Source organism: Marmota monax, unplaced genomic scaffold (assembly GCF_021218885.2).
Source record: "Marmota monax isolate L192 unplaced genomic scaffold, Marmota_monax_Labrador192_F-V1.1 WCK01_AAM20220418_F8-fsc00051, whole genome shotgun sequence".
Classification (NCBI taxonomy): Eukaryota; Metazoa; Chordata; class Mammalia; order Rodentia; family Sciuridae; genus Marmota; species Marmota monax.
This window is the reverse complement of record NW_026695202.1, coordinates 12179279-12467636: the sequence shown is the minus strand read 5'-3', so window position 1 is coordinate 12467636 and position 288358 is coordinate 12179279. Positions and strand designations below refer to the sequence as shown.

General features: G+C 39.7%; 6 protein-coding genes, 3 non-coding genes and 3 pseudogenes across 13 annotated transcripts; 6 read left to right on the top strand and 6 right to left on the bottom strand.

The window, feature by feature from the left end:
* Positions 1-35303: 35303 nt before the first annotated feature.
* Positions 35304-52612, bottom strand: Rbx1 (ring-box 1). 2 transcript variants are annotated; one of them, XM_046429479.2, is made up of 5 exons: positions 52474-52612; positions 50484-50562; positions 43277-43347; positions 40011-40096; positions 35304-35489 (listed from the first exon to the last, which is right to left on the bottom strand). In XM_046429479.2, the coding sequence occupies exons 1-5, from the start codon at positions 52549-52551 to the stop codon at positions 35477-35479; spliced, it is 327 nt and encodes a 108-aa protein (XP_046285435.1). In that variant the 5' UTR covers positions 52552-52612; the 3' UTR covers positions 35304-35476. The 2 variants fall into 2 exon arrangements, with proteins under 2 accessions (XP_046285435.1, XP_058430202.1); XM_058574219.1 differs by lacking the exon at positions 52474-52612 and adding an exon at positions 52045-52119.
* Positions 44720-44821, top strand: LOC124083167 (U6 spliceosomal RNA). Its single transcript, XR_006848668.1, has one exon. It is a non-coding gene; the product is annotated as a U6 spliceosomal RNA (small nuclear RNA).
* Positions 52613-55497: 2885 nt separating the features above from the next.
* On the bottom strand, positions 55498-57154 carry LOC124083030 (SNW domain-containing protein 1-like; annotated as a pseudogene).
* A 25001-nt stretch (positions 57155-82155) lies between these two features.
* Xpnpep3 (X-prolyl aminopeptidase 3) lies at positions 82156-138796 on the bottom strand. The gene is made up of 10 exons (XM_046429583.2): positions 138562-138796; positions 125974-126090; positions 115637-116044; positions 112066-112268; positions 100037-100099; positions 99102-99215; positions 97292-97377; positions 87366-87543; positions 85478-85598; positions 82156-83659 (listed from the first exon to the last, which is right to left on the bottom strand). Exons 1-10 carry the CDS (start codon positions 138779-138781, stop codon positions 83493-83495), a joined length of 1677 nt encoding a protein of 558 aa, XP_046285539.1. The 5' UTR covers positions 138782-138796; the 3' UTR covers positions 82156-83492.
* Positions 88652-90362, top strand: LOC124082995 (large ribosomal subunit protein eL42-like; annotated as a pseudogene).
* Positions 118898-171170, top strand: St13 (ST13 Hsp70 interacting protein). Of its 2 annotated transcripts, none has more exons than XM_058574249.1 (12): positions 118898-119081; positions 144572-144629; positions 147273-147348; positions 150718-150788; positions 156344-156410; positions 159232-159316; positions 159646-159756; positions 161469-161571; positions 163173-163289; positions 167113-167161; positions 168527-168660; positions 169119-171170. In XM_058574249.1, exons 1-12 carry the CDS (start codon positions 118960-118962, stop codon positions 169245-169247), a joined length of 1122 nt encoding a protein of 373 aa, XP_058430232.1. In that variant the 5' UTR covers positions 118898-118959; the 3' UTR covers positions 169248-171170. The 2 variants fall into 2 exon arrangements, with proteins under 2 accessions (XP_058430232.1, XP_046285540.1); XM_046429584.2 differs by lacking the exon at positions 118898-119081 and adding an exon at positions 138797-139348.
* Dnajb7 (DnaJ heat shock protein family (Hsp40) member B7) lies at positions 131830-134962 on the top strand. Its single transcript, XM_046429585.2, has one exon. It carries the CDS (start codon positions 132076-132078, stop codon positions 133003-133005), a length of 930 nt encoding a protein of 309 aa, XP_046285541.1. The 5' UTR covers positions 131830-132075; the 3' UTR covers positions 133006-134962.
* Positions 164853-166456, bottom strand: LOC124083013 (E3 ubiquitin-protein ligase RNF138-like; annotated as a pseudogene).
* Positions 171171-175420: 4250 nt separating the features above from the next.
* On the top strand, positions 175421-234165 carry Slc25a17 (solute carrier family 25 member 17). 3 transcript variants are annotated; one of them, XM_058574251.1, is made up of 10 exons: positions 175483-175607; positions 186418-186512; positions 209097-209157; positions 211297-211363; positions 213728-213879; positions 225031-225147; positions 226708-226853; positions 226937-227032; positions 229717-229799; positions 233298-234165. In XM_058574251.1, the coding sequence occupies exons 3-10, from the start codon at positions 209112-209114 to the stop codon at positions 233443-233445; spliced, it is 855 nt and encodes a 284-aa protein (XP_058430234.1). In that variant the 5' UTR covers positions 175483-175607; positions 186418-186512; positions 209097-209111; the 3' UTR covers positions 233446-234165. The 3 variants fall into 3 exon arrangements, with proteins under 3 accessions (XP_046285538.1, XP_058430234.1, XP_058430233.1); XM_046429582.2 differs by lacking the exon at positions 186418-186512 and having other exon boundaries at positions 175421-175607; XM_058574250.1 differs by lacking the exons at positions 175483-175607; positions 186418-186512 and adding an exon at positions 200284-200308.
* A 2749-nt stretch (positions 234166-236914) lies between these two features.
* LOC124083181 (U6 spliceosomal RNA) lies at positions 236915-237020 on the top strand. The gene has a single exon (XR_006848681.1). It is a non-coding gene; the product is annotated as a U6 spliceosomal RNA (small nuclear RNA).
* Positions 237021-242088: 5068 nt separating this feature from the next.
* Trnaa-ggc (transfer RNA alanine (anticodon GGC)) lies at positions 242089-242159 on the bottom strand. Its single transcript has one exon. It is a non-coding gene; the product is annotated as a tRNA-Ala (tRNA).
* A 21357-nt stretch (positions 242160-263516) lies between these two features.
* On the bottom strand, positions 263517-264781 carry LOC124083029 (transcription elongation factor SPT4-A-like). The gene has a single exon (XM_046429597.2). It carries the CDS (start codon positions 264716-264718, stop codon positions 264209-264211), a length of 510 nt encoding a protein of 169 aa, XP_046285553.1. The 5' UTR covers positions 264719-264781; the 3' UTR covers positions 263517-264208.
* Positions 264782-288358: the final 23577 nt, after the last annotated feature.

The following is a 288358-nucleotide window of genomic DNA, read 5'->3' as shown; positions in this document are numbered from 1 at the left end:
AGAATCAAAGTTCTTGACTATTAATAAGACTGAATTCTAATCTCTTAGAGATACATGCTGAGTGAGGTCCACAAATGAACTTGAATGAATTCTGAAATTTGCTTTAAAAATACCAGGCCCCAAAGGAAAAACGAAGGTGGTCGGAGAAAGACAAAATGAAATAAAATAACCAGCAAGGCAAAGATGAGACAAGATGGGCTATAGGCTGATAATGACCAAAGGTGGGTCATGAGTGTGGGCTCCTCATCTGACTAGTTGCCCACCTGAGTGGCACCTGACGTGGCACTAGTGCCCACCTGACGTCTCCTCTTGGATATCTAAAAGGCAGCTCAGCTGTAACCTGGCCAAAATCTATTTTGATTCTCCCGTTCTGTGTTCCCCATCCCAATTTAGAGCACAGACATCCAAACATTCTCTCATCCTTGAAGCTCTTTCTCTCAAACCACCCTCACCCCCAGACCAATTCATCAGCAAATCTGGTTACATCCACATCCTACTAATGAATCAACTAGTGTCACCAACACCTCTGTGCTCATCCTGCTCAAGCACTTACATGGCCACCTGATGTCCTGTAAAGCATTGCGTGGCATACAGAGATCACTTAAGTCTTTCTCCACTCCTTCCTCTGATTTTTATGTACTTTTTCTCCTCCCCCACTCCTACCATGTCTTTATCTCCGCTCCTTAACATTTTTATCTACCAAGCTTAAAAAAAAAAAAAGTTTTGTAAACAATGAGTCTTTCATCAAAACAGCGATTGTTGGGGGCATAAGCTGAAATATGACATGAAGTCAGGGATTTGTTTCACAATAATAGGGAGGGGCAGGGGGGGAGGGGAGGGGACAAAACCAGATTGTCTGGAGTTGTTCGTTTTGGTGATGCACAGCTGGGGGCTCATTTTGGGCATCGTGACTTTTCGCTCATGTTCAAAATTCCCCATAACAAAATTCAACAGAAAGCCCGAGGTTGATAACTCTTCTGTAACTGGCTTCAGGGACAGGAATTCTTTATATCGGGCTCTGAGGGTGCTCTGCGGTCTGCAACAGTGACAATGTAGTGAGGGCTTACTGTTCTTAACAAATGCAAGTTCAGCCCTGACGTCTTAAAATTCCTGAGCCCCGCAGGGCAGGGACCGAGTGCCTCTCGGGCTGCGCACAGGTCGGTAGCTCGCGCGCGCGCAGCGGGGACCCGCCCGAGGCCAGCGCCCAGGACACCTTTGTGAACGCGGCGAGAACGCAGCTCCCGCAGCCCGGCTCCGCCCCTCGCCCGCCCTGCACGTGCAGCCCCGGGGCTCGGCGGCGTGTTCTCCCCGCCCCCACTGCGGGCACGTGACCCGCCGCCCTGGGGCCCCAGCGAGACTGTGGCCGCGGGAGTACGCGGCGATCCGGGAAGATTCTGGGGCGACGTCCAGACTGAGCCCTCGGGCTGGGCTGGGCTGAACTGGGTGGGCCGCTGGGCGGGGGGCATCTGGACTTAAGACTGTAACAAAGGTTCAGAGCGGAGCACGGAGAGACTAGACTCTCCCGGACCCCTGGGCTGGCCCCTGTTTGGCGACCCGGGTGCGCCCAAGGCTGGCTGGAGAGGGCCGGGTCCCAGGTACCTGGGTGTGGCCGGGCCGAGCCAGCCCGGGCCGTCCGATTTTTCTCCAGTGCGGAAGTGGCCGGGCGCTCGAGCTGTGGGGTCTGCAATCCCGGAACCCTGCGCCTCCGCGCCCCGCGCGCGGCTTCCTTTGTGTCTGCCACTTTGGGGTGGACGAAACCGTTTGGGTTTGATTTCCCCCTTCCAGTCTCCTTTTCGTGTTCAGGCTCCCTCCCCTGCCACTCCCGCCAGCGTCTCCCGCCCCTGTGGATGTCTGTTCCTCTCCGACCCAGGCACAAGCAATGCAGGCGCCCATAAAGTCCCAAGAAAAGACTTTTTCATTTCAAAACCAACGCGTCCCAAGCCCGGCTGCGGCAGCGTCCCTTTTACGCGCCGCCTCCAGAAATGGCGCCGGTGTCCCGACTCCGGCCAGGGCAGGATCCGGAGACAGGTGTGACTGTCGGGGCCGGGTAGAACGCAAAGGGGGCAGAGGTGTGTGCAGGCTGAGTGGGGACGCCCGAGGAGGCCGAGACACCCCCTGCTGTCGGCATTTCAGAGCTGGGTACTGAGAGAGAGGGCAGGGACTCGGGCAGAGCCGTGGAGCGCGGTGTGCGGGGGTAGTTGCTGCTCCCGAACCCCGCAGGAGGCCCGCGGGGTGGGATAGGACGGTTGAGTCATTCCTTGCAGCCAACCACAGACTGATGAACTTCCCCCACTGCCACCCTCACCCCCAGCCCCGTTGTACTGGACATAGGGGCCAAAGGCACAGGGACAGAGTATACACAACTACAGCGCTAACGCACGATCGGTGTGACCTCAGCAAGTCGCTTCTCTAAGCCTGGGTTTGCTGGTCTGTTTGATGGGAGTGGCAGTTTTAAATAAAGCCTGTGTGTTTGGCACCTGCCAGGCTCAGCAAGGAAGACCCGGGTCCCCGGGGCCTGCTTGTTCCTGAGAGGAATGCATACACAAACCTAGCAAATATGCCATACTACACCTCCACTCGGGACAAACCCAGTCACCCCGTTTTTATTCCAAATATTCTGAGGCTGCTGGCACCAGGCCTGCGCTGGGCGGAGGCTGCCGCGATGAAGGCAACAAGCTTGGCCTGGAGAAGCCAATAAAAGAGCTGACTCTTTCCCTGGAGCACGTCAGCTAGTGGGTCCTGGAACATGCCAGAAGCCAATCTGCCCAGGGCCCTGTTGGGTCCCAGGCCCTTCCTGTGACAGGGTCCATGATCTCTGAGCACTGCTTTGTACTTGAAGAATTTGCTCTTTTTGGGTGGTGGTGGTGGTGGTGGTGGTGGTGGTGTGTGTGGTTCTGGAGATGGAACTCAGGGTCCTGCACCTGCTAGGCAAGAGCTCTACCACTGAAGTACATCCTCAGCCCTCTAACTTCTTTTTTCTTTATGGTACTGGAGATGGAACCCAGGAGTGCTCTACCACTGAGCTACAATCCCAGCTTTTTTTTTTTTAAATATTTTTTAGTTGTAGGTGGACACAATATTTTATTTATTTATTTTTATGTGGTCTGAGGATTGAACCAGTGCCTCACGTGTGAGAGACAAGTGCCCTACCACTGAGCCCCAACCCCAGTACCCCACCCCGCTCTTTTTTTATTTTTTAATTTCAAGACAGGGTTTAGCTACAAACTTGTGATCTTCCTGCCTCAGCCTCTCTGGTAGCTGGGATTACAGACATGTGCTCCTGTGCCCAGCCCCTAATGTGTCTTTAAAAAGCTTGGTCATTCAGTGCTCCTCCCAACTGATGGTGAGATCTTCAGCATGGACTGTAGGAAACCAGACCAGACCCTTCAGAAGATCCTCTCTTCTTAGCACATCTGGGTTATAGGAGCTCCCAATTTTCTAAATTTCTGCAGTGCTCTATACTGGTACCCTCAGCAGCCCTCAGTCAGTTTTGACACTATTTAAGGCTTCAAGGGGCCCGTCCAAAGGTTGTCCCAGCGCATGGAAGGCACAGGATGTTTGGTAAAGTGAATACTGAGTGAAGGAAGGGTGCTTACTTGTCTTTGTCTCAGCACTCCCTCAGAGCCATGAGAGTTAGCCTGTCCCATACCACTTAGCAGCTGTGCTCCACCAGCTATTATGCCAGGGGCTTGATCCATGCTCTTAGGAAGCCAGGTAAGAGGGCAGAGACTGGTTACCAGAGAGGTTAAGCCAAGCTCAAGTTGACCCTGGCACTCATAAATCCACAGACAATGGGCTTCCCACTCGGCCCAGCTGGTTATACAAAACCCCAATGGTAGCTAGGTGGCCTGGTATCCCCAGTGCTTCCACACAGGGGCAAGGGCTGTCATTCTAGATGCTTAAAGGACCATTAGCTCAGCCAGAGTCCAGTTTCTACAGATTCCATTCCTAAATGTCCCTCAGATCCCTCTAGGTCTCTCTATTGGTCCCCAGATCACCATATAGAGCCCCTTGCTGACTGCTACTTCTCTCTCTTTAATCCCTCCCTCCCCTGATTCTTCCTACAAACACCAATTCCATTCTTAAAAACTCTGGCAGAGGGCTGGGGTTGTGGCTCAGCTGTAGAGCACTTGCCTAGCACGTCCAAAGCCCTGGATTCAATCCTCAGCACCACATAAAAATAAATAAAATAAAGGTATTGTGTCCAACTACAACTAAAAAACAATATTAAAAAAAAAAAAAAGTCTGGCAGAGGGACTTGGGGCCTGGCTCAGTGCAGAATGTTTGCATGGCATGCTTGAAGCCCTGAGTTTGATCCCCAGCATCGCAAAACAAAAACAAATTCTGGCAAGGGTTGGTGCAGGTCTATAATCTCAATGACTCAGGAGGATCGAAAGTTCGAAGCTAGCCTCAGCAACTTAGTAAGACCCTGTCTCAAAATTTAAAAAGTAAAAAGAACTGGAGATGTAACTGTGGTAAAGTGCCTCTGAATTCAAACCCCGGTACTACCCCATTCCCAAAAAAACCCACCATCATCTAAGTCCTACCTCCAATCCCCTCCCACTGGGCTTGTTCTTCTCTCCCACTCACCACACCCTGACTAGCCCAGACCTACTTTAATTTTCACCTGAACACTTTAATAACTTCCCCACTATTCTCCCACAGTGTTCATTTGCTCAGCAAGTATTTCTTCAATCTGTGGCTATTAGCTGGAGGCCATGCCAGGACCTGGGAATCAGCATGGAACCAAACAGAGCCCACTTCTGCCTCTTGCTTCCCTTGGTCTAGCAGGAAGTGCACAATGAATGGGCAATTGTCAAAACCCAGGAATGCCAGGTATAAAGATATGGGAAGTCTAGGGGTCTTCTGAAAAGCCAAGAAGGGAGCCCGGTACTGTGGAGCATTCCTGTGATCCCAGTGACTCTGAAAGCTAAGGCAGAGGATCACAACTCTGAGGCCAGCTTCAGCAACTTAGTGAGACCTTGTCTCGAAATAAAAAATAAAAAGGGCTAGGGATGTAGCTCAGTGGGAAAGCACCCCTGGGTTCAATCGCTAGTATCAAAAAGAAAAGAAATACCCAGAAAGGTGAAAGTGAGCTGGAGGATGGAGACGTGGGAAGGACAGGTGTGAGAAGATGGAGGAGGGCTGGGTGGTGTACCACAGGAGCCCAGAGGCAGTGAGTGAAGGACTCCTGCAGTCAACAGAGAATTTGTCCAAGTTCTAACCTGGCTCTGCCACCCTGGGGCTGGCCACAAAAGCCCTGTGACCCCACAGCACACTCTGGCCTTGGTCTCTTTGTAAAAAGGGAGAATGGGATGAAATAGTGTTTTAAGCTTGTGAACAATTTTAAACCTGAGAGAAAGGAAGGTCAGATGCACATTGCAGAGAGTGTTCTCAGGCTGGAGAAAGCCGGCCCTGGGCCTCCCTCACTTCCTTGCCCAGTCCTTCTCAGGGCACCTGAGGCTACCCTACAGGCCCCCACTCCTCCCTCATTGACTCAAAAAATTACCTGGAAGTTTTTTTGTTTTTTAATTGGTGGCATTTGGGATTGAGCCCAGGACCTCACACATATTAAGCAAGTATTCTACCACTGAACCACATCCCCACCCCTCCCCAGTCTTTTTTTTTTTTAATGTTATTTGTTATACCTTTATTTTATTTATTTTTAATTTATTTTTTATTTGTAGATGGACACAATATCTTTATTTTATTTATTTATTTTCATGTGGTGCTGAGGATCGAACCCAGAGCGCTCTACTGCTGAGCCACAACCCCAGTCCCTACACCTTTATTTTATTATTTTATTTTTATGTGGTGCTGAAGATTGAACCCAGTGCCTTACACATGTTGGGAAAGTGCTCTACCACTGAGCTACAACCGCAGCCCCACTCCCCAGTCTTTTGTAAATTTTTATTTTGAGACAAAGTCTTGCTGGGTCACCCAGGCTGGCCTTGAACTTGCCATGTTCCTGCCTCAGTCTCCCAGATAGCTGAGATTACACATGTGCACCACAGTGCCTGTCTGGAAATTATGTTTGTTTTTTTAAATATTTTTAGTTACAGATGGACATGATATCTTTATTTTACTTGTTTACTTTTTATATGGTGCTGAGGCTTGAACTCAGTGCCTCACACGAACTAGGCAAGTGCTCTACCACTGAGCCCCAGCCCTAGCCCCTGGAAGATTATTATATATTGGAGGACTGGGGGTATAACTCAGTGGTAGAGTACTTTCCTAGCATGTACTCTGGATTCAACTCCCAGGGGGGAAAATGCATATATACATATATCACACATGTACATATGTATGAGTAATTTTAAAATGTCAAGTCAATAAAACAATTAAGGATGATTTTAACATGTTAGGGAATTGATAAAAAAAAATCCTGCTCCTATATGGAATATTTTATAACCATGGTGAAAATTGATGAAGTACATCTATATATAGCAACCAGAAGTGATCCCAAAACATAACATTAGAAGATGGTTTCAAGCTGGCCTGTGGAGCATGAACCTATACTTTAAAGGCCTCAATTGTTGTTACTGTTGTTGTGTTGGTACTGGGGATTGTACCCAGGGGTATTTAACTACTGAGACACATCCCAAGCCCTTTTTAATATTTTATTTAGAGACAGGGTCTCGCTGAGTTGCTAAATGCCTCACCAAGCTGGCTCTGAACTCACAAGATCCTCCTGCCTCAGCCTCCCGAGTTGCTGGGATTACAGGTGTGCACCACCTTGCCTGGCACAGGTAGTTGTGAGGATTAAATGAGGTGGCTTCCCCACCTCCCAGATACTGGGGATTAAATACAGGGTACTTTACCACTGAGCTACATCTCCAGAACTTTTTATTATTATTTGAGACAGGGTCTCTCTAAGTTGCTGAGGCTAACCTTGAATTTGGGATCCTCCTGCCTCAGTCTCCCAAATCACTGGGATTTACATGCATATCCCTCTATGCCTGGCCTGGTTAAATAAACCTTAAGGATTAAATTAAAATCCTTAAATCGTTCAGAACAAAGGCCATCACATACTAATTAGACTTGATTGTTAGGCATTAGTACCGATATATATATATATATATATATATATATATATATATATATATATTGTAGTTAGACATAATACTTTTTTTATTTATTAATATATTTATTTTTTTAGATCTAGGTGGACACAATGTCTTTATTTTACTTTATATGGTACTGAGGATCGAACCCAGTGCCTCACGAATGCTAGGCGTAGGGCTCTACCTCTGAGCCACAACCCCAGCCCTTATTTATTTATTTTTATGTGGTGCTGAGGATTGAACCCAGTGCCTCACACATGCTAGGCAAGTATTCTACCACTGAGCCACAACCCCAGCCCCAATTAGTACTGTTCTTACACCAAGTAATTTTATTATGTTTCACACTCTTAACAGTGTGTTAAGATATTGTAAACAAGATATTATTGCAAGAAGCTATAATTATAAATTTATGATAAATGCAAAAAAAGAAAAATGTACCTGAAGGACCCAGTTGGGAATCAGTAAGCAAAATGTGAGTTTTGAACTCTAGTGGCCTCCCACCCAGGCCACAGTCACTCAGTAAGCAGCAACTAGGGAACTCAGGACTCAGTGCTGGAGGAAGAAAGGTTATTAAAGAAATTGATGTTGGGTGGAATCTCAGCTTCTCCAGAAAGAGTTGATTGAATCTTCTTCCATATCTCGTTATATCTAGGTTCTTAACAAAACTTCAGTGGCAAAATCTCCAGTGGTTCCTTGACCTGGACTTGAGGACCAAATTTGATCCCATCATTTCCAGCAAAATCTGGCCCCACATCCCTCCCAGGGCTCCCTTTTCTGGCCTTTGGTTTCCTTTTCCTACTTGAGGCTGGCACAGGAATATACCGTTAGTAGCCAAGTGTGGTAGTGCACAACTATAATCCCAGGGACTCAGGAGGAACTTGGCAAGAGCCGCCCCCCCTCTCCAAAAAAAATGGAATATCCCAATATGCCTTTATCCCTGAAAGCCTGTCCTCAGCCATGCTGCCTCCTCCCACCTCCTTACAGCTAACCTCCTTCTCTTGAAGCACCTCTCCTGTTCCCTCCTAGCACTCACTCTGTGTGCAATGAGACATTCTCCCTGCATCCCTGGTGACTGCAAAGTGGTTGATTTTGTTTGTCACTCCCTTGCACCTTTGGAACCTGGCACCCAGGGAGATACTAGACAGATATTGGTTAAAGGCCCAAGGCATTTCCATGTCCCCAGCCATGCATGGCCACCCATAGTCTCCTGGGAGTGACTTGTTTCCTAAAGGATTTCATCTCATCCTGACACCTACCCCCAATTCACCTCACTAACACCTAAATAACCTTCACTCTGAGTCTAGAGGTCACCTCTTCTAAGAAGACTTCCTGAACACAGGTCTAGGTTTTCACACCATAATTATCCCTCTCCAGTTGTTATAATTGCTTCTCTTGGAGTTTAGACTCCAATGGAAGGAGATAGAAAATTAAAAACAAATAGGTTAAAAAAAAAAAAGTATAGTGCAGTAGAGGGAAAAGGTGGCAGGTTTTTTTTTTTTTTTTTTTATGGTGCAAGGGATTGAACCCAGGGCCTTGTGCATGCAAGGCAAGCACTCTACCAACTGAGCTATGTCCCCAGCCTAAGGTGGCAGTTTTTAGATGACATTTAACACATGAGGGAGGAGAGGACCATATGGCCATCTGGGGGACAAGCAGACTAGGGCCAACATGAATGGAACTGGTGACTTAGGGTCAGGGAGGGAGGAGGAGGTTTCAGGATGTGTTGGTCCTAAAGTCATCCTGAGGATTTATGCTTTTACTCTAAGTGAAGGTGGGAGACTGTAGGTTTTAGGCTTGGGAGGGACAGGAGCTGATGTAAAGAAGACAGCTGGGCATGGTAGCATATGCCTATAAACCTTGTGGCTCTGGAGGCTGAGGCAGGAGGATCGCAAGTTCGGGCCAGCCTCAGCAATTTAGCGAGGCTCTAAGCAACTAAGACTCTGTCTCAAAATAAAAAACAAAAACAAAACATAAAAAGGACTGAGGGTGTAACACAGTGTCAAAATGCCCCTGGTTTCGATCCCCAGTACCAAAAAGAAAAAGAAAAAAAAAAAGAAGTGAGCCAGCCAGTATTCAGTGGTTCTGCAGTGGGGTGGCACTCAGGGCTCCAGGGCACCCCTGATGGAAACAGATCTGCATTGTAGAAAGGTCCTTCCCACCAGCACATGGATGGACCCAAATGCTTTTTGTCTGACCTATTTAATGTGTTCTGGCCAAGATTTAATAAATAGCTAGGCACAGTGGCATGTGCCTGTAATTCCTGCTACTCCAGAGGCTGAGGCAGAAGGATAGCAAATTCAAGGCCAGTTTCAGCAACTTGGTGAGACGCTGTCTCAATATAAAACAATAAAAATGGCTGTGGCTAGGAGCTGGGATGTAGCTCAGTGGTAGAACTTGCCTAGCATGCATCAGGCCTGGGTTCAACCCCTGGTACCGCAGAAGAAGAAGGAAAAAAAAAAAGATTCATTAAATGTAAATGAACAACAGCAACAAGTTCCACTTCTACTTTCTTCTTCTGTTTCACTTTCCCTGCTTATCTTCCTTTTTTTTTTTCATTTATTTATTAGTTTTCGGCGGTCACAACATATTTGTATGTGGTGCTAAGGATCGAACCTGGGCCGCACGCATGCCAGGTGAGTGCGCTACCACTTGAGCCACATCCCCAGCCCCCCCCCTTTTTTTAAGAAATATTTATCAAAAGCCTATAAATCTACAGTGATACTAGATTATAACCCATAGAATAAAATGTCTACAAATCTGTAGTGATATGAATGAATAACTGAATAAATAAATGGGGGGGGATACCTCTTTCTTACAGAGGAATTCCAATTAACAAATGCAAAAGGAATGAGGGAATAGCAACTTACCATTAGATCATCACAATAATTGTGGGCAAAGCCAGGTGTGGTGTTACCTGCTAATCATCCCAACTAGCTGGGAGGCTGAGACAGGAGGATCACAAGTTCAAGACCAACCTCAGCAACTTGGTGAGACCCTGTCTCAAAATAAAAAAATACAAAAGGGCTGAGGAAAGAAGATCAGTGGTAGAGCACCCCTGGGTTTAATCTTCGGTACTGAAAAGAAAAAAAAAAAGAAAGAAAGAAAAGAAGTGAAACTTTAGATCACCAGAAGAAGACAGACATCGGTGTCCTATAGTCCTGATACAATGAGAAGAGAGGGCTATGCTTTTTCCTCTTCTAAAGGCATAACCTTGATCTAATCACAAGAAAATAGGAGACAAACCCAAAGCGAAGGACATTCTACAAAATGCCTGGCCAGTATCTTTCAAAAGTGTCAAGGTCATGAAAGATAAAGAAAGACCAAGAACTGTTACAGTGTGGGCTCCTGGACTGGGTCCTAGAACAGGGGGGAAAAAAATAGAGTCGGGACATAAAGGGAGCAATTGGTGGCACTGGAAAAAGTCTAGAGTTTAGTTAATAGAATTGTGTCAATGTGAGTTTCTTGGTTTAATAACTGTAATTGGGTTATGTAAGATATTAACCTTAGAGGAAGCTGAGCAAGAAGCTATCCGGGAACTTTCAGTGCTATTTTTGCAACTTTTCTGTAATTCTAAAACTATTTCAAAATAAAAAGTGAAACAATTTGAAAAGCCAATTATACCCAAGCACCCAGCTGTGATCTCTACATACCATCTCCCTCTGCAAAGAACTAGGCTTCTTTGTAGCTCAGTGGTAGAGCTACAAGGTAGGTTCCAGATCTGGGGAAAAACACAAGTCTGGAACCATTGGAAAAATCAAATTGTAAAGAAGCTGTCAATGACACATAGGGCAAGCCAGATGTGGGAACACACCTGTAATCCAAGCTTAAAGGAGACTGTGGCAGATCAAAGCCAATCTCAGCAATTTAGGGAGGCTAAGCAATTTAGCAAGATCCTGTCTCAAAATAAAAAAATTAAAATGTGGCTCAGTGGGGGGGCTGGGTTTGTGGCTCAGCGGTAGAGCCTTGCCTAGCACTTGCAAGGCCCTGGGTTTGAACCTCACAATCAAAATCCTCACATAAAAATAAATTTAAAAAAATAAAGGTATTGTGTCCAACTACAACTAAAAAATAAATATTTTTTAAAAATGTGGCTCAGTGGATAAGTGCCTCTGCGTTCAATTCCTGGTACCAAAAAAAAAAAAAAAAAAAAGACCCATAGGTGTATCCTGATGATTTTCACAGGCCAGAAGGAAGATTATTTGAACAATAGCAGGAATAAGAGCTAGAGTAAACAAAAGTACCTCAAATATTTCAATCCTCGAGTTTACCTTGATACTAAAAATGATGATGATGATGATGATGATAATAATAATAATAAGATTACCATTGGTGGGTGCTGGGAAGCCAACTTATTCTTCTGAAGACTAGTAAATACAGGGAAGAAGTGAAGCATTTACCATGCCTGTCTTTCTTTATGATTTGTCCCTCAGAAGAATCAAATAGGGGATGAGGGGAATTTTCTCTTCATGAAACTATTCCATCTCCTCATAGAAGAGTCATGAGGAGAAGCCTAACTCCTCAGCACTGGGACCTAAGCACTGAACACACATGGCTGCCAACTTCACACCAAGGACGACAACTGGGCGTTTCTTGCCCCCTAAATGAAAACACACATCTCCTGTCAATTAGTCTTATCAAACGCTGTCATGTGATCAAGATTTTGATTAAGCTATCAATTTACAGGAAATTCAAAGGACAGAGAGCTTGTTAAATTATACTGTAGGAATGCAGTCAACAAAACGCTGTGGGATGGGATAAAACAAAAGATGTGTTTGAGATGGAGGGGGAAAATAGAGATAAAAGAGAACTAAATGGCACCTCAATTAATTGCACAGTGCACTCTTATTTTTTTATTTGTGCTGGGGGCTGAACTTAGGGCCACAGGCATACTAAGCAGGCACTCTGCCACTGATTACACCCCCAACCCAATGTGGTCCTGTTTTTATCAAGCTTAAAAAAAAAAAAAATTAGACTAGGGATCTATCTCAGTGGTAAAAGCCCAGGTCTTGGGTTCCATTCTCAGTCTGGGTGGGATGGAGATGGGGGCCTGCAACAGGGAAACCTGTAATGTCATTTATGAGACCTTGGGAATTTGAATAGTGCTGGGCCATTTTGGTTGTTATAATAGTATGTGGTGGAGTTCGTTCTTTCGTTCTCTCTCTCTCTCTCTTTCGGTTATGTAGTTGTTTTCTTTTGTACTGAGTTACATCCTCTGCCTTTTTTTTTTTCTTTCTTTCCCCAGCCCTTTTTATTTTATTTTTTAAATTTATTGTTATTTGTTTGTTTGTTTGTGGTACTGGGAAGTGAATCCGGGGGCGTTTTACCACTGAGCCACATCTGCAGCCCTTTTTAATTTTTATTTAGAGACAGGGTCTCACTAAGTTGCTAAGGCTGCCCTCGAACTACTATCCTTCTGTCTCAGTCTCCGGAGTCAGTGGTCTTGTAGGCCAGTGCCATGTGCCCAGCTGCACAATTTTTAATCTTACTTTAATTTGGTGTTTTATTGCAATGCTGGGGAATGAACCCAGGCCGTTGGTCATGCTGGGCAAGGGCTCTGCCACTGAGCTACATCCCCACTCCTGGGTGCACCCCTCAATATCCCGCCCCCGCCGCTGCGCTGGGGATCACGTCTGAACTTCGACTTGCCCAAAGCCACACCAGCTAGTACAGGGCAGAGAAAGGATTTGAACCCTGGTCTATGTGCTTGACCCAGGAACTGCAGCTCTTTCCTCTGCGTTCCGTGGCCCCGGGAGCTGTATTTAACGTGGTGCGCTCATCCATTCATTTCTTCATTCAGAAAATAGCTCCCAATCCTCCGCCACCCTCCCCCTGGAAACGCCAAGCCCAGTTCTGCTTACTTTACTGCCTACAGAACAGGGCTGCTCCCAGGCAGCTCCCAGCGGTTGGCTTCGGGAGGCGTGGAAGACGGGGTGAAGGGAGGTGAAAGGCTCGGGGCAGCGCGGAGCAGGCCGAGTCGGCTGGGGCGGCGGGAGGGCCGGCGGCCGGAGGACCCAGGGGGACCTTGGGCGGCCCCGCGGCGGCGCTGCGCTCAGCCCCAGGAGGGCGCCCGGGCCGGCGTCTCCCCCGTTTGGCAGCGGGGATTGCTGCAGCGCCCGTCGCCCACACGTCCTCCTGACCTTCCCGGCCCTGGCCTTGCCGGGGTGGTTGGCCGGCTTGGCCGCGCTGCGCCCAACCCGCGGCCTCCTTCCTCCAGGCCTGTTTACCTGGTGCGCAGGATGGTGCAGGGTGTGCACCTGCCGCCTCCCTCCCTCCGCCGGGAAGTCAGGGGTTACGTGGGAGGCTGGGTCTGCCGAGATCCGGGAGCATCGGGTCAGAGCCCAGGGACTCGGGCCTGCGGGTGTTCAGGAGGAGCTGGCGGCAAGGAGCCGCCCCCTCCCCCGTGTTAACTTTGCAAAGCCCACAGAGGCCCCTGTTGCCCAGGCCGCCGTACCTGAGCTCCTCCAGGGCAAGGCCCGTGATCCCTTCATTTGTGGGTCACCAGTAAGCAGTGCAGGGCTTGGCATTTTGACGGGGAGGGGTTAGGTACAGGATGATGAAAGATTTTTCTGAATGAAGAAATGAAAGGATCGGGCACTGTGGGGCACGACTGTAATCCCAGCGCCTCAGGAGGCTGAGGCAGGAGGATCGCGAGTTCGGAGCCAGCCTCAGCAAAAGCAAGGTACTAAGTAACTCAGTGAGACCCTGTCTCTAAATAAAATAGAAAATAGGGCTGAGAATGTGGCTCAGTGGTCGAGAGCCCCTGAATTCAATCTCCGGTACCCCCTCACCAAAAAAAAAAAAAAAAAAAGAAAAGAAAAAAAAGAAGAAATGAATGTATGAGTGCACCATGTTAAATACAGTACCAGTGGCCACCGAACAAAGGAGAAAGGAGCTGGAGTTCCAAAGTCAAGCAGATAGACCTGGGTTCAAATCCTTTCCTGCCATTTACTAGCTGTGTGGCTTTGGGCAAGTCACCTAAAACGTTTTGAGACTCAGGTTCCTCAACTGTAAAAAATGAAAGCAGTCCAGCTGGGTGCCCCCCACCCCCTCCCTGTAATCCCAGCGTTTTAGGAGGCCAAGGCAGGAGGTTCCCAAGTCTGAGTCTAGTTTGGGCAATTTAGGGAAACACTGTCTCAAAATAAAAATAAAAAGAGCTGGGAGTGGTAGAGCGCCCTGGGGGTTCAAACCCCAGTACTGAAAAAAATATTATCTACCTTGTTTATAAGGAATGTTTGTAGAATATGTGGCAGGCACATATTAAGCTTAATAAATGGTCACTATTATTATTATTAGTATTACTAATTTAACAAATATGTGTCAAGCATCTGCTTAAGTGCAGGGTACTTTTCCAGGCACTGGGGCCAGATCAGTGAACCAAACACTAAGATCCCTTCCTCTTGGGGTTACATTCAGTCAGGAGAGAGGGACAATAAACACTGCCAAAGAGCAAATGGAGTATTATGTTGGGAGGTGACAAATGCCTTGGGGGAAAAAAGGTAGAGTGGGGGAGGGTGAGAAATGAAGGGGGATGGTCATTTAATTCTTTTTAGTTTATTTTGTGGTACTGGGGAATGAACCCAGGGTGCTCTTCCATTGAGCTACACCCCCAGCCTTTTTGCTTTTTATCTGGAGACAGGGTCTGGCTAAATTGCCAAGACTGGCTTCTGGTTTGAGATCCTCTTGCCTCCAAGATTACAGCCTTTTGCCACTGTGTCCATCTCTGATTTACCAGCTGCCAGTTTGAGCCTAGACTGTTCCGGGGAGGAGAGAGGCAGGGAGAAACCAGTGTTGTGGCAGTGGTGGAGGCAGGTCATTGTTCCAGAGAGAAGGTAAGGGTAGAGCCAGCCTTTCTCCTGAGGGGGTGGATGTGGAGTGTGAGAGAACCTGCCAAGGCCAGCTGCAGGGTTTGCTACCCACTGAGATGGGCCAGGCTGCAAATGAAACAGGTCTGGGAACAGAAAGGGAGAATCAGGAGCTCAATTTTGAATGTACTAAGTTTTGTTTGTTTGTTTGTTGTTGTTCTGTGCTGGGGATTGGGATCCAGGGCCTCAAGCATGCTGAGTACAAGCTGTACTACTGAGCTGCACCCCCAGCCAGATGTCTTAAGATTTTAGGTATCAGTTAGACATGCTTGTGAAGATATCTGACAGGCAGTAGGAGTTTGGGGATCAGGCTGTGGATGTACATTTGGAATTTGGGATTAGCACTGTTACAACTATTTTTCCTCCACTCTTGCACTTGATTCTCACACCAGCTAGTAAGTAAGGCAGGGCAGGGATCAATCCCTAGCTTGGTGGAATCTATGCAGGTATATACCCAAAAGAATTGAAAAGAGGTATTCACATAAATACTTGCACATGAATGCTCACAGCAGCACTGTTCACAGCGGCCAGAGATGGAAACAACCCAAATGCCCATCACCTGATGAATGGATATATGATCTAGTCAAAAAATGACGTATTATTCAACCATAAAGAACAATGAAAAGGGGAGGGGGGATAGTAGAGGATAGGAAAGGCAGCAGAATACAACAGACACTAGTATGGCAATACGTAAATCAATGGATGTGTAACTGATGTGATTCTGCAATCTGTATATGGGGTAAAAATGGGAGCTCATAACCCACTTGAATCAAAGTGTGAAATATGATATATCAAGAACTATGTAATGTTTTGAGCAACCAACAATAAAAATTAAAAAAAAAAAGAACAATGAAAGGCTGATGCATGCTACAAGATGAACCAACTTCAGAAACATTAAATAAAGAAAAGGAGTCACGAAAGATCACATATTGTATGATCTCATTTCTTTCTTTGTTTTTATTATTTTCTTCTGTGGGATTCCATTCATGTAAAATATCTAGAATAAGTAAGTCCATAGAAGCAAAAGCAAGGGTTTCAGGGAAGAAGAATGGAGAATAAATGCCAAATGGGTCAGGGTAGGCTGTGAATATATAAATGGTGCAGAACTGCATTGGGGGTGGAACCCAAGGGTGCTTTACCACTGCACTATACCCCTATCCCCCCCTTTTTTTTAAAGAGAGAGAGAGAATGAATTTTTTTTTTTTTTTTTGTAGATGGACACAACACAATGCCTTTATTTTTATGTGGTGCTGAGAATCAAACCCAGGTCCTGTCCGTCCTAGGCCAATGCTCTACCGCTGAGCCACAATTCCAGCCCCCCCCACCCCCCGCAATCCCTTTTTATATTTTGAGAGAAAGTCTTGAAAAGTTGCTGAGGCTGGGCTTGAACTTGGAATCCTCCTGCCTCGGCTTTCCAAGTCTCTTGGATTACAGGCATGTGCCACTGCACCTGGCTGAATCATAGACTTTAAAGTAGTTAACTTTATGTTGTATGAATTTTACCTCAATTTGAAAGAAAGGAAGGAATGGAGGGAGGAAGGAAGGGAGGGGGAAGCAAAAAGGAAGAAGAAATGGAGGAAGGAAGAAAGAAAAAGAAAGAAGACAACCTCTAGAAAGAAACTTGCCAGGCTCCTAGGTCCCAGCACTGTGCAGCTCCTGCTGCTGTTCTCCAAGAACCCATCAGTCTGGGGACTGTGACCACAATTGAGAGGTTCTTCAGCTATGGGAGAAGAGTAGCCCAGGGAAGCAGAGGGACCTGTCCCCTGTGATGTCAGTGTAGGGCAACTGGATTTCTCAAACCTGAAACCAGGAAATCTGGTCCGACAAGGATGGGATTCACAGCCGAAATCAGCCCTGTGGCTGGGGGTTGCTGGCGTCAGAGAACCTGCACTTCCTGGTCTGTTCTGGTTGGGAAGGAAGGAGCCCCAGAGCTTCCACATTTAACCCTTCAGGGCCCAGGGTTTCAAGATCAGGGAGTTTTAGTCACCACCTAGGAAGAAATGGAAGCTCCAAGAAGATAGAGATCTTCTCCCAAGTCACAGAGGCAGTCAGCGGCTGAGCTGGGATTAGAAGGGAATTGACCTTTATACAGCACCGACTTCATATCCAGGGGCCTCGTCCTGCAAACAGCGAGTCAGAAGCTCCGTTCTACAACTGAGATTCAGAGAGACTTAGTGACTGGCCAACTCTGCACAGCTCTGAAAGGCAGGGCAGGTGGCTGACCGAGATCCACCTGACCCCAAGTCTGCAGTTCCTCCCAGCCCGTCTCTCCAGCGCTTGGTACTGTGGAGTGTTCAAAAGTCATTCCATGAAAGAATGAATGGCTGAGTCACACGCTGCTCTTTTCCTTCTGCCACACCTCCATCCTGATACACCCGCTTCAAGGTCAGCAAACATTCTGGGGCTCCCATGCGGTTGCCATCGTGATGGAACTTTTAGAAATAACAGCTTTTGGAAAAACAGGACAAAAACAGTGGACTCTTCTTTTGCTACTAGTGAAGACTCTTCTGTCGAAGCTGGCAAGAGTTAACAAAAGCCCCGAAAAGCCAGATCTCCTAACATACCCTTAAGGTTATTAGCACTGACCCCCTTTGTTTGCCGCACCCTGTCACCTTCACCACAGATCTAGGTTTTTACAAAGTTTGTTTTTTAATATATATATATATATATATATATATATATAGTCCTTTTTATTTTTAATTTTGAGACAGGGTCTCACTAAGTTGCAGAGGTTGGTCTCGAATTTGGCAATCTCCCTGCTTCAGCCTTGCTGGGATTATAGGCGTGCCCCACCCTACCCGGCTCAGATCCATGCTTTTTTTTTTTTAGAGAGAGAGAGAGTGTGTTTTAATATTTATTTTTTAGTTTTCAGCGGACACAACATCTTTGTTTGTATGTGGTGCTGAGGATCGAACCCGGGCCACACGCATGCTACCGCTTGAGCCACATCCCCAGCCCTCAGATCCATGCTTTCAAAAACCGATGTCTTACAGCTAGGTGTGGTGGCACATGTCTGCAATCCGGGCTACTTGGGAGTCTGAGGCAGGAGCATCGCAAGTTTAAGACCAGCCTGAGCAAGACCCTGTCTCAAAATAAAAATAAAAAGGGCTGGGGGGATGTGGATCAGTGGTAGAACATCCCTGGGTTCAGTCCTCAGTGCCAAACAAATAAACAAACAAAAACTCAGCATTCTTCTGGGGGTCACCACTTTCCAGCCACTCCTTGTTCCTTGGACCCCTGCAGCCAGCACCGCATCCCCCCTTCTTCTGAGTTATTCTCTCCCTTCTCTCCTTCCTTCCTTTCTTTCCTTTTCTTTTTTGGTCCTGGAAATTGAATCCAGGGTCACTCTACCACTGAGCCACATCCCCAGCCTTTTTTATTTTTTGAAACAGGACCTCCCGATGTTGCATAGGGTCTCACTAAGTTGCTGAGGCTGGCCTCAAACTTATGATCCTCCTGCTTCAGCCTCCTGAGTTACTGGAATTGCAAGAATACACCCCGTGCCCCACTCAGATCATTCTCTTTCACTATCATTAAAAGATCTGTCCCTTTGAAGTTTTTACCTCCCAGCTATACTTATTCACTGACAACCTTAGACAAGCTTCCCTTTCTATTTCCCTCTCCTTCCCCAGTTCCTGTGTTCTGTGTCTTTGCTGTCCATGTGAGGCCCATACTACAACCCCCCTGTCTGCTCAGTTCCCCGAAATCCTTCTCCCTCCATCCCCACCATCCTTGCAGGGCCAACTCTTGGACTTTAGCATCTTATGCCCAAGTTAGAGGACCCTGGCCTGTCAGACCTTGGGTAGCCTTTCCTCTCACTGTGGCCTTCTCCTTTATCAATGTGTTGTTCACACTTCCTGCTTCCTGTTTATCTCTCTCTCTTCATTAGGGACTGAGCCAGAGGCACATCCCAGCCCTTTTTATTCTTTCTTTATTTTTTAGCTGTAGATGGACATAATACCTTTATTTATTCATTTTTATGTGGTGCTGAGGAACAAACCCAGTGCCTCACACGAGCTAGGCAAGCGCTTTACCCCTGAGCTACAACCCCAGTCCCTTATTCTTTATTTTGAGACAGGGCCTTGTTAAATTGCCTAAGCTGGCCTTCAACTTGCAATCCTCCTATCTCAGCCTCCAGAGGCGCTGGGGAAATAGCTCAGTTGTTAGAGTGCTTGCCTTGCATGCACAAGGCCCTGGGTTCAAGCTGCAGGAAAAAAGAAAACTTCAGAGGCACTGGGATTACAGGTGTGCACCACCAAGCCCCACTGAGTATTGCTTTGCACTGTTACAAAGTCAGAATTTGTAATTTGAACCAGGGTAAGTGGAGAACTGTACTTGACACTCCTCATCTTCCCAGATTCAGGGGTCCAGAGTTCTTATGGGGAGGAGAGGAAGCATTCATCAGTGAGGGCGTGGTCACCTGTGATCCTCCACAATGATTGCTCCCTGATCCTCTGACATCTCCTTTTACACCCAGAAGCTGGAAGCTTTTGGAGAGCAACTAACTCTATGTCATCTGCCCCAGGTACCTCCCTGATGGCACCCACCTGTCAGGTGAGAGGCTTCCGTTTTCCATCTGGGCCCAGTTCTCCCCCTGCACACCCACCCACCCCCTCACCCCACCCCCTGCCCTGATCCTATATCCTAAATTCCTCCATTGACTCCTGGGTGTTTCTCAGGCTTCTTTAGTCTCTGTCTTTCCTGATTTCTCTATCAGTTTGAAGAATCCTCATATCTACCTCCCTCCTTCAAACTGATAATCTTTTCTAACAAATAGTCTAGTTCCCCACCCTCCCAAGCCAAAGCACTCCCCCCATTTTTTTTTTTTGGCAGTGCTGGGGATGGAACCCAGGGCCTCCCACATGCTAGGCAAGTGTTCTACCACTCTACCACTGAACTACACTTTTTTTTTTTGTACTGGAGATTGAAACCCAGGGCAACTTAACCAATGAGCTGTATCCCCAGCCCTTTTTCTCCCTTAGAGACAGGGTTTTGCTAAATTGCTTAGGGCCTTGGTAAGTTGCTGAGGCTCCTTTTGAATTTGCAATCCTGTTGTCTCAGCCCTCTGAGCCTCTGTGATCACAGGCATGCAGCCCCACATGTGGCTTGAACTACACTTCTAGCCCACAACAATCTTATTGCTGAAGTCATTGGTTTATTCCACTTTTCTGCAGCAGCTGACTTCCTGTAAACCTGCCCTGTGGAAGGCAACATGATGGAGGGGTCTGTAGGAACTCATGGCATCCAGTTCGGGGAGAGCCAGAGGGGGCTCCTTGAAGGAGGTGACACTGGGGCAGAATCTGAATGCATAAGTAGAACTTGGTCACGCAGAGAAGGGGATCAAGGACATTTTTTAAAAGTGGAAGGAGCTTGGTTGGCATGGTGGTGCATACCTGTAATCCCATCTACTCAGGAGGCTGAGGCAGAAGGATTGCCAGCTGAACACTGGTGTGGGTAACAGAGGCTATACCTGAATTCAAATTGGAGGGACAAGAATAATCATTGAGAAAAGGAAATATGGTACCTTAAGGAAAAGGGTTGGGTGTGGATGTTTTCAAGAAAGAAGGAGAAGTGAAAAATCCTCTGGGAAATAAAGAGCAAGGAATATCTGTCCTGAGAGTGGATGCCCCACGAGAGCAGAGGACAGTATCCCGCAGGAGAATGTGGCTCTGGACAGACCAGCCAGAACCTCCTGGGCCACAGAAAGAATTTTGTTCTCGATTCTCAGTGCGAGAAGCAGCCTTTGAGGACAGGACAAGATCAGTTTGTCTGGCTGTGGAGGTGGACACTGGCAGTCCCAGCTACTAGGGAGGCTGAAGTGGAAGGAGGATCCTGTGAGTCCAGGAGTTCAAGGTCAACTTGGGTGACATGGTTAGACTCTATCTTTTGAAAAACCAAAACCAAAAGAGAAGAAAGCCATGAACAAAGTAAAATGAGAATAGATAAAGGTGTTTGTTTGCAGACCTGCAATGGAAAGAAGTACATGTAAGCAAAGTAGATTCTTGCCAGGCACAGTGGTACATATCTATAATACCAGTGACCTCCAAGGCTGAGCTAGGAGGATCACAAGTTCAAGGTCAGCCTCAGCAACTTAGTGAGGCCCTGACAACTTAGTGAGACCCTTTCTCAAAAGAAAAAATAAGAGAGGGAGAGGGAGGGGGAAAGGGAGAAGGAGGGGGAGAGAGAGAAGTGGAGTGGGAGAGGGAGGTGGAGAGGGAGAGGGAGGGGGAAAGGGAGGGGGAGAGAGGGAGGGGGAGGGAGGGGGAGAGAGGGAGGGGGAGAGAGGGAGGGGAGAGGGAGGGGGAGAGAGGGAGGGGAGAGGGAGGGGGAGAGAGGGAGGGGGAGAGAGGGAGGGGGGAGAGGGAGGTGTAGATAGATAGAGAAAGCTCAAGCCTAGGGAGTGGGGGTGTCTGAGTCCTCTCGTGGATGACTAAACAAAAGGTCTCTAAGGTCTGCAAGGCAGTTGTTAACAACAGGGACTCTGGCCTGCCTTGGTGGCACAGGTCTTCATCCCAGCTACTGCACAGGCTGAGTTAGGCAGGAAGATCTGAAGTCCAAGGCCAGGGCTGGGGTTGTAGCTCAGCGGCAGAGCACTCGCCCGGGTTCGATCCTCAGCACCACATAAAAATAAATAAATAAAATAATATGAAGGCATTGTGTCCACCTACAACAACAACAACAATAACAAAAAAGCCCAATGGCCAGCCTGGGCCACTGAGCAAGATCCTGTCTGGGGAGAAACACAGAAGGACACAGAGATGCGAAGCAGAGGCTGCAGACTCAAGCTGGGCTGCAACCCAGGGCTCTGCGGAGGCTCCAGGGAGGACAGACCTGCTTGCTGCCATCAAAGGGGTCTTGGACAGGGTGACCTGAAACCTAGTTTACAGACCTCTCCAGGGAGTCTCAGCTGCTCAGGCTGGGCCTTCTGCTCCTGGCTCTAGCCATGACCTTAGGGTCAGTACCTGCAGCAAGGTCTTTTGCATTTCTTTGTGTTGGAGCAGCCCTGAGGGACTTCCTGCCAGGCATGCCCCTCCCCACCTGCAAGCATTTCCCTGAGCCCCAGGCCTCAAATAAATAAATAAGACTGGGAATGAAGCTCAGTGGTAAAGCATCCCCAGGTTCAATCCCCAGCACCAAACCAATCAACCAACCGACCAGTTGCAATCAAAAAAGATTCCAGCAGAATGGATTGAAGAGGGTAGTCATAGGGAGAGGATGGTGCCCTAGACCTAGGGAGAAGTTGGAGAGACCCAAGGGTTGGACAGGTGGAGCTTGGTGAGAAGTCTGATAGGAGGATAAGGAAGAAGATGGAAAAAGACTTGCTTGAACAATAGATGCACAGACATGGTGCCATTGGTGCCATTTGTGTGATGGTGAAGGTTGTAAGGTTAGAGGCTGGGCAGGAAGGACTAACACCTAAATAGAGGAACAGGAGGGAAACTTGAGATTTTGCGTTACAGAGGGCAAGGCAGCCACCCAAACCAAGTTTCTAGCACATGAGATGGGCTAAAAGAAAAAATATGAGAGCCTGTGCCCTTCACCTTGGTGATTCCAGTTCTCTCTCTCTCTCTCTCTCTCTCTCTCTCCAGGAGAGAATCTTACACTTGTTCCAAAAGAGACTCAAGTGGTTCATTTTCTCCTTCCTCCCTCCCTCCTTTTCTTTCCGATGTGGGGAATGGCACCCAAGGCCTCATGCATGCGAAGTACACTTTCCAAGCCAGAGTCCAGCACCAAGTCTCTAACGATTCCTGTATATAAATATTAAGATTGGATGTGAGTGTCCCCCGCAAAGCTCACGTGGCAATACAGGAATGTTCAGAGATGAAAAATCTGCTCATGAAAACTATAACCTAGTCAGTGGATTAATCCATTTGATGGATTAATACTTTGAATAGATTACTGGGTGGGTACTATAGGCAGGTGGGAGGGGCAGGAGGAAGTAGGCCACTCAGGAAGTATTTTGGGGATTATATTTTGTCCCTGACTCTGGCTGTCTTTTTTTTCTGCTTGCTAGCTGCCATGAACTGAGCAGCTTTCCTCCTCCAGGCCCCTCTGCCATGAAGTTCTGCCTCACTGCAAGCCCAGAGTGATGGAGTCAGTGGGCCATGCACCAGACCTCTTCAATCACAAGCCAAAATAAAATTTTCCTCCTCTGAGTTGTTCTCAACAGATATTTTGATCACAGGGAAGAGCTAACTAACATGTAACTTTTTAATTTGTTTTTCGGTACCAGGGATTGAAACCAGGGATGCATTACCACTGAGCTTCTCCCTCAGCAGTTCCCAGGAAAATTTAAGGGAATGGACAGAAAAATCCTCCCTTGGATGTTTTTCTTTCATGACTATTTTCTGAATCTCTTGGTCTCTGCTATGACTTACCTTCATTAGAGTTTCATGAAAGGTGGCATTTGATCTGGCACAGGAGCTATAGGTCTACTTACTGTAGATTTAGTATAAATCTCAGTTGTGGTATTCCACCATTCAGGAACCGATGGTGTTGAAAGTCTGTGGGCAGTGGCTTTTCCAGTGTGAGATACCTGTCTCCCCAGGTAGGAAGATCTCAACATGTGCAGATTTTCTTCCTTGTGAAAGTTATTAAGTGGAAAGAACATGAGATTTGGAGCCAGGAGAACTTGTTCAAGTCCAAGCTTGCCTTTAACTAACTGTGTGCCCTTAGGCAAGTTTCTTAAATGCTATGAGCTCCAACAGCTCCCTTTGCAAAGGGGGATTACATTATTTCTGCCTATGAGCAATCTGGGAATCCCAGAGTCCTGCCACACTGCCTCCCAATTGAAGAAGTGTCAGAAATGAACAAGTACTTATGCTTTACTCCTCGGACCTCAGGACTGTGGATCTTGGGAGGATCAGGGCTGTGACAAGGTCAGCTATCTCTGGAGGCCAGTGCCCTGGGGAGCTGGGCTGGTGTGAACAGGGCAGGTGACTCAACTAGTCACCCAGTTTCTCTCACAGACACTTTAAATACAAGACTTACGTAGAGACTTGGGCAGCAGTGACACAGAAACCCTGAAATAAACACAGAAGAAAGCCAAAAGTAGAAGTCTCTGCAGTAGGAGTTTTGTGCATGCCAGAATCAGGAAGTAGCAAGAAGGGCAGAGAGGTAGTTGTTGGTGGTGGTTGCAGAAGCTTCTGGCACCTTGCAACACACCCCTTCATCTTCTTATCCACCTGTAGGTTTAGAAAGTGGTTCCCTGGACATAGCCGTTCTGCCTTCGGGTACCTCATTTCGGCTTCTTTGTCCTGGAGCTGTGGAAACTTTTTTGGTCCTTTGTGCAGGGTGACCCAGAAGGGCCAGGGATTTAAACTCCAGCCTGTAGGAGTCAGTGAATTGGTAACTGGCTTCCCCTTCCTGGGGAGCAGTAGCATGCTATGCTAGGCACATCCCTCAGGTGGCCTCAGTATGGCTGAGCCCCAGGTGCCCACAGAGGTGACCACCTTGCTGGCCTTCCTGGTTTCCCTGTCTCTCCCACCCCGCCTTGTCACTGTGCATCTTGAGATCTCCTTCAAAATAAGCTACTGGCTAGGGGTGGAGTTCAGTGGTAGAGGCTGTGCTTAGCATGTGAGAGGCCCTGGGTTCCATCCCCAGCAACAAAATAAGTCACCACGTTATTATCTTAGGCCCTTCTTTGGTAGACTCTGAACTCAGTACTGCCAGAAGAAGAGAAGCAGAAACAGAAATCTGCTTTGGGAGCTGAGAAGCAAAGGACCTGTCTGCAGGGACCTGCAGAAGTCCTGTGGCCTCCTGAACGACATCTTGGGTGAACTGTGCAGACAGCGAAGCTTCCTGTCAGCCAGACTGCCCAGCAGGCCCGAGGGACCCAGTCAGTCACTGGTCCTTTCACCTAAGCAGCCTTCTTCTAAGGATAACCACATTTTGCTAAGCACCTACTGTGTGTCCAGTGACTTGCCAGGCACTTCGTGTCCATCTCACTCTATAAACAATTTGCAAGAGAAGGTGATAATCTTTTTATTTTTATTTTTATTTTATTTTTTTAGTTTTAGGTGGACACAATATCTTTATTTTACATTTATGTGGTGCTGAGGATCGAACCCAGTGCCTCACGCATGCTAGGCCAGTGCTCTACCACTGAGCCACAACCCCAACCCTGATAATATTTATTTTTAGAAAAGAAAACAATGGCTGGGCCTGGTGGCACACACCTGTAATTCTAGCTACTGGAAGCTCAGGCAGGAGAATTACAAGTTTGAGGCCAGCCTGGGCAACGTAGGAAGACCCTGTCTCAAAATAAGAGGGTTGGGAGATGGTCTGGGGTTATAGTTCAGTGGTACAGTGGTAGAGCCCTTTTCTAGTATGTGTGACACCCTGGATTTGATCCTCAGCACCACAAAAGTATTGTGTCCACCTACAACTTAAAAAAAAAAAAGGAATGGTAGGGGTCTGGGGGTGGGGGCTTGATCCCTAGTGCTACAAAACCAAAAAACCCCAAGTGGATACTGGCATCAAGACAGACCTGTAGATCAATAACCCTGTGAAAAATAGCTTGGTAATTCCGCAAAAAGATAAATATATAGCTGGGTGTGGTGGCATTTGCTTGTAATCTCAACCATTTGGGAGGCTGAGGCAAGAGAATCACAAGTTCAAAGGCAACCTCAGCAACTTAGCAAGACCCTGTCTCAAAATAAAAAAGACTGGGGATGTTGCTCAGTGGCCAGGCATCTCTGGGTTCAAATCCAAGTATTTGAAAGAAAGGAAAGGGCTGGGGATGTGGTTCTAGCAGTAGCGCGCTCGCCTGGCATGCGTGCGGCCCGGGTTCGATCCTCAGCACCACATACAAACAAAGATGTTGTGTCCGCCGAAAACTAAAAAAAATAAATATTAAAAAAACTCTGTCTCTCTCTCTCTCTCTTTTTAAAAAAAAAAAAAAAACAACCTACAATTCTCCTGCCTCAGCCTTCTCAGTCACTGGGATTACAGGTGTCTGCCACCCTGCGTGACAGGAGTTGGTTTTTTTAAAAAAAAAAAAAAAGAAAGAAAACATTTTGCCGAGTGAAATAAATCAGACACAAAAAAGGACAACTATTGTATGATTCCACTTACGTGAGGCACCTAGAACAGGTAAATTTGTAGAGACAGAAGTTAGAGTGGAGGTTATCAAAGGTTGCAGGGAGGGGGAAAGGGAGTTATTGTTTAATGGGTACAGAGTTTCAGGTGATGAAAAAGTTCTGGAAATAGTGATTGATGGTTAAATATTTTGAATGTACTTAATATCATTGAATTGTATAGTAAGGTGGTTTAAATGGCTAATTTTTTGTTATAAAAATTTGACCATGGTTTCTACAACTTGGATTTTGTTTGTTTGTTTTGATACTGACGATTGAAACCAGGGGTGCTTTAGCCATATCCCCAGCCCTTTTTATTTTTTTATTTTATTTTACTTTTTAGTTGTTGATGGACCTTTATTTTATTCACTTATTTGTATGTGGTGCTGAGAATCGAACCCAGTGCCTCATACATGTGAGGCAAGCGCTCTACCACTGAGCCACAACCCCAGCCCCCTTTTTATTTTTTTTTTATTTTTGAGACAGAGTCTCACTAAGTTGCTTAGGGCCTTGCTAAGTTACTGAGGCTGGTCTTGAACTTGCAATCCTCCTGTCTCAGCCTCCCCAGTCTCTGGGATTACTGACATGCACCACCATGCACAGCCATAATTTCTAAAACTTACACATATTAAAAAAAAAAACAGTAACAAATATAGGAGATTCAAAACATTGGGAACAACACAATGTCCTTCAATGGGTGAGTGGGTAAGTTGTGGTACATTCATATCATGGAATAAAATGGAACCAACTATTGGTATATGGCAACTTAAATTAGTCACAAAGGCATGATGTTGAATGAAAAAAGCCAGTCTCAAAAGGTGACATACTATCATTCTATATATAATGTTCTCAAACAGGGAAAACTATGGGAAGAGAACACAGACTAGTTGGTGAGGGGGTTTTTATGGGTGATGGAACTGCTCTGATTATGGCGGTGAACATGCATAGAACTAATTTTTTTTTTTTTATTGGTACTGGGGACTGAACACAGGGGTGCTTAACCACTGTGCCACATCCCCAGCCCTTTTATTTTTTATTTTGAGACAGGGCCTCGTTAAATTGCTTAGGGCCTCACTAAGTTGCAGACGCTCATCTCAAACTTTGGATCCTCCTGCTTCAGTCTCCCAAGTTGTTGGGATTACAAGGCGTGCGTCACTGTGCCCGGCCATAAAACCATTTTTTTAAAAGTCAAGTTAATTGAATAATAATTTAAAATAAAAAATAGGGCTGGATGTATAGTTCAGTTGGTTGCCTCTCATGTGGAAGGCCCTGGGTTCAATCCCTAGCATAAATAAATAAATGGGGGAGAGCTGGGGATTTCGCTCAGTAGCAGGCACTTGCCTAGTACGCATGAGGCCCTGGGTTCAATGCTCAGCCCTGAAAAATAAAATAAAATAAATGTGAGATTCAGAGGAAGTGATCAGTCCAGGATCACACAGCTCTTCTGTGGCAGGGCTGGAACTTGGACCTAGGTCCATCTACTTCCCAGGCTGCCTGGTTTCCCCAGCATGCTGCCCCTTAGGTGGATGGTGTACGGATCAAATGAGATAATGGCGGGAAAGTCCTTTGTAAATAGCTCCGGGCTATACAAATGTCAGGCTTCCTTATTAATCAGAAATCTGGCTGCTTCCCCAGCCCCCAATTTAATGAAGAGACTTATTATTGACTTGGACACTCAACCTTGACCTTCAGTATATTAAGAACTGATATCTTAAAACACAAAACAAAGCAAACAAGCAAAGAACAACAATGGGTGGCATCTTTACTCCTTGCTTATAAAACTTCATGTCTTTCAAGAAAAAAAGAAGCTGAAAAAAACAGACAGGTGACAGCTTAAAATAAGAAGATTGCAGACTCTGGGGTATAGAAGACGGTACTGAGGGGTGGTGGAGGGCGCGGTGAGCAGGACTCTTCAGGGAGACTAAGGGATGGGGAGAGGTGGGTGCGGGGTGCACGCCTGTAATCCCAGGGGTTTGGGAGATTGAAGCAGGAGGATCACAAGTTCAAAGCCAGCTGCAGCAAATTAGCAAGGCCCTAAGCAACTCAGCAAGACACTGTCTGTAAATAAAATATAAAAAGGGCTGGGGATGTGGCTGGTTAATGCCCCTGGGTTTAATCCCCAGTACCAAAGGAGGTGAGGGCGGGGGAGAGAATGTCCTAGGCCGGGAGGGGCAAGGGCGTGGTGTCAACCTTGGGCCTAGGGATTTGGATACCAGCTTTGGACCAAGGCAAACGTTGATTCAAATCCTGCTTCTGCCCTTTCCTCTAGGGGGAACTGAGGTCATCTAAGCACTCTGAGTCTCAGTTTCCTAACTTGTAACATGGGGAAAATAACAATACCAACCTCTATTTTGTGAAGGTTATGTAGAGAGTGAAATTCCCATCTAGGAATAGCACTGACAGTCAATGAACAATAAATCATGACAATAATAACAATAAAATAGAATAAACGACCAAGCTCTTGGACCCATATATAAAAGATAACACACACATGGTTCCAAAGTGACCCACAACTGTTACCGGGATCAGGAAAAATACAGTCACTTGAGGCTTAACTGATGCTAAGCATTAAGAAATGCATTGTTGGGCACTTCTGAAGCTGTGCAAACATCATGGAGTGACTTACACAAACCTACACAGAATTGCCTCCTTCTCACCTGGGCTGTACAGAGCAGCCTCTGGCTCCTAGACCACAAATCTGTGCAGCATGGTGGAGCACTGAGTACAGCAACAGTAGAGAACACAGCAGTCCATTCAATACTGCATTCAAATGAATACTGAATACGGGCAATTGTAACATGATGATCACATACTTACATATTTAAATATATCTAAACATAGGAAAGTTACAATAAAAATGCTGTATGAAAGATAAACAATACTTCGTACCAGCATTGTCACCAACATGCCAGTAAAGCATTTCACTATGGTATCACCATGACTCTGCCTTCATTAGGGGATAGAAATTTTTCAGCTCCATTTTTATTATTATTTGCAGTACAGGGGCTTTACTCAAGGCCTTGCATGTGCTAGGCAAGCACTCTTCCAATGAGTACTTTTTAATTTTTTGTAAAATATAAAAAAATTTCCTGTGTAACTGGAGTTATGGGCATGCGTCATTATGACTGGGAATTCATTATTTCCACTTTATTTTTTATCCTATTTTTTGGTGCTGGGCATTTAACCACTAAGTTACATCCCCCGACTTTTAAAATATTTTATTTAGAGACAGGGTCTCACTAAGTTGCTTACAGCCTTACTAATTTGTTGAGGCAGGCTTTGAACTTGCAATCCTCCTACCTCGGCCTCCCAAGTTATTATAGGCTTGCACCATTAAGTCTGGCTAGAAAATTAATTATTAAGGCACCTGAAAAAATTTCAATTCAAGTCTGCAAGTATAAGATATGATAGGTTCTTCTTATGTAATGGATAGTTTCTTGTTTCAGAATCCAAATGTAGACAGAATTAGTTTGAAGAGTTGCTTTTCTGAGGTTCTTTATGATACAGTAAAGTGGAAGAAAAGAGATGCTGGGCTGGGTTTGTGGCTCGTGGTAGGGCGCTTGCCTGGATGCGTGAGGTACTGGGTTTGATCCTCAGCACTGCATATAAACAAATACATTAAATAAAGGTTCATCAACAACTAAAAAAATATTAAAAACAACAAAACAAAGAGATGCTTTGGTGAAAGGAACCAAGCTTCCAGATTTCCTCAGAGCTTGAAGTTTTGGTGATGAAGCCCCTCAAAGGGAGGCAGGTTCCCAGTCTTCATTTGGGGGTTGGAGTACCGCAGAGGAGAGGGGTGAGGGAGTCCAAAGTACATGGATCAAAAGATATTTTTGGAAGGAGCACAGAGGCAAGGATCAGTCTAGTTGGAGCTAAGTGTAGCTTTAGGCCAGGGAGGCACGGGAGGTGGCACATGGATCAGCAGAACAGTGAGCTGAGGGGCAGCTGCAGGTCACAGGAGATTGCAAACTGTGAGTTCGCTGGGCAAGTGGCTCACCAAAAGATACTCTAGTAGTTGGTTGAAAATTGGTCTACATAGGAAGGAGATAAGGGGTATGTATGAATCAGAGTTCTCTAGAGAGACAGAATCAATAGGTAATAGACTGAATGTCACAACCCATTTTATCACTTGCTATTGGCCTTGAATACTGCAGGTGACTGTCTCTGATCAACAGAGGTGGAGTTTCCTACATTGCTCTGGCTACAAGGAAGTTGGAAATTAGGGAGGATTAGTTACAAAAGGGGAAATGAATTCTGCTGTCATTAAGGTGGGGAGTTTCCCAGCCAATAAGGGGCATCAAATCAGATTAAGATTTATATTGGAGCTGGGCGTGGTGGTGCTCGCCTGTGAGGCTGAGGCAGGAGGATCAAAAGTTTGAGGTTGGCCTCAGCAAATTAACAGTGCTCTCAGCAGCTTAGTAAGACCCTCTCTTAAAATGAAAAAAAAAAAAATGACTGGGGGTGTTGTTCAGTAGTTAAGCGCCCCTGGTTTTAATCTCTCACACACCCCCCCCCCCAAAAAAAAAGAAAAAGATTCATATTGGGTTGTAACCAGGAGTCTAATGACAGTGTAACCAGTCAGAGGAAACTGCAGTCATTTTGGAGGAAACAAAGTGGGCAGCATTGAGAAAGGAGGTGCCAAAGCGAGAGTACATGGCAGAACAGAGAGAGAAAACAATGACTCATTAGATGCAAAGGCAAAGGAGAAGAGAGTATCCAAAATGCTTCCTGAGTCCCTTTTGGTTTAAGGAATTAGATAAATGGCAATGCCACTAACCCTGTTAGGTAATCTGGGAAAGGTGAGTTTTGGGAACATGATGGGGCCAGTCATTTTTGGACGTGCTCTGTTGGAAGTGTCTGAGAGACACTGGCTGTTGATAGGCCACACATGCATTTGGATGCCAATTTCCTACACATGGTAACTCGCAGGGGTAGCCTAACAGGCTCTCCAGGAAAAGGGCAGGTCTGGTTTGCAGCCTTTTGTTTTCTTTTTAATTTTTTCTGGTAGTACTGTGAATTGAACCCAGGATACTTTACCACTGAGCTACATCCTGACCCTTTTTATTTTTTATTTCGAGACAGAGTCTCACTAAGTTGCCCAGCTGACCTCGAACTTGTGATCCTCCCACCTCAGCCTCTCGAGTTGCTGGGATCACAGGCAGGTGCCACTGTGTTCGGCCAGTGTTTTCTGACTTCCATGGTGTAAATGCACTCACTCTGGCCAATCTCAAGCTATCAACATAAGGTTACTAACAGGGGATTTCAGCACAGATCAGCTCTTAGGAGCCCATCTGAAGGTCCAGGATGCCCTGTGACTATGGGGGAGGATGGGATCTCCCAGGTGGAGTAGAACCTCTGACCAGAGAGCAGTATCTTCAGGAGATGGGAGAAGAGTTCCACAGGGACAACCGTCAGAAGGAAAACCAAGAAGACAGGGCTTCATGATCAAGCTCAGCTGGGTTCGGTCGCATCAACCTCTGCAGAATTAACTTCCATTTTCCATTCATTTATCATCTTAGCAGTCCCTGCTTCTAGACTTGGCCTACTCGAGAGCAGGAACTTTGTCTAACTCAGCTCTCTGTTTCTGTGGCATAGCACACAGTAGATGCTCATAAATAACTCCAGTAATGATGTTTGGATAAAAATTCAAAGAACTTAACAAACTAAATTTAAGTCACAAAGTCTGCAGCTGGCAAGAGGAAATTTCATAGAGATAAACAAAAAAGTTTGCAATTAGGTTTTGCTTTTTTTTTTTTTTTTAAGTCAATAGCACAAGAACATTAAAAAAGGAGAAGTTAGTCATTGTTCTTGAGAGAACGACATGGAGATTTATTTGGCTGCAACTAAATCCTATCATAATGATCAGTGCGGTGAAGTTCACAGGTCAGCAGAAGGAGCATCCTCTGAGTAGAGAACAGGAACGTAGAATATACCTTCTCAGGTCTCAGGTCTATCCCATATCAACTCAGAATGTGCCTCTTTTTTTTTTTTTTCCCCCTGGTAAAAGGGATTTAACTCAGAGGCACTTAACACTGAGACACATCCCTGGCCCACTTGAAATTTTATTTTGAGACAGGGTTTTACTAAATTGCTGAGGCCCTTGCTTAAATTGCTGAGGCTGCTTTGAATTTAGGATCCTCCTGTCTCGGCCACCAGAGCTGCTAGGATTACAGGTGTGTGCCACTGCACCAGTTAGAATATACCTCTTAAAAATTCCCAATTTGACATTCTTGCTCACTGAAAGTTTGAGAGTGGTCTCTAGATCCCCTGTGGAAGGGCAGCATTTGGTCTGAAGAGGTAGTAACCTCCACCCTCCTCCACCACACAGCATCTTCAGAGGGCACTGGCCAACTGGAGGACATTTAAAGAAGGACAACAAAAATGATAAAAGGTTAGAAATCACAGCATGTGAGGACTTGTTGAAGGACTCAGATGCTTCAGCTTGGAGAAGACTGGGAGTCGAGAAAGTGACATGTTAACTGTCCTCAAACATTTGAAGGGCTTGCCCAGGGAAGGAAGATTTATGTTCACAAGTTTCAGGAGGCAACATAAGAATAACTGGATATATAAGTTAGGAGCAGACGTTTTGGCTCAATGCAAGAAATTTTCTTACCAGGGTTTAATAGCCGCTTCTTGTTTTGTCTGCCCCACGCCATTCTGGTTCTTCTGAGAACTGTTACCTTCTGTTCCAACTATGAGGCAGTCCCTATATTTCTGTATGAACCTACCAATTAGATCAGGAATGGGCACCTGTCCCACAGGGATTTTTGGAATCAGAGCTTGCAGTTAGCTTCTCTCCTGTGGGAGGTGACAGAGGAAGTGGCAGCATCTAGAGATTTCCTGTCGTGTATGAAGCTCATCTCTGCCGGAGCAGAAGTGAGAATCCCAGCCATGTGGATTCCCTGATTCCCTTCTTAGATTCAGCTGTATCTCAGGTCCTTTCTTCTACTGCATTACATAACCCACCTGCCCTCCAAGAAATTTCCCTTTTGCCTGAGCAGAAGCTGGACTTCTATAATCTGCAACCAAGAATCCTGATGAACACCCAAGCAGAACTCTCCAGATGTCACCCATATGAAAAGTAAAGGATTTGTTAAGAAAGTATTTATGCAGTTTGAATGCCCACTGGAAAGGGCGTAAAGGAAGGAATTTCTGTAGAGGGTGGTGGCCCTAAAAATGATAGCCACAGTGGCAGGTGCTTCCAATGTCACCAGGAACAATGTGGCAGCTAAGTGGGAAAGATGAGTTTGATTCACGTTAGACATTGAAATTCTTAATTATTTTTGGTACTGGGGATTTAAACCAGGAGCACTTTAACCCCCCCCCCCCCCTTTTTTTGAGACAGGGTTTCACTAAGTTGCTGAGGCTAGCCTTGAACTTGCAATACTCCTGTCTCAGCCTCCTAAATCACTGGGATTAGAACTGTGTTTGCTATGGCACCTGGCTGAAGTTCTTAAATATTAAGCTAGAGGTTCTTACAATTTCTAGTCTCAGAACCCCTTTTATGATCCTAAAAATTGAAAACTCCAAAGAGTTTTGTCTGTTTTTTGATGCTAGGAATGGAACCCAGGACCTCACACATGCTAGGCAAGCACTTTACCACTGAAGCACTTTACCCACTAAGTGGTGTTTTTTTGTGTGTGGTACTGCAGATTAAATTCAGATTGAATCAACCACTGAGCTACATCCCCAGCCCTCTTTTGGCTCTTAAATTTTGAGACAGGGTTCTCACCAAGTTGCTCAGGCTGGTCTCGAAGATTTGTAATCCTCCTACCTAAGCCTCTTATATCACTGAGACTGTGTGTGCTACCACACCTGGCAAAATGGAGGAATTTTAAAAATAATTTAAAAAGTACAGAAACATCACATATTAATGTAAATACTTTTATTAAAACCATTTTTAAAACAAAACAAAAAAAGTAGTGAGTAGCACTGTTTCACATTTTTACCAATCTCATTTATGTCTGACTTAATAGAAGACAACTGGATACTCAAGTTGGCTTGGTCATTTGATACACGCTTTGGTTGAAGTAAATAAAGTAAAAGTGGTTTCAGGTGAACTTGCACGTGGAGAGAGAACCTCATAAACCCCTGAAAGGGATTCAGAAACTGCCGGGAACCCTCAGACCATACAAAAACCACAACAAACTCCACTGCTTCTTACTTGAAGAGTCTATATAGCCATTTACTTAGTATTAGAACAGGCAAATCCTTCCATAACCAAGACATTTGAATAAATTGCAAAGGGGTGGTGATGAAGGAAACCTGAACTCTGGTTAATTCAATATAAAATGACATCAGTTTTTTTCTTTTATAGTGCCTGGGATGGAACCCAGGGCCCTCTCCATATCACTGAGTTACACACCTAGCCTCAGAATGTTTTAAAGATAAGTTCTTGTTCTGTTGCCCAGGCTAGGCTTGAACACGTGGGCTCAAGTAATCCTCCTGTCTCTGCTTCCCAAGTAGCTGGCATTATAGGTGCATGCCACTGTATCTGACTGAACAAACATTTTTAGCTGAAGATTGGATTAGGGCCTTACATATGCTAGGCAAGCACCTTACCACTGAGCCTCAACTTAAGTCTGACAAGTTTTTAACTTGAGTTCAAAATTTCTATCAGTAAAGTTTATACATTACAAACTTTTATGTATTTATTTTTAAAGAGAGAGTGAGAGAAAATTTTTTTAATATTCATTTTTTAGTTATCGGCAGACACATCTTTGTTTTGTATGTGGTGCTGAGGATCGAACCCGGGCCGCACGCATGCCAGGAGAGCGCGCTACCGCTTGAGCCATATCCCCAGCCCCCATTACAAACTTTTAAAGCTTACTTTCCGAGCTAAGAGAAAGTAACATCATATACAATCAGAGTTAACATTTGTACAGTAGTTTTACATCATACAAGGCCTCTTACTGTGCCCACATGATGTCATTTAGTCCTTAGAAGCCCACATTAGAGGAAAACTCAGAGCAGAATCACTCGCCCAAGGTTGCCAAGAGGAACAGGCAATGGAGCCAGACCCAGTCAAGTTCGATGACTGCAAGTCCCATGTTCTTCCCTTATTCAGCTGCCACTGCTGTCACACAGGAGGAACACAGAGCTGACCAGTCTTCGGGTGCCAGTGATCCACACTGCCCCTTGCTAGGCCAGATTCCTTGTGATCAAGTGATGCACTCTAGGGCGTCTCTGCTCTAGCACTATGAACAAATACTTCACAGTAAAATGCTTTCCAGTTTGGGTAGAGGGGAACTTTCGCTTATGTCCATTTTTTTCACACACACAAGAGACAGCATCCATTCTAGAATTCAACTGGACTTTATTTGACATACAATACAATATGGTTGCAGGAAGCAAACTGAAAAGACAAAGGAGAAAAGACACAGTTCTATCTATTTTATAATTAAGTAACAGGAGGGCAAGTCACTAAATGAACAACAAAACAGTTAAGCTTGATGGAAGAATTCTTTTTCTAGTGTCCATACCTGAAAGACAAAGTAAATCACTTCTTTAATCTCATGGTAATTTCCTAAGACTATAAAACCTCTTTAAACATATGAGTGAAAGCCTCACAGTTATAACTTTGGAAAGAAGTGACCACAACTGTGCTCCAAGACCAGGCAATGAAGCTGAACTCTGCCCATCCTTCATAGCTTCTCCCCTACAACCCTCCTGGTGACAGCGTTCCTGAGGTACCACAGCTGCCCATTATCAGCAGCTGCTGGGCAGTATTAGGGAGGTGAGAAGGAAAAGCTGCTGCTGGTGGCTGTGAAAGGGAACTCCATCTGTTCACCCTCATCAGTGGCTCAGAAATGGTTTGAGAGCTGCCCGTCTCCCCTGGCCATGGCAGCCTATTTTCACCTCAATTCTAGTGTTCAGGAAGTTTGGTAAAGCAAATAATGAGGATAGCAACTGAACAGACTTCAATTTCAAAATCTATCATCAGCTCCAATTATAGCTCTGATTCCACTTAGCACTACATAAAGAGAACTGTGGGGAAACAAGGCATGAATTTCAGGGGGGGTTCAAATTTCCCCAGAAGCCCAATTTGACCCTAACAAGTTTATAAAATAAACAAGGCCAGGAAATTTTTTTCTACATATAGAGTTCTGAAACACAAGATCCTTCATTATTATCTTTCTCAATCTTTTTTTTTTTTTAATGGTACTGGGGGCTGGGGCTGTAGCTCAGTGGTAGAATGCTTGCCTAGCACGGGTGAGGCACTGGGTTCGATCCTCAGCACCACATAAAAAGTAAATAAATAAAGTTATACTTCTAGGTTGTTTCTACAGCTCATCAACCTTCACTCAAACCTGAGTGGAATTTGATAAGCTGCCTTTTTTTTAAGATGATATTCAAGTGGACTGCTTATGAGAAGAACTTAAAGAAATCTGACAGTCCCAGATGATGGAAGCTGAGATCCAGAGTTCTAGTACTCTTGTTCTATCCATATGACAAATAATTTTAACCAGAGACAAACTGCCTCAAAAGAACCAACACAGCAGGGATCAATGATAAAAGGCTCCTAGGTTCATCCCCAGTACCCGCTCCCCACTTCCACCAAAAAGAAAAAGGAAGAATTTGTTCCACTTGAATCTGTTTTCCCAATGAACTGATAACCAACACCTGGGAAAATTACCAGTTAGGTAAAATGGCAGTGTCGAAACCCAGCCCAGGCAATTCATCACGTTCCTTAATTCTTCTTCTTCTTCTTTTTTTAATAACTTTATTTTTTAACGTGGTGCTGAGGATCAAACCCAGTGCCTCATGTGATGGGCAAGTGCTCTACCACTGAGCCACAACCCCAGCCCACATTCCTTAATTCTTGGTTAGCCCTATGTTCATATAATGGGTAGCACAAACCCTGTCTAAAATGGAGCCTTGGGTCTGCTCTAAGGCAGAGCCAATTACAAAGTCCCTTGAAAACTTAGAAAAGTTCTTCCACCTGGTCATGTATTACTGTCACAGACATTTTTATGTCTTACACTATTTGTATTTACGTTACTTTGCATATAGTCTGAGGTAGACAGTGAATATTTGGTAAGTTTCTCAAAAAACGATCAAGCATTTGATACCTCTCATGTTCTTTACCAAAATAAATTATTGAGGGCTGGGGCTGAAGCTCAGTGGCAGAATGCTTGCCTAGTATGTGTGAGGCACTGGGTTCGATCCTTAGCACCATAAAAAAATATGTAAATAAAATAAAGGCATGCTGTCCATCTATAACTACTATAACTATAACTATATATATATATATTTAATTATTGAATCTGGGGCTGGGGTTATGGCATAGTGGTAGTGTGTGCCATCTGGCATGTGTGAGACACTGGGTTTGATCCTCAGCACCACATAAAAATAAATAAATAAATAATAAAAACTATTGAATCTAAAAGCAAAACAACTATACTAATAAACAATTCCCAAACATTTTATGAACTAAATAACCCAATATTTTTGTTTTTAAAATTGAATAACACCTTATTTATTTATTTATTTTTATGTGGACACAATATCTTTATTTTTTTTATTTTTATGTGGTGCTGAGAATCGAACCCAGTGCATGCTAGGCGAGCGCGCTACCACTTGAGCCACATCTCCAGCCCCTGAATAATATCTTATTTATAATGACTCATTTTTAGCAACGAGGCACAACAGTACATGTCTGTAATCCCATTTACTTGGGAAGCTGAGGCAGAAGGATGGTAAGTATGAGGCCAGACTGAGCAACTTAGTTACACCCTGTCTCAAAATAAAATAAAAAGGGCTGGGAATGTAGCTCAATAGTAAAGCATCCCTGGGTTCAATTTCCAGTGCCACAAAGAACTTTTTTTTTTTTTTCCCTTAGTCCTGGGGAGTGAACTCAGGGGCACTCAACCACTGAGCCATATCTTTAGCCCTGTTTTGTATTTTTATTTAGAGATAGGGTTTCAATGAGTTCTTAGTGCCTTGCGGTTGCTGAGGCTGGGTTTGAACTCGCCATCCTCCTGTCTCTGCCTCCCAAGCCTGGGATTATAGGCGTGTGCCATCATGCCTGGCCAGAGAACTCTTATTTACATGAAAATCCCCCTTTCCATAAATAAATGACAATGAAAATGATCAATAATTCGACAGATAAACAATGGGCAAGATACATAAATACACACACACACACACACACACACACACACGCTCTCCCAGGCAGTTCAAAAAATTGTTATATAAAAAAAAAATTTAAATAGTTATTTTTTTGTAGTTGGCCACAATACATTTACTTATTTATTTTTATATGGTGCTGAGGATTGAACCCAGGTGCTAGGCGAGCACTCTACCGCTGAGCCACAATCCCAGCCCCCATGCTGAAAATTTTTAAAAATATAAGTTAAATCCTAATTTTCACCTGTCAGAGTGGCTAAGATGGAAAAGTTTGATAATAGAGCACTGGCAGGAAACCAAGAATGTGGCATTCTGCTTCACTGTCAGGAGGGAGTGTAAATGAGTACATATTCTTGGGAAAGGAAAAACTGACACTATTTATCAAAAGTAAAAATTTACATATTCCTCACCCAGAAATTTCTCTTTAGGAATTACTGCTACATATATACCTGGACATGCCAAAGGAGATTCATGTATAATGATGTTCATCCCTACACACTGCTTTTAACAGTGAAAACTGGAAACCCAAATGTCAATCAGCAGTGACTGATTTTAAAATGATGGCACATCTACATAAAGAAAGAAGGCAGTTTGTTATAAATATCTTCAAAATATAAAAAATGAAAAAAAATAGTGAATCACTGAATAGGAGGGTTAAGTTTATGTTAAGAAAAAGAAATACCTATATATATGCAACTACACGTACGGAGATAGAAAAAGCTACTAAGCAGCTATTTTTTTGTTTTGTTTTGTTTTTTAAAGAGAAAGAGAGAGAGAGAGGAAGAGAGAGAGAGAGAATTTTAATATTTATTTATTTTTTTAGTTTTTGGCAGACACAACATCTTTGTTTGTATGTGGTGCTGAGGATGGAACCCAGGCCGCATGCATGCCAGGTGAGCGCGCTACTCCTTGAGCCACATCTCCAGCCCCTAAAGCAGCTGTTGATGGTGGTTTACTCATAAGGTATGTGGTGGGAGATTCATTTTTGTTGACTATCCTTTCAATCACTTGAATTATTAAAAGTTTACCATGCCATGATTTATATAATACAAATTTAATCAAAGGGCTGGGCATAGTGTTGCATACCTATAATGCCAGCTACTCAGGAGGCTGAAGCAGTTCAGTCTGGGCAACTGAGCAAGACCCTGTCTTGCATTTGTCTAGCCTTTGTGAGGTCCTAGGTTAAATCCCAAAATACTAAAAAAGCACCTCTAAATATTAAAAAAAAAAAAAAAAAGCAAGATAGCCACAAAAGCTTTACTAGAATTAATCAGTATGAGCTAAACCAATAGGAATGTGATTTTAGAAATTCAGCTGGGTGCAGTGACTTGGGAGGCTGAGGCAGGAGGACTTTATAAGTTGCTAGGGATGGCTTTTGAACCTAAAGTAAGCAATCTAGTGAGACCCTGTCTCAAAACAAAAAATAAAAAAGGGCTGGCAATGTTGCTCAGTGGTAAAGTGCCCCTGGATTCAATCCCTGGTACCAATAAATAAATAAACAAATAAATAAAAGCTTGTATATTCCCATGTTATCTACATTATTATTATTATTATTATTATTTTTGAGACAGACAGGGTCTCACTAAGTTACCAAGGCTGTCCTCAAACTTGCAGTCTTCCTTCCTGCCTCAGCCTCCTGAATTCCTGTCACAGACACTAAAAGGTGGGGAAACCTCAGGTTGCAAACTTTTAATGTTGGCTAATCTTCTGTGCATTGTCCACACAGGCGAGTTCTTGCTTAGTTAACTAAAAGTTAGTTTAAAAAACAAGCCATGTTCCATGTCTCCATCCTCTTCCAGCCTAAGGTGAGTCAGAAAATAGAACTAACTATAAAGCCCAGGTTTCTAACGATGCCAACGGCCAGAGATACCTACTTTTGGAATTCCCACTCTCTGTTGTCCAATGGGCACACCTGCCGTGTTTTGAGCCAGCGAGAGATGCAGTGGAAGTGAAAAGCATGCTGAAAGAAAAAATGTTTTTATTAAAAATAACTCTGTGTAAGCTTTACCATCTACTGACAACACCTCTCACTAGACAGTGCAGCAATACATACCATGGGTTGGAAAACAAGAGCAGAAAATGATGGGCAAAAGTTCCAGAAAGGATCATACCCTTGTACAAAGATATTTCCAACAAAAACATTTGTTAGAATTGCCATTATTACTGAAGAAATTATTTAGGGAGCACAGATTATGTTCTAGCAGTGAGCTCTCTCCCCTTTAAGGACTATGGAACGTATTAGGGGATGCTTCTACTTTCCTTGAGAAATGACCTGAGCACACACAGATTTCCAACTTCCCCAATCTTGGTCACCAGTCACCAGCCTCCTCTCACCCTTGAAGAATGAGGACCCAGGGAGTAAAGCCTACTCCTCTCCATCTATAGGGAGTGCGCTGCCACTGCTACCCACCCAGGACTAAAACAGGCACCTCCCCACACCCAACTCAACTCTAATCAAAGGAACTTTAATACTGATGTTACAAGAGCTCGGCACTCAATAAGGCTTTAATGAGGATTTTGTTGTAAAAAGGAAAATTGCGGTTTAAAAAAAGTACTCAGAAGGACAAACTGTATACAAGCAGCTCAAAGGGCATCAACAGGCTATTTTCATGACTAAGACAGGAAGTAAAAAGGCAAGTGTCCCAAGAACACTGGTAATGGACAGGAGCTAGGAACTGGCTTGGATTTGGGAAAAGGAGAATCTGTGTGTAGCCTTTTGGTGTGAGTTGATGACATGCAGATGCTAGTTAAGACTGCAATGAACACTTTTCTTCCTCCTGCCTCACTCATATGAGGAGAAGATCAAGAGGAGCAGAAAGGGTTCCCCCTCATTTAATCTGTAATTGCTGGGCTGCAGTGGGGCACAGGAGAGGAATACAGAGACACCCCAACAAAACAACCAAAGCTTTTGTAGGCTTGGTTTAATAACAGCTTTAAAATCTGATATGTCTCCCAGAATAGTCATGGAACCTAAGAAACTTACAATATAGATTATTGTCTTGTGAACTATCTTTTGGCAACAAAAATCTAATTCAGTAATTAAGAATGGGCTCCATAGCTAGCACATTTTTACAGAATGACAGCCTTCTAAAAGATCCCACTCCTGCAGACTCTCATACAACTCAATGTGAAAAAGGAAACAGGCAGATTCTCCAAGAGGCAGAAAGTGGAGACATTTTTCTCAACCCCAGGTGCTGAGAAAAGGCTCATGCAAGCACATGCAAGATACCCACCGCCATCTCCGACTTTCCCTACTAAGCACTCTGCCAAATCACAGGATCCTTTACCCAAGCCCATGAGATGACATCAAGTGCTCAAGGGCAAGTGGGGGCGGCAAATGAGACTTCAGGGCAGGTGACAACATCCCTGAGCATTTTTTGATCCCAACTTTCTTCCTGTTAGTAATCTAAGTGTACTAACAGGTGTATTTAGCAGATAAGGTACAATCCACAGAGGATTCTTGACAGTACTCCACAGTTTACAGATATTGACATATATTACCTCATTTGAGCCTCACAGCAACCCTGGCAAGCAGGCATGACAGATATTATTATCTTAACTTTACAGACAGGAAACTGAAACCCAGACAAGTTAAGTGACTTGCCTAATTCATGGAGCTGGTCTGTAGAAGACTCAGCATCAGCACTCAAGACTGGCTTCTAGCACTCTATGCTAGTTCTCCTTTATGGCAGGATCTCTAAGAGACCCTTTCCTTAACAAAACTTGAGGGGAAATCCATCCCTTTTCATTCTACACAAAGGAACATGATCCTTAATATATGCCTGAATGTTACACAGAGCAAAGAGCCCAATATATTTTCTTTACCCCCACAAACGATTAAAGTCATCCTTTGGCCAATACTAACCATTGTGAAACTGGCCAAAGGGTCCTGACATAGAATGAAGAAAGTGCACCACAGGCATGGGTAGAGAAGGCATTTCAAACCCACACAAAAGCACTAAGAGCTACCACGTGACCACTAAACTCCGAATTTCTATTTATTTAGATTTTTTAACACGTTTATGCTGACTATGTGCCCAAAGTTCTAAATACTTTTTAACATTAAACCACTTAATCCTGATTACAGTTCTATGTGGCCTGCTATCCGCCCCATTTTACATGAGGGAACCAGGAGCAGAGATGTTAAATACCTTGGCTTCAAGTCACTTAGTAAATAAGACAAAGACAGGGATTGGTAGTCTGACTCCAGAATCTGTGACTCCTTATGTCATGCTGGAGTTGTGGGTCCTTTGTCCCCTTGGCATTGGAGGCCTGGACAGGACAGTTTCAACTACTGTGATTAGGACTGTATGGTTCTAAGGATGAATTTTTACATATGCTAGAAATAACACATTTGATGCTTGTTACCTTCACAGCTGTCACACCCTGAAGGCCACACACTTAGTTCAGCCATGCTACACAAAACATTTCTGGCATGAGCCATGTTTTTCTTTTCTTTTTCTGTTTTAAAATTCCTTTCTATTTTCTTTTTGGGCACTAGGGATTGAACCCAGGGGTGCTTAACCACTGAATCACATTCTCAGTCCTTTTTATAAAAATTTTCATTTTGAGCAGGGTCTTGATAAATTGCTGAGGCTAGCCTCAAACTCATGTTTCTCCTCCCTTAGCCTCCCGAGTCACTGAAATTACAGGTGTGTGCCACCACATCCAGCTCTTTTATTTCTTCTTGATGAGCCATATTAAAAAAAAAAAACCCTTACTGAGTACATTTACATTTAAAACACACACACACACACACTCTTAAAAACTCAATTTATCCTCCGATCTTAATTCCACAGACACTTGACCTTAAAAAAAGGGTCTGTTCAGAAGGTAAACAGATCATTCCCAAGACCAGGCAATAGGCTTTGTCTCCCAAAGACAAACCCTCACAATACTGCAAACAAAACTAGGTGTACTTCATAATTAAGACAAACTAGTATTTCTTTCCAATAACTAATTATGTTTATCCTGTTACAGGTGAACAGTATGAGGATTTAAAATCTTTTGTACTATTTGTATACCTTTTGGGAGAAAGGTTGGCTAGTCATTTTTTTCCTAGTTATTTTCAAGACTGGCAAAGCAGGAAAAGTAGCAATATGTTTACAAGCCATGCTGATAGGTAAAGACGTTTCCTTACGTTACAGACTCCCCATGCAACGGTACACTCTTCGGAAGTAGCAGATGCCTGGTTAGCTTGACACTCTATGCCTGTGGGAACAAAAGCAATAGCATCACTGGACCTGAGAGCAGCAACCTTTCAGCCTGGAGCAGCCAAGCAATCCTCAAGTGGTTAATTAGCCATAATTGTTTTTTAATAAATGTGAAAAAGGACGAAGAACGGAGAAGTCAGAAATGGGTTTAGCAGCAAGATTTCTTAATTCTTGCTTAAAAAATGTGTTAACAAATAGGAAAAATGTGTTTAAAATCTGAGCATAACCTGAATTGCTAAAACGTGAATGATTCCTCCTAATTTGGTAAATTTAGTTAAGTCACCTCATGACTCTTGTTGTTCTCAGAGCTTTGGTGTCTTTTCCCTATTCCTGCGAAATGCTTCCCCTTGGGTCCTTATAGCACCTATGCCTTACAGCCCAAAGTCCTAGTTGGGTAACACTCCAATCCCTAAAGGGATCAGGAAGGAACCTGTGAACTGGGCAGAAGCAAAGTAAAAGGTGGAGGGGTGAAGAGGTCCTTGTGCACTTTTGTGTACAAGGATCAACTCAAAATTATTCAAAACACTATCAAGCAAACTTGTTAAGCTGATAGTTAGATTTGAGGCCCACCACTGTGTGATGCTAGCTGCCTGTGAGGCAATTTTGTCTAGGAAGTCACACAAGTAACTGCAAATGTATGCAAATATTGATTTTATAAAGAAGGAAAAGAAGGGAATTTAAAGAGGATAAAAATCTGAGATTGAGAACTGATGGGTAAAGCTCTACTGGGGATAAATATTCAAAGAATAAGGTTTGTTAATTTCTGAAGAATAAAAAGCTTTAGGGAAGACTATAACTATTTAATAGGGTATAATTACTTCAAAGTGTCATAGAGAAAATGGCAAAACTGTAAAAAAATAATATTGAGATGTTAATGGGTATCCTAGGGGAAGAGATCATGTAATAAAGGCTCCCCCACCATTCTTCAAAATTACAAAAAGCAAAGGATCTGAAGTCACAGAACTTACTTTTGCCACTCAGATTCACACTACAGAATAACTTGGTTTATCATCTGAAAAGAGTAGAGAGACTTTAGGGTCTGTGAAGTAAATTCAAGAATTTACTGGGGAGGGAGAAGTAGGGAGGAAGCACTGAGGAGTGATACTGACCAAATTATATTGTTATATTGTGTGCATTTATTTCTATGTAACAACAAATCCCTATAATGCAAATAACTATAATGCAATTAAAAAAAAAAAAAGAAGGGCTGGGGTTGTGGCTCAGTGGTAGAGCGCTCGCCTAGCATGCACAAGGCACTGGGGTCGATCCTTAGCACCACATATATGTAAAATAAAGATATTGTATCCACCTAAAACTTAAGAATAAATATTAAAAAGAAAAGAAAAAAAACAAAGCTTATTGGGGCATGCTTGCTCCAGCAGCACATATATTAAAGTTGGAATGATATGGAGAATAACAGCACAGCCTCTGTGCAAGAATGACAGTGAATTTGTGAAGCATTCCATATTTTTAAATTCACAAACACACAAAAAAATTTATTGGAGCTGTGAATACACTATGATTTTTAAAAGGAGAGAGAATAAAATCTGATGTCAATTTGGATCCTATAACATGAGGACTACATATTATGAAACTAGCAAAGTAAAATTCACAGTTAAAGTAAAAACCAAATGGTATCAAGGTACAATCATCTACATAAGTTTTAAGACTATCTGGTTGTGGCCATGACACCAGTCACCTCAGGAATTCCTCAAGCCCCCTATGTGATACAGCCCGTTCCCTCCTCTGCCGCTCTCTATCCTTCAGGCTCCAGTTTAAATCCCTACTTCTTGACTGAAGCTTCTTCTAACCCCCCACACTGAGTCATTTTCTTTTCCTTCAAATACTCTAAATACTTATTTTTTATAACATTTATCAAAAGGCATTTTGAGTTAGGCACACTGTGCCTGCCCATAATTCCAACAACTTAAGAGGCTAGGGTAGGTGGATCACAAGTTTGAGGCCAGCCTGTGGCAACTTAGCAAGACTCTTGTCTTAAAATAAAATTGGAAAAAAAAAAAAAAAAGGGCAGGGGATGTAGTTCAGAGGTAGAACCCTCTGGAGATCAATCCCTAGCACCACCAGAAACAAACAAAAAATTGTTTTCAGATTTTTGGTGCGAGAGAGAGGAGACCAGGGTTGAGTCAAGTTAGTTTATAAACAGGGGCAGGAACTGTTCACTGTCAACACAGAGCAGACAAACAACTGCATACAGCTCTGACAAGGCAGAACTTATTTTATGTGATTTATAAAGCCTGGGAACTTTTAAACTCTGATACAAGAATGGTACCACCAAAGAACTGCTAAGGAAGCAATGAGCTTCTTTTCAAGAGTGGACAGATTTCACACCTCCAATGATAGATCCAGTTTTACAAAGATGGCTCGGTCTTATAGGTAAAGGTTGGGTTCAAGATGAAGGTACCCTCTTAACTTGGAATAAGATTCACTGTACATCCTACTGTCATGTATAACTAAAAGGAACAAATGAAAATATTTACAAAAAGAAAGATTCACAGATAATGGAGAAAATATCAACTTGCAGAGTGTGTATTTCAGCAACTATTTAAAACAACCAAGATATGGGACAATGTAAAATAAATTCAAAGCTACAGGAATGCTTGTAGTAGCAATGCAGACTCAATGAGTAAGTCTTCAGACCAAGAATATTTTGTAGGAGAGTCTGACTGGGGTACAGCCACAATCATTCTTTATTTATTTACAGTTATGTATATAATTATTCTTTTAATGCCAGAACAGATTTATTGGAAAATGGCCATTGCTGAATCAAGAGTCTTGTTTTCCAGGCTGGGAATATAGCTCTACGATAGAATGTGAGGTCCTGGGTTCAGTCCCCAAACTTGTTTTCATCTTTAACAAAAAGTCTTTTTATAAAAATCATAAATCCAATTATTATTTAAAGTTGTAGCACCAGAATTCCCTTCAGTGTCAGTATTAAAGGGGTATATTTCTTAAGAGTAAAGACTTGATCTCAGTTATTATTTTGACCTAGTGCCTGGCAAAATGCCAGGATATATTCACTCAAATGAAAAAGGACACGATTTAAACTGAAAATACATTCATTATATTTTGTTATGAGAGTTCAATATTCTACTTCAGTGGGCATTTAAAATATGAGACAAAACAGGTACTTGAGAGAATACAATGATACCACAAGCATTCAAGTTTTAAGATAACATTTAGATGGTATTTGTCTTTCATGGTCTTCCCAAGAAGTGTGTTCTCTTGCATCCAGAGGCACACAATGACTTAAATATTAAGGTTAGGGGTAAAAATCTATATAAAATCATTAACTATTTTCAGATGAGAATCCCAAGAAAGTAAAATTTCTCTGGGTGCAACTTGAAATGCAAGGCATAGAAACCGGCAAGCCCATAATCAAAAACCCCACCCAAACACATTTAAAACCGTGTTTTTTTCTGTGATGGGTTCCTTCCATCTACATTAAACACAATAGTTGTGGCTGATTTGCTTTGACTGCAGTGTGAAAAGAAAAAAAGGGTCAAAACTCAAAGCAGCCAAGAGAAGTCAACTACTGGCACATGCCATGATTGCTAACACAAAATATTCAATTCATGCATGCTTCTAAGCTGCAATGATCAAAACATTCTGCCATTTTGTTTTTGTTATTTACCTAGCAAACATTTAGTGAGAACTTACTAGGTACTGGACACCATGCTAGATATACAATACTACATAACATAGACATGATAGAGAATACCTAATTAAATCATTAATATGATAGCAAGTTATAGGACATCTTGGGATTTTTTTTTTTTTTTTTTAGAGAGAGAGAGAAAGAGAGAGACAGAGAATTTTTTTAATATTTAATTTTTAGTTTTCGGCGGACACAACATCTTTGTTTGTATGTGGTGCTGAGGATCGAACCCGGGCCGCACGCATGCCAGGTGAGCGCGCTACCGCTTGAGCCACAAACCCAGCCCTCTTGGGATTGTTTAATTGAACTGCCACAGCCTGTGTGCTTTATGTAAGTATGGTTAGGAAAATATCTAAAATATCTTTGAGGTCAGGCACGGTGGCACACGCATGCCTAGAAACCCAGCAACTTCGCTGGAGGAGGCAGAATTACAAATTCAAAGCAAGATCTGGCAATTTAGCAAGACCTTGTCTCAAAATATAAATGACTGGGGGGGCTGGGGATGTGGCTCAAGCGGTAGCGCACAAGCCTGGCATGCGTGCGGCCCGGGTTCGATCCTCAGCACCACATACAAACGAAGAGGTTGTGTCTGCCAATAACTAAACAATAAATATTAAAAAAAAAAAAAAAAAAAAAAAAAAAAAATATATATATATATATATATATATATATATAAATAAATATGACTGGGGACTGGAGATGTAGCTCAGTGGTAGAGTACCACTGAGTTCAATATCCAGTACCCTTACCAAGCAAAATGAAAGTTAGTTCAAGGTAAAATCCAAAAATCAACTATGGGTTAGTCTTACATGGCCCAATAATGTAACCATTAGCTACATGTGGCTTTTGAACAACTAAAATGTGGCTAGTCTGAATTGAGATGTGCTGTTAAGTATAAAATACACGCTAAATCACTAAGACTTAGTACAAAAAAATGTAAAGAATGCATTAACCAGGGCTGGGGTTGTGGCTTAGTGGTAAAGCGCTCACCTGGGACATGTGAGGCACTGGGTTGATCCTCAGCACCACATAAAAATAAATAAATAAAATAAAGGTATTGCGTTCACCTACAATCAAAAAAATATATATTTTTTAAAAAAGGATGCATTACCCAGTCCTGTATCATATTTTTAAACATTGAATACATGTTGAAAATATTGTTTATCACAGGTTAAATAAGATACAATATTAAAAATCAAACTTACCTGTTTGTTATTAATGTGGGTAACAAAAATATTTAAAATTCTGATCATGCTCATATTTGTGGCTAACACTGGATTCTGTTGTGTCAGACAGTAGCAGGGAGAAGAGGTGCAGAATGTCCAGGCAGAAGGAATAAGAAATATTAAGGGTCCTAAAAAAAGGCATGGCAGGGCTGGGGTTGTGGCTCAGTAACAGAGCGCTCACCTAGCACATGAGAGGCTGGGTTTGATCCTCAGCACCACATACAAATAAATAAATAAATAAAGGTTTTTGTTTACAACTTAAACAAAAAAAAATTAAGGGAAAAAAATGAATGGCAGCCAGGCACAGTGGTGCATGACTGTAATTTCGCTCAGGAGGCTGAGGCAGGAGGATCCCAAGTTCAAAGCCAGCCTCAGCAATTCAGCAAGATCCTGCTCAAAATAAAAAAAAATAGGCTGGGGAGGTGGCTCACCAGTTAAGCACCTCTGGGTTATCCCCAGTACCAGAAAAAGAAAAAAAAAAGTGTGGCACTTCAGGAATGGAAAGAGGACCAAAGAAACTACTGGTGAGCAGGAAGTGGCTCGAGATGAAGCTGAAAAAGTATAAGAGTGATTTAAAAAAAAAAAAAAAAGTGCCTATAATTCTAATTCTATAAGCTTAAAGTTTCTTTGCCGTATTTCTGATCTCAATAAGAAACCACCTTAACAAAAAAAAAAAAAAAAAAAAAAAGAAACCACCTTAGCACCCAGATGAAAAAGTAACATCAATTGTTTCTCATATGACCAGTATTCTTCCTTCTTCTTTTTTTTTTTGGTACTGGGGATTGAACCCAGAAGCACTTAACCACTGAACCACATCCCCAGCCCTTTTAAAATATTTTATTTAGAGACAGGGTCTCTCTGAGTTTCTTAGGGCTTCATTAAGTTGCTGAGGTTGGCTTTGAACTCAAAATCTTTCTTCCTTAGCCTCCTGAGTTACTGGGATTACAGGCATGCAACACCGTGCCCAGGATTCTTGCCCCATCACTACAGTCTATCAACAACTATAATCAGATCTAAGTGTTGACTTATTTGTAAAACAAAATATGTGGAGATTTTAATGAAATTTCTTTACCTCAATTAATTATCTAGTTAGATATTGGCAATGATGCTATTTTTACTATATTTGGATATAACACCAAAAATCCTTACTCCTTGGACTTCTTTTTTTGTGTTACTGGGGACTGACCCCAGATCTCCTACACTCTAGGCAAGTGCTCTACCTCTAAGCTATACCCTAGTCCTTTTTATTTTTTTGAGACAGGGTCTCACTAAGTTGAGTCTGGTCTCACTGCAGTCCTCCTGCCTCAGCTTCCTGAGTCACTGGGATCACAGGCCTGCACCACCATGCCTGGCTAGACCTTTCTTCATACAATTGTCACTGAGTATGTGAGGGGAATTGGTTGCAGGACTGCCCTGCCCCAACCAATCCTATAGATATCAAAATATGAGGATGTGCAAGTCCCTTATATAAAATGGTGTAGTATTTGCATCCAATCTCTGCACATCCTCCCACATACTTTAAGTACTCTAGATTACTTATAATATCTAACAGAATTAAATACTATGTAAATGGTTGTTATAATGTATTGTTTAGGGAATAATAACAAGGAAAAGATTTGTATATGTTTGTAAGAAATGCAATTTCTGGGCTGGGGATGTGGCTCAGTGGTAGAGCAATTGCCTCACAGGTGTGGCACTGGGTTTGAGCCTCATACTCCTGGGCTCAAGTCATCCATCCGCCTTGGCAGATTGAGTAGTTAGGACTACAGGTGCATGCCGATACACCCAGTCAGATGCAATATTTAAAATAAAGCACTTGCAATCTGTGGTTGTTTGAACCTGTAAACACAGAACCTGAAGAAGGGCCAACTATAAATATAGTCCAACAAAAACTAGTTCAGAATATTTTAGCTTAAAGTTTATTTTCTTCCTTTCACATTTGAGTATGAGATGGGAAATATATAGAAAGAATCAACAGTGCCTCTGTGTCCACAATTCATTCTAAATGTGTCCTTGGCATCTTCAGATTCAGTAATTTATTCTGAGAGCTGGGTATGCTTCTAGGATGTCATGAAAAACTACTTTATTTTGATCACACCAACAGACTAGATGCAGAAACCCCAAGTACTTTATGGTTTATATCTCCTTGTGAAAAAGAAAATTGGTCACATCAGGATAGCCACAATCTCTGTAACCGTCTCAACTTCTTCCCATCCTTCTCCAATTACTTACAAAGATCCATAATGTGGTTCCTGCAGATGGCACAGTTATCAACCACAATATCCCAGGCCCAGAGGGCTACTGCATTCCACTGCAAAGAGAAAAAGGGGGAACAATGCACTCTCCTTGTAATGTAACACACATGCTCCTTAGGATTTCATGCTGCAGCTGAAATCATAGGAACAGGGACCACAAAACAAAGGCATTTTTGGATATTACTCTTCTTTTATTATATCAGAGGACAACAGTAGGCTACCTATATGTTTTCTCATTCTTTAATAGATTGAGCATATGAACATAGAAATTAATGAGTATTGTTTTAATTTTCCCTACAGTTTAAAATAATTTGGCTGCATCAATGTAAGCAAATTAAGTTTAATGTGAACAAACTTAAATTACTGTACAGGTTTCCCTGGCAGTTACAGAAGCTCAAAACTTGCACAAACACTGGCAGTTCAAGGCAGCTTTGGAAGTATGAGCAGGGAGTGAAAGCTCAGAACACAATGAACTAAGATGATGATTGGATCATAAGTGGGTAATCATGGGATAAGCTGGATAACCAGTTACCCAGTGTCAGTACACAGAACAAGGTCATCACTTAAATCTTATGAGATTACTTATTAACAATTGGTAGAATTTACTAGACTTTGTTTAGTTCTTATCAAATAAACGATGTCCTTAGCTTTTGGAAGTTCAGCCTTTTTAGTTAATTCCAGTAAGAGTTTATCAAAAAGTAGTATTTAAATAGTACAACTCTCTCGCCTCTGCGATTATATATACTCCCAAACTCCCCTTTCTCTACTAATTTGGTGCCACTTCCCAAACCTCCATCTCTTTCAAACCCAACTCTCAGGGTCTAGAAACGTCTTCAGCATTTTTCACACCATAGCTTCAACTCAGAAGAAAAACCCTACTTCTATTATTCTTCATTATGGCTGCTGGCTGTAACTGAGCAGCAGTGACCACAATGAGATGCCAAAAAGAAAAAGACAAAAAAATTTAAAAAGCCCAAATGCCGGGGGTGGGGGGTGAGGTGGGGTGGAGAGGAGATACTGTCTTGTGCTTAGCTAGATGCTGTAGAAATACATCTTCCCTCCTTCAGGATCTTCATTTTGACAGATTTATTGACTTCACCTTAGGCGGGAATCGATACTTTTCTCCCAAACTGTTGGCAATATACTAAAAGGGATCTCATGCAAAAAAGACACATTCCACATTTTTCCTTTCCCACTCTTACCAGGTTACTTGAGACTAGTACTCAACCCTCCTTAAATGCCACAAGAAACGGGCTCGCCATTTTCCATTGACCAATTACCACCACGATTTAAATTTTTTTTGTTGTTGCTGTTAGAAGGGGATCTGGCTGAACATGACTGAGAACCACAGGACTGGGGCGACTCTGTAACAACCGGCAGACGTCTCAGAAGAGCCAAGCTTTACAGTCGAGAATTTAACTCGGTGGGGCAAGGGCCGGAGAGGGAGCTAATGGAGGCCTCCCTTTGGCGAGGGCTAAGTCGGGGTTCCTTAGAGTCAGAGGAACCCCAAGCTCCAAGGGGCGGGGCAGGGGGATCACCGGGTGGGCTCCTCCAATGCGTGGTATCTCAGCTTCCCGGCTTTCGCCGCACTGCCCCATCCTCCACCCGCCGCAGTCGCTCGGGCTCCCCATTCCACTCACCCCACCCTGCCCTTCCCCCACCCTCAGCTTCTCCAGTGACAGCTCAGGCGCTTGGCTCCCGCAGCCAGCTCGCAACCCCGCGCATCTCAATAAGCACCTCCGTGATTGGCCCCTCCGCCTCCCAGCGAAACCAACACTGATCAGAACAGTGGGCCACCGTAATGCCGATCAACTCTAAGGCCCGCCCCCCGGCTTCCTTTCATGGGACCCGTTCCCAGGAACGCCCTGAAATGAAGCCTTTTCCTTCGCGCCTCGGTTATCCCCGGGCCTGCCAGCCAGATCCGCGCCTCTCTAGCTTCCCTGAGGAAGGCACTGGCGAGACCCAACCTTTTTCACTTCAAAGCGCTTCTTGCCCGCGCCGCTGTTGGTGCCGCTCGGGGTATCCACATCCATCGCTGCCGCCATTTTGGAAACACACGGTCCTTCGCCCCGCCACTGCGCCTGCGCAGCGGCGCACGCCGCGCTCCCCCCCCCTCCTGCTTGGGCACCTCCTCTCATACCCCTCCCCTCACTGGCGCGCGACGGGGCGGGGCATGTGGTCACGCCCCTTAAAGGCGCTGGCGCGGGATCCCCCCCTCGCGTCGGCTGGGGAGGAGGCGGTGGCCTGAGTGGCCGGGGCGGGGCCGGGCGGAGCTGAGAGACGTGAGCTAGCTGGGTGGAAACGTTCGGTCGGACCTGCACTAGTCGTCCTCCCTTGGGAAGCTCGCGGCCGTACTCTCTCGGCTGGGGCGGCGCCTGTTTCTTCGGCCTCGGCCGGGAGCCGGAACAGCCGCGCTGCTCGTGAGGCCCGAACGGTGGAAAGGGCAAGATGGGCCCGATTCGCCTTCCGTACGCCTTGGCCCGCTCCCGAGCCTGCCCCGAGGTGCAGTCACCGCGGAGGCCTGAGGCAGCGGCTTGCCAGGGCCCAGGCACCGTCGGGTTTCCTGATTCAGGTTCAGGAAATGATTCGGCGGTGAGGAAGGATACCCCCGAGTGCCCTCCCCAAGGCCGAACTGAGTGGGCCTGCCTTCACCTTCCTACCAGAAATGGAGAAGGCTTAGCAGCCTGGGAGATGCCAGCTCCCGCCAGCCCATAGTATCAGTTGGCTCCAAATGGCCTTTGGTAAGGTACCCAAGTTCAGTTTAACGTATTTGAGTACACATCCCTATTCTTTCATTGGTCATGTGTAGAGCGTCCTTCCTCCCTAATTTTTGTCCTGTTTCCACTTCTTGCACTATAGTCAAAGTGGGCCATTTTTAGTTGACGAACTTGAATTTTGTTGAGGCTGACATGTATTCTTACTGTTTGTTCCCAACTGGCCAAAGCACCAGTGTACTTTATATCAACTTTCCTATGTCTAGACCAAGCCTCCCTTTTACATCTCTAACCTTGCAGAGGATGACACCACTATTTCATTCTTAAGTTTCATATAATTCTACTTGAAATTACACTCATCTCTTCATTTTTTATATGATGTTCAGAATGGAACCCAGTGGCTCACGCGTGCTAGGCAAGTGCTCTACCGCTGAGCGTAGTCATAAACAAGAACACCATCACAACTTTGGAAACAGAAAAATTCTGTGAGTCAGGCGTGGTGGTGAGCGCCTGTAATCCCGGTATGACTCAGGAGGCTGAGGCAGGAGAATGGCAAGTTCAAAGCCAGGCTCAACAATTTAGGGACTCCCTCAGCTAGTTAGCAAGACCCTGTCTCAAAATAAAAAAGGGGAACCGGCACGGCGTTGCACGCCTATAATCCCAGCGGCTGGGGAGGCTGAGGCAGGAGGATTGCAAGTTAAAAGCCAGCCTCAGCAAGAGCGAAATACTAAAGCAACTCATTGAGATGCTGTCTCTAAATAAAACGCAAAATAGGGCTGGGGATGTGGCTGAGTGGTTGAGTGCCCCCTGAGTTCAATCCCCAGTACTCAAATAAATAAATAAAAAGGGGCTGGGGGGCTGGGGGTGTGGCTCAATGGTGGAGCACTGGCCTAGCATGTGTGAGGCACTGGGTTCGATTCTTAGCACCACATATATGAATAAAATAAAGGTCCATTAACATCTAAAGATGTTTTTTAAAAAAGGGGGGCTGGGGATGTGGCTCAGTGGGTAAGTGCCCCTGAGTTCAATCTTTGGTATCAAAAATAAGTAAGTAAATAATAAATAAAAGTGAGAACTCAAAGTTTATAGGAACCCTACAAAATTTTCTTAACCCAAATTTTAATAATTCCATGTTAAGGCTGGGAATATAGCTCAATTGGTAGAGTGCTTGTCTTGCATGCACAAAGCCTTGGGTTCAGTCTCTAGCACCGCGCACACATGCACACCCACACACACACAGCCCATGTTAAAACTGTCACTAATTTATTGTGTGCCTACAGATCTCTACAGGGGTACTAGAAACCCATAGTGAACTTAAGTGTTGAAGACATACTATCCATCATTCTTGAATTGAGTATGTACCACGACCTATTTTAAAACAGGAAAGCCACAGTGATGAAAAGTCAAACTCCTACTGGAGAAATAATACACAAGCCATCAAATAAATACATCAGGAAGTCTAAAGTATTGATAAATGCTATGAAAAAAAATTAAACTAGATAATGAGATTGGGGAAGGAGGCAGCAACATTGATCTGGATGATTAGGTAAGGTCTCTATGAAGAGTGACATTTAAGCTGAAGTCCTTACAATGGCCTAGCTGGCCCTGGGGGATGTACAGACATGCCTTGATTAACATGGATACATTCTGAAAAAGGCATTATTAGGCAATTTTGTTGTTGGGTGAACATAACACAAACCTAGATCATACATTCTATTATGTAGATGTCTAGGATAGATCGTAGATGCCTAGGATAGATTGTATAGCCTGTTGCTCCTAGGTTGCAAACTTGTACATCATGTAACTGTAATGAATACTGTAGGCAACTATAACACAATAGTTTTTGTATATCTAAACACAGAAAAGGTACTGTAAAAATGCAACATAAAAGCACTGGGGATCTAGCTCAGAGGTAGAGCACTTGCCTTACACACATAAGGCCCTGGGTTCAATCCCCAGCACCAGGCATAAAATATGAAACAGGAGGGGGTGGCTCAAGCCGTAGCACGCTCACCTGGCATGCGTGCTGCCTGGGTTCGATCCTCAGCACCACATACAAACAAAGATGTGTCCGCTGAAAACTAAAAAAAAAAAAAATATATATATATATATTAATATAAAAATATATATAAAATATAAATATAAAAAATATAAAAATATATATATTAATATATATATATTAAAAAATTCTCTCTCTTTAAAAAAAAAAGATGAAACATGGTATCTTTGTATAGGACACTTACTGAAAGGAGTTTGTAGGACTGGAAGTTGCTCTAGCTTAATGAGTGAGTAGTGAACTGAGGATCTTTTAGAGTCATAGTGGTGACTTCCAAAATATTGTCCAAAACAAAAGGATATTCCTCAAACTGAATTGGTCCTTTCTGACTCCTCTATTTTCTAATCCAGAAAATTTGTCAGGAACAAATCTTTTGGTCTTTATTCTGGCTTCTAGGTTCTCACCCTATATTTTTTACTGGATGAGAACTATATAAATAAATAACTATAAATAACTATATAAATAAATATATATATAAATACTTTGGGCCATATCTTTACCACCTCTCCTAGCTAGATCAACATTGTAAATGGCATCTTCTCCACTTTCAGATCCACTGTCCATACCTTTGGATTGGCTGAAGAGCCTTTGATCAGACTGAGCTTCATTGGAATTCTAATGATTGGGCTCAAGAGCAATAAATTCACTAAATTCTTGATTTTAATTTCTCTGCAGAAATTAATATTGACCTCTTATCAGGAGATGCTATGGAAGGATTTCAGTCATTGCTGTCTCTCTTTTTGCCTGTCATGCCAGATTTCATCCCTCTCACATGCTTCTCCATTCTCTTTCCCCCCACATCTTTTCTCTCTTCAGGCATGCATTTCCAGCTTCACAAACCTTCTTCAGAAGCAATGTATAGAGACTTAGCCAGTTTAGAAAATTTTTGATTGATGGATACTGTCTGTAATCTTTTCTTTTTCCATCAGTAGCAAGACATTTGTCTCATGGAATTGTATAACACTTCATTTTCCAGTGGGAAATACAAGAAATCTTTCCTTCTTGCTCCCTTACAATCATCTTTCAGCCAGAATAATTCATGACAGGTGCAGAAAGAGAGGGTAGTCCCCAGGGAACTTTCTTGTTAATCATGAAGGCTCCATTGGATCTTTCTGCATTTTTTACCATCCAAGTAAACCTCCCTTTAGCTCTGGTGTTGAAAGCCACTCATGCTGAGATTGTGTGCGTCAGATATCCTGAGCAGGAACCAGTTTATCATCTTCAAGAACTGGCTTGATGCAACATTCTACAATACTGTTTTTTTTTTTAAAGGTTATTCTTGTCTTCTCTGTTGTCTTTAATAGTTTCTTCATTGGTTCTTTGCAGGTCTAGATCATCTGCATTCATAACCTCTTTTGGAGCCAGTTGAATGTTTTGCTATAAATGACTTCCCCCCACCTAATTCTGGGGATTGAACCAGAACTTTGCACATGCTAGGCAAGCATTCTACTATTGAACTACATCTCCAGCCTCCCTTCTTTTTAAGGCAGGGTCTTGATAAATTGTGGAGGCTAACCTCAAAGTTGCCATCCTCTGCCTCAGCCTCCTCTCCTAGCGGGCCAAATGACCTTGTCTTTTGACCATCCTAATTGAGCAGTGATATCATATTTAATTTTTCCTTCAGGACCCACTTGAATGGTCAGTGCATTTGATACTTTTTTTTTTTCCCATTCCATATCCAGTAGTCTCTTGAAAAGCTCCCTCCATCTCCAAAATCTGCTAACAGTATCTGACCTTTGCTGTATCCATAGTGGGGAGGTTCTCTTCAGGAAAAGACCAATGAGGACTGCCATGTCTCTGAGATCTTGCTTTTCCTTCAGGCTCAGGTTGGTCCTGAGAAGGCTGAGTAGGTGCAGGTAAAAAGCTGCTGGGTACCATCTTCTTCCACTTCTTCCAGCACCAACCTGTGTTTTCAAAATTTTTAAGTAGCTTATTGAGTCTGCAACACTTCAACTAATGCCTTTGCCATGAATTTTCTTGCAGGAGGGTTGTTCTTATTTTTCTTCTGCAGTTTTTCAACTTGTCTTTTCATCTGCTATGCATTTGCTTGGCAATAGTTGGTTTCATTATCATCTCATAGGACCACTATCACCAACCAAAATATCATTGTTTTGTAGCAAATTACTACCTTCTAAAATATTTTGTCATTTATTTATTTGTTTGTTTATTAGGATTATTGTTTTTTGTATGTCCTCATCATTATAGAGGAATTTTTATTTTTTTGGTTTATCAATAACAAAAATTCCTGGGACAGTGCCTGGTATATTGCATGTGCCTAGTATGTGTTGAATGAATAAATTTGTAGTTTACTGAGTCAGGGGAGAATGGAAAGAGGTAGGAGTGACACAGGTCAATGCCAGGTCAGGTAGAATTTCATTACAGATCTTCTGGGAAGGAATTGGAAGATTTAAAGTAGGGCACTAACATTTATATAATTTTATTTAAGTTTTAAAAGTTCTTCAGCAGGGCTGTGGTGTGGCTCAGTGGCAGAGCACTTGCCTCACACCTGTGAGGCCCGAGTTCCATCCTCACCACCACATAAAAGTAAATAAACAAAACAAAGATTTAAAAGTTCTTCAGCTTAGTGGGGAGGGATTGTATGGATGCAAGAAACGAAGCAACAAAAAGTTGCAAGTTGTTTGCTTTGTAAAACTACAGTGCTACAGTGGGGAAATGGGTGGTTTTAGCAACAGTTCCATGGAGCTATGAAAACCTCATGTATGGATCTCTGTTTTAGAGATTTGCCTGCTGTGGCAAATTCGCTATGGCATTCTCTATACTAGATTCTGCTGCATAAACCTAAAGACAACTGTTTGCAGACTCCATACAGATTTCTATCCTTCATCATTTCACTCAGTTTATAATGTAATAGGTTATAATCTTTTTTTTTTTAATTTTTTATTGTTGGCTGTTCAAAACATTACATAGTTCTTGATATATCATATTTCACAATTTGATTCAAGTGGGTTATGAGCTCCCATTTTTACCCCATATACAGATTGCAGAATCACATCAGTTACACATCCATTGATTTACATATTGCCATACTAGTGTCTGTTGTATTCTGCTGCCTTTCCTATCCTCTACTATCCCCCCTCCCCTCCCCTCCCCTCCCCTCCCCTCCCCTCTTCTCTCTCTGCTCCCTCTACTGACATTCGTTTGTCCCCCTTATATTATTTTTCCCCTTCCCCTCACTTCCTCTTGTATGTACTTTTGTATAACTCTGAGGGTGGTTATAATCTTACTTTAGTTTTATTTCTTGCATCCACAGATTTATTCAACAGATATTTGTAAAATATCTACAGAACCTGCTGTGTGTCTATTATAGCATGCTGACCTAGATAAAAAGGCATCTGACATTTTAAGTATTTATTTGCAAAATACTCCTTTTATCATTGAATGTATGGTATTAGTAGCAGTCAGACAACAGCTCACTAATGATAATTCCAATGAATTTTAGGAAATGGGAAGTACAAGGAATTTTGAGGCAGAAAGCAAGTTTGAGGATCAGAGGAAGTCGTTTTAGAGGAAATGGTTTAGGACTGAAGAATGAGCCAATGAGACAAACAAAAATGGGGACAGTGGTATGCTGGTAAGTGTTTCAAAACCAGCTCTTTTTGTTGTTGTTTTTTGAGATAAGGTCTTGCTAGGTTGCCCAGGCTGGTCTTGAAGTTGAAATCCTCCTGCCTCAGCCTCCTGAGTAGCTGGGATTACAGGCATCAAAAACAACTCCTAAAACAAGTTCTGATTTGTAACTCTAACAGCCAGCATATAAAATTACTGAAAATTTAAAAATCGCTCTTTTGAGCTGGTGCAGGCTGGCACTCATGCTCTCCATCACTCACACACACACACACACACACACACACACGCACGCACGCGCACATACACACACAGGATTGTGGAAAAAGGTGGCATTCCACTGTGTATGATCTAGAGGGAACACCATGCAGAAATGACTAGATGCTGGAGAGAGCATAGTGCACTCTTAAAGAAATCTGGAATGGGGCTGGGGATGTGGCTCAAGCAGTAGTGCGCTCGCCTGGCATGCGTGCGGCCCAGGTTCGATCCTCAGCACCACATACAAACAAAGATGTTGTGTCCGCCGAAAACTGAAAAATAAATATTAAAAAAAGTTTAAAAAAAAGGTCCATCAACAACTAAAAAATATATTAAAAAAAAAAAAAGAAAGAAAGAAATCTGGAATGGCTGGAGTATAAAAAGAGAATGACAGTCTGGGGTTGTTGTTCAGCCGTAGAGCGCTCACCTAGCACGTACAAGGCCCTGGGTTCTATCCTTAGCATTAGCACCACAATAAATAAATAAATAAATAATAAAGGTATTATGTCCAACTACAACTAAAAAATAAATATTTTTTAAAAATTTAAAAAGAAAATGACATAATGTAAATTTGCAATGATGTATATGAGTCAATTTTTAGCATTTTTCTTCATATTTAATGATTTCATCTTGGTGGCTTGAAATCAGTCACAATTGTAGGATTTACATCAGAGAAATCAGCAAATGTTACACATTAAGGTTCCCCCTACTTCCCAAAGTTGATTGTTAATTATGTATCACCACCATCACTACAGTACCTTATCATGGTAAAGCCCAGGCTGCAGAAGACCTTTTAATGAAGCATAATTTGGTGTTTATCCTTAGTGAATGGTGCCATTGGAGGTTTTAACCAAGTGAATCACATGGTCAGATATGCCTTTTTAAAATTGCTAGCGAGAACTTCAACTTCTGGGAGGATAGAACAGATGTACTTGTCCCCATTCCTCTTAGTTTAATTAAAACTCCCTGAACAAGATTTATTAAAAATATAGGAAGATTTTGAAAGTTGAAGAGAAGGCTGGGTAGCTAGGGTCTTCAGGACATGAGGGATGACAAGGTAATTCGTTTTCTTTTAACCTGATACATCTCAGACTTGGAGCTAAAGAAGACTTGGCAACTCTAAATGCCAATGGGTGCAGACAAGAAAAGAAAAAAAAAAAAAGCCTCAACAAAAGCCTGCTCTCTTTAGCCAAAGGACCAGGAAAGTTCAGCTTAGCAAAGAGAAAACCTTTAGACAATAACTGCTCTACTCCATCCAAACAATACAGGAGAGAGGGGAAAAATAAAAGCCCCACCTCCAGTCATCCCAGCAAAAACTGGGTGGAAGGTGAGGAGTGTTGCCTAGTATGGTGAGGCATTGGATTCAATCCTCAGCACCACATTCAAATAAATAAATGAAATAAAGGTACCATGTCCATCTACAACTAAAAAATATTAAAAAACAAACACATGTCCTGACACCACCCATCATGGTATATGAGAAGGCTAGTAAGGGAACTGAAACTTTCATTTCTTACATCTGATAATGAATTTTCCTACCCTCCTGATGTAAGTGGGGACTATAAGGGTCTGGACTTCCAGCTTGCCCAGCAGTAGAGATGCCCATTCCCTTCTCTGCTGGGGTGGTGTCACAGGAAGCCTAATGAAGAGTAAGGACTTTTGCCATCACCCAGTGTTAATGAGATCTCCCCTTCTGGAGTGTCATATGGAGAAATGGAACTTCTACCTTGCTCACCATTAAGGAGGAACACCTCCACCCTCAGGTATTAAGGGGGACTTAATGGGAGTACCTGTACTTCTCCCTCTACCTAATAGTAGTGAGGTAGAATCTCCATTCTCCCCTGCCAGAGCAGTGAGTGTCAAAGAAAGCCAATTAAAACAGCAGGTTTAAATAAGATCCAGAATCTTATTACAATATAAAGATATTCAATTTTCATTGAAAATCAATTTAGCAGCTGTTAGATCACAAACTAAAAAAAGTCAATCAATACATGTCAGCACTGATATAGCAGAGATGTTAGAATTACTTAACAATACCCATGATAAATATATCTCAATGAACAATTACACACTTTAGAAACAAAAAGAAAGCATTCAGCAAAGCAATAAAAGATATAAATAAGATTTAAATGGAAGTTTTAGAACTGAAAAATGCGATGACTAAAATATTAGTGAACAGGCTTAACAGCAGACTAGATATAACAGAATTAAAAAAAAAAATCACTGAACTAGAAGATAAAACCATGGAAATATCCAATCTGGGGCTGGCGGTTTAGCTCAGTGGCAGAGAGCTAGCAATGTGTGAGGCCCTGAGTTCTATACCAGCACCACAGGAAGGAGCTATCCAATATGATCAAGAGAGAGAATACAGACAGGAAACAAAACAGAGAGCCTTGGGGACTTGTGGGACTATCCCAAAATATCTAATATTTGTTTCATCAAATTTGAGAAGGAGAGAACAAAGAAGGCTTGGCTGAAAAGGTAGTTGTTAAAAAATGCCTGAATACTCACCAGATTTGATAAGAAACATAAACCTAAAGATTCAAGGAGCTGAGCAAACTCAAGAATATCCATGCAAAGACACATCATAAACCTCTGAAAATGAAGGACAAGACATTTTGAAAGCAGCCAGAGGAAAGGATACTTCACACATGAGGAAAAAATCATTTGAATGGTAGGAGATTTCTCATCAGAAACAATGCAAGCCAGAAAGAAGTGTCAAAATGCTTATCAGTGCAAAATCAATCAATCAATCCAATAAAATTGCTAACCTAGAATTTAACACTCAGTGAAAAGCAGGAATGGAGTGGCAGTCAAAATGGTCTCAGCTGGGCGTGGTGCCACACACTTATAATCTCAGCAGCTGGAGAGGCTGAGCCAGGAGGATCATGAATTCAAAGCTAAACTTGGAAACTTAAAGCAACTCAGTGAGACCCTGTCTCTAAATAAAATATAAAAAAGGGCTGGGGATGTGGCTTACTGGTTACACGTCACTGGGTTCAATTTTTTTTTTTTTCTGACCTGAGAGGATTCTTTTTATTAGGACTGCACTGTACTGGTACAAAAACAAACAAACAACAAAAGATGGTCTTAGATAAAGAAAAACTAAAAGACTTTGTCATCAGCAGAACTACTCCCAAAAATAGCTAAAGAAAGTTCTCTAAACTGAAAGTAAACAAAAAATAAGGAATGTTGGAACATTATGAAGAAAGAAAGTACAGTGAATAAAATAAGCTCCTCTTGAGTATTCTAAATTATATTTGACAACTGTCATAAAAATTGCAGCAATATTCAATGAAGTTGTAAATAAATGTGGAAGAACTATTTAAGGCATTTATAAATTGGGAAGGGTAACGGACAGAGAGGAGGATAAGATTTCTATATTTCACTCAAACTTGTAAAATGATGACATGGGGAGGAAAAATGATGACATCAGGAGACTGTGACAAGTTATATAGAAAAGAGCAAACACTTGGGCTGGGGATGTGGCTCAAGGGATAGTGCGCTCGCCTGGCATGCGTGCGCCCCGGGTTTGATCCTCAGCACCACATACATACAAAGATGTTGTGTCACTTAAAAAGCTATTCAAAGAAATGCACTTGAAAAAAACTACAGATAAATATAAATAGAATTCTAAAAAAAAAAAAAAAAAAAACTGTCAAATAACCCATAGGAGGATAGGAAAACAGAAACAGAAAAATCAACAACAAAGAGAACAAATATAAAACAAACAAACAAAAAAATAAACAAGCAGACTTAAGCCTTAACAGATCACTGATTACCTTAAATGTTAATGGTCTAATCCAGGTATAGTGCTGCATACCTGTAATCCCAGTTATTCAGGAAGTTGAGGCAGGAGGATCACAAATTTGAGACCAGTCTGGACAACTTAGCAAGACCCTGTCTCAAAATAAAATTTTTAAAAAATTTTAAAATAGCTCAGTGGTTCAGCACTTGCCTATCCATGTTTGTGGTTGGAGACTTCAATGCCTATCTCTCAACAATAGACTGTGCAACTAGACAGAAAATGAAGAATGTAGAACTCAACAATACCCTCAACTCAACAGGTTGTGATCAACACTCACAGAACACTCCATCTAACAACAGCAGCATACACATTATTTTTCAAGTGCCATGGAATATATACCAAGATGAACCATATCCTGAGCCATAGAAAAAAATCTTAACAAATTTCAAAGAATTGAAATTATACAGTGTGTTCTCTAACCACAGTGGAATCAAACCAGAAGTCTATTACAGAAAGATAACAGGAAATTCTCCAAACATTTGGAAACTAAATAACACATTTCTAAATAATCCATGTGTCAAAGATGAAGTCTTAAGGGAAATTTTTTTAAATAAATGAACTGAATGAAAATGAAAACACAACATATTAAAATAGGTAGGATCCTGCTAAAGCAGTGCTGAGAAATTTGTATCACTGAATGTACACACTAGAAAAAGGAAAAAAGATAATTTAGTTCCCATATTAAGGATGTAGAAAAGGGCTGGGGATGTAGCTGAGTGGTATAGTGCTAGCCTGACATGCAGGAGGTCTTGGGTTTGGTCCCTAGCGATGCAAACAAACAATCTAGAAAAAAGCTGGACTTGGTAGTATGTACTTATAGTCCCACTCCTAGGGGAAGCTGAGGTAGAAGGATCACTTGAGCCCATGAGTTCAAGACCAAACAGTAACATAGGCTCCATCTCTAAATAAATAAATAAATTGAATTAATACTTTTAAAATTACTTAGAAAAAAAAGTACAAATAAATCCAAATTAAGTAGAATGAAAGAAATAGAGATAAGAGTGAAACTAAAGTCAGGCATGGTGGCGTATTCCTGTAATCCCAGTGATGCGAAGGCTGAAGCAGGAGGATTCCAAATTCCAGGCCAGCTTCAGCAATTTAGGGAGACCTTCAGCAACTTAATGAAACCCTGTCTTGAAATTAAAAAAAAAAAAAGGGACTGGGGTGTACGGGATGAAGCCTAGTGGTAAAGCTTGATTCAGTCTTTAGAAAAAGAACAACAACAACAAAAACTAAAACAGGAAAGAAAATCAAACAAAGATTTTTGGGAAAGATCAATAAAATTAATAAATTTCTAGAAAGACTGAAAAAAAAGAGAGAAGACAGTAATTACCAATATCTGAAATGAAACAGAGGATCATTACATACACTATAGATCTAAATAGTCAAAAAGCATAAATTATCACAACTCACCTGAGATGAAATGAATAATTCAAATAGTCCCATAACTATTAAGGTAACTGAATTTGTAATTTTAAAACTTCCAAAAAAGAAGTCTCCAGATTGAGATGATTTCACTATAGGATTCTAGTAAATGAGTAAGAAGAACTAATAGAATTTTACACAATTTCTTCTAGGAAAAAGGAGAGTACTTTCTAATTAATTTTACAAACTAGTTTCACCTTGATAATAAAACCAGAAAAAGACAGCATAAAGCTGGAAAACTACAGTGTGTGGGGTGGCGCTCACCTGCAATCCCTGCCACTCAGGAGGCTGAAGCAGGAGGATGGCAAGTTTGAAGCAGCCTGGGCAGTTTAGTGACACCCTGTCTCAAAGAAAAAGGATTGGGAATGTAGTTTTTAAGTGGGAAAGTGCCCCTGGGTTCATGCCCTGCTTCCCCATAAAGGAAAACTACAGACCAATAACTCTTGTGAATATAGATACAAAAATCTTTAGGAAAATATTAAAAAATAAATTTAGCAATATATAAAAATAGTTATTCACTGTGACCATGTGGAGTTTATTCCATGGATAGGAAGCTGGCTTAATGGTTTAAAATCAATGGATGCTGCCATATTAACAGGCTCAAGAAATGTCACATGATCAATAGGTGCAGACAAAATATTTGAAAAAATTCAACATCCATTCATGATAAAAATTCTCAGAAAAATAGGAATAGGTGGGGAATTTCTCCAACTAGATAAAGAGCATCTATAAATCAGGCATAGTGATGCATGCCTAATCCCAGCGACTCGGGATTACAAATTCAAAGCCAGCCTCAGCACTAAGTAAGGCTCTAAACAACTTAGTGAAACCTTCACTCAAAATAAAAAAAATAAAAAGGACTGAGGATAAAAAAATTAAAAAGTGCCAGGCGCAGTGGTACATGCCTGTAATCCCAGTGGCTTGGGAGGCTGAGGCAGGAGGATCATAAGTTCAAAGCCAGCCTCAGCAATTTAGCAAGGCACTTAGCACTGTCTCTAATAAAATATTTTTTAAAAGGGCTGGGGATTGGTTCAGTGGTTATGCATCCCTGAGTTCAATCCCTAGTACCAAAATAAATAAATAAATAAATAAAAAATAAAAATAGAAAGTGGCTCAGGGGGTGGGGGCTGTAGCTTAGTAGCAGAGCACTTGCCTAGCACGGGTGAGGTACTGGGTTGAATTCTTAGCACAGCATAAAAATAAACAAATAAAATAAAGGTATGCTGTCCATCTACAACTACAAAACAAACAAACAAACAAACAACCCCCCCCCCAAAAAAAAAAAAACAAAAAAAGGTGGCTCAGTGGTAAAGGGCCTCTGGGTTCAAGTCCCTAGTATCTCCTCAAAAAAAATCTACAAAAATATGGGGTTGGGGTTGTGGCTCAGTGGCATAGCGCTTGTCTAGCATATTCGAGGCACTGAGTTCAATTCTCAGCACTGCATATAAATAAGTGAATAAAATAAAGGTCCATCAACATCTAAAACAAAATTTCTTTTTAATTTACAAAAATACCCTAATATGGGGCTGGGGTTGTGGCTCAGTGGTAGAGTGCTCACTTAGCACGTGTGAGGCCCTGGGTTCTCAGCACCATATAAAAATAAATAAATAGAACAAAGGTATTGTGAAAAAAAAAAACTTAATATTGTACTTAATGGTGTAGTATGAAATGTTTTCCTCTAAATTTGGGAATAAAAAAATATATAGCACTGGAACATGGGGGACAAACCATATCGAAATCATAGCACATACCTTCTATGAAAATTAACTCAACATGAACCATGAACTTAAATATAAAATGTAAAACTAAAACTTTTAGAATTGAGGGAAAAAAATCACAAGACCCTATATTAAGAAGATGAAAAGACAGCTGTAGAGTGAAAGTATTTACAAAACAAACCTCTGACAAAACACTAATATCTAGACTAGAGGAAGGAACTCTAAATGCAAGTCAAAAAACAATCCAGTTAGAAAATGGCAAAACAGATGAAGCAATATTTCATTGAAGAGCATCTACAGATGGCCAATGAGAACACGAAGAGACGTTCAGCATCATTAGCCATTAGAGAAATTAAAATTTACATCACAATGAGGTATTGACACACACCTATCAGAATGGCCAAAATAAAAATTGTGATAAACCCAAATTCTTGCAAAAATGTGAAGAAACCCCATAACTCACATATTGCAGGTAGGGACGCAAAATGATATATAGAGATTCTGGAAAACAGTTTGGCAGGGTTTTTGAGGTAGTGGGGATTGAAAACGGGCATTTTACTACTGATCTGCATCCCCAGACCTTTTCATTTTTTAATTTTAGTCCTTGTTAAATTGCCCAGGCTGGTCTGGAACTTTTAATCCCCCTGCTTCAGCCTCCTGAGTAGCTGGGATTACAGACAGATGCATGACAGTATTTTTGAAAAGATTAAATAAATAGGGACTGAGGTTATAGCTCAGCGGTAGAGCGCTTGCCTGGCACATGTGAGGTACTGGGTTTGATCCTCAGCACCACATAAAAATATTTAAATAAAACAAAGATATTGTGTTCATTTACCACTAAAAACTAACTAACTAACTAACTAACTAACTAACTAACCAACTAACTAAATAAATAAAAGTAAACCTGCAACTCCCATACTACCCAGTCATTGCATCCCTGGGCATTTATTTCTGAGAAATGAAGGCTTCTCTTCACCCATACCTGAATGTTTATAGCAACTTTATTCAAAATGTCCCCAAGTTGGAAACAGTCCAGACAGATATTCTTCAGTGGGTGAATGGCTAACCTCTGTTACATCCACACCATTCAGCAATCAAAAGGAGTGAACTATTGATAGGTAACAACTGGGTGAATCTCTAGAGAAATCATGCAGAATGAAAAGAAGCCATCTACAAGGTCATATAGTGTGTGATTCTATTTACTTATCATTCTCAAAATGACACAATTATAGAGAAAGGATTAGTTCTTGCCAGGAGTGAAGGAAGGGGTAGAGGTGGGAGAGAAGTGGATGTGGCTATAAAAGAGCAGCACGAGGGCTCTTTGTCTTGATGGAAATGTTCAGGATCTTGACCACATGTCAATATCCTGATTGTGATATTGTACCAGATTTTGCAAGATATCAGCAGTGGAGAAAACTGAATGAAGGGTGCACAGGATGGATCTCTTTGTATTATTTCTTAAGAATTGCACATAGAGGAGATGGGTGAGGTGGCACATGCCTGTAATCCCAGTGGCCCGGGAGGCTGAGGCAGGAGGATTGTGAGTTCAGACCCAGCCTCAGCAACTTAATGAGGTGCTAGGCAACTCAGTGAGACCCTGTCTCTAAATAAAATACAAAATATGGCTGGGAATGTGGCTCAGTGGTCAAGTTCCCCTGAGTTCAATCCCCAGGACCCCCCCCCAAAAAATAAATAAAAATAGAAATAAAATAAAAATAATTGCCTTAGAATTTACAACTATTTCAAAATAATAAGATTAATGAAAAGAAAGTATTAGGTATGTTTTGGCATGCTTTCATGCTTCACCCTGAGAACTTGGCTTTGTCTTCAAGGAGTGCACACTCTAGTGAGCAGCTGGACACACATCTGCATTGTTTGTTGTTCTGATCTTTCCAGAGTTCCCCTGCCTTGTTTTGGTGGAAATGTTACCTCCTGTTCCCCTTTCTTCCCCTTTCTACCTCCATTCCAAATGGTCAATATCCTGATTGTGATATTGTACCAGATTTTATATTTCGATATACGTTTCAGGACCCATTGTGAAATGAAAATGAAGAGCCCTATGTTGAAAAACTATTGAGAATTTCAAGACAGTGACAACAGAGTGTTAAACCACCTGCTGAGTGCAAGGTCCTGTGTAACTGTCACACGCTAGATTCTAGTAGGGCTGCCAATGCCATCTCACTTCCTTTGGCAGGAGATGGTCCTGGTTACTTCTGTCAGAATCCTTCCAGGGAAGTCATATATCAAGTAGCAAGAAAAGTGAGAACACTGTTCTTTCTTCCCGGGATGAGTTATGGTATTGAACAAATAAGTAACTGTGCTGTGCAGTAGGGATACAATGGAGAGCAAGACACATATCCATCATCCTGGACTTCATTGAGTTTATATTCTACAAGTAAAGGCAGACAACAGTAATGAATTACAAATTGGATTAAATGCAAAACAAAAGAAGCATATGTAGATTGTGAGCAAAAATAACCAGGGTAATCAGGTCTGTGCGATTCCTACACTATGGATGAGGAAACAAGGTAAGAAATCTTATGTAACTTATTTTAAGGTTAGAAAGTTGGTGAGCCATGCCTATAATCCCAGTGACTTGGGAGGCTGCGGCAGGAAGATCGAAAGTTCAAGGTCAGTTTTAGCAATTTAGAGAGGCCCTGTCTCAAAAAACAAACAAGCAAACAAACAAATAAAAAGGTCTGGAGATGTAGCTCAGTGGTAAAACACTCCTGGGTTAAGTTCCCAGTTAAAAAAAAAAAAAAAAGATTAGAGAGTTGGTAAATAGCCATGGAGAGATTCTGAGCTATGGCTAATATAAAGGCTTTTCCAAGCATTTTGCACCCTGACAATTTGGATAATTGATGAAAAAAAATTTTTTTTGGGGGGGTACTGGGGATTGAACCCTGGGGGTATTTTATCACTGAGCCACATCCTCAGCCCTTTTTATTCTTTAGAGACGGGGTCTTGCTCAGTTGACCAGGCTGGTTGGGCCTCCTGCCTCAGCCTCCTGAGTCACTGGGATTAAAGGTGTACACAAAGTGCCTAGCTTGATTACTTATAAAATGTTAAGTACTTACTTGCATAAGCATGGGAAGCAGTTGAGTACAACAGAGTTGTTATGTTCAGGGTCTGAGTAACAGTCAAATTAAAATCCTGATTTGGGGGGCTGGGATTGTGGCTCAGTGGTAGAGCGCTTGCCTAGCATGTGCAAGGCCCGGGGTTCGATCCTCAGCACCACATAAAAATAAAATAAAGATATTGTGTTCAATTATAACTAAAAAATAAATATCAAATATCCTGATTTGGGTAAGTTATTTACTTCTATAAGCCTTGGTTTCCTCAATTTATAAAAAGAGGATTGCAAAGAATAGTTGCTACAAGGATTAAATGAGATAATGCTAACACACCACAAACAAAGTGCTCAGTGTTAGCTTAATACATCATAGTTTTAAGTCTGAGGAATTGAATTCTGTCCACTTACTGAATGTAACTTGGCAAATCATAACCTCTATTTTTCTCACCTGTGTGAAAATGATCTCAACCTGCCTCACAGGGTCATCATAAGGATGAATGAGATAATAATGTACTTGGAAGTGCTATACTGTGCAAATGTGGCAGTTTGATTAAAACAAAACAAACAAATAAACAAAAACAACTCAGCTGGGTATGGTGACTCAAATCCCAGCTACTCAGGAGATGGAGGCAGGAGGATCACAAGTTCCAGGCCAGCCTCAGCAACTTAAGGAAGCCTGGTCTCAAAAAATAAAAAGGACCAGGGCTGGGGTGGGGGCTGTAGCTCTGTGGTAGAACACTTGCCTCGCAGGTGTGAGGCCCTGGATTTAATCCTCAGCACCACATAAAAATAAAGATATTTAAAAAAAAAAAAGAAAAGAAAAGACTGGGGATGTAGCTCAGTGGTAGAGTGCTTGCCTGGCATGTATGAGGCCCTGGGTTCCACCTCTAGTAAACACACACAAAACAAACAAACAAAACAAAAACAAAAACAAAAAAACCCCAAAAACTCATGTGGCCTCTTTTCTGACCAGTGATCCTGACTCCTGCCTGGAATGTAGCTCATTCCTTCCTTCCTTTGGTTACTGTAACTTGGATTCTCCTCTATTCTGACATGATACTTTGTTGTCATTATGTACAGGCTGGATTCTCTAGTGACCAAGAGCTCTTTGAGGGCAGGATGGCTTCCTTTTCACTTTTGTAACCCTTCTGCTTGGCAGTCACACACAGGGAGTGTGGGCCCTTCATGGGGTTCTTCACACGTAGGCCTGAGCTATTCTCACTTATTTCATGCACACCAAGTTCAATGGCAGACAGCTTCTTCTGTTGCCCAGCAGCACACATCAGTACAATAGCTGCCTCTCTCCTTGCCAGTTATCTTCAGAGAATACAAAACCACTTTACTATTTAAAATTTATAGGATTCTAATTCTATGTTGACCCTTTGCATGATGTTCCCTTTTACATGGACATATTTATGTAGGGGGCATTTTGGTATAAATGATTGTATTTTGTAGTCATGTTGTATTTTTGTGTGTCTTTTTAAAAAAATATATTTTGTTAGTTGTCAATGGATTTTATTTATTTATATGCAGTGCTGAGAATTGAACCCAGTGCCTCACACGTTAGGCAAGCGCTCTACCACTAAGCTACAGCCCAGCCCCATTGTGAGATTCTTGAAGCACAGAGAAGTTAACACTTCTTTATTATATTGAAAAAAGAGAGACAACCTGCAGGTCTTGGGTGGTATCTTCACCGTCCCTGAATGAATAGAACTGTCTTTTGTATATGGTTCTAAGAGTGCCCAGGGCTGCTCTTTTATTCAACTCTGTCCTCATCCTTTGCCCAGCTCATTCTGGTTAGGGGGGTGCTTCACTTGGGCAGTCACCTTTAAGCTACACCAATAATATCAACCTAACTTCTGGAGCCCCTACCAACATTTTATTTTATGTATTTATTGTTTACAACGCTAGGGATTGAACCTAGAGACTCACTCATGGTAGGCATGTGCTCTACCACTGAGCTACACCCTCAGCCCCCAACATTTTATTGTGTGATTAAAATAGCTTAGGGTTATTGGGCCCTGGGTGCACTCCTGCCTGTAATCTCAGTGACTGAGGAGGCTGAGGCAGGAGGATTGCCAAGTTTGAGGCCAGCCTCAGCATTTTAGTGAGGTCCTCAGCAACTTAACTGAGACCATGTCTCAAAATAAAAAATAAAAGGGCTGGGGATGTGACTCAGTGGTTAAGTGCCCCTGAGTTCAATCCATCCCTGGTATCAAAAACAAAACAAACCAAACAAATATATATGTGTCTGTGTATATGTCCATACACAAACATATTATATATATATTCTTTCTTCTATATTGGGGATGGAACCCAGGGCCCTACACATGCTAGACAAGTGCTCTAACCACAGAGTTATATCCCCAGCCCTCCCCCATTTTTTTTTTTTTTCGTACAGAGGACTGAATTTAGGGATACTTGACCACTGAGTCACATCCCCAGCCTTATTTTTGTATTTTATTTTGAGACAGGGTCACACAGAGTTGCTTAGCGCCTTGCTTTTGCTGAGGCTGGCTTTGAACTCATGATCCTCCAGCCCCCAAGTGGCTGGGATGACAGTCATGCACCACTGCGCCTGGCTCCCAACCCTTTTTTAACATTTTATTTTGAGGCACAGTCTCCTAAGTTGACCTGGCTGGCCTGAAACGTCCATCTTCCTGCCTCAACGTCCCAAGTAGCTGGGATCACTGGTGTGCACCACTGCCCAGCAGTTAATATATTATTTATTATTATTTATAATTAATAAATTATATATAATTAATTATACTAATTCTTATGGCAAAAAGAATCCCCTTTTTGCTGTAATTTGGGGTTTCCCTGGAATATGTTATCTGGTGTGGCTCAGCAGTAGAGTCCTTGCCTTATATATGGAGACCCTGGGTTTGATTCCCAGCACCAGGAAAAAAAAAATAATTGAGGATTGTGTTTTCTTTTTCTTTTTTGAGGATTGTGTTTTCTTTAGAATTACTTATGTCATTAATCTTCTCTGTGTACATTTATAAACATAAGAAATGAAAATGCTCATCCATATTTTTTTCTTTGACCATGCTTGGGATCGAACTTGGATCTCATGCATGCTAAGGAACACTTTCCTGCTGAGCGACATGGACAGTCTGAGCTACCTAGAAGACATATTTTGGTTGTGTTAGTTTATCAGGAAGGGTCTGGTTGTCCAAAATAATTTAGGTGAACATGATCAGTGAATGTATTGTTTTCCAAGGACCCGAATCAGATGTAAATGGTTCCAGAACTAAGAGGAGGGAAAAGCTGGAGAAGGAACTCAACCAGGAACTTATTTAGTGTGACTTTTGAAAATGAACTTTATAATGTATTGAGTTGATTTGCAAAGTGATGTAAAACAATAAAATGGTAGAAATGCTGTTTTATTTTTAATATATTATTTGTAATAACAGGGATTGACCCCAGAGGTGCTCACCACTGAGCTACATCCTCAGCTCTTTTTAGTTTCATTCTAAGACAAGGTCTCACTAACTAGCCCAGGCCCACCTGTAGCCTCAGCCTCTTGAGCCTTGAGATTATAGGTGTGTACCACCACACTTGGCTTATTTTTAGTTTGTTTTTTTTTTCTAGTCAAAAACTTATCTATTTTTTTCACATTTTTTTTATTAGCTACACATGACATTACATTACATCTTGGCAATTCATACATTTGAATCAATTGGGGTATAATTTCTCCATTTTTCTGATTGTACAGATTGCAGAATCACACTGGTCATACAGTCACCTATATACATACAGCAATCATAATGTCTATTCTATTCTGCTGCCCTTCCTATCCCCCCTTCCCCTCCCCTCCCCTCCCATCACTTCTCTCTATCCAATCTAATGTGACACACTTTTTTTTTCTTTTTCTCCTCACAATATCATACATGTATCTGTATAACGATGAGGGTCTCCTTCCATCTTCCATGCAACTCCCCTTCTCCAGAACTCCTTTTCCCTCCCACCTCTCTTCCCTATTTAGTGGTAATCTTCTCATGCTCTTCCTCCCTATCCCATTTTGAGTCACCCCCCTTATATCAGAGAAGACATTCGGCATTTGTTTTTAGGGACTGGCTAAACTTCACTTAGCATAATCTGCTCTAATGCCATCCATTTCCCTGCAAATGCCATGATCTTGTTATTTTTTAGAGCTGAGTAATATTCCATTGTGTATAAATGCCACATTTTTATAACCCATTCATCTATTGAAGGGCATCTAGGTTGGTTCCACAATCTAGCTATTGTGAATTGTGTGGCTGTGTCCCTGTAGTATGCTCTTTTTAGGTCTTTTGGGTATAGTCCAAGAAGGGGAATAGCTGGGTCAAATGGTGGTTCCATTCCCAGCTTTCCCAGGAATCTCCATACTGCTTTCCAAATTGGCTGTACCAAATTTGCAATCCCACCAGCAATTGTTAGTTTTTGAAAGTTAAACTTTAGTTAGAATGATATCAAACCTTGCTATTTTCTTCTGAATCAGAAGATCTTCAAATTCACACTCTGGTCTTGTACATTTAGGGAAAAAAGACTTGGATTTTGCTAGAACAGAGTTTACATATGTAACTTTCTTATTTGTGTGTTCATAAAACTACAAAACTTGGGAAGAAACTTAGTTTCTGTGATTTTAATCCTCACCAGCAGGCAGACCCTCTGTGGCATGACTTCACAGTTGACCTAGGCTCTTGGCCTTGAGAAACTCTGCTTCCTTCCTGGGCCTGGTAGACTTCCTGCTGTGGCTAATATTTAGGATGCCTCACCATTCCATCTGGCTGTTCTTTTAGCAATGGTGAAAAAATACCTGCTGTTACATTTTCTGTTTTAAAGGGTTTGTTTAGCTGGGCATGATGACATACGCCTGTAATCCTGGCAACTAGGAGGCTGAGGCAAGAGAATTGCAAGTTTGAGGCCAGCCTCAACAATTTACAGAGATCTTTCTCAAACTAAAAAAATAAAAAGAAATAGACTGTAGCTCGGTGGTAAAGTGCCTCAGGGTTCAATCCTCAGTACCCAAATGAAACAAAACAAACAAACAAAAAAATGAGTTCTGATGCAAGACTTCAGAGGTTAAGTATCATGAAAATGAATGCTTTTGGTTACCCTGGTTGAATTCAGAGTAGGAGTTATTAGTTTAGTTATAAGTACAAAAATTCACTCAAGAAACGTTACTACAAAATAGGGTAACGAGCCGGGTATAAACCTGTAATCCCAGCTAATCTTGGGAGGCTGAAGCAGGAGGATTACCAAATTTGAGGCCAACTTGGACAACCTAGTGAAATTCTGTCTCAAAATAAAAAAGTGCTAGGGATGTAGCTTCGTGGTAAAGCACCCCTGAGTTCAGTCCTCAGTGGAGGGCAGGGCGGGGGTGAATGTAGTGGACTCCAAGAACTGAAATGCAGGGTCTCTCACATCCTAGGCAAGTGCTCTACCAGTGAGCCATATCCCCAGGCCTTCAAGCTGTGTATTTTGGAAAGTTGTGAAACTGGTAATTGGGGGAAGGAGGAGTATTAGTGAGGAGGCAAGATTGCAGGGGAGATGGAAAGAAGGGGTCAAGGGCACAGAGAGGAACAAGGGCTGAGACAGAAGGAAACGTGTAGGTGGATCCCTAAGGGAGGTGCAGGGGGCGGGGGAGTTTACCTCTGAGAGTTGATACTGGAAAGGGAGAGGAACATATTTAGTTAAGTTTGAGAAAGTAAAGGCACTGAAGTCTTGAAGAGAGTGGAAATGATTTGGAATAGACGGGGGAACCAGTAGGCCGCTACAGACCTGTGCACAGACCTGACCATACCAGCCAGCGGTGGGCTCTGGGGCAAGACGCATATTCCTTTTAGTTTCATGGGTAAAGCGGGTGGACAGTCACTCTCTTTTGCCTCTGTTATGGTTTAGATATGAGGTGTCCCACAAAAGCTCATGTAAGACAATGCAAGAATTTTCAGAGGTAAAATGATGGGGTTACGAGAGTGTTAACCTAATCAGTGGATTGATCCATTGACATGGATGACCTGGGCACTTTTTTTATTTTGAGACAGGATTTCACTAGGTTGTCCAAGTTGGCCTCAGATTTGGTAATCCTCCTGCTTCAGCCTCCCAAGATTGGCTGGGATTGCAGGTTTATACCTGGCTGTAGGCAGGTAGGCTCAAGCTGGAGGTGGCACTAGGGGTGAGCCTTTGGGGTTTATATTTTGTCTCTGTTGAGCAGAGCTGTTTCCTGTTGCAACATCCTGAGCTGCTTTCCTCTGTCATACCCTTCTTCCATGATATTCTGCCTCACCCGGGGAGAAGAGCTTTGGAGTGGGCCATCTATGGACTGAGAACTCTAAAATTGTTTTTGTCAGGTCTTTTAGTCACGGTATCAAAAACAGCTGTTTAAAACAGCCTCCAGATGTGTGTAGTGGTACACGCCTGTAATCCCAGCGAAGCAGGAGGATTTCAAGTTTGAGGCCAAATGGACAATGTGTAGGGACAATGTCTCGGTCCTCAGCAAATTAGTGAGGCCTTAAGCAACTTAGTGAGAGGCTGTCTCAAAATAAAAATAAATAAATAAAAATAAATAAAAAGAGCTAGGGATGTAACTTAGTGGTAAAGCACCACTGGGTTCAATCCCTGTACCAAAAAAGAATAGAACAAATAAAGAAAAACCAACTGGCCTGTAACATTCTGACTCTGAGAGAGCACTTATTCCCCTGCCAGTTCCTGTTCTGCCCAACGGGATGGAATAGTTTCACACGTGGCCTTTTAGAGGTTTGGAGACAGCGATCCTGCTTCTCCTACCTCTCTTTTCCATCCAAAATAGCCTGTTCTTCCAACCACGTTTTTATGATGCTATTTCCTGGTAACTCAGCTGGGCACATCTTTTTAAAGATAGACCCTTGCAAGGTCCCGGTTTCAATTCCCAGCCAGCAAAGTCCTCCTAAAATGTACATACTTAAGATATAGAGTGACTATTGCAGGGAACTATGAGATTACTAACTCCTGTTATTTCATGATTGATTTTAACATTTCATTAATTTTTTTTTTCTTTTGGTGCTGGGATTGAACCCAGGGCCTTGTGCATGCAAGGCAAGCACTCTACCAACTGAGCTATATCCCCAGCCCCCCTTTCATTAATTTTCATCTTAATTAATTGAATACCATCAACTCCAATCTGCATTTAGCCCTCTTCTTCCTCTTGTCATATCCTAATATAGTTTTTAACTAAAAATTGTTGTATTATGTAGAATATATAGAACATGAAATTTACAATTTTAATCATTTTTAAGCATAAATACATTCACATCATTGTGCAGCCATCACCATCATCCATATTCAGAACCTGTTACCTTCCCAAACCGAAACTCTACTCATCAGACAATAACTCCCCATTCTCCCCACTTGCTCCCCCAGCTGGTGGTGACCAGTTGTACTTTGTCTCTGTGAATTTGAATTTGACCACACTAGGGACCTCATACAAGGGGGATCATATGAGGTGTCCCTATTTGTCTGACTTATTTTACTCAACGTATCTTCAAGGTTTATTTATGTTGTCATGTTTCTTTTTCTTTTTTGAGACAGGGTCTTGCTATGTTGTTAGCCTTGAAATTAAGCTCTTCCTGACTCAGCCTTCTGAGTAGCTGGGATTACAAGTGGGTGCCATTGTACTTGGCAATATCCTTTTTAAAGTTGAATAACACTCCATTGTATATATTTTGTCTATCTATTTATCCATCAGTGGACATCTGATTTTTTTATTTTACACCTTTTGGCTATTGTAAATAATGTTGCTGTGAAGAGATGTCAGAATATCTGTTTGAGTCTCTGCTTTCAATTCTTTTGGGCATATAACTATAATTGGAATTGCTAGATCACATGGTAACTAATTTTTTTGAAGAACAAACATTGTTATTTTTGTCAAGAGCAGAACTTTTCAGGCAGGCCTCTGCAATTGGACTCTGTGTCTAACTAATTTATGCAATGTTAAATATCATAGCACATTGTTATCCCTAGTGTAAAGTAGAATCACATAAGTATAATGTATAGTTCACTACCCAGATGATAATCAATGTAGGAGTTGACCAAAGTTTGAGACTACAACCTCTGTAAATGCAAAGAAGCATTACTAGACACTGGGCAATGGAATCTTTAATAACATTTCTCGAGATGAATATTTTTATAGTTTTCCTTGATCTACCCTTTTAGGTTTCCAACTTCCAATTTTGTTTCCTAGGAAAAGATAGTATTTAGTGGCCACTACCCAGAACCACTGGGTCTTAAAAACTGGTGGAAATCTGCATTAATATTTACATACTCACAGAAATTTTTATGTCCATGGTAAACTCTCAACAGCTTAATTCTAGACTGTATGATCCTAAATTAAATACCCTCAGTGTTAGGATTTGAAATCAGTGCTCTGAGAGATACCAATCCTCTTGTCTTTAGGAGAACCAGATGGACTCAATTTGGAGCAGCTAGAGTCACCAGGAGCCATGGATTTACTGAAACATGACAAGGAGGGGCAGCAACAGCAGGAGCAGGAGTTGAGTGCACTGTTGCTCATCACAAACAAGGGAGCTCTGGGCTTGCTGGAGCAGGTGGTATCCCAGAGACACAGGGCTGTTAGACATGGGGTGGGGGTGGGGGGCTGGAAATTAGTGGGGGAGGGCTCCTTGCAGGTTCAGCTCCAAGAGCCCAGATCTTTGCTTTACATTTGCTGGGAACTTGTGACCTGTCGAGGAAGTGCTTCTTGGTGGAGTCTAGGTTATGAGCAGCTCCCCCAGCTGGTGGTCAAATAATTCATGTACATTATGGTTAAACTACTTAGAAATATTTGAAGTAAAAGGGGTTAGCAGTCTATTTACATTATTGTAAATTTTGTGTTTCATTTTGTCAATGAAAGGAAAAGTTGGATTCTTTATACTTAAATTCAATTTTAAATTAAATTATTTTTAAAGGTTCAATTCCCATAAAGTATGCAATATCAACATTTCAAAAATTTATAATTTTGGAAAGCATCATGCAAATTAAAAATTTTCTCTGAAATCTGTACATTTGCTGAGTGTGGTGATGCATATCTATAATCTCAGAGGCTGAGGAAGCTGAGGCAGGAAGATCACAAATTCAAAGCTAGCCTCACCAACTTAGTGAGGCCCTAAGTAACTTAGCAAGATCTGTCTCAAAACAAAAAATAAGGAATGGGGATGTGGCTCAATGGTTAAATACTACTGGGTTCAATCCCTGTAACAACAACTAAAAGTACATTTTTTTTCTTACCAAAATTACATAAAGCATACATATAGTAGGGCACAGTGGCCCACATCTGTAATCTCAATGACTTGAGAGGAGGAGGATCACAAGTTTGAGGATTGCCTTAGCAACTTAGTGAGACCCTATCTAAAATAAAAAGGGCTGGATGAGGTTTAGTGGTACAGCACCCTTGGGTTCAATTCCACTACTGTGAAAAAACAAAGTATATATGTGTATGTATATGTATATAGAAACAAAAGTATATGTGTGTATATGTAAAAGTATATGTATGTGTGCATGTATGTATATGAATATACAAAGTACATAAAAGATGGTTCCTAGAAATGGGAATGCAGCTCAGTGGTGGAATACCTGTCTAGCGCTCAAGGACCTGGGTTAAATTCCCAGCAATGCAAAACCTAGCAAATAAGTAAGTAAATAAACACAGATGGTTCCCAATGGAGAGGCAGCACATGATTCAGTGTATGGCTCACGGAGAAAGTTTGCTTTTTCACTATTTTGCAAATTTATCCTACTTTCCCATAAAATCCAATCTTCCTAAAGTGCTTGTTTGTGGCTATTGTTATAGTCTTTGTGGCCTTACAGGGCTGCCTGGAAAATTATGGGCCAGTGTTTCGGAGTTAACTTTCAAAAGGCTGGATCAAATCCAGTTTTTTTCCTCTATCTGCAACTTGTAAGAGCATCTCAAGTTTACTATCAAGATTTTGTGGGCTGGGGATTTGGCTCAAGCGGTAGCGTGCTCGCCTGGCATGCGTTCGGCCGGGGTTCGATCCTCAGCACCACATACAAACAAAGATGTTGTGTCTGCCAAAAACTAAAAAATAAATATTAAAAAATTCTCTCTCTCACTCTCTCTTTAAAAAAAAAAAAGATTTTGTGATGCCATTTAATTAATATTTTGTAAAAGAAAATATTTTGTAAAACAAAGTGTTCTCACATTTAAACCTATAAACCCTAGATTATAAAATAACACACATACCCCAAACAATTCTATATTGTTTCATAGTATATTTTAAAAATGACAGTAACAAATGCTTTCCCCTTGTTGGGGAATGACAAATGTCATTTTCAATGAATAGAACCTTAAAAAGTAACAGCATCTTGTCCAAACTGAACTTATATAATTGCACAGAAGTCATACAAAGCATTAATACTAACAAAGACGGTATACCCAAGAGGCCTTGTGTCCAGTAGGGACTATGACCTGAACAGCAGAGATGATACTCCAAGTTCCTCAGTGACACATAGGAAGAGACAAGATCAACCAGACCGGTGTGGTTTGACTATGGAATTCTGCCACAATGTTAGAATGCGATGACCTTCACCTTTTTATGACTCCTAGAACATGAAAAATGCTTCAGCTTAAAAGTAAGTTTTGGGGCTTAAAACTTACCTTTCCTGCTTAAGATTTGGGTTATGGATCCAGATTGAGGAAACTAAAATTTAAAAAAAAGTTAACCAGGGCCAGGGTTGTAGCTCAGTGGTAGAGCACTTGCCAAGCATGCGTGAGGCACTGGGTTCGATCCTGGCACCATATAAACAAAATAAAGGTACTGTGTCCATCTACAACTAAAAAAGTATTAAAAAAATAAAAACACCTTCCATATGGGGTCCTTTATGGTGCCACCATCTTAGGCCCTCATTCAATTTCTAACACACAAATAAGTAACACTGTCTAGCTGAAGGATGGCAGATGAGTTCCAACTTGAATTCCAACACTTTTATGGGTAGGTTATCGAAACATTGTTACACAGGACCCTGAGATCACTAGATCGATAGACTGGTGGGAGGGTTCTCTGTGTGTCACTGTGATCTGAGGGGCACAGGTGAGGGGAGAGGCAGCACCTGTGTTTCATAGCTACAGTCTCCTTATTAATAACAAAGCTGAAGAGGGTGTGCATTATAAATATCTGGAAATACAGAGCAGCTAAATTTGTTTTAATGAGATACACTGTCCTAGGTTCTATCCTCAGCACTGCAAAGAAAAGAAAGAAAGAAAGAAAGAAAAACAAGAGAGAAAAAAAGGAGAGAAAGAGAAAAGACTATGAATGTTCTAGAAAGGGTGTATACATTTTAAGCCACCATCAAAGGCACACCTTCTGAATTTGGAGACTGTGACTAGGAGAAGTGCTTTTTTTTTTTTGGTACTGGGGATTGAACCCAGAGGCACTTAACCCCTGAGCCACATCCCAGATCTTTTTATTTTTATTTTGTGATAGGGTCTTGCTAAGTTACGGAAGCTGGTCTTGAACTTGTAATCTTCCTGTCTCAGCCTCGCAAATTTCTGAGATTTTAGATATGTCAACTACGCCAGCTTTATATACATTTTTTGAGACAGGGTCTAGTTAAATTGCTGGGGCTGGTCTCCAGCTTGTGATATTCCTGCCTCAGCCTCTCAAATTACTGGGATTACAGGCATGCTTCATCATGTCAAGGTAAGAAGTGAATTTGTAATTTGAGTATTCCTACTGTTGTGTCTCTAATTTAAAAAACTAAAAACAAGAAAACTTAGCCCCACCCTCCACTTCTAGTTTCCTGAGAAGAGCAATTTCTGAAATAAATTCATAAAAGCATGTGACACTGCCTATCCAGATATGCTTCTTTCATTTAGATGGTATAATTGATGATACAACCACATTTCTAAATGCAGTGGAAAAATTCCAATGACAATATCTGGAGAAGGTTTTTTTCTTTTCATTTTTAAATTTTAAATAAAAGTTCTCAGTAGGAAAGCCTGGTAGTATATGTGAAATATTTGATTATTATACTTTTGACTGGAGAAAATATGGGGTATGTCTGCGGCATGGCTAAGAATGAATAAGATCTCTGCACTGTGAAAAATTACCTGTTCAACAAATCCTAATATATATTAGACAGCTATGAGATCTTCATTATGTTCTAATAGTCTGACTCAAACGCTTAGCTACTATGGTTAATCTGGTTAATTCAAAGGACAATGTATGGTGGCGCAGGGACTATAGACTCCAGTACTTCTGTAGAACTTTTCTGCCTGATGTCCAGGTGAAGACCACAGAAAATGAGTTACGGGATGAAAAGGAAATTCTGTATTCCAGGACTTAAAAAGAATAAAGGAGGGTTGGGGCTGTAGCTCAGTGGCAGAGTGCTTGCATACGTGAGGTACTGGGTTCGATCCTCAACACCACATAAAAATAAACAAATAAAATAAAGGCATTCTGTCCATCTGCAACTACAAAAAAAAAAAAAAAAAAAAAGAATAAAGTACAAAGGCTAGGTGAATGAAAAGCCAGAGTGGTGGGTTTATGCCCCTCCCTTTCTGTTAGAAAGCAGCACAGACTGAGAATTGGAAGAAGGTGGGAGGGCAGGAATGGGGATATAGCCTCCATTGGTGCAGCCTCCATTCCCACAGCCACTTAGCTAACATTAGCAGAACCAGGCACTTGTGGATAAGTACTATCTGTCAGAATGTGATCTCTATCACTTTTGTTGTAACATTATCTTTGTCTCTTGTCTGTTTTTGGCTCAGTACGTACTATGGGCAAACTTCTAGCACTAGATTACTAATCCCTTAGCCTTGAGCTTCCTTAACACAAATATGAAAAAAAGAAAACCACAAACCCTTGAACCATTATGTTTTGTACATTGGGTTTAAAGGAGGTGAATGCACTGATCCTTAGAAATTCCCTCAAACAGAAGCTTCTGAATAAACCATCTTTAGTAATTTAGTTCTTTCTGTTCATTATACAGACTGAGTTGTTGTAATGATTTTTTATATATATATATATATATATATATATATATATATATATATATATATACATATTAATTAATCAGAGCTAGAGGAAATCACAGAATAGGAGGGTTATTTCTCTGAAAACTGAACACCATTATTTTGATTTTAACAGGGTAAGTGGGGGATCTGCTTTTGGCCAGTGCAGTAATTTCAAGAGTAACTTATGAGGTCAGTGCATTACCTGGTGTGGTGGCCAGGTATGGTAGGACTTAAATGTAATCCCAGGTAGGCAAAGGCTGGACCAGGAGGATTACAAGTTCTAAGCCAGCCTGGGTAACTGAGTAAGATCCTGTCTCAAAATTAAAAAGATGTGGGGATACAGCTCAGTGGTAGGTAGAGTGCTTGCCTAGTATATGTGAGGCGCTAGGTTCTAGTACTGGGAGGAGAGGTGGGAAGAAAAAGAAAAAACAAAGTAAATAAACTGTGAAGGAGCCAGGTACAGTGGCATGCCAGCAACTCTGGAGGCTGAGATGGGAGGATCACTTAAGCCCTAAAGTTTAAGACCAGCCTAGGTAAACAACTTATCTCAAAAACAATAACAATAACAACAACAACAAAAAAAAACTTATAAAGGAATCAGGGATGCCTGGGAAAGGAATCATCTTTAAATTGAAGAGAAGAAATAGTTGGAGGTCTGGATCTGTAAGAGACACACATTCTTTTCTTTCTGTTCGGTTTTCTTCCTTATGAAAAATCTAAACACTTTCTAGGGCTCAGGCAATCAAATAGCAAGAAAGATTCAAAACTATTTTGTTCAATAGCTCATGTTGCTGAATCTGGACTGTGGCTGAATGGAAAGGATGCCAGTGCCCCTGCAAATTCATGTGGCTCCAGTACATAAGCAGAATATGGAATATGGAGGCAGGAGTTATGAAAGGTATGTGCTGGCCATCCAAAGTCACTGACATGTAGCTCTCAGCACAGGCAGAGACCCTGGTGATTAGCTCAAAATACAGGCATCATACATCTTATGACATCAGTGAAAGTAAAGAAAAGAAAGGACCTAGAGAGAAGAGAATTTTCCCTATGTTTAAATGTGTTAATTGGAATGAAATGACTTATATAACCATATTTTATGTTTAAAAATTAAACTTGTTTGGATCATTAATTCTACAGAATTAATGTTACTAAAGTCACAGTAAGAAATCATTCCAAAATTCACTTTTCCATTTTTCCATCTACTTAGAAAAGCTCATGTAATGATTACACACATCATATATAGCTGCTGCACTCCCAAATAAAACATGTGCATAAATATGCATGGAGACTCAGAATGCACACATGCAGGGATACCTGCACGCCTGTTTTGAACCTGAGATGCATCTGAGTTGCAATGGGGGTCATGAGGTTCTGCTGCAGATCTGCTCAATGTCATTTATCTCTTTGGGACAATCTGCAGAAAGGATGAGAGGGGAGTCCCGAGTCACCACTATATCATCCTCGATTCGCACACCAAGACCTCGAAACTTCTCTGGAGCATCTCTGTCATCCTCTGGAATATAAATGCCTGAGAAGTAGAGAGAAGAGTGCATTGTTCAGCATGGCAGTAACTGGGTGATTCTGGGCAAGTTAATATGAGTTATAATTCTTTATCTGTGTCTGTATCTTAAGCCTAATAGAGTTATGAGGATTTTTTTTTTAAATATTTATTTTTTAGTTTTCGGCAGATACAACATCTTTGTTTTGTATGTGGTGCTGAGGATCGAACCCGGGCCGCACGCATGCCAGGCGAGCGCGCTACCGCTTGAGCCACATCCCCAGCCCGAGTTATCAGGATTAAATGAGACAACACATTTAACAGCGCCTGGCACATAATGATCAATAATATGGGATATATCATTACTAGAATTATTATCATTACAATCATCTTGTGTATTAGTCTACAGGCTTTACATGACAATGTTGATCATGATTCCCTCATAGTCTACTGGCTCACATAGGACACTAAAGTTAGTTACTTAACTTATGAATATGTCTATGCATGCTGGGAACTAGCAGATTATATATGTACACTCCCTTTGCCTAATGCTCCTCTGGAAAAGGGCATGTGGCTAAAATAAAGATAAAATATATATTAAATGTGTTTAAATTGCATTTAAATATTTATTTAGTGATTATTAGCCTTAACAAGCAGAAACTGTTGAATAGTCATTAAAGTTTTTTTCCCCACCAGGCACAGTGGTGCACGCCTGTAATCCCAGTGGCTCATGAGGCTGAGGGAGGAGGATTTTGAATTCAAGGTCAGCTGCAGCAATTTATCGAGGCCCTAAGCAACTCAGCAAGATGGTGTCTCTAAATAAAATATAAAAAAGGGCTGGAGTTGTGGCTTAGTGGTTAAACGCCCCTGGGTTCAATCCCTGGTACAAAAAATAAAAAAATAAAAAGAGGATTCAAAAAATCTAAGGAAGAATCCATGTGCACCCATTTACTAACAAGATTAGACTAATTAGACTAAAGAGCATCTAAGACCAGAACAACAAACGACTGGGTTCAAAGGGTTGTATGAAATACATTTCCAAGCAATAATTTCTATAATTTAGAGGTTAAAACATTAATCTAAAGTTATGATCTTCTTTTCACCATGAAAACAGTGTCTGTTTTTACAAATTAACTCTTGGGGGTCTAGGTATGGAGCTCAGTAATATAGTGTTTACTTAGCATGCATGAGGCCCTAGATTTGATCCCCAGCACTATTATTTACTTAAAATAAATAATTAACTAATTAATTTAAAAAATAAAAAAATTAACTCTTGGAACATTAATCTTCCATACCATTTCTCTTTTGCATTCTGTCTGACACCTGGTATCACTTCAATCAGGAAACCTATTTGACTGAAGCTTATAAGAAAGGAGTTGAAGACTAAGCAGTAGGATAATGCTGGCTAGTTCACTGTAGCTTGCAGGGATGTTGCATTTGAACATGGAGAGTCTGTAGGTCTCTCTGCCTGCACTCACTGGGTTTTGGAAGTTTGAGCAGTCCACTACTAACAACTGGGAGAATAGCACAAATTGGCCCTGGCAAAGGCAGAATTAAAAACAGATTTATTTTTTAATATCTGCTTATAGAAAGCATTCACCATCTGTTGTTTATTGGAGAAGTAAAATTAAACAAATTATGTGAAAAAAAAGGTAAAAGAAATTAAACAAATTGTGTGATGTTAAATAAGAAAGTTAAAGATAAATCTAAAATGAAGTCACCTCTGCACTGGAGAGATCCACCCTGTCCCTCCTGTCCCCTGTTTCTTTTTATATAATTAATTATGTTGGTTCAGGTAAAAACAAACAATCACAGTATTATTTGTCCTGAAAGGACCGAGCTCCTCACCTGGTTCAATTGTGATCACCATACCCGGCTGCAGAGGGAGAGAACGGGGCATGTCTGGAGTATCATGGACATCCATCCCAAGGTAATGGCCTACATGGTGAGGGCAGTATTTTCGAGCAGACTAGAAGAGATAATAACCACAGTTTTATTAGCGCAAGGACCTCTTAAGGGGCAAGTTGGGCATGTTTAACTCAGTGAGATTTGCATTAATACTTTCCCAATGGTTCTGCTACTTATGCCTAACCTGTCCTTGGGCTATTGCTTAAGAGGCCTGATAATGGGTCTGGGGAATGTAACTAACATGTGCCTAGCTTCTGCTTATATGCAGTTCTGCCAATGACACTAAATCCACATTTCCATCTCACTAAAAATCTACTAAACACTTGCTGACTTGGGGAATCCCAGTAATGACTATGACAAATGAAAATCTCTTTCCTTGGTTAAGGGAAGATGACCATATTAGGATCCTTATCTTTTCAATACTCTTACATCTCTCTCAGGAAGCCTACTCTGGTCACCCTAAGTAGGTTACAGCAACCTGTGGAGTAGGCATAATTATTAGGAATTCACTAGCTTGGATATTTCTATCAGTTAATTAAAGAAGAGTAAGCCTAAGTAACAGAAAATTTATAGCTTCTTTTTTTTTAAATATATTTTTTAGTTGTAGTTGGACACACTATCTTTATTTTATTTATTTTTATGTGGTGCTGAGAATCGAACCCAGCCTCTCCCAGGTGCTAGGCGAGCGTTCTACTGCTGAACCACAACCCCAGCCCCAATAGTTTCTTTCTTTTTTTTTTAAAGAGAATTATTTTTTAATGTTTATTTTTTAGTTTTCGGCGGACACTACATCTCTGTCTGTATGTGGTGCTGAGGATAGAACCCGGGCCGCACGCATGCTAGGTGAGCGTGCTACCGCTTGAACCCCAACAGTTTCTTTTCTTCTCTTTTGCAGTACTGGGGATTGAACCCAGAGCCTTGAGCATACTAGGCAAGCACTCTATCACTGAACTACATCCCTCGTCCTCTTTAAAAATTTTATTTTGAGACAGGGTCTAATTAAGTTGCTGAGGCTAGCCTTGAACTTTCAATCCTCCTGCCTAAGCCTCCAGAGTGTCTGGGATTACAGGTGTGCACCAGCATACCTGGCTTTATAGCTTCTTTTCTATTTCTATTCTTTTCTATTCTCTTCTTTGCTTCTGTTCGATTAGAGCAGCCTGAACTTAGAGATGAAAGATGCTTAATGGTCTATCTGGCTTGACCACTTAGCATATTAATTTTAAAGCTGAGGTTTTACATTTTTAGACATCATTACATTTTGGGAGCAGATAAAATTTATTAAAGACAGGCTTTTGAACATAGTGTTAAAATCTCAACAATGTCACTCAAACAACAAACATTCTCTCCTCTGACCTTCAGAATCATCACGAAAGGATTGAGAGTTAACTTCTCTTCTTTTTAATGTCCTTTCCTACCTATTATGAACCAGACTTCATTTTGTTTTCTGAACATTGAGCTGGTCACGCAGTAAGTCAAGAATCAAAATGTGCTGCCATCTTCTGGAAGATGTTAAGTACTGATTCCTTTTGTTTCAACCAATGTTAAAGCCAAATCCTTTCTACAGATAAAGAATACAAAGATCTTTTCTTTCTTTTTTTTTGATGGTAATGGGGATTGAACCCAGGGCCTCTTACTGAGCCACATCCTCAGCCATTGAAAAGTTGAGACAGGGTTTCACTAAATCACCCAGGCTGGTCTTGAACTTGCAATCTGTTTGCCTCAGCCTCCTGAGTTAGTAGGATTATAAGTGTCTACTTAGCTTTATATAGGGTAAAATAGAGCAGCATGTTGGCATTCTTGAGAACTGGGGTCAAGAGAAGGGAAGTACCTTGAAAGCATTTTCTTTGCTGTTCTTCATGATCCCCAACTCTTTAAGCTTCTGTCCTATTAGCGTCAACATCATGCTGTAGATATTCTCCAAGCTTGTCCCAGGGGAGCAGAGGGACAGACAAGCCCTCTGGATCTCTAGAACAGCTTCATAGAGTTCTGCCTGAGCTGCGGTGAACCTATGAACAGGAAAGTAAAAGACCTTAAATTCAGAATAATCAGATATTGCAAGAACTTTGCTTCTGTTCGATTAGAGGAATTCTAGGCTGCTGTTGCTGAGGCATTGTTGATACTTGGTAACTACTGAAACACCATTACTAAGAGAACCCTGAACTCCTAGGTGCTCAGTAGGAGAGTGACACTCCTTCAAGCTGGGGCAGCAACACAGCCTCTCCTTCAGATGGTTACTAGGTGCTTATTAATGAGCTGAGGTAATATATGTATTCTCATATACTCTTGATGGGAGTGTAAATAGTATAGTCAATTAAATCAAAGGCCTTAAAGAGGGCTAGGGTTGTGGCTCAGCGGTAGAGCACTAGAGCACTCACTCACATGTATAAGACCCTGGGTTCGATCCTCAGCACCACATAAAAATAATAAGTGAAATAAAGGTATTGTGTCCAACTACAACTAGAAAATAAATATTAAAAAAAGGCCTTAAAAATAAATTGAACTTTTGATTCTGCTCAAAGAACCCATCCTTAGAAAGTAATTGAAATTCAAAAAAGTTGAATGTACAAATATATTTGTTTTTGTAATATTTGTAGGGTATAACTGCATAATTTGATGAACTCTAATATAATGATTAAATATAACAATATAGTAATATAAATGAACACCTATGTATCCCCTAGGCTCAACCATTATCAATATTTTTATAATTATGTCATCTATAAATGCACTCAGACCTCATCCCACAAAGTACTATTTTATCTATTTTATATTTACTGGGGATTGAACCCAAGGGTACTTTATCACTGAGCTACATCCCCAGTTCTTTTTATTTTGAGATGAGTCTTGCTAAGTTGCCCAGGGTGGCTTCAAACTCATGATTCTCTTGCTTTAATCTCTGAGGTTGCTGAGATTATAGGAGTGTGCCACTAAATAATTTTTTGAACCGTCCTTTTTTTGGAGACAGGATCTTATTTGCTATATTGCTAAGGGTGGCCTTGAACTCCTGGACTCAAGTGATTCTCCTACCTTAGATTCTGAAATAGCTGGGATTACTGGAATACAGAGTAGCTCCTGGTTAAAATTTACATACCCTGAAATGTACAATCTGAGATGATGATTTTGACAAATGAATATATCAATATTCATGAACGTAGGGACAATGAACTCCCAAATTCTGCTGAGTCTTCCTTCTACCTCTGTCTAAGAACCCACAGGTACCTCCACTGAGTAATTGTCTTGGTTGCTTCTATACCTAAACCAGACTTGAGTCCCAACACTCTCTGAAAGGTTAGGTACAAAGCGTGATCCACTGGAGCTGGGGCTATTGTGTGTGAGGCACTGAGTTCAATCCTTAGCACTACATAAAAATAAAAATAAACAAATAAAATAAAGGAATTCTGTCCATCTATAACTACCAAAAAAAAAAAAAAAAGCAAAGTGTGATCGATGAGGAGATATATAATACTCTAAAAAGAACTGCATGGAGTTTTCCAATATATACAGACAAAAATCTGGGACTATGTATGGGATGGATATTTACAGTGTGGGATAATGGCAGAAGGAACACAGAATTGGATCAGGCTGAGTTTATTGTTATAATTTCACTAAGCAAGAGATTCTGGATTCAGTGTTGAGGTTTAAGGGGGCAGAAAAGCTCTAACAGTTTGGATGGTTGGATGGAAAAAAACATGGACCAAAAGGTAGCCTACAATAAACAAACTCAAATGCCAGACCTAGAGAAGGAATTCTGTCTCAAAACTGTATTGTAGGGCTGGGGATGTGGCTCAAGCGGTAGCGTGCTCGCCTGGCATGCGTTCCGCCCGGGTTCGATCCTCAGCACCACATACAAACAAAGATGTTGTGTCCGCCGAAAACTAAAATAAATAAATATTAAAAAAAAAAAAAAAACTGTATTGTAAATCCTGCCTGAATTTCTAGTCTGTCTGTCCTATAGGTTTTGGACTCAAGGCCGCATCATCAACTCCTCCTTGAGTTTCTGGCCTGCTACCTGCTCTACAAAATTCAGACATGCCAGACCCTCAACTGCATGAGTCAATTTTTTAAAGTCTACCTACCTTTATATACATAAACACACATCTATGCACAGTCATGAATGCCATTTGGTCAATGATCAACTGTATATGTAAGAGTGGTCTCATAAGATGATAACAGAGCTGAAAATTCCCACTGCCTAGGTGCCATCACAGCCATCAAAATGTCAGTGGAATACATCTTATGTGTAGTGATGATAGAATAAACAAACCTACTGTGCTGCCAATTGTCTAAAAATATAGCACACACAATTATGTTCAGTATGTAATACTGATTAATGCTAATAAATGACTGTTACTGGTTTATGTATTTAACATATCATACATTTATTTATCATTATTTCATTTAAATGTTTAAATTTTATTTCTTTTTGGACTAGATATTGCTAATATTGACTAAAATAGTCTTGAACTGTTGGACTCAGGTGATCCTTATGCCTCAGCCCCAGCCTCCTGGTGAACATTCCTAAAACCTGTCAGACTTTCTATGACAAGTGTGGTAAACAGTAACTTCATAAAGTGACACAGTACAAGAGGGGCAAGGATTCTCTATATGCATAGGGAAAGTGGCATTGTGACAGGAAACAGAGTGGCTGTGGCGGGGCAGACTAAGGTGATTTTTTAGGAAAAAGCCTAAAACTACAAAGATTGTGCTGAGGCTTGAGTGTGTTGAGCCTAAAAGCAGATCTAAGAGAATGCTGGTTTTTAAGAGATGCAAGCATTTTGAACTGGGAGGAGATTAAAAGAGCAAGGACCAAGTGATCCAGTTCTAAGCTTCATTGTTTTATTATGAAGATAATAAAATGCTAAGGTTAAATTCATTAAAAAAAAAAAAAGTTGACTGTAAGCCAGGCATTGTGGTGCACACCTGTAATCTCAGCTACTCAGAAGGTTGAGGCAGAGGATTGCAAGTTTGAGGCCAACCTGGGCAATTTAGTGAGACCCTGTCTCAAAATAAAATAAAAAAGCCTGGGGATGTAGCTCAGTGGTACAGCGACCCTGGGCTAAATCCCCAGTACTGCACACACACACAAAAAAAGCTGAATGTAAACAGTCTGCTATGTTACAATGGCAGCAGCTCTACAAGTGACCCATGTGACTGCATCTCTCAATTACATCAAAAGACCATATTGGCTGGGTGCAGTGGTGCACGCCTGTAATCCTAGTGACTCAGGAGGCTGAGGCAGGAGGATTGCAAGTTCAAACCCAGACTCAGCAACTTAGCTAGGCCCTAAGCAACTCAGTGAGACTCTCTCTCTAATAAAATATAAAAAAGGGGGGCTGGGGATGTGGCTCAAGTGGTAGCGTGCTTGCCTGGCATGCGTGTGGCCCTGGGTTCAATCTCCAGCACCACATACAAAGATGTTGTGTCCGCCAAAAACTAAAAAATAAATATTAAAATTCTCTCTCTCTCTCTTAAAAAAAAAAAAAAAAATATATATATATATATATATATATATATATATATATATATATATATATATATATAAAAATAAAAGGGGCTGGGGATGTGACTCCGTGTTTAAGGGCCCCTGCATTCAATCCCTGGTACCAAAACAGCAACAACAACAACAACAAAACCCACATTGAGCTGGGAAAATGGAATATAGCCATACTTACAAGAATAAAACTAGATCCCTATTTGCTACTCAGCACAAAAGTCAATTCAAGAGGATCAAAGGCTTAGGCTTAGGAATTAGATGAGAAACTTTGTAACTGCTAGAAAACACAGGGTCAAACACTGGAACATATAGACACAGGCACTGACTTTCTTAACAAGACCCCTAAAGATTAAGAAATAAAACCAAGAATCAGTAAGTAGGATGGCATTATATCAAAAAGCTTCTGCAAAGGAAACGAGAATGAAGATAGAACCTGAAGAATGGGAGAAAATCTTTACCAATTATTTCTTGGACAGGTATTAATATCCAGAATATATAAAGAACTCAAAAAACTTAATGCCAAATAAAATAAAATCAATAAATGGGCAAAAGAACTAAATGAGTATTTCTTTCTTTATATATTTTATTAGTTGCTCATGACAATACAATGATCTTGACATATCATACATTTGATTCAAATGGGGCATGAATTCTCATTTTTCCACATGTACAGATTGCAGGATCACATTGGTTATACAGCCACGTATATACATACAGCAATACTAGTGTCTACTGTATTCTGCTGCTCTTCCTAATCCCCCTCCCCTTCCCTCCCCTCCCCTCCTATCCCATCATATATTTATATTTTAGTTGTAGTTGGACACAACATCTTTATTTGTTTGTTTGTTTGTTTATTTATTTATTTATTTTTATGTCGTGCTGAGGATTGAACCCAGGGCCTTGCATGTGCTAGACAAGCACTCCACCACTGAGCCACAACCCCTGCCCCTAAATGGGTATTTCTTTTTCTTTCTTTCTTTTTTTTTTTTTTTTTAAACATTTATATTTTAGGTGTAGATGGACACAATGCCTTTATTTTTATGTGGTGCTGAGGATTGAACCCGGGTCCTGCCCGTGCTAGGTGAGCGCTCTACCACTGAGCCACAATCCCAGCCCCATGGGTATTTCTTAAAAGAAGAAATACAAGTGGCCAACAAATATATGAAAGAATTTTCAACATCCTTAGCAATCAGGGTCATGCAACTCAGGAGGCTGAGGCAGAAGAATGGCAAGTTCCAGGCCACCCTCCTACACAACTTAGGGAGAACAGGTCTCAAGGTAAAAAAATGAAAAGGGCTGGGGATGTGGCTCAGTGGTTAAGCACACTGTTGGTGGGTCTATAAATGAGAACAGCCATTTAGATAGCAGTATGAAGAGTCCTCAAAAGACTAGGAATAGAACCACCATAAAACCCAGCTTTCCCACTCCTTGGTATTAATCTAAAATGAAAATCAGCATATTATAGTGATGTAGGCACATCAATGTTTATAGCAGCTCAATTCACAATAGGCAAGTTATAGAACCTACCCATGTGCCCATCAACAGATGAACAGATAAATAAAATGTGGTATATATGCACAATGGAGTTTTACTCAGCCATAAAGAATGAAATTATGGCATTTGCTGTTAAATGGAAAATATCATGCTAAGTGAAATAAGCCAGACTCAGAAAGTCAAAAGTCAAATATTTTCTCTCATATTTGGAAGCTAGAGTGAAATAAGGAGAGAAAACAACAACAACAACAACAACAAAAAACAAGTAGAGAGAACATCATGAAAATAGAAGGGAAATTAGTGGGGTAGAGGAAGAGGTTTGAGGGAGAGAGAGGAGGAACAGGAAAAAGAAGGACCTACAGAAAGGCACTGATCAAATTATGTGCATATATGAGTATACCACAGTGAATTCCACCTTTATGTATATCTATAAAACACCAATAAAAAATAACAGTAACTAGAAGGAAGACCACTGTAGAAGAAGAAGGGGAATAGGGGCAGGGAGGAGGTGAGGTAAAGTGGAAATATAGGGATTAAAATGGAGCAAATTATATTACATGCATGCATGAATATGTCAAAATGAACACTACTATGTGTAACTATAATGCACTAGTAAAAACATTAAAAAAAGGCTACAATGAATGATTGACCTATACCATCTAAATGTGTGAGTATACCCCATTATGTTCACACAATGATGAAATCACTTAAGGAAGCATTTCTCAGAATATATCCTCACTGTTAAGTGACATGTAAGTATTTGTACATACATACACACATACCCACTGGGTCTGTTCCTCTGGAGAATCCTGACCCACAGATCCGTAAACCTACATTATACAAAACATTTTAACCTTCCCAGAAAACTTTCTTGCTTCTTTCTCCTCCCCTCCCCTCTCTCTCCTTTTCTTTCCTTTTCATCGTATTGGGGATTGAATATAAGGGTGCTATACCACTGAGCCGTATCCCCAGTTCTTTTTGAAAATTTGAGACAGGGTCAGTGCTGGACTTGGATTTTCAGTCCTCCTACTCAGCCTCCTGTGTAGCTGACAGGTGTATTCCCTGTTTCTATTTCTAATTAATACCCCTTCTTCCAGAGGCAAAGACTGTCTTGATAATTTCATTCATTCTGACCATTCTGTGTATCATATGATATGTACTCTTCTGTGTGCAACTTTATTCTTCGAGCACAATGGCTATGTAATTTATCTAATCAGTAGAATATTTTTATGGTTGATCAGTATTTCATTATTTGAAACTGCATATTGTATACCATAAGTTGCATATTCATTCTTCTGTTGATAGATATTTGTTTCCAGGTTTTGGCTATTGTGAATAAAGATGTTATAAACATTCTTATATGTGTCTTTGTGGACATGTTTTTGTTTCTCTGAGGTAAATACCTAGAAGTGGAATTACTAGGCCAAAGGGTCAGCATTTATTTAACTTCATAAGAAACTGCCAAGTTTTTCCCCCAAAGTGGTTGTAAACATTATACACTACCACTACCAAAAGCAAGGTATCACAGTTTCAGTTGTATTGCTTTGTTGCCAGTTGTTGGTATGGTTAGTCTTTAATTTTAGCCATTTTAGTAGTAATGTTATCTTATTGTACACTTTAATGTGCATTTCTCCAATGACCAACACTGATGAATACTTTAAAGTATGTACAGGTCATCTGTATATATTCCTTTGTCAAGTGTCTGTTTTAAACAATCTTCACTGAATGAAAATTATATCCTATTTTTTTTTCCTTTTTATTTTTTGGTACCAGGGATTGAACTCAGGGGCACTCAACCACTGAGCCACATCCCCAGCCCTATTTTGTATTACATTTAGAGATAGGTTCTCACTGAGTTGCTTAGCACCTTGCTTTTGCTGAGGCTGGCTTTGAACTCATGATCTTCCTGCTTCAGCCTCCTGAGCTCCTGGGATTTCAGGCACGTGTCATTGTGCCTGGCATATCCTACTCTTTTGCTTGCCAATTATCTTTTTTTTTTTTAATCAGACTTTTTATACCTTTATTTTATTTATTTATTTATATGTGATGCTGAGGATCAAACCCAGTGCCTCACACGTGCCAGGCAAGTGCTCTACCACTGAGCCACAGCCCCAGGCCCTTGCCAATTTATCTTTTTTTTGGTACTAGGGATTGAATCCAGGGAAGCGTTACACTGAGCCACATCCCCAGCCTTTTAAAAAATGTTTTCTTATTTTCAGACAGGGTCATGCTAAGTTCTTAGGGACTCACTAAGTTGCTCAGGTTGGTCTTGAATTTGCGATCCTCCTGCCTCAGCCTCCCAAGCCGCTGGGATTATGGGTGTATGAGAAGCACTTGGACTCACACATCTTTTTTTTATTAATAATTTTTTAGTTGTATTTGGACACAATACCTTTATTTTTATTTATTTATTTTTATGTGGTGCTGAGGATCAAACCCAGCGCCTTGAATGTGCTAGGTGAGCTCTCTACAGCTGAGCTACAACCTCAGCACCCCCCACATCTTTATATGTAGTATTTTTATTAGTATTCTATGTGAAATACATTGTAATTTTTTTTTTTTTTTGCTGCTTCTTTAACCTATAGGTTATTTAGAATGCATTCACTTATTTTCATCTATTTGGAGATTTAAAAATATTAGTGGCAGTTTGGGATGCTGAGGTGGGAGGATCTCAAGTTCAAAGTCAACGTCCGCAACTTAGCAAGTCCCTAAGCAACTTAGTGAGACCCCTGTTGTCAAAATAAAAAATAAAAAAGGGTGAGAATGTAGCTCAGTGGTAAAGCACACCTGGGTTAAAAAAAAATATGAGTGTGTGTGTGTATGGGTGTGTATCTTATTGTAACAATATTTTTGTTGATTTTTTAATCTAATTATATAAATCTTCACCTTTTTGAAACCGAGACTGGTTTTACAGCTCAACAAATGGTCTTAGTGAATGCTCTTTTATGCCTATTTGAAAAGAATGTGTCATCTGCAGTTGTTAGACACATTATTTTACAAAACAAATCTTCATCTTTTGGTAACTTGTTTTATAAATTAATCAGAAAGATTTGTCAATACTTCCAACTATAATTGTGGGATTGTGTATTCTCCTTTTAGTCCTGTTAGTTTGCTTCATTTATTTATTTATTTTTGGGGGTACTGGGGATTGAACTCAGGGTCACTCAACTACTGAGCCACATTCCCAAGCCTATTTTGCATTTTATTTAGAGACAGGGTCTCACCGAGTTGCTTAGTGTCTCACCATTGCTGAGGCTGATCTGAACTCACGATCTTGCTATCTCAGCCTCCTGAGTAGATGGGATTACAGGCGTTCATCCAGCTTGCTTCATGTAGTTTGAAGCTCTGTTTTAGCTACTTATACCTTCATAATAGTTATATCTCTCTGACATACTGACACTTTCATCATCATCAAAATGACCCTCTTTGTCTCTACTAATATTCCTTTGTCCTGAAATCTATTTTGTCTGTATTAATTTAACCATTCTAGTTTTTTTTTTTTTGGTACTGCAGATTGAACCCAGAAGACTGAACTACATACCCAGCCCTTGTGATCCTCCTGCTTCAGCCTCCTGAGTCTCTGGGATTACAGCTGTGCACCACTGCACTAAGCATTAGCATTCCGGTTATCTTAGGATTGATATTTGCATAGTATGTCTGTCTTGGATATTTTATTTTCAAAATTCGTGTCTTCCATGTTTGACAGTGCTTTTCTGTTAAACAGCATTGAGCCTGGCTATCATTACTACAGTTGGATTTATTTCTGTTATTTTGCTGTTTTTTTTTTTCCACTCATCTTTTTGTTTGCCTGCTTTTGTTTTTTCCTTCCCTGTCTTCTTTTGGGTCAATAAAATTTTTTTTAGAATGGGTTTTAATATTCTATCTTAATTCCCCCATTGGCTTTTTAGCTGTACCTATTTATAGTATTTTTTTGTGGTTGCTTTAGGGGTTATGTTCTCCTCAAGAGTGATTATTATTATTATTATTATTTTAGCTTGGATGGATTCAAATGATAAACTCTGCTTTCAGTGGGAAGCAACTAAAATTTCTGCTCAGTTTATTCAGCTTCTAGCTGCTGGTATTTTGCTCAATGTCCTGAGGCCTTCCCCCAACTCAGCCAAGGATTTCTGAATATTTTGTATGTAGATTTTTGGGCTCACACTCTGTTGTTCCTTCTTTTAAAGAACTTCCTCCCATGTTTCTAAATATTCTGCCAGAATCTAAATCAATCATCTTAACCAATAAGGTTGTGGCTTTATGTTGCTAAAGCAATGTGGGTTGGGGAATCCTCAAGTAAAAAGCTTTAACCACTAAATTTATTAATTTATAATTTTCTTTCAAAGACATACTTGTATAGTTCCTGTTTGTGGAAGCTCTCTGGTGGTTTTAAGTAGCTGTCTTATTATTTTGTTCAGATTTCATTACTACTACTTTTGGTAGGTTAATACAACTAATCTATTCTACCATATCCTAAATACTACATTTGCAATCAGGGAAAAAAAACCAACAAACTAATTTTAAAAAACGCGCGCGCACGCATGTGTTTGTGTGTGTGTTAGCTAACACAGTATTTCTAGGCTTCTGAATCTGCTATATGATGAACAACAACAATAACAAAAAGTCTTAGAATACATAATGATTCTTCAAAGGCAGGTAACCTGACCTACAAAAGCCCTGCTTATTTCTTTAGTCATTTATTCCAAGTACATCTATAAACCAACTCATGCTAAGAAGCAGCAGGATATGTTACTTTGTAAAATCCCTACCTGCCATTGACAGGCCAGGTACGGGTGATGTCACTCACATAGCAGGAAAATTCACAACCTCCATCCAGAAGCACCATTTCCCCATCCTAGAATGCAGGAAGAAAAGTCAAAGAAGGTGATCTCACAATTGTAAGCTCTTTCAACTAATCTAAAATATTCATTTTATTTTAAAAAGCATTGATTAGCCAGGTGTGGTGGCACATGCCTATGATCCCAACAGCTCAGGAGGCTGAGGCCCTGTCTCAAAATAAAAAGGGCTGCAGATTAGATAGAGGGGAGTGAAGGGAGGGGAGGGGGTATGGGGATATAGGAAGGAGAGTAGACTCAAACAGACATCATTACCTTATGTACATATATGATTGCATGACTAATGTGATTCTACATCATGTACAATTAGAAAAATGAGAAATCATACTCTATTTATGTATGATATATCAAAGTGCATAAATGTATTCTATTGTCATATATAACTAATTAAAACAAATGAAAAAAAATTAAAAATATAAAAAAAGAGGGCCAGGGATGTTGTGGTTCAGTGTTTAAGCACCCCTGAGTTTAATCATCAGTAACAACAACAAAAAGCACTGATTGATTGTACTGGGGACTGAACCCAAGGCCTTGAATATGCTTGGCAAGCTCTCTACTGCTGAACTACATCCACAGCCCTTTTTAATTTTGAGATAGTCTCACTAAGTTGACCAGTCTGGCCTTGAACTTGCTATCTGCCTGCCTTCAATTTCCCAAGTTGCTGGAATTATAGGCATGGACAATGCCTGACGTAGCCAAAATTTATATTTATATATATATATATATATATATATATATATATATATATATATATATATATATATATAAAATTTGCACAGATCTTAAGCAAATGGAGTTAAAAGAGTTTTGTTGAATGCATAACAGATGTAAGCACACCCTTGTGCTCTTTCCCAGTCACCCCTATCAGAAATAACAACTTACCTGGTTTTTATCACCATAAATTAATTATGCCTATTTCAGAACTTCTTATAAATGGAATCACAGACCTTATAATTTTTTTCTACCACTAAGCTACATCCCCAGCATTTTTTATTTAAAAACAGAGTCTCACTAACTTTGTCCAGGCTGGCCTCAAACTTAAAATTCTCCTACCTTAGCCTTCCACAGTAGCTGGCATTATAGTAATGTTCCAACACACCTTGCCAAGCAGTGGACTTAATAAAAGAATACATGATTCTTAACTTGTATGGTTATATGGGAAGAAAATCATAAAAGATGTGTTTCCTCAGAGCCAATAAGGTTTTCTTAAAATTCTTCTGACTTTAAAATATGCTTGGTCCACTGCTGTCACCACATCATAAGGAGTGTAAAAAAATGAAATGAGCAGATGCTTTAGAATATAATACTTGGTTCTCTACTAATGGGTTGCTAAGTTTTAAAAAAATATTTATTTTTTAGTTGTAGTTGGATATAATACCTTTGTTTTTATTTATTTATTTTTATGTGGTGCTGAGGATCGAACCCAGGGCCATGCACATGCTAGGAGAGCGCTCTACCGCTGAGTCCCAGCCCCAGCCCCAGCCCCAGCCCCGAGTTGCTAAGTTTTTAAAAGTCTATTTTCCTTATCTATCATGCAGGCATGTTAATAGTTGCTCCCATCTAACAAGGATAATTCAAGGACAAATGAGATAATATCTGTAAAAATCATTTTTTAAACAATAAAAAGCCTTTTAAAAGGCAGTTGGTGGAAGTGGAAGGTTACTGCATTTTCTACTAGGCCATCTGGACCTTATGGGAGAAGCACTGGGGGCATTTTATGTACCTTGATGAGTTGATTATTCTTCACATAGTGCAAAGTGTTTGACCGATTACCACCAGCAACCACAGGTGGGTAGGCTAAGATGTCTGCACCACGAGCCCGGCATTCAAATTCAAACTGGAAAACAACACGGTAAGAATTGTGGATGATCTCTGTAGGTCTGCCCCAGCCCAAGGCTGTCTTTAGCAGCCTCTGCCTCCATGCCTGCGCTTACTATATGAGGGTGATTACTGGGAATCTAACCAAACTTTTCATGCTTTTAGTCTTTGATTCTCACCCCATGTACTGTAATCTATTCTATACGTACCCTTTTATTCTCACCAATCCTGTTATTCAAACTTATTATTGAGTCTATTCTTTTCTTCTGAGTGTTTTCTAAATTTCTCATGATTTTCAAATTAAGTCCAGAAGAGGACAGAGAAGACCTATGAAGAATAGTGAGCCAGAGACCCATTGTATAAGGTTACTATTTGTTTATTCTTATTTAGCTAAACAACAAAATATGGCTTATATTTTTAACAATAGCTCTAAAACTACTAATTTCAACCTTTCCAATAGCTACCACTCTAAATGTTTTTGGTAAGTGAAAAAGGATCTGGGTGACTGGTAAATTCTGTCAATTTCACTATGCTCTGGGTGGAGATGTAGACTTGAGGTATCTATCTGCTACCACCCACATGCTACCTCAGATCCTTCTTCCTTCATGTTTACCAAAACAGTATTATTTTTCTCATCTTACACTGTTTTCCTTCATCTGTTCTGCTTTGCATTTTTCTTCTTTAATTGTAGCACTGCATTCATCTAATAAATTACCAACAACATTTAGAACCAAATCCTCCCCAAGGACAGGCTATTACTCCCTGAAAAGCCTATTGAATGTCACCTGTAAATCAATGACTCTCATCTCCAAGAGGACCTTCCCACCATCTGAGGCTCACCTTGGCATAAAGAAAGGCCTCTTCCACAGGGGCTTTACTGGCAAACATGGTTTCTATGAAAGCCTGCAAAGAGAAAGGATGATGAAAGGAACACAGCCTTATTTCAACTATGCTGTTTCCTCATACATTCAAAATACTGGATTTCAAACAAAAGACATCTTTCCCCTTTGTTTTGTCAACCTGAGGTTGTGACTAAGTGGGCAGAATACAGATTTCTTAAAGAGAAAAATTACTGCTTTCAGAAATATTTGACTGATGACCATGGGGCACCCAACCTTCCCATTAGAATGCACACCACATGCTACAGTAAGCAACACAAAGACTGCTCAGGTTGAATGTGTCCTCTAAAACTCACAGTGAAAGTTAATCCCCAGTATGGTGATATGAAGATGTTAGGGCTGGGCTGGGCTCAGTGGTAGAGTTTCCCTAGCATGTGTGAGGCCTTGGGTACACCCCAGCATTTGGGGAAAAAAAAGAAAAAGAAAAAGATGGGCTGGGGTTGTAGCTCAACGGTACAGCATTTGCCTAGCATGTGTGAGGCACTGGGTTTCGTCCTCAGCACCACATAAAAATTAATGAATAAATACAAAGGTATTGTGTCCATCTACAATTTAAGAAAGAAAGAAAGATGGGATTAGCAGATTTATAAAAGGGTTTGAGAAAGGAAGTTAGGCCTCTTTTGCTTTCCTGCATTCCTCCTTTCTTGCCCTTTCTGTCCCTTCTACCATGTGAAGACACCTAGAGGGCACCATCTATGAAGAATGGGCCCAGAAAGTAGACTTGTTGTCACCTTGATCTTACACTTCCTAGCCTCCAGAACCATAAGGAAATAAACAGATATTTATCTGTTGCTTATAAATTAGCCAATCTCAGGCACCTTGTTATAGCAGCACAATGACTAAGACTGAAAACGTCTGTAATTTTTGTAACAAGAAGTTATAGCTCCAGTGTATGAAATTATAGATTGAATGGTCTAGTCTACAGCAAGGTTTCCCAACCTTAGGATTATTGACATTTGGAGCCAGATAATTCTTTGTGGTAGGCTGTCCTGTTCGATGTTGGATGGCAGCAGCATCCTACAATTATGATCAACAACACTGCCAAAATACACCCCCTCCCAAGAACCACTGGCCTGTAGTATAACTACATTTGTTAATTCTTTGGGATAGCCACACTTTATTGTGTGTTTTATTTTTTTTTTAAAGGATTCAAGGATCTCATTTTTTTTTTTTTGAGAGAGAGAGAGAGAGAGAGAGAGAGAATTTTTTAATATTTATTTTTTAGTTTTTGGCGGACACAACATCTTTGTTTATATGTGGTGTGGAGGATTGAACCCGGGCCGCACGCATGCCAGGCGAGCGCGCTACCGCTTGAACCACATCCCCAGCCCCTATTGTGTGTTTTCTATTTCAAGGATATACATTTATAATTCACCACTGTTCTTTTTTTTTTTCCCCAAAAAAGATATTCTTTTCTTTTTGCTGTGCTAGGACCAAATCCAGGGCCTCGCAAATGCTAGGCAAATGCTCTACCACTGAGGCACATCCTCTCACCACAAAAAAGATCTTGTTAAGATCTTCATGACCACTACTGTCATTATGGGTGGGCCGCAGATTTCTCTCAGTTTTCTAGTAGCCAATGTAAAAACGAAAACTGTGTCAGCTCTACAAGTTCCACTGTCTGCTGAATAAGAGCCAGTCAGTTTCCTAGGGATATGATCATATGATGTTATAAGAAGAAAGAAATTCCCTTAAGCTGTTAATACCCTGACCCGAGAATAAACACAATATTCACAGCAATGTTTTAAATAACATAACAAAAAGCAAGTGGAGGGAATATCTGAACAGCTGGCTCCCTCTCTGCTTTCTGATCTTTTCTCAATCATGTTTTCTCTGCAGAGAAGCCTTGACTGACTATCTTGTCTAAACTAGCTCCTTCCATCGCACTTTATCCTGTACCCTTGCTTCCTTTTTCTTCACAGCATCTAATTCCAGATGACTATATATCAAGTTTGTTTACTGTCTCTCCTCAACTGAATGTAGACTAATAGAGAACAGTGACATATGGACAGGCTATTTTGCTCACCATTTTATTCTCAGAACCTAGAGTGGTGCCTAGCACAAAGTAGTTACTCAATAAATATCTGAGGAATAAATGAGTAATTACAACTAGTAAAAGGATACACATGCATACTTATATACAAATGTTGAGAGATACACTGGTTAGCATTTTATTTTTAGCATAAGGACAAAAAAAGAAAAAAGTGATAAGTTCTAATGAGTTTATTTACTTGAAAGAGGGATTTTTCTTTTCACTGATTTAATTTTGAACTCTTATTTTAGTTTCATTTTATTTATTTAAATTCAGTGCTGAGAGTCGAACCCAACGCTTCACACATGTCAGGCAAGTGCATTACTGCTGAGCCCCAGCCCCAGCCCCTAATTTTAAACTGTTATTGAATGGCACTGGGAATTTTTGAGATCATGGCTCTTTTACATTGCTGTTCAGACTAACCAAGATGGAAAAGCTCCTCTTCCTTCCTAGGTGGATGCCTGACCTCTTCTGTCATAAATGTGCCTACTAGGAGTCAATATCTTCTTCCTGTCATTAATGTACCTACTAGGAGTCAATATCTTCTCAGATGATTCCAGATATATATAAGGCACATGGTTCAAATGCCACCTGTCCTTATTATGTGCTTGATATCCTTCCTGTAAAGATTAAGGGACAGACTTAATGATGAGTACTTCTTAGGGTTTTCTTGTCCTAATATAGCCTATACTCCCAAATGACACTTGGCCCTCTTACTCTACTAAGTGCTACTTAAATATTTGTATTTTGCTTCTTGAAAAATGTAAAATGCTGTTTTTGCCTTTTTCTCTGAACATGTCATAAACAGGACACATCATGAAAGAACATTGTACAGCTTATGGAGAAGGGAGAGTGGAAAGGAAAAGCATTTCAGTTAAAATTTCATAAATGTGGGCTGGGGTTGTGGCTCAGAGGTAGAGCGCTTGCCTACCATGCATGAGGCACTGGGTTCGATCCTCAGCACCACATAAAAAGAAAATAAAGATACTGTGTCCACCTATAACTAAAAAATAAATACTTAAAAAACTTCATAAATGTTTTTAATGTAGGTGTGTTGTGATATGAGAGAAGGAAGGCTGTGACATTCAAAAAGGAGGGGAGGGCTGGGGTGTATCTCATTGGTAGAGCACTTGTCTAGCATGCGTGAGGCCCTGGGTTTGATAACCAGAACCACATCAAGGAAAAAAAAAAAAAAAAGGAAGGAAGGGAACTGCAGGTAGGTAGAGAGATGGCAGAAGACTATGGCACATCCCAGAGTTCACTGTGGCTAGAATGTTAAGCACACATGGAAGAATAAGACAAGATAAAGCTCAAAATGTAGACAGCAGGGACCAGATCATGAAAAGTCTTGCATGGGCATTTTGAACTTTAAACCCAGAAACAACAGGAAGCCAACTACCAAAGAACTTGAAGTAGGAGAGGGACAGAGTTGAAAAGATCACTTTGGCTAGGGTAGAGTTAGAATGAGTTATTCTACTGTGCTAGGCACTTTTCATTATTTCATTCTACTTTTCCACAACTCTAGAGACAGGCAATATCATCCTTATTATGGCCCCAGAAATTCGGGCTCAGTGAGGTTTAGTAACTTGGCCCAAATGACACAGGTTGGCATGTAAGCCCAGATCTGTCAAGTGTTTTCCACTATAACATTCTGTCTCCCTAGGAGTGGATTTGGCAACTAATTAGATGCAAGGGTTTGGGGAAAAAATTGTCTAGAATAACTTCCATATTTCTATCTAAAGTAACTGGGTAGATGTTAATATTATCAATAATAAAAAGAATAAAGGCTAGGTATTTATATACAGTGCTGAGAGTCAAGCCCAGCGCCTTATACATGCCAGGCAAGTGCACTACCGCTGAGCCCCAGCCCCAGCCCCTAATTTTGAACTGTTTCTGAATAGCACATCTGTAATTCCAACGGCATGAGAGGCTGAGGCAAGAGGATCATGAGTTCAAAGCCAGACTCAGTAACTTAGTGAGGCCCTAAGCATTTAGTGAGACCCTGTATCAAAATAAAATATAAAAGGGCTGGGGATGTGGCTTAGTGGTAGAGCACTACTGGGTTCAATCTGCAGTACCCCCAAATAAAGCATAATTATTCTTGTTTGGGGGTGGGGTATGCTGAGGATTGAACCCCAGCCCTTGTCCATGCTAGGCAAGCATTCTAACACCAAGTTATATCCCCTCCCCTTAAAAAAATTTTATTTTGAGACAGGGTCTTGCTAAAGTGTCTAGGCTAGCTGGTCTTGAAGTAGTAATCCTCCTACCTCAGCCTTCTTGAGTTGCTGGATTATATGTATATATCACTTCATCCAGGGCAGTATAATTATTTAAAAAAATATTTTTAGATGTTGATGGACCTTTCTTTTATTCATTTATTTATATGTGGTGCTGAGGATTGAACCCAGTGCCTCACATATGCTAGGCAAGTGCTCTACCACTGAGCCACAACCCCAGCCACTAGTATAATTATTCTTATGGAAATTATTTTGCCTAGATACCCCCCACCCACCAAAAAAATCTTTTTTAAAGAAATGCCCAGGCTCAAACTTTTGAGACTCTTGCTTCAGCCTCCCATGTCATTGGGATTATAGGCATGTGCCACCACAGGCTAGAAATAAAAAAATCTTATAGAGGGCTGGGGATATAGATCAATAGTAGAGTGCTTACTTTTGCACATGAGAAGCACTTTAACATTTTAATAGAATTGAGAATGTTTAAGGAACATGTTGACTTGTAGCTGGAAGTTATTCATTAAGAAAAATAAGGTCAAATTCCATCTCCCTGGCTGATGTCACTGCTGGTCTGATAAAGGGAATGCCACAAATTACATTATTTTACAACACTTAAAACAGACTTTAATAACAGCATGGCCAGAGGCTGGGGTTGTGGCTCAGTGGTAGAGTGCTTGCCTAGCATGCACAAGGCACTGAGTTTGATCCTCAGCACCACATAAATGTAAAATAAAGATATTGTGTCCACCTAAAAAAAACCCTAAAAAATAAATATTAAAAAAAAAATAGGGGCTGGGATTGTCACTCAGTGGTAGAGTGCTCGCTTAGCATGGGCAGGACCCAGGTTCGATCCTCAGCACCACATAAAAAAAAATAAAGGCGTTGTGTTGTGTCCATAAACAACAACAACAACAACAACAAAAAACCAGCATGGCCAGGGAAAGAAGTATGGAGATACACTGTGGATTTATACCTGATTTTACACCTAATCTAAGACATCTGATCACTGGGCTGATGTCAATTTAATGAGGATCCTTATTATTATACCTCAGATTTGTTCTTAGCTTCCTTATTTTAAAAAACAATGACTTGATGGGGAAAAAAAATCAACGATTCAAAGGAAGATACAAATGCATGCTTATCATTTATGTATTAGTAAGTAATCTTGCTGGTCTGGCTGTGGCTAGAGCACTCACCGGCACACAGTGGAAGGTTACTAAAATGAGGGAAAACAAGAATGCTTAACTTTGGGAAGATTAAAGGCAGAAGAGAGAAAAGCGGTCTTGAAATGTTGATGTGCTACAGTTTTGCTAAAGTTCTTGCATGGCACTGATCCTGGTCAAGGCCTGAAACACATTGATTAGTAGTGCTGCAAGGAGTTTCAGAGCAGTTTTTTTCCCCTTTGGTACCAAGGATTGAACCCAGGGCGAAGAACTGAGCAACATCACCAGTCCTTTATTTAAATTTTGACGGGGGTGGGGGGGGTGGGGCGCGTGTGGCTGAGGCTGTATGTAACTACGTAGAGTGCCTAGCACATGTGAGATACCGGGTTCAATCCTCAGTGTCACATAAATAAATAAATAGGTCTAAAAATTGCTGATACTTCCAGAGCAGTTTGTATCAGCTTGTCAGTACTGATAACAGATAAATGCTTTGAACTTGGTCTTCATGAGCTCTCTGAAGAACTTTGCTATCATTCAAAGAGAAAAATACCTGAGAAACAAAAACCAAAACCCCCTGAGATCCCATTTTAGGGTCTATGGTTCTGAGGTGTTCTACTCACGCACTGATGGCTCCTAATCTGTGAAAGAAAATATTCTTCTTGGTCCTTACCTAGAAAGGAAAATGGGAGCCTGCACTTGGTATTCCTGGGTCCCTTACTGCAAAATTACCATTGACTGTAATACATTATCTTAACTTTAATGCTGTTGTTATATTACACTCTTTTCCTATAATAAATGTAAATCTGTAAGCTTTGTCAGTGAGTCTTTAACAACTGAGTGTTGTTTAATTGCTACTATTAGTATAGTTATCTTTAGAAGTAGGAATGCTTAGAAGACGCCTAACATTATTTTTTACTGAATTAAAATTCATATTGCATAAAATTAACCGATAAAAGTAAACAATTCAGTGACTTTTTAGTACATTTATGTTTTGCAATTAAGATCTATTTCAAAACCTTTTCATTACCCCCACCAAAATTGGAATATTTAATTCACACTCTATCATCCCAACCTCTAATATCCTCTGAGCTATCCTATGTATTTACTTGTTCTGGGTATTACATATAAATGGACCAATAGAGTATGTGAGCGTTATCTGTCTTCTTTCATTTCACATGTTTAGTTTTCAAGGTTCATGCACAATTAGTGTTCCATGACTGAACAGCATTCTACTACACAAGACATAGTCTGTTTATTGGTGAGTATGTGGGTTGTCTGTGCACTTACTTCACTTTCTAACCAGTAAAGTACACTTTCTCTGCATCCTCAACAATACTTGGTGTTTTCTGCTTTCTTAATATAACAGCCATTTTGGTGGGTGTGAAATGATTATCTCATTATGGTTTTATTTTCCTAATGGCTAATGATGTTGAACATTTTTTCATACATTTATTGGCCATATGCATATCTTCTTTAGAGAACTACCTATTTAAAAAATCAAGTTATTTGTCTCTGTGGATGACTGTAATATGAGTTCTTTATATATTCTGGATACTAGACCTTTATCAGATAATGATCTGTAATATTTTCTCCCATTCTGTAGTTTTTTTCACTTTCTTGATATTGCCTTTTCATGTAAAAAATTTCATATTTTGGTGAAGTCCATTTCTTCTTTGTGGCCTTTGCTTTTGGAATTAAATCTAAGAATCCATTGGCAACCAAAAAGTCATGAAGACTTACTCTATGTTTTTTTTTTTTAAATATTGATTTTTTTTTAGTTGTAGTTGGACACATACCTTTATTTTACTTATTATTATTATTTTTTTATGTGGTGCTGAGGATCGAATCCAGGGCCTCGCATGTGTTAGGCGAGTGCTCTATCGCTGAGCCACAACCCCAGCTTCTTACTCTGTTTTCTTCAACAAGTTTTATAGTTTTGTCTCTTAAGTTTAGGTAACTAACCAATTTTGAGTTAATTTTCATATATGACGAGAGGTAGAGATAAAAATTTTATTCTTTTTGGTGGCACATGCCTATAATCCCAGTGGCTTATGAGGCTGAGGCAGGAGGATTATGAATTCCGAGCCAGCCTCAGAAACTGGGAGGCGCTTAGCAAATCAGTAAGATCCTGTCTTCTAAATAAAAAATATCAAATAGGGTTGGGGATGTGGCTCAGTGGTGAGTGCCCTTGTTTCCCAGTACCCCCCAGCAAAAAAATTTTATTCTTTTGCATGTGGATATCCAGTTGTCCCAGCACATCTGACTCATCCCAAACTAAACTATGGCTAAAGTGTTATTTTGAAAAAAAAATTAGAGATGATAAAAAAAGAATTAGCCAGGCCATTCTTGGTTTGAAGTAGCACATGTTTTGAAACTTAAGACTCTAGAAAAGAGGATTTGGAGGGGAAAAGGAAACTGATGGAAGATCTGCTAAAATATTCAGTGTGGTTACTGCTGTAAGCTATGGCTAAAAGGAAGCTCTGGATCCTTTACGCGTTCTCTCTTTGGTCAACAGATGGCGATCTAACCAAAAGAAATCATTTTTGATGACTCAGTTAATCTTATGACACTAACAACTAAAATAATTCAAGTGGCACACTAAAATTAGAGGATGAAAAAAACCTTTGAGCAAGGGGTTGTTATTCAGTGAAGGATATATAACTTAAGCAAATAGCCCAATTGAGGGGCTGGAGGTATAGCTGAGTATCTGAGCATATGCTTAGTATCCACAAGGCCCTGGGTTCAATCCCCCAGCAACAACAAAAATCTCTATCTCCTCTTTATTGTCACAGGACAGTTTACCATAGACCTGTCTTACCATATTAGGTCTAGGTAAGACAGGGAACCTAAACCTAATATGAATGGCATATTAACTACATTTTCTTATTTTATTTTACTTTCCAGCCCTTTCTACTTTTTTATTTTGAGACAGGACCTCACTTAGCTGTTTAGGGCCTCACTAAATTGCTGAGGCTGGTGTTGAACTTGCTAATTCTCCTGACATGGCCTACCAAAGCTGCTAGGATTACAGGAGTGGGCCACCACACCTAGCTTTTTTGCTATTCTTATTTCTCTGTTATCTGGGTCTTACTGACCTGGACAGACTGCTCTTCCCAGAGTAGACATTTCCTACAGAGAAAAAACAACCTTGCCTAGAGCACATATTTGATATACAAACTGACCCCTAATCCATAACCCCAGACTCCTTTTATCAGGTTCCTGCAGTCTGGGACACTAACTGCTACTCTAAATCATCTGAGGGCCTGGCCCAGGAAAGCTAGGGAACATACCTATAGTGATATGAAATGACTGAAAGAAAGGCTGTGGCAGTAATGTGCTGAATAATAACATATACCACTGGGGCGCAATGAAGCTCAGATTACTAATATTACTCTGGTTGCCTACAGCATAGTCCCATTTTCCTGTAGTTAACCAATCTATTCTCTTCTCATAAGAATGGACAGCTCAGCTTAGCAGTTGAACTAGAAAGTGTATTTCAGTGGGAAGAGTGTGGGTTAAAATTAATGATAAATTTGACTACTGTAGTAATCATTTCATTATTCATACTATGAATCCTGTCAGAAAATGGAGTTGCTTGTATCAGTTGTAACAAATAAATAAAACTGGATAATTATCACAAAAGACTGCCAGAACCACAATCATGCACAAAGGCCATTGCAACTGTTACATAAGGAAACTGTTCAACTTTAGTCTGGCACTGCCCTTATTATGCATCCCTGTGGCCAAGGATTATTGTTTCAAAATATCTGATGTAATCTTCTGCATTTTTCCTTTAAAAACTTCCCCTTGCCTCAACCTCTTTGAATACACTTATAGTTCAACTATGGCATGCACATTCCCAATGCAATGAACTACTGTTCTCAAATAGATATCATTAATCTTCAGAGAATCTCTGTTATTGAGGTTGACAATATACACAAACCTTGTTGTTCATTTAAAATATGGAAAATAAAAATAAATGAAAAATTAATAATAAATGGAAGAAAGGTGAGATTGTTACTGCAGGGAAGTGAGAAAGTCAAGGTGTGTTTCAAAAGCTCAAGAGATGCTTTGGGTGCAAGAGATGCTAAATTCATGAGAGTAATATTTTCTCTTAGTTTTGACTCAGATGCCCCTTAGAGTAAAGGTCTCTTATAAAAGCTCCTCTTCAGAAAGCTCAAAGGAAGATGTGGACAACAGCCAACCTAACAAAAACACTTCTAAGAGTGTCATATTCTTTAAAATAGCAGAAGAGATAGGAGTATCTTCTACAAGCATATGGAACAATACAAATGAGGCTTTGTCTTTTGTTTTGTTTTTCGGTACCAGGGATTGAACCCAGGGGCACTTAAAAATTGAGACATATCCCCAGCCCTTTTTTTATATTTTATTAGAGACATTGAGCTCTAATTGAGCTGCTGAGGCTGGATTTGAACTTACAATCCTCTTGCCTCAGCCTTCCCAAGTTGCTGAGATTACAGGCATGCACCATCATGCCTGGCTAGGCTTTGTCTTTTGATGCTTGTTTTACAGAATGCATCTATTAGTAAGGACTCACGTTGGGAAGAACCTGTAAGACTATTAGAAAAACACTGTAAATGAACGTTAAATAGCCATTAATTGTGATGATAAAGGTTTTTAAAACATATCAAAATGTGATGGTAGAAAGTTATTTACTACCCTGTCCCATTTGTCATAATATGAGTAAAAAGAGTAAAAATTAGCTATCTGCTTTGTTATTATGGGTGGCGGGACAATCGGGTCACTTGGCTTACTGACAAGAACTAGATATAACTTGATGTTTCTTTTTTTCTTTTTCTTTGAGAGAGAGAGAGAGAGAGAGAGAGAGAGAGAATTTTTTTTTTATTATTTCATTTTTTAGTTTTCGGTGGACACAACATCTTTATTTGTATGTGATGTATCGAATCTGGGCCGCAAGCGCGCTACCGCTTGAGCCACATCTCCAGCCCCAACTTGATGTTTCTGACATTTCAAATTTCAAGGTGTATGTATGATCATGGAAAGTGCTATGCTACATTTAAATCAATCTATCCATGTGTGATTATCATTCATATGACCCATGCCTAGGAGACTCCTAACAGCAACAACATGTCTGTTATTGCCTTATCCAAAGTAAGTAAAATTTAGTGGAATTAGGAACTGGGCTAGCAATAATTGGCTAGGTAGATTTGGGAGTTTTTGGTTTCTTTTTAGAAATGGTTATCATTATGTTGCCAAGCTGGTCTTGATCTCCTGGTCTCAAATAATCCTCTTGCCTCAGCCTCCCCAGTAGCTAGGACTACAGCCACTACACTCACTTTGGATATATTTTCTTCTTCTTCGTTTTTTTTTTTCTTGGGGGGGGGGCAGGTACTGGGGGATTGAACCCAAGGGTGCTCTGTTACTGAGCTACATCCCCAGCCCTATTTTGTATTTTATGTAGAGATAGGGTTCTTAATGAGTTCTTAGCACCTTACTTTTGCTGAGGCTGCCTTTGAATTTGTGATCCTCCTATCTCAGTCTCCAGAGCCACTGAGATTACAGGTGTGTGACACCATGCCTGGCTCAGATAAATTTTTAAAAAAAATTTTTTTAGTTGTTGTTGATGGATCTTTATTTTCATTTATTTATATGCGGTGCTGAGAATTGAACCCAGTGCCTCACACATGATAGGCAAGTGCTCTACCACTGAGCTATATTCCCAGCCCTTAGGTTTTCTTTTAATAAGGAAAGTCACCCAGATGAAAAAGATCTTCTAACATAATCAAGGTGCCTTAAATGCATCTGATTCCAAGAGTAAGGACAATAGTGGCAAGCAGAGTGCTAACAAAATGTGCCTTACAATTAAAACATACACTAAGATACCATGCCCAAACCACCCTGGCAATAAGAGGAAGAGCAACTAACTTTGATGAGTAAAAGATTCCCCTTCAACTATGGCATGCTTATTTCCATTAAAAAGAAGGCAGATTTATGGCTGGGTATAATGGCGTACACCTGCAATCCCAGTGATTGAGGTAGGAGGATTGCAAATTTGAGGCTAGCCTGAGCAACGTAACAAGACACTGTTTCAAGATGAAAAATAAAAAGGGTTGGGGATATAGCTTAGCATTATAGCATTACGGTGCCCCTGGGCTCAATCCCCAGTATCACAAAGAGGGGGAAAAAAAAGGCAAATTTGCTGCAAGGTATTGAGCAGGTCTCTAGATATGTTCACTAAACATACTGAAGTCAAAGCTAGATGTTCATCTGCCTATAATGTTAAGTATATAACCTGAAGGTGCCCAATGAACCCTAAGAACTTGTGATTTTTGTAACTCGGAAAGAACTTTTTCAAGTTGGGCCCAGTGAAGAATGCCTGAAATCCCAGCTACTCTGGAGGCTGAGGCAGGGGGATTAGAAGCTGAAGAGCAGCCTTGGCAACTTACCAAAACTCTATAAAATTATAAAGGTCTTGGGGATGTAGCTTAGTGATAGGGTGCCCCTAGGTTCAAACCCTGATACCAAAAAAAAAAAAAAACCTTTTCAATAGGAACCATACCTGTGATGTCAGCTTCCCAGCAATCTGCATTCTCTCAATTTCTGCAGAAGATTTGATTAGCCGGAGGCGCTGTACCAGATGCTGAACACCCCGAACCTTGTTCTTGCTCCTGGCTTTGGCCTCAGTCACACTCTGCATGTAGTCAGAATGAAGCTGTGCATGAGAAGGCTTCATCCAGTCATACCAAATGATGTTCGACTCAGCTTAGAATGAGAAAAAAAAAGAAATTCAAAAAATAAAATTAATAGGCCAGGCATGGTGGCACATGCCTGTAATCCCAACAGCTTAGAAGGCTAAGGCAGGAGGATCATAAGTTCAAAGTCAGCCTCAACAAAAAGCAAGGTGCTAAGCAACTCAGTGAGATCCTGTCTCTAAACAAAATGCAAAAATGGGCTGGGGATGTGGCTCAGAGGTTGAGTGCCTGAGTTCAATACCTGGTACCAAAAAATAAAATAAAATAATATTAATAGGAGTTGGGGGATGGGGAGAGGTCGGAGAAGAAGCACATGCTTAGCACTTATGAGGCCAGAACGAAACAAAAAATAAAAAGAAGAAATGCCATAAAAATGATAAATGGGGGCTGAGGTTGTGGGTCAGTGGTAGAGCACTTGCCTAGAATGTGTGAGACACTGTGTTTGATTCTCAGCACCGCATATAAATAAAGTCTATTGACAACTAAAAAAACATTAAAAAAGATATCTTTTAAAAAAAATGATAGATGGGGAGCTGGGCCTGGGGCTCAGTGGTAGAGTACTTGTCTAGCGTGTGTAAGGCACTGGGTTTGATCCTTAGCACCACATAAAATAAATAAAATAAAGGCATTCTGTCCATTTACAACTACAAAAAAAAATAAATTAAATACAGCTTTATCTTTATTACTAGTTGTTAAAGAACAATTATAACAATTATTCTCTACCACCATTATTGATCCAGAGTACTGCTGAGTAACTGCACACAAAATAGATCAGAAGAAAGTGCTCAGATCATGATTTTATGTAAAAGAATCTCATCCCCTCACAAAATAATCTCAGTTCTACTGGAACAAGTTCTTCTCTTATTTTGGAGCAATTATTCCTTGTTATAACACTCGAGTTCATAGGCGGGCATGGTGGTGAATGCTTGTAATCCCAATGGCTCGGGAGGCTGAGACAGAAGAATCATGAGTTCAAAGCCAGCCTCAGCAAAAGTGGAATGCCAAGCAACTCATTGAGAACCCATCTCTAAATAAAATACAAAATAGGAAAAAAAAAAAAAAATACAAAATAGGGTTGGGGATGTGGCTCAGTGGTCGAGTGCCCCTGAGTTCAATCGAAGGAAGGAAGGAAGGAAGGAAGGAAGGAAGGAAGGGAGGGAGGGAGGGAGGGAGGGAGGAAGGAAGGGAGGGAAAGGAAGGAAGGAAGGGAGGGAAAGAAAGGAAGGGAAAGAAAGAAAGGAAGGAAGGAAGGAAAGAAAGAAAGATCTCTACTTCATAATATGTGTATCTCTCCTTTTCAACTTCTACCTATTCTTTTTGTAAATAATACTTTTAACTTCTTTGTGGGTACTGGGGATTGAACCTAGGGGCACTTTTCCACTGAGCTACATTCCTAGCCCATTTTTATTTTGAGACAGGGTCTTGCTAAATTGCTGAGGCTGGCCTTGAACTTGTGATTCTCCTGCCTCAGTCTCCTGAATTGCTGGAATTACAGGCATCACCAACACACCTGGTGTTGTGTTCACACACAATTCTTTTAACTTTAGAGACCTATGGAAATAGTCTATATATGCCTAAGATACATGATATGAAGGCTCATTATGAAAATGATTTGTACTTAACACCATATATATTTTATTTATTTATTTTTTCTGAGAATGGACTATGAATGGTATTCCTAATTATGTAAGTCTGAAGGGTTATATGTTTTATATAATGAAGAGTACCTTGGGATAGAAGAGAGAAAGTGCACAGAAAACTTTGATTAGATATGCATTAGTGATACTACATCTTAAACATTTTAAAATAAAAATGGTTTTACATGTACATTGTGGGAAATATCTTACTCATGATAGAAGGAAATTCATTGTGACTTTAAAAAAAGTTAAACAACCTATATCACTTGCTGTTAGTATATGAAATCATAGCTCAACTTTTTTCAGGTTTTAAAACTTTTATATAAATATATGATTTCAGTGCCAGGAGTGGCGGTGTATGCCTGTTAACCCAGTTACCCAGGAGGCTGAGGCAGGAGGATCACAAGTTCAAGGCCAGCTCGGGCAACTTGGCAAGAACCTATCTCAAAATAAAATTTAAAAAAGAACTAGGGATATAGCTCAGTGGGAGAGTGCTTCCATGAGGCCCTGGGTTTAATCCCTAGAACTACAGAAATGAATGTCAAAAACATTTTTGGAATTCTCTTTTAGAAAGTGACTTCAGAAATGATTTACAAGCAATGCCAGAAAATCAGATGCTTAATATATATAGGAAATATAAAGTCTCAAAGTCACTTCATGCCTTCCAAATCAGAATCTTCATTTTAACAAGATTCTCAGGAGATTCATATACACAATTTGAGGCCAGCCTGGGCAACTCAAACCCCATCTCAAAATAAAATACACTTTAAAAGAGTTGGGGATGTAGCTCAGAATTAGAATGCTTCTAGATTCAATATCCCTTATTGAAAAAAATTCTACCAGAATGTAGAGAAACGCAACTTGCATATGAATCTCCTGAGAATCTTGTTAATATGAACATTCTGATTCAGAAGGCATGATGTCAGAGCCTGAGACTTTACATTTCCAATATATACTATGCGTTTATAGTTCTAATATTAGAGATGATTCTGATGCAGGTGTTCAATGGTTAATTGGCTGGTCAGTGTTCTTTTTTTGGTGGGGGTTACTGGGGATCTAACTCAGGATCTCAAGATGTGAGGCAAAGTGTGTTGTCACTGAGCTACAGCCCTAGTTCCTGGTAAATGTTCTTGAAAAGAGGTTCATGTCCACACTTCATTTTAATTACAAAAAAAAAAAAAATTGAGTTGGGGGTTACTAGGGATTGAAACCAGAGGCACTCTACCACTGAACGATATTATTTATTATTATTTTTGAGACAGAGTCTCACCAAGTTGTTGAGGCTGGCCTCCTGAGTTCCTGGGATTACAGATGTGTAAGGATGCACCCAACCTACCCCTTCACTTTAAAAGAAAATTCTCTCTCTGGGTTTCAAAATAGGATGATTAACAGCATTTTTTTTTTTTTTTGGAGTTGTACACAATAACTTTATTTATTTATTTTTATATGGTGCTCAGGATCGAACCCAGGGCCTTGCATGTGCAAGGCGAGCGCTCTACTGCTGAGCCACAACCCCAGCCCTAATTAACAGCCTTTGTTAAAGAATGACCTAGTCAAGATTTAACAAATGGATGAAGTCTTTAAAGTAGCTCAGTTTTCTGGAGATCACTTATGTCTCCTTCACAGCACTCAGAGGAAATGCTGCTATGGTAATTATTTTAGAAAAGTTAAAACTCAGTAGGCAAGGAAGGGTCTTAATCCCAACCTGGTCTGTATCTTGACTTCTGCTCCCATTTGTTACCTTTCAGCTTTGGTACTAGATGTTGAAATTCTTCTAGTGTATAGGCTTCATCGACTCCAGTTAGAGCTATTGCTCCATCCGTGCCAGATCGAGGACCATCCCAAAGTTCTCGACTGGGGTCTCTCCGAGGCACAAAAAGCATGGCCTTATGTGATGGTAACTCCTTGTCAGGCAGGCTCTGAAGGACCAGAATGCTATCAGGCTCTTGGAATCCACACAGGTACAGGAAATTGTTGTCTTGGTGGAAAGTGTAGGGAATGTCATTGCTCATGTAGTACGTAGGATTGGAGAGCACAACCACTGTCTGGTCTGTCCCACTTTGCTCCTGTGCTTCCGTGTAGATCAGAGACATCAGTTTGTGTCTACGAAGTGCATATTCCACCTGAGATAGTCCTGGTGTCACCTCCCCTAGAAATGACAAATGCAAGTGATACTTTGCATGTCTACAGTGCCAAAGTAATAAGGCAGTTTAATATTAGGTGAAGATCCCCAAGTTCATTTCTTCTATTTGTGCTACATCCCCTCACAGCACACAGGGTATTAAGACGATAAGCCAGACTGGGTTGGGATTGTGGTTCAGATGTAGACTGCACAATCAATTTTTTAACTTATTTATTTTTAAAGTTGATAGAATTATATATATTTTCTGTGTATACATATTTTAAATCATATGTACATTATGGAATGAAAAAAATCTAGTGAATTAAAATACATATTACCTCACATAGTTATCAGTTTTTGAGGTAGAAACACTTTATATCCATTCTCAGCATTTTTCAACAACACAATATATTGTTAAACATAGTCACCATATTGTTAATTTTAGAACATTTCATCAATCCAAAAAGAAACCTCATGTCCAAGAGCAGTTACTCCCCATTTTTTCCCAAAGCCTTCCACTAATTGGCAACCGCTAACTTATTTTTGTATTGGGATTTGCCTTTTTGCAGAGATTTCATATATAGGTCACTGCACAATATATGATCTTTGATGACTCAGCCAACTTTATTCTAATAATTTCTCCAGTTATTCTACAACTAATTCCTTCTTTTCTTAGATAAGTCCAGTCTATTCTTCCCTTGTTCACAATGTTACCTTGTTTACAATGTGTCACCTTTCTGAAATTTTATCTCCCTCCATACTAATTCCCTCTAAGATCTTGGCTTAAAACATTTGTAAGCTTGTTTTTAGATTGTTCTCATTAAAATGCTTTCTTGATCAACCCAGATCATGTTGGTTTAACTCTTTGAGTTATTTTTTTAAAAAGGTAACTATTTTAAATTTTATATAATATACACATTTATAAATTTATAATTTATATACTTATATACAAATTATATATATACATATCTCTAGACATGTATCCTATAATTAAGTAAAAATGTAATCATATTTTATCCTTTGAGTTATTTTAAAAGGCAATTATTTCTCTCTATATGTATCTATATATATTTCCCATAGTTATGCATGAATGTAATCACATCTTACTGAAATCTTTCATTAAATATCTTTCTCCTTTCCTTCATTGGCTCCTTCTTCCTTATACTACCTACATCAGCACCCCACCCATATCTGTAAACTAATATGTATCCTTCCTTACTTTTCTCAATACTTACATAATCATGAATACACGATGTTTTTTTAATCACTATTGTTTGACAAAAATGCAATATTGTACACTCTTTTCTGTATCTTGCTTTTCTAATATAACACAATATCAATGGAAATCCTTCCCTCTGAGTCATCTGGTATAGCTTCAATCCATCTGATCTGCTTGATGTCTCCAAAACATTTTAGAATAGCACAACTTTTAGAGCAAGCTCTATACTGGTAGGAATTCACATTGTTTTTAGTTTTCTGCTGCTATAATAAACATATTTGTAATTATATCTTGGTAATTTCATGACTTATGTTCCTATGGGATAGTCCCAGCAGAGAAATTGCTGGGTCAAAGACCTTTGAATTTTCTTAGAAATCAAGTTTAGCACATGCAACTCAGTTGTTTATGATTACTTTGGAACTGTCCAGTTCTTTTACCCATGTAAAACAGCAAATGTGATCAAATTCTGTAGTATACGTTTAATAAAAATAATTTTAATTTTCTAGACTGTACAAAAGAAAAAAAGTTTACATAGTTATTATTGAAGTGGACAAGAAACAGAAGAGATAACTGAGGGCCTTACAGGCCAGTCTGAACCAGGCAAATACAGAGGGCTGGAAAGGAACTCATATCAAAAAAATTTTTTAAGACCGAGCTGGCTAGGAGTTATCTAGGACTCTCAGGTAGAATACTGAACTTTGTACTGAGCTGAAGAATATCTTAAGTCTCTGATAACTATTCATTGAAAATTTCCTACTTTACTCAAGCAGTGAGTACTTTTTTATAAAAGCAGAGTCTGACTATAATTGGTGGATTATTTGACCTTTTCTTTTTTGCTATTTCACTTTCTTCTTTTCCTAAAATTTGCTTTAAGAAAAAAAAATCAATTCATTTTGTGTCTAAAAAAATTTCAGTGGTAGAGCATGTGCTTTTAGCATGTGTATGGCCCTGGGTTCATCCCCCAACAAAAGAATTCTGATCAGAAAGAAATTCATAATTTTAATAATTTCATTAAATTATTATCTCATTTTCATTAACAATAGAGTATACATTAACAGATATCAAGAAGTAACTTCTGAAAAATAAATAATTATTTTGAAACCAAAGTAGGATTGGAAAACAATCTTTCACACCATTTAAAGCATTCCTTTATTTGTCAAATCCAATTTCACACAAATGACTACATGAGAAATGTTGAAACTGCTGGCTATACTTTCCCAAGTCTACAAATTATCAACACCAGAGAGTGATCATTAACTAAATGTTTCCCAAGTTTCAAAATCTCCAAGTAATAAAGAACTCTGTGGCAACAGAAAAATTACCCAGGATAAAGATATCTTTTCTTTTCATTTGAAGGAGAGGCGGGGTAAAAGGTATGATAAAGCAATGAACTTTAAGCCCTAGAAGTCAACTTGGCAGTTGCAGTGGCCTTTGATCACAGAACTAAGTATTATAGTCAATCTGACCTGAATTTCTTCTGATAAAGCTGTTTCTGAATAGACATTCTGGCACTCTGTCAAATTGTAAAGTATTACGAAACAAAGTCATTATTTTGTCATGTGAAATCAATTATGGATGGGCAGGCTTTTCTAACAAGTTTATTTAACCAGTCAAAAGCCTGAATGTCATAAAACTGGACTTTTCAAGTAGCAAAGTCTCATAAGCAGTTCCAAGACTCTGCAGCCAAGAAGTAAAATTCTTCCAAGACATTCAGGACTTGGGGATGCTCAAGAGAGCAAGAAGAATGATTTTCATATTTTCTTGGCCAAGCAGAAAACCCAGAGAGGAAAGTGAAATAAAGACTAAAAAATGGATAGAAAGATGCAAGTTTCTACTACAATCTAGGTATGTATTTTAATTATTTCCTCAAACTAACTAGACTAGGAATTAATATGGTCTAATTCTAAAAAGAATTCTACTTAATACCAGGTAGTTACTACTGTAAATAAAGAAGTAGTTCATGAACTGATTTTACTACTATACAGTAGGAGAATGAGAATGAAAAAGCTCGTGATTCCTTTATAAGGTAAAACAGATCTCTCTGAAAAAAATGAAATGACCAGATTATTTTTATTTAAAAATAACTGTACAAGAACAGGATTCTTTTATTTTATTTATTTGTATGCGGTTCTGAGGCTCGAACCCAGTGCCTCATGGGTGCCAGGCAAGTGCTCCACTGCTGAGCTACATCCCTAGCCTTGAAATGAGCCAATTATAATATTTGAATTAGATTTTATTTGCATATGTTGAACAAAATAAGCCACATGGGGCACAACTATTTGATTCTGTATATTCACTTATAGGACATTAAGAACATACAAAATATCTGGGTGCAATGGTGTACATCTGTTAATCCCAGGTATTTGGGAAGCTAGGAAGGAGGATTGAAAGTTCAAATCCAGCCTCAGCAACTTAGTGAGGCCCTGTCTCAAAATAAAAAATAAAAAGAGCTGGAGATGTGGCTCAGGGTTAAGTGCCCCTGGGTTTATTCCATGGTATCAAAAAGAAAGAAAGAAAGAAAAAATAGGCAAAATAATGAAGCAATATAAACACTAGAGGAATGGTTGAAGATGGAAGTGGGATTGACTGCAGGGGGCATCAGGGAACTTTCTGGTATGATGGAAATGTTCTATATCTTAACTGAGTTTTAGGTTACACTGGTGTACACTTTCGTCAAAACTCTTTGAATTATACATTTCAGATCTGTGAAATTCACTACATGTAAACTTACCTTAATAAAAAAAGCATACCCCTTTCTAAAACTGAAATAACTTTTTACACTAAGACTTCTCTCAGATGGATTTCTTCTTAAAATGAGAAGAGACTTAAAAAGTTCCCAGATTATCAGTATAGGTGCTATGGACTATTTTGTAGTTAAAAGTGTTTACTCTGGGGTTGTGTCACTCAGTGGTGGAATGCTTGCCTAGCATGCTTGAGGCCCTGGGTTCTATCCCCAGGGCTGGAAAAAAAAAAAAGAGTATGGACTCTTGAGTCAAGACTTTGCCAGTTAGAATCCTACCATAGCATAATACTGAGTTACTTGGGAATATCAAAGTTCTCTGTGCTCCAGTTTCCTGATCTGTAAAAAGGAGATAATAGTATCCACTTAACAAAGTTGTCAGGAGGATTACATAAAGGCTTAGAATAGTAAGCACTATTTAAGTATTAGCTATCATTATTACCAAAAAATAATTTATATTTGAGAGACTGTCATCTTGGTAATCCCAAAGCCAGGCAGAACTTTGCAAGAGTAAAATTTTCATGGAAAACTACTATTCATCTCAATGTTCCTATCTGTGTAGAAGGCCTGGAAAATCTTTGGCTTTCTCACGTAAAAGTGAGTCTCAAGTGACTATTCATGAATTTTTAAATTATCATTCAATTCTTTAGAAGGCTCTTGACTCATGCCTGGAGCTGATTCTTCTTAATCTTTGCCCCCAAATTTTTCTGAGTATTTATGAGAAACACAAAGGTAAAAGAGGGAAATTGGTCACTTACTAAACCAGCATTTAAACCACCTGAAAACATTATCTTTCAAGATTTTCTATTTTCTCCTGGTATTAAAAAAAAAGGCAGAGAAATTCTCTATACTTCTGCTCTAGATGGCAGTGTATAGAATTTCTATACATTAGTTATCAATATTATGGTACACTGAAATAGGTAGTCAACATGTATCAGACATACAAGTAAAAGGTATGTTTATTCATTTATAAACATATGTAAAGACATAGGTTCTTAATTCTGCATTAATTTCTAACTCAAGCAATGAAGATAAGATGAAAACACATAATACAAATATACAGTATTTATAAAATTGACAGTACAAATATATAGTATTTACAAAATTACATAGTCACACCAGGGGTGAGAAAAAAATATTAAATTACATAAAGACAGGTAGACTTTATGGTGATCAGTAATACAAAAAATAGAGCTTGAACTTAAATTTAAAAACTGCAAAACTTTTCATCAACTACTCTGCTTATCAGATGTGATCTATAAGAAGTATTTGGCGAGTATCCCATAGGCAATTGGTGTGCAGAGTAGCACACTAAGGAAGCTCTTCAAAACACATGTAGTTGGCGTGGTGGCACACGCCTATTAATTCCAGTGACTTGGAAGGCCGAGGAAGGAGGATCACAACTTTGAGGCCAGGCTCCGCAACTTAGCAAAACTGGGTCTCATAAAAAAAGGAAAGAAAAAGAAAAGGAAAAAACACACAGGTTGTAAGCCCCCCTTAGATTCTGATGCAGCAAGTCTACAGTGTCCTGCAGTACATATTTCCTTTGACCAAGTTCCCTCAATGGTCTATGCAGATTTCTGCCACTTTTAATTTCTTTCATTCTTGGACATATATTTTAATATTTTATAAACAGTATCAAAATTTCACCACCACCAAAATAATGTCCTTCAACTTTTAGATATTATTTAAGCTGACCATGCTTATTAACAGCCCATTTTCTAAAAAATGTACCCACTTTTCAAGAGAGAACTATAATTAAACTATCATTGAAAGATTGGTACTCAGCTAATTTTGAAACTTTCAGGAAAGATTATTTGGGAATTCTTATCTACAACTCACTCTGGAACCAATATTTATTTTATTTTATTTATTTATCTTTTGAGGTCCTGAGGGTCAAACCCAGACCCTTGGACATGTTAAGCAAGCACTTTACCAGAGTTCTAACTCCAGCACTCATCATTTTAATATGTAATGATGTTTTGGTCAATGGTGGACTACATATTTATGAGGCTGGTCCCATAAGATTACATCACTCAGTGAAGTCCAGTAGTTTTAGTTTGTGTAAGCATACGCTATGATGTTTGCACAATAATGAAACTGCCTAATGATGTGTTTCTTAAAAACTGGCCCTGATATTAAGAGACATATGACTATATTACATTTGACAAAAAACGGCATCAGATCTGCCATTATATTTCATGACAGATAAAAAGATAAATGGAGAAAGGATTAAGTTGTTGCCGTACAGTTTAACTCTGATTACTTCCCAAAGAATCTGATTACTGCTATTATTGAGAGTAAAAAGTGTTTCTAGATATGTGATACAAGTCCCTTTGAGCAAAATCTTCTTAAAGCCAGTATTCTAAACTATTCCACATATTCAAAAATTAGTTTTGCCTCGTAATATAAAAATGTTAGCTACATAGGTTTTTGAAAGTAATGCTTCATTAGTCATCTTATAGATTCTTCTCATTCATTCTCTGGCTAAGTTTCTGTTTCTCTGAGCTGAATGTTTGCTGCTCTGCTAATGACAACATTACACCTGTTGCAATGTCAGGGAACATAGAGTGTCTTATACAGATACTATAAAAAGATTCACAGTTCATAATATGATATATCTCAAAATGACACTCGCCTCCTACATGAAACCATATATATATCTGGGAGGAAAATAAAGGGCATGATAGTGATAGGAGATTGACAGTCATTTTCAATCTCTAGATACATAGTCCTTAGCATTGTAGAAACAGTCTATAATGCTCAGACTTCTCTAACGACAAGTTTCGAAAAAATCACTATGGGAACCTGGGAGAGCCAGTGTGATTGCAGTTCCAGATAAAGCAGTAGCAACACAGCGACAGCAGAATTCCTTTACTTCTCATGCCATCCTGATGAATATTTTCCAAACCACCATTGCTTCAGGAATCTTGGGTAGGTATGGCAAAGAAAAATCTAAGGGAAATGGCTCCCAGAAATTCAGAGGAGCTAATCCAAAAATTTCACTGCTAAGAATTTAAGGAAATAATTGAGCAAAATACAAAGAGTGTATACCTATATTTACTTACACACACCACACACACATGTTCCTATATGAGTCTAGCCAGGCACAAAATATACACCTGTAATCCCAGGGGAGGATGAGCCAGGAGGATTATAAATTCGAGGCCATCCTGGGCAATTTAAGTGAGACTGTCTCAAAATACAAGCCAAAAGCCAGGCCTGGTGATACATGCCTGTAATCCCAGCAACTTGGAAGGCTGAGGCAAGAAGACTGCAAATTCAAGGTCAGCCTAGGCAATTTAGCAAGACCCTGTCTCAAAATAAAAATAAAATAAAAAAGAAAACAATATATATATATATTTTTTAAAAGGACTGGGAGCTGGGGATGTGGATCAGTGGTTGAGAGTTTGCCTAGCAGGCACAAGGCCCTGGGTTCAATCTCCAGCACTGAAAATAAAAAAAATATGCGTGTCACTTATGGGATAATTGAAATAGCAATGTTTTCCAAAAGTTATAAGTACTACCATAATTATGCCAAATGTGAAACCTTTTGGAGCAAACCAAGTAATAGGTGACATTATTTTATATGCCAAACTGCCTCACTGACTTTAGTTGTTTAAGAGATTTTCAAAAATGTATCACATGCCTTTTAATTGTTCTGAAAAATTTACTTTCCATCCCATAATCATTTAAACACTTCACAAGTTTTACATCTTCATATGGAGGAAAAACAAGTGATCAATACTTTGGATACTATTTTTTCCTGCAAAATCTGTATACCTGATGGTTCCTTTAAAAATTAAAACACTGATAATTCTGTTTTAAAACTCTTATCTCCTCTATTCTTTTCCACTTTCTGGTTTAGTTGTTCTGCCTTGACTCTTAAATATTTAACAACAAAGATGTATTCATGAGGATGAATCTTTTTTTCAACCTTTAAATTGCATCCTTACCAGAGATTTTTCGTTTCATTCTATGTTCTTCCCCCAGCCCATTTAAATTTTGTGTATATTTTGGAAAAGATTTAAGGACTGAAGCAGAATATCCTTGATGATAAAAGGGCATTCACATGGAAAACAAAACAAAACAAAACAAACTCCATCTACTTCTCTCTCTTCTCATTTATCCCAATGTCCAAAATCCTACATTCAGGAGTAAAATCGGGACAGGCATCCGTTTTCCCATATAGCAAAAATAATCATATTTATGTAAATGAACACATACATGTATATATTTATTTACATGAATTTAAAAGACATGATTAGGCGGCACATGCATGTGATCCCAGTGGCTTGGGAGGCTGAGATAGGAGAATTGAGAGTTCAAAGCCAGCCTCAGCAACTGTGAGGCACTAAGCAACTCAGTGAGATCCTGTCTCTAAATAAACTACAAAATAGGGCTGGGGATGTGGCTCAGTGGTCGAGTGCCCCTGAGTTCAATCCCTGGTACCAAAAATATATCAATCAATCAATCAATCAATCAATCAATTAATCAATAACATGCTTAACACTCAGATAATGTATAGCAAAGCAGTCTAGACACAGAAACCAATATGATGACAATTTGATTACCATGTTTTCAAGGCCTGGAAAATGCAGCTCACCAAATAAAATTATTTTACCACAAGAAATCAATACCCTTCAAAGCTGGTAAATCTCAATATCAATTGTACTTTTTTTTCCTTAAAAACGATTACAGGTAGGTTGATATGGTAGAGAAATACTTAAATACCAATCAGACTGCTAGTAAGCTTACCTTACAGCTTTGAAAAACTCTGATTTCTTGTGTTTCAGTGGTGAGCTGCATTTCCTGAGTCTCAGCCAATTTCCCAGCAGGAATTCCCGTCTGATGAAGAATCAGCAAAAGGAAGCCCTCACTGAGACATACTGGTATCATTCACTGAGTGGAGACAGTGAAAGAATAACATGTTTCTAAAGGCAACTTATGTTATTAACATATACGCTTACATAGTAAATACAGATTTAATTAACTCCTCAAGGTGGGAGAAACTTTTCTTGAAAAACTGACAAATGCTTTTTCTACAAAGCATTTGATGTTACTCTCTTGGTTTTAATATGCCTACCTCTTTGTTTCATATTCATTCATCACAGCTGATCCCTTAAATGCTTTTTTAGAAAACAAAAAACATCTTTAGTTTTGAACACTCAATGATGCACCTTCTAGCAGCAATACTGGGATCTCACAGCAGAAAAACAATTAATGAAATAATTTATCAATTTTTTGCATCATCTTTATCAATTGAAATTGACTGCCTCTTCAAGTGATGACAAACAAATATGGAAATCTTTTTCACATATATAAAAATATTTGAAATGAACTTTAACACTTTTGAGAAAGATGTTTTTTAAAATGTCTCTTTGTGTGTGTGTGTGGTTCTGGGGATTGAACCTAAGGCCTCATACATGCTAAACAAACATTTTACCACTAAGCTTAGTCCCAGCTCTTAAAAATATCTTTTAACACAGTAGTTTACAAATAATCAATAGTCAGACAAAGTTATAAAAACTTTGACTTAGGAGGCTCGGGTAGGAGGATTCAAAGTTCAAGGTCAGTCTTGGCAACTTAGTGAAACCCTGTGTCAAAACAAAAAATAAAAAGGGTGGGAATGGAGCTCAATGGTGAAGTGTCCCGGTTGTTCCCTAGGACTAACAATATGAAAATAAAAACATCCTGAAATAATATTTTTCACTAGTTATTTTGAATTATGAGGTTTACTGTATTTACTGTTACGGAGTGACTGTTGATACAGTATCAGTAATTGCATGTAGCTATTTAAGTTTAAATTAGTTAAAAATAAAATAAAAACTAGTTTCTCAGTCATCCTAGCAATATTACCAATGTATATTTGCCTACCAGATATTTCACAGAACAGCACAGATCTAGAATACTTGTATCACTGCAAAAAATCTTAATCAATATTCTAGAGAAAACACCTAAATGAAGAGACAGCTTGTTACAGTTAAAAGGCCTTACCTGGTCTGAGGAGGTGTGGATGTGTGAAGGGGCTAGGCTGGCCTAAATATCGATTTGGAATTCTCCTCTCTGGCACAGGCTGGAGAGAGTATCTTCGCTGCAAACATGATATGCATCCTGAAGGAAGAATAGAGAGGATGAAATAGAACAACAGATCTATACATCCTTTATGGTACTCATGCATTTATTTCCAACATTTTGGATGATTAGGAAATGCAAGTTAGCATTTCCTTCCTTCTCCCAATATTTAAATGGTTCTTCCCCATTGTGAGAGCCTGTGATGGGCTCTAGGAAAACAGAAATGAGGTCATCTCTACTCTCATCATATTGTCTGCTACAGTATAATGGAGACAGATATGCATAGACACACATACATGTATGTAAAACAAAGGTAGGAACAAGGCGAAGGAAGGGAACAAACAAAAAACAAGAAAGGGGTTAGGAAGGAGTTCACATAGATAGCTTGAGGCTGTGTCCTAAAATTTAGGAGAAGATAATTAACTTTTTTTTTTTTTTAACTGAGAATATGTGAATGCTAAGTATGAGTGATATCATATTTACTCTTGGAATATTACAGCCAGATAACGTATGAAAAATGCTTAATCATAGGATATAATAAATGTTAACATTATTATCACTAACTGAACAAAAGTTTATTGAGCACATGATTGGAACATATGCTGGAGAAGACACAAGAATGACAAGGGTTCAACCCCCAGCACTACAAAAAAAAAAAAAAAAAAAAAAATCAAGATTATTTACCTGGGTCTTCAAATAATCTAAGAATATTCAGCTAGAAGTAGACGTGAGACAAGGTGAGAAGAAACAAGCACTATAATACTGCATGGTAAATGTAGAAGTAGATTCAAATGCAAGTTTTTTTTCCCCCCCTTGGGTGGGTTCTGGAGACTGAACCCAGAGGCACTTAACCACTGAGCCACATCCCCAGCCCATTTTTTGAGACAGGGTTTCACTAAATCTCATAGGCTAGTCTAGAACTTGCAATCCTGCCTCAGGCTCCTCAATTGCTGGGATTACAGGTGTGTACCACCCCACATGGCCATATGTTAGGTTTTTGAGAACACAAAACTATCATAATGCCTAGAGTTGGGTGCAAAGACAAAAGGCATGTGGTACTCTGAGGAACACAGGAAAACATACAAAAGGTATTTCTGCAGAAATAGACAATGCCTATTTCTGTGCACATGTGCTTGAATGTGAAAGGGCAGGAGGAGGGAAAGAGACATGTAAGAATGCACCAGGGCAACAGCACCCTACTCTACCAGAAGGTGAGGGCTGCTGGAGGGAGATGAAAAGATTAGGAAGGTAGGCCCAGGCCTTTAAAGGTATTGTATGGTAAATTAAGGAATTAGATTTTTAAATTCCACATGAAGTAGACATTATCATCATTATTTTATAAAAGAGGAATCTGATGAAGAAGTAATTTGAACAAGGTCACACAGTACTGGGGAGCTAACATTCAAACCCAGGTTTACAGAGTTCATAATCTTTGCACTCTTCCCTCTGTGCAACAGTTCAGGAGATCTTCTGTTTTAATCTCAACAACGCAATCAGTACTGAACAATATCCTTGGAGCATAAAATCAGTACATAGGCAGAACATGATTAAGTATGGATCAAGTGAAAGATTTCTGTAGGAGTTATGAAGTATGAATGATGTTGTATGTATTTGGGAGAGAGTTAGAAGTCTTAAATGTTCACCCAGATTAAATTTATTGAAGATTGTTGAGAAAAATAATAACTTGTTGGATGATAAAAGAAAATGGTGCCTGGATTGAGGAAACAGTCTCCTCACTGATCTGCCTGTCTTGGTCTTGCCTCTTCAATTCATCCTCTGTAGGTTATGCTATTTCCAAAATGATCTTTCCAGTCCTTTGCTTCAGGCTGGGGTTATAGCTTAGCAGAAGAGCACTTGTCTGTAGTTCTTTGCCTCAAACTTTCTAAAGGTTTGGCCAGGCAAGTCATATGTAAATTCTAGGAGCTGTCTTTGAACTCTATAACAGAGTGAGCTTTTTAACAGTATAGCCTCTACTAACTGTATAAGCTTAAAATTTTCTACCTTTCAGAAAAAGCTTCAAAATCCTTAACTTAGCATCTTTCACAGTCTGGATACTAGACCAGACTAATTCTCAAAAACATTACTGAAGTCACACTAGGCTACATGAAGATGCCCAGCAAATCATTTTGTATCATAACAGCATTTGCCTTCAAAAATATAGTTGTCTTGGTCTAAAATGAATTTTGCCTGCTTTTTTTTGACTATACAACTTCTAAAAGTTCAGATTAAACATCATTTAGGTAGGAAGCCTTCTCTTACATTCCCAGTCCTACTGCTACAGATGCAGATGTTGTCCTGCGATGTTTATATATGCTTATTTCAACTGTTATGCCTGCCACTTTGCACATAATTCCTAGTTTGCTAGTCTACTCTAAATTTTTGAAAGGCACTTATTATTCGACTTTGTTTTTCCATGACTGGATTTGCAATACATATATTTTGAAGGTTAAAAAGCCTATCAGGGGAGCTGGAGTTGTGGCTCAGTGGTAGAGTGCTCACCTAGCACGTGTGAGGCCCTGGGTTTGATCCTCAGCACCACATGAAATAAACAAATAAAACATAGGTATTGTGTCCAACTACAACTAAAAAAATAAATACTAAAAAAAAAAAAAAAAGCCTATCAGGGACTGGAGATATAGCTCAGTTGGTAGAGTGCTTGCCTCACATGCACCAAGGCCCTGGGTTCAATCCCCAGCACCCCCCTCCCCAAAACACACACAAAAAGCCAATCAGTCTTCTGATTAGATGCAGAGAGTAAAGACAGAAGAGGATAATTCCTAGATTTGTGGCCTGAACAGTGGGTGAATAGTGTACCATTAAATGAAACAGGAAAGACTTTAGGTACTTATTGGATATCACAATAGAAAAGTCAAATAGAAAGTATTTCAGAAGGAAGAGTGACAGGCTAGATAATAATTAAATGAAGGTATTAGAAGCACATAGGTGATATCTAAGCCCTGGGATACCACTTAGAGAGACTGAGTAAAGGCTGGAACTATAAAATTTTAAGTGTGAAAAGCACAGAAGAAAATAAGAAAATTAGAAGACCATGGTATTTAGGAAGCTAAAGAAACAAAGGTATTTTTAAAAAGGAGGAAGGAATCAAACTGTGGCAAGTGCTTCAGAATATGAGAAAGCCAAAAGGACAACCACTGGACTCTGTAACATGAAATTCCCTGGAGAAACTGACAAGCACATTTTTAGCAGAGTATAGATGGAAACCAGATTGGAGTGTGCCAAGAATGTAAGAAAGCACAGATTCCAAGAAAACAATTTTGAGAAGATTTCTGGGACCGAATCAGAGAAAATGGCACAACAGCTGGGAGTGGAGAGGGCCCCAGCCAAGGGGGATGACTAAAGCAGCAAGTCCTGTTTTAATTTTTCAATTTCCTAACTTTTCTCCTTACATTTTTACACTCTACTAAAACTAGTTTTCTCAAAATATGAGTTTTTGGGTACCGGGCATTGAGATACATTCCCAACCCTATTTTGTATTTTATTTACAGTCAGGGTTTCACCAAGTTGCTTAGCATCTCACTTTTGCTGAGGCTGGCTTTTAACTCCTAATCCTCCTGCCTCAGCCTCCCAAACTGCTGGGATTATAGGTGTATACCACAGCGCTCAGCTAAGTATTCATAAGAGCAGAATTTTCCATTTTCTTTCTATTTAGGATGGGGAGGATTACTGTGGATTGAATCCAGGGGCACTTTATGTTTTAAAAATCTCAAACTTTTGGGGCTGGGGTTGTGGCTCAGCAGTAGAGTGCTCGCCTAGCACATGTGAGGCCCTGGGTTTGATCCTCAGCACCACATAAAAATAAATAAATAAAGGTATTGTGTCCAACTACAACTAATAAAAAAATATTAAAAATAAAATAAAGGTTCAATCCCCAGCACCAATACATAAATAAATAAAGGTCATCATGTCCATCTACAACTAAAATAAGCAAACAAACAAAAACCTCAAACTTTTGATCCTCCTATCTCAGCCTTTCAAGATGCTGGTATCTGTCACTACATCAGGTAGAATTTTCAATTTCCTAACTTTTCTCCTTACCAGTGGTTCTCAATTTATGTTTGTGGATGTCTAAAACCTAAACTCTTAAGTCTTGGTCCAAGAAATGTAGTAGAAGCTGGGTGTGGTGGTATATGCCAGCAATCTGGGAGGCTGAGGAAAGAGGATTGCAAGTTCAAAGCCAGCCTCAGCAATTTAGTGAGGCCCTAAGCAACTTAGGGAGAACCTGTCTCAAAAAATTAAAAAAGGGCTGAGGATATGGCTCAGTAGTAGAGCACCCCTGTGTTCAACCCTTGGTACCAAAAAGAAAAGAAAAGCAGTAGAGTGGAAACATCAGCATTTGGAAATTATGTTCAGAAAGTTTAAACATTTTCATTAATCAATTATGTAGCTTTAGGCAAATTACTTTATCCCTCAGAATCTTGGCTTATGGGCACAAAAATGTTTATTTTGCCGAAATGCTATGTCAGCTAAATGAGAAACTGTATGTAAATTATTTGGATCAGTATGATAAGAGGGTGCTCAAATGATGCTCAATATTGTTATTGTTTTCAAAGGTAGGCAAATATAATCATGCATATGTTACACATAAATACATGTAAGCACATATACTGGAGAGAATTCCAATTACTTGGGTTTTAAACATTTCACAATGCCTCTTGACAACTAGCATGTAAAAACCAAAATAAATGTAAAGCAAAAAATACTCAGACCTAGCAAACAGCTTAGAAAGACTGTCTAGAAATATACTACATTTCTATATTTCATTAGAGAATTGTTTAACTGAACTGGTTTTAAATGTAACGGAAATTAAAACAGACAAAAATAGAGAAGGAAAAACAGATTGCTATGGAGAATTTTCTAGGACAATAAAATGAGCAAGGAATAGAATATTTTTTTTTAAAATTCAGTTGTAGTTTGTTGATAATTTAAATTATCCTCAAAGAAAATCAACTTTGGTTAAATAACTGGGCTTTCTAATTCAGCTTCCCAATTGCCATTTATTCTCTACATAGCAGCCACTGATCCATTTAAAAATAAGTCTGGGCTGGGGATGTAGCTCAGTGATAGAGCCCTTGCCTAGCAGGTGTGAGGCTCTGGGTTCAATTTCCAAAATCTTTAACTACATATTGAACAGTATTTAACTTTTTTTGACAACAGGGATTGAACCCAGGGGACTTAACTAGTGAGTCACATTCCCAGCCCTTTTTGAGACAGGATCTCACTAAATTGCTTCTGACCTCCCCTAAGTCGCTGAGGCTGGCTCTGAACTTCTGATTCTCCTGCCTCAGCCTCCCAGGTCACTGGGATCACAGACGTGTGCCACCATAGTAAATTTAAGTGGGTAAAGATACCATCTCAAATGACTCACCATTGGCATGCAAAAATCTGGCATATTAAGCCACTTTCTCCAGGAAGCCTTCCCTGACATCCTAGTCTGGGACAGATGTTTCTTATTCAATTGTTTATCAGCCAGTACTTCTTCTATCACTGCCTTTATTATATTGTTACAAATTAAAATAAATGTGTCAACTACTTAAAATCTTTTTTCACATAGTTCATTAAGTGATTTCTTTCTAAACCAAAACATGGAGGAAACAGAAACTAAGGCTCAGTAATCTGGAGGTCATATTACATAATGCTGTGGCCACTAGCAAAAGGTCCTTTTAGTTTATGAGGCATTGTTTGGGACCTTGGGGGGGGGGTGAATACAGTAAAAACAGTGTAGAAGATTCAGGATGTTCTGGCGTGTCTCTGGTCTAGTTCCATTTGGAAGTTCCAGTCCCTACTTCTAACCTGGAATGACACCATAATGCAGCCCTCTCTGACATAAACTTATAACTCTGTTTGCCACATAATCAGACTTCTAATGTCTCCTAGCAGTGGCTCATGGTAGTAGTATTTCCTTTAATGTAAAAATGTGCCTATTTGCAGTCACTGCCTCTACCACCAACAGAGCCTGAGCTTCGAGGAAAAGACAGTGCTCACTATCCAGTGTGCTGTTAAAACATGGTGGATTACTATGAAGTTCTAGGAGTACAGCGATATGCTTCACCTGAGGACATTAAAAAAGCTTATCATAAAGTGGCACTTAAATGGCACCCTGATAAAAATCCGGAAAATAAAGAAGAAGCAGAGAGAAAATTCAAAGAAGTAGCTGAGGCATATGAGGTATTATCAAATGATGAAAAACGGGACATTTATGATAAATATGGAAAGGAAGGATTAAATGGTGGAGGTGGAAGTCATTTCGAGGATGAATACGAGCATAGCTTCATATTCCGTAAGCCAGATGATGTCTTTAAAGAAATTTTTAGGGAAAGGGACCCATTTTCATTTCACTTCTTTGAAGACTCACTTGAGGATCTTTTAAATAGTCCGAGAAGTTTCTATGAGAGCAGAGGAAGTGCAGGATCCTTTTTCTCTACCACCAGTGAACATCCAACTTTGGAGAGATTTTCTTTCTATGATACAGGATATACATCATATAATTCACTGGGGCATGAGGGCCTTCCTTCATTCTCTTCCCTGGCATTTGATGATAGTGGGATGTGCAACTATATATCTTTTACAACTTCAGGCAAGATTAATGGCAGAAACATTAATATGAAGAAAATTATTGAGGATTATCAAGGAATAGAAGATATACAAGATGATGAGTTGAAATCCTTCTTTGTAAATGGTGTGGCAGATGAAGACAGCTTTGCAGCAGAATGCAGCTGCAGAAGACATTCATTTAACAATTACTCACCTAATTTCTATAGCCCCAAATATGTACCTCAATATACTTTTGTGGACAATGATGAGCAAGGTATACCTTTCATTACCAGCAACTGGGATCCCTCTATTTTCTCAGCAGGATTCAAAGAAGATGGTAAGAGGAAAAAAAAGAAGCACAAAGAAGTGCAGAAAAAGAAGTCAACCAAAAGGAATCTCTAAACTGACTTTAGACACATTATGTTCATATAACATTTGAACATGACTCTTTGTGTGTTTTGGTTAATTACAGAGTTTTATAGATAACATTTGTTTAATACTATCCAAGGTTATGTTTTTGACCTTTTAATTAGGTTTACGAGCATTGGTCTATAGCTTGGATTAGGTATGTCAGAAAAACATGATCTTATGGTAACATGGGGATGTTAAAACTTTGGAAAACTGAAAATATTTATTTTTTATTTTTGAGCTATTTACATATAGAATTTGTCCCGACTAGAGTTTATGACCTACTTCATTCCTTTTATCTGACTAAAACCACTATACAAACTTTTGAAATATGTATAGCATTAGTGGACAAATGTATTAAGATACACAGGTTCAGACTATATACTTTTATCATGAAATGACTTTTTCCCAGTGGAGGCACAGCATTTTATACATGACTTAAAGATACTACAAATTAAAGTATAAAATTTTTTTCTTTTGGGTTGAAATAGACTTATATTTGTACAAACATGTTCACAGCTGTAGTATTCAAAACAACCAAGAGGAGGAAGTAACCCAAATATCTACCAACAGATGAACGTATAAAACATGGTGTGTACACACAAATATTATTCAGCCTTAGAAAGAATGTATCATATGCTACAACATGGGTGAGTTTTCAGGACATTATGGTAAGTGAAATAAGCCAGTCACTCAAAGACAAATACTGTATGATTCACTTAGATAACATATCTAAAGTAGTACAATTCAGAAAGTAGGACACTGGTTACTAGGGACTGGGAAGAAGGGGAAAAAGAGGAGTTTATGGTCATGGAGCTTCAGATTTGCCATATGAAAACATTTTGAAGATGTTTCACAAGAATGTGAATATACTAATATCATTAAACTGGATATTTTAAAATGGTTAATACAGTAAATCTTACATAACATGTATTTTACCATAATTATTTTTTTCTTTTGCTATGGGGGACTGAACCCAGGGGTGGTCAACAATTGAGCAACATCCCCATTCCATTTTTAAAAGTTTGAGACAGGGTCTCACTAAGTTGCTGAAGCTGGCTTGAACTTGTGATCTGCCTGCCTTAGCCTCTTAAACCACTGGGATTACAGGCATGTAATCCTAGCAGTAAGCTAGGCCACAATTTTTTAAAAAAGCTAGTATTATCCAGATTTTTCAGAGGAATCTGGCTATATCATATGTGGCAACCTATCATTCATTCACTTCTATTTTCATCTGAAGTTTGTACTCAGGATCAACAAACTCATTATTCTAAAATACTACCTATGTCCTTTTAAATTTAGGGTCATGTTGGGAGAAAACAGATGAGCTACAAATAACATTGGGTATCAAGCAAGTAGTCTGAAGTAAATATCTGCATATATTTATTTCTTTTTAAAATGTGTTAACTTTGATTCAACACTATTCACTATTTGTAGCTTCCTGTAATGATTTCAGTTTCAAAATATATTGTCTCTCAATTTTTTTTTCATTAGCACTTTTTGAGTACCTGCTATTTGTCAGGCAGCGTTATATAGGTTCTTGGGGTATAACAGTGAACAAAACAACAAAAATCTTAGCTGTAACAGTTACAAACTAGAGATAAAAAATAAATATTAAAAAACAATCTGGCTGGGTACAGTGGTGCACACCTGTAATCCCAGTGACTTGGAAGGCTGAGGCAGGAGGATCACAAGTTCAAAGCCAGCCTTAATAACCTTGTGGAGCCCTCAAAAACCTAGTGAGACCCTGTTTCAAAATAAGAAACAAAAAAGGCTGGGAATGTAGCTCAGTTTTAAAGCACCCCTGGGGGGCTGGGGATGTGGCTCAAGTGGTAGCGCGCTCGCCTGGCATACGTGCGGCCTGGGTTCGATCCTCAGCACCACATACAAACAAAGATGTTGTGTCCGCCAAAAAACTGAAAAATAAATATTAAAAAATTCTCTCTCTCTCTCTCTCTCTCAAAAATAAAATAAAATAATTAAAAAAAAAAATAAAAAATAAAGCACCCCTGGGTTCAATCCTTGGTACCCAACGTCCGTCCCCCCCCCCCCTCCACAGGGCTTTTTTTTTTTTTTTTTTTTTTGAGACAGGGTCTTCGTATGTTGTCCATGCTGGCCTCAAAGGATCCTCCTGTCTCAACCTCCCAAATATTTGGGAATATCAGCATATGCCATTGCATCCAAATCAGAACTTTTTTTAGGTCTAAAAAAATTTTGGGATATACAGATTGTAATTTTAGCTAAAGTAGCCAGGGAAAGTGGTTAGATTCAACATGCCAAGGATACTGACTAGGGTATCTGGTAAAAGTAAATTCCAGGCAATAGCAAGTGCCACATCCCTAAGGCAGCTGCATAAAATGCATTAGAGGAGACGAATGTGGCAAATTAAGACAGCAAATAGATGAAGTTAGAAAGGCAGAAGGGTTGAAAGGAAGTCAGATTATGCGTGAACCGCTAGATCACAGTATGCACATTGCCTATCATACACAGGATAGGAAGCTCCCCCTGGAGGATTTGAGAAAAAGAGTGACAAAACGTGATATATTTAAATAGGACCCTTCTGGCCGCTTTGGTTGAAAACAGACTCAAAGTAAGCATGGTAACCACACTATTGCCATAAGAAAATATAGTGGTTTGGTCCAGCGCAGTGGCAAAGAATTATAAAAATGTGGGATATTCAATAGGTAGGGTTAAACAGAATATGCTGACAATTTTGGGATATGACAGAAAGAGGATGACAAGGTTTTTAGCACAATATAGGAAGAAGGGAGTTGTATTCACTGAGATAAGAGTGCAAGGTTTGGATACACTACATTTAAGATGCTTAAATTCAGTAAGCGCTGAAAAGAATTTCCTGCATTGTAACTGTATTACAATTATTTGCCTAATCTGCCTCCCATGAAAGCAGCCACTTTTACATTCAGTGCTCATTGTTTGGTGCGCAATGTTTGCTGAATGAGTTATCTGCAAATAGGTTTTTAAAAATACTGTCTTTAATATTCTCAGTATTTCCTTTTCTCATGTCAGACTTAAAATGATATATTTTGAATGCTTTAATCTTTTAAAATACAACAAATTTATGCATCACTAGTGTTTTATTGTCCTCAGATGACTGGATGGTGCTAATAACATAGTTCATCTAATGAAATCTCTATTAGGTTTACAATCTGGGATTGGAGGTGTAGTTCAGTGGTAGAGCTAGTGTTTGGCAGGCATGAGGACCTGGGTTCAATCCCCCGCATCCACACATGCACAGGCACGCATGCGCACGCGCACATACACAAGTGAAAAATACAATAAATTCAATTTAGGTTTGCATGACTTTCTTTTTTAGAGTATTGGGGATTGGACTAAGTTGCTTAGGGCCTCACTAAGTTGCTGAGACTGGTTTTGAACTCATGCTCCTTTTGCCTCAGCCTCTTGACTAACTGAGATTACAGGTGTGAGCTACCATGCCAGGTATGAATGCATGACTTTCACAGATAAGCAAGTCTCCTACAGTATTCAACTTTCTGCACCCAAAGCCTTTCTAAGGAAGAACAACTACAGATACTCAAAGGTTTACTGATGAGTACCTCAGGCATGGAATTTTCAAATTCTAAAATGTAAAAAAATTCCAGGGTAACATAGTATTTACAATTCATGACTATTTTCCTTGTCACTGGAGTCAAGACTCTATTATCACACTTAGCTATAGTGTTATCTGTAGCGTTGGTCAAGACTATTATCACACTCAACTACAGTGTCATTTATTGTTTGTCTATCTCCCTTTGACCAGACTGAGCAATCTAGGGAAGTGGCAATCCATCCACAATGACTAATTTAAAAAGTTAATGAAGGGGCTGGGGATGTGGCTCAAGCGGTAGCGCGCTCGCCTGGCATGCGTGCGGCCCAGGTTCGATCCTCAGCACCACATACAAACAAAGATGTTGTGTCTGCCGAAAACTAAAAAATAAATATTAAAATTCTCAAAAAAAAAAAAAAAGTTAATGAGGGACTGGGGAAGTAGCTCAGCTGGTAGAGTGCTTGCCTGGCATGTGTTAAGCCCTGGATTCAATCCCCCACATCCCAAGGAAAAAAGTTACTTATTGCATTAAAATGCATTCTTCGTGGCTCACTTGATGAATAAAAAGTTCCAAAATTACTTAGATATACTGGTGCTATAACAAAAAGGACTAGATACAATACTATACAAGGTGCTTGATGTAAAATCCCTGACTTGTGAACCATCATCCTGTGTTTTAAGTTCCTTCTCGGACTTAAGAAGATTCAAGATCATTCATTTATCGAGTTAAAAACTTGCTTATTCTATGGAAGTAAACTGAAGGATAATGAATTAATTTTGTAAAGATCTTGGTATGTATAATGTAGTATCTAGTCCTACCTCGATCAACTGGGTTTTACAAAGCTTCAAGAAAACCAAAGGTCACAAGCAAAGGATGGTTCCAGCTCAATCAGAAGACTGGTTTCTATGATTAAGATTGATCAATTGGGGCTGGGGATGTGGCTCAAGCGGCAGCGCGCTCGCCTGGCATGCGTGCGGCCCGGGTTCGATCCTCAGCACCACATACAAACAAAGATGTTGTGTCCGCCGAGAAATAAAAAAAAATAATAAAATATTAAAAAAAAAAAAAGATTGATCAATTGTACAATCTATCTTTTCACCTCTTCCCACCAGCTTTCTGCATAAAGCTTTACTATTAGAACTGAAGAGTAATTCTGTGCACTGGATGGTGATTTGGTTTTTATAGGAAAGAGGTAAGTTGGTAATATTACATTCCATTTTCAATGAGTCCAAATATAACATCATAAATGCCAAAACATAGCTTTGATATCCAGTATCATATCATATCTGGTTCCCATACTGGTCCCCCAAACTGAAATATGATCCGATGGCAGATTTGTCCGCAAAATAGATGATTCAGTTTTCACTTTTAAACTTTGTCCATCAGATTAATGTTTCGCGATAGAGGACAACCGACAAAACATGGTTCCCCTTGTTCCTGGGCTCCTTCATCTTGTCATTACAAACAAAATTTTCAGACATGACAAACAAAAATTACAAACCCCTGCAGCATTTCCAAATATCTTTGGAAATCTGAGAGAAACTGCTCAAAAGATTTGTTACCAAACATATTTCTTGTATATTCCGGAGCCAGCTCTGGAATCAACGCTTTTAAAACAGGATTTTTGGTTGACCTAACAGAAACAAGAACGACTTGATGTGAAAGACTTTGTCACCTAAGCGAGTGTGATGATAACGGACAAAACTTCTGAGTCCGAGTAACTTTGAAGACAGTCCCTCCGGGGGATGGCACACACTTTTCTCTCTGCAGTCATTTAAGCTTCCCAGAATACCTCAATGGTAGAGAGAACTGGGGGCCCACCCTTTCCAGGAGCAGCCGACAAAGAAGAAATCCGCAGAGGCACCCGCAGGAGAAGGATCCGCAGAGCCAGGGATCGCCTGAGACCAACTTAGTTACCTCTGGGGCGCCTCAGGTTAATCCAAGAACAAGCCCTGGAGGGGACACCATGAGAGAAGAGTCTAACCTGAGAGGCCGCGGGCGCTTGCTAAAGCAGGAACCAGCTTGGGAGTAGAGAGTAGCCAAAGCATAACTGCCAGCTCACACGTCAGGAAAAAAAAGGGAATCAGCCCGCGAAGGAGCCACCAGCACAGCCGCGTCGCCAGGAAACCGGACCAACCGCCCCTCCCCTTCCGGCTGGCGCCGCTCGCGGGCTTTCCTCTCGCGGCGGCGCAGAATGCTGACATCAACGCCCGCACCCGGCATTCTGGCCGCGGGGCCCTTTTTCATTAGGGCTTCACGTACCACTTAACGCCCACCTTCCCAGAGTGTCTGATTCCAGTGGTTCACTGGAAGGGCTGTTTCCAGCTCGCTTCAAAGTGCCCAGGAAGAGGGCTGGACCCGTCCTGGGGAACTCCAATCAGAAGAAAACATTTGAGAATGTTGGCGAGAGAGGCAGGCAATAACGCGAACAGCCACATTTCTAGAAGGTTCTACGCAGCGCTCAGGAGCACGGGTAGAGGGAGACGGGCTGAGCGAGCGAAGGACCCAGGGTCACGAGGCCGTTAGCGGGAGGAGCCAGCGGCCGGGGAGGTTCTAGTCTGTTCGGCCTCTCGGCATCCGCCCCCTTCTGCGCGGTCACGCTGAGCCAGCGCCCGGGCCTGGGAACGGGCCGCAGCCGCCTCCGCCTGCCTCTCCTCGACCATGGATCCCCGCAAAGTGAGCGAGCTTCGGGCCTTCGTGAAAATGTGTAAGCAGGATCCGAGCGTCCTGCACACCGAGGAGATGCGCTTCCTGAGAGAGTGGGTGGAGAGGTGAGACCCGCACCCAGGGACAGTTGGGGGCGGCCTGGGCCGGAGCTGGCGCGGGGCGCGGGCTCGGGGCCCCTAGGTGGCTTCGCTCCCTGGCTGGGAAGGTAGGCCACCTGGAGTGGTTAATGGAGGGTCCGGACCCTTGGGTAGTGCAGAAGCTGGGGAGTCAGGGGCAGATCCGAGGTCGCCCCTGCCAAAGCCCCACGGTGTGTGTTGGACAAGGCGGACGCAGCCGATTGCAAGGACAGGGGCCCCGGAGACCTGAAGAGCAAGGGAGAGGGATGAGAATGAAGGCGTGCGGGGTAGGTTCCCCCCCCCTCTGGCGTCCTGCTTAGGTCGCATGGACACATAGGAGCTCCTTTATTCGCTTATGTAAGATAATAATTTTTATAATAAGAGTCACTATATTAGATTTTCCTCACTTTTATCTTACAACTATTCTAACTGCGTAGAATCAGTTATCTTGGAAATCACTTAAAATACCTCCGTTCACATTGTTAGTATCACTGCAGACACTTGGAGGAAGGTGATTTTTCAAGAACTAGTTCGTTTCCAGCATGTGGTCTTGGTTCTCTTGAACTGCACAGTACCTCCTCAGGCGCAAGGAACTAAGTAAACAGGCGCTTTGCCAACTGCTGGGAAACTGTATGAGTAGTACCTCCTTAGGAATACAAACGGATAGATAACAAAAATTAGTTGTAAGTTTAACTTTATAATAGAGGTTATCAGTCTGTATGTTGGAGTACTACTTGAAACCTTCCCCCGGGAGATGATTGGGGGTGGATCGCTACTAGCGAGAGGCTTTTGTGTTCAATCCTTCGGAAAAAAATACCACTAGTAGTGGGGAATTTAAAAGCGATAAATAGCCTTGGAGTGGCGCGTGCCTGTAGTCCCAACTACAGAGGAGGCTGAGGCAGGAAGAGCACTTGAGCTCAGGAAGTGGAGGCCAGCCTGGCAGTGTAGCAAGACCACTTCTTTAAAAAGAAGGGAGAGATAAAACGCAGATTGCATTTCACTAGAATGAATAACTGAAAAGCACTGTGACTCCTCTAAGATCTAACTACCACAATATCATAAATGGTAATTTGTTCTAGTAATAATTTTATAAGGGAAAGTGAACTCATGATTATTAAACGCTTGGATGAGCATTTCTTTGAGCAAGCTTGTTCTAAGGGAGAAACTGTACGTTAAAATCTATGATGGTTTAATTTTTTTCCTTTAAGAAGTTTTTCAGTCTTTTTTTGCCCCACCAGTTTTTGAGCACTGAAATTTTTACTCAGAGAACATTTAAAATTATTATAGTAACTTTAAAAAAAAAACTATTGTTAACAGTCAACAGGAATCCTATTATCCTAACTCCTCCTCAAAAACAAAACCAACTCAGATAAATGTGGGGAGTAGGAATTGAGGACTAAATTTTAATCCTTTTCTCTGTTGAATGACTGGTTCCAAAAACCTCACCTAAGATATTTCTGTACTTTTATTCTCTGATACTTAGTTGTTATAGGAAAGATCCTATAATTAATAAGTTATTCCTAAAATGCCAGGTAAAACAGATAAATCACAGGAAAAAATAGCTGGCACCAAGAGTGAACATTTTAGTGAGCGAACACAACTTTTTTTCATTTCTCACCAGAGAGGAGGAGGAGGACACTGAAGAAAATTTAAAACAGCCTAAGACCAATGTTGTATCTTGTGCTGGAGAAATTAGATTATTGCTATATTAGAGTCCTAATTTAAGATCTGCAAAATATTTGCTCAATTTTACTGTTCCCCAAAATAATCATGCATTTTACTTACTTTAATATTTCTTATAGGTAATTCCAGCTTTTATTTTTTGATTCCATATTTTTCTTGTGAAAGTCTAAATTGTGCAAGTGAGTATGGGGTGAAGTATCCCCATGCGTAGAGGTCTTATTTTGAACTTAATCAGATTGGAATTTTAACAGAAGTTTTTGCTATATTAAACTTTCATTTTTATGGGCTTTGAAAACTTCAATTGGGCTGGTATCATTTTCTTTCTTTGCACTTATATTAATATTTTAGCAGAGTAGACTGAATGTGGAGACTTCTAAATCCAGGAATATCAATTGTATGATTAGGATTCCTTGAGGTGAAACCATGTCAGAGTTCTTCTCTCACAGGTGCCTAGGCAGAGGAGCTCAGTCTTAGATGTTGAAGAACATTTTATCTGCTATGATTGCTGTCAGTTTATGGCTTACAGTTTTATTACTTAGCTTAACAACCTTTTAAATTACACAAAGAGAGAATATATTAGAAATTTGCATTACACATATGAGAAAAATCTGAATAGTGATCAGTGGGGAATCCAGGAAGATTGTTCTTTTCAGCAAATATATTAAGATATTTTCATTTTACTCTTCATTGAGGGAGAAGTGTTGTCTGACCTTAAGTTTCTCCCATTTAATAATTATTTTATATCTTGTGCTTTTATTAGTTTCTTTGATGGTAATTTAAGGGAGTGTCTTTGTATCCATCCCTACCATGGCACAGAGCATGGCACATGGCTTTTAGTAAATAAATATTTTAAAGAGCACCAAACAGGGGCTGGGGTTGTGGCTCAGTTGTAGAGCACTCGCCTAGCAATTGTGAGGCCCTGGGTTCAATCCGAAGCACACATAAAAATGAATAAATAAAGGTATCATGTCCAACTGTAACTAAAAAATAAAATATTTTTTTTAAAAAAGAGTTCCAAACAATGTACTTCTACCCTAAATGTAGAATTTAAAATATACAACACCAGTTTTTTTGTAGATCTGCATAAATGCCTATAGTATGAAGCAGATAAAAGTTTTTTTTAAAAAAATATTTTTAGTTGTAAATAGACACAATACCTTTATTTGTTTATTATTATTATTTTTTAATGGTGCTGGGGATTGAACCCAGTGCCTCACGTGTGCTAGGCAAGTACTCTACCACTGAGCCACAACCCCAGCCCAGATTGAAAGTTTTAATTCAGAAATTAAGAGAATTATGAATGGTCTTGTGTGACCTTATGTGAAGAACGCCTTTGTACTAGCTCTACCTGATTGTGCAACATAAAATCCTATACTGGCAAAGTCCAAATGGCAATATTTTGTTGGAAACTAATTTGTTCTAAATCTTGGAAGCATTAATTGAACTCTTTGTAGCTGTAAATTCTGTTAAGAAACTAAAACTTGGAATGTGAGAAACAAATCTGTTTATGAATAAATTCTCTTGTGCTTAATTTTTAAAATTTTTTTGAACAATTTCAGGCTGAAAGAAAAACAGCAAAAACAATACAAAGAACTATTTTTGCCGAATGATTTGAGAGTAAGCTTTCATTGTTACGCTCCTCAACACCGTTGAATTTGTATTTCCAAGGGCAGTTGAAAATAAAACCATCAAATTCGGGGAACTAAGATGGATACATTAATATTAACTAAATCTCAGAATTACAGTGTTAAACTTAGTTGTCATGTGTCTTATCTCCCTCATTGTGAAACAATTTTTTGGTCTTGCCTTGATTTTATGACCATGAACATTGGTCTTGAAGTTTGAAATATTATGAGTCAGTTATTCCGTAGAATTTTTCTCAATGTGGATTTGTCTGATTTTTTTTTTTCCCTAGAATTAGATTTAGCTTAATACATTTCTTGGCAGGAATATCACTTCCCAGAGTTACACTGTTGTGACTGTTTGAATGTCACCCTAAATCCATTCCTGACACTGCATTTTGAAACTTAGGAAAAACACAGCTTAAGAAGCCTGTGACTTCGTTAAAATTTAACTGCAAAGAGCTAATGTTTGATTCCTGTGCTCTTTTGAAAAGTAGTTTTTCCTATAGAAAAGAATTTCATGGGTTTTATATGCCTGCCTCTTATCACTGAATCATTTTACTTTGCTGAATTACAAATTAAGATGTTTTGGGGGCATGTGTGCGGCCCGGGTTCGATCCTCAGCATCACATACAAAAAAAGATGTTGTATCTGCCGAAAAACTAAAAAATAAATAAAATTCTCTCTCTCTCTCTTAAAAAAAAAAAAAAGATGTTTTGGATCATATAATCACTTTATTTATTTTTGTCGTATCCATTCCTTTATAAGGGAACTGAGAAATGTGACTAAATGGTAAAGCACCCCTGGGTGCAATTCTCAGTACCAAAAAAAGGCAGAAAATTATTTGCTGTTTTGGAGATTAAACTCAGAGTTGCACACATACAAGGTAAGTGCTCTACCAGCAAGCTGTATGTCCGCCTTACTCTTTGACTTTTTTTAATATATTTTTTTTAGTTGTATATGGACACAGTATCTTTATTATTTTTGTGTGGTGCTGAAGATCGAACCCAGTGCCTCATACATTCCAGACAAGTGCTCTATCACTGAGCCACAACCGAGCCCACTCTTTGACTTTTTAAATTTTGAGGCAAGGTCTTGTTAAATTGTGCAGACTGGCCTTGAATGAGTGATCCTCCTGTCTCAGCCTTCCATGTAGCTGGAGGACTTCCTAGAGGAAGTCTTAATGGGTGAAGTTTAGAAGCAATGAGGAGAAAACGTGTAATGTGAGGAACATGTGAATGTATATAAGAATGATCCTTGTAGGACTCTGGTGAAACAAACAGTTTGAATAATTATTACTACATAATTATCTCGTAAGCTGCCTGTTTGAATTGAAATAAGTTTTGAGTTCATATATACCTACTGAATTCTAAGCTAACAATTTGTATGAATGATTTTGTCATTGCATGTTGAGCTCTCTTTTTGGTGGAGGGGGCGTATTAAGGGACACTCAACCACTGAGCCACTCCCCTAGCCCTATTTTGTATTTTATTTAGAGACAGCGTCTCCCTGAGTTGCTTAGCACCTCGCCATTGCTGAGGCTGGCTTTGAACTCATGATCTTACTGCCTCAGCCTCCTGAACTGCTAGGATTATAGGCATGCACCAACTTGCCTGGCTTGACTGCTCTTTTAATTTTCCTCTGGGAGTAGGCACAGAGAAGCTGTATAGTTATCTTTATTTAGAATTTATGGAGACAGGGAAAGGGCTTCATAGCCAGTATACTAAAAATGAAATTTTAAACTGAAAAAAACTTGATCATAATAATACCAAAGCATTTAAATTAACTGAAAAACTTAAGTTTTGAAGGGGTTAGTCATCTAAACATCTCTTAGGCATAAACATGTTGCTTACCTTAGTGAAATTTAATTTTCTAAACAAATATCTTTTTTCTCATCTTCTTCAAGCATGGGGGGTAAAGTACCACCTGCTACTCATAAACCTAAATCAGAAGAAAATACCAAGGTAAGTTTTAATTTTATTCATGCGTTTAGTGGTAAAATGTAAAATTTCTTAGTATTTTTTTAACTACTGCTCTCAAATTACCATTTCCAATTTTCCCCAAGATCACTTGGAAATAAGATCTTTTAAATATTTGTTTGTCTTTATGAAACTTGCTTTTAGACCAAATTTCTGGAAGCTGATTTAAAACTGAGAATTTGAGGTTGAATAATTCACTTGATTTTAAAATAAATGTTATCCATTTGTTGTATGCATGGCCTATAAGCAGTAAGCTATGTGATGGTGTGCATGAACAAGCATCCCAAATCAGTATTTTTTTTTTTTTTTAAGAGAGAGAGAATTTTTTAATATTTATTTTTAGTTTTTCCGTGGACACAACATCTTTTTTTTTTTTTAATGTGGTGCTGAGGATTGAACCTGGTCCTGCCCGTGCTAGGCCGGCGCTCTACTGCTGAGCCACAATCCCAGCGCCCCCCCCAACGCCCCCATCAGTATTTTAAAAATTTTTTCTGCCCTATTACCTGAGGGATGTTACTGATGTTGTATGTTACTGTGCTGCTTTGGCATATTTGTCAGAAGGATGCATAAGATCAGGGGGGTTTCCAGTAGTGAAGTTTAGAAATGAGGGGGGTAAATGTACTCTGCAGGGTTTTTGTTTGTTTGTTAGTTTGTACACAGGATTGAACTCCAGACACTCACCACTGAGCCACATTCCCTACTTCTATTTTGGTTTTATTTAGAGACAGGGTCTCTCAGAGTTGCTTAGTCCCTTGCTTTTGCTGAGGCTGGCTTAATTCCTGATCCTCCTGCCCTCGACCTCCCCAGCTGCCAGGATTACAGACATGTGGCACTGCATCACGCCTCTGCGGTATTTTTAAGGATGTTCTCCTCAGGGCTGGGGTTGTGGTTCAGAGGTAGAACCTTCCCCCAGCATGCGTGAGGCACTGGAGGTTCGCTCATCAGCATCACCTAAAGTAAAATTGTGTCCACCTATTAACTGAAAATATATATATTTTTTTTTTATTTTTTTTATTTTTTTAGTTCTCGGTGGACACAACATCTTTGTTTGTATGTGGTGCTGAGGATCGAACCCGGGCCGCACGCATGACAGGCGAGCGCGCTACCGCTTGAGCCACATCCCCAGCCCTATATATATATTTTTTAAAGAATGTTCTCTTCCATATTTTTCTTTTCTCCCATTTTGTGCCTTCATGTCTGAAAGTTGTTTTTTTTCCCCCAAGTTTTCTGATTAGTCATCTTGTTTGTTTGTGGGTTTTTTTTGTTTTTTTTTGTATCATGGCTTGAACCCAGGGGCAATTAGCCTTTGAGCCATATCCTCAGCCCTTTTTAAAAAATTTATTTTGAAATAGGGTCTCACTAAGTTTCTTAGGGGCTTGCCAAGTTGCTGAGGCTGGCTTGAACTTGTGATCCTCCTGCCTCAGCCTTCCAAGCTGCTTTGCTTATAGGCATGTGACTCCGTGCCTGGCCTTGATTAGCTATCTTAAATTAATTTGCTGTTTTATGTAGAACCATTAATATGGTTTTATCTGTTTAAATGTAGAAATAGAAGTTGTGAACTTTTCATATGAACTTCTGATGATATGTAATGAGAAAGGTTAAGCAAAAGCTCAAAAAGTAGTTACTCTTTAGATGTCCTTTTACTGGTTTGATATTTTCTGAGCCCTTGATACTTTGCATTTGATAAAAAATGTATGGAAACAATTATATTTATCCTATGTGTCTGTTAACTTTTAAAAATCAGTCTAATTTAGACTTGTGACTGGTCTTTCAGTATATGCTAACTAATGTATTTAGCAGATTTTCATGTTTGGTAGGGACTCAACAAATATTTTGTATTATGGGGGGGATTTTGATTTTAAAAGGTAGGAGCCTAAATAGTTAAATAATTCTGACATCTAATATAGATGTATAGATAGTTATGGTGGGCTGATCATGATGTATTCTCTTAAGATACATAGCATTATTAAAGGGAAAAGGCAAAGTGCAGAGTTATCTCATACACATAAAATATATTTTATATGTGATGTATAAGAAACCGCACTGGTTATCTACTGAATGGAATAGAAATTTGGTTTCCAACTTGAATACGTTTAAATTCTTTGAATTTTAATTGTTTATTATAGTTCCATAGACCCTTATTTGCAATTCCAAAATTGAAAAGCCATTGAAAAGTAAAAGTTACAGTAAATTTGGTAGTAAAATATTATCTGAATGGACTGTTCATAAGTCTTGTTTTGTTTTGGAGGCAGGTTCTTGATAGGTTGTCTGCACTGACCTCAAAAAGGACAAACACAAATCTAAAGCAAAGTTACCAAAATTAAACAAATGGTGGACAATGTATACGTAAATTTTTTATAAGTTGAGCTGGGGATGTGGCTCAAGCGGTAGCGCGCCTGGCATGTGTGCAGCCCGGGTTCGATCCTCAGCACCACATACAAACAAAGATGTTGTGTCCGCCAAAAACTAAAAAATAAATGTTAAAATTCTCTCTCTCTCAACACAGTGTCCCTGATATAGTATTCCAGGGGTTTAAAAAAATTTTTTTTTTATAAGTTGACTGCTATGTATTATATATATGGTGTGTTATTAAATACTTACAGCACTGTTTTCATTCCCTTTGCTTAGGAAGAAAAAACAGATAGCAAGAAGTCAGAAGAAAACATTAAGAGAGATGAGCCATCAAGTGAGGAAAGTGATCTAGGTGAGGAGACAGTTTGTATTTGATGATCTTATGATGCTGGGTCAGTTTTTATTGGAGTGACAAAATCAGCACTAATAGAAGTTGTTGTTAATGAGCTACAAATGAAATGCTAGAGTGGTTTTTTTTTTTTTTATATATACTGGGAATTGAACCCAAAAGTGCTTAATTACTGAGCCACATCTGCAGCCCTTTTAAAAAATATTTCATTTAGAGACAGGGTCTTGCTGAGTTGCTAAGTGCCTTGTTAAGTTGCTGTGACTGGCTTTGAGCTTGAGTTCCCCTGCTTCAGCCTTCTGAGCAGCTGGGATTACTGGTTGTGCCACTGCACCTGGCCCTAAAAGTTTTCTAGTAGCTATATTTTGAAAAAGAAAAGGGATTAATTGTTGAAATATAATTTTACTTAAATCAATGATATATTGGTTAGAATAATAACACCTAGCTGAGCATTATACTTATAATCCCAGCTACTTGGGAGGCCAAGGCAGGAAGGATTGCAAGTTCAAAGACATTCTGGGAAATTCAGCAAGAACCTGTGTCAAAATAAAATGTAAAAAGGTCTGGGGATGTAGCTCAATGGTAGAGTGCTCCTGGGTTCAGTCCCCAGGATCGTCCATTTAAAAGAAGAAGAAGAAGAAATTAACAACTATGTAGTGATGTAAAAAAGTTTTTAAGTTATTTTCCTCACTAGATCTTCAAAGTCAGATTCAAAGTTTATTTTACATATGTAGCATCTCTCAATTCAGATGTTGCATTTTCATTAAATAATTCAGACTTCTGACATTTGTATTTGAAATATTGGGTGGTCACATACTCAATTTGTATTCAACATATTTTAAAATATTTCTATTAACTGAATTCAGTAACAAAAAATATTTTCCATTAGTACTTGGATCCATGTTGATAAAATTGGTTCATATTTAGAAGAATTAATATTTATGCCATGAATGTGGTTTTTGGTTTTGTTTTCAAGGCCACAGAAAAAAAATTTGGAGGTTTTGAGACTATAAATATACTCCAGTTATTAATTGGGCAGTCTTTTTGTCACAAAATCAATCTAAAAGCTAAAGAAAAATACTTGGGAGTTTTTCAACTTTTGAAAATCAGTTGATATTCAGTATTGTTAGGTATTGTCTTAAGTGCAATTTGGTGGCTTAATTGAAAGTTTTTTGTTTTTTATAAAGTGTCTTTTTTGTTTTTCTCAATTTTGATAACTATAATTAAATTTTACTGATTCTCCCCCAAAAGCATTTTATATGCACAAATCAAACTTTTTATAGTTTGACAAGCTCAGTTTATGTTAAAACGGATTAAACATTTTTGTTGTTGTACCATTCTCAAAGTCTCTAACCTTTTTAGTTAGAAGTTGACCAAATTCTCTTTTTTAAAAAATATTGTTTTAGTTGTCAGTAGACCTTTTATTTATTTATACATGGTGCCTTACTAAGTGCCTTGCTAAGACTTGCTGAGATGGCTTTGAACTTGTGTTCCTCCTATTTCGACCTCCTGAGTGCTCTACCACTGAGCAACAACCCCGGCCCAATAAGTTGACTAAATTCTTGAGTGTAATGTACAACATGGTGACTATAGTTAATATGCTGTGTGCTTAAAATTTCTTGAGATAAGATCTAAAGTGTTATCTCCAAAAAACTGAAAAGTAAATATGTGAGATGATGGCTAGGTTAATTAACTTAATGAGAGGAATTGTTTTATGACACATAGAAGTATACTTTCATTAACACAACGTTGGCAGCTGGGGATGTAGCAGTGGTAGAGCATGTGCGCCTATCAATCCCTGGACCCCCCCCCCAAACAAAGCATTGTCAACCTTAATACAGTGTTAATTGTCAGTCACCACTCAGTTTTTCCCCAGCCCTTTATATATTTTATTTTGAGACGGGGTCTTACTAAGTTGCTCAGGGCTTCACTAAGTTGCTGAGGCTGGACTCGAACTTGTGATCTTCCTGACTCAGCCTCCCAAATTATAGGGGTGTGCAACCACTTTGTAACTTTAAAATGTTTTGTATGTAAGTTGTTTTGCTCTGTTGGTATAAGTGGTAATTGTCCTTCCACCCAAAATTTGCATCATGCCTCTTTTCATTCTTTCCTGTTTTGGTTATAATACTAGCCATAGGACTTGATTTTTTGAATCAGTAGTATGTCTATTTTAAAATTGAAATTTGTCCACATTGTATTTTAGTATATAATAAGTCTGTTAAAATTACATAGTATTTCATATTTTACATTACTATACATTATTATATTCATATATTTTATATATTTTATTTTTTGGTACTAGAGATTGAAGCCAGGGATGCTCTACAACTGAATTACATTTCCAGTCTTTTTTATTTTTTTTATTTTGAGATAGTCGTGCTAAATTGCTTAGGTCCTCGATAAATTTCTGATGGCCAGTCAGGAATTTGTGATTCTCCTATCTCAGCTTCCCGAGTTGCTGGGGTTGCAGGTGTGTGTCACCATGCCTGGCTTGAACTAACATTGTAGTAGATTATTGTGTAGAAAAAAAATTTATTTGATCTGCATTGCTTTAACACTGAGTCATTATTGTATTTATGTATAATACTAGAAACTATGGACAAGCCAACATTCCCACTACAATCCAATTATAATTATCCATTATGATGCAGCAGTTGAAGTTGTAAGTCTTCCTAAAACAATAAAATTATACTTAACAGGTATTACAATTAAAATATTCAAATTAGTTATGCTGGCCAGTCGAGTTCCTCACAACTAAAACACTCAGGGTCACTCCAGGGGAACTGGGCTGCACAAAATAACCACACAAGAGACAGAGATACCTTTTTCTTTGAGGTCCTGTGACAAGGGGCCAAAGAAAGAGCAAGCAAGCGGGTGCTGAACCCTTTTATTAAGGAGAAGCCATTCAAATGAGGCAAAGAGTCAGTAGCAAGTTGACTGACATCTAGAAAGTCCACACCCAAAAGCAGAGCAAGAGAAGGGGGCACACTAAGGGCGTTTCCATGGAACATTGGATCCCAGACAGGACAAAGGGGTAATATTACAAAAGAACCCGTGCGTGTAGCTCAATCCATGGGGAGACATGCCTACGTCTGAAGACACGCCCTCAAACTTCCTGGACTGTGACAATGTCCAGGTCACTCTGAGATGTAGTGACCTGTCAAAGCCTCTTCTCTCCAGGATGGAAGGCATGAACCATTCAGAGTGGCTCCCCACACAGGCCAAAACTGAACACAAATATGAATACAAACTGAATATACAAATACTCAACTCAGTTATGCTGGTCATAGTCCATCCATTTTTAATACTTCTGTGAGGGTAGTGGATCTGCTTTGTACAATGCAGGCCTTAATGTTCTTTTCTCATCTTTGGCAGAAATTGATAATGAAGGTGTAATTGAACCAGACACTGATGCTCCTCAAGAAATGGGAGATGAAAATGCGGAGGTAAGTTCACTGTTTCATTCTCTGTTTGTTATAAAGAATATAAAGTTTCTCACTGTTGGAATTATTTTACAACATGACTTCCAGAAAAGCACATATTAAATCTTTGGCTTGGGGCTGGGGTTTGTGGCTCTTTGGTAGAGTGCTTGCCTGGCACATGTGAGGCACTGTGTTGGATCCTTAGTACCATATAAAACTAAGTAAATGAAATGAATATATTATCCCCATCTACAACCTCCAAAAACTATTTTAAAAAAATAAGGCATTTAGTGTTAAGCATTTTATTTTATTACATAAAAACTTGATTTGTGAAAATCTCCTGTTATTTTGTTTGGTCTTTAAGTTTGCATCTGGTTTGATTGCTCTATAAAGTTAGTAACATTCACTATATACTTAAAAAAAGAATTGTATCTTAGTGGGATATCTAAAGCCACACAGTTTTCCAAAATGGTTTTGTCACAGGGAACCTTCAAAGATTGAGAGATTTGATTCCTGAACCTTGAAAAAATTTTAGATTTTACAGTGATTAGTGGTATTCCAAAGGGTTCTGGTACACGAACATATGTTATAGGTTATATGCAGTAGGGCAGAAATTAGGAAAAACTGGCCAGGCAGGTGGCGCACACCTACAATTCCAGCAGCCCAAGGCTAAGGCAAAAGGATCGTGAATTCAAAGATAGCCTCAGCAAAAGTGAGGTATTAAGTGACTCAATGAGATTCTGTCTTTCAATAAAATAGAAAATAGGGCTGAGGATGCGGCTTAGTGGTAAGTGCCCCTGAGTTCAATCCCAGGTACCAAAAAAGAACAACTACAACAAAAAATGAAATTAGGAAAATCTGTAAAATCTTCCTGGTGGTGTTAGACCAGGACGCAAGAAAAGACCACTGACTCCAATTAAAATCAAATTAAAGCAAGCTTATTATTTCGGCTGCCTCTCCCACCCAAAACCGCGGGAACAAGACAGCAGCCGCAGCTTTCCTGCAGCCCAGCTTTATAGCCCAGAAAGTTACACAAAGGGGGGTTACGGATAACAGAACTCTGAGGAGCATGACACTAATGCTAGTTTACATTTTTGCTGGCCCCGACATCAGAATTTATGAAGGTCATTAGAGTCTCAGAGAGGGTCGTTATCTGGCCAGGGAAGGCCAAGATTTGTGAGGCGTCACTAAAGTTTCAGAGAGGGGTGCTATCTGGTCAGAGGGCTGAACTCATGGGTGAGTTCAAGGCACGGGCAGGCATTCCAAGCAGGTTCAGAATTTGCAGTAATTTATAGTAAAGCCGAAATTATCTTTTCATGGTTTGTGGTGAGATGGCTCCCAATTTTGAGAAAAGATCAGGTTGGGTCTATCAGTGGCTGATGGGGGGAAATGCTTAGAAGCACTCGAACATAGTAATAGCAACTTTTAAAATATTGGTCTATCCTCAAACTTAATATTGTCAGATTTGATCTTTGCCAGACTTGTCACGTGAACTAATATGTTTTTGTTTTTAATTTGCATTTTCCTGATTTCTTAACAAGGTTGAGTGTTATAATGTCTTTCAGTTATTTATAAATTTTGTTCAGACCCTTACCCAGTTTTTCAACTAGGTTGTTTCTCTTTTGCTTTTACTGATCTATAGTTTACCTGTCAGTGTCATTATTGAAGAATTCCTTTTCTCTCTGATGCAAAAATAATACTGTTTTCATATGTGTTTGGGTTGGTGGTCTTTTGTTGTATTTGCCTAATTTTTTCTATGCTCTAATGCCTCATTGTCTTTAACATACAAACCTTGTCACTTGGTAGGACAAGGACCTCTAAAACTTGAGGAGTATTTTGGCCCTTTGTTTTTCTGTATAAATTTCAGAATCAGATTGTGAAATCTCTCTTCCTCCAAATTAAGCTTCTCCCACTAGAAATGTATTAATTCTAAATCCAGTTAGGGAGAGAACATACCTCCCCTCTTGAGATTAACTATCTGTGACTATTGTATCTAATTTTTAATTTTTTTTAAAAAATGTCTTTCAGTAACCTGTAACATTTTCCCTGTCTTATGCATGTTTGTCAAGAATAGATGCAAGTACTTTTTGTCATCATTTGTAAAAGAAATCCTTTAAAATTGTATGATCTGTTTATTGATTGGATTATTTCACTTCAGTGTGTCTATGTTTCTAGTAACTTCTTGTCCTATTTGGGATTCATTGGGCATCTTAAATTCTAAGGTTGTTAATGTTCTTAAGCACTGGAACATCTCAAGTATTTCTTCAAAATATTTAGTTCTCCATATTCTCTCTTCTCCCTTATTCTGCAACCTGATTAGATATATGGAGTTTTTTTTCACTATTAAGCTTTAGCTTTTTATTCTGTACTGAATTATGTGTATTTTTCTAGTCCATTGATGTTCCATTGATGTTTTAATTGTAGTGTTTTATGTTTTTCAGCTGATTGTGGTAGCACATACATGTAATCCCACTTACCTGGGAGGCTGACACAGGAACATCACAAGTTTGAGGGCAGCCTTTGCATTTTAGCAAAACCCTGTCTGAAAATTTTAAAACAGGTCTAGGGATTTTTTTCAGAGATAAAGTGCCCCTGAGTTTAGTCTCCAATGTGTGTGTGTGTGTGTGTGTGTAGGGGGGGTAGGGGCCATTTTGATACTTTCACTTTGATTCTTTTTAAAGTGTACTTGGTTTTTCTAAGTCTTGCTTTTTACCCATTTTCAGAATTTGATTTTATTAAATACATTAAGTTCTGTAGAACTTGTGTTGGTCTTACTCTCTCATTTTTTTCTGGCTCTTGCTCATTGACGTGGCTTGTTTACTTGTGCTGTATGTGTATGTTTTATTTTGACCATGAGTTCTTTGGATCATTGGGTCTCGCCTTTGGAAAAATTTTGAGGCCTGTGTAGAAGGTTATGTTCCTCCAAATGGGAGTATATTTGCTTACATCAAAGCCCTGGACTTGGCACTACAAAACTTGTTTATATGTTTTCAACTATACAGGTAATGGTGGAATTCCAAATAAGAGTCCAGCTCTTGTTTTTGACTACTCAGGAGAGGTTCTTTTTCCCCTTTTTTTTCTCTACTTCAATGTTCCTTTGTGTGGGACAGGTTTATTTTTGGTTTTCTGTTATGCTTACCTGTGTAGGTCTTTGGAGTCAGATTTATCTTGGGCATTGTCTGGTCAGATGACATACATTCTCTTCATCTGAATCTACATACTTTGTGTCTGGTGTACTGTATTACTTTCAGAAACAATGTTGTAATGTGTCAGGATTGACACCTGCTACAAGGGTGAAAAACAGATTGAGCACTTGGGTACATCACTGAAGTCCAGCCTTCATTTAATGTTGTTACATTCTTCCAACAAAGCTTGGTTGATTTTAGAGTTTTTCAGGATATTGTGATTACCATATTGCCAGAAACAGAGTGGGTTTTTTTGCTAATGATTTTTCTGAAATTACTCAGGCATAGTTGGGTGTAGTAGCACATCCTTGTAATCCCAGTGACTTAGGGAGGCTGAAGCACCTGCTTGAACCTGCAAGTTCAAGTCTGTCTTATGCAACTTCGTGAGACCATGTCTCAAAATAATAAAAAGGGTTTGGGGTATAGCTCAGTGGTAAAGTGCCCTGTGTTCAATCCCTAGTACTGCAAAAATAAGATAAAATTACTCTGGATTTGTAGTAGGATTATTTCTGAGGAGTTTATTATATTTATTATATCTTTTCTTTCTTTCTTTTTGAGGTGGGGGTATTAAGGATTAAACCTAGGGCCTTGTGCATGCTAGATAAATGCTCTGTCACTGAGCCATATCCTCAGCCCAACAACTTTTTTTTTTTTTTTTGAGAGAGAATTTTCAATATTTATTTTTCAGTTTTCGGCGGACACAACATCTTTATTTTATTTTATGTGGTGCTGAGGATCGAACCCAGGGCCTTGCACATGGTAGGCCGGCGCTCTGCCGCTGAGCTGTTCTTTAATAGAATTTTATTTTTTCCTCTTGTGTGCTCTTATAAGCTATGTGTCCCAGGTTTAGTTTCTGTTGTAATTATTATCTTGTTTATTACAATTTTTATTATTTTTTTGACTGTACTGGCTATGAAATTCAGGGCCTCACTCATAACAGTCAGGCACTCTACCACTGAACCACATCCCCAGCCCCATTATCTTGTTCTATAACATTTTATAAATGACTTTTGCTGATGTGGAGGAACTCTGGCTTTTGTTTGTTTTTAAATATTGCTCTTGTACCTGACAACTGTTGAATTGTCTCACTATATCTAATAACTTGTCAGTGCCTTTGGATTTTCTAGATAGGTATAAAGAATAAAGACAGTCGGCTACATTCCTTTTGATTCTTAAACCTATCAAATCATTTTCTTAATGAATTAGCCAGCACCTCCAGGCACTGTTTTCTACAGTGGTGGGGGTAAAGTAGATGTGATTAAAGGAACTATTTCTGAATGTCTGTTTAAGATAGTCTATTTACTGAAAGTTTTTTTTGTTTTTGTTTTTTTTAACTTTTCTTCTGTCAACATCTTTTATTATATTTTTATTGCCATAAAAATATACTGAGCTCAGTATATTTTTATGGCAATAAATGAGACATGAGGGTTCAAGCTTAAAGGGAACTAGTTATCTGTGAGGAGATAGGACTTCGTATTTTTGTGTAGTTTTCTTAGTATTTTTGTGAAGGTGGTGGTAAAGCTAGGGCAGAACAATCATGCTTTGTTCAGGATGGAGCAAAGCAAAGGTCTTGTCTAGAGCGTAGTATGGAAAGTGAAGTTTGTTTAGTGAAAAGGCTTGCAGTACATGGTGACACACACCTGTAATCCTAGCAGTTCGGGGGGGGGGGGGTTGAGGGAGAATTGCAAGTTGAAAGCGAGGCCCTAAGCAACCTATCCAAGACTCTGTCTCAAAACAAAAACAGGCTGGGGATGTGGTTCAGGTGTTAAGTACCCCTGGGTTCAATCTCCAGGTTTCCCACTTCCACTCTCCCCCACAAAAGGTTAAAAGCTCATGGTTTGGTCACCTGTGTGTCACTGTGACCAAAATAGCTGACAAGAACAACTTAGAGGAAGGAATTTATTTGGGACTCAACAGTTTCAGAGGTCTTAGTCCACAGACAGCAGGTTGAGACAGAACATTATGTCTGAAGGGCATGGTGGAGGACAGCTGCACACAGCCAGGAAGGGTTAGGAAGGAGTGGCAGGGAGAAAGGGACCCCCTTCCATGGCATATCATCACAGAATCACAGAATCACTTCCTGTAGTCATGCCTCACTTGTTTTCAGTCACTACTCAGTCCTTTTAATCTAGGACAGGTTTATTAGGTTACAACTCTCACAAGTCAGGCATTTTACTTGCGAATGTCCTTCATTAACACAGGAGCCTTTGAGGAACACCTCATTTACAAATGATAATACTCATTCTTTATAATTTCTTACTAATCACTTATTGTGATTAATCTCGAATGAACGAAAATGTGGTTTGTAACATCCTTAATTTCAAGAAAGTCCAAAAAATTTTTGCTTCCTCTTTTTGCTTTCCTTACTACTAAGATAATGTTCAATTTCCTCAGATAACCGAGGAGATGATGGATCAAGCAAATGAAAAGAAAGGGGCTGCCATTGAAGCCCTGAATGATGGTAAGTATGTTGTTTTTCTCCTTTCTACTGCAGTGACAATTAAATAGTGGAAAAATTGAAGGGAACTTACATTTGTTATCATGCTGGTAGATGCTGGAATCACTCAGTGTCAGAGATGATGCAATAGCACCCTTGATAGATGTTCATAGGTATATAACTCATCTTTCCCTGCATGTTTGAAAAAAATCCTATCAAAATGGAAGAGGGTTGATAGTATTTAGTGTAAAGCGTAATGAGTTATAATTTAATAATTGCATAAATGTGTTTTGTGGGTTCCCCCCCCTATATACTGCTGATTGAACCCAGTAAAACTCAGTGTTTTATGATTGAGCTACATTCTCAGCCTTATTTTTATTTATTTATTGTTACATTGTGCTGAGGATCTAACCCTGTGCCTCGCACATGCTAGGTGAGTGCTCTTCCACTGAGCCACAACCCCAGCCCTTATTTTTTTATTTTGAAACAGAGTCTAAGTTGCTTAGGGTATCTCTAGATTGCTGAGACTGGTCTGAACCTGAGATCCTCCTATTTCAGCCTCCTGAGTTTTGGGGACTACAGGTGTGTATCACTGTTCCTGGCTACTATCAGTAATATGTTACACAAACCTGTTTGTATGATAGAGTGTCACAAGGTTGTATTTAAATAGATGCTGTCACAATGCTGGTATGCATTTGGACTTCATGCAAAGATTTAGAATGAGTACAATTTTATTTTATATTTTAGAATGAGTTCAGTATTGTTCCAAGTTGCAGATATATTCAGGTTTTTTATTTATTATTGTTTTTGTTTTGGGAGCAGGATAATCTTATCCCTGTAACAAATTTATACAAGCTTATACAGCAACCGTGTTTAGTTTGCCCACCTGAAATATGTTTTTTTTTCCTTTCTTTTTTTTTTAGAGAGAGAATTTTTTAATATTTATTTTTTAGTTTTTCGGCAGACACAACATCTTTGTTTGTATGTGGTGCTGAGGATTGAACCCGGGCCGCACGCATGCTAGGCGAGCGCCCTACCACTTGAGCCACATCCCCAGCCCCCAAAATATGTTTTCTTTATTGCTTTCTGTTCACTGCCCCAAGATTATATAAGAACTACTTTTTATTGTATTGCTCTTCTGCTTGTTACTTGTGACTTTTTTATGTACATATTAAAGATTTGTCATATCCTATCAGAGTGCTAGAGTCAGACTCCATATTTTACCTCTCCATCTTTGTTTTCTTCTATTTTGGAATATTAGTCTTCCATTCTGGTCAGACCTGTCTCCCTTTACATGTGCTTTACTACTACTACAGAGCTCTTTTTCACCTATTGCAGTCTTTAATTTGTACCCATCAGTTGTTCCCAACCAGTGCTTTTCCTAACCATTTCTGTTCCACAATAATCTTAAATTACCCTACCACCTAGAATTTCTGTTTAACATTTAATACCCTGCATGCCTGGAAAGTTCAATATGTTTTTGTGTATATTATTTCATTAAAAATCTCATAATCACCTATTTTATGGAGCAAAAACCTGGGGGACTCATCAAGTTGTGATTTACCCAGGATGTTTGCCATAGTGTCACTTTTTTTTTTTTTTTAATTGTTGTCAATCATTTTGGCCTACTATCTTTTTTTTTAAATTTGTCTCAGCAGTATTTAACAATAAAAATGAAGCACTGCCTCTAATAAGTCATGTTTTTATTTTTATTTCCAAGCTCCCTGTTTATGTACTTATAAGTTTGACCCGGTTCTTACTTTAGATTTTGTGCAGTTTTATAGTATATTCTAAATAATGAAACACTAGCATTCTCAATGAGGCATCGTGAATTCATACCTCACAATGGCAAAGATACTTTGATTTCAAGAGGCAGGAATGTAGTGAGAAACTGTACTGTACACCAGAATCCCTTGGTGTGAATCCAGGTCTGGTACTTAACAGTGACTGCTTTCCTACCACATCATCATCTTTGAATAGTTACAACAAATTTATTGGTCTGCAAAGAATTCTTACTTAGCCCTTTCCAGAAAGTTTATCAAGTTCTGAGCCTGATGAGCCTTTTATTTATTTATTTGATTGGGAAAATAGAGATTTGGAATAGATTTGGAGTTGGAATAGGAAGTAAGAGCTAACTTTTGAACACGGTAGATCTGAGTTGTGTATTAGATATTCAGTTGTAATTCCTCTTGTGGTATATGTAGTAATTAATAATTAATGTAATTAAATGTTTTCTGATATTTTTATGAGTTCTATTAAAGTTGTTTACATGTTCACTAACTGTATAAATATTATTCTCAGTGAATTGTGATATTTGTTTTAAAATTGTTTGTCTTGCCTCCCCAAGAAGTATTAGACTTTGTGCAAAGAACTGTTCTAATTCTGTGGTATATTTTTATTTGTTGAATAATTTCATTTAAGAGAAATCACATAAGAGATAAATAAAGAAGCTAACTATGAATATGGGATCTAGTGAATAAATTTCAAATTAAGAATATGGCATCCTGTTCTTGGTTGGAGAGATCTTATATATCCCCAAATTGTCTGTATTGAGTGAGCTGCCACAGAGGAATGGTAAAGTTTGCTTTCAAGAGCCAGTTTTTTATTACATTTTGTGGATATGGGGTTTGAACGCAGGGCTTCATGGGAAGTACCCCTACCTTTTTTTTTTTTTTTTAGTTGAAGATAGACATAAATATCTTTTTAATTTTTATGTGCTGCTGAGGATTGAACCCAGTGCCTCACACTTGGGAGGCTATCCCTCTACCACTGAGCTACAGCCTCAACTAGTCTTTTAAAAAAACTTTTATCTTCTGAACATTTCTCAACTTTTATTTTACTTCAGGTGAACTACAGAAAGCCATTGACTTGTTCACAGATGCTATCAAGCTAAATCCTCGCTTGGCCATTCTGTATGCCAAGAGAGCCAGGTGAGAACTCTAAATAGAAAAGCACCCCTTGTTGCATAATTTCTTCTCCTAGAATAGAATAGAAACATTGAATAGAATTTCTTCTATTTAGTGTTTGAATAGAATTGCTGCCATAGTAATCCCAAGCAGTCTTTATTATTATTATTTTTTTAATATTTATTTTTTAGTTTTCGGCAGATACAACATTTTTGTTTGTATGTGGTGCTGAGGATTGAACCTGGGCCACATGCATGCCAGGCGAGCACGCTACCGCTTGAGCCACATCCCCAGCCCCAGTCTTTATTATTTGAAATGAATTTTTTTTTTTAATACCACTCTTATATTTTTAGTGTCTTCATCAAATTACAGAAGCCAAATGCTGCCATTCGAGACTGTGACAGAGCCATTGAAATAAATCCTGATTCAGCTCAGCCTTACAAGTGGCGAGGGAAAGCCCACAGGTAAATAGTATTATTAATTATATTATATGTTTTGAGGTGGTTTGTTTAAAAAAAAGTTTAAAGGCTTCAATTTCAAAGTAATAATGAGCTCAATATGAAGAATTGAGAGAATATAATAAAGAACATACGCAAAATAAAAAATTCTTTCACTTCTTCCATTCAAAGAAAACTACTGTTAACAATTATTGACCACACATGTGTTATATGTTAGGACCTTTTTCTCAAAATTAGTTCCAGGAAAAGAGTGATCTTTCTGTCCTTTATACTTTTTGTTTTTTTCCAGGCTTTACAATTTATTTTGGTAAAATTGTTTAAGGCAGTAGTATTCATTGCTCTGGTGTGTTGTTAACTGTCATTTCACAGAACGTAACTAGGAACTCATGAAAAAATTGATGAAATTTTGTTTTTGCTGATATTGTCCCTTAAAATTTAACATTGTTGTCTTTTGCCTTTTATTTTGTATTTTTGACATTTTTCTTCTAAACTGAATTTCTTGGTCCCTAATAATACATTTATTGGTGTAATTCTACAATTTAAGTAAAATTGTTTCATAATTACGCCTTAAAAACAATATACCCTGTAAGTAAAGTTTGAAGGTATTTTTTGCTGTTCTCATCCTTAGAATATATCCCACTTAGAATATATAATATGGTATTTAGTTACTTTAATTCATTTTTTTTCTGTTTGTGTTGTCAGTATACAGTTAGCTTATTTCTGTTTGTAATCAGGTTTAGAGTTTGCTTTGTTTCTTTTCTGGTTGATTGATTTGTAGTGCCTCAGACTATACCAAGGGTTTAGTCATATGTAGGCAAGCACTTTACCACTGAGCAACATCCCCAAACTTTTTTAATAAAATTAGTGTCATTTTTTAATCTTATTGTGAGACAGGGTCTTGCTCAGTTGCCTTAAACTTGTGGTCCTCCTGCCACAGTTTCCCAAGAGTTGGGATCACAGGTGTGCACGGCTGTACCTGCCTTTGTTTTATTTGAGTCTGTAAAATATTTACATGTTCAAAGAGTCAAAACTGTGAGTTAGCTGGACGTAGTGTTGTATTCCTTAATCCCACTAACTTAGGAAGTTAAAGCAGGAGGATCACAAGTTTGAGGCCAGTCTGTGCAATTTAATGAGACCGTGTCTCAATAAAAAGAGCTGGGGACATCACTCGGTGGTATATCACTCCTGGGTTAAATCCTCAGTACCTAAAACAAACACACACAAGTTAAAAGATATACCCAGGTAACTCTTATTTCCGTTGCTAACCTTTACAACCCCATTCTTACCTACCCCTACCAACCTTTAGTTCCTATTCTTCTTTTTTAAGCAGTTTTGTCCTTTTATTTCACCTAGAAAGTAACATGCAAGTAAGTATAAATCATGTCAATCCTTTTTTGATGTGTTGAAAGTTCCTGTTGTACATACTCTTTAAAATGTCTTGTGACTCTGAATTAAGAAATTAATTTTTTATTTAAATTTTAAACATTGTTTTAATAGAGCAACTTTACAATTACCATAGAAGAACTTGAAACTCTTTGTTAATCATACTCTAAACACTATATTGAACTGGTATATGAACAATATATGAAAATATATTGTTAATGATACTTAAAGCTCTTCTATAGGAAAATTCTTTTCCTTTAAGGAAGACAGATGCTGTGCTACATAGGGTGACTATGTATAAAAGGCTCTTTGTAATGAGTTTAAACTTATTTCAGACTTTTGGGCCACTGGGAAGAAGCAGCCCATGATCTTGCTCTTGCCTGTAAACTGGATTATGATGATGATGCTAGTGCAATGCTGAAAGAAGTTCAACCACGGGTATGGTAAAGTAGAAAAAGGGAAAGTTACTACTGTAAGTTTCTATGGCTTTAGGACTTAGGCCAGGGAGCCATAATTTATCTGAAAAATAGATGCAGAGAAACAGTTGGAAGTTATAATCATTGAAGTTTGTGCTTAACTCTGGAAATCTCATTAGGTTTTAATGCTTTTCATTTCTCATTATGTATTAGAATATGTTCTATTAACATGTTTGTAAGACCAGTGGAACTAAAGCCAGAAAATCAGAAATGGAAAGAAGCAGGTTTACAATGAGGCAAGAAATAGAAAACCCGGTACATGTGGGATCTGGGATCGAATCTGGTCTGTCCTAATATAATCACAGGTGTATACAGCCACTTTTGACGAAGCATGAGGGCTTTCTTGATGTGAAGAATTTCCAAAATCTAAAACATTCTGTTTACATTTATTGTATTTAAAATTGTTAGTTAAATTTAATGCACTTTATATGGTAGATCTATCAGCTTTATAAGAAAGTACACTTCTAAGAATTTGTTTCCAAAGATTTTAAGATAATAGAGGTTTTATTGAATTTAACTTATCTAGAACCAAACTTCATTTGATCCCCACCCCATCCCAATAACGTGGCTTAGCCGAGTTGTGATGAAAAATATTGTAGAACACACGTTTTCTGGTGGCAGTGTGGCTCAGGGCTAGAGTACTTGCCTAGTATGCCTGGCCCTCAGTTCAGTCATCAGCACTGCCAAAAACTTCTAGCTATAGAACACATATTTGCTGCTGTGCGTGGTGGTGCATGCTTATAATCTCAGTGGCTTGGGAGACTGGGAAAGAGAATCACCAGTTCAAAGCCAGCCTCAGCAATGGCAAGGTGCTAAGCAACTCAGTGAGACCCTGTCTCTAAATAAAACACAATATAGGGCTGGGAATGTTGTTCAGTGGTCGAATGTCCCTCAGTTCAGTCCCCAGTAACCCCACCCTCCCCCCCAAAAAAAAAAAAGTTCACCCATGGGTATTTGCTTTCTTAATCCCAAAAACAATTTGATGAGACTGAATACTTAGTTTTTTTTAATTTCTTTTTTGTGGTGTTGGGGATCAAATCCAGGGCCTAATTAAGCATATACTCTAATTGCTGAGTTATATCCCTGGCCCCAAGACTAAATGTTTCTGGCCCCCTCCTCATTTTATAAATGACACAACTGTGACCAACTCCTGTTTTGTGAGTTTCCAGTGTCTGCTTTCTCATGACAAGCATCATTAATAATTTTCCTACTGAACTGAGCTGTAACTGAATTCTTAACACTGTGTACCTGGTAGAAACTATCAAGCAAGAACTGTTCTGACCTTTGAAACTTATTTGTTGTCCTTTATCATACTCAGTTAATTATTTGAGATTATTGCATTTTTCTCTATCCGTACATCCCAGACTTCGTTGTGTCTTGTGCATTTGCGTTTGGTCTTGTTAATGCCTGAATTTGTGTTAGGTCATTTCCTATAAGATAAATGTCATTTTTATGAACTACCTATTGAATTAAACAACTCTCCACAAAGAAAAGTAACTTAAAAACTGTGTTGCCCTTAGCTAAAATTTGGAGCATACTTTACCTATGGTTTCTGATTTCTAGGCCCAGAAAATTGCTGAACATCGGAGAAAATATGAGCGAAAACGTGAAGAGCGAGAGATCAAAGAAAGAATAGAAAGAGTTAAGAAGGCTCGAGAAGAACATGAGAGAGCCCAGAGGGTAAATTTTTTTAGTTAAGCCTGAGTGGAACATACTGTAGATCATAGTTTTGAGATATTATTCCTACTCCTAGCCACTTTATTTAATGCTGGCTGAAGTTCTATAGAGTGATGATATTACTTTAAAAGGAGTCTCCTTTCATTGTTTCCAATGTGTGGGGATAATTTTAGTCTTTAAAATTTTTAAGTTAGCTTATATTTAACCAAAGTGTGTTCTTTTTATGTTTTTCTAAAGTAAAAAATTTTAGGCTGGGGGTGTAGCTCTAGTTCAGGGGTAGATCATTTGTCTACCATGCACTGGACCCTGAGTTCTATCCCTAGCACTCCTTGCAAAACTCCCCACCCCCAATTTTTTAAGTCAGAAATTTCTCATAATCAAATGATTAAAATTTGGCGATATTTTTTGTTCAGTTTGTTTGAACAGGATTTGCCCTTGTTTCTTTTTTCTTTTTCTTTTTTTCTTTTCCTTATGAAAAAGCTTATGTGTAAAACACTTGAGACTATTAATATTTAACTCATTCACACAACTTCAAAATACAGTTTCATCAAGATGATCTCTACCAACAATTTTCCTTTAAAGAAGTCTGCAAATTTCAGAATGGTTTAAGTTGACATACTGTACATGTTAAACTTTGAAAGAAACTACTAAAGTTTTTGCTTTAAACTGGAAAAAAACTATGGTCAAAAGTGTCTTTTTAAAAAGAACTCTTCATCCTGCTGTTCCTAAAATTACACTCATGTTAACTGCAGAAAAAATATTAAAGCATACAGTAAACATTACTCTTAGAATAACTGAACAAAGGCATTAAGATGTATGGCTTTCTGTGTGATTGTTATTACTATCTATAAATAAAGTCATTGCTGTTTGACTGAAAAAGGTTTTTACAAAACTTCACTTCCAAAATTAACATTTTTATTAAATCAAGTTTTAAAAAATGTTCACTGTAGAAAAGTCAACAAGGGTTTTAAGAAAACCAGAATATACCTTTTTATTCAATATATGTATATATTAGCAGCAAAGTACTTCTGAGATTTTTATCTTTTAGTAATTTCAAAGAAAGCATAAATATGCATTGTGTATTAGTATGGAATGTCAGCGAATTCACTTTATCCTTTTTTTCTGTGATTTGGCCCTTCTACAAAATACTTTATGATTCCCAATATTAAGGAAAAACTTAGTTTTGACTATAAAGTAGCGAAACTGTGGCTGGTAAAATCTATTTTCACTACCATCATAGTCACATGCATTATTTTTGAAAATGACAAATGAGCATCATATAAATAGGGTAATTGTGTGTAAACTCAATTTTTAAGGTGTAATAGCAACCAACTTATATCATTTAGCATTTGACTTTTACTTTTTTAAAATTTTGGTGATATAAGTTTCATCTCAGCTAATGAGAAACACTGGCTATTGAAAGTTCTGTGGCAAAACAACTGTTATTCAGCTTGGTATTTCAGCTTACAAAATGATCAAACAAACAAGACTGAATTACCAATTGCCCCAAAGAAATAAGTTTTTTCTTGATATTTCCTTCTAATAGCAAAAAGGAAATGACTTTGCAATGAACTTTTACTTTTAAAGAGTTAACATTATTAAAGAAATCTAACTAGTCTTCAAAAATACTAAATGTTATATAAATACAATTTTCTTATAGTTGAATGCTTCAGCTATAATCTGTGTTTAAAAAATTTCCTTTGGATTCTTCCATTTAGCATTTCAAGTACAACAGGGATTCCCTTTTCACTACATTACTGAGATATAATCCTTTTTATGCTTTTAAAGTAATGTCATAACTTTCATTTTTTAACTTGTCAAGAAGATGAAGTTTTTAGGTGGCCCAACCTTTATTTTTCAATTAAAAAATTTAAAATAATAGACTGAATTACTTTTATTAATATACACATCAAGTTACTGAAACAGTGACTTCATGTAGTTTTCCTCATAAAGATGGCACTTGCAGGTACAAAGATGTAGAGTTGTCTACAGGCTTCAGATGTTTACTTGAAAAGATTCTTCCAACAGCATTTTAATATTGGTTTCCTCATCTAGCTGAAGATTCACAAATTCTCCATAATCAAACTGATGTCTTTGATTTAGATGACTAACGAAATTTCTAGTAATCTGGCTAGGATCTCCCCAAGGAAGAGACACACAAATAGGACATGTCACAGGAACTATCTGAAATAGATGGTTACTGTTACAGTGATCAAGTAAACGGTATCTAGTAAAATTTGACCCTTGACACAAGGGACACTTAAAGGTGGGATGCCCAGTACTTGTATTCTCTTGGCAAGTTTCTGTGTTATCAGATGTGGATGTTTCACCCCTATTACTATTCCCTACTGAATCTTGAGATATCTGAAAGTTTGGAATGATGGAAGAAACACCATATTCATCCTGATACTTCCAAGATTTATAATGATGTCTCATACGATAGAATTTAATCTGTTTTGCACAGCATCTAAAGCTACCAGAAAACTTCCTCATGATATTTTCAAGATCTAAGACCCATTCTGTACACGCTCTTTCTCTTCTAATCACATTTCCACGACACAGGGGAAATGTATTCCACTTTCTCTCATTGCAGTCAGGAAACATTTTCTACAGAAACTCCACTCTTGTAGTAACCGAGTAATAATGAACAGAAGGGTAACACAAAGGGAAACTTCCACTTCAATATCTGGAATCCTGTCAGTTATGTGCTGACAGTCCGCATGGGCGTTTTTAGCACCTCCTGACAGACTGGCAGTAGAAATCCTCTGTGTAAGCCGTGGCCGCGGACAGGGCAGAGGAACAAGGCGATGGCGGCAGCCGCAGTCGAGGTGGCAGTGGCGGTCCGGAGCCCAACTCCCTGCGCAGACCCCCTTGTTTCTTATATTATGATTCATCCTGGTTCAACATTGAATTCATAATTGGGGCAGAGCCTGGGGTGTTTATTTAGGTTATAAAGTCATAGAAAATTAGAAAAAAGAAAAATAACTTGTATCCACGGTATTGTTGAGCTTTTCTGTAGATTTCTCCTAGTTTTGGGGGGCCGGGGGATGTTTTTTTCTGTAGCTTTGAATTGGTTCTATCATTTGTCACTTCTGATATTGTTGAATGAAAGGACATAAAGCTATATAGTGTAATTACATAATATTACATCCTAATTTTTTTGCATTTAATTTAAAGGTAATGCTTGATTTTTTTTTTTTTTTTTTAGTCTCATGGAATATAATCTTTAGAAGTAATTTTCATACATTTATATGTCTTATTTTTTACCTGGGTATAAGGGAGATTTTATATATCTTTTCATTTGTCTTAAAAAATGGCAGATCTATAAACATATTTGTAGTGTTTGTCTAATTTTGTAGAGAGAATATGGAGAATTTGAAACTGGGAAATAATTGTTGTGGCAGTCTTAGTAATCTAGTCAAAGGCTTTCATTTTGGAGTTAAAACATTTAAGAATTTGTAATTTTTATAAGCAATTGATTTTCTTGATTTGTTTTTCAGAGAAATAAAATATTCTATTTGAAATCATTAAAATAATGATCAACTTGCCTTGTAGATACAAGGCCCTGAGTTCAATGCCCAGTTCCACAGAATAATAAAATGATGATGCTCAATGAGAATTGTGTTGGAAAATTTGTTTTCAAAGAGGGATAGAGTGTACCATTTAATTTAGTATTGCCTTTTACATTTATCATTTTTTAAAAAAAACTATTAATGGCTTATTTTGTAATTTTTTTGTGAGAAATTTACATGGATTAATAATGTTGGCAGACTATGTACTTTTCCTCCCTCCTGTGATATAATTTATTTATTTTTTCTTTTTAAAGGAGGAAGAAGCCAGACGACAAGCAGGAGCTCAGTTTGGCTCTTTTCCAGGTACATTTGGAGAAAAACTGAAACTGTTAATACTATAAACAATTAAAATATGTTCTATTTGGAGGGCTCATGTGTGTAGAATGAGATTGACTTACGTGCTAAATATATTTAAGAATTTTTATGTTAGAAATAGTGTATTTTTTCCTCACAATTTGAGTAGTATATTTTTTTAAAATGACTATCTTATATTGGATTTTGAGTGTTACACTTTTATTAGTTAATTATGATGCAATTTAAATATTTTTAAATTGTCATAATGGAATTTTTGTTCTGTTATACAGTAAAACTCATGAGGATATGTAAAACACTATATTGTTGAGCTTTACAACTTACCAACAGGGGTTAGGGCGGTCAGTCCCGGGTATTGTCATAAAAATAACAAAACATTCTTCTTTTTCTGGCAAATTTTTTATAAGAAACAAGGCAATGTTTTGAATGATAACAAAGGACCAAAAGGCAGATAAAAGAGTGAGAAAATTATGCTCATAAAATGATTATCAGATACTTCCTGAATTGAAGCAGTTAGACCAGGTGGATACTTGGAAATTTTTTTTCTTTTAAAGCTATTTGATGTTAACTAGTTTTATTTTATGAAAGCTTTATAAAGTTTATTTACATTACTTTGCCACTGGCTAAAACTTAGTTATTTGGTTCAAAACTAGAAAATAAAAAGGTAGTGTGCTCAACAAATTTTAAAAACACAAAATTGAGTTTTAGCTCATAACTGTCATGTACCTTCGTTTTTAGAAAATGACCAAAGTTGAGGAAAAAAAGAAAAATGACCACTGATGTGTACTATTACAAGATATAATTTTCTGTTTGTGTGCATTTTATTTTCTAAATTGGAGAAGACTTTTCCTTTTATTTTTTTTATGGGTATGAGCTAAGTTTTCAAAGCCTTGGAGTCACCAGGCATGGTGGCACACATCTGTAATCCCAATGACTGAGGCTGAGGCAAGAGGATGACAATTTGAGAGAGCTGAGTCTCAAAATAAAAATGAAAAGGTGCTGGTGAAGTAGCCCAATGATAAGGAGCCCTTGGTTTAAACTGGTGACTTACCACTGAGCTACATCCTCAGTCTTTGTAATTTTTTTAGACAGAATATCAGATAAATTGCTTGCTGGCCTCAAACATGGTGATCTTCCAGCCTCATTACCTGGAGTTGCTGGGATGACAGGTGTATGCCACCACTCCTGACTTCAGCTTTAATTATAAAAGAAAAGTAGAAATTGCATTTTGTGTCTTGTTCAGATTCGACTGTTGACACTGCATTATGCTTACATGGTATCCTTAGTTTTTTTTGTGTTAAAGACTTGTTGGGAGTATAGATGATGTCTGTATAATTATTTGCTTTATTCTTACAGGTGGCTTTCCTGGAGGAATGCCTGGTAATTTTCCTGGAGGAATGCCTGGAATGGGAGGGGGCATGCCTGGAATGGCAGGAATGCCTGGGCTCAATGAAATTCTTAGTGATCCGGAGGTTCTTGCAGCCATGCAGGTAAGACTTATTAAGAGGAAATTTGGACTTTAATCATTGAGGCATTTCTACATAATTCTGCAAAGTGATAAGGTCACTTAAACATTTTGCATTAATATTAGTTATCTAATAGCTAATTTTGTAGTTGGGACATTTGTAATGAGTAGGTTTTTAAGAATTGGTTATAGGACATACTCTGTAGTAGTTGGCAATTAGTAACATGTTATCTTTTTTTTCTTCCTTAAAGCTGTGTGTGCTTTATTTTATTATTCAGCTCAAGCAACACAGTTAGGCTTGACTTTTAGGTGCACATTAATAATATTTATATTTCACGGAGTGTCTGATCCACAATTAATTTGACCATAGCAGAATTACAGGTCTAAATAAAGAGAATGGGGTTCAGGATCCTAAAGTTGTTGATAAATTGGGACACTTCTTTAATACTCAATAAATAAATAAACAAAACCCTCTTTTTACAGGATCCAGAAGTTATGGTGGCCTTCCAGGATGTGGCCCAGAACCCAGCAAATATGTCAAAATATCAAAGCAACCCAAAGGTTATGAATCTCATCAGTAAATTGTCAGCCAAATTTGGAGGTCAAGCGTAATGCCCACCTGACAAAACCCTTACTGAAGGAAAAGCAACCTAGATCACTTAATGGCTGTCGCAATAATACAAACCAGTGTACCTCTGACCTCATCAGGAGAGCTGGGGTGCTTTGAAGATAATCCTTACCCCTCTGCAGCAAATCCAGTTGAAGCATTTTACAATGGTTTGCCATTAGGGTGTTCATTCAGATAATGTTTTCCTACTAGGAATTACAAACTTAAAACACTTTTTAAACCTTAAAAATATTTAAAACTCAAGGGGGTGTTATTTCCTACATTTTTATTTACTAATCATTTAGGATTTTTTCTTTGATATTGGGCAAGGCAGATACTAAGTATGGAAAATACATAGCTGTAACGTGAGTGAAATAAAGACTTACTAGTGGGAAGTAAATAAATCTCATTTACATAGATAAAAGTTTCAGTTGAATATATGGTTACTGAGACTGAGGCATTTTGATTTGTCATTTAAAAATATTTTTTAAATGATTAATTTCAATAAAACTATTGGGACCACCAGTATTTCACTCTAACCTGGGTAGGGACTGGAAGTATTTGGTAAGGCAGCAGCAGTCTTACTATTTTATATGACATGTGCCCTTATGCAGGTTGCATTTAAATCTTACACTGTGTTGAAGAGGTGATTTTTTTTTTTGTTATGCTGCAATGGAGTTGGATTACTTAGCTCTGTTTTTGTTCAATATATCAAATAAATGTTTCATATTATTTCCACTGTGGGGAAATAAGGGAGTAGTTTTCTTTTTATATTCTATGTTTAAAATTTACCTTTCCTCATCAGAAAATGACCAACTATGTCTGCTTTCTGCTTCTTGTATTTCCCTCCTTCTTGAACTAAAGATAATCTTTTCTCACTAGTATCATCACTGCTATCATACCATAATTGTGCAAAGCATATATAATGCTGGGGTTAATTTAATATGTAATACATATCCTAGCTGTGGAATAATACCCATAAGAGCTGTAGTTCTTTCTTAGCCATGAGATTGCTTATTTAAATGTTATTAGACTTCCACTCTGGCAAAATCTTGTGATGTCAAAAAACATTGGAAGGAAGGATTCCTTTTAGTGTTTGGTGTTCTATTTAGGAAGTACCTATTGATCTTTGTATTTTGAAGAGTATATGGTTTGAGTTATTGGTAACCATACAAGGAATTAACTGCTTGATCTAACATGAATTATAAAATAGATGAGAGCCTGGTTATTCATTATGGAGTTCTTGGCACCATGAAGATTCATTATTGTATTCAGCTCTTCCTTAAATACTGCAACCATACCCCCACCTCTTTTTCCGTTTTGTCCCTGCAAAGATAAAGGAAATGATAAATTCCTTGGGATACATTTATAAAGTAGTACATTTCTAATATATTTATACAGGTTCTAACCCTTTACATGAGTAAACAGAACTGCATCTGTTACAAAAATGAGAAAAAGTCGTATGCTAATAGAGCATGCTTTTAATACCCTTGGAAAAAAACACCATTTATACTTGGATTTGGGCTTGCCGGTGTTCTTTTTTGTTGTTGTTGTTCGTGTATGTTCTCAAAATCTCATGTGTGCTGTGCTTAATTCAAGAAGAACAGTTTCTTCTTGGATTCCTGATTTGATTGACTTAATTATACATGACCTAACTATACTCGAATATTACGAATATAAATGGGTAAAAGTAAATTACTCTTCTGAAAATGTGTCCTGTGCTTTTAGACTTTAAGTTCCACAAATACAACAGATAGTCTTCATTTTCTTAGAGACCCAGTATCATTTCTAAAAACAAGAAATGTTTCTTTTTTCTGCTAATGATGCTGTAAGAAGGAAAAGAAAGTTTTCTGCTTAAAAATAGTTATTGGATATTTCTAGCTATGTTAAAAATAAAATATGGTTTCAAACTGGATATTGACTCCCCACTACCTTTTGTGAGCACATCTTTTATCTCTGTTGGTCATTGAAGTTATTTACTGGGCATAATAAGGTATAGGTCATTAAATGCTACTAACAAAAACTTTTAAAATTTTACCAAAGTTGTGCAGAGGTGTACATACTTTCTGGTGACTACCCAGACCAGATCTGCAGCTTTGTACCTGGCAGGTAGCTTCTGTTTGTAGTCTAATAGGATTTCCTTGGTGATCATCTAACACCCTTAGGAAATAGGGAGAGGTAGTCAGAGAAACTTACACTGAGATGCTGGAGTTAATATAAGGAATTAGCATCGTGTTTCTTCTCGTATCATTGATTGTGCGTTTTTTGTTTGTTTGGGCCATAATTAACTGTTTAGAAAGATGGTACATACACAGTCCATAGCTGTGTGGTTGTGGCCAACAACAAAAAATTACAGAAGATATGGAAAAGATTTGGAGCCAACTTTCCTTTTGCCACACTGAGAAACACTAGCTTAGGGTAAAACAGAAGCAGTATCCATTTTAGAATTTGCTAACATCTAAAATTAATCCATGTGAATTGTAATCCATTGGCTCAGCTCTGATACTACACATACTATTTTGTAGAAGGAAACTGAAGCACTTAATTGCCCAGGATAATACCCATGCTTGCTTGTGGAGTTGGGATTCTCAAATACCCAGTCTTCAGAGGTGTTCCTTTTAGATTCTCTACTTCGTTGACCCAATGTACAAAGTTAATTTTGTAATATATATTTTTTAGTTGATGATGGACCTTTATTTTATTTTATTTATATGCTGTGATTCAACCAAGTGCCTCATACAAGCTAGGCAAGTGCTTTTCCACTGATCCACAACCCCAGCTGTGCAGTTAATCATATATATACACACATATATATATATATATGAATTATATAACACATAATTATATTTATAAATGGACATTACACCTTTTTTTTGTTCATTGATTTGTATTTGGTGCTGAGGATTGAACCCAGTGTCTCACGTGTGCTAGGCTAGTGGCTCTACCACTGAGCCACAACCCTAGCGAACAAATTCTTAATTGTTCATTATCTCAAGAAATTGCAAACCAAGCCAGGCATGGTGGTACATAACCTGTATTCCCAGTAACCATATGCTGAAGCAGGAGGAGCTCAAGTTGAAGGCCAGCCTCAGCAACTTTTCTAAAGCCTGTCAGTGGTAGAGGGCCTCTAGGTTCAATCCAAGTACCTGACATACACAAAGAATGAACTTTGTTAAAAGAATATCACACTTCATATGTACTGATTTGTACATCCAATAGGACATTTTCCCAGTAGTAAGTGATCTGGTATATTAAGTGCTTAGTTCACTCATGACTGGCTCAAAAATAAATTTTAAAAACTATAGTAATTCCAAGAAGTTAATTATGTGCCAGTATTTACAACTAATATAGTGTACTTAATAGAGCTTGTGCTTGGGGAGGGAAGTATTCTAAATAGCCAGGTGCAGTGGTGCAGGCCTATAATTCTTACTCCTCTGGAAGCTGAAATGAGTCTTCAGATTTGAGGCCAGCCTGAGCAACTTAGCAGAATACTGTCTCAATAAAAAGCTGGAAAAGTAAGTTTTGTAATCCCTAGTACCAACCACAAAAAATAAATAAGCAGTAAATAACAGGTAATGAACAATAGCTATAAAGAATAAGGATAATCTATCACTATGGCAGAAGATTTTAGGCAATTATTCAATGAAACCCCCTGTACAATGCTAGTGGAAGCAAAGATTTATGATTTTTCTGTTAGATAGTTGAAAAATTCTTGACATTTAGTGGTTTATTGCCTTTAAAATTTGGGTTTTAAGTATTAGCCAAAAAAGGAAGGTGGTAAATAGTCAATATAACCATGCTGATGATGCTGGGCATCTGATAGTTAATTCATGTTACTAGAGTATTTGCAGTTTTCAGTGTAAGTAACCTGACCACAGACCAGTGTAGAAGCAACATAAGTGGCTTTATCTCTACCGTGGTATAGGTGTAAACAGGAAGGGTTCAGGTTTTTAACACCCAGCATAAGTAGTGTCAAGGGATTTGATGTTTATTTAACTTGGTTATTTTTAAAAAAGAATAGTATTATTTTTGTAACTCAGCCATCTTTTGAAAATATTCTGGATACTAACAATCCTCAGAATAAGGAAGGAAATTTTTTAAAAATCAGAAACATCACAACTTCAGAGAAAATTCTATTTAATTGGTGGAGCTATGGAATTCCATTTTTTTTCCTCTTCTTTGGTATCGAGGATTGAACTCAGGGTCACTGGAACCCCAGTGTGCTGGAACCTGTGCTGTGTATGATGAACGGGTGCACCTGGCCCTGAGAGCTCAGCACAGGGACACATTTGGTCAGGGAAAAAACTTTCAGTATATGCTGCCCCGCCTCAGATTCCTTTTCTGCCTCATTCTCCTGAGCACAGTTGTTTTTGTGTTTTGGAGATTGAATTCAGGGACACTCAACCACTGAGCCACATCCCCAACCCTATATTACATTTTATTTAGAGTCAGGGTCTCAGTGAGTTGATTAGCGCCTTGCTTTTTGCTGAGGCTGTCTTTGAACTCAAAAATCCTTCTGTCCCAGCCTCCAGAGTCTGGGATTTCTGTTTGTTGTGTATTCTAATTATATGACAATGATTCTAATTTGAGCTCCCCACCACCATCCTTTTTGTTTTTTAGATGGAAACTTGCTAGGTTACTTAGGCTGGTTTTGAAAACTCAGTCCTTCCACCTCAGCTCCCTTACATGGGATTGTAAGTGTGTGCCATCACTCTCAGTTTGACAAATGATATTGAACTTTATTATTTATTTTGTACAGGCACTGAGCTACACCCTCAGCCCTTTTTTGTATTTTATTTAGAGATAGGGTCTTGCTGAGTTGCTTAGGACCTCACTGAGTTGCTGAGACTGGCTTTGAACTTGGGATTCTCCTGTCTCAGCCTGTCTCAAAAAGGACTGGGGATACAGTTCAGATGTAGAGAACCCCTCGATTCAATCCCCAGTATGGCAATAAGAATACATTTTATTTTCAGATTCTGGTTTCTACATTTCAGTATCTAAATTATGTATTTTGACTTTCAGTCCATCTTTATGTCATGACCCAATGGAGTGATAGGACTATTCCTGAAAGTCATTCCAGGGCAGGTCATCTAGCAGTAACTTAATTCTATACAACAGATTAAAGCCAACCAAGCCCTTCGCTTGTGGCTACTGTAACACCTCATGATTAAATTTGGCAAAAACATGACCACCTTAATATTTTTAGGGCTTCTCCTGGGGATTAATATGGTAATGGGCATAAGGCACTGGTCTGGACTATAGTAAGCACTCATGAGCTGTGACCGAGGGCATTAGAGAAGTAAATATATATGCTGGTATTGAGCTTTACATAGAGACAGGTGACAATGATAAAGAAGGTAAAGCAGTTGCCTTCCTGAAACTGTTTTAAAATATGACTAAGGTTAAAGGTTGAATGTTTATTTCATCCCATGTTGTTAATATCATTTTCTAACATGGAAACCAACATTTTCTGTATTTTATAAGATATGTCCACATAAATTAGCTTTTGTAATACAAGTTGGATTGGTATTAACATTGTCATTTCTCAAAGGAGGAAACCACAAAGTGAAATGACTTTCATAGTTGCTATTTAGTATGAGGCTCCCACCTGCATCTGGTAATTTTGATCTTCTGAAGCTAAAATTGTTTTCCCCTCCTCAGGGATTTTCAGAAGGGAAAATCTTGCCTAATCAACATCTGTTTCCTCTTGGTCAAAAAAGTGACCTTCAAAATTGAAGAGACAGGCTGGTGTGTTGCTCAGTGGTAGAACACCTGTCTAGCATGCACCAGGTCCTGGGTTCAATCCCCAGCGCCAAAAGGAGTTATGTTGCAGAGAAGGGAAGACTGGAGTCCAACTGAGTCTCCTCATCTGTTGTCACCAACATGTCTTGTGGAGGTGAGTAGGGAAAAGAGACCATAGGAATTTCTGAGGTTCCCCAATGTTGTGGCTGTAGGCTGAGGCTAGGTCCCTGAATGCGAGAGAACTCGGGTCAGACCCAAGTGCCTGGGCACACAGACTACTGGTATCCACCAGCTTGGTGCTTTGAGCCCCGGCGCCCACGAGTATCGCGCTGCCCCGCCCCACGCGAGCCCGGCGGCCAATCAACGCTCGGGGGCGTTCTCAGACCTGTTTTTTCCCGCCCTGGGAGGCTGCTCTTAGGGCGACTGAAGGCTCCCAGCGACCCGGAAGTGATTCTGAGAGGGTGGCCCTTGCGACGCCTGCGCCCCCAGTCCCCGGCACTCTTTTCCTAACTCCGCGGACTGCGGCGTCTGAGGGGAAAGTGTAGCTAGGTCTACCTGAAGCCGCACCAATGTCCTCGGTGCTCTCCTACGAAAGCCTGGTGCACGCCGTGGCCGGAGCCGTGGTGAGGCGGGGTCTCAGCGCCCAGGCCGCAGCGGGGTGGCTGACTTCCCGGACCGTTCCCAGGAGAAGGCTGGGGGGATGGGAAGAGAGGGAGCTCGGGTGGGTTTGTCTTGCCTGTGGGACGGAGAGGAACGGGTCACAGGCGGCGAGTTAGTTCAGGGAGAAGTTGGGGTGAGGGCCGGCGCTCACCCGGCCTCGGTCCCTGGGACACGACGTGGAGAAACGACAGCGTGGCTGCACGAACCTGGAGGGGGTCGGGAGGAAGGCGGTGCCGTGTTCTTCGCGCCTCATCCCCCTGCTGCACCCCCCCCCCCCGTGGGCCGGTCGAGAACCTGGGTGTGGAACTGGGTTGCTTGATCCTCAGCTTGTCTGCAGCCTGTCTTGACACACTTGACGAGCTGTGGTACCTGGTAGGGTGTCTCTGACCGGCATTATGGGCAGGAAAAGGTGGGTCTTTAAAAACAACTGCAACAATCAGGATCCACCACAAGTGTGGTTACTGCGAGGCAGGTGCTTGGCTCCCGGACCTGTGGATGTCTAGGTCCATTCGACACCCGTCCCTTTTCTTTGAAACTTTCCATTCTAGACTTGAATACGTTTCTCTTTTCTTTTTTTTTATTATTTTTTTTTATTCTTGGTTGTTCAAAACATTACATAGTTCTTGATATATCATCTTTCACACTTTGCTTCAAGTGGGTTATGAACTCCCATTTTTAGCCCATATACAGATTGCAGAATCACATCAATTACACATCCATTGATTTGCATATTGCCATAGTAGTGACTGTCGTGTTCTGCTACCTTTCCTATCCTCTACTATCCCCCCTCCCCTCCCCTCCCCTCCCCTCTTCTCTCTCTACCCCCTCTACTGACCTTCATTTCTCCCCCTTGTATTATTTTTCCCTTTCCCCTCATTTCCTCTTGTATGTTCTTTTGTATAACTCCTTCCATTTCCATGCAATTTCCCTTTTCTCTCCCTTTCCCTCCCACCTCTCATCTCTGTTTAATGTTAATCTTCTTCTCATGCTCTTCGTCCCTACTCTATTCTTAGTTACTCTCCTTATATCAAAGAAGACATTTGGCATTTGTTTTTTAGGGATTGGCTAGCTTCACTTAGCATAATCTGCTCTAGTGCCATCCATTTCCCTGCAAATTCTATGATTTTGTCATTTTTTAATGCAGAGTAATACTTCATTGTGTATAAATGCCACATTTTTTTTATCCATTCGTCTATTGAAGGGCATCTAGGTTGGTTCCACAGTCTTGCTATTGTGAACTGTGCTGCTATGAACATCGATGTAGCAGTGTCCCTGTAGCATGCTCTTTTTAGGTCTTTAGGGAATAGACCAAGAAGGGGAATAGCTGGGTCAAATGGTGGCTCCATTCCCAGCTTTCCAAGAAATCTCCATACTGCTTTCCAAATTGGCTGCACCAATTTGCAGTCCCACCAGCAACGTACAAGCATACCCTTTTCCCCACATCCTCGCCAGCACTTGTTGTTGTTTGACTTCATAATGGCTGCCAATCTTACTGGAGTGAGATGGTATCTTAGGGTGGTTTTGATTTGCATTTCTCTGACTGCTAGAGATGGTGAGCATTTTTTCATGTACTTGTTGATTGATTGTATGTCCTCCTCTGAGAAGTGTCTGTTTAGGTCCTTGGCCCATTTGTTGATTGGGTTGTTTGTTATCTTATTGTCTAATTTTTGGAGTTCTTTGTATACTCTGGATATTAGGGCTCTATCTGAAGTGTGAGGAGTAAAGATTTGTTCCCAGGATGTAGGCTTTCTATTTACCTCTCTTATTGTTTCTTTAGCTGAGAAAAAACTTTTTAGTTTGAGTAAGTCCCATTTGTTGATTCTAGTTATTAACTTTTGTGCTATGGGTGTTCTATTGAGGAATTCGGAGCCCGACCCCACGGTATGTAGATCGTAGCCAACTTTTTCTTCTATCAGACGGCGTGTCTCTGATTTGATATCAAGCTCCTTGATCCATTTTGAATTCACTTTTGTGCATGGCGAGAGAAAGGGATTCAGTTTCATTTTGTTGCATATGGATTTCCAGTTTTCCCAGCACCATTTGTTGAAGATGCTATCCTTCCTCCATTGCATGCTTTTAGCCCCTTTATCAAATATAAGATAATTGTAGTTTTGTGGGTTGGTTTCTGTGTCCTCTATTCTGTACCATTGGTCCACCCGCCTGTTTTGGTACCAGTACCATGCTGTTTTTGTTACTATTGCTCTGTAGTATAGTTTGAAGTCTGGTATCGCTATACCGCCTGATTCACACTTCCTGCTTAGCATTGTTTTTGCTATTCTGGGTCTTTTATTTTTCCATATGAATTTCATGATTGCTTTCTCTATTTCTACAAGAAATGCCGTTGGGATTTTGATTGGCATTGCATTAAACCTATAGAGAACTTTTGGTAATATCGCCATTTTGATGATGTTAGTTCTGCCTATCCATGAACAGGGTATATTTTTCCATCTTCTAAGATCTTCTTCTATTTCTCTCTTTAGGGTTCTGTAGTTTTCATTGTATAAGTCTTTCACCTCTTTTGTTAGGTTGATTCCCAAGTATTTTATTTTTTTTGAAGATATTGTGAATGGAGTGGTTGTCCTCATTTCCATTTCAGAGGATTTGTCGCTGATATACAGGAATGCCTTTGATTTATGCGTGTTGATTTTATATCCTGCCACTTTGCTGAATTCATTTATTAGCTCTAATAGTTTCTTTGTAGAGCCTTTTGGGTCTGCTAGGTATAGAATCATATCATCTGCAAATAGTGATAATTTAAGTTCTTCTTTTCCTATTTTTATGCCTTTAATTTCTTTCGTCTGTCTAATTGCTCTGGCCAGCGTTTTGAGAACTATGTTGAACAGAAGTGGTGAAAGAGGGCATCCCTGTCTTGTTCCAGATTTTAGAGGGAATGCCTTCAATTTTTCTCCATTCAGAATGATGCTAGCCTGAGGCTTAGCATAGATTGCTTTTACACTATTGAGGTATGTTTCTGTTATCCCTAGTTTTTCTAGAGTTTTGAACATAAAGGGATGCTGTACTTTGTCGAATGCTTTTTCCGCATCTATCGAGATGATCATATGGTTCTTATTTTTAAGTCTATTGATGTGGTGAATAACATTTATTGATTTCCGTATATTGAACCAGCCTTGCATCCCAGGGATGAATCCTACTTGATCATGGTGCGCAATTTTTTTGATATGTTTTTGTATCCGATTCGCCAGAATTTTATTGAGGATTTTTGCATCTAGGTTCATTAGAGATATTGGTCTGTAGTTTTCTTTCTTTGAAGTGTCTTTGTCTGGTTTAGGTATCAGGGTGATGTTGGCCTTGTAGAATGAATTTGGAAGTTCTCCCTCTTTTTCTATTTCCTGAAGTAGCTTGAAAAGTATTGGTATTAGTTCCTCTTTAAAGGTTTTGTAAAATTCTGCTGTATACCCATCCGGTCCTGGGCTTTTCTTAGTTGGTAGTCTTTTGATGGTTTCTTCTATTTCCTCAATTGATATTGGTCTGTTTAGGTTGTCTATATCCTCCTGACTCAATCTGGGCAGATCATATGACTTAAGAAATTTATCTATGCCTTCACTATCTTCTAATTTATTGGAGTATAAGGATTCAAAATAATTTCTGATTATCTTCTGTATTTCTGAAGTGTCTGTTGTGATATTGCCTTTTTCATCCCGTATGCTAGTAATTTGAGTTCTCTCTCTTCTTCTCTTCGCTAGCATGGCTAAGGGTCTGTCGATTTTGTTTATTTTTTCAAAGAACCAACTTTTAGTTTTGTCAATTTTTTCAATTGTTTCTTTTGTTTCGATTTCATTAATTTCAGCTCTGATTTTAATTATTTCTTGCCTTCTACTTCTTTTGCTGTTGTTTTGCTCTTCTTTTTCTAGGATTTTGAGATGAAGTATGAGATCATTTATTTGTTGGTTTTTTTCTTTTTTTAAGGAATGAACTCCAAGCAATGAATTTTCCTCTTAGAACTGCTTTCAATGTGTCCCATAGATTCCGATATGTTGTGTCTGTGTTTTCATTAATCTCTAAGAAATTTTTAATTTCCTCCTTGATGTCTTCTATAACCCATTGATCATTCAGTAACCTATTGTTCATTCTCCAAGTGATGTATGCTTTTTCCTTCCTTCTTTTATCGTTGATTTTCAGTTTCATTCCATTATGATCAGAAAGGATGCATGGTATTATCTCTACTCCTTTATATTGTCTAAGAGTTGCCCTGTGACATAATATATGATCTATTTTTGAGAAGGATCCATGTGCTGCTGAGAAAAAAGTGTAACTGCTTGATGTTGGGTGATATATTCTATATATGTCAATTAAGTCTAGGTTATTAATTGTGTTGTTGAGTTCTATAGTTTCCTTATTCAACTTTTGTTTGGAAGATCTGTCCAGTGGCGAGAGAGGTGTGTTGAAGTCTCCCATGATTATTGTATGATGGTCTATTAGAGTTTGTTTGATGAACATAGCTGCACCATTGTTTGGGGCATATATATTTATGATTGTTATGTCTTGTTGGTGTATGGTTCCCTTAAGCAGTATGTAGTGTCCCTCTTTATCCCTTTTGATTAACTTTGGCTTGAAATCTATTTTATTTGATATGAGTATGGACACTCCTGCTTGTTTCCGAAGTCCATGAGTGATATGATTTTTCCCAACCTTTCACCTTCAGCCTATGTATGTCTTTTCCTATCAAATGCGTCTCCTTTAGGCAGCATATTGTTGGGTCTTGTTTTGTGATCCATTCTACTAGCCTGTGTCTCTTAATTGGTGAGTTTAAGCCATTAACATTTAGGGTTATTATTGAGATATGGGTTGTTGTTCCAGCCATATTTGTTTATTTATGTTACTAAACATGGTTTGTTTTCCTCTTTGATTATTCCCCCCCCCCTTTACTGTCCTACCTCCCACTGTTGGTTTTCATTGTTATTTTCCATTTCCTCTTCCTGTAATGTTTTGCCGAGGATGTTTTGAAGAGATGGTTTTCTAGCTGCATATTCTTTTAACTTTTGTTTGTCGTGGAAGGTTTTAATTTCATCTTCCATCCTGAAGCTTAATTTCGCTGGATACACAATTCTTGGTTGGAACCCATTTTCTTTCAGTGTTTGAAATATGTTATTCCAGGATCTTCTAGCTTTCAGAGTCTGTGTTGAAAGATCAGCTGTTATCCTGATTGGCTTACCCCTAAATGTAATCTGCTTCCTTTCTCTTGTAGCTTTTAAAATTCTCTCCTCATTCTGTATGTTGGGCATCTTCATTATAATGTGTCTAGGTGTGGATCTCTTATAATTTTGCACATTCGGCATCCTGTAGGCTTCTAGAATTTGGGATTCTGTCTCATTCTTCAAGTCTGGGAAGTTTTCTCGTATTATTTCATTGAATAAATTGCTCATTCCTTTGGTATGGAGTTCTATACCTTCCTGTATCCCAATGACTCTTAAGTTTGGTCTCTTAATGTTATCCCATATTTCTTGGATGTTCTGCTGATGGTTTCTTAACAGTCTTGCTGAGCTGTCTATGTTCTTTTCAAGTTGAAATACTTTGTCTTCATTGTCTAATGTTCTATCTTCTAAGTGTTCTACTCTGCTGGTAGTATTCTCCATTGAGTTTTTAAGTTGGTTTATTGCTTCCTGCATTTCTAGGATTTCTGTTTGTTTGTTTTTTATAACCTCTATCTCCCTGTATAGTTGATCCTTTGCTTCCTGGATTTGTTTGTGTAATTCCTTGTCGAAGTGATCTTTCATTGTCTGATTTTGCTGTCTAATGTCTTCCTTGATACTCCAGATCATCTGAAGCATATATATCCTGAATTCTTTATCTGACATTCCATCTGCTGCAGCTGTTACCTCTTCTAAAGTTGAGTTGACCTGCATTGCTTGTAGTCCTTTCTTTCCTTGTCTTTTCATACTGCTTGCGTTTCTTTCTTCTTGGTGAAACTGTTGTGTTTTTGAAAATTTCCCCCCCCCTATATATTTATATTGCTCTTGTATAGTTGAAAAGTCTCCCTTGCAGGTGCGGGCGGGGGCTCTGCTCTGCCCCTCCTCCAATTGGTGTGAGGTGTCTACCATGCCCGCGGACCCCTGGGCCTGATCCGCCGTTTTGTCGCAGGTCTGCCTACCTTGCAGGTGGGGGCAAAGGCTCTGCCCTGCCCCTCCTACCACGCCCGGGGACCGCTAGGCCTGATCTGCAGGTTGGTCGCCGGTCTGCCCACCTTTCGGGCACGGGTGGCAGTTCCGCTCCGCCCCCACTCCAATTGGGGTCACTTGAACACCACACAGGTGGGCCGCTGGGCCTGATCTGGGCGCGGGCGAAGGCTCTGCTCTGCCCCTACTCCAGTTGGGGTGAAGTGTGTACCACGCTGGCAGGCCGCTGGGTCTGATCCGCTGGTCTGTCGCAGGTCTGCTTACCTTGCTGGCGCGGGCGGCGGCTCTGTCCTGCCCCTCCTACCACGCCCGCAGACCCCTGGGCCTGATCTGCAGGTTGGTCGCAGGTCTGCCTACCTTGCGGGCGGGGGCGGCGGCCCCGCTCCTCCCCTCTGGCTCTACGACAAAGCGAGAGAGACTCGGGTATCTGTGACTCACCCTCCCTACCAGGAGACCAACTGTTTCTGTCGCCGCTGGCACCGATGAAGTTCTCTCCTCGGCCGCTCTCCGATGACATCAGATCTCTGCCATGCTGGCATCCCCTGTTCTATGGCTGATTCCCATTTTCTTCTCTTCCAATAGGCGGAGCTGTGCCCTCTGAGCCTAGCTTCTGCCCTCTATGTGCTGACAGAAATCCCTGTAAGGTGGCTCCTGGGAGTCTCTCAATCCTGTTAGTCCAGAGCCCTTTCACTTATCCTGCCCCTCCCCCTATTCCTCCTCCCAGCCAGCCAGCCAGGTCCTGTTAACCAGAGGCGGTTCCCCAAGGATCTGATTACACTTGCAGCCCCACCGCGTGTCCTATATCCCGAACAATGAACACCCTCTCTGTCATTCATCTAAGCCCCAGTGCTGTGGTGGGGTGATCTGGGAACCAACAGTTTAATTTTTCCGGACCCCTTTGGTGGGCACGCCCCCAGAAACTGGCGGCTAAGATCTTGGTGTCGCCGCTGGTGTTAAGGGGATGTGGGGATCTGGAATCCCCTCTGCTTCCCTACAGACACGCCCCCGGAGAGATTCCCGAGGTTTCCTGGCTGCTTGTATCTGGGGGGGGTGGGAGTCACACACCTGCTAACGTGGATTCCGCTGGGAAGGAATTCTGTCGGCGGAACTCTGGTGATGTCACCTCTCTGCTATGGCGGGCCCCAGGCTCCTTGCCGGAGTGTCCGAAGGGAGGGGTGGGACTGGTCTGTCTCTGGTTGGTTTCAGCTCCTGGTTCGCTATTTCATGAAGGCTTGGCGAGAGACCTCTTCCTAGAGTCCCTGCACCGCTCCTGCTGCGCTGCGCCTCGGAGGCTATCCGCCCTGACGCGGGGGCTGCGTGCAGGCAGCTGACAGTCGCCGAGTCACGCGGGCAGCAGCTGGCAGCGGCTGGCGGGTCTGGACCTCTGCGCTGCGTGGCGGAGATTCACTCGTCTAGCGCAAACTGTCACCTCCAAAATCCTACCAATTCCCGGCCGGTCTCTCTTTAGTGGAATTTTGCTAGGAGTTTCTCAACAGGTCGAATCTAAGCGTATCCATGTGTCTCTCTGACCCTGTTGTTGGGGAGGTACTGAAAGCGCTGCCTCCCCACTCGCCGCCATGTTGGATCCCCCACGTTTCTCTTCTGATTCTTCCTCTTCTGAAGTTCAAGACTGGCCTGAACTCCTTCCCCTTTCTCATATCCTTCACTAGTTGTCACCACATACTATTAGAACACCTGTGATTTCAGGGAACATCACTGAATCCTTTCCTTTTAGTCCTCAAAATGTTCACTCATAGCTCATGTTCTGTGTAGACTAATCTGAGTTGAACGCCAACTCCATATTTGTTAGCTAAGTGACCTGTAAACCTTACTTTTCTTGTGTGTGTGTATTTGGCTGGGGATTGAAACCCGGGCCTCATGCATCTTGTGCGTGGTAAGCAAGTGCCTTACCACTAGCCCTTTCTATTTTGTTTTGAGACAAGTTCTTGAACCTGATGATCCTCCTGTGTCACCTTCCCAGGTAGCTGGGATTACACCTGTGCACTACCATGCCAGGCGCACTTTCTTGATCTGAAAGTGGGAGAAATGATAACTAGTTCACAGAGTTGTTTTGAGAATTAGGTGACACAGTATTTCATTAAAGTGTCTTATTCTGGATTCTTTGGATTCAACCAGAAGAGCCATGGAAGCATGCTTGGCTTGCTTCTGCATGGAGTCCTGTGTCTGGTATGGAGGGAATAAAAATGCAAATAGATTTCAGAGGACCAAATTATGTGACTTCAAGTGGGAGAGCTGCTGTTGAACCTGTAATTTACATTTTAAACATGATCACTCTGGCTGCTCTGTTGAGAGAGTCTAAGGGAGTGAGTTACAATTATTAGGCAAGAGATTTTGGTGACATGGACTAGGATGGTAACAGTGGAGGGGGTGAGAAGTAATCATTTACCTGGAATATGTTTATAAGATAACCAGAATGAAACTGAGTTGACTCCAAGAATTTTGGGTTTAAGCATCTGGAAGGAAGATGTTCCTGTTTATTGAGATGGCAAAAGCTGTAAAGGAACAGGTTTGGGGGAATAGATAAGCATTGTTTTAATTTTGGGTTAATTAAGTTTGAAATGCCTATCTAAAATTTATTTTATTTTTTGTTTATTCATTTATTGTCTCTCCCACTGGAACACACACTTCATCTTCATAATGAAAGGGACTTAGTTCTCCACTGTATTCCTAGCACCTAGAAAGCTATAAAGGAACAGGTTTGGGGGAATAGAAATTAAATGATTAACTTACCCAGGAGTGAGTGTAGAATAAGAAAAAAATCTCAATGACTAAGCCATGAAGCAGACAAACATGAAGAGGTTGGGGAAATATGACTGCACCAGCAAAGGAGACTTAAGGAAATACCAGAACAGTGAGAGGAAAACTGAGAGTGCCGTGGTCTGAAAGGCTTATGAAGAGTGAGGAAGAAAGGTGTATGCAAACTAGGTCAGACACTGCTGATGGGTCAAGTAAGGCAAGGACTGAGAATTAACTATTGGATTTATTGTGATAAATTCAGTGACTAATTGAGAAGACCAACTTCAGTGGAGTGGTGGGCTGAATAGTTGGAGTACAACTTGGAGAGAAAGGGAAAATGGGTAATGCTTGTTTTCTTTTCCCTTTCTCATTTAGTGCCATTCATTCAACAATTTTATTGAATGCATACCATGTGTCGTGCGCTGTTCTAGGTGCTAGGAATACAGTGGAGAACTAAGTCCCTTTCATTATGAAGATGAAGTGTGTGTTCCAGTGGGAGAGTCAAGACAATAAATGAATAAACAAAAAATAAAATAAATTTTAGATAGTAAGTGCTATAAAACAAATAGGGTTGGCAAACCTTTTTTTATAAGTAGGCAAATATTGTAGGCATTGTGTATGGTATATATTGTCTCTGTCATGGCTACTCATTGCCATGGTAGTGTGAAAGCATCCATAGACAATGAGTAAATGAATGGGTAGAGCTGTGTTCCCATAAAACCCTTTTTGCAAAATCAGGCAGTGGATTGGATTTGGCCTACAGACCATAGTTTTCTGAGCCTTGCTATAGGGCATGACTAAAGATAGAGATATCTCTATTTAATCCTGAAGGGTATTTTTATTTCTCATTGCTTATTTTTCTCTTGTCAAAGTACTTGAAATTGTTCACCCTGAATTGGCTGTGTTTTTTCCCCTCCCATAAGCTACACAGGTTACCTAATGTGCATACTTTCATAATAATAATTTTTTCTCTTGCTCCCCCTCAAGAAAGTACTGTTCCTAGTACATATCTGAATGAAAAATTGCTTTAGATTTTTCTTTATTTCTTTGAAATATCATGCTGAACACTTATTATGAGACTTTTAGAAAACTTCTGTATTAAAGTTAAAATCATACAACATGAACCCTATTTTCATCTGGCTGTTACAAAAGGTAAAATATCACCACGAAAATGTAACTAGAGCTAATGGAAAAAAAGCATTGTTTTTAATGATATAGTATCATGATGATGGCTGATGTTTGTTTAAATCTCCTAAACATAATGCTCAACCAAGGCTTGGAGATGATCATGGAGGATTAGTTTAGCAGAGCTGGTTAAAAGCACTTGAGTGCCTTTCTTGAGCTAGTCAGCCTGGGTTAGAATCCTGTCTGTGCCTCTCACTAAGTTGTCTTGGTATAAACTCCTGGGCTGCCTGGAATAATTGCTTCTACCCAAAGGGTTGTTGGATCACTGTTTAAGATGTTGATTTACAACCTTTGGCATTGACTTTTCAGGCTTATTTGTTAAGTTCCTTCCAAGTACTATACGTTTTTACTATGAAGTATGTGCTGTTATACAAATGTACAGTATGGTAGGGGAGAGGGGTGCTGTGCTGGGGATCAAATACAGGGCCTGGCACATACTGAGTAACTATTCTACCACAGAGTTATGCTCCCAGCATCAGTATACACACGTATTTTAAAAATCAAAATAAATTCTGGTTTTGAGTGTTTTGTGGCACTCCTTTGGAATTTGCAGATAATCTTGAATATCCCAGAGCAAGAATCATATTGTTACAGGAAAATGCCCTGTCTTCAGTTGATGTCTTATGTGATGCAATCAGTTGGTGCTTACCATGGAGCCATATCCCAGCCCTTCTTTTATTTTTTTATTTTGAAACAGGGTCTTGCTAAATTGTGTAGAGCCTCGAAGTTGCTGAAGCTGACTTTGAACTCATAATCCTCCTACCTCAGCCTCCCAAGCCACCAGGATTACAGGTGTGCACCATCATACCCAGCTGTAAACCTTCTTTTTTTTTTAATATTTATTTTTTAGTTGTAGTTGGGCACAATATCTTTATTTTATTTATTTATTTTTATGTGGTGCTGAGGATCGAACCCAGGGCCTCTCACTTGCTAGGCGAGCCACAGTCCCAGCCCCTGTAAACCTTCTTATTGAACAGTCCTAATGATAAGTGCCTGGGCCCTGCTGGGTCACAGAGCAATGACAGGTGGGGGTGAGAAAATAAAGGAGAAATCTTTTATATTTCTCATGATTTGAATTTTTTTAATATTTATTTTTTAGGGTTTTTTTTTTTTTTTTTTTTTTTTAGGTGGACACAGTATCTTTATGTGGTGCTGAGAATCGAACCCAGTGCCTCACGCATGCTAGGAGAGCGCGCTACACTTGTGCCCCATCCCCAGCCCTTGAATTTTTTAAGAGTCTTTATTCAATTACATGCAATTCTTTTAAAATATAAATTATGCCATTTGTGATGGTATATGCCTGTAATCCCAGCTACTCGAAAGGCTGAGATAGGAGGATCACAAGTTCAAGGCCAGCCTTGGCAATTTCACAAGACCCTATCTCAAAATAAAAAATATAAAGGGCTGAAGATGCAACTCAGTAAAGTACCCCTGGGTTTAATCCTCAGTATCTCAAATAAATAAATTAATTAAAATACACACACACCCAAATTATAAAGTCAGGCGTTTTGCCACATACCTGTAGTTCCAGCTATTCTGGAGGCTGAGGCAGGATGGTTGCTTGATCCCAGGAGTTCAAGGTCAGCTATTCTGGAGGCTGAGGCAGGATGGTTGCTTGAGCCCAGGAGTTCAAGGTCTATGGATGCTTTCACACTACCATGGCAATGAGTAGCTATGACAGAGACAATATACACCATACACAATGCCTACAATATTTGCCTACTTATAAAAAAAGGTTTGCCAACCCTATTTGTTTTATAGCACTTACTATCTAAAATTTATTTTATTTTTTGTTTATTCATTTATTGTCTTGACTCTCCCACTAAATCTAAGCAATAGCAAGACTGATCCACTCTCAAAAAATAAGTAAATAGATAGATAAGATAAAACAAACAATCAAATAAGATACCAAGAAGATTTAAATAAGACAAGGGGCTGGGATTGTGACACAGTGGTAGTTTTGCTCACCTAACACGTGTGAGTCCTTGGATTCAATCCTCAGCACCACATAAATAAATAAATAAAATAAAGGTATTATGTCCATCTACTTAAATTCTTAAAAAAAAAAAAAATAGAGACAAAAGAAGTTCCCTGAAAATTACTGATTAATCATAGCATTACAACTCCAGTCTGTTTTAATGTTTAAACTACCCTAGGTAATTCCAACAAATAGCACTTTTCTAATTCTAGATTAAGAAAATCTCTTTTACTTACAAATGTACATTTCATTTCTTTTTTTTTTTTTTTTTAAAGAGAGAGAATTTTAATATTTATTTTTTAGTTTTCGGCAGACACAACATCTTTGTTTGTATGTGGTGCTGAGGATTGAACCCGGGCCGCACGCATGCCAGGCAAGCGCGCTACCGCTTGAGCCACATCCCCAGCCCACAAATGCACATTTCTACAGATAAAATTTTTCAAAGAAAATCTAATGAGAACCAAAAACATAAATTTACAATATAATTACACTTGAATTTTAGAGAATTTTTTACATATTAGGCCACTGATTTCTATGCAAAGGAGTCTGGGTTGAAGTTGATCAGATATAGTGTCAAAATGTGGCTGTATCTTCCTCACTCCCTATTCTTTATGTTTATATCCAGATAAAAATTTATGAATAGATCTCTTGTTTATGTATTGGCATAGAGTTTCGTATCCCGAGTTGTTTGGTGTTTGTTCTGGATTATAAAGTATGTTCCATGTGTATCAATTAGTGTTCTCTGGTTACAAGCTGGAGATAACACAGACTTAAACAAAAATGAGACTTATTGCAAGGCTCTTTGGGAGCTCCCTGAATCAGTGGGGAGGCTTAAGAACTTGGAATAGAAAAGAACCAACTAGTTTCAGGAAGATTTCTGAAATAATCTCTGATTCTAACAGGCTCCAAAAGTATTTCTGAAACTCCCTGGAGATTCTCCATTGGATACCACTGCTGCAATTGATGGCTTCTGTCCGTGTTCCTTCTGCCCATACAACATTCTGCTCAAAATTCAAGATTCTGGGACAGTCTCTATTAGCAGTGCTTAGGGTCATGTGCCTAACCCTTGATCTGTAATTCTCCAAAAGAAAACCAGTATGTCATGTCCTTAGGAAAAGAATGATGCTGTGTGACCAGAACATCTGATATTTACTATATCATGTCATTAAAAAGTCTTCAAATGTCGGGGCTGGGGTTGTGGCTCAGCAGTAGAGCACTTGCCTAACATGGGCTGAGTGCTAGGTTCGATCCTCAGCACCACATAAAAATAAAATAAAAGGTATTGTGTACAATTAAAACAAAAAATTCTTCAAATGTCATTTTAAATATATTTTAACATCTCATGGGTATTTCATTGTTTTTTTATGTGCATTTGCATACTTGCAACTTGTCACTGTGGTAAACATTTTGTGTGATGTCAGTGTGTCCTCCCACACCCCCTTATGAACAAACTTTAGGAGTGGTCAATAAAATGTCTTCTCTGATTTCATTTGTTGAGTCATAAATTAGAGATGAAAACCTGTATTTTTCAGCTTTGAAGAGGTAGCTCAGTTGGTAGAGTGCTTGCCTAATATTTGCAGGGCCTTGGGTTCCATCTCCAGTACCACAAACACACACACAATGTGCTATTTTCAGATTCAATTCAGTTAATTTGGATTCTAATCTGTAACATGCCAATAGTCTACCAGGGAGCCAGGCATGATGGCACATGTCTGTAATCCCAGAGGTTTGGGAGACTGAGGCAGAAGGATTGCAGATTCAAGGCCAGCCTCAGCAACTTAGTGAAAATAAAAAGTAAAAAGAGCTGAGGATGTGGCTCAGTGGTTAAGTGCCTCTGGCTTCAATCTTTAGTACAAAAAAAAAAAAGTGGGGGCTGGGGGTGTAATTAGAAACAATTTTTATTGTTTTTACTTTCTATTCCTGGATTACTGTTCCCCCCTCCCATTTAGGCTTTCAATAGTTGTGATAGAATCATTACATTTTTTTTTTTTTTAAAGAGAGAGGGAGAGAGAAAGAGAATTTTTTAATATTTAGTTTTTTTTAGTATTTGGCGGACACAACGTCTTTGTTTGTATGTGGTGCTGAGGATCGAACCCAGGCCGCATGCATGCCAGGCGAGTGCGCTACCGCTTGAGCCATATCCCCAGCCCATCATTACATAGTTTTTAGTCTTTAGTATTTTATTGCTTTACATTACCCACCATCCATAACATATTGATTTCTTAAAAACCTTTTTAGTGCTTGGCGGGCAGTGTAGCTCAGTGGTAGAATGCTTGCCTGGCATGCCCCAGGACTTGAGTTCCATTCCTAGCACCACAAAAGCACAAAACTGAACAAAACTTTTTAGAGAGAGAGAGAGAATTTTAATATTTATTTTTTAGTTGTTGGCAGACACAACATCTTTGTATGTGGTGCTGAGGATCGAACCCGGGCAGCATGCATGCCAGGCGAGCGCGCTACTGCTTGAGCCACATCCCCAGCCCAAAACCCATTTTTTTTTCTTTCTTTCTTTTTTGTAACCAGGGCCATTTCTTTCTTTTTTTTTGTTTTTTTTTTAAAGAGAGAGTGAGAGAGAGGTAGAGAGAGAGAGAATTTCAACATTTATTTTTTAGTATTTGGCGGACACAACATCTTTGTTTGTATGTGGTGCTGAGAATCGAACCCGGGCCGCACGCATGCCAGGCGAGCGCGCTACCGCTTGAGCCACATCCCCAGCCCCGGGCCATTTCAATTTAGTTCTTTTAAGTTAAATGTTCTTACGTAGTCATTATTGGAATTCCTTTTCTAACTTTATTTTGCTTCTTTTTATGCCTGAGTCAGAAAAAGAATAAATGAAACTATCTTATAATACATACAGTATTCAGTAAATTTGTTTTTTGTTTGTTTGTTTGTTTGTTTTTGTTTTTAAGAAACAAATGTGTGGCAGCTGAAAGGGAGTTTTGGCATGAAATCTTAACTATCTTAGATAATTTATATTTTCTTTCTGAATTTCAGTTTATCAAGCTATAAAACATGACAGTAATGCTCCAACTACTTGGTTGTCATGAGAAGTTACTTCCTAGAATATTATAGTAAAATTATAAATATTCATTCCTGGTTTAGGTTTGTTCTTACAAATGAAGTATTTGTGCCCAATTTTAATTCAGTAGTGGTATTAGTATGTGTAAGGCCCTTGGTTTGATCTCCAGCACCAAAGAAACAAAGAAAGTCAATGAAACTGAAATGTTCTTTTCTCATATGGCTAGCTCTACCCATTCCCTTCCTTCATAGCAGATGATCTACATCTTTTAGTCTCTAGATACACAGAGGCTACTCAGGATGAACTTTCTCACTTTTTCATTTTTTCTAATTACAGAATCAACTGCAGTTGTACCCATAGTTCAAAACAGACTTATCTAGTCGCTGTTCCTCTGATCTTGGTCTTCCCTTTCATGTCACCCCCAGTTATCTTCAGGATTTTGCTCTATTATTTCATCTCCTTCCAATAGCTTTAACCTTTGCTCAGTTTTATCCTATCAGAAAACTATACCAATCTGGTCCAGAGACTGCCTTCTTCAGCCACTGCTTATTCCCCTTTCCTTTATGCCAAGATTATTTCAAAAAAAAATTCTGTATTCTCTTCCTGTCTTCTACATCATACTTGGACCACTGAATCTGTTCTTCCAGAGACATCCCTAACTTTCTAATGGTTCATCTATTTACTGTTCTGTATTCTCATTTGATTAGACTTCTTCATAGTATTTTATACCTGCCTGAAGAGCAGTTGTTCTTTATTTTTTACTAAATAACCATTGTACTTTTGGAAGGAAGTTTAGAAATCATTACTAATTTTAGGTCCCTAAAATTAACTTTGTGTCCTAGTACAAGAAGATACTAAGACATTTAAGGACCAAAATTTGTGGGAATGCCTACTGTATGCCTGATATGATGCTAGTTGTTTTCCATAAATTTAGTTACAACTTCTAGTGACTTTGGCAGGTGTTGGTTCTGAATGTGCAAATGAGGAAATTGAAACATGGAGATCTGAAAGTTACTTTTTTTTTTTTAGTTGTAGATGGACACAATCCCTTTATTTTATTTATTTATATGTGGTCCTGAGGATGGAACCCAGTGCCTCACACGTCAGGCAAGCGCTCCACCACTGAGCTACAACTCCACCCCTGCAAGTTACTTCTTTTTTTTTAAATATATTTTTTTTAAAGATGGATACGATATCTTTATTTTTATGTGGTGCTGAGGATCAAACCCAGTGCCTCATTTGTGCGAGGCAAGAGCTCTATCACTGAGCTATAACCCCAGCTTCTGAAAGTTACTTCTTATATGTATTGTAGCTTATATATACACCTTATTTTATAGCTTAGACTTAAATTCAAACATTCATACTCTTTCCATTAAATACTCAGGTATGTGTCTATTAAGCCTGTCTTTTTTTCTTTGGTTGGAGATTAAACCCAGTGCCTTGTGTGTGCTTTGTACCAGTAAGCTATACTTTCAGCCCTCCATTTTTTTGTTTGACTTATATGTCTGTCTATATATATTAGATGAACTAGAATGATTGTTATGTCAGAGAAAAGACCTATATTAATTCTGATTAGGTGGATAACTTGTGTTTCAATATGAAAGCCATAATAAATGGCTTTCAGTCTTTAGAATTTTATTAGCTCAATATCTATCACAAAAAACTAATCTTAGTTGTTTTCTTTCTAAAATAGTGTTTCTGTCCAATAATGCCATGTACTTCATCAAGAGATACTGCCCACTGATTTTAACAGTGCTGCTGTAACATGACCATCTTTGGACTCCTCTGGATATTGACTTTGGAACTAGCATTGCTTTTTTACAATTTTTCATTCTTCTAAGACGGATTAGCATTTTGGAAATGATCAAATTTGGTGACTTGGTTGATAATGCCAACAAAACATCATCGTTCTGTTCTTAAAAAGCACGATGATCTGTTTCTACATTTTTATGTGTGTCTCTGTCTGTTCCTATAAAGTTGCACATGCTTGGGGGCCAAGTCTTGACCAAGTTAACTCCTTGTGATTTGTGTTAGCCAAATTAAGAAGTATACTTTGGACTTTTGGTGCCCTTTTACAGGAAAGACAAAGCCCTCAAAATGAATAAACCATCTGTGTTTTCGATATGTAACCTGAAATGTACATGATGATACATTCTTAAGGAATACAAGTGCTGACTGTGGAATTATTTACAAAAGAGCCAAAAATCCTCAGGTATTTAGGCTGAAAATAATTTCTGTGACTTTTACTTTCCTGTTTTACTCCAGCTGTGTTCTGTCTCTTAGGTTGCTATCTGGTGTTGCCACCAACTAAAGGTTTTTTTGTTGTTGTTTTTTCTTTTTTCCTATCATACATTCATTGTTTGAGGTGCCTTTTATGTAATAAGGAAGGAAAACTTTTTAACAACTGAATAGAGTACAAAGTGGTATAATACACTTTTCTGTACAGGACACATGATAACTTTTTGAACTCAGATGAGAGAGCAGCTAATTCATTATCATTTCAAATTCACTGTATCTGAGATGGACCCAGTAATTTCCTAAAGCTAGGAACCTTGTTGGACTTTGTTATTTCTATAAATGGTATCCTCACTCCTGTATTTCTCCCTTCTTCCTTATAGTCTGTAATAAATCAGCAAATCTTATTGGTTTTCCCTTTTACAGATCTTCTAATGGATATCTTTTCTCCATTTTCCTAGTCATTACTCAAACTCATTCAGAACCGTATTATTTCAAATCAGATGTACTTTGCTGAAGAATTGTTTGTATGTTGTTCAGGTTAAAAGCTTTTGAGGTTACTTAGATGTCCCTCTGAGAGGTCTTTGGTCTCTTTTTATCAGATATGTGTATACAAAGGACCTAAACTTCCCTCCCTGATTTTATCATTTTCCAAATTTTCATATCCAAGGTGAAATGGTAGCTTTTATTTTATGTTGATTTTGATTTGGTTTTATTTAGGACTGTTTGTTACTCTGCTAAATTTTTTACATTTTTTTTCAGAGGCAGAGAGATTAAGTTAGAAACTTTTTTTTTTTTTTTTTTTTTTTTAGCTCATTCATTAAATATCTGGGAAACCTACAAGAGTAGTGTTAGGTCCTCTGAGGTATTAGATTCAAATCGTGAATGTGTCACCATCCTACCCATATAAAATTTTCCATAAAATAACAAACTAGAATAAATAGCAAAGAAATAAACAAATTCACAAATAATTTAAATATTTATTAGCTAAAACTAAGTTTATTGTTTATAATAGGATTTCTGCTTCTAATTAAGATGCTAATCAAACCTAAGAATTTCCCTTTATCATAATTATTTTTAAAAACCATATAAAATAATGAAAAAGCAATAGCATCTTAATAAGATGACAGGGATGTAGGGGACTCTTATTATTTTATATGGTTTTTTAAAACATGAGGTTTAGATTTGTACCTTCTAGAGGAAAGAAGAGAAAGTGACTGGTCTGTCCAAGGTAAGAAGTCTGGTAGGGAACTTTTCAATTAATTTGGAATCCCAAAGGAAAATGCCGTAAAAGAGAAGGAGGTGGGGCTGGGAGTGTGGCTCAGTGGTAGAACACTTGCCTAGCATGTGTGAAGCACTGAGTTCGATCCTCAGCACTGCATAAAAATGAATAAAATAAAATAAAGGTATTGTATCCATGTATAATTTTTTTAAAAAAAGTGAATGGGAAATAATCTTGCTCCTTTCCAAGGAAATCACCTCTGACATTTTGAAATCACAAACCTTCCCTCAAGTTGTAGCCCAAATTCTCACTACATAGATAATTTGAAAAATTAATTAATTAAGCAAATAATTTAACTTAGAGTGATTCCATATTAATGGTGCCTCAAAGTTCTTGGTAGAAAGCAATACAGTTCCTCCAGAAATACATATCTTTTTTTAAAAAATTATTTTTTAGCTGTAGGTGTACAGAATACCTTTATTTTATTTTTTAATGTGGTTCTGAGGATCGAACCCAGTGTCCCACGCATACTAGCGAGCGCTCTGTCACTGAGCTACAGCCCCAGCCCCAAATACATATCTTTAAGAGCTCCGATAGATGTCCAAAAAATACAGTTCTAAGGGAAATGAGCAACTCAGTCCAAACCTAACTAAACTCAGTAAAATATCGTGTTATGACTGAAAACAGTAGATAGCAGCAGCAGTACTGCATGGAATCAGAAAATGGAATCAATAACTTATGCATTGATATCATGGGAATACTGAACACTGAATTAAACAAAAATCATAACTGTGTTAGAAGGATGGAAAGAGAAAACAGAATGTGGTATTAGAGAGCTGAATTCTCATTCCCTGTAATAGAATGTAAATAATGTCTAAAACTGGATCAAAAGATATCAATATAAAAGAAATAAATTGCCTCCGTGGAGGAAGATTGGGTAGAATGGAGCAAGGTGGGTCAAAAATTATATTTTATCATTTATATTACATGAATTTTTAAACTATATGCATTTGCTTTGCTCAAGTAAAGATTCAAACATTTACATAGCTATGCATTTATGATAACTGTTCAAGCTGAGGGACAGATTCAGATTTAAGCAGAGGTTTATCAGCATATTAGACACAGCTAAAGGTAGAATTAATGAATTAAAAGACTGGCATTTGATTCTCAAATGCAGTGATTGTAGTCAGAAAACCATGGGACTGGGGCTATAGCTCAGTGATAGAGCACTTGCTTAACATGGTGAGGCCCTGGGTACTGTCCCCAGTACTGCATAAAAATAAATAAATAAAATAAAGGTATTGTGTCCGTCTACAACTTAAAAAAAAAAAGGAAAGAAAGAAAACCATGGAATGTTCTTTTCATGTTACTGAGTGAAAATAACTTTCTATCTAGAATGTGTTATCTAATGAAAATCTTTAAAACTTAGGTGAAATAGAGGCATTTAAGACCTTCAAAACCAGTTTGCCAGTAGGAAGAAATTCTAAAGAAAGATAGGTTGAATATCCCTCAACCATAAAATCTGAAATGTTCCAGAATCTAAAACTTTTTGAGCACCAGCATGTCATCACAAATGGAAGACTGCATACCTAACCTCATGTGATGGGTCACAGTTGAAACAAAGGTTCACTAACAATATTGTATAAAGTTACCTTCAGGCTGCATATGTAAAGTATATAGATGAATTTCATGTTTAGAATTGCCTCTCAAGATATCTCATTTTGTATATGCAGATATTTAGAAATCTGAAACACTTCTGATTCCAACACTTCTGATTTCTTTGGAAAGGTGATACTATTCTTCCCCTAGAAGGAAAGTGATCCCATATGGAAGATAGGAAACAGAAGAAGGAATTAAGAGTCTAGAAAGTAGTAAATATTGTAAATACGTGGCTGTTTCCTGGGCAAACATAAAAATAACTATAAAAATATTGTTTGTGGTCATTAAAAAGTAAAGAGGGCTGGGGAAGTAGTTTAGTGATAGAGCACTTGCCTAGCATGCACAAGGCCCTGGGTTCCATCCCCAGCACAGCAAAAAAGAAAATCAAAAAGTTAGAATTAAAATACATGGCAACAGTAGCATGAAGTTGGAAGGGAGTAAATAGTGTTTAAGTTTGTGTCATTTGGGATGAGGGCAAATATACTGAATATTTTTAATTGGTAAGTTTATTTATTAATAAACTATGTTTATTTCAGAGGTAAAAATTAATAAGGAAAAAACCTTCTAATCAAGTAAGAAAGTAGGAAAGAATAGAAAAAGAACCATAGACGATGTATGACAAATAACACAAATTAAGATGACAGCTGTAATTTCAAACAAATGTTAATGAACTAAGTACTTCCTGCAAAAGAGAATATATTAGTCTGACTTTTGAAATGGGAAACTGCTATTTACAAAAGACATCTAAAAGATAAGAATACAGGGCTGGGGATGTGGCTCAGCAGTAGAGCACTTTCCTAGCATGTATACAGGCCTGGGTTCAATCCCCAGTAGCGGGGGGGGGGGGGGGGGGGGGAGTGTTAAAAGATAAGGATACAGAAGTTATAAGTGTCAGAAAAGGCATACTATGCTGATAAAACTTATATTTTATAGTAGTGTTATTATTGCAGATAAAGAAGATGACATAGAGAGTGAGTCTCAGTACATTAGGAAAATAAACCAATTTAAAATTTATATCCATCTGATAACAGACTCAAAATATCTAAAGCAAGAATTAATAAAACGTGAGAAATATACCAACCCATCATCAAAGTAGAAGATTTTAATATGGCTTTTTCAATAATCCATAGAACAGCATAGGGAAGGGAACCAACAAGAAAATAGAGGACTGAATAATGCATATAACAAATTCGACCTTATGGAGCATAGTATACTGTTTCCATAATTTTTTATTATTTTTTAATACCTTTGTTTTATTTATTTCTGTATGGTGTTGAGGATCGAACCCAGGGCCTCTCATGTGCTAGGCGAGCGCTCCACTGTTGAGCCACAATCCCAGCCCCTGATTCCATAATTTGTCTATTATAAATTACGCTGCTATGAATATTGATATGGCTGTATTGCCATAGTCTGCTGAGTTTATTTCTTTTGGGTAAATACCAGTGGGATAACTGGCTAATAAAGTGGTTCCATTCTTAGTTTTTGGAGGAATTTCCATACTGCTTTCCAAGGTGATTGTACTAATCTGTAGTCCTACCACAGTATACTAGTGTACCTTTCCCTAAATCCTTGTCAGCATTATATTATTGTGTTTTTGTTTTTGATGTTTTTTGTTTTGTTTTTGTTTGGGTTTTTTGTTTTGTTTTTGTTTGTTTGTTTGTTTTTGTTTTTTTGGTACTAGAGATTGAACCCGGGGCACTTAACCACTGAGCCACATCCCCAGTCTGTTTTATTTATTTTTTTTATCTTGATACAGGGTCTTGCTAAGTTGCTTAAGGCCTCATCAAGTTGCTGAGGCTGGCTTTGAACTCACGATCCTCCTCACTCAGCCTCCCAAATTGCTGGGATCATAGGCATGTGCCACTGTGCCCAGCTATTACTGTGTTCTTGGTAATTGCCATTCTGACTGGAGTGAAAGGAAATCTTAGCATTGTTTTGATTTGTTTTTCCCTGTTAACTAGAGATGCTGAACATGTTTTAATATATTTCTTGGCCATTTGCGTTTCTTCTTTTGAGAAACCTCTGTTTAGTTCTTTTGCATATGTATTGATCAATTTGTGAGGTTTTTTGGTGTTAAGTTTTTTTGAGTTCTTTGTATATTCTTGATATTAATCCCCTGTCAGAGGAGCAACTGTCAAATATTTTATCATTCTGTAGGCTCTGCATGCTCTTAATCATTTCCTTAGCTGTGTAAAAGCTTTTTAACTTGATCACATCTCATTTAGTGATTCTTGGTTTTATTTCTTGAGGTTGAAGGGTCTAGTTAAGGAAGTCAGTAGCTGCATCTATATGATAGAATGTTGACCCTCTGTTTTCTTTTAACAGGTGTAAGGTTTCTGGTTAAATTCCTATGTCTTTGATCCATTTTGATTTGACTTTTGTGCAGAGTGAAAGATGGGAATCTAATTTCATTGTTTTTCATATGGATATACAGGGTTTATTTTATTTTATTTTAGTTGTAGATGGAACACAATACCTTTACTTTATTTATTTATTTTTATGTGGTACTGAAGATCAAACCCAGTGCCTCACATGTGCTAGGTAAGTGTTCTACCACTAAGCTATAACCTTAGCCCTGGATATCCAGTTTTTCCAGGACCATTTGTTAAAAAGGCTATCTTTTCCCCAACATTTATTTCTGTTACCTTTGTCAAGTATCAGGTGGCTATAAATATATGGGTTTCTCTCTGTGTTTTCTATTTTTTTCCATTGGTCTTCATGTCTATTTTGATGCTAATACTATGCTGTTTTTGTTGCTATAGCTCTGTACTATAATTTGAAGTTGGGTATTGTGATGCCTGCTGCATCTATTTTCTTGCTCAGGATTTTTTTTTTGGGGGGGGTGGGCTCTTCTAGTTCTCTTATTCTTTCAAATGAATTTAAAGATTTTTTTCTAGTTCTGTTGAGGAATGTTATTGTTATTTTGATGGAGGTTGCATTGAATATATATATTGCTTTTGGTAGTATGGGGCATTTTGACAATATTAATTATGCCTTTCCAAGAACGTGGGAGGTTTTCTGGTCTTCCAAGGTCATTTCAGTTTCTTTCTTCAGTGTTTTCCAAAGTCATTTCAATTTCTTTCTTCAATATTCTATAACTTTCATTATAGTGATCTTTTATTGCTATAGTTAGATTGATTCTCAAGTTTGGTTTTTTGTTTGTGTGCTTTTGTTTTTGTTTTTAGGTTATTGTGAAAGGGATAGTTTTCCTCATTTCTTTCTCAGCAGAATTGCTATTGAAGTATAGGAAAGCTGTTGACTTATGAGTGTTGATCTTGTATATCTTGTATCCTGCTACTTTGCTAATTCACTTATCAGCTCTAGAAGTCTTCTGGTGGAATTTTTTTTTTTTTTGCATCTTTTAGATATAAGACCATATCATCAGCAATTCTTTTTTTTTTTTTAAATACTGGGGTCTAGCTATATTGCTTAGGTTGACCTTGAACTCCTGAGCTCAACTGATCCTCCTACCTCATCTTTCTAGGTAGCTGGGTCTAGGTCACATGCTGCTATATTTGCTGGAAACATGCTTCTAAATAATATATGTGTTAGAGAAGAAATCATAATGGAAATAAGAAAATATTTAGGACTGAATAATACCATAGATAGAGCCTTTTTAGGCTCTAGAGGTAAGCAAAGGTAAAGTCAGAGGCTTTTGCTAAGTATATTAAGGTCCATTCTGGTGATCAGCTGAGGAAAGGAAGGAAAGAAACTTGAAGGATAGAACCCAGGGCCTGGTGCCTGCTAGGCAAGTACCCTAACACTGAGCTACAATCTCAACCCTTTTAAAATTTTATGTGAGAGAGCATTTAGCTAAGTTGCCCAGGCTGGCTTTAAAATTGGGATTTTCCTGCCTCAGCCTTCTGAGAAGCTAGGATTACAGGTGTATATCACCATGTCTGGCCTGTGATTGTACTCTTAAATCGATTTACTCTCTATACTCTAACCATAGTAGCATTTGAATTTCCAGAATGTTAACTCAGTTCCACTCTCACACTTGTTTCATCTTTTAGCATCCTATTAGATGTTCTTATCAATTACCTAGTCTTTCTGTTCTACTATGGTTGTTCAGTTCAATTCTGACACTACCTACCTAAAGTTAACCTCAGCTTCTGATGCTGAATATGCTAACTTTGAGTTGATGACAGTAGAATGGAAAACAAATGAGGCGAGAGAAGATACAGGCAAGGCTTTTTTTCTTTTTTCTTTTTTTTTTCTTTTTTTTAGTTCTGACCAGAGTGTCAGCATGGCTTTCTGAACAAAGGGAAGGGGCTGAGTTTGAGGAATGAAAATTGCCTTAAGATTTCTTTTTTGTGTGTGTGGTTCTGGGGATTGAGCCCAGGGGTACTTTGCCACTGAGCTGCATCCGCAGCCCTTTTTTGTTTTCTTTTGATACAGGATCTCCCTATGTTGCTGAGGCTAGCCTCAAATCTATGATCCTCCTGCCTCACCTTCTCAAGTTGCTCTGATTACAGGTACATTAATACCTGGCTTAGGTACATTTTAAAGGTGTGTCATTCCCCCCACCCCTCGCCCCTATGAGAGCAGCAAACTTATCATCCTGGAGGCACATAAGTTTTTAATATCAGGCCACATTCTGTATAAGCATCTCTGTCTTGTGATAGGTGTGAATTGCTATAACTGTTAAGAGAACACATAGGTGGGAAATGAGAGAGAACACAAATCATGGCAAGTAACATGTTCAGGGGTCTGGGAATTTGCCATTCTCATGGCAAATTCAAAGTTTTTTCCTTTGTGTTGTTTGTCCTGGGAATGTCATGGTAAGAGCATCGTGGTCTCAGAAGATAATAAGGTAGTTTAAGGGGTTAGGTAAGGCACACACCAAGTTTTTAATTCCTAACAAGCTATAAGTTAAGATGGGAGAGCAGAGGAAAAAAAATTATTCTATCCTTTAACGGTTGTCAGGCCATTGAATTAAGGTCCAGAAGTACATTTATCTCTATGGTGGTCTCTGTCTCAATTCCACAAGTTAAGGGCCTAGTCCCACAAGACTCCCCAGTCCAGGAGCCAGTTACAAGTCCTGGGTCTCCCTTACTTATTACTTAAAACTTTTGAATCAGGGGTTTCCATAACCCCCTCCTTGTGTTTGATAATTTGCTGGGATGGCTCATAAAAGGCAGGAAAGTACTTTATTTATATTTACCAGTTGATAAGGATACGGATGAATAGCCAGATGAAGAGATACATAGGTTAAGGTCCCAAAGTGTCCTCAGCATGGGAGCTTCTGTCCCTTGAAGTTAGGAATGTTTTACAATCCTGAAATCCAAAACTTTTTTTTGGTATCGGGATTGAACCAGGGGCACTTTACCATTGAGCTACATCCCCGCCCTTTAAGGGTCTCTAAGTTGCTTATGGCCAGCCTCAGCCTCCATCCTGCCTCAGCCTCTAAATCATTAGGATAATAGGCATACACTACCACACCCAGCTCTCTAAACCATTTTTAAGTATATTTTGTATTCTAAATTGACAGTAATTGTACATATTTGTAGGTACAGTGTGACATTTCAGTACATGTATATAATGTGTAATAATCAGATAAGGATCTTTGGCAAATTTATTATCTCAGACATTCATCATTTGTGTCTCTAAATCCTTTTTTTGTTTTTATTTTTACTTTTTGATATCAGGATTGAACCCAGGGGTGCTTTACCACTGAGCCATATCCCCGATCCTTTTTTAATTTTCAGACAGGTCTCACTAAGTTGCCTAGGGTCTTATTAAATTGCTGAAGCTGGCTTTGAACTCTAGATCCTACTGCCTTGGCCTCCCAAGCTGCTGGAATTATAGGCGGGCACCACCTGGCCGCATATAGGCATCTTTGGTTAAATTATTGGCCATTGGTGATTAATCAATCCTTGGCTCCTCTTTCCTCCTGGAGGTTGTGGAGTAGAACTGAAAGTTCCAACCCTCTTATCATGCCTTGGTCTTTCTGGTGACCAAGCTCAAGCTGTCTAGGGGACCGCAGGCATCTGGTTAGCATATGAAAAGAAACTTAACACTTTGAAGATTCCAAGGAACTTAGATGTCCTTGTGTCTGGACCAAGGAACTAAGATGTGATATTTTTCTTTTCTTTGAGGCAAGTGCTCTACTACTGAGACACATCCCCAGACCCTTAAGACTTTATTTATTATTTATAATACCTTGAGGTATTATATTTGTTATAATAACCAGTATTATAACAAAACATGCTCCTTCACTCAGGAAAATTAATAAGGGTTTTAACAAGGACCTCTGTGGGGGGAACTTAGGATAAAGACCAAATATATAGTTACTATATCACATTATCACACCTTCATTTAAAAAACTCTTATAATAAGGGCTGGAGTTGTGGCTCAGTGGTAGAACGCTTGCTGGCATGTGTGAGGCCCTGGGTTTGATCCTCAATACCACATATAAGTAAATTGATTAAATAAAGGTCCATCGAAAACTAAAAAAAGTTTTGGAAAAAAAAACCTAATAAATAATTGTCTCTAAGGTATTGATTAAAGGCTGTATTTATTCTTCTTATAAGTTATGTGCCTTTTAAAGAATTTTTCTGGAGAAGACATTGGACAACTCAGGTAGTATGATGTCAACTGCTGTTTTATGTCACACTGATATAATAAAATAAGATGAAAGGTGTATTAGCAGTGATTGCTAAAAAAAAACTAATAATTTTTTAAAGATAATGAAGTTTGTTAGTAATGATTTTGTGTTTAATGGTATGTTTTCAGACTATTTGGTCACAGGACACTTTTATATTCTTAAATTGCACACTCTAAAGAGCTTTTGTTTATGTGGCTATAACAATATTTATTAGATATTAAAGCTGAAATCACTGAAATATTTATTCATTAAAAATATTAAGCCTATTACATATTAACATATTTTTAAACTATATTTTCCAAAAAAATATTGAGAAAAGTGGCCTCATGTTATAGTTGCAAATATTGGACTTAATAGAAGATAGCTGAATCTTTTCATCTGGTTCTGTATTCAGTCTCTCATACAACACACATTGTTGTAATCTCTGGAAAATTTCATCTTATAGTAAGAGAATGAAAAAGAAAGGCGAATAGTTCTTCTTTCCTAATAATTCTTTTTTTTGTTTTTTCTTTTTTAGTATCAGGGATTGAACCCATAGGTGTTTATTCACTGAGCAACATCTTCATCCCTTTATATATTTTATTTGGATACAGGATCTTGCTGAGTTGCTGAGGCTGGCTTTGAACTTGCCATCCTCCTGCCTCATCCTCCTTAAGCTGCTGGGATTACAAGCGTGCGCCACCGTGCCTGGCCAAAATAATTCTTAATAAAAATAATTTTGATGCTGCAGAGTCCTGGAAAGGTCTTGGGGACATTCAGGGATCTCCTGAATATACTTTGAGAACATATAATATTAATATATATCATATTAATTATATTAATATATTAATTTAAAATAGTATTAATTAGTTAAATAATTATTATATTATTAATATATAATACTTTTGAGAATCCCTGGGATATATCAATTCTCTTATTCTGGTGTCTTTTTAAAAAATACTTACTTTTTGGGATAGGAATACATGGAGCACTTGCTTTAGAATATATGAGGCCCTGGGTTCAACCCCAGTATTGCCCCCTGCCCCTGAAATTTTTTTTGAAAATGTGTTATACATAACAAAATATTATCTAGTTTTAAAGAAGAATGAAATCATGTACTTTTCAGGAAAATGTGTGGAACTGTTGATCATTATGTTAACCAAAATAAACCAGACTTAGACGTGTATCTCATGTTTTTGCTCATGTAAAATGTAATGGGGGGGGAAAGTGGGTACGAAGTAGAAGGGGGGCCATTAGGGAAGCAAAAGGGAACCGGAGGAAGGGAGGAATAAGAGTGTAATAGGATGTTTATAATCAAAGTATTTTGTGTACATGTGTGAAATTATCACAATGAAACATAATTTTGTACAATTAATATGTGCTAATAATTCTAATTAAAAAAAAAAAACTCCCACCATGATTATTAGTCTATTTCACCTTTCAGTTTGGTCCATCCTTGTTTTATGTCTTTTTGTGCTGTTATTTGGTATACACAATTTTCTTTTTCCTTCTTTTTTTTTTTTTTTTTAAAGAGAGAATTTTTTTTAGTATGTATTTTTTAGTTTTCGGTGGACACAACATCTTTATTTATTTATTTTTTTTATGTGGTGCTGAGGAGCGAACCCAGCGAACCCGCTTGAGCCACATCCCCAGCCCTGGTATATACAATTTTCTACAAATTAAATCTTTTTTCGATGCAAGAAGAGATTTTGCTTTTCTCCCATTTTAAAACGAAAACAAACACATGCTTTTTGTTAAAAAAAAAAAATTATATAGAGATGCAATGCATAGGAAATGGATGTAGCTACTACTAGGGGGTTATTTCGTTTTCCCGGTTTTTTTTGTTTTGTTGTTGTTTGTTTGTTTGTTTGTTTTGTGTGTGTTTATTTTGTATACTTTTATGAGTGGAAGAGAAGAGTGAAGTTAAAATTCATATGTCTCTTGGTTGAAGAAAGGTTGAGAACTGGAGTAGGACTAGAAGTACTAGAACTAGGTAGGAGTCAAGGAGAGCTTGGCTCTAACCCTGACTCCAACACTCTGGCTTTAGGCTGCCCACTACATGCAAGCCCTACTCTGCTCATTTCCCGCTGAAGGGACTCCATTGGTCCAAGTGCCAGTGCTGTGTTGCAATTAACTTGTTCTCTCAACACAAACTGGTTAAATGCACAAGGAGGAGACAGAATGTTATAACTAAAGATATTTTTGGTAACTAGGAGGGTGTTTAGAAATTATAATTATTGTCAACAATAGAACTCCCACTCACGTGGTTCTAATTCTGTGGGACTTAAAATTAAAAATTTATTTTACACCTCTCTGGCACAAGTGTTGTACATTGTGGTTATTATCTTAGACTTTTGTGCCTTCTAATTTTGTATGAGTGCTAACAGTCCTCAGGGGAAAAAACATTGAGTATTTATGTTAAGAGGAATTTAATTCAAATTCTGAAAAATCATGTGCTTATACAGCTTGGCATAAAACTCATATATGTATTAAATATTTTGCTTCAGGTAACAGCTGCTTATAAAAAGACATCTTTGTGTTTGCTTGGCTAAGAGACAAATATAGCAAGTCTCTGATGTACAAATGCCCCTGTTTTAAAATTACTTTAAGGATTTGGAGTACATTTTGATAGATAGTCAAAATTGTTTATTTGAAGGGGCATATTTTCATACATTTCATTATTAACAAGTTCAGGACATACACTACACTGGACTATATGTTTTGTCTTCAGAGTAGTCCACAAAAAAATTTTCATTATTATTATTATTTCTCCTCCTCCTCCTCCCCCTCCTCCCCCTCCCCCTCCTCCCCCTCCTCCCCCTCCCCCTCCTCCCCCTCCTCCCCCTCCCCCTCCTCCCCCTCCTCCCCCCCCCTCCTCCTCCTCCCACTACCAGCTGAGCTATATCCCCAGCCCTGTCTTTGGTAATTTTTTTTTTTCAAGTTTTACAGAAATTTTTTTTTAAATTTTATTCGAATTTGTTTTATATGATAGCAGAATGCATTACAATTCATATTACACATATAGAGCATAATTTTTCATATCTCTGGTTGTATACAAAGTATATTCATACCATTTGTGTCTTTATACATGTACTTAGGGTAATGATGTCCATCTTATTCCACCATTTTTTCTACCCCTGTACCCGCTTCCTTTCACTCCCACCCATTTGCCCTATTTAGAGTTTGTCTGATCTTCCCATGCTCCCCCTCCCAACCCCACAATGAATCAGCCTCCTTTTATCAGAGAACACATTTGGCATTTGGTTTTTTTGAGATTAGCTTTCACCTAGCATTATATTCTCCATCTCCATTCATTTACCTGCAAATGCCATGATTTTTTCTCTTTTATTGCTGAGTAATATTCCATTGTGTATGTATACCACTTTTCTTTTTCCATTCATCTACTGAAGGGCATTTAGGTTGGTTCCACAGTTTAGCTATTGTGAATTGTGCTACAAATCAAAACTACTCTAAGATTTCATCTCACTCCAGTCAGAATGGCAGCTATAAGTGTTGTTAATGATGTGGGGAAAAGGCACACTCACACATTGCTAATGGGATTGCAAATTGGTACAGCCCCTATGGAAAGCAGTATGGAGATTCCTTGGAAAATTGGAGATGGAACTACCATTTGACCCAGCTATCCCATTCCTTGGTGTATACCCAAAGGACTTAAAATAGCATACTACAGGGACACAGCCCCATCAATGTTTATAGCAGCACAATTCACAGTAGCTAAACTGTGGAACCAACCTAGATGCCCAACTTTGGTAATCTTTTAAAGTTTCACTTGCAGTAATGGTTAAGAGGGGCTTCAAACTTGCAAACCTTTTAGCCTCCTGAGCCTCTGAGATTACAGAAATGAGTCACCATGCCCAGTTTATTTCATTTTATTGATTTGAATTTTTGTATGCCAGTTTTCAAGGAGGTAAATAAACCAATAAGCTGACTGTTGACTTTTCTCGGTGTTTCACTAGGTATAGCTTCTAAGTTAGGAATTCTCTTTAAAGTTGGCAGAGAAGAGAAATGGAAGTGGCCAAATTATTTAAAAAGCTCTTTGTAGGCCTGGAGATGACCTATCCAGGCAGTATACTGCATAATCATGCAGTACCACGCGACCAGGCATTCATCACACAGCTTTAAGAAATACTATAAGGTTTCTCTGACTTCTGAGCCCCATTTTTCTTGAAAATTGCTTGTAAAGTGAGCAAAGATGCAGGAATCATGGATTTATAAATTTGGGGGGGCGGTCTATGTGGGCCATTGTTTCCTAAGACATTGAGTATCATCCAGTTATTACTAGAAAAAAACATTTATTTTGAAGTCATCAAAAAAAGCATAAATAACTAAACGTACAGTGAGTTAAATAAATGTTTAATTGAGAATCTATGATGTGCCAATATACAGAACGAATATTCTCACAACATAGAAGAATTGTTAGATTTAACTGTAATATTAAGTGCTATAAGAGAGAACCTAGGGAGCCGAACAACCTTGTAGCCTGATGGGAAAGAGGAGGTAACATTTTATCTGAGTTTCATAGAATACTAATATAATAATAATAATAATAATAATAATAATAATATAATGTTTTCTCTTGTCAAGCAAGATGGCCTATTTTTTTTGGTGGGGGGCATACTAGGGATTGAACCCAAGGATTCTTAATCACTGAGCCACATCTCCAACCCTTTTTCTATTTCATTTAGAGACAGTGTCTCACTGAGTTGCTTAAGGCCTCACTAAATTGCTGAGGCTGGCCTTGAATTCTTGATCATCCTGCCTCGGCCTTCTGAGCTGCTGGGATTACAGATGTGCTCCACTGCCCCTGGCCAAACTGACCTATTCGTCCAGCAAATTTTCACACTTATCTTTAAAGTTCACACAGTTTCTAGTTGCTATGATTAAAATATTACATGTAAATATTGTTAGATCACTGACATAAAACTTGATTTTTTTTTTAGTTTCATTTTATTTATTCATTTTAGGTGGACACATTATTTTGTTTTTATGTGGTGCTGAGGATTGAACCTAGTGCCTCATGCATGCTGGGCGAGCACTCTACCACTGAACCACAACCCCGGCACCCTAAAACTTGATTTTATGCCTGAGACTGTACACCAGTGGGGTTGCATCTGGGTTGAAAACCAGAAATTGAACTGGAAGATTCATGTGTATAATTTCATCCCTAAATAGGTGCTTCTGTTCTTTTGTCTGTTTTAATGTCGTATGAATGGAAAGGCTGATAATTTGTGTTATTGCATTACCTTGGGAAAATTTATATATTGTATTTTATTTAGAATACCAACAAAGAAAAAACTATTTTGGGGTCTGTCCTTCCTTCCTTTCTTTCTCTTTTCAGTACTAGGAATTGAACCCAGGGCTTCATGCATGTAAGACTCTACCACTGAGCAATACTTCCAGCTGTTTTATTTTGAGACAGGATTTCACTAAATTGCCCAGAATGACCTCACACTTGGAATCCTCCTGCCTTAGCTTCCTGAGTAGTTAAGGTTACAGGTGTATACCACTGAACCCAGCTCAAAACTCTAAAAGAATAGTATGATTCTTACATGCCTTTTTAATTTATGGTGAATATATTGATTAAGCACAGAAAATAGAAGTGTGTATCTATTTAACTACTGAATATTTCAGCTTTGGAGGGCATAAGAGTGCTCATGGTATCAGCAACTAACCTGCAAAAGATTTAAAATCCATTTACCACTTACTACATTTTCTTTTTAAGTATCAGAGAGATAAATGAGATCTTGTCTGGAAAATTAAATTATATTGTTTAAGCATAAAACAGTAAAAATTTTAAATTATCTAAATTTTAATTTAGATAATCCAAATGGATTAAAATTTTATGTGTTCAGCCAGGCATCGTGGTGCAAACCTGTAATCCCAGCAGCTCAGAAGGCTGAGACAGAAGGATCATAAGTTCAAAGCCAGCCTCAGCAAAAGCAAGGTGCTAAGCAACTCAGTGAGACCTTATCTCTAAATAAAATACAAAATCAAGCTGGGGATATGGCTCAGTGATCGGATCGAGTGCCCCTGAGTTCAATCCCAAGTACCAAAAAAAAAAAAAAAAAATTATGTGTTCACTGAAAATTTGGTTTGAACAATTTGTAATAATGAGCTTTTGTTCATTTAAAAGTTGTGGCTGCCGGGGGTGGTGGAGCACAACTGTAATCCTAGCAACTCAGAAAACTGAGGCAGAAGATCAAAAGTTCAAAGCCAGCTTCAGCAATTTAGCAAGGCCCTAAGCAACTTAGTGAGACCTGTCTGAAAATAAAAAAATAAAAAGGGCTGGGAATGTGGCTCAGTGGTTAAGCACCCCTGGGTTCAATCCATGGTTCCTAAATAAATAAATAAATAAATAAAGTGAAAATAAAAGTTGTTGCTCCTGGTGTGGTGCATTCCTGTAATTCTAGCTGCTTGGGAGGCTGAGGCAGAAAGACAAGTTTGAGGCCAGCTGGGGCAACTTCATGAGACCCTGTCTCAATAAAATTTGAAAACCTCTGGGGATATAGCTCAGAGATGACCACCTGCCTAGCCTAGAAAGGTCCTGGATTCAATCCCCAGTACTGTGCAAAAAGAAATAAAAAAAAAAAAAAAGAAATTGTGGCTCATTGTGTTTGTGATACTGTAATAGCTAAAACCTCTTTCAAACTTTTCAGGGAAGTGTGACTGCAATGACAGTGTTTTTTCCCTTGGACACAGCTAGACTTCGTCTTCAGGGTGAGTGTTAATTATATTTCTGTTCATTTGGTATTAGGAAGCAAACATTTCTTTAGAATTCTTTATTAAGGTAAGGAGATTCTGTTTTTGTAGAGATCCCACAGAAGTCTGCTTTCACTGACTTTGCTGGTCATCATTGTTGTTTCCTAATTAGCCGAAGATCATATATAGATGAGTCATAGCCTTAGCCATTTTCTAATCTGAGAGAACCTGAATGGGCTTGCATAATTTTGAATCATTACGATTTTTTCTAATAAGCCGTATAACTTTTTTTGGGGATGCTGGGGATGGAACCTTACACATACTAGGCAAATGTAACACCCCCAGTACCATCTGATTTTTCAAAGGAAACAGAATGGAGAGTCAATTTAGAGTTTTTGTATAGGCATTAATTTTTTGTAATTCAAAAGGCAAGATAAATAAAATGGTATATAGTACACAGAAAACTCACTCTTGTCTGCCTTTACCCTGTTTCTTCTTTATTATAGTCAACATTGATTTTGTGTTGTTTCTTTGGAATCAGCAATGCTAGAAAAAATTTCTCAATTTGAATGTTCTTCAGAATGTAAGAGGGAGCACTGCTTGTTGTAGTGACCACCGGTAGTCCCCAATACTTGGGAGGCTGAGGCAAGAGAATGGCTTGAGTCAGGAGTTCAGAGGCCAGCTTGGGCAGTACAGCAAGATCCCAGCGACTCTGGAGGCTGAGGCAGGAAGATGACAAATTTGAGGCCAGCCTCAGCAATTTAGCAAGACCTGGTCTCAAAATAAAAAAGGAGTTAGGGATGTGGCTCAGTGGTAAAGCACCTCTGGATTCAATCCTCAGTACCAAAAAAGAAAAAGAAAGGAAGGAAGGAAGGAAAGGAGGGAGGGAGAAGAAGGAAGGAGGGGGAAGAAAAAGGGAATAGGAATGTTTAGGATTTGGAGTCCACTGTAGAGTAGCAGTGAACCTTGAGACTGAGTAATGGTAGCCTTTCCTAGTTTTCTGAATAGCCCTGAAGATTTTATTTATGGAATAATATATAATCCTAATTTTCTCCCTAACTTACACAAAAAGTACACCTTACATACTATTTTGTATCTTGAATTTTAAACTTAACAGTATGTTTTAAAGACTTTTCAGATCTGCACTTAAGGAACTTCTTAATCCTTAGAGCTATAGAGCATTCCATAGCATGGATGCACCATAGCCTGTTTACCCTTCCCCTACTGTGGATACTTGGGTGCTTATTACAAATATGATATAAGAATAGAAATGTTCATATGCCAGTTTGTTTCTGTCAGTTTTGTGGAATAAATTCCCAGACATGGAATTATTGGATCAAAGGGTAAATGAGTTTGTAATATTGATATTACTGTCAGATTACCTTCATTAAGGATTTTCTAATTTGCTATTTCATGAGCCATACTGGTACATACAGGCCTGTGTGTATGTATGTACCACTACCTGGTACATACAGGCCTGTGAGTACCATCTCATTTTCACAATTCTTAGGAAATTGGTTAATTACCATATATATTTATGTTCTCCATTTGTTTTTTAAGTATGGGTAGGAAATTTGAAGTCAATTGAAGGGAGTTTTATTTTCAGTGAGAATGGCAGGAAAAACAGAGCTTTTTTCTTAAGAGTTTTTAAAATTTCTTTGTTTTTAAGATAAGGAAACAAAGTAGCACAAGCCTGAAACATTGGAAACTTGAGTTTTAATTCTGACTTTGCTTTTGTGTCTGTAGCCTCTTTTGTAAAAGGAAGATAATTATTTATTTCCTCTCTGTTTTATAAAGTGTTAGGGTTAAAAAATAAGAATATGTATATTACTTTTAAAAACCAAGAGCTGTATAAAATATGAGATAAATTTCTGCTCTATTTTTTAAAGTTTTTATTTAGAAATAAATAAAATCTTTGAAAATCTTCACTTTGGAAGCTAGGAATTGAACTAAAAATACTTTATGAATAATGGATGAAATTCAAGGAATCTATAGTTGGGGATTTAGCACAGGGATACCACAGAAGGATCTGAGAAACTAGGGAACTCAAAAAGGATCAGATGAAAGACTACTCAGTGGAATGGCATTTTTAGTGAAACTTGCTGATTCTGGAAATAATATTCTCAAAATTTACCTGTATATTCTCTGGTCTTGTAGTTGATGAGAAAAGAAAGTCCAAAACTACACACATGGTGCTCCTGGAAATCATTAAAGAAGAAGGCCTGTGAGTACCATCTCATTTTCACAACTTTGTTAAACAAAGCAACTTGTCAGGAGATTGTGCCTCCAATACACATAAATTCTCCATTCTCATAGCCCTCATGAAAGGTTTTATAAATTTGTAATTGCCTGTCTTATAAGTGTGTGCTGCTTTCAGTTCCTTAAAGATCAGTAGTTAGCCATTTTATTCTTTTTTTTTTTAACCATTGTTGTTGTTGCTGTTGTTTTTAATGTGGGATGGGGATTGAACCCACGGCCTCATGCATGCTAGGCAAGTGCTTTACCACTGAGCCATCTTGCCAGTCCCAGCTGTTTGATTCTTGATCATGGAGTCTTCCAGGAAACCAGTGCTTTGTTTAATAATAAACCAAAGATAATAATTGTTTAGTTCATTTCTATTGGACTCACTCAGGTAGATTGAGCACTTATTTTTTTAAGTTTTTATTTAGATATAATTTTAAAGTTACAAAACTAAAATTGATTCAAAGAACCCAGATTCAACTGTTGTTACTCTTTTTTCCCATTATTTTACCATTTGTGCCCATACTCTTCTTCCTCCCTCTTGTTTTTATTATACACACACACACATACCACACAAATTTTTTCAGATTTATTTGAGAATAAATTACAAACATTATTATAAAGGCATAAATTGGCATGAACATACTTTATATACAGAGATATGAAAAATTGTGCTCTATATGTGTAATAAGAATTGTAATGCGTTCCACTGCTATCGTGTATTTAAAAAATAATAAAGTCAATAAAAGATAAAGAATAAATAGATTCAAATTTAAAAAAAACAAGTTACAAACATCAAAGAGTTTTAACCCTTATGACATTGACACTTTCAAAGAATACAGTTCCCAGGCTGGGATTGTGGCTCAGCACTAGAGCACTCGCTTAGCACGGGTGGGACCCTGGTTCGATTCTCAGCACCACATAAAAATAAAGGCATTGTGTGTGTCCATCTACAAAAAAGATTCATATTAAAAAAAAAAAAAAAAAAAAAGAATACAGTTCCGCCATACACACACACACACAAAGGTGGGCATGATGGTATATGCCTATAATCCAGTGATTTGGCAGGCCAAGGCAGGATTGTAAATTCAAGGCCAGCTTGAAATTTACCAAGACCCTCAGCAGCTTAGGAAGACCTTGTGTCAAAAAACAAAACAAAACAAACAAACAAAAAAAACAGGGGAAAAGCATCCCTGGGTTCAATTCCTAGTACCAAAAATAATAATAATAATAATAATAATAATAGAATGTTTCTTATTTCAGGTTTGCCTCATATCTCTTCAGTGATTAGATTGAGGTTATATACTCTTGGTCAGAATAATGAGCAAATAGGTGACTGGGTCCAGTGGCATGGACCTGAGGTCCCAGCTACCCTGGAGGCTGAGGCAGGAAGCTGAGGTAGCAGGATTACTTGAAGCCAGGAATTCAGGGCCAGCCTGAACAACAAGGCAAAAATTTATCTCTTTAAAAAACAAACAAATGGAATGTGTAGTTGGTATAGTGTCTTTCTCAGGATATCACATCTGGAGTCATATATTATCTACCTGCTCCATTGGTTATTTATGATTTTTTACATTTGATTTAGGCATTGTATAATTGTTTATTTCCTTTCTTGCAAATATAAGCAGTTTTTGAGGAGATATTTAAGACAAATGCAAATATCCTGTTCTTTGCCAAAATTTCTACCTTGAATTTACCATGAATTTAAAATGATGATTTTCTAACTCCAATATTGCTTCCGTATTTATTCATCTTGGTGTTCTACTGTATTCTATTGTTCTACTGCTTGCCCCTCCTCCCACTTTTATTAAGTAATTAATTATTAGTATGGACCCATAAATTCCTACTTTTTCAGTGGTTTACAGTTGATTACTTTATTACTTCAGGGCTCAAATTGTCCCCGATTTGGCCAATTGGAGCCCCTTCAGTCTGGTTCCCTTGTCTTTATGACATGCCCTCATCATTTGTGTGTACTTATTTTCTGTAATTATTTAATTTTAAATGTTATTGCCCATAATAAAATGTGAATGATGCTATGTCAACTAATAGACATGGTAAAATTGTCTCTAATTTTACATACTAATGTTACTAAAGACAATTGAAGGAGGAAATCAGTAGCTCAGACATTGTCTTAGTGGTTTTTCTTTGGTATTATTAATGCTAAAAAGAATTTCTTGATTTGGACATCCTTCAGAATATAAAATATGTATGTGATTTGGAGTCCTTTATAATGTGAAGTGAACCTTGAGACTGTGTGAGTGACATCAGACTTTGCTAGGACTTCTCAGGCAGTTTCTGATGGCTTTTTTCCATGACCTTTACTCTGCCTATTGTATTTTTCCCTCAGCCTTGCACCATATCGAGGGTGGTTTCCAGTTATTTCCAGTCTCTGCTGCTCCAATTTTGTCTATTTCTACACTTTTAATAGTCTCAAAGCAGTCTGGGTCAAAGGTCAACATTCTACCACTGGAAAAGATCTGGTAGTTGGATTTGTTGCAGGTAACGGGGGTTTTCTGGGTACAAAATGTTTTTGTGTTTTAATATTTATCTTGTGGTTCATATGTCCTCTGAAGAGATTATTGTAGCACAAAGTAATGCTACAAAGAGTATAGTCAGTTTGCTGATGTGGGTTTTTAAAAAAATTTTTTTAGTTGTAGATGGACACAATATCTTTATTTTATCTACTTATTTATTTTTTGGTGTGGTGCTAAACCCAGTGCCTCAGGCCTGTGAGGCAAGTGCCCTATCAGGAGCCACAACACCAATCCCACTGATGTATTTTTTTAATGTGATAGAAAACCACATAGCATAAAATTTATCTTCTTAACCATTTAAGTAAGTTCATAGTGTGTTAAATGTATTCATATTATTGTGAAACATAGCTCTAGAACTTTTTTGTCTTACAGACCTGATTTCACATCCCTTCTCCCCACCCCCTCCCCCACCCCCAGCCCCTTGTAACCATCATTCTATTTTTTGTCTTTAAGAATTGATTATTTTAGGTACCTCATGTAAGTGGACTCAATATAGTAATGGTCTTTTTATTTAACTTTGTATAATGTCTTCAACATTCATCCATGTTATAATATGTGACATTTTTTTTTAGCTGAATAATATCCCATTGTGTGTATATATATATATCACGTTTTGTTTATCCATTCATCTGTTGATGGATACTTGGGTTGCTTCCCCCTCTTGCTATTGTTTATAGTAATGCTATGAACGTGGGTGTGCAGGTATCTCTTTGGGCTATATACCCAGAAATGGGATTGCTGAATTTTGTGTAGTTCTATGTTTACCTTTGGAGGGAACCTTCATACTGTTTTCCACAGCAGTTATACTATTTGTATCCCCAACAACAGTAGTTCAGAAGTTCTAATGTCTCTACATTCTCACCAACACTGTTATTTTCTGTTCTCTGATAGTAATCATCCTAATAGGTATAAAATGATAACTCATTGTGGTTTTGATTTGCCTTTTTCTGATATTGAACATTTCATGAACTTTTTGCAGAAATATCTCTTCAAGTCCTCTGCCCTTCTCCTCTACCCCCAGTACTAGGACTTGAACAGAGGGTCACATGAATACTACACAAATGCCCTACCACTGAGCTATACCTCCAACCATTTTTTGGTTTTAATTTTATATTGAAACAGGGTCCTGCTAAGTTGCCCAGGCAGGGCCTTGAACTTGCAGTCCTTCTGCCTCAGCCTCTGAAGTAGCCAGGATTGCAGTTTTGCATCCCCATGTTTGGCTCCTTTGCCCATTTTTTAATTAGGTTATTGATTTTTTTGTTCTTGAGTTGTAGAAGTCCTTTTTGTGGTATAATAACATATATGTAGACTTTGTCCTTGGTGTTTGGCACAGCTCCTAAAACCGTTGGCATTTCCTGAGTGGTAGTATCTTTTGTTATTTCTAATGAGTGGTAGTATCTTTTGTTATTTCTAATGAGCCCCTTTCAACCATACCCTAGTTTATGCTAATAAGAGGACTATTAGTGGGTCCCTAGATAGCTTCAGAGAAACCAACCATGTGATTCAAGGGGAGGGGAAAAGGAATGCAATTGTGACCAATGGGCCAATACTAGTATGCCCATGTTCTTTTATTTTTGTTCACTGAGTTCTGTGCTTACCAAAAGTGAATTTTGTCTTTTCCCAAGCCCACTTCTGCTAGTGGTATCAATTGCTGTGGTGAAGCATTATGGTATAGGTGTCCTCTCATGCTAACTACCGATTCCTTCTTGGTGCCAAGCCATTTAGTAGGAACTCCATTCCTTTACAGGGAGTAAGGTTCACTACAATCCTGAAAAAGATGTACATATTTACAAAGCACAGAAAAGAAACCCAAGGAAGGACTTATAGTTGGCTGTTCTTTATAAGAATATTGTCATTGAGTGTATCAGTAGACTGAGAATCTAACCATAGTTAATGAAATGGCTTCTGTCTAAACAAAGGTGTCAAAGGACAAAGCACATGAGCAGTTTTAAAACAAAGTAGTGCTTTGTTCCATTGCTGTGATTTTTGTCCTATTTTACTCTGAAATTCTATCAACATTAAAGGAATGTGTGAGATTTTCATTTATGCTGTTTCTGTTTCCTGGGCTGCTCCCTCTTGGTGAGCAGTGATCTCTGACATTATGAAGGGCTGGCATAAAGGTATCTTAAAATCAGCAAACTTGTTTTGGTGTGGTTAAATCAGCAACTTATTTTAAATACATTCAGATACATAATGTTTATCCTATTTTCTTAGGATTCTGAGGTTTAACATACATTCTCTGAGCTATTGTTGCTGTTGAAATCTTTTGCCCATTTAGGTTCTAAGCACTTTTTTGGTTGTTTGAAATTAGATTGTGAGTTTTCTGGGGTCTCGTGTCCTGATTTTTAGCTTAATTTCAAGTCTAGGTATATAAACAAAGGAATATGCAAAAATAAAATCTTATTTACTTTTTGAAAGCACCTGAAGTCTTAGAAGATTTGGAGAAGTTGTCTTATCCAAATCGAAAGCTACGGCTCCCCTTCAGCTTTGCCATCTTCATGCTTTTGTTTATTTATTTCCTAGGCTTTCCCTGTGCCCTTATAATAGGATGAGAGTTAAAAAAAAAAAAAAAAAATTTTAGATCTCATCCCTCTACAAGAGGATAGCTCCCCAAGTGTAAACGTCTGTCTTATGCCTGGAATTACTCATTCAATGCCAGTATTCCCTAGAAGGTTGCACACTTCTGGAGGGCCAGAAATGTTTCTACTTCTTTCATCATTGCTTCCCCAGTATCTAGTATATCACAACCAAATAGTGAAAAAGATACATTCCATTTAGAGGATATTAATCTTTGGATTATATGGTTGCTACATTGTTTTACGATTATCTTTGATAGGCTTTTTGGTTGAAGTCACCATATATGAACTTTTCTTTTTACAACATAAGAACTTAAGACTATAGTTTAAACAAATTTAGACCACAAGACTATTTGTAATCTCAATATGTTATTTGGCACTAGAGATAAATTCATTTTTCAAAATATTATCAACAAGACCTCATTCTTTTTTAAGTATTTTTTTATGGTAGATGGACACAATACCTTTATTTTATTTTATTCTTTTTATGTGGTGCTGAGGATCAAACCCAGTGCCTCACATATTCTAGGCAAGCATTCTACCAACTGAGCTACAGCCCCAGCCCTCATTTTTAACCTTTTAATGAATATTTTGGAAATGAAAAATACCAATGAGGGGCTGGGATTGTGGCTCAGTGGTAGAGCACTTGCATGAGGCACTGGGTTTGATCCCTGGCACCACATAAAAATAAAAACAAACAAAATAAAGGTATTGTGTCCATCTACAACTAAAGGGAAAAGAAAAACACCAATGAATACAATAGTGTCTTCATATATTTAAATGTTTTAATTTAATACTAATAATTAGTTAATTAATTAAATAGACTTACTTCCAGGCATTGTGGCACATGCCTGTAATCCCAGCAGTTTGGGAGGCTGAGGCAGGAGAATCAAAAGTTCAAAGCTAGCCTCAGGAATTTAGTGAGGCCTTCCCTAAACAAATTAGTGAGAATGTTTCAAAATAAAAAAATAAAACAGGCTGGGGATGTGGCTTGTGGTAAACAACCCAGGGCTCAATCCTCAGACTAAAATAATAATATAATAATAAAACAGACTTCCTTAAGCTTATTTCAAATTACTGACTCCTACTCATGCTTTTATTCGGAGTTGCTGCTTCTTCAGGAATCCTTCCCTATTTCTCATATCTACTACCTGCTGGTGTCATTGTGCTACCATAGTATAGTTCTTAGTTCTTAGTAGACAAGAGTCTACTCTACTGGATAATAATGAATCTGCACATTCTTCTTAATCTTCTGCTAGACAGTGAGCTCCTTAAAGTCAGAGGTTGCATCATTGTTATCTCTACAATGTCCTAGCACACTGCCTGGCACCTAGAAAGTGCTGATTCAAACTAAAGGACTGCTCCTTATATAGTCTTTCCCATTTTACTACATGGCAACACTATTCTCGTTGACCTGAATTTATCCTCTTTCTCTGTCACCGTACCTCCAATTGTGAGCAAATCCTTTTACCTCTCTTTATGTGGTATCCAGAATTTAAATATAGTAGTCTTCCTGATCCTTGGAAGGTATGTTCCAAGGTCCCCAGTGCATGCCTACAACTGCAAGTAGTACCCAGATTTGTACTTACTGTGTTTTTTCCTATACATACATACCTGTGGTGAAGTTTAATTTATAGATTAACCAATTAACAATAATAATTAATAATAAAATAGAGCAATTTTAATGTTTTATAATAAAACTTATTTAAACCTTATAAGTTGTTTATTCATGGCATTTTCCATTTAATATTTTCAGGCCACACTTGACCTCAGGTATGAAAACTGCAAAACATGAAACTAAGGATGGGACTGGGGGAGGACTATTGTATTTCACTACCGTCTAGGTCCTAAACAACATTAAATCTTGCTGGATTGGGGCTGGGGTTGTGGCTCAGTGGTAGAGCACTCGCCTCACACGTGAGAGACCCTGGGTTAGATCCTCAGCACCACATAAAAATAAATAAACAAAATAAAGGTATTGTGTCCATGTATAACTAAAAAAAATTTTTTTTTAAAAATCTTGCTGGATATCTTCAGAGCATGATGTTGCTTCCACCTTTGCCCGATTCTGGCAGTATCTAGCAGAGCAGCCATTGTGGTCATATTAGAGACCATTGTGGTCATATAAGGAGCAGTCCTTTAGTTTGAATCAGCACTTTCTAGTATGTATGGGATCATATTCTGCATCTGTGTGTCCTGTGTTCTTCTCCATGAACTCTCCTCACTCCTTTTGCCTGTGTTCCTGCTGTTTCCTCTGCTGGTGACTGTATAGTTAACCCTTTCACTTCCTTTAAGATTTTTCCCTAAATGACCCAACTACTTAATATGGTACTCTTTCTTTCCCTCAATACTCTCTCCTCCTTCTTTGCTTAAATTTTGTCTTTAACCCTTCTAATATATTACATATTTTGCTTATTTATCTTATTTATTGTCTTTATTACACCATTATATTGTAAATTTCGTGAAAACAGAGATTTGTTTTTTTTTTTAATTCTCAGCACCAGGCTCAGCACACTGGTTTCTGTATTTTTTTTAAGTTATAGACAGACACAATACCTTTATTTTATTTATTTGTTTATTTGTTTTCTGTGTGGTGCTGAGGATTGAACCCAGTACCTCACACATGCAAGACAAATGCTCTACCAACTGAGCTACAACCCCATCCCCAATTTTTTAAATTGACATTTATACTGATTTATGGGGTATAGATTTATAATTTGAAACATGTATACTATGTATTATAATCAAGTCAAGGTATTATCCTCAAATATTATCATTTCTATTTTATCCTTTAGTTATTTTGAAATATATAGTGAATTATATAAACTTTAGTTACCCTACTATGCTATAGGACTTTAGAACTAATTCCCATATCTAACTGCTTTGATACCTGTTTTTGCCCTCTCCCTCTTTCCCCTTCCTAACTTTTAGTGACTTCTGTTTTATAATCTAATTCTATGTGATCCATGTTTTCAGCTTCCTCAGAATGAGAACATGCAATAAATTGTCTTTCTGTTTTTGGCTTATTTCACTTAGCATATTGTCCTCCAGTTCTATCCATATTACCACAAATGACAGTATTTCATCTATACATTCCATTGTGTATATATATATATATATCAGATTGTGTTCATCTGTTCAACTGTCATAGCACATCTTGACTGATTTCACATTTTGGTTATTGTGAATAATGCCGCATTAAATATGGGTGTTCAAGTATCCCTTTGAGAGAGCAATTTCATTTACTTTGGATATATACCCAGTAGTGAGATTGCCGGATCATAATGGTAATTCTGTTTTTTGTATGTGTGATACTGGGGATTGAACCCAGGGGTGCTTTACCACTGAACTATATTCGCAGTCCTTTTTGTTTTTTATTTTGGGACAGGGACTTGCTAAGTTGCTGAGGCTGGCCTTGAACTTGTGATCCTCCTATCTTAGCCTCCCAAGTTGCTGGGATCACAAGCATGTACCATCCTGCCATTTTCATTTTTTTTGAGGAAACTCCATAGTGTTTTCTATAATGGCTATACTAATTTATATTCCCACCAACATTGTGTATAAAAGTTCCCCTTTCTCTGCATCCTCACCAGCTTTGTTATTTTTTGGTCTTTTTTTCTTTTTTTGTTTATTTTTTTAAACTAAAACATAAAAATTGTACATAGTATGGGGTAACGTTATGTTTCTGTCTTTTATAATAGCCATTGTAACAGGTGAGATGATACCTCATTTGTGGTTTTTATTTGCATTTCCTGATGATAAGTCATATTTTATGTATTTGTGGAACAGATATTAATATCAGTAGAAATAAGCCTCAATAACTAATCCAGTCATTTGGCAGTTGGATTAAATTGGTGGTTCTCAACTAAGGTTAATTTTGACCCACAGGGAACATACAGCAATGTCTGAAGGCATTTTGGGTTGTCCCATTGAGGATGCTGCTTGCATCTAGTTAGTAGAGACCAAAGGTTCTGCTAAACACCATACTCAATAACAAAGAATCTTCTAGCCCAAAATGTCAATATTATCACAGGTAAGAGATCCTGGATTAAAAAATTTTACAATACTTTAAATTCTGAGATTCTCTAATTAGAGGTCCTCTCTGATGGTAGAAAATTCCTTGGAAATTATATTTATGAGTTTTAAACTTCTCTGCATAACATATTTTTATATCTTAATAACTACACATTCATTCTTACCATAATTACAACAGCTTTTTCTCTTCTTCCTGTGAGCTTCCTGTGAGTGTTATACTATCACTGTAGAAATGAGTTTCATTATCTCCAAGGAGAACTAGGAATAGTATTATTGTTATTCAAATTATGCTTGAAACTTAGAAATGTATTATTATTTATTACAATTCTGTGCAAACTTTTTTTAAAAGCCCATAAGTACTTTGGGGAAGAATTTGGAAATAGAACCTCACAGATAACTTAAATGAAGAAGATAATTGCCATTTTTTTGAAATTGGAATTTTTAACCACTAGCTCTTTCTGAATCCCAATGGCATTGTTATTATTATGATAATTCAAAATGCATTTCCTGCCTTCAGGCCTTAAATCTGACAAGTCAGGTTTATTCCTGTAGATCAAGTTATATTCTTTCCTGGGGAGTCAAATGGTTAATTTGTGGCTTTGACTTTTGTTCAGTAGCCATCACACATATTTCCCAGCACTGAATACTGAATCAGGATACTTTATTTTCATTTTCTCTCCCTAAGAAAGGGGTCTCACTACAGATAAAACAATTTGTTTTCAAGATTTCAGAAGTAAATACCTGTGTTCTAATTATTCCTTGTGTAGGGATGAAGGGAAGGCTTCTTTTTTACCCTACAAAGATAAAATGAAGACAGTAGATTTACAGGAGAAAAGGCTTAGGGGAAATCTGAGGAGAGTGATAACCCAGTAACTCAATGAGCTTTAGATGCCCATATACCCTCAAATTGGGCACCCTGATATGACAATTATCTTAAACTAGAGGCCCTTGGAGACCAGCAGATGCTGGAAAAGGCTTCATTCTGATGTGTCCTTATCTGCCTAAAGATCAAATTCACCAAAAAGAAAAATGATTGCCTCTTCTCAGAGGAGAAGGGTGTTTTTGAGGGCTAGGAAATATATTAGGGAGAATGAATGTACTTAGAGACCAAACAGTGTTTTGTAAATGGCTCTCTTTAAAAGTTGAGTGGAACTGGAAAACAGACAATAAATAGCTTGTGACAAAGTCTATCCAGGTATGCTAACATTCATCCTCACTTTCAGCTAATGAAACCTCAGGGAGAAGAGGAGAGGCAATCATTTTTCTTTTTGGTGAGTCTGGTCTTTAGGCAGATAAGGACACATCAGAATGAAGTCTTTTCCAGCATCTGCTGGTCTCTAAGGGCCTCTAGTTTAAGATAATTGTCATAACAGGGTGCCCAATTTGAGGGTGATAGTCCCTGGACTTCTTCACCTGAATCAGTGAGTAGTTTTAGTGTACTCATTACCATTCTTCCTCTTCTTAATTTTGGTTCTGTTTTCTTGAAAATGGTTTTATTTAAAAAAAAAAATAGAATCATAGACATTCAAATTAGAAGAAAAATAATCTACTTCCCTTAGGTAAGTGAAGTTCTTTTTGGCATTCCCTTCTGGGAGCTGATTGGAACTGGCAAGAGTTTTTATATAGCTCACAAATAAGCAGCTTTCTTTATCCTTCCAGCCTGTCATGCATTATTAAGTGCTAGAATTAGTAGTCATAAATAGTTTGTGGCTTATTTCTCCTCTGTGGAATGTTGTCATTTGCTTGATTATATAAGTTGCAAATTTTACTAAAATTTTGGATCCTCGAGTGTTTTGAGTATCTTCCCAGAATTCATAAAATTGTAGTGGTTAAAAAGTATCTCTCCACCTGTTTTGACTTAGAGGATGAAAAAAGTACTTGAACTTCTCAGACCAAAAGCTTTGACATACAAAATGTTTTTGTAGAGACTTTATATGCTCTCATGCAGTCCATTTTGTGCTTGAGGTTTTCCTTAGAGTCCTTTTAGTCTTGCAACTGTGTTAATGATGGGGACATGAAAGCAGAATATTAAAACTAGTTAAATCTTAGTCTTGGCTGCACTGTTTTGTTTTTAGTTATGGATGGATATAATACCTTTATTTATTTATTTATTTAGTTAGTTAGTTATTATGTGCTGTTGAGAATTGAACCTAGTGCCTCACACTAAGCCAATGTTTTAAGGAAATTTTGAATCCTAAAGAATTTTTTTAATGGTCATCATATTTTATTTGTTTTGAAAGGCATACATGTTATTTCTTTCTATAATATTCATTGTGAGCTCTAGTTGTAACCTCTCCTCTCTTCCTTTTGTCTCTCTTTCTCTTCTTCCATTGCTGGTTATTGAACCCAAGGCTTTACACATGCTAGGCAAGTGTTTTACCCCTGAGTAATATCCCTGGCACTTACCTTTAATTTAAAAACAGAAAGAAAAAAAAAAAATGCAGTAGACTGCTCAGTAGCATTTTCCAGCCTGATTTTTCTAGCTTGTTTGTCTCTGTCAAGTGAAGTATATGTTGCATTGAATAGGAATCGATTCTAAACTCCAGGCGATAGGCATGTATTGATACCCTTCTATCTTGACCTCTGGGATGCTGGTGCTAAGACCAGCAAGAACCCTTTTAGTAAGGTTTATTCAGATTATGATCAATGTCCAAAGTGACAACATATGAATATATTAAATCATAACTAAAAATAACTTCTTGGTATTATGTGAATCTAAAAAAAAATAACAAAATATAACTTATAAAATTATTTGTTCATGTCTTTTTTTTAAGAGAGAGAGAGAGAGAGAGAGAGAGAGAATTTTAATATTTATTTATTTATTTTAGTTCTCAGCGGACACAACATCTTTGTTTGTATGTGGTGCTGAGGATCGAACCCGGGCCACACGCATGCCAGGCGAGCGCGCTACCGCTTGAGCCACATCCCCAGCCCTGTTCATGTCTTTTGAGAAATATGTTCTGTTCATGCTCCTAAGAGATAGGTAGAAAAATATCTTACTTTTATAACTGTCTGCAGAAAATATTAAATTTGAATCTCTTGGCCATTTCACCAGATTAATTCTTGGCCAAACTGTGTCTTCTTCACCACATATTTTTAGATTCCTTAAATCGAGGCATTCCTTCTTGGGCTGGGGATGTGGCTTAGTCAGTGGCAGAGCGCTTACCTGGCACATGTGAGGCACTGTGTTCGATCCTTAGCACCACATAAAAAAATAAACAAATAAAATAAAGTCATGCTCTCCATATGCAACTACCAAAAAAAATTTTTTTTAAAAGCGTTCTTCTTCAATTGGTTTAAATGACTTTTTATAAAAGAAACTATCTCTTCTTTAGGATTGTGCTTCTTAGTTCTTTAGAATTTAACTAGAGCCACATAGCTTTATATGTGTATGTTTGCAGAGTTTATACCTTGGTTAACATATTAATAAAATATATTTCATGTGTCAGGCACTTTGTTACAATTTTGTATGGTATTTTTCCTTAATCATTTCAGGACTGATGAGGAACATTTTAATATCTCAAGATGGTCTTAAGTTGGGACCATGTGTTTTCAAAAAAGAAGCACCTGGCTCATTGTATTGTTCTACTCTGAGGCAGCCTTGGGGTGCCAAGGTCCATCTTTATGCTTGTAAGAATCATGATGCTTGTGAAACTATTTCGGGTGTTTTGTGACACTTTATAACTGCTGCTTGCCTGCCTGTCCTAATTCTCTAAAGGGTGAGAACTCTACTGTGAGCTTCTAGTCCCTGTTGCAGCACTTTGAGAAGTCACCACTTTCTCCTACCTGTTAACTATTGTGCCAGATCCATACTCACTTTAAGCCATGTGAGCTACTTATGTGAGAGTTGTCAGTTCTGCTTTCTCTGATATTGTCAGGAATGAGCATGTTTATCAATGATCCACTTCTTTCTCTCTTAAGCTGTTATTTAGAAATTTTATTTAAAACTGGATCAAGGACTAAGGCTGTAACTCAGTGGTAGAGCGCTTGCTTAGCATGCGTGAGGCACTGGATTCAATCCTCAGCACCATATAAAAGTAAACAAATAAAATAAAGGCATTCTGTTCATCTACAACTAATTTAAAAAAACTATATTAAAATTACTACCTTATTCTTGGTTTTGTTTCCTTTTCTTTTTGTGGTGCTTGGAATTGAACTTGGGGCCTTGCTGATGCTAGAGAAGTGTTCTACCATTGAGTTATATGCTCAGCCCCAAAGTACTACTTCAGTGTTATAAAAATGGAAAATGATTGCTTCTCTACAAGTAAGGAAACTCACTACTATCTTCATATGAAAATGTGCTGCTGCCAACCATTTTGCTACCAGCAAGGCTTCCAGATTGCTTCTAATAGTAGTGGCATGCATTGTACCCTGGCACAAAGACACTCCTTATGTGACATCAGAGAGGCAGGATATAAATGGAATAATGGTATATAGCTTTAAGATAGCAAAGCTTAGTGGGTTACATTTTACTTTCCCTTTTTCTCGGCCTCTTTCTTTTTAAGGAGTGGTGAATGTGTTGCTAACAACTCCACTCTGGGTGGTAAACACCAGGCTGAAGCTGCAAGGGGCCAAATTTCGGAATGAAGACATTGTACCAACCAACTACAAAGGCATTATCGGTAAGTGTCCCTTAGCTGTGTTCCTATTCAAGGGTTTGTCTCTCTCTTTGTATCCGTAATATGTTGCCACAATAAGTCTATATAACAGACAATCTCAAGTCCCAGCCATTACTAGTAAGCATTTGTTAACTCATGTGTGTGTGTGAGTCGACAGGAATTTGACTCTTGTAGGAAAACCCCAGATGAGAGTCTTAGCTTTACATGTCTCCCCTTTTCCTGGGACTAGCCTTGAGCAAATTCTTCTCATGGCAATGGCAAAAATGCAAGAGGACAAACCCAGAGACGGGGGCATATTTTAAGCCCCTATTTGCCTCTTACGTGCATAATAGCCAAAAAATATATGGCCAAGCTCAAGCCCAAGACATGTGATAGACTTCTCTAAGTCTACCCACTCCTAAGGAGTATACATAGGAGGTAATTTTAAAACAAATCAAAGGGGCTGGGTGGATATAGCTCAGTCCGTAGAGTGCTTGCCTGAGGACTTGCCTGATTCCCATGCATGAGGTCCTGGGTTCAATCCCCAGCCCCACAAAAACAAAACAAAACAAAAACAAACAGGACTTTGTACCACTGAGCTACACCCCTAAAACAAATAAATCTGTATTGTCCTTTTTTTTTCTAGTGTCTTTGAATGAAGATACTAGATTGATTTCTGATGTCTTTGAGCTTCTGTTCTTTAATAGTACCACATTGCCAGGTTCTTCTTTCTCATACCTCTCTCTTTGTATCAAGATCAATAGTGGTGGTGGTGGTAGTAGTAGTAGTAGTTTTCTTTTTCTTCTCTTCCCCCTTCTCCCCTTTCTCCCCTTCCTCCCTCTCTCCCTCTTTCTCCTGCTTTTTCTTCTATTTGTTTGTTTATTTTGTTGGTACTGAGGATTAAACTCAGAGGTGCTTTGCCACTGAGTTTTGTTTTTGTTTTTGTTTTTTGAGACCATTCTCTCTAAGTTTCCTAGCCTGTCCTTGAACTTGGGATTCTCCTATGTGAGCCTCCCAAGTTGCTGGGATTGTAGCATGCACTTGGCAAGAACAGTAGTTTTCTTATAAGTCAAATCTTTTGTAATGGACTCCAGGAAAAGATTTTATGATTTTTAATACTGAAACTGTTTTAAAACATAGATTATCAGTTCACAAATCTGTATAATACAGAGTTTTTTAGTGTTGGTGAAAATTTGACATTCTAACCCCAAATTGTCAGGAACAATAGTTTGGTCACTCAGCACCCTGGTGGCTCTGTGTCTGATTATTATCAAAAAGTAGTTAACCAGTGAACTTGCACCTAAAATGTGATTATAAGAAAGAACTCTTCGGGCTGGGGTTGTGGCTCAGTGGTAGAGTACTTGCCTAGCATGTGTGAGGCACTGAGTTTAATCCTCACTACCACATAAAAATAAATAAATAAAATAAAGGTATTGTGTTCATCTACAACTAAAACATTTTTTAAAAAAGAGAAGGAACTCTTAATAGAACCAGAATGATTTGTGTTCTGAGTTTATTTGAACAGTATCTTCTTTAGTTAGAGCATTGCCATCATGCTTTTCAAAAGCCTGATATCTTGTCTAGATGCTTTTCACCAGATAATTCGAGATGAAGGAATCTTGGCTTTATGGAATGGCACGTTTCCCTCCTTGCTGTTGGTCTTCAATCCTGCCATCCAATTTATGTTTTATGAAGGTTTAAAACGGCAGCTTTTAAAGAAACGGATGAAGGTAATTCCTGATTTTGAAAGCAGCCAAATAACCTCTGACATCCTCTTGTTGTTTGGATTGATGTGGTTTGTTTTGCTTTCTAGCTTTCTTCTTTGGATGTGTTCATTATTGGTGCAATAGCCAAAGCGATTGCCACCACAGCCACCTATCCCATGCAGACGGTACAGTCAATTCTGAGGGTGAGTGCTAGGGTTCTCCCTACATTGAGTCAAACAATGTCCATGCAGCCTCTTTAATTAAAGCATTGTTAATAAAGCAATAATGCAGTCAGTTGGTATGACAGAGTATTCCCCATCCATTTTCCATCTGTTTGTTCTGCTAACCAGGTAGACTATCATTTGGCTTCCTGTTTAGTTTAGAATGAAGTTTATTTTTACAATTTTTTAGATAACAAGGTATCTCAGAAAATCCATATGTGGGAAAAGATTCTTCATAGGCCTCAGGAAAGTTTGCTTCCTTCTCATTCAAGTTGATTTGCCTGGTACTCTACATATTATTCATTACAAAATCAGAGGTTAATTCCCTTAGTTCTTTCAGGAGGAATTGATGATTTGCTTTTCTGAGGCACTTTCAATTTCAGTTTTTTCTTACATTCAGTTATTTGTGCATTCAAATGTTTATTAAGCACTCAGTTTGTGTGAGGAGTTGGGTATACAGTGGTGACTAAAATAGTCATAATTTCTGCCCTCATGGAGCTAGTGGAAGAGAGACTAAATAGGTAAACAAGTGAAATAAGCAGAAGTTATTACTTCCTCAATAACTCTTTTTTATAAAGAGTTATTGAGGAAGTAAAGGGCATGTGCGACTTGGTGGAGAGGGCATAGTGAGGATCATCTTATGTAGCTCAAATGGAGATGGTCTTCTCTGAGGAGGCATATTTTTTTTTTTAAATCAAGATGAAAGGGGGGCTGGGGATATAGCTCAGTTGGTAGAGTGCTTGCCTTGCATGCACAAGGCCCTGGGTTCCATCCCCAGCACCAAAAAAAAAAAAAAAAAAAAAAAGATAAAAGGGAAGGGGCTAGGAATATAGTTCAGTTAGTAGAGTGCTTGCCTTCCATGCAGATAAAGACCCAGCCATGCAAGGAGCAGAGGAAAGTACATTCCAGGAATAGGGAATGTAATGTTCTCTTAGCTTGGTACATTTAAGGAACTGAAAGGAGGCTTCCATGACTGGAGTAGTTAGCCCAGGGTGAGATTGGAAAAGCAGCAGGGAAGCTGGAGGTGAAGTGTAAGGAAAAGAATGTTATTCTCAGCACAGTGGGTTAAGCTGGGTGGTAATGTGACTTGATGTTCAATTCCTAAAGATTGCTTTGGCTATCATGTAGGGAATTGAGAAGGTAGGGAGGCCATTTCAGTAATCCAGGTGAGAGAGAATGGTGGCCCAAATGGGGTGGCTGCAGTAGAGACAAGAGATTATGTTATAGGGCTGGGTCCTTCTATGAAACTGAGCCAGCACAAAGACACATCTTCAAACCCCAATTCATTAGACAAGATCAGAAAGATTTTAGACATGTTGCCCAGAGTAATACACATGAGTTTATTAAAGGTATAGGAAAAAGGAAAGGGGAACATGCTCGAGGGAGAGAGTGGATATTCTCAGAGAGGAGAGGAATGGGGCTCCTCTCCTGCCTTCCAGTTTTATCCATCAGGCTTTCAAATCCTCATTGCCATGACAACTCTAAGCCACTTTGGCCTATGCTTACTGGCTCTAATTAGAACCTGTTCTTACAGATTTTGTGGTTAGGAAGAATTATCCTTATCTCCTTGAGTTCTGGGATCTGGTCTGTGTAAGGATCACAAAACTCACCCCCTTCTGGATAATTTGTGTTCTTATTGGCATTTGGGGACCTAAATTTCTCCTGCAGATAATAGTTTGCTGAGGAATGTACCATGTCCCATAGACTTAAGTCAGGCAGAGCTGCAGGTAAATTGCTTTTTAAAAGTAAAAGCATGTGGGGGTCAGCATAGTGGGCCCAATATAAAGAATTATTCCCTTTACCTCATGTTCCCACACTCATGTCTGTCTATCCCCTATCAATAGGATGTGAACAGATTCAAGATCTCTTGTGGGGGGCTGGGGATATAACTCAGTTGGTAGAGTGCTTGCCTTGCATGCACAAGGCCCTGGGTTCAATCCCCAGCACCACACACACACACAAAAAAAAGATCTCTTGTGGAGCTGCAGTTGTAGTTCAGTGGTTCAGCTCTTGCATAAGACCCTGGGTTTAGTCTATCAACAACAACAACAACAAAAAAGATCTATTTGCAGAGAACATTCAAAGGACTTATTGCTAGATAAAATGAAGGTGGTAGAGACTATTTCATAGATGAAATGAAGGTGGTAGAGACTATTTCAATTGAAAGTATTTTTGCTAATGATTATAACAATGTGAAGAGTATAGACTTGCAGAGGCTGTAGTTGGTTAATATTTATCAGAACTTCTTAAAGAACTGGGAGTTAATGAACCATACCATTAATATCTAAATCATCATCTTGGGCATGTTTTGTGGGGTTTTTTTTTTCCCCTCTCTGGAGGTAGAATCTTCCCCATAATTCTCTAAAAATGAAAACTCTTAGGACTGGGGCGTCTGGTTTAGTGGTGCATGTTTAGCTGGGTTCTATTCCCAGCACCAACAAAATTATGCTTGCTTTATTGAAAAATATTCATTTTTATTTATTTCATCAAAATATTTTACTCATTTATTAAAAAATAGAGGATTGCTGAAATCTCTGGTACTAATTGGATATTTTTATTATTGTATATAAGACATTACTCCAGCATAGTTTCCTTTCTAGGTAGAAGTTTAGATAAAGGACGTAGTAATAAATAATAATTATTTATCTTTGTTTTTCCTTCCTCAGTTTGGTCGTCATAGACTAAATCCAGAAAACAGAACCCTGGGAAGCCTACGGAATGTTCTCTATCTTCTTCATCAACGAGTCAAGTGAGCTTTATAGATGCTTCACATTCTGTCCCTCCTTTCTGCAGCCATTTCTGCCAGAGAGTTGTTGGATTTTCTTCTCTTACCCTTCTGCTGTGGCAGTGGCAGGCTCAGGCATTGTATACTGTGCTCAGACATTTCTCAGTTTTAGGAACTTAGTGTAATTTGACATCATTTGGGGAGTTAAAAATATACAGAACTCCTTTAGAAAAGGAACCCTCCGGGATTGGAGGTGAGGCTTAGTGGTATAGTATGTTCTCAGCATGTATGAGGGCTTGGGTTCAATCTCTAGCACCAGAAACAAAGAAATAAAGAAAAGAAACCCTGTAATCTAACATAGAGATCATTCTGCCTGAGTGCTGCTCCCATCAGTGGATATCCCATGACCTCTCTTAGGAATATTACTCTGCTTATAGAGCAGCAATAGTCCCATGAAGAGTAATGACAATGATGAAGGTGATAAAGCTAAGAATAGCTAACATTTTGAAGTGTTTGCCTCATGACTGACATTGAGCTAGATGCTCTATCATGGATAATCTCACTTACTCCTAACAATAACTCTGTGAGGTAGAAATAGTCATTTCTGTTTCCTTTGAAGAAATTGATACTTAAGGAAGTCAAATCAGGGACCTCCTTTGAAGCAAAAGCTGCTCTAACTTTATTCTTGTTCCTCAACATAAGATGCTTTGAAAATAAATTTGTTACAAAAATAGAATATGCATAACATAAACAATAAAATCAAAGACAAAAGAATTGATACAAAGCGAAAAATAAATTTCATACCAAATGTGGGGAAGCATGTGGAGCATGCTGAACTTTCCTCTGTTACTGATGGGAAAGTAGTGTGGTCCAAATACTTTGTAAAATATTTTAGCATTTTTTTAAAATTAAGTATACCTACCATAGGACCCAGCCAATTCCATTTCAAGATACTTACCCAAGAGCAATAAAAGCACATGTGCTTGTGTCTACTTGAACACAAATAAAGACCCACACACAAATGTTAATAGCTTTATTTGTAAGCTATAAATGTCTGTAACTAGGTGAAAAACATACCCATGCTGTACTATATTCAAACAGTAGAAAACTACTCAGAAATAAAAAAAAAAAAAGAAGGAATTGTTGATTAATTAAACAATATGGAAGAATCCCATAATAATTTTGCTGAGTGAAAGAAGTCAGGCAAAAAATAATTCATACTAAATTATTCTACTTTTATAAAATTCTAGAAAATACTAACCTATGGTGCCCACTATTTTGAATGTTTGATGGTGTTTATGGATTTATACATAAACCAAATCTCATTAAATTGAAATCAGGTATAGTTTGGTAAAAGATATATATAGATAGATATATAGATAGATATAGATATACACACACACACATATACATACACATATATATATATATTATATATATATATATATATATATATATATATATAATCCCTGTTTTCCCTCTCACCTTATCCCTTTTCCAAGAGGAAGACACTGTTAACATTGGTGTATACATTTCAGAATATTTTTAAGGTATATATTTGCAGCTTGCCTTTTTGTAAACTTTATATCATAAACATCTCTTCACATTGGTATCTGTAGACTTACTTTTTGTAGTAACTGTCTAGTTTCCTATTACATAATATGCCATGATTTCTTTGCCAGTACACTTATTGATGGATATTTAAGTTGTTTCCAGGCTTTTTCGTTTACGAACATTGTTGAATGAACAGCCATAAATTTACGTTTGTACACCTGAGTGAGCATAATTGTAGAGAAAATTTCTTTATATGAAATTACCTGATTAAGGAATTTGAGCATACAAAATTTTGACATTTTATTATTTTGAATTTTAAAATTTAGACAGTGTCAAGTCCCCCCTAAAATGATACCGAGTTCTATTTCTACCAGCATTGGGAGAGTTAAGAAAGTTGTAGTTATATTAGAGTATTATAAAAAAGTGGTAACAAATGAAAGTCTATGAGGCTATATAGTTTAAAATCCAGTGTGTTTTCACATTTATCTTACTTGGTTCTCACTCAACCTTATAGATGTGGAAGGTGATTATATTCCTGTTTTGCAGATCAGAAAACAGATTTAGAGAAAGAAAGTGACTTGTCCAACACCAAACAGATGCAGAGCCAGATGTTCAAACTCAAGCTCAATAAACAATTAGGAATAATTGAATAAATGAAGAGCTTTCATTCTGTTCATTAGAATGTTCTGCACTGAGAAGAGTACCTCTACCATCCAGTAGACATGCCAGTGGCTGCATGTAACTGTTGAGTGTGCGAGATATTCCCAGTGCAACTGAGATACTGCATTTTTAATTTTTAAAAAATTTAAGTGCCATATATGGCTAGTGGCTACTACAACAGATAATGCAGTACACCATGCCAGGCCTCTCTAACCTTTATGTGGTTAAGAATCCCCAGAGGTGCTTGTTAAAATGCAGATTCATGCCTCCCCTCTGGGGATTGGTGATCTATGTACCTAAACAAACCCTGGCTTTTCTGACATGGTGGATTTCATCTTGAGAGGCACGGAAATGGAATTTCTTGGGTTTCTTGGAGTAACATAATTCAAGTTAGTCAGTAAACCAGGATTTCATGGGCCAGGTCTGTTTCTACACAGCAAATAAATAAAATATAGTAATAGGTTCTGAGTGGAGCACTTGATTAACTTTAGTTTCTTGATCTGCATTTTATATACAGCCCTGGAGTAACTGATGAACTAGCATATGACATTAATTCACACTCAACAAATAGCTTTGGAGAGGTTACTTGCTCTGATTTCCTGGTTCTGGCATTTTTCTCTGAGTGATTTTTAAGGGCTGGTCCTCAGATTGGCATCATCATCCTCATCACCTGGGAGCTTTTTAGAAATGCAACCTCTTGAGTCTCATCCCAAACTTAATGAATCAGAAACTCTGGGAATGGACCCAGCAATCTGATTTAACCAGCCCTTCAAGTGATTCAGATGCTTACTAAATTTGAGAACCACTGAACTAAAGGATGAAATGTATGGGAAGTCTAAGAACCAGATAGCTTTTGATTTCTCTTTCTTTAGTTCTATTGATGCTAAATGATCTAAGCCAATTGGCAGCTTTCCTACCACTTAGGACTGTTAAGTTGAAATAACAGAGTTGGGAGACTGTTAAATTTAAAAGTTTTTAGGTCTCAGATTTTAGTACTAAGATGTTTTTAGGAGATTTCAGGATCTCTCTCCGTTTAGTGGGATAGTGCCAGCATTCTGATAATGAATGATAACTATAAAGACCAACTATTGATAGCTCATGAATATTCAACTTTATCAGTCCCCAAATGCCTTTAAAGCTAAGAAGTACTTTGACAATGGAAGTCTGGGGTTAAAATCTAAAGGCTCCATTGCTTGTTTTGATTCTAAGGGAAAAAAAACTTTCAAAGTAGCTGTCAGGGTAGCTTGTTTATCTGATACAGGAGTTGACTTTGAGAAAACTTGTTTGTTCCAATCTCTTTCCTTTTAGGCGCTTTGGAATAATGGGACTCTACAAAGGCCTTGAAGCCAAACTGCTACAGACTGTCCTCACGGCTGCTCTCATGTTCCTTGTTTATGAGAAACTGACAGCTGCTACCTTCACCATTATGGGGCTGAAGAGTGCTCGCAAGCACTGAGATGCTGCGCACAGGAAAGTGCAGAGATGCTACCCTTCCAAGTGACAAGAAGTGATTCTCCTTTCTTCTCCTTTCGCTCTGGCATCTGCAACTACAAAGGTTTTTCATTGGCTGTGAAAGCATCAAAGGGCACCCTTGAAGTATAACCAGCCGGATCTATTGCCAACTTGATTTTTACAATGACTGGTTGGATTTGGGGGTGGAAGTTGAATTAATATCAAAAGAAAACATTATCGAAAACCTAAAAACAAAAGTTGGGGTATTTGTTGGGTTTCTTAAGGGAAAAGGACTATTATTCTCATATGTAATCTTTCCCATCCAAAGTTAAATATACCAGATGTTGTCTTTTCCTGAACTCTCTCCTAGGTTCTAGGACAAATTCAATGACGTGTAATTTTCTTCAGATGCTTTTATATGTCTTAATCTTGGTATTTCCTTACCAAAAATATTATGGCTGTTCCAAGGGCGTGACTTTATTTTTGTTGGGTTTTTTCCCCCCTGCTTAAGGAGAGTTACATGAGCTATTTATTTTGTGGGGAAATGAACATTGTTAATCCCAAATGGTTCTCTCTTACAGACTATTTGTAAACATCACTTATTAATTAGTGTTTGACATAATTTGTTAAAGTATTTATTTTGAATCAACTTTCATTAAAGTTTTATGTCCATTCATATAAGCCCCAATCAGTCAAGCCCTAATAAATTGTCAGCACAAAAAGATGTTCTTGGCAGTTGCTCTTTATTAAGATTTTTACATTGGATGTGCAGCCTGTAATAAAAAATCACAAAAAAAAGGAGGGGGAGCAAATACCTTGTGTAGTCAACAGAATATTCTCTCCTTTTATAGACTCTGGGTGAAGTCTGTATATTTTGAGAAACATCCAGTAAGGTTATTTTTATTTGGAAAAGTCCCTTGGACACTTCCTGTTCAAACTGTGATCCATCAAACAGGAGCATTCTAGCTGAGAGCTTGTTAGATTTACAGCTCAGCCTTCTGAACCCCTTTCTACAGTTGAATGAGGACCCAGTGATCCATATTTACATTAAAGTTCCAGAAATATTAGGGCCCCGGCCCAGCAGAAGATGGGATTGGTTTCAATTATAGAAACCAAGATAAATATTTTTCTCCAAGAAAGCTGGATTAATGTATGAAGACGACTTCTGAACAGTCTATGAGTCTCAGGTCATCATTTGCTTTCCCTTGAGAGCGTGTAGCTAGTAGATTTAGACATCTCAAGCAAGAAGGAAATTTTCTTGACATTGGTAGAATAACTCTTCGTATTCCTACGACATAGTTTTTGTCCTTGTAACAAAATGATAGGTGTTTTATCATAAGTTTATGATTCAGTCAGAGGGAGTAATAGTGATGTGTCAGTGGACCTCAGTGTTTAGATCAGGTTTTTTTTTAGAGATTGAGAGAGAGAATTTTTTTTAATATTTATTTTTTAGTTTTTGGCGGACACAACATCTTTGTTTGTATGTGGTGCTGAGGATCGAACCCGGGCCGCACGCATGCCAGGCGAGCGCGCTACTGCTTGAGCCACATCCCCAGCCCCTAGATCAGTTTTGAGAGTGAAAATTTCTCTTGTTTTCCCTCCTTGATCCCTGTGGTAATTTCAAAATATGTGATTATTAGACTAGTACTAATTGAAAGAGCATAGTATTGTTCTAGAAAACAAGAATTAGAAGGAACTAGACTGAATATTTGTTCTCTAAGCCAAAGAATTGAAGACAAAGTTAGCCCCATCACTACTTTTAATTTTACTTTAAGGTTTGTGAGTGTCTATGGGGGGTCTTAGGTAGAAGCACAAAACTATTATTTTGTCTTCTATGCAGTAGGAGAGTGATTATTCTCTTCACTTTGAAACTTTTTGAGCTCAGAGTATTATGGATTGGTATGTTAGAGTAACTTAGAACCCAAAATATATAGCTATATTAGATGTTCCTGATGTGAGAATGTACTTGATGTTTCCTTTTTTTCTGAATTTATGAGAGAGCAATTTAATATTGAGATTTTGTGTTCCTTGTGGAAGCTTATAGAATCACTAGTTCAAACTAGGCAAACTAGGTAATAACTACCTAGTTTTGTAACCTTTGATTAATAATAACTTGATTGAGAAACTTAAAGAACTCTAAAGTTCATACTAGGAAAATGGAGTTTTTTGGGTTTGGGTGTTTTTTTGTTTTTTTTTCCCCTCCTTTGACAGTTTCTCTAGAATATAGAGGATTAATACCTTAGGGATTACATTAATGTTGCTGCAGTAGAAAATTTAACTTCTGTAAGTATTTAATCTCTGTTTGAAGTGGACACTGTAATACTTCTGCCCTTTACTATTTTACAATTAACTTTGAAATGTAAAAATAGGATTTACCATAAGAAGAACATAAGCGGTGGGAGTTAGAAATCTTGGGTTTTATTCCCAGTTTTATCACTGAATGGAAAATGATGTCATCTTTCCTGTGCTTCATCTTTGAAAAGTGGAAATAATAATATTCACAACCCACTTCAGAGGGTATGTGGAGCTAATTATGTCAGCTAAATCCCTTTGCAATCATTGGAGTTGGGGAAGATCTGAGTGAAGCTCGGCAGTGCTCAGATTTATATAGCAATTTCCTTTCACAAAGCTTCTACATTTTCCTTGTTTTATAATCCCAGTATCTCTGTGAGATAGGTAGGGACAAGTAGCAGTATCCCCATTTAATTAACAAGGAATTGAGACTGGCTTGTTGAGTCTGGTATAAGATTAAAAGTATGGGTTCTGAAATTAGACCTCATTCAAACTTTGGCTTTATTCCTTACCAGCTCTGGGAACAAAGCCATTCATGAACTATTAGAAGAGTCATTTTCCTTAACTATAGAATAGAGATCATGATAAAACTAGCTCATGGGGTGATTTGAAGGATTAAATGAGGTCACACACGTAAATTACTTAGCACAGTGCTTGCCACATGAGAAGAGCTAGATAAATATTAGCAGTGACTATTATTATTGTTATTGATTAGGAATACAGCTATTTGAGTAGATGTAACTAGTCCAGTGGAAGACACTCTAGATTTTGAGCCAGATCTGGTTGCCAGTTTTCCTTCTTTCAAATCAGACTTGTTGCCACAGATAAATCATTTAACCTTTGTGAGCCTCTGTGTCTTCCACTATCAAACAGAAATGATTACTTTTCAGGTTAGGAATGTAGCTCAGTCATAGAGCACTTGCCTACCATGTGGGAGGTCCTGGGTTCTATCCTCAGCACCACACAAAAAAGATTACTTCTTAGGGCTGTTCTGAGGATTGAAGAGGGTGGGGGGAAGCATCTGGCACAATATTTGACATATATGTGCTTAATAAATGCTGTTTGAACCAAGAAAACCACTGTTTGACTGTGGGGCAGCTTTTCCTCTTTCCATTGGTTTTAATTGTGAATATTTTTTTTCTGGGAGGCTTTTGGTTTTATCTTCTCAAGAAAGAAGCCAAGTGCTATTTCAGCAGCAAAAGTACTAAAATTGTGATGGTACAAAGAAAACTAGCACAGCCCCTGTACAAGGGTGACACACAGATTCATCAAGTGTTCCATGTTTTTGATTCTGGGTTTTTGTTTTGTTTTTTGGACTGGAAAGAATAATGAGTGTAAAATGTTTATTTTAAGTAAATGGTAAAAAGCCAAAGAAAGTGATGATGAGAGAAGCTAAGTCCAGTAATTTTATATTTTATTCAATTTTTAAATTAAATCCTCCCAAAACTTATGTTAAACCTGAGTTAACTCTTTAAAAGCCCCCTGTTCCTGCTGATAGGCAGAATCATAGCCTTCAGGACAGAAGTCTGCTAGCAAAGCAATAAACCTTTTTCCTTTTTCTAAAAAAAAAAAAAAAACAATCAGTAAACATGAATTGATTCAATAGCAGAAAGTCAATCACTGGCCAAGCTAGTGACTCACCTTGGCTTTTTGAAAAGCTCAGAACAGTGACCTTGAGGCTAAATACCACACATCTAAGGAGAGCCTGGTGGGGAAATTACTTATCTGGCAGTACTGAATGTCACCAGTATACCACATACATAGGAAGGCTCATTTGTAGGATATTTATATATGCAATAAATGTGCCTGATTGAGACCTTACGGGCTTTTTACCACTGTGTAAATGAAAGGGCCCTGGGTTAGTGCTGATCTTTGGGGGGCATACTGGTAGCCCCTGAAAAGTATGTTCAGTAGAACTTAATGAGCAAGAAAAAAAGGTTTTCTGTGGCATGGGTGAGAGAAGAAAATTATCATTTAAAGACAGAGTGCAAAGGAAATTAGGAGTTGTGAGAGTCGGAAGGAGAGACAAGGCACCAGTGCCTGACACAGCACTCAATGAGGAGATGTTCAAAAACTGACAGGTACACACAGGGCAGTGAACTGTAGAACCCACCAATGGAGTCCAATCTGTAAAGACGTTAATGGGAAGAAGTACTTTGAAATTAATTGTACTGCCCAAAAATAGGTAATGGAACTTCCATGAGTTGAATGCCAGTTGTAGTTGATCTATCCTTGTAATAATTCCAAACTCATGGGGTTCATTCCCACTAGCAGATGAGGTGTCCAAGGTTTAAAGAGCAACATGTGGACAGTCATGAATAGAAATCAGGAGTCAGAATTAAGCTGACTTTAAAACTTTCTGCACTGCCACTCTACATCCTTCAGGTTCCTTAAAACCATCAAAGTCAGTGTGTAGCTCCCCTTTACATCCTAGGTGGGTATATGATTGATGACACACAGTTGTTTCTGTTAAGAACTATTAGTACTCCATTATGATACCACATGGCTCCAGGGAAGCCTGTGGCCTCTGTCCAAAGGTGACTCCTTGAGTCCGTGCCATTTCGTGCCTTACTTATTGCCTTTCTTTATGCTTTCTGGTCCAACAGGAATCTCTTCCTATTACTAGTGAATTCCTGCTCAGATCAGGCATCAGCTGTTCCTGGAGGCCTTTCTGGAACTTTTTCCCCCACCTATCCACACAGGCTTTTCTTTGTACTTCCATAGTATTTTTAAAAAAATATTTTTTAGGGGCTGGGGATGTGACTCAAGCGGTAGCGCGCTCGCCTGGCATGCGTGCGGCCCGGGTTTGATCCTCAGCACCACATACAAACAAAGTTGTTGTTGTGTCCGCCAAAAACTAAAAAATAAATATTAAAAAACTCTCTTTCTTTCTCTCTCTCTCTCTCTCAAAAAAAAAAATTAGTTGTAGATGAACACAATATTTTATTGATTTTTTTAGGTGGTGCTAAGGATCGAACCCACTGCCTCACGTGTGCTAGGCAAGCACACTCTACCACTGAGCTACTGCCCCAGCTCTGGAGAATTGAGTTTTTAAGGGGGGGAATGGGTCTTCATCAAGTAGTAGTCTTGTTCGTTATAGGCACCTAGTTGTTGGGTCTTTCTGGTTAAACACAGCATGCTGATTTTTCTCCACTCAAATTTATCTATTTGCTAATTAAGAGTTTACATGTGTTAGGTGTCTTGCACTCTGGTGTTTTCTTGGTTGATTATCAAGTTTTTTTTCAGGATTTTTTCCCTTAATTTGTGCACACTTTTTTGAAATATATTTTATTTTGATAGTTAGATTTCTTAACCTTTAAGCACTCATTATTTTTTGCTTTAAAAGGAGACACCCAAATTATCTTCCCTAATGGTATCATCTAATAAATGTTCCTTGTATATCTCATTCTTGTTTTGCTTTAGATTCTGTGAAACCCATTGGCAAAGTAGATTGCCAGCCTAATAGGTGGCTCCCTGTGTGGGTGCAGTATGGAGGGCCTTAGTAAATTACACATTCCTATTCCAAGAAAAATGTTCTGTTCATGTATTCAAGGAGTCATTTTTCATTATCTACCATATCTAAGCACTATGCCAGTTGCTGGGATTATAAAGATAAATAATACTCAAGTCTCTGCTCTCATCATTGTTCAACATGGGAGTCAGAAACAACTTAGAATCTTAGAATTCTCCCTCTATTGAGTTCTGATGAAAAAAATGTAAATGTTCAGGAGTTGCTTTGGGAGTATGGGGAGGCCAGACCTACTCCATCTTGAACTTTGTGGTTAGAAGGTAACATTTGAACTAGGAACACACTAAGTAGTAGTGGGTAAAGGACTCTCTTATAAATAAACAGCATTTGCAAATTGCTTTACTACCTCTACATTAAAATTACATCCAAAAAAGCTTTTCAACCTAAACCCCTGGGTTAAACACATGTTGAAATGGAGGAGAGGAAAGAGCCTTAGGGATTGAGAACCCTCAATTAGGGAGTAGAGTTACTAGAATTCCATCCTTAACAGTTTTGTCTATATTTAGACTTGGGTCTAAAGAAAGAAGGTGAGATCCTTTTGCTGTAAATTTTAAAATTTTTTAATTTGAAAAGTTGCTGAGGCTGGCCTCAAACTTGAAATCCTTCTGTCTCAGCCTCCCAAGTCACTGGGATTACAGGTGTGTACCACCACTCCCAGCTTAAACAGATTTCTAGGGCTGGTTTTGTGGCTCAGTGGTAGAGCACTTGCCTAGCATGTGCAAGGCACTGGACTCCATTCTCAGTGCCACGAATAAATAAGTAAATAAATAAAATAAATGTCCACCAACAGCTAATAAAATATTTAAAATATTTTTTTAAAAAGATTTTTGAAATCACACAGAACATGGTTTTAGTTCTGTGTCTGAAGATGGTCCAATAAGAACAGTTTAGACTTACTCTGAATTACTGTTATTGTCAAGACTGACCACCTACTCTGAAATTTTTTTCTCCATCAGTATAGAAATGTTTACTTGAAAAATTCTTCTTAGCCTACTCAAGGTGTACTATTTTCCCAATTTAAAAAAATTGTGATAAAACATACAACATAACCATCCTAACTTTTTTTTTTCCTTTTGGTACTGGGGACTGAACCCAGATGCACTTTACCATCCCCAGCCTTTTTTATTTTGAGACAGAGTCTTGCTAAGTTGCTTAGGGCCTCACTTAATTGCTAAGGCTGGCCTCAAACTCATGATCTTCCAGCCTCAGTCTCCCAGGTCACTGGGATTACAGGTTATACCACTGCACTCAGCTGAGTTTTTATCTGAATAAAACTTAACTTGCATTTGCTAGTGGATTAAAAATTATAAAAGCAGTGAAGGAAAATTTTTAAATTTTAATTTGCAGTTAGTTTACAGGTACAGTATTTTTTTTAATGCACTCTATTCTGTTGTGAGATTTGGGATAATTGTTATTATTTTTTAAGAGTTGGGGTCTCACTATATTGTCCAAGGCAGGCCTCAAATTCTTAGACTCAAGTGATGGTCCTGCCTTGGCCTCCTAAGTAGTTGGGAGTACATGCAGACCATTGCACCTGGCTCTTAATTACTTTTATTCTCTATAGATAGGAAGTTGAGATACATTTCTGGCTTAGGTCACGTAGCAAAGGATTGGGAGTCTAAAGCAGGAATTCATACTTCCTAACATTATGCTGAATAATCTCTCACTTGGTTCATGCTCCTTGGAGCATCTATATTTTCTAATTTGGCTTAAAAAATTTTTTTAAATATTTATGTTTTTAGTTGTAGTTGAACACAATACCTTTATTTCGTTCATTTATTTTTATGTGATGCTGAGGATTGAACCCAGGGCTCCCGTGCATGCTAGGCGAGCGCCCTACCGCTGAGCCATAATCCCAGCCCCATGGTTTAAAATTTTTACGTTAGCTTTAGGCTTTTTTCTTACAAAAATAATGTAGTCATTTAAAGTTTTTCAGAAAATATAGAAAAATATTAAAGAAGGGCTGGGAATATAGCTCAGTTGATAGGGTGTTTGCTCGCATGCACAAAGCCCTGGGTTCAATTCCCAGCATCTCACACAAAAAAAAAGAAAGAAAAATATTAAAATGAGGTGTATGTGTGTGTTCCAGTATTCCTAGTGCCTAGAAATGATTACTAATATTTTATTGTATCTATTTCAAACTGTAACCTTTTCATCTCAAATATAATTTAATGTCAATAAATATGTGAAAATTTTAGTTGCTACATATAATTGTATTATAATAATGTTTCATTATGCCAGGTGCAGTGGCGCATGCCTGTAATCCCCATGGCTCAGGAGGCTGAGACAGGAGGGTTGCCAGTTCAAAACCAGCCTCAGCAATGGCAAGACACTAAGCAACTTAGTGAGACCCTTCTCTAAGTAAAATACAAAAATAGGGCTGGGGATGTGGTCAAGTGCCCCTAAGTTCAATTGCCAGTACCCGCCCCCAAAAAATAATAATAATAATTGGATTCTTACTGATAGACTTCTAGATTGTTTCCTTGGGTTTTTTTTTTTTCCTATTATAAATAGTGTAGTGATAAAATCCTTAATGTATGTATCTTTTTATACTTTTCTGATTATCTCTTTTTTTCAAATTTTGTGTTGTGGATGGACACAACACATTTATTTTATCTTTTTTTTTTTTTTTTAATGTGGTACCGAGGATTGAACCCAATGCCTCACACATGCTAGGCAAGTGCTCTAGCACTGAGCCACAACCCCAGCCCTTCTGATTACTTCTTTAAGAAAATTTTCTAGGAATGTGGTTCCTGGGTCAAAGCGTTTGCCTACTATAATGTTATTTATTAAACTAAAATACTATCCTATCCAGTACCCAACCTGGGCCAGTGCTGGGGATTGAACCCAGGGCCTTGTGCATGCCAGGCACATACTGTACCACTGAGCTACACCTCTAAGTCTATAGTCTTTTATGTTCTTTGTCACTTTGGACATTTTCTTTCTCTTCACCTCCGCTTGGCAAGCTGCAGGAGAAATTACATTCTGAGTAGTTTAGGGAAGAAGAGTATGGTGTTCTAAGAACTGGGTTAAATGCTCTACTTTCATTTAATTCTTGCAACAGTCTACAAAATACAGTTAGATTAGGCTTACCAAAAGTGTTACACGAATCTGCAGCTGATACTTTTCTCCCAGCAGGTAGCTGTGATATCACACACTAAGAATAATAGCTGTCACCAGGAGCAGTGGTACACTCCTGTAATCCCAGTGACCTGGGAGGCTGGGATTGCAGGTCCAAGGCCAGCCTCAGCAATTTAGTGAGGCCCTAAGCAACTTAGTGAGACCCTGCCTCAAAATGAGAAAAAGAACTGGGGATGTAGCTCAGAGGTAAAGTGCCCCTAGGTTCCATTCCTGGAACAACAACAACAACAAAACAAAAAAACTGGAATAATAGCTGCCATTGAGTACCTTCCTTTAACAGTTACCACTCAAGAAACCTTATCTCTGTGTGTTATTATGGTTTAGATAGGAGGTGTCTAAAAAGCTCATGTGTGAGACAGTACAAGAAAGTTATTTATTTATTTTTATGTGGTGCTGAGGATCGAACCCAGCACTGCACGTGCTAGGCCAGCGCTCTACCGCTGAGCCACAACCCCAGCCCCTCCTGAGCTACTTTCTTCTGCCTGCCATGATGCTCTGCCTCACCTCACGCCCAGAGCAATGGAGTTGGCCATCTATTGATTGAGACATCTGAAATTGTGAGCCAAATAAATTTGTCCTCCTCTAATTGCCTTTGTTGAGTCTTTTGGTGGTAGAGATGGGAAAAGCTGCCTAAAATAATAGTCTTATGTAATCCTCCTGCAGAGGATCCAAAACCCACATAATTTTTATAGTTCTCTTCTTTAGGCTTTGGTTCCATGTCTGCATGGCCTCCGAGTTCATATGCCTTTGTTAGATGGCAATTTCTGGATGGCAGAGGCTTCCTGTTCATTTTTTTTTTTTTTAAAGTGGTTATGGCTGGTAGAAGCAGATGGAGCAGGAAAAATGGAATCTTTTTTTTTTTTTTTTTTTTTTTTAAGAGAGAGAGAGAGAGAGAGAGAATTTTGTTTTTTTAAAATATTTATTGTTTAGTTTTCGGCAGACACAACATCTTTATTTGTATGTGGTGCTGAGGATCGAACCCAGTGCCGCGTGCATGCTAGGCGAGCGCACTACCGCTTGAGCCACATCCCCAGCCCGAGAGAATTTTTTAATATTTATTTTTTTTTAATTTTCAGCGGACACAACATCTTTGTTTGTATGTGGTGCTGAGGATCAAACCCGGGCCGCATGCGTGCCAGGCGAGTGCACTACCGCTTGAGCCACATCCCCAGCCCTTCCTGTTCATCATTTCATTAATCCCCATGAACTATGGGGGTTACACTGGGCAAACTGCTTCTGTAGAAATGCTTTATGATTTGTGATGGTTATGGAAACCAAAGAAGACTTATAATTATCAAACACAGGGCCTCATGCATGCTGTTAGGCAAGTGCTGTACCACTGAGCCATGTCCCCAGCCCTTATTGACTTTTAAATTTATAAGTAAACTCCCATTTGATAGAAAAATAGCTGCATTTAAAAATTTTTTTTTGCAATCATAGATATGAAGAAACCTATAAACCACCAGAGGGCATTGCAGTCATCCTCCTATGTCTTCTTTATTGTAAATCTCTGCTGTCAAGAGATATCTGGTGAAATTTATTCCTAGTTAAAACAGAAAAAGAAACATTTTCAGAGAACTGTGGATTGAATTTAGAGCACTATCTTTTTTAAAAATATATTCTTAAATATATTTAGTTGTTGATGAACCTTTATTTAATTCATTAATTTATATGTGGTGCTGAGAATTGAACCCAGTGCCTCACACATGCCAGGCAACTGCTCTACCATAGAGCCTCAACCTCAGCCCTAGAGCACTAACTTGAAGCACTGTTTTTATCTTTAAAAACAAAGAATGGAGTAAATAGTATTTTGCTTAAGTTAAATTCTTTTTTTTTTCCCCCAAGCATATGCCTAAAATTTTGTGTGGGGGAAGGGTTACAGAGGCTTTTTGAACCAAGGGCCTCATATAAGCTGTATCGCTGAGTTACATGCCCAGCCCTTTATATCATTTATTTAAGACAGGGTGTCATTAAGTTGCCCAGGATGACCTTGAACTTATTATCCTCCTAGCTCTCCCAAGTAGCAGGGATTACAGGTGTGTGCCACCATGCCCAGCTAAACTTTTAAATTGTCATCTATAACTCTTTTAAGTCTTTTTTGGCTAGAGGATAAGTTCAGTACCTCCCAATAAAAATACAAATGGAATTCAGAGGCTGGCATTAGCACATGCCTCTCATCCCAACAATTTAAGAGGCTGAGGAAGGAGAATTGTAAGTTGTTGGCCTGTGCAATTTAGCAAGATCCTGCCTCAAGATTAAAAAAAAAAAAGTTAAAGAAAGGATTGAGGATGTAACTCATCTGGATTCAGACATACAAGTCACAGTTCTTTTTATCAGTAGCATCCGCCTCTTTATGGCCTGTATTAGCACCAATAAAAACTTGCAAAATTGACTGATCCAGTTTGTTAATTCCCACTTTTCTGTTTACCATCTGGTGAAAGTGTCAATAGTAAGAAAAATGATTAAAAGTCAGAATAGGTAAAAGACATTTTGACAATCCATGAATTGAAAAATCAATGCAAATTCTTATAAGCAAATGGTGTTGATGTAAACAGATACTCTACATCATCTGAAATAAATATTGTAAAGAGTGAAACTTCTAGGTTGTAGCTGACTAGATCACTCATTAATTTGGACTTCAGGAATATTTGAGATATTAATTTGTCTCACAACACTTATTTATTGAGTGTATTCATGCCAGGAACTTGCTAAGCACTCACATGCAAATATGACTGATAATTATTATTAGTCTTTATATATTGCTTTATAGCTTATAAAACAATCTAGTGTCTACTAACTTAATTTGGTAACCTATTTCAGACCTCTGAAACTGATTGGACAGGCAGTATCTCCATTTTATGTCTAGAGACAGCTTTGGATGTTTAAATAGCTCGTTCACACAGTCAGTAAATGACAAAAGGACGAAAGAGAAGTTTTCTGACTCCCAAGTCCCATCCTGTCCCACAACACTTTTTTGTCTTCCTCAGAAATGGCCTATTCTCTCAAGGGAGGGCTTGGTGGACATACTATGCCAAAGGACCCCAAAATAGATACAAGTGCTATATAGAGCATGAATAATAGGGATATTATAGGAACTTGATGGTTTTGATTGTTAACAAGCAACTTAGCAGATAAGTTAAGGAGTTTGCTAATACTATTTCTCTTTCTTCCAAAAATGAACAATAGATTCAGTATACCTTGCTGTGTCCCCACTTTTTACCTTTTTGTGTCCCCACTGCCCAACAAGGTAGGGCCAGCAAGGCCCTACCCTGCCACCACCAAAAAAAAAAAATCCTTTTTAAATGCTTAACTACTAGAATGTAACTCTTCAAAGTTGGGCCTCCCTACATTGTTCTTTAAGAATCGATTATACAGTAATGCCCATGTTAGAAAAATGGGCCCATCACTCAAGTGTCAAGCTTGGGTAAGAATGTCCCTGATATACACAAAGGTCTCTGATGTGCTTTGTATGTTTTTGGTAGTTTGGGGAGCATAATACCCTGGGTTGAGCTCTCTCAAGAACTTGCTGCATTAAGTTGTATTTCTTCATTTGCTTACCTACCACCCTTAGTGGACTAAGAGCTCTGAATCCTTGTTACCATTATCTCAGGCATTACTAAGACCATGTTGAGGTAGGTGGGGAATAGTGCTGAATTGGGGGTTGCTTAAAGTACTTAGAGTAGCAATCCCTAGGATAATATGTATTTTGACAAAAAGTAAGATATGACTTCCCTAAGCTTACTGCATTGGTGGTTTCACCATATTAAATATAATATGGTATTTACATTCTTACTTCATTCCAAACTGGGCAGATTTGAACTGAGAAGAAACGGCATAATCGTTGGACTTCTAAGCTACAAAGGTAAGACGGACTGAAAATAGGAAACTGGCTTGCTCCCACCACATCATGCTGTTTGGACCAGGGTTGTTCCTTTCCTGAGTGCAGGTTTTGTATTTGTGTCCCCACTGCCCAACAGTTGAGACTCATTAATGAGGCTTAATCATTATAATGGCCTTGTACCAAAGATACTCTGCTAATTGAGAAGTCTAGAAATAATTTTTGAGCATCTGCCATGTACCAACCATTTTGCTAAGCAATAGCAAATTGCTGTGAACAAGTCAGGCGAGTTGCCTGCTCTCATGGGACTTGCGTTAGATTTGAGGGAGAAAGATGAGTTACATAAATCAGACACAGAGCTGTAAAGAACACGAGATAGGGAACTTAGTGATCTAACGTGTTGTAACATATAATCACCAGCATCCATATGAGAGAAAGACACTGGGAGTAGGGCGTGTCTTTTTTGGTTGGTATCCCTGGGGATGGAACCCAGGGCTTTGAATATACTAGATGAGTGCTGTACTACTGAGCTGCACCCTTAGCCTCTCTGGGGGTTCTTACACATGTATGTACTTATATACGAGGAATGCAGACAAGTGGGAAGGGAGAACACCAAGACATGCAGAGACAGAAAGAGTTAGAATGCAGTACAGCACCATCCAACTAATAGAATTTATATAGGTCATTAAACTTGTGTGCATGCGCACACATATATATTTATATATGTTGGTGGGGGAGGCATCTCAGCTTTGCATCTTTATTTCCCTACATGACATGAGATAGTGCTGTCAATTCTCAGAAGTCAAAAGTTCCATTTCTAAAGTTGCTTTTGTCACCCTCATAAATATCATCTCCTTTATCTGAGATACTAATTGGGCTTTGTGTGTGCTGTACTGAATTGTAAAATATTATTTCCACCCAGAGATTGTTGGAAACCATAAATAGGGTCTCCCTGACTTATAGGTCTGGCACATGGTGTCTATAGGTTGCCATGATTATGCTTCTACTCATGACCTTGGTGCCCTCTCCCCTACCAACATCAATACATAGCAGTTTCTCAGAGTCAGAATCAAGTTCAAAATCAGGTATAAGACAAATCTAAAATAAGCTAAGCAGCCATTTTGCTTGTCCATTCTTTCTTTTTTGGTTTTTGCCATTTTTGTTGATAAGCTTATCTTTAGTGGTGATACTGGTGTGTGTTTTTAAATAGCTTTATTGAGATTTAATTCATATACCATATAATTCACCCATTTATGATGTATAATTTGATGGACATTAGTACATTCACAGGTATATGCAACCATCATCAGCTTAAAAACATTTTTTGTCACCTCTCAGAGACCCCTGTACCCATTAGTATCTATCATCCCTTCATCTCCCAATTCTACCTCCCTCTACCCCAGTCCTAAGTAAGCACTAATCTACTTTCTTTCCCTATAATAAGTGGACTTTTGTGACTGGCCTCTTTGAATTAGCATGTTTTAAGATTCATCAAAGTTGTTGGCTCTATCAGTACTTCATTCATTTTTACAGCTGAGTAATACTACATTTTATAGTCATTTTATCCATTCATCCTGCTGATTGCCATTTAGATTCTTCCTACCTTTGGCTATCATAAAAATACTTTTGTGAATACTCATGTACAGATTTTTGCATAGACATGTTTTCATCTCTCTTGGGTATATACCTAAGAGTAGAATTGGTGGGTCATATGGTACCCTGGTGTTAATTGTTTGATGAACTTGCCAAAGCAGGTGCCCCATTTTACATTCTCAGCAGCAATGTATAAAGGATCCTATTTCTTTACATCCTCACCAACACTTATTAGCCAACTTCTTGATTATCCTAGTAGGTGAGAAATTAAATCTCATAGTGGTTTTAATTTGCATTTCCTTAATGACTAACGTCAAGGTTTTTTTTGCACATGCTTATTGGCCATTTGTATATCTTCTTTTAGGAATGTCCATTCAGTTCCTTTGTTTACTTTTTAATTGCATTATCTTTTTATTATTGAATTAGAAGAGTTCTTTATATATTCTGGATACAAGTCCCTTACCAGATATAGAATTTTCAAATATTTTCTATCATTTTGCAGGTTATCTTTTCACTTACTTGATACCATCTTTTGAAATACAGAAGTTTTTAAGTTTGATCTAGTTTGGCATTTATATATTTTATTTTATTGTTGGTGTTATTGGTTTCGTATATAAGAATTCATCGCCAAATCTGAGGTCATAAAGACTTACTTCTAAGTTTACCTTTAAGAGCACGTCAATTTGGGCTGGGGATGTGGCTAAAGCGGTAGCGCGCTCACCTGGCATGCGTGCGGCCCGGGTTCGATCCTCAGCACCACATACAAACAAAAGATGTTGTGTCCGCCGAAAACTAAGAAATAAATAAATATTAAAATTCTCTCTCTCTAAAAAAAAAAATTCTCTCTCTCTCTTTTAAAAAAAAAAGAGTGTGTCAATTCATTACAGCTGCTATAACAAAATATTTTAAACTGAATCACTTTTTTTTTCAATTCATGAACACATAATATCTTTACATTTATTTAATGTTTCTTTAATTTCTTTCAACAATGTTTTATAGTGAAAAAAATTTTTTTTTTCCAGTGCTGGGAATTGAACTCAGGGCCTCACACATGCTAGGCAAGTGTTCTACCACCCAGTTAACACTCCCAGATATTGACTTGTTTTCTTAATTTGATTTTCATGTTGTTCAGTACAAATATATAAAAAATATGATTGATTTTTGTATATTGATCTTATATCCTTCAACCTTGTTTAAATCACTTATTCTAATGGTTTTTGGTTTTGGGGTTTGTGGGTATGCTTTTGTTTTGTTTTGTTTTTTGGAATTTTCTCTACATAAGACTGTTTCAATTGAAAAAAGAGGACTTTTTACTTATTCCTTTCCAATCTGGATGAATTTTATTTATTTTTCTTGCCTAATTACTTCAAGTGCTGTGCTGAACAGACATGATGAGAGCAGGCATCTTTGTCTTGGTCCTGACCTTGGGGAAAGCAAGCAGTCTTTTGCCATCAATTGAGCACAATGTTGGCTGTGGCTTTTTCAGGTTCCCCTCATTGTACTGAGCACCTCAGTCATCCTTGAAAATGTATGATAGTACACTAACACAGCTTTCCTAACATCATGACAGTGCTACTTCTTTGTGCACTCAAATGTTTTGACTTATTTCTTTGTTTTGTGTTAACCAAATACTAAACATTTCTGGCCACATTAAACATAATAGAATACAATATAATTTAGTTGTTGATTTAGAACTTGGACATCATTGTGATGTGTTATTCTGTGGGCTGTAATGTGGTAATGTCTTTGGGAGATGATTAGATAGTTTATTCCTTCCAAGAATCACTCCAAACACTGTTTTGCATTTCTGTGTCTGCTTTTTTTAAATACATACTGTACTGTCCCTAGCTATTAACTAACACTTTTTCTGTCCTTCATTTGCCTGTCTCTGAGAACATTCTCTTCTAACAGAGAACTTTTTTTATTTTATTTTTTTTTTTTTGTAGTTGTACATTGGACAGAATGTTGTTATGTGGAGCTAAGGATCGAACCCAGTGCCTCACACGTGCTAGGCAAGTGCTCTGCCACTGAGCCACAACCCCTGCCCCAAACAGACAACTTCTAATTTGCTGAGGACTAAAATTTTTACACATCTTTGCGAAATTAGAGTAAGTAAACTGAGAAAGAAATTCCTCTGTGATTACAGTGCCTAGTCTTTTCAATAGCTTGTTTGGTTCTTTAAATGCTTTTTATTTCCTAGGTTCTTAGCTCTGTTCTGGAAGAGTCACTGTCAGGTTTAGATTCCACTATATCACTAATAAAATTATTAAGGCTTGTTTTATTCCTTTCCATCTCACCTCTTTTCCTAGTCATTTTTCTTTAAGTGAATTCTCCCTAGTTTTCTTGTTTCCCTGATTCAAGAATGTTCACAGCAGCATTATTCATAATAACCAAAGATTCAGACAATGTAATATTAAAGTTGTCATATTAAGTACAACAGAACACTGTGCAGCAATTAAAATGAACAAAGTCTAACTATATGCAAGAGCAGGGATGAGTCACACACAACGCTGAGGAAAGAAGCCTGATGTAAAACTTGACTTCATCTATGCTTCCATTTGCATAAATTTCAAAAACAGTGTTAAAAGTCCACACAGTGATTACTTGTGGGGAGGATGTAGGCAGTAAAACACGTGATACAAGACAGAAGGTTAGAAAGTAAAGAGATTGAAGTAGGTATACCAAGCAAATGCTAAACCAAAGGAAAGCTGCTTGAGGTTAAAGGATAAGAAAAGTCATGAAGCATTGGTAAAAAGGATAAATCATCAGGAAGAGATAAAAACCCTAAACCTAATACCACATAATAATATGGACTCAAATACGTAATACAAAAATGGTCAGATTCACTAAAAACAATTGATAGTTCCAACAATTATGTGAAGATCTTAACATATTTTTCTGAAAACTAGATAGGCTAAAAGAATATTTGATCAATATCTCATAATTATTTACTTCATATAGTAATTTATAAACATATATACATATATATTTGGTCTTCATTCCATTTCCTGGCATAAAACTTAAAACCAATGTACTCTCAGGAATGACGAGTATCTTTTGTATGCTAATAAGATGATTGGTGGCCAGCATCCCCTAGATAGCCTCAACATGGGGATGGTCACCACAGGGACCAAGGCATAGCTGGTGCACACCTGTAATCCCAGAGATTCAGGAGCCTGATGCAGGAGGGTGGCAAATTTAGGCCAGCCTGGGAAAATTTGCAAGACCCTGTATCAAAAGATAAAAAGTAAAAAGGGCTGGAGGGGTAGTTCAGTGGTAGAGCACCCAGGGTTCAATTCCTAGGGAGAGAAAGAAGGAAGAAAGGATGGATTTGAGATTGTCACTTTACTGAGGTCAGGGTGAGAAGGGCTGAATAGTTCACCAAAGGCCAATGGTGTACTCAATCATGCCTACATAATGAAGCCTCTATAAAAACCCAAAAGGGCTGGGGAGAATCTGGAATATCTGAACACAAAGAGGTGCCTGGAGGTTGGTGCACAAGTTAGAAAACACATTTTCAAGCACTTGGAACAGAACACTTACAACAACTCACCATCATATAGTGAGCTGAAATCTGTCTTCCTAAGGTTTCTATCTTCTGGTTCCACTTCTATCCATCAGAGCACAGAGACCACAATATATTGCAAATCCTTAATACTTCTCAAGTTTTTTACTTCTGCCACAAAGTCCAAGCTTCTCATGCCCTTGTCTAAACCATGGGGAGAGCGTTTTATCCTCTGCTTCTAGTTGCCCCCACACTGGAACAAGAATGATCCTTGTATGTGTAATGGGAGTCTCCCCTGCCTTTATCTCTACAGTTTTCCAATAATAGGATAAAATCCAGGCAATGGTCTGACCCCTGGCTCCCTTTCTAACTTCATCCACCCTGTTTCTCACTGGCACCCTTCACCAGTGGGCTGTGTTCAGACTCAAGCAAGTCCCTGGCTCAGAGCCTCTGCCCTGGCTGTTCCTTCTACTGCTTTCCTTCATTCTCCACTCACTCCGTGTTGCTCACGTGTCATCTCTTCAGAGGCCTCTGCTGGCCACTCTGTCTAAAATACCACACTACAGATTCGTTCACCACTGAATCCCTAATGCCTGGAAAATTTCCTGCCTCCCACAAAATGCTCTAAAGATATATGAGGGAGTGAATAACACTTCAGTGTTTAAAACCCTTGAATGGCTCTCCAGTGCCGGGGGGCAGGACTTCCGCAGCACTGGCACTATTGATATGTTGGGCTGGACAACTCTGTTCGGGGGAGATTGTCCTATGCATTGTCAGCAGTGCCCCTGGCTTCTATCCATGCTAGTCTGTAGTTTTCCCCCTCCTCCAATAATCAAAACTATCTCCATACCTTGCCAAATGTATGCCCTGAAGGGCAAATAACCCATTACTGAGAACCACTGGGCAACACTAGCCGGTTTCTAACTGAGAGTCACCTGTTTAAAGCAAAACAAATTCCTAGTCTTCTTGGAGGCCTGTAGACTCAGAATCTCTTGGGTTTGGGTCTAAAGCTCTGGTCACAGTTATAAGGGACTTGGCCTAGAGGACAAACACAAAGCCTTTTGTCAACCAGTCCCTCCTGGCCTCTCTTAGCATTGCTCCCTTATGTCACCTGGTCCTCCAGCCACATCATGCTGTTTTTTGTCTCCCCTTCTCTGCAAGTGTTTTTTCTTCTCTGGCACAGAGACTGCTTAATTGCTTACTAATATCCATTTCCTCTTTCTTCATTAGTAATAGAGTGTCTCGTGTTATTGAATCGTGATTTTGTACCCAGTTAGAAAACACATTTCATAGCCTCCCTTATAGATGGCAGCGGTGTCCCCTCCTCTATTGGGAAAATTATACATGAATACATTCTGGTTGTACAGGCTTCAAACAACGCAAATGTACACTTTTTACCAAGGTCCCCACATAAGTGACCACCATCAACAATTTGGTACATAATCTTCTAAGTCCCTATGAATTTAAAATTTGTTTACTTTCTACCTGGTAATGCCAAAATTTTTGATTCTTTATTTCCTACATAATGTTCATCTAGCCTTTTTTATTGAGTAATTTTAAGGCACATTTAAAAATTCCTTTCTAAAGAAAGGAAATCCTGAAATTTTAAGTTAAAGATGTATTAGGATTCTTAGGAGAGACAGAACCAATAGGATACTGTAAGAGATTTATTACTGGAGTTGACTATGAAGGCCAAGAGATCTTACAATCTTTGTCAGCAAGCTGGAGAACCAGGAAAGCTAGTGGTATAAGTGGGTCTGAAAGTCCAAGAACCAAGAACACAAATGTCCAAGGCAGTCAAAGATTAATGTCTCAACTCAAGCACAGAGCAAATTCACCTTGCTCCAGCGTTTATTCTGTTCAGACCCTTAACGGGTTGCACGATGCCCACTTTACAACAGGGACATAGAGAGGCCACTTTTGCTGATAGCAATGACTCCTTGCAGGTGCCCATTTGGTAAATGAAAGCAGGATGAAGCCTGGCATTTCTGCCTTCATTTTATATTGTCTCCTTTATTACCTTAAACTTTTGTGACCTGCTCAGCTCTGTGTGTAGGCATGTCAATCATATGTTACGGTTTAGGTATGAGGTGTCTCCCAAAAGCTCATGTGTGAGATGATACAAGAATTTTCACAGGTGAAATGATGGATTATGAGAGCTTTAACTTCATCAGTGGACTAATCATTGATAAGGATTAACTAGATGGCAGCTATAGGCAGGTGGGGTGTAGCTAGAAGAAGTAGGTCACTGGGGGCTTGCCTTTGTCCCTGGTGAGCAGAGCTCCCTCCCTCTGCTTCCTGATTGTCAAGAACTGAGCAGCTTTCCTCTACCACACACTTCTGCCTTGATGTTCTGAATTACGTCAGGGCCACAGCTGTGGGGTCAGCCAACCATGGACTAAAACTCTGAAACCATGAGCCCAAAAAGCTTTCTCCATTAAGTTGTTCTTGTCAGGTCTTTGGGTCACAAGAACACAAAGCTGACTAAAATATATGGTTGTTCATCTAAATCTGATAATACAATGTTTTTTTAGTCCAAATTTACCCAACCTATCTCATCCCCCTTCATGACAGGAAAGATTTGCAGGGACATTTATGGCATCCTGTTTCAGACCCCTGGGTCGCACCTAGAAGTTTCTAATCATTCTGCTGCACCTTCCAGGAGCAGCAGAGCAGGAAAGGCACATCACGCCACAATCAGACTGTATTCTTTAACAGGAGCATTCATCTTATAGGAACTGAATTGCCCCCTTCCAGGATCACTGATCTGATAGATAAACAACCAGAACAGAAAATGGAGATTGCCCCCTCACGTGATAAAGAAGTCTCCAGAGCCACCTTGAAGAACCTGAACTGAGATAATGATCCCCCAGACTAGTTTAACCCAGACTGTTTATCTATGTACACCTCTCAATATGGATCTCACTCCAGTATTTCCAAATTGATTAAAGTTCCTTACCTTCTTTTCACCATTACCTTTTCTGTTTGACTTTTGGGGTAAGTAGCTAAACCTGGTTTTTGGAAGGCCCAGAGTCAGGCCTCTGGCCTAGTGCTCCAGTAACATACCCATGGGATGATGAGAAACATCTTTTTAACTCAGTCTACCAATGCACAATTTCTCCTCTAGAAACAGCCTAAAAGACACAACCAGCAATAATGTTCTTGGAGTTGTCTGGGAGTCCTTTAATCCAGTCAAACTGACACATAAAATTAAACACCATGAATTCACCTCTTGTCTGCTGTGCACCCATATACATCTCCTTAAACCATACTTAATCTCCAAATAAAGACAATAACAAGGTCATAATTCTGTCTGACATGACATCACTATCCTATGTGTAGTGCTATAATAAAGTAGTAGAAACTAGTTCATGTACAGCAAATTTATTTCTTATAGTTCTGGAGGTTGGGAAACCCAAATTAAGGTGTCAGCAGATTCAGTGTCTGGTGAGGACCCATCTGTAGTTTATAGACAGCATCTCTTTGCCATAACTTTAAATGGTAGAAGGGGCAAGGTGTTTCCTTAGACCTCTTCTTTTTTTTTAATATTTATTTTTTAGGTGTAGATGGACACAACACAATGTCTTTATTTTTATGTGGTGCTGGGGATCGAACCCGGGTCCCGCCTGTGCTAGGCGAGTGCTCTACCACTGAGCCACAATCCCAGCCCCCTCAGACCTCTTCTTATAAAAGGACACTAATTTCATTGAGGAGACTCTGACTTGGGAAATACCCTACTTTCTTCCTGCCCCATTATTGGTAACTGGACTCAGGGCCTCACAGGTGCTAGGCAAGTGCTCTACCATTGAGCTACATCCCAGCAATTTTTATTTTTATTTTTTATTTTAAGACAAGGCTTTGCTTAGCTGCCCACACTGGCCTCAAACTTGAGATCCTCCTGCCTCAGCCTCCTGAGTCACTGGGGTTGCAGTTGTGCACCACTGCACCTGGCTTGCACGGCACTTCTAACTTTAATCAGGTATCTCCTGAGTTTGAGATTCCATTTTCCTACGTGTGGTGAAAGTCAGTTTTTCTCCTTGGTCCTCTAGTGGCCAGATTAAAGCTAGATTATCTTGACTGCATCATCTTCAGAAAGACTCTCATCTTCAAGATAGAGGAATGGGCTGGCCAAGTAGACAACAGGGCTATAGATTTAGGGGTGAGACATATGTTCCATTCCAAAGCAAATACCAGAGCATTACTGTATTCAAGGCATTATGGAGACATGGAGAGGTATGTAAGGAAATAGGAAGCAATCCTAGCCCTCCAAGAAGCTTGCAATTATTTTAGAAGATAACCAGCAATACAAGATTGTTTACTTTCATGTACTTAAAATTAGTATCTGTAATTTTCTTATATTGATTTTTTTTCATATGAAACTCCAGCATATCCTGTGTTTCCCAACATGGAGGCTCTGAGCATGGAGTAAAGACAGTGCTGAGTTGTGAGGTGATAATGCTGGGGGTACAGATCAGTGGTAGCCCACTTGCCTAGCATGAATGAGGCCCTGGTTCAATGCTTAGCCTGCCAGAAAAAAAAAAAAGATAATGCTCTCAGGTTTAAGCCTGTCTCTGTGATGAACTGTGAGCTTATTCGGAAAAGAAATTGCTTCAGTTCCAGAGGATTTCTGCGCACTGTCAGGAGGCATTATTGACAGAACTAGATCAGTTGCCAAGAGAGGCGATGCCTGGCGTTCTTGTTCCCTTCCCCCTGGCTCCAGACAACTGGGTAGAACCAAATGAGGCGGAAAGATGAAAAGAAAGATGTGGATTCTGCTGTGAAGGTCAGAGATGCTCTGTTGGTGCCTTGTGTGAAACCACCCTCTCCCAGCCTTTTGACTCTCAGCACAAAGGAAGGCCAGGCCTCCCAGGCTCAGGTGGAACTGCCCTTAACAGGCCACCTGGCAACACCACAGGGATAATGATATCAACCACTGAATGATTAAACCACTTGGAACACTCTCAGAGTTGGCGGGGAGGCAGGGTGGTAGGCAGCCAGTCAGGGCTGTGTTCAGTCCTCGTGTACCCGCTTACTGTGCTGCTTCCAAAGCCAGCCCACCTACCTCATGCCAGGTTCCGGAATGAACCCTTGTTATAGCAACCTGCATTCTTGACCTTTTTTTCTAGTCCACACTCTCCTCTGAGGCAAGTTTTGCCTAGATGACTCCCAATTGCAACATGATTTAAACTTGTATGCCCTCTGTGTCAGTCAGCTTTCTGTCACTGTGACAAAAATACCTGAGAAAGTCAACCAAAGGGAGGACAGGTTTATTCTGGATCACAGTTTCAGAGCTTTCAGTCCATGATCATTTGGTCCTGTTGCGTTGGGCCTTTGGTGAGGCAGAGCAGCGTTAGCTCATCTCGTGGTGACTAAGAAACATAGAGAGAGCGAGCTCAAGAGTGAGAGGAAGGAGTTGGGGACAAGATAGCCTTCAAGGGCATGTCCCTGAAGACCTGCTCCCTCCCACTAGGCCCCGCCTCCTAAGTTTCCAGCACCTCCCAACAGTGCCATCAGCTGGGGACACATGAACTTTGAGGGAACATTCCAGATCCAAACTCTAGCACCCTCATGACACTGATTTCCTCACTGGATAAACCTGGAGAACTTAGATAAATGAATTAAGAAATTCTTCCACCCCCAAACAACCATTGTTAATAGTTGGAGTACTTCTCATTTATTTGTCTGCACCCAAGAGTATGTGTAAAAACTATGATTAAAATCTATAGTTTAAATCAGTGTAATGGGCAACTTTACATATCGTTTTTGTCATCAAATTATACCTGGTTCCCCATATTAGGACATGATTTTGTAAACATAAATTTTGATGGCTGTTATGGTTTGAATGTAAGGTGTCCCCCAAAAGCTCCTTAATGCAGGAATGTTAGGAGGTGAAATGATTCTATTATGATTTTAACCTAATCAGTCCACCCAAGTTTGAGTGGACTGACTAGGTGGTAGCCATAGGCAGGTAGGGCATGGCTGGAGGAGGAGGGTCACTGGGGTCATGCCCTGGAAGGGCGCATCTACCCTGCAGTCCCTTCCTCCTCCTCTCTCTCTGCTTCCTTCCTGGCTGCCATGAGTGAATAGCTTTACTTCACCATGCCCTTCTGCCATGATGTTCTGCCTCACCCTGGGCCCAGAGCAATGGACTAAACTCTAAAACCTCTTAAGCCAAAATAAATTTTTCCTCCTCCAAGTTCTCATTAGGTATTCTCATTTTGGTCACAGTGATAAAAGCTGACTAAAACAATGGCCCTCCCCATTGTTAAGGTGGCTGAGGGGATGCTGGGGATCACCACAGCTCACAAATTAGGACCTATTGAGGGTTAAGTGAGGAGGTCAGGGAAGAAACCAAACATCTTCTGTCCAAACTTTACCTGTCAGGAAGAAGGGTCAAAGTCATCTTAGATTGTCCAGTGGTTATACCATGGACCCACTTCAGACTGCCCGGCTCCAATCTCTGCTCTACCACTTCCTGGCTTTGTGATCTCAGGTGAACCATTTCACCTAAGCTTTCCCATCTGTAAAGTCCAGACTACAATACTTCCTCCCTCATAGAGTTTGGGGGAAGATTTAGTGACTTAAGATACGTGCATAGACTGGTACCTGGCACAGCCTGAGTGCTGTGTAAGCTTGGGCTATTTTCTTAGCTATGGGCACAGGACCTATGGTGAAGTTGGGGGAACTGTTAGATCTTAATTTTGTATGCCTGTACTATAATTTTACAATTTTTATGCTTTTAGATAGGGTCCTTTATTTTGCCGAGGAACAAATGCGTGCTTTAGTATGGATATTAGAATTTAATTTAATTCTGAAGGGAAAGATAATAAATTCAGGGAAATAAAATTCTCTCATAAACTTTGCATATCATCAACGTTTTTTTCCTCAAAAATGCCAAAAACCAGGCTGGAGTTGTGGCTCAGTGGTAGAGCACTTGCCTAGCATGCGTGAGGCATTGAGTTCAATCCCCAGCACCACATAAAAATAAACAAAAGTATTGTGTCCATCTACAACTAAAAAAATAAGTTAAAAAAAAATGCCAAACACCTGCTTCCTTTTAAAAATACTCTGTGAAGCTATTCTAGGGCTCTCTTTGTACCTGCCTGTGATATGATTCTCTATGGCTACTTCCATAATTTTCAGCAATTCATCTGAGTTTTTTCTCCCAAAGACTCAGACAGGCAAGTGAGGTTGTTTTTGTTTTTGTTACTGGGATTGAACCCAGGGGTGCTTTACCACTGACCTATATCCCAAGTCCTTTTTATTTTTTACTTTGAGACAGAGTTGCCCAGGCTGGTCTTGAACTTGTGATCCTCTTGCCTCAGCCTCCCAAGTCGCTGGGATTAAAGGCATGTGCCACTGCATCTGGCTGTTTTTCTGTTCTAAAGAGTGTTTTGCCAGACATGGTGGCACTCACCTGTAAAACCAGCCACTCAGGAGGCTGAGGCTGGAGGATTACACATTTGAGGCCAGACTCAGCAACTTAGCAAGACCCTGTCTCAAAAAAATTCTTTTTTTTTTTTTTTTTTTTTTTTAAGAAAGAGAGAGAGGGGCTGGGGATGTGGCTCAAGCGGTAGTACGCTCGCCTGGCATGCGTGCGGCCCGGGTTCGATCCTCAGCACCACATACAAACAAAGATGTTGTGTCCGCCGAAAACTAAAAAATAAATATTGAAAAATCTCTCTCTCTCTTTAAAAAAAAAAAAAAAAGAAAAAGAAAGAGAGAGAGAATTTCAATATCTATTTTTCAGTTTTTGGTGGACACAACGTCTTTGTTTGTATGTGGTGCTGAGGATCGAACCCGGGCCGCACGCATGCCAGGCGAGTGTGCCACCGCTTGAGCCACATCCCCAGCCCTCAAAAAATTCTTAAAAAGGGGACTGAGATATAGCTCAGGGGTAAATCACTCCTGGGTTCAATTCCCAGTATACAAACACAAAAAAAGTGGGTATTTTATATAACAACCTTAGAGGATTAGGTTAAATCCAATAATATGGGGCTAGGAGTATAGCTCAGTGGTAGAAGCTACATGCGTGAGGTTCATGGTTTGATCCCCACCATTGAAAAAAATCAATAAATATACAAGAAAATGTGGAAATTAAGAGATATGGTATGACTGTGTTATTATTAGATAGTGTAACATAAGCATGTAGCTCTGATTCCCTGGGAAAGGGGTGTTGCTTTCTTATCCTTTAACACCTCTCCTCTGTGAAAGGAGGCTGTCTGGAAGAGGGCCATGTCTATAGCTGGTGGTGCATCACCTCCAACAGATAATTGCAGGGGAGGCTCTGCTTTTCCCAGGCTTCATAACAGACCAGCTTGTCTATTTCCATCTGCAGGAAATGGAGCCCGGATTTTTATTGTGTCCTATTCTGTCATGTTCACAATATCAAGTGTCACTTTATTAATTACAAGTTCCAGAGGAAAACATCTCTATAGTGGCACAGATCTCCATCTCCTGATAGATATGGCCTTTTTAACGACACTATTGAGTGGTGAGCTGAGCTCCCTAAGAGACGGGCTTGTAGCTATAGAAACCGCAAGCTGGTCCAGGCCAGAGGCGTGGACAAGGCAGGGGTTGTGCTGACTTCTTTGATTTCTCTCTTCTTCATTGTGGTCTGCAATGCCCCGGGGACATAGGTGGGATAACTGAGAGCCGGCGCTGCCCCCCACTGTCTAAGCTAAGAAGGTATTGCATGGAGAATTACAGTCTTAACACCCTTGCACCAAGATGATCTCTGCACGGAGCACAGCACCTGCCTATGTGGGAACTGGAAGGCCACTATTCAATTGTTCAAAAACCATTATCTGAATGAAAGGCTGTTAGCAGAGTGTGAGCGCATTTATAACAGCAACATTTGCCAAAACGTTTCCAGGTTCTGTTCCTTACAGGTATTTCTTTTGCATCCACAGTAAAACAGACACTTGATTTTTTTTTTTTATGTATTTCTTTGTGGCATTAGAGTGATGGTGTCTCCCTCTCTCTTGCTCAGTCCTTCTTGTGAACTGCAGGTATTTGTCAAAAAGCTGGCAGGGACTGGGGCAAACCCGCACCATGATGAAATGTGACCTTGAACCCAGCTTCATTTATTAAGTTCTTCCTATGTGTCAGGCATGTGCCAAGTTCTGGGAACACAGACATCAATGGGACATTGTCTTAGCTCAGGCTGCTGATGACAAAGTCTCATAAACAGGATGGTTTGTCAGCAACCGACTTTTATTTCTCACAGTGCTGGAGTCTGGAAGCCTGAGATCAGGTACGGGCATGGTCAGGTTCTTGTGAGGTCCTTTTCCAGGTAGCAGATGGCCACCTTGTGTTGTATCCTCAAATGTCAAAAAGAAAGTGAGCCATTTCTCTGGTCTTCTTCTCCCCTCCCCCCCCCAGTGATGGGATCAGACCCCAGGGCTTTGCTTGGCCCCCTCATATAAGGACATCTGTCCTATTCTTGAGGACTCAGCCTTCAGGTGCTAATTATCTCCCAGAGACCCCACCCCCAATACATTCGCCTTGGGGATTAGGATTTCAACGTCCGAATTCAGGAAACATTTCACAGTGGCAGACATGATCTCTGCCATTGCCGTCCTTTACTTACGACAGGGGTGGGGGGTGTGTGGGGGTGTCCACGTACATGGAGCACATGACCATGTGCGGTTTTGCCAAGGGTGTGAGAACACGGAGCCCCTGTGCCAGCCTCTGAAGCGCATGCTCCGTGCCTTCTTTGGCACCTACTGTTCCCCTGTGGGGACGCTCTCCCATATCTTTTCCACTTGGGTGACTCCTCATCTGACCTTCCAAATACAGCTCAGAGGTCACCTTCTCTGGAAAGTTTTTCAGCTATTCCGTCCACCCCAAAATTTGTTTCCTCAAAACTGCATTAAATGATTGGCGTGTGCCAGGTCCAAACGTGTAACCCCAGCGTTCGGGGACTGAGGTAGAGGGATGTTGACTTGGAGTGAGACCACCCTGGGAAACTTGCCAGGACTCTGTAAAATTGTTAAAGGGCTGAGACCTCGCTTGGCATAGAGAGCTCCCCTAGCATGCCCAAGGCTCTGGGTTCTGTCCCCAGGTCCCCAGGATTGTTGGTCTGTTGTCTGTTTGGTGTAATAATTTTTGACTGCAAAGTTAACACACTGAGTTTAGCCATGGAGGACTGACTTACCTGATTCAACAAGAATCTTATGTCTTAGTGCCCCCCCCTTCCGTTTTATATATTTTCCATTTTCCTCAGGGTGGGGCACACAAAGGGGAGAGTAGGAGAGGAGACCTCGCCTTTCACGTGTCCCTGATGTAGGCTCTTCTGTTTTGTGGCAGCAGCGTGCAGGTGCCTTCTCCTGGCTGGACTGAGATCCTGAAGGGTGGGCGTGAGGTCTTCTGTATCAGGGTCCTGGTGCACAGGATAGAAGAGGATCCACCTGAGGGTTGCCCTGGGGTAGTGATTAATTCTATGTCAACTTGGTTAGGCTAGTGTGCCCAGTTGTTCGGTCATATGCCACTCTGGATGTTTCTGTAAAGGTATTTTTAGGTGTTATTAATATTTCAAGGACTCAGTGGTAGGGCAATCGCTTGTGCAAAGCCCTAGGTTTGATCACCAACACTGCAAAACAAAACAAAAACACATTTCAAATTGAAAGAAGGATCAAGGCTTGCCATCAAAGGAACAGCTCTGCATATTTATAGAGCCCGGGGTGGTCTGACAGTTGGCAGGAGGTGCTTTTTGATTGGTGGGTAAGGATCAGGTGAGCCAGCAGTGCTAGTCTGATTGGTGGGTAAGGATCAGGTGAGCCAGCAGGGCTAGTCTGATTGGTGGGTAAGGATCATGTGAGCCAGCAGGGCTCACCATTGGACAGCAGGATCATGTGAGCCAGCAGGGCTCACCATTGTAAGGCTCTTCTTGGGGGATGGGGAAGTTAGTCTTTGGAGCCCGGTTGACTCCCAACATTCCCCCATCTTTGTTATTAAGTGAGAGTGGGCGTCGACTCATTCTGGCTGCTTCCTGCTGAAATGGGGTGGTGTGGGAGAAAGAGAGGAGGGAAGTAAGGAGCCCCCACAGGAGGGCAGAGAAAACCGGTATCAATGAAGGTTCCTTGCCACCACAGATCCATGATGAGGTCAGTCCATTCAGCATAGGTGTCGACTGGAGGTATCATCAGTAACCAGGAGTTGGTAATTCCTGAGGAGAAGCTGGTTAAAAGCTTGATTAGAAATATTACCCACAGGGGCTGGGGATGTGGCTCAAGTGGTAGCACGCTCGCCTGGCATGCGTGTGGCCCGGGTTCAATCCTCAGCACCACATACAAACAAAGATGTTGTGTCCACCAAAAACTAAAAAATAGATATTTCTCTCTCCTCTCTAAAAAAAAAAAAAAAAAAAAAAAAAAAAAAAAACCCTCCTGTGCAGAACACACCCATGGTCTAAAAAAAAAAAGAAAAGAAAAGAAATATTACCTACCTGAGTCTGAATGAACTTTATGATAGGGGGAAGGAACAGGCACAGGGAGTTTTTATAGCCCAAATCTAATGGGGTCTCTGGGTCTGCAAGCTGCCTTGTTGGCACAAGCAGGGGTTAAGTGTTCAGCCTTGAGCAGGGGCTTGGGCATTTGGGCTTGAAGCAAACAGGTGATAAAGAACCAGGTCATCCTGCAGATAACTTTGGCATGCCCTGCAGGCCCTGCAGACCAGCCTGTCCTGCACCTTTCTTGAAGGTGGCCAAGGGAGGACGGTGGCCCATTGTTACCATATTTCCCTTTGAGAGCAGTCAGATCTCTCCTCAACTTTATTATTTATTTATTTATTTATTTTATTTTTTGCTTTTTGTAAGATTTATATTCTAGAATTTTTACACTGTTTCATCTCTTTTTTTGGTTCCAGAGGTTGAAGCAAAGTGTGCCTAACCATTGGGCCACATGCCTAGCCTTTTATTTTTCATTTTGAGACAGGGTCTCACTAGGTAGCTTACAACCTAAGTTGCTGAGGCTGACTTTGAACCTGTGATCCTCCTGCCTCATTATAACATGCGCCACCATGCCTAGCACATCGCTTCATTTCTGATCACAAGAATCTTGAAGTAGACAGAGTATAATCACTTAAGTCACTTTATGGATGAACTTAAATCAAAATGGGGATACTAATAGGATTTCTGTGGAAACTTAAATAAATGAGTTTATGGTAATTTTTAAATTTTAAAACAGGTAATTCACCTTGGCCCTTGTAGTTACCCAAAGCACCCTTACCAGGTTAGAGAAGGAAAGGCCAACTTCCCACAGAGGCACAAACTCCCAGACAAGACCCAGCAGCCACCTGAGGCTGGAAGGTCTCCAGAGAGGGGAATGTAAAATGACGATGAGACTAGCCAAAGGTATAGGTAGATCAGTAAATATAAAGAGACAAAGAAGGAAAAGAAGCAGTATTAAACAAAGTCAAGGAGCAAAGAACACTAAGCCTCAAGATTTCAAGAGACTAATTTGACAGGTCTAGAGGGCAAGACATAAGCACTAGACAGTGGGACTACACTGAGGGGTTACTGTGCCACAGAACAGCAGACCTTCCAATGAAACTCAAGCAAGTATGCTGGGAAGGCTGCACTTCTGGAGGCCCAGAAATAGTGACAAGAGCAGAAGAGCCTTTATTGTGCTGGATGGTGCTTACCAGGCAAGTGAGCCCTTACTGTGCCTAGCTGAAAGAAAGGGAGAGGGAGGCAAGCCATGTGTCATAGTTTTAAGAATTTTCCAGTGGTTCATGTTAATTGGAATTTAAATCAAAGTACTGCCCATGGGCAAAAGCACAGCCCAGGGCATGAGCAGGAATACCAGCATCCTTTCCCTTCAATTCAGTCTCTGAACCCTCCAGCCCCAACCTCTCCACCTCCACCACTAGTCCCAAGGTGAAATGGTGGAGACAGGATGTGCTACTCTCTCAATTGTCTGTTCATTCTCAGAGTTGGAGGGCAAGTAGTATTTGAAGTTCTGCCTGTTTAGTTCCACACCAAAAAATAAGCAGAGGAAGGAGGTGGACAGAAAAGATGCTGGCAGCCTGAATCTTGCTAGGTCTCTGGATTTGTAGGCCACTCCTCGACTTTTCAGCTCCCACACAATTCCTTGGGGCAGACGACCAGTGACAGACACTGCATATACACCTGGCTTGAAGTTACTGACTCGCTGCCACTTGGAGACCCAGCTGTCCTCTGGACTCATCATTGCAATGATTCCATCAAAGGAAGAGCTGGTGCAGTCATATATCATCTCTCGATTACCCTTCATTTGTAGGTATGCATCACAATTATCACAACCGTCATATTCAAACTGGTCTATTGTCTTGACCAGCGAACACAGCAGACAAACACGCAGATGCCGTAGGTCCTTGGGCACAGTCTCCAAAGCCATCCTCTAGGATACGAAGAACAGCAGAGTACACGGCCACAGCCTCCATACCACAGGAAGTAAACAGCTCACTCTCTCCTCAACTTTAAATACTGATACCTGAAATTCTTACGAAACTGGGAGGGTAAACAAAACACACGTTTCTCCTTAGGCCCAGAAGACAACTGGTAAAGTGCTCTCTTATGATCACACTTATTTAGGGGTCACCATGCTCTGGACACCTAAGTGCTTTGTCAGAAGGACAACACACAATGGTCCCACTACTGGCCAGATTCAAGCAAGTGTGGGGGGGGTCTGGCTGGAAGGGGCCCTTAGGGTCACTTGCCTTGAATCTTCAGACATAGGGCGAAGAGAGGACCCAAGAGGGGCCAGAAATGAGGGGGAGCATTGACAAGAGTACTTAATGACAGGTGACAATTGTTGGCTCTTCTGATGAAGGTGTAGGAGTGCTGGGCTTAAGCCTGGAAATATGAATCCATGGGGTAAGTTGGTTATTAGGTATTTTGAGTTTGGCTGCTAAGGGTGTGCACATAATCACCTGAGCAGGGCCCTTCCATTTTGGTTTTAGAGGGGGCTTTTCCCCCGGTGGGCAATAGTAAACAAGTTGACCAGGTGTTAAGGAGGTAGGGTTTTGAGAGAGACTGGAGTCAGGAAGGAGCCAGTCTTGATAGCACCAGAGTTCAGAGCATAGATGGAAGAGGAGGGGCAGAGCATAGGTTTCAGAGATGGGTAGAGGTTCTGTAGGCAATCCTGGAGGAACGAGGGGACGGACGGCCATACCTGACTTCGAAAGGTGAGAGATTAGAAAGCTTCTTTGGCAAGGCTCTAATGCGCAATAAAGCCAAGAGGAGCACCTTTACCCAGACCAGGCTTAATTCCATGGTGAGCTTGGTGAGGGTCTCTTTAAGGGACAGATTGGTCCTTTCAACCTTTCTGGAAGCCTGGGGGCGGTAAGGGCAATGGAAATGCCAAGGAGTGATAGTGCATGAGCCAGTCCCTGAGTTATCTGCGAGGTGAATTCTGGGCCATTGTCTGATTGGATAGAAGTGGGCATCCCGAAACAGGGGATTATGTGAGTAAGCAACAGATCAACTACCATGGAGGCCCGTTTGTTAGAAGTGGGAAAGGCTTCAACCCATCCGGAAAAAGTATCTACCAATACAAAAAGATATTTTATGTTTTTTACTCGGGGCATGTTGGTGAAATCAATCTGCCAATCTGCAGCTGGGGTATGACCGCGGGCCTGAGGAGAAGGGAAAGGTTTAGGTTTTAATGGAGTATTGATTGGTATTGGTTCTCTGGCAGATCTGACAAGCGGAAGTGATCTGTTGTAGGAGGGTGTTATCGCGTGGGGAAAGGGTGAAAAAGGAGTGAAGGAAAGTAGTGAGACTCTGTGGACTAGAATGGAATAGAGAGTGAAGAAACTGGAAGAGTTGCTGGGGATCTTTGGGCCGATCCCCAGTGGTAACGAGTAGCAGAGAGGAGGTAAAGCTCTGTAGGGCGGCCCCAAGTTTGGGGCCTTGCAATGGATTATTCCCAGTTGGGAAGGCAGCCTGGAGGCTCGTAGTAGGCCAGAAATAAGTGTGGAATTAATGACTGCCATTCCTCTGGTGGTTAATAGCCCCCTTTCTTCCAAATGGCTGCATGGGAGATGGGTATATAGGGAGAGTGTTTTTCCCTCTGCTAGCTCGCATGCCCTTGTGGCAGCTATGAGTTCAGCTTGGTGGTAGGGCAGGGTAAAATCGTCATGCTGCTGCTAGGGCTCTGAGGCATGGGGTCAGCCCTTGACAGTGGGGTCGAGCTGTTTGGATAGGTGCAAATGTGGGACCATATTCCTGACCCAGAACACCCAGACTTTGTCCCTGTTTTTCATGTACATAGAGGGTGAAGGGTCGGGAGAGGTCGGGGAGATGCAGGGCGGGTGCCCGGAGGAGGGCTTTTTTAAAGGGCTTCCCTACCACTGAGAGTAGAAGTTCATCTTGGGGGCCCTTGGCCAGATTATATAGCCAAACCCAAGAAGGAGAGTATGTCATCTTTGGTCTTTGGTGTATAGACACAATAAGCTGTTTTCTGTCTACTGTAATGGCCTTTTTCCCTTGAGAGATATGTGACCTCTTTACATGCTATTTGGACCTTTTGTGGAGAAGGATATCCCTTTAAGGCCAAGAAAGTAGGAGAACTGTGTCATCTGTTGAATGCCCTTTGGACAGGCTAGAAGAATTTGTAGAGCTTTGCAAGAAGTACAGAGAGTAGGATTGGATTGGAGCAAGAAGAAAGCCTGGAAATTGTAGAGATCCCTTAGAATGGAGAGATCCAGGGACCCAGAAAGGGGCCATCTGCTTTGGTTGTCTAAGGGATAAGTGGGCCAAGCCTGGGTGTTATATTTGATCCAAGAGGCATTGTAGGGGAGAGTCGATGGCAGAGAGGACACATTACCCATGTAAGGAGGAGGGAAGAGGACGCAGAGAAGGAGGAAACTGATTTATTGGCAAAAGAGGCGTCCCCGCTAGAGCCAAAAAATCAGGAGTGCCTAAGTGGCAGGTTCAAGCTGCAGAGATTGGTCGTCACCGAATCCTGACAGTCGAAGCTCTCGTCCTGGATGGAGCCAGAGCCGTGGGAGACCTTGGCCAAGGCTTTTCGGGACCCCTCCTGGAGAGGCCGGATACTCCCAGGGCTGGAAAGAGAGGAAGGAGAGGGTAAGTGTCTCTCTAGCGGCCGAGTCCTGTGGTGAGAAGACTAGGACTTTCGAATCTGCCCAAGGAAGGAGTCCCTGAGGGCCACCGTAGCCTTAAAGGCTGTGGTGGGGTGCTTTCCTCCCCGCAGGTGGGCAAAGAGGTTTGCCGATGATAATCAACATATTGTAAGAGGGAGGATTCGGGGCACCGGGGGTGAAAAGATTGGAGGTCGGAGGTTTGTCCAAAGAGGTGTGGACTATCAAATCCCTGAGGAAGGACAGTCCAGGTTAAAGGCAAAAAGATATCCTTTAAATCTATGACCGAGAAGTGGGTGGCAGTGTGGGGTATCTGAGACAGCAGGGTGTATGGGTTGGGAACCAAAGGATGTATGGGCCTAATGGAGGTGTTGATGAGTCGTAGGTCCTGAACTAAACGATAGGACCAGTTGGGCTTTTCTACCACTAGTATGGTAGTATTGTAAGGGGAATGAGCAGGACGGAGGTACCCCTTGCTAAGAAGGTCCTGAATAATAGGTTGTAGGCCCAGAAGAGCAGGACAGGGGTATTGAGCCTGATTGGGGAAGGTGTTAGGATCTTTGAGATGAATGTTAACTGGTGGGCAGGAAACAGTGGAGGGGGTGTGGGTATCCCATACAATTGGGTCAACCAGGTTAATATGGTATTTCATGTCAGCCTCACAAGTGGAGCAGAATGGCCAGTCTTCTGCCCAAAGGGCCAGAAAAAAAGAACAGGCCAATTCTGGGGCTTGACTGATGCCAGGAACCCGGATGTTGATTGTTGTATTGAATTTAGAGAGAATATCTCGGTCGAGCAAAGAAACAGGACATTGGGGCATAACTAGGAACGTCTGAGAGAATGGGAAGTTGTCTATGGAACAGAGTAATAGGGGAGTCTTTCTTGGATAGATGGTCTTTCCTCATACCCCGACAATAGGAGAGGTGGACGGCACTGTTTGCCCCCAGAAATCTGTCAGGACTGAGAAGGTAGCCCCGGTGTCAAGGAGAAAGTCAACCTTGCACCTATCCACCTGAATCTGCACCCTGGGTTCCTGTCTATTGATCATTATGGCTGGGGACAAGGACCCAAGGCACCGTCAAGCGATTGCCATGCTCAGAAGGTCAGAGGGTTCCCTGGCCATAGGCCTCCTACGGGATTTAGAACAGTCAGAGCCTCAATGACCTTATTGTTGACATTTAGGGCATGGGGTACATGGAGTGCGTGGTGTGGGGCATGCCCTGGCCCAATGTCCCTCCTTGCTACGCTTGAAGCAGGCGCCCGGGGGAGGCGGGGGATTCGGTGATGGGCGGCGACCCAAGGAAGGACCCTGCAGCACCTGGGCGAGCATACAAACCTTAAAGGCTACTGCCAAGATCTTAGTTTGGGGGATGGCAGGGCCTTGTTTGAGCTTTTTTAGTTTGGCCCAGATGTCGGGGTAGCTCTGCAAGAGGAAATATGACATAAGGACATGACGGCCATCTGGGGTTTTGAGATCTAGGTTACTGCTGAAGGGCTTTGGTAAGCTGATCCAGAAATTCCGATGGGGTCTCTTGTAACTTTTGGAAATTGACAGCCTTACATGCTGCTGTTTTGAGCCCAGCAATAATACATGCGGAGAATCGGTCCCTACTCTGTATGCCAGCTTGTGTATTATAATCCCAGTCGGGAGTTTGATCTGGGGCAGCAAGTGGCCCCAGAGGGTGATTGGGATTAACTCGGTGAGTTTCATCCGCATGGGCTCTGGCAAGTTCCCAGACTCTGGTACGATTCTCAAGAAGGAGAGTATTAGCCAATAACATATATATATCATGGTGAGTGAGGCTAATAAGCCTGGAGGACCCATTGAAACTCTCTAATGTAAGTGGTTGGATCTGTGGTGAATGAGCCCAACCTTCGCTCGAGTTGCATGGGGTCATTCATAGAGAATAGGACATGTACCAGGATAATGCCCTCAGGTCCAGCAACCTCTCTTAAAGGGGCCATGGTTTGTGGGACTAGGGAGCGGGACCTAGTTTGGGAGGAACTAAAGGTGTCGGCCAAGTCAGGGGGAGCACCTGAGGGGCTGGATGGAGCCGACGGGGGAGGTCGGTAGGGAGGGGGTTCATCTGCCGGATAGGTCGGGGTGAGAATGAAGAAGAGAAAAAGCCTCAACGTAGGGGAACTCCTTCCACTTTTTCGAGCGCTCGCAGAAGTTAAACAGATCTCTGAGAATTTCAGGATCTAGGGATCCTCCTGGGGGCCATTGACTTTGATTGTCTAATTGATAGTAAGGCCAATCTTGTGTGCAGAATTTAATAAGGGGAGTCTGCAAGGAAGGAAGAGGAGGCCCCCATAGGTCAGGAGAGGGACAAGGGTGGTTAGAGGGCGGGGAGAGGGGAGTGCCTGTTTTTCTACCCCTCAGGACCTCCTGCTCATGAACTGGGTTACAAAGGGTCCACCGTGACCGTTAAAGTTGTGGTGGGATGCGTTCTCTCCTCTAGATTGGGCATCAGAAGTTTGCCGGACGATCACAGTCAAAGCCCCTGGGTATAGCCCATCTGAAGTTGGATGCCCAATAGGGGAACTCACCTACTGAAGAGCCGGTGTTGTGTGAGTAGTAGCAGCGCTCGAAAGAGTGGACAAGGACGGCAAGCCTTGAGAGAGGGGGCCCTCGAGCAGCGAGGCATTCCCCCTCCCGAGTTTTGGCACCAATGAAAGAACGATCAAGGATTGCCATCGGAGAAAATGCCCGTTTATTGAGGAACAGCTCTGCATATTTATAGAGCCGGGGGTGGTCTGAGAGTTGGCAGGGGGTGCTTTTTGATTAGTGGGTAAGGATCAGGTGAGCCAGCATAGCTAGTCTGATTGGTGGGTAAGGATCAGGTGAGTCAGCAGGACTAATCTGATTGGTGGGTTAGGATCATGTGAGCCAGCAGGGCTCACCATTGTAAGGCTCTTCTTGGGGGATGGGGAAGTTAGTCTTTGGAGCTGGGGCGACTCCCAACACAAATAATAGAGTTTGGGTAGAGCAGATCACCCTTTGTAACGGGGGTTGGCCTTGTCCAATCAGTTGAAGACAGACTCAACTGAGAAAAAAGACTGAAATTCCTAGAAGAGGAGGAATTCTGCCTCAACATGGAAACATCAACTATGTCACACTTTCTGGTCTTCAGTTCATTGGTTATCCCTGTGAATTTCAGACTTACTAGTCCCCATAATTGCATGATTACATGAGCCAATTCCTTAAAATAAAGCTTGCTCTCTCTCTGTCTCTCTCTCTCTGCACTCTGTAAATGTATCATGCACTGCCTAACATCGTTTTGGTTAATTATGGACCATATAAATGACAGTGGACAGTGGTCACATAAGATTGCAATGAAACAGAAAAATTCTTATCATTTAGTTTTTCTTTTCGTTTTTTCCTCCTCCTCCTCCTCCTCCTCCTCCTCCTCCTCCTCCTCAGGCCAGGTACCTTTACTGAACCTGTTCTATGTTGGTCACAAACACTTACCACTGATACAATTGTGCGTGGTGTTCAGTATAGGAACATACTGTACAGGTTTTTAGCCGAGGAACAACAGGCTCTACCACAAAGGAGTGTAACAGGCTGTACTATCTAAGTTTGTGTAAGTACAGTGTGATGTTCACACAATGATAAAATAACAAGGCATTTCTCAGAATATAAAATGAAGCATGATTGTGCGTGAGTGTGTGTGTGTTCTGTGGGGTCTGTTTCTCACTATTAGTACTACATGGGGATTTACAGATTAGTACTGTAAGAACCAGAACTCTGGAATTTGAGGACTCTAAGTCAAACCTGACAAATCATACATTCTTAGACTTTAGACCTTAACCAAAATGTTATCAAAATTACAGCTTCATTTTATCATTAAAGAAACTAAGAGAAGTCAAATTTCCAAGACCACCCATCAAACGTATACTTGTATAGGTGATGTTAGTACTAGATCATCTGACTAATACCAACTTTTTTTTAATGGATTTTATTGTTTTAAAAAACACGACAGCAGAATGTATTTCAATTCTTATTATATATACAGAGCACAATTTTTCATATCTTTGTGTAAAGTATGTTACTAATCCCAACTTTTTAAAAAAATTGTTTTCCAACTTTCTTTACATCAAAAGAATATCATTGTGAAACATATCCTGTCTCTACCCTTGGCTTGACTTTCTGATGACACAGGAATAAATATCCTACCAGAATCTGATTTGCACATAAAAGGATTTTTCTGATTCCAATGTGGAAAAAAAAAAAGAATGTGTGAAGAATGATAGAAACAGGCTCATAAAAAAAGAAAGAAAAGAAATAGGAAATTCAATTTGCTACCTGATATCACCTACTTAAGGAAATCCTCCAACTCTCATATATGATGAATTCTAAGAGACCTGCCTTCCTACTCTTCTTACTAAATTGTGGAAAAGTCACGGGGCATTCTGGTCCTAGTGACCTCTTGTGCTAGTCAATACTTGCCTATAGGGCAGATTGTGCCCCTATTCATGGTTGGTTGGTGGCAGCCTGTGTATTTTAAAGGACACCAAGAAAAAATCCTCCATTAGTCATTCTTTTTAGGTTTTTTCTTGTACATGGATTGAACCCAGGGATGTTTAACCACTGAGCTACATCCCCAGCCCTTTTATATTTTATTTAGAGACAGGGTCTCGCTGAATTGCTTAGGGCCTCACCAAATTGTTGAGGCTGGCTTTGAATTTGTGATCCTTCTGCCTCAGCCTCCCAAATTGCTGGGATTACGGGCATGTGCTACCACTCCCAGGCTCATCAGTCATTCTTGAAGTTCACCCACAGAAGGTGAATCTTCTGTCCTGAGTTCTATCCTATCCTGGACATTTATTAAGCACCTACTATTATAGGCCCCAGTACACCAGGTATTGGGAACAGAGGGAGGAACATCAAGAAGTTTATAGTCTAAAGAATGTAGGAAAACACACAAAAAATATACTAGGCTGGGTGTGGTAGTGAATGTCTCTAATCCCAGTGGCTCAGAGGCTGAGGCAGGAGGATCATGAGTTCAAAATCAGCCTCAACAATGGCGAAGCACTAAGCACCTCAGTGAGACCCTGTCTCTAAATAAAATATAAAATAGGGCTGGGGATATGGCTTAGTGGTCGAGTGTCTCTGAGTTCAATTCCCAGTACCAGAAAAAAGAAAAGAAATAATAGTACATAGTGAGTTAAATTGTGGCATTACACATGGGCTGCATACCCAAGCCAGCCAGAGGGGAAGAGAGGAGGAGGAGACAGTGCTTGCTGGAAGAGAGAAAGCCTACACTGAATCTGGTTTGCTTTTGTTTTTGATTTTTGGTACTGAGGACTGTGCTCCATCTTAGGAGAGGTGGTAGGAGGCAAGAATGGTGCTGGCTGAGGACAGGGACACTTGGAACCACTAGTATCTCAGCATTGTCATGGTAATGTGCAGGACAGGAAGCAGCAAGAGATCAAAGCGGGAGCCAGCCTGTGCATGGAGAGCCGTCTGCAGGGAGCTTGGCTTTATCCTGGAGATGGTAGGGAACCACTTGGAGGTTTTAAGGAAGAGAATAAAGTGGTCGTTTTAGGGGCTAAAGGTGTAACTCAGTGAGAGAGCGCTTGCCTACCATGTTTAAGGCCCTGGGTTCAATACCCAATACAGATCGCCAGCACTGCAAAAAATAAAAATTAAAAAAAAAGATTATTTTATGTAGCTCACTCTAATGGCTGAGGGAGGAGGGATTAGAGACTAGAAGCACAGAACATAGTGAGAAGGGGCCTTCAGGAGAAATGAGAGATGCATCTGAGACATATTCAGCAGGACTTAGTGATTAACCAGATGTGGGCTCTTCCCATCTACCACCCCGGTTTATTTCAAAGCAAATCTCAGACTTTGTATCATTTCATCTGCAAATACTTCAGGATGCATATCTAAAAGACAAGAATTCTTCTTAGAAAAACAACCACAATACTATTTTCATGCTCATAAATAAACACTTCTTAATACAGCTAGTCAGTGTTTAAATTCCCATAATTATGGTCTTCTCATACATTTTTTTTTTTTTGTACCAGGATTGAACACAGGGGCACTTAAATACTGAACCACATCTCCAGCCCTTTTTTATATTTCATTTCGAGACAATTTCACTGAGTTGCTTAGTGCTTCAGTAAGTTGCTGAAGCTGGCTTTGAACTGAGATCCTCCTGCCTCAGGCTCCCAAACTGCTGGAATTACAGATGTGTGCCACTGCACCCAGCTATCTCATACATTTTAAAAAAATTATTTGAATCAGAATCAGTAAGATCCATGTATTGTAATAGATTGACGTGTCTAATTCCCCCTGCCCTCTCCCCATTATTTAAGAAACTTGTTGTGGTCCAGGAGGCTGAGGCAGGAGGATCTTAAGTTCAAGGCCAGCCTGAGTAACTTAGCAAGACCCTGTTTCAAAATAAAATAAAAGGGGCTAGGATGTAGCTCAGTGGTAGTGTGCCCCTGCCTTCAATCCCAGTACTGGGAAAAAAGAAGGAACGGAAAAAACTGGCTCACAGTTTCCCATATTATGCATTTTGCTGATTTTGCCCAGTGATGGTGCTGAGCATTTTCCTTTGTCTCCTGAATTTCTGTATAAAATAGTATTAGTTGGACATAGAGGCCTGATCACATTCAGGTTTAATTTTTTTGACAATACTAGGTGTGCTATGTTCTCTCATGGCCTCTTTTTCTGTAATGTTAGCGGTCATTGATGATCATTGCCTAGAAAATGTGTTAATTTGTTAGTTTGGGGAAATTAGTTTGAAAAAAAAAAATCTCCTTTTTATCTTTGAGACAGGGTCTTGCTGTGTTGCCCAAGTGGGTCTCCAACTCCTGGGTCCTTCAACTCAGACTCATGCGCAAGTAGCTGGCTCCATAGGCATCCACCACCATGTTCTTTTAAAAGGAGATTGTAATAATTGCATTGTCTATTACTGCATTGGGAATAGCTTTCTCAAAGCCTTCCTTTTCTAAATTATATTTTTAATTGATAGATGGAAGAATATGTATTTATTGTGTACAACATGTTTCAAAATCTATATACACATCTTTTTTTTTTTTTTTAAGAGAGAGAATTTTTTTTTAGTATTTATTTTTTAGTTTTTGGCGGACATAACATCTTTGTTTGTATGTGGTGCTGAGGACTGAACCCGGGCCGCACGCATGCCAGGCGAGCGCGCTACCACTTGAGCCACATCCCCAGCCCCTATATACACATTTTGGAATGACTAAATCAAACTAATTGACATATGCATCGCATTATTTCTCAGTCATCACTTTTGTGGTGAGAACAGGGAACATCCATTCTCAACATATTTCAAGAATACAATATATGGGTTTTTTGTTTTATTTTATTTATTTATTTATTTATTTGTTTGTTAGTTTATTTATTTTTGGTACTAGGAATTGAACCCAGGGCCACTTAGCCACTGAACCATATCTCCAACCCTTTTTAAAATTTTATTTAGAGACAGGGTCTCACTAAGTTGCTGAGGCTGCTTTTGAATTTGTAATCCTCCTGCCTCAGCCTCAGGAGCTGCTGGGATTACAGGTATGTGCCACTGCACCTGGCACAATATATGGATATTAACGATGGTCTGCATGTTATAAGCACTTTCCTTTTCTTGTGTATGTGTGTGTGACACCAGGAGTGGAGCCCAAGGCCTCGGGCATGCTAAGCCTGCTCTCCGCCACTGGCCCTTCCTATCCTGGGAACAGAAGGCAACATGAGGCCTATCCTGGCCAGGGTCAGAGTTAGCGACAAAGGAGTAGAAAAGGCAAGAAGGGGGCAAAGAATTCATAGTTGACCTGCGCCAACCCTTAGGAGGCACTTATTTCTCCTGGGGTGCTGGTGTCCATGCAGCCCAAGCAGGACTTTGCTGGATTTACCACACCTCAGGAGTGTTGTCTCCGCAAGACAGAACCAAGCATGAGAGCGAGCTGCCCTCTGGCAGCTCGGTCCCCCTGGGGACCAGCCTGGTGGCTGCAGGACCCTGCACCCTGATGGCACTTCACTATTTGCTCTGTAGGGAAAGGACAGCCAAGATAAAGTGATGGTGCTGAACATTTTCCTTTGTCTCCTGGACCTTCTAAGGGAGGAGAGGTGCCCAATCTGGTGGGTCACTAGAGGGGTGCTTTCTGCCAAGAGGCAGGGACATTCACCTACCTTGTATTCAGCAGGCACATATGTATGAACCCAGCCTAATTCTATCTTAAGATTGGGAGCCATCTCCTCACATGAAAGTCATGAAAAGTTCATTTCTGTTTTACTATAAATTACTGAGATTTCTAAACTTGTTTGAAATTCCTACCTGGGCTCAGACCTCACCCATACCTGGCTCTCCTTGACTAGATAAGGACCCTCTCTAAAACCCTAGTGGTACCTCATAAATCCTGACTCTCCATGCCAGATAACAACCCTCTCTGAAACCTCAGCGGCGCCTCATAAATTCTGATGTTGGGATCTGAATTTACTCCCTACCTTGAAATATCAAGCCACGTGGATCATCAGCCTGCTAACTGCCCTTGATTACGTTTGCCAGAACCCTGTTAGCTGTAAGTTCCCAGACACCCCCCTTTGTAACTTTTTGTGCTATAAAAACCTTTTCTTCCCCGAGAGCTGGGCTGTTCTCTAGCAGTCGCTGGCCGGCTCTCTTTGTTATATAAGCTTGCTTTAATTTGGTTTAAAATTGGAGTTGGTGGTCTTTTCTCTGCGTCGTGGTTCAACATGTACGGTACACTGTCTCAGGTACTAGGAGTTGAAAGGTAGTGGGCTCAACACGCGGTGAGGAGGAGCAGGGGTGTGTGGGCTGTTACTTCTTTTTTATTTATTTAATATTTATTGTTAGCTGTAGTTGGACACAATACCTTTATTTCATTTATTTATGATATGTGGTGCTGAGGCTCAACCCGGGTCCCGCCCGTGCGAGGCCAGCGCTCTGCCGATGAGCCACAACCCCAGCCCCTGTTACTTCTTTATTGGTGGAGAGTTCGAGACACTTCAGGGATTGGAGGTGCGCCATTCAAAGTTCGCGCCATTCACAGGGATCGGAAGTGATGGTTCACGCCATTCAGTGCGTCATGGACCTGAGCTCCCGGAAGAGAAGCGCTCTGGGTGCCATCTTTACCAACAGAGTGGACGACCGCTTGAGGAGAAGTTCTTAGGGAGAAGTTGTGGTTGTCAGCAAGGTTCAGTCGGGCGGTAGAGTTTGGAGCTGTGAGGATCACGCAGAGGCTCAGGAAACGATGACAAGTGATGGGATGTCAGGTCCTCAGCAGGCTCTCCAGCTCGTTCTGCTGGCTGAATCCCTGCTCATCAGCTCTATTATTTATACAGAATTTGGGGGCTTTTGACCTCCCTTTCAATCCTTATAGCTACCAACAGATTTCTCCATGACATCATTTACCCTGGGGTCAGAAACATCTGGTCTGGTGGTCTCCACCCTGACCTCTTACCAGGCGAGGACAGCCTGCCAGGGGTTTCACTCTGTTTATCAGGGTGAGGGGAAGTGACTTGTCTGAGGCCTCACTGGAGGGCTTCGTGGGTGTGCCTGGTGAGAGTGCAGGTTAAACTGGAGTTTTTAAAATGGAGTTGCTTAGGCTCAGGCCTCAGGCCATCCTCACAGGTAGGCACCACCTTTACCTTTAACATTCTAGTGGGGGAACGGGAGGCACAACTCTGAGGACACTGAATTCCAAGTTCACAAAGCCCTCCAGGTAACTGGCCGTGGCAAGTAGGATTGCAGGCAGGAGACTCCAGATGCCACACCCCCCACCACACACACACACACACACACACACACACACTTCTTTTTTTAGTTAGTACTAGGGATTGAACCCAGAGGCACTGGACTGCTGAGCCACATCCCCAGACCATTTATTTGTTTGTTTTGTTGGAGGTACCAGGGATTGAATTTAGGGGCACTCAACCACTGAGCCACATCCCAAGCCCTATTTTGTATCTTATTTAGAAACAGGGTCTCACTGAGCTGCTAAGCACTTTGCTGTTGCTGAGGCTGGTTTTGAACTCACAATTCTCCTCTCTCAGCCTCCTGAGCCACTAGGATAACAGGCATGCACCACTGCACCCAGCAGCCGTTTTCTTATTTTTAAGTAATTGTGACTTCTGTAATGCAGGATAACAGAATAAGACAGATCTCTGGTTGGTTCAAACACTCTCTCTCTTTTAAAAAATTTTTTTTTAGTTGTTGATGGACCTTTGTTTTATTCATTTATTTATATGTGGTGCTGAGAATTGAACCCAGTGCCTCGCACATGTGAGGCAAGTACTCTACCACTGAGGTCAACCCCAGCCCTTCAAGCACTCTTAATTGAGTCTGTGAAATGTGGTTTGCTATGCTCTGGAAGATGGGCAATGTTCTAGACCTGGCTTGGCCCAGAGAGAGAACTTACATGGGAATTTTATAAGCCCAAATATTACAATAACTGTTCGTCTCTTCCCAATAGTGACCCCATTCCACTACCCTGGAGATGCAGATAGCAACACTCACCCTCCTCACCAGCCCTCCTGCAAAGGAAAATATTGGCATTCCGCTTTATGTGACAGTTTCTCATGAGTTTTGTTTGGGAACATTTGATTAGTGTGAATCAGGTGGCTCATCCCTGAGAGCCTGACCCAGTTTTGTATGCACTAGAAAAGGTGTTTGTTCATTCATTCATTTATCTGATGGACGTGAATTCAGCACCTACACCAGGACTAGAGCCTGAGCAGTGCTCAGAATACAGAGAGAAAGAGGACATGGTTCCTGTCCTGAGGACTCGCAGCAGAGGGGAACCCTATATTAATGGATGAAAGGGAAAACATCTAAAGCGCCTTCCATAATATTAGATTTGGTGATTTTGTAAAAATCACAACTTCTTGGAGTGGGGAAATGCCACCCTCCCATCGCTTCTCTCACCCACTGGAAGCGACTTGCTTGTGTCAGGGCACTTGACCGGAGAGCTAGGTCCAGGGGTCCCAAAGAGAATTAATCTTCTCATGGACACAAAGAGGAAAGCAGAAATTTGTGTATTGATTATCACTTGACAATCAAGTTTGCTGGAACAACAGGAAAACCTCATAGTGGGTGGAATGATAGCCGTCAATAGCTACCTTAGTCTGTTTTGTATTTCTATTACAAAATACCCAATGCTGGGTAATTGATAAAGAAAAGGGATTTATTTAGCTCACTGGTGAGGAGATTCAAGAGCATCTTGGTGCCAGCATCTGCTGGCTTTGGTGACAGTCTGATGGTGGGTGGCACTGTGGTGGGAGTGTATGCAGAGGCCATTACATGGCAGCACAGAAAGCAGGAGGCTGGGAGGGGCCCCCTTGGGAACTGATCCTCGAGGAGACCAGTATTCATCCCTTCCAGTGGGGGTGCCCCACGTCCCAGTGAATTTCCTTTAGGCCCCAATTCTTAAAACCTTTACCACCTGGTAACTGCCACACTGGGGACCAACCCTGGGGGACACATTTAGACCATATCTGAACCATCGCCACGCTGAATAGAGTAGTGTAAGAGGAGTGGTATTTGGTTCTTGTGCGGTGGTCAGCTTTCCCCTCAAAGCCTCTCACTCATTCTTTGAAAATCTATCCAGTTATTTCCCTGAACATGGTTTCCTTCATTACAACTGACCTACACTGATCCATCATGGCAGAGCTACAAGGAAAGTGCCAGAGGCTTGCCTCAGACAGACAGGAGGACAGGGAGCTGCACCAGACCCCAGCCTGGGCCCTGGAGCTGTTTCCTGCCAGGAGAAAGACTTTGCAGTCAAGCAGACCTGAGTTTCAACCCCGGTTCTGCTTCTTTTATCAGGGTGTGGCCTTGACCAGTTAGTCCACTGTGGTTGTTTCCCAATAGGGCCTCAATTTTAAGTGCTCCCAATTTTAGGCCAGCATTCCAGGTGGGGGTGACACCATCTCTGCCTCCAGGCATGATCCCGATTGCCTTAGGCCAGCCAGCACATTCCACCCCGACCCCCACCCCCAGGCCCCGTCACATGATTAGTCTGCAACTCATCCAGGTCAACAAGAGCCAAGAACTGTGCTGGGAAGGAAAAGCTAGAACATGGAGTCACCGAGCCCTAAGATCTGCTGCCAGGCCATTCAGACCACCAGGGCGGAGCCTGCCTGAGGCTGGAGCCAGAGCTGAGGAAGTCCTAGTCACTTTCCTGAGCCTTGATCAAGCCTGTGACCTTACTTTGTCTTTTAAGCCAATTTAAGAGGAGTTTTCTGTGTCTTAAAATGACATTAAATCCTTACTGATTATCATCAATTGAGTGGCAGTTTCCGAAAAACATATGTCTACATTTTGCCCCCTGGAACCTATGTATGTGGTTGCTTTTAAAATACATTTTTAGTTGTAGATGCACAAAAGGCTTTTATCTTATTTATTTATTTATTTTTTGTGGTGCGGCTAGGCAAGAGCTCTACATGGTTGATTTCTTTTTTTTGGGAAGGAGGATCTTTTCAGATGTAATTAAATTACAGATCTTGAAATGACATCACCCTAGATCACCTAGGTGGCCTCCAAATCCAAAGAAGTGTCCTTATAAAAGATAGGCAGAGCGGGCCGTACACACATGGAGACAGAGGCTACAGTGATATGGCCATAAGCTATGACCTACCTGCTGCCAGAAGCTGGAGGAGGCAGGAAGCATGCTCTCCTAGAATCTTCAGAGGCCACACAGCACTGCTGACACCTGGATTTCAGGCTTCTGGCCTCTGAGACTGGGAGGTTAGACATTTTTGTTGTTTTAAACCACCAAGGTCATGGTCATTTGTTTCAGCAACCCTAGGAAAGTAATAGACTCATCAATGTGCCCGTGGAAACCAGTATACTGCCTGTCTTTTTCCAGGCCATTCCCTGTCCTTTAAAGGGCTGAAGAATCTCGGTCACTTCCTAACTGTGTGCTATAGTTTGGATCTAGAATATTCCCCCAAAGCCTATGTGTTAAATACTTGGTCCACAGGGTGGTGCTTTGGGGAGTTGGCGGAAATTTTAAGCACGGGATCCTAATGTGAGGCCCTCAGGTCACTGGGGGTGTGCCCTCTAGGGGCAATGCGAGACCCTCATCTCTTCCTCCTCTTCCTTCACTCCCCAGCTATGAGGTGAGCAGCTCCATCAGAGACAACTTACGGTGAGGTGCTGCCTTCCCCAAGGCCCAAAAGCAACAAGGACAACTGAACCTGGACTGAAGCTTCCAAGCTTGTGAGCCATGATAAACCTTTTCTCTGGGTACATTATCTAGTGTTTGGTGATAATGGTAAGCTAACTAACACACTGTGTGGCCGTAAACAAACTATTTAACCTCTCTGGGCCTCAGTTCCTCATCTGTAAAATTTCAAAATAAGTATTAAATGACTGGATACATATAAGTGCTTAGCACAGTGAGCAGTACATATAAGTGTGAGTTATGTGTCCTCGCGGTCTCCAGTGATTTGCTTTCCTAATCACGATGTTACTTCTTCATGGTGATGAGAAGTTTTGTTCCTGCATAGATTTTTTTTTTAATCATTATTACTTGTGACTCATTCATCTCATTATGCTTTTAGGCCATTAAAATGGGGAGAATGTCACTCAGAAGAGTATGAGCAAACCAAAGCCCAGTGGGATCTCATTGCTAGCCAAGGTTAACAATCAGAAAACTCAAAAGTCAGCCATTAGCAGAACAGAGAATCTAGTGCCCATGTTTTCTGACTATTTTCTCTAGACTGCTTTGAAATCCTTATTTCAAAGGGTATACATAATTTAATTGATTTTCAAAATAATTAACTTGCTTTTTTACAGGCACTTACTTGTCAGGCTGGTTTGTGGAATGGATCAGCTGGGAGAAGGAAGGAAGGATGACTAGGCTTAAGAAACCCTCTAGTGTCTTATTTTCAAAATTTCAAAGAGCATTTGTTTTGAAGATAGTCATTGTCTCCCTCCTTGGAAGGCTTTATTTGTTTTGTTTTGGGCACAAGGATTTGAACCCCCAGGGTGCTCTACCACCCCCAGCCCTTTTTATTTTATATTTTGAGACTGGGTCTCACTAAATTGCTCAGGGCCTCACTAAGTTGCTGAGGCTGGCCTTGAACTTCCTATCCTCCCATCTCAGTCTTCTGAATTGCTGGGATTATAGGTGTGCACCACCACACCCAATTTGAAGGAGTTTAAGAGTAGGGCTTAAGGAAGCTCAGGAGGCTAAAGCAGGAGGATCACAAATTCAAAGCCAGCCTCAGCAAAAAGCGAGATGCTAAGCACTTGGTGAGACCCTCTCTAAATAAAATACAAAATAAGCTGGGGATTTGGCTCAGTAGCCGAGTACCCCTAAATTCAATCCCTGGTACCAAAAAAAAAAAAAAGTAGGTTTTAGCTTTAAAAATCACTATAGCTCAGGCCAGGCATGGTCACATACACCTGTAATCCCAGTGACTCCCAGCAACACTGGAGGCTGAGGAAGGAGGATTGCAAATTCAAGGCCAATATCAGCAATTTAGTAAGACTCTGTCTCAAAATAAAAAGGACTGTGGATGTGGCTCAGTGGTAAAGCGCCCCTGGTGGGGGATGTGACTCAGTGGTAAAGCGCCCCTATGTTCAATCCCCAGTACCAAAAACAAAACCAACAAACAAACACAACAAAAATCCCTTAGCTCAGGGCAACACATCAGCTTTTTCACTTATGATTGTTCCCCATCCAGACATTGGCAATTTCAGAAAGTGTTTAATTGGCCACTAGACCCAAGCCTGCAGGGATCTCCTTCCACGTTGCATTAATAATAAATGTTCCTGACACTCTGCTCTGTTTACAGGCCTGCTCATCTCAGCATTGGGCCATCTTCTTTACCTGGCCCTGTGACAGTCTCTCCTTCACATAGTGGGAGTGCAGGGAAGGGGTCTGCTTCCCAAGCCAGTGCCTTTATCACATTTGCAAAGTCAAGGGTCTCTCAAGGTCCTCCTGCTTGGCTATAAACCTTGACTTAACGATAAGATAATAGATTTCCTGAAAAAGGGAGACCTACCTATGGCCCTAACTCAAGAGCTTCATGGGAAATTATTTTCTTTCTTTCTTTTTGGTACTGGGGATGAACCCGGGTCCTTGTGCGAGCATAGGCAAGAGTGCTATCTCTGAGCTGTGTCCCCAACCCTGTGATCCTCCTGCCTCAGCCTCCCAGTTAGCTGGGATTGCAGGTGTCTGCCACTGGCAACCTTAAAAGTTAAAGTCTAGTAGGAGGTTCTCCAATCAATGGGGGCATGCTATTGAGGGGACTGTGGATAATTCATTTTTTTGTGGGCAATTCTTGGAGTGTGAATAAAAAAGACTGTAACCTGTGCCTACAAAAAAAATGGTAATACTGTGTCAATGTCATATTTAAAAATGAAGACCTAATTTGTTGTATTGTGATATTACGACATCTGGAGGCCTTTACATAGTAATACCAGGCATATTACTCATTCTGAAAAGACACTTTTATGATTCTCTGACCTTGGGATATTCTGGCTTCTCCCTTTGGCTTCCATTGTTAAATTTTTCAAGATGCAACAGTAAAGGGCTTTGAGATGACACCGTCCATTCTCTATTGCTAATAACACAATGCTGGGCACATTATAAAAGAAAAAGGTTTATCTTGGCTCACAGTTCTGGTCCAAGGCCAAGGGTTTTCTGCACCTGGTGATGGTCTTCAAGCTGTCAGAATCCCAAAGTCGCACAGGGCATCACTTGGCAAGAGACAGGGAGTGCTCATGTGGTTGTATCTCTCTTCTTACAAAGCCACCAGCATTTAATAAGGGGGCCCATCCTGATGACCTAATTTAACCTTCATTGTTTCCTGAAGGCCCCACCTTTAAACACCTTGGCCTCAGTTTCCACCTCCCCATACCTCACGGTGGGCTTAAAGTCCATTGTGAGTTTTGGACTATAGCAGATGCCTGTCCCACCCTCCCCCAGAGTCTCAGGGCCAGAGGCCAGCTAGGCCTTCTTCAGGACTGAGCAGGTTCAAAGGATGGCCTGGTTCAAAGACGGGAGGGGGAAAAGGTGAGAAAGATAAAGAAGGAGGAAGAAGAGTGTAGGGAGAAGGAAGGTGACCAGACGAGGCAGGGCTAGGGAGGAAGAGCAAAGGAATCTCAGTACTGTTAGAGGAAAAGAATGAACGTGGGAATATAAAATACCATTTTCCTAAGAGAATATAATTCTAAAAGATAAAGATGACTATCGTGTAGGGATAAAAACTTTGGTTTACACTGTTCTCATTGTTCTTGTGTTTTCCTTGGGCTGAGGGTGACATTGTAGAGCGAGAGCTAGTCTCCATGTCTCGGAAGGTGATCTGTTACTCTGTTCCTCTTTGTGGCCTGTGGCCTGTGGACTCCGTTCTGGGTTGATGGAAGGCAGAGGGTTTCAGTGAGGATTGTGTGTAACTGTACACAGAAGAAATTCAACCTATGGTGACTTTAGCAAAAGAGAGTTATTTTTTCATATACACCCAAGGTGGAAGTAGTCCATGGCTGGCATTAGAGCTTCCTGTCTTTTGGTTGACCATCCTTAGCATGAGCTTCTATCCACATGGTCATAAGATGGCTGTCAGACCTCCAAGCATTGCATACAAGTACCAGATAGGGTGGTTAAGGACAAAGGTAAAAAAAACATGTCAGCTGAGTTTACCATTCTATCAAAACCTTCTCATCTCAGTTCAGAACTGAGTCACCTGGCCATCCCAAGGTGTAAGGAAGCTACTGCCCCAGACAAAATTGGTTTTTAAGGAAAAAGAGAAGAATAGAGTGTGAACAGGCAACCGGTGTTACCCAGGGATCCTAAAACTTGTCCCCATGGACCTTCAGAGCGATACAGGGAGTATCCATGGAAACATTTGCACAAATGTGTTTATGTGCATTTTTTAGTAAATTCCCAGCCTTTAATGTCTTTCAGATGTTGCCTGTCCTCATTTCTTCATTTTCCTTCTGAGAGTCTTAGTAGCTAAATGAGACCTCATCTTTTAAAGTTGCTCTCTTTAATATTTTCCATCTCATTGTCTCTCTATGATGTAGTAGCCTCAGATCTATTTCCAGTTCATTAATTTTTCCTCCAGATAATCTAATCCCCTACTTAACGTGTGTGTGAATATATATATATATATATATATATATATATATATATATATATATATATATGTATATATATTTGTTAAAGTTCTGTCTGTAATCCCAGCAACTAAGGAGGCTGAGGCAGAAGGATACTTGTAAGTCCAAGGCTAGCTGTAGCAATTTAGTGAGGCCCTGTCTCAAAATCGAAATAAAAAGTGAAAAGGCTGGAGATGTAGCTCACTAGTAAAGCACCCCTGGGTTTAAATCCCAGCACCACCAACCAAACAACCAAACAAACCTGCATGTATTTGAAACTTTTAAAAATACTTCTCAATAACTCATAGGCCAAAGAAGAAATCATAATGGATTTTTAAATTTTATTTAGAATTTAGTGATAATGAACATGCCTCCTTGTACCAAAACTTTCAAGATGACATAAAAGTTATACTCTAAAGGAAACTTATGCCCTTGAATGCTGATAGGAGAGAAGAAAGACTTAAAAGTTAATGAAACCCAACCTAATTAATCAAGAAAGGGGTCATGGAGAGACTGAATCACAGGCCTCCACAGAGGCAGGGCCCTCCAGAAAGGCCTTGGCCCCCGGGCTGGGAGCTCCTTTGATGAGACACTAGGCTGGGCTGCACTGCCTCCCTGAGGCCAGTTGTCCTTACCCAAGAGGCCCATAGCTTCTTTCCCCACCTGCCTCTACCAGGAGCCTCCAGCGTGGATTCTTTTCCCTGGAGCCCTGGCCCATGGCAAGCCACACCCGCTCCTCATTCTCCTCTCTCCCCTTTTCTCTCTTTCTCCAGCTTCCCTATGGCCACCACCTGGCAGCCCTCTGGGCGGGTTTCTCATTCCCTCTAGGTAGGACAGGTGTGGGGTTTACACACCTCCCCAGCACCTTCCCTTCACAATTCCGTGTCACTCTGACCTTTCCCCTCCTCTCCAACACCGCTGCCTCTCTCCCACTTCAGACCTTATTGTTTTATCTTGCTCGTCATGTTTTATATCACTGCAAGAGCCTCCTCCCGGCTTCTTGGCCTTCAGTTCTTTTCAATGCCTCCTTTCTATTCTCTACTCAGCTGGCCATACCCTGAGTGATCTTTCTAGAACTACAGGTCACATGGTCTCCATTCCCTGTGATTTGCATCCCCCAGACAGTTAGATGCTCTCTCCCTCCTGCTCCTCCAGCACCCAGAGCCAGCGCTGGTCACATCTGTCACATCCCTGGCATCTCGATCGCCTTGCAGAGAGGACTACTTATGTGTTGCTGCTCATGGTGGCCAGAGGGGTAGGAGCAATCTCAGGCCTCACCTAGACCTACAGAACCTTCATCTGCATTTAACAAGATCCCACCTTGATGATTTTTTGGCATCTTAAAAACTGGAGGCACTTATGCCCGATGTGGAGCTTCAGCAAGGTGAAGGGGCAAGAGATTGCCAAGTTCTTGTTGGTCTTTTCATGGCCTGTGTTTGGTGAGCTGGGGGTGCCGGTGGGCGGAGACAGCCTGTTGTGATGACCTTCACACATACTGGAGTGAGAAAAAAAAAATCAATGCAGTCTTTGAGACTCAGATCCAGAAGAGAACTGATTATTCTGGAAAGAGCTGACAATTTCAGGTTGATGCTGTGCTGCCGTGAATAAGGCAGACAGATGCCAGAATATGTCAGCAAAAGGACCTGTCACTGCATCAATTAAGCGGAATGCTGAACACTCTCCCCTTTGTTGGAGCCAGCATGGAGGGAGAGCTCAGCAGCAGGAGGGTGAGAGGGAGGGAGACCGCTCTGTCCTGACAACAGGAAATTGCCCCGTAAGATTGATTTGCACACAGTGCAAAGTCATTATGAGACCAGAGAGGACTGAGTGTTGAGTCTCTGATACATTCTCGACTCACCCAGGTTGCCCCCCACGCCCCTGCCCACCTCCATTCAGCCCTCCTGATGCCAGGAGAGTAGTCACAGGCAGTTGCATTTAAATAATGGACCCTGAAGCCTAACTGTCTGAAACCTCTGGTAATCTTTTATTGATACAAAATAGCTCCCTAGGGGAGCTGTGAGCTCTCCTATAGAGCAGACCCTGCCCACACAGCTTGGTACTGACTGCCCAGGACAGCAGCTGTAATGATAGCCTTTGAGTACCCAGAATACTGCAGAGGGGAGCAACTTCCTGTGCTGAGCACCTGCTTCCCCAAGCCAGGCAGCGCAATGGAACCCACGCCCATGGCCCCATCTGTTCCTCTCTCTAGCCACATTGTCCTGGCATCCTTATTCCTGCCACAGAAGAAACTGAAAAAGAAGAAACAGATTGCATGACTCCGGGCATCCCGAAGCTGGCAAATGGGCAGAGAGGAGGTGATGTGCTGAATTCTGTTCCCCTACAAAGATACACTGAAGTCCTAACCCCCAGTCCCTTAAACTGTACCCTTATTTGCTGGGCAGAGTGCCTATAATCTCAGCTACTGGGGAGGCTGAGGCAGGAGGATTGCAAGTCCAAGGCCAACATGGATTACTTAGAGAGAACTTGTCTCAAAATAAACTAAAATGGGATGGGGATGTAGCTCCATGGAAGAGCCCTTGCTTAGCATCAGGAGGCTCTGGGTTCAGTCTTCAGTCCTGGCACTGCAAAGAAAAAAAAAATAAAACACACTTATTTGGAAGTAAGGTCATTGCTGGTGTAATTAGTTAAGATGAGGTCATACTGGAGAATATTGGACCCTTAATCAAACACGACTGGAGTTCCTATAAGAAGAGAAGAGGCACACAAGAATAGATGGCCATGTGACAATGGAGGCAGAAGCTGGAGTGATATGTCTCCTAGCCAAAGAATGCCAGGCTCGCTGGCAAACCCCAGAAGCTAAGAGTCAAGGAAGGGTCTCCCTATGTGATTCACAGGGAGCATGGCCCTGACAGCACCTGGATTTTGGACTTCCATCTTCCAGAATTGCATGGCAATAAAGTCTTGTTTTAAGCCACACGGACTGTGGTACTGTCATGACAGCCTGGAAAACGGATGCAGGTGGGGGTTGGGCTTTGGCCCACTGAGCCCGGTAACAGGGTTTTCTCATCGACATTGCCCTGCAGACACAAGCTCAACAGAGCCATTTGGGCTGCATGGATGGGTCACACCCACACTCCCACGCCCACCCCGGATCCAGCAGCATGGCCTTCTGCTCCTATGTATCTCTTCTCATTAGGACCCTGGTCATATTCCCGTCCAAGTGCACATTAAGATTTCTTAGGTCTGAGTGAAGACTGAGATTCTGCATCCCTGAGACACAGGACCCTCAGGCAGGGATTTTTTGAGGGAAGGCTCTCAGGAGGAACCTGCAAGGAGAAGGTGTTAGAGTCAGACGGGTTTTAAGAGTCCAAGATTAGTCTGGCCACATGAGGAGCTCTGGAGCAAAAAGTATCCCACAGAAGTGGTTGCCCCCAGGGACTGGGCTATTATCCTCCTTCATTAGCCCAGTAATTGACCTTGAGGGGAGGCTATAGCCTCCCAGGCTTCTCCTCAGTCATGAGCAAGCCTTCGGGGAAGACACAGGTTTAAAAGACAGGTGTGAGGAGGGAATAGGTGTGAGCTGTTCACAGCTGGTTAAGCAGGTCTAACAGGGTCTCTGCAGCATTTGCTCACTGTGGGAATGATGGGAAAAAAAAAAAGAATCCTGGCTCTATGCATCAACGATGATCATGTCACTTAATCACTAAGCAGAGGTCAGGCTGTTCCCTGTCTTCCAAACGTGTTTACCTAGTGATAGTAGAAGGGGAGGCAAGAAAGAAGGAACTACCTAGATGATGATCAGAGTCTCTTCTATATTTGTCCATTTTCTGTTGCTGTCACAAAACACCTGAGACTCGGTAACTTATAAGGAAAAGAGGC

Bases quoted from the DNA above. Each gene is read 5' to 3' on its own strand.
- Dnajb7 (XM_046429585.2), top strand. From the start codon at position 132,076: ATGGTGGATTACTATGAAGTTCTAGGAGTACAGCGATATGCTTCACCT.
- Slc25a17 (XM_046429582.2), top strand. From the start codon at position 175,554: ATGTCCTCGGTGCTCTCCTACGAAAGCCTGGTGCACGCCGTGGCCGGA. The intron at 211,364-213,727 runs GTGAGTACCATC...TTTTTCCCTCAG, and splicing joins ATCATTAAAGAAGAAGGCCT to CCTTGCACCATATCGAGGGT. The intron at 227,033-229,716 runs GTGAGTGCTAGG...TTCCTTCCTCAG, and splicing joins CGGTACAGTCAATTCTGAGG to TTTGGTCGTCATAGACTAAA.
- St13 (XM_058574249.1), top strand. From the start codon at position 118,960: ATGCTCAAGAGAGCAAGAAGAATGATTTTCATATTTTCTTGGCCAAGC. The intron at 147,349-150,717 runs GTGAGGAGACAG...CATCTTTGGCAG, and splicing joins AAGTGAGGAAAGTGATCTAG to AAATTGATAATGAAGGTGTA. The intron at 156,411-159,231 runs GTAAGTATGTTG...ATTTTACTTCAG, and splicing joins CATTGAAGCCCTGAATGATG to GTGAACTACAGAAAGCCATT.
- Xpnpep3 (XM_046429583.2), bottom strand. From the start codon at position 138,781: ATGTCAGCATTCTGCGCCGCCGCGAGAGGAAAGCCCGCGAGCGGCGCC. The intron at 87,544-97,291 runs GTAGGGATTTTA...TCCTGTTCATAG, and splicing joins ACCTGGCCTGTCAATGGCAG to GTTCACCGCAGCTCAGGCAG. The intron at 85,599-87,365 runs GTACTTCCCTTC...TATCTCTTCTAG, and splicing joins GCAAAGAAAATGCTTTCAAG to TCTGCTCGAAAATACTGCCC.
- LOC124083029 (XM_046429597.2), bottom strand. From the start codon at position 264,718: ATGGCTTTGGAGACTGTGCCCAAGGACCTACGGCATCTGCGTGTTTGT.
- Rbx1 (XM_046429479.2), bottom strand. From the start codon at position 52,551: ATGGCGGCAGCGATGGATGTGGATACCCCGAGCGGCACCAACAGCGGC. The intron at 43,348-50,483 runs GTAAGTAATTGG...TTGTTCCCACAG, and splicing joins GAACCACATTATGGATCTTT to GCATAGAGTGTCAAGCTAAC. The intron at 40,097-43,276 runs GTAAGGAAACGT...TTTTTCTTTCAG, and splicing joins TTGCATGGGGAGTCTGTAAC to CATGCTTTTCACTTCCACTG.